Below are 288,358 nucleotides of genomic sequence, written 5' to 3' on the forward strand. Positions count from 1 at the left end.
CCTGTTATTTAAAGAAGCATTGGGCTTCTTGGTAGGAAATCTTAGTACAGAAAATTTTGTCTGATGTCCTAGAATGTAACAGGACACTCTCTCTCCCTCTCCCTCTCTCTCTCTCTCTCTCTCTCTCTCTCTCTCTCTCCAGTAATTTATTTCTTCTAGCTAAAGTAAACATTTCTTTTAAAAAAATATACAGACACCAGTTTAGATTTAAAATTGGGATGATTTCATAATAGTACCATTGCCTGATTCAATCAGTATTTTAAGGCTCTCAGTGGGGAAAAAACTATACAATGTAATAGTGCATATATTTGTGTTTATCTCACACCTGTTAATAGTAATTTCTGAAACATTTAGCAGAACATTTAGTATTATAATCCTAGTTGATGAATTTTTTTTTAAAAAAAACCTAACTTGAAGTATTCTTTCCCTCTATGGACAGAAGAATAGAAATTATGGAGCAATTATGAATGTGAAACATAGAAACATAACACAGACAGCTTTCCATGTGAAATAGCTTATATGCAATCTAAATTGACTCACTTTTATGTTAAAAAATAAAAATCATATGCTGATGAATGCCATAAATTATATACTAATCAACTCTGTATTCATCAGAGACTCCACCTGTGTTAATGAGTGGAGTGGGATTTATTTGAAACATCAAATACAGTAGCTTCTGGAGTACACACCAGTATTTCAGCTTCTCACTAGAATTAATAAAAGAAGATAAGAAAAAGGAAATAATTAGGTATGTGGATTTTAAATGCTTCAGTAGCAAATGCATTGTACTGTAACGTAAATTCATGCCCAACACTTCATTTGTTTACTTTTGTTATAAATGAAATCACACAGCTACTCCTGCATTCTGGTGGGGATAAGTTAAGAATCTATCAAGACTACGAAAAACCCAAACCAAAAACTGTGACTAACCCAGCCTCCTTCCAGTTTTTCTTTAGCAATTGCAGAATTAGTCTATGATTACTAGCATCAAAGTATTTGGATTCCCTTATCAGCAAAATAAAACACACACAAGAGGAGACGGTGGCCGTAGTAAGCATTCAGATGAACTAGGAAAGCCCCTACAAAGATCTATACAGGAAAGATCTCTTTTTTCTCACTTCTACCTAATGTTTGCAGAATGATAATAACCAAACTACAGCTGCTAGGTGATTTGCCACATCTGTAATATGAAGCCTTTTACAAATAGGAAACTGCTGTTCCCAGTGGCAGCCATCATTCTCTTCTTTCATATTTTTAGTTGTTCCCCATTATGTCTGATTTTCTTCTGTAATTTCACCTTCCTTCTTCCACTTCATATCTGCTTGAATTCTTCTACTTCCAGTGGCTAGAAAAAAAGGCATCATAATTTCCCTATTAGGATCATTAGAACTAGATCTGGGTGAAACATCTCCTTTGAAAAGATGTTTATGGTCCTAAACCATTTGGGGGTCACAGATAGGATAGGATAATAATCTAATAATCATCCTTTAAGATGCCTTGCTCAAGGAATTTGCAGTTGTGTTGGATCTGATGACTAGTTACTCATGCCAGCTTAAAAATCTTCTACCATCCCTCTTTACTCTGAGAGTAAAGAGCCTAAGTTGATGATCAAAAATTGCACTGCTGCAAGACACTGTATCTGTATCTGGGTACTTTATAGGAGAATAAATCTTTATAGGAAAATAAATAAAGTATAAGACATAGGAGAATGATGCCAGCTATAAATCTCTTCATCTGCTGCTTATTTACTGTTGCTGCACTCCCACATTGTCTTGAATTTCCTGTTGTCTAGGATAAGTGCTCCCTCCTACCTCCTTGATATTTCATTATTTCAGCCATGGAAGTGCTCTGCTTTTAAAAGGGGAATTCAAGCTAGAGCCATGTTTCTTTACCTTGGCAGCTTTAAGATGTGTGAACTCTCAGAATTCCCCAAACTACAGTCTGGGAGTTCAAATCTACACATCTTAAAGTCTCCAGGGCTGAGAAACACTAATCTAGGGCTGCACAAAATAGTAAGATGCAGAAAGCTGTGCAGAAAAGTAATGCTTTTTACACTGTACTCTATCTATCTATCTATCTATCTATCTATCTATCTATCTATCATCTATCTTTCTATCTATCTATCTATCTATCTATCTATCTATCTATCTATCTATCACCTGTCTTACCATAGGGTGACTCTGGATGGCTTACACTTACATCTTAATTAAAACATAAAATGTTAAAATCAAACCTTACAATCAAAGACACAAGGGGAGGGTGGGAGCAGAGGGGTGCAGGGGGGGTTGTTATTACTCAATCAATCACCTCCATTGTGCTGATCCCCCCACTGGAGCACCAAGCCAAGTGACACAGTCACGTATTTAGGTCCTTATGAAAAGATAGGAGGGTTGTTGAAAGGAATGAGTTCTGTGTGAAATAGATATATAATTCAAAACTTTTTTATCTGCTGAGTTGAAACCGTACTATAGGTTCCAAAACAATTTCCTCGCTGGAAGTGACACAGAATGAGGTTTGGGTTTTTTTTTAATCTTCAGAGGATTGAACACAATTATCCATATCTCTCTGTGAAGGCAGCAGAGGATCAAAGGATATATAGCTTAACTACAATGCAGTAGCAGAAAGACGACTATGTTCACTGTATAATTGACATAATACAGTTGAAAGAAGTATGGAACATTCTAGTACGATTCAGTAGTCTTCCCCCAGGAATACTAATCTAGATTTTGTAACAAAGCTGTCATCTTGGTTTATATTTGAGGAAACATTGTGAGGGATATTTGAAACAGTCATAGCTTAATCTTTGCTTTATAAATTATGTGAAAAAATAGTAACAAAGCAACATGAAATTGTACATTTAGAATGCCAAGAAAAATAAGCTTTTTTATTATTAGCACTTTAACCTTGATTTTGATTTTTTAAAAAATAAATCTGTTAAACTACTCCCACCCTTTTTAGATTTGAATAAGATTTTATATTAAGACAAGCCTTTCTTAGATGGAAGAATGAGGATTGCATATAGTATTTTAAACATAGATTTGCTCTACCCTTATTTATTTATTTTTTATTTAGCTTTTTTAAAAATGAAACTGCCCAAATTGCCAAGAGTCTCTAGGTTTGGAACATATTAATAATATAATTAAATAAATAAAATAGAAAATAAAAACACCACAGAAATTAGGCAACAGCAAGATGGTAAAAAGATACCAAATACAAGTATAATTAAAATATTGAACATCTAAATAAGTCTTCTTATTTAGAAGACTTAGTAAAGTCTTCACCTGGTGCCAAAATTATGCTACTGTGGGCACCAGGTGAGCTTCTTCGGAAAAGACATTCTGTAAATAAAGCATCACCAAAGAAAAGGCCCTCACGTTCTTTGACTAGGGCAGGGGTCTTCAAACCTGACCCTTTTATGACTTGTGCACTTCAACTCCCAGAATTCCTCAGGCAGAGATGCTGGCTGAGCAATTCTGGGAGTTGAAGTCCACAAGTCATAAAAGGGCCAAGTTTGAAGACCCCTGGACCAGGGAATTTGAAGGAGGGCCTGAATAGAAGACCTTGAGATGTGGCTAGGTACCGGTATGTATAGCAGAAAGTGCCTTTCCACATAACTTAGCTTCAAGACATTGAATGTTTTAAAATCAGCTCTTTAAACTGGACTCAGCAGTGGACTGGAAGCCAGGAAGATGGTGAAGTACTGACATAATTTGTTTGTTCTGGCAGATTCCTATGAGCAATAGCTATTCTATTCTGAACCAATTGTAACTTTTGGACTATTTTCAAAGACAGCCTCATGTACATTGCAATAATCCAATTGATTCCATCAGCTGAAGTTGATGAAAGCCTACTTAAATGTTGGGTTTTTTTAAAAAAAAACAGTTATGTCATTTCAAGTGGATATGATTTCTTCCTTTTTATCTTTGTAAGAATTTCAAAGTAACTTCATGCTCAGAACTTTGAACAAAACATATTGCTGCTTCAGAATTGGGGAAATATCCATCATTCTCTGTTGAAAAAAGCAGAGATGTACAAATAGAATTGGAGATCATGATAAAAAGTTGAACAAATAATCAGCTGAACTACAATAATAAAAGATTAGTTATATTATTAATCAACCTAATGTGTCTATTAATGAGCAGTATGATTATAACCATATAAATAGCCTTGGTAAAATGGGATTGGAAATAACCAATGTTAGGACTTTACTGATTTAATGGGAAGAAGGAATAAACCTGAGGAACAGGAGGAAGATCTTCAACCATGACAATAGTCAGATAAAACAGAATCTCAGTCTGGACAGAAATTTGAAAAGGAATCTCAGATAAAGATAAAGGGAGGAAGTGGGATAGTGTATTCAGACATGCAAGATTCAGTTGATGTAACCTTATAATAAAGGTAGTATTAGCATTCATAACTTTGATTTCCTTGTTTGGTGTACTTTGAAGAACTGATATCTGGTCACAAATAGATAGTTTAGCTGAATCAGAATAATTATTCCAGGGCTCAAATACAGCCAGAAACTGCATTTAGTCAATGCAGTTTTAGAATTATTCGGTTTATGCAGAATTGATCCAAAAGACACTGAACCTGTAGAAATTCTCTTTTTCCCCCCCACATTTAAAGATACAGAAATTCTGATTTTTTTGCATTTGACCATTCATACAACAGAACATCATTACTGCAAAGATTAACTGCACCCCTCTGGGCTTTCTTGGTGTCCCAGTTAATTAGAAACAGTCTGCATCATGATGAGTTCATTTCCATAAACCCTGAAGATGTTTATTATTTTCATTTGGGGAAAAAATGAATCTGAAATGAGAGATTGCTTGATGACCTTTGGCTTCCTTTTCTTTCTGTCAATTTGTTCACTATTCAGTTTGTAGCCTTTACAAATCATCCTGATTTTTGTGGAAAATTTAGAAACATTGAGTTTTACACTTCCATCTGCACCATTATTAAAAGAAACAAGCAACTGAAAAATATGGCAAAGCCTGCAAATGCTGGTGGGTTGTGATATATTGGGTGTATCAATGCTTTCTCCAAGAAGAATTGCAGATATTGTTGCCAATAATGGAAACTTGGTGGGATGAAACCCACAAATGGAACACACAGCTAGAGGGATTTAAATTATTTAAAAGAAACAGACCAAATAAAAGAGGAGGTAGAGTTGCTCTCTATGTAAGAAACAACTACATCACTACCAAAATAGAGCACAACAATGATGAAAACTGTCTTGAATGCCTTTAGGTCAATATAAAATGAGAAAGATTTATTTATTTATTTATTTATTTATTTATTTATTTATTTATTTATTTATTTATTTATTTATTTTATTATATTTATATACCGCCCTTTCACGAAGGACTCAGGGTGGTTTACAGGGTGATTAAAATGAAAAATACAAAAGTTAAAAACAATTTAAAAAAATATATCAGTCCCTGAACAAATAAAAACCCCAGTTAAAATTAAAATTAAAATTCTCAGCCTGGGCCAGAGAGCTCAAAGAGCCAGGTCTTCAGGTCCCGGCGGAATGAACGGAGGTTGGGGGCAGTCCTAAGCTCCACTGGCAGTTGGTTCCAAAGGGCAGGCGCACCCACTGAGAAGGCCCTCCTCCTGGGTGTTATCCGCCGGCAATCTTTTACCGGCGGCACCCTGAGAAGACCCTCCCTGTGGGAGCACACTGGACGAAGGGAGCTTGATGCCAGCAGCAGGTGTTCCCTCAGATATCCCGGACCCTCGCCATTTAGGGCTTTATAGGTCATCACCAGCACCTTGAATCTCACCTGGAGGGCAACCGGGAGCCAATGCAGCTCGCGGAGTAGAGGTGTTACATGGGAGTATCAGGAAACCCCCATCACAACTCACGCAGCCGCATTCTGCACAAGCTGAAGCCTCCGAGTGGTCCTCAAGGGCAGCCCCATGTAGAGAGCGTTGCAGTAGTCTAAACGGGAGGTCACAAGCGCATGAGTGACTGTGCGTAGGGCATCTCGGTCCAGATAGGGTCGCAACTGGCACACCAGGCGAACCTGGGCAAAAGCCCCCCTGGTCACAGCTCCTATATGATCTTCAAAGTTGAGCCGGGAGTCAAGGAGGACGCCCAAGTTGCGAGCCCTATCAATGGGGGGTAACATCTCACCCCCCATCGTTAAAGGTGGAATAGTCTGGTTAACCCGAGATGCCAATATGCACAGCCACTCAGTCTTGGCAGGATTGAGACGAAGCCTGTTTCTCCCCATCCAGACCTGGACTGCCTCCAGGCAACAGGACATCACGGCGAGGGCATCGCTGGGTTGGTTCGGGGTGGAAAGAAAAAAGATGACATTGCCATAGATGTATCCTATAGACTACCCAACCAAACAGAGGAAATAGATGAACATTTTGCCAGTCAGTTAACTAAGCTATGTAGGAAACACAACACAATAGTAACAGGGGACTTTGATTTCCTTGACATCAACTGGGAGACACTGCACCAAGTGGAAGATCAAACAGATTCCTGACAAACCTAGCAGACAACTTTGTCTCCCAAAGGGTAGACAAGGGAACTAGAGGATTAGCCATATTGGATTTAATTCTCGCTAACAGAGATGAAATGATAGAAAGTGTTGATGCCACAGAAACCTTTCGGGGGGGAGGGACAGTGATCATGCAATATTGGAATTCAACATTATGGAAGCACAAGCAATAGAACATAGTCAAACTATAGTCTTGGAGTTTAAGAGAGCTAATTTCAATAAACATAGAGAGATCTTGGGAAGGATTCCAAGGATGAGAATCCTCAAGGGGAAAACAACTCAAAAAGCTTGGGAAATTTTGAAAAGTGAGATTATAAAAGTCCAGTCTAACATAATACTAATGAAGAAGAAAAATAACAGCTCTCAAAAGAAACCAGCACGGCTACATAAAGAACTTTGATAAATTGAAAGACAAATAGGACAAGTATAAAAAGTGGAAAGAAGGGCATATAACTAAGGTAGAATATCAGCAAATAGCCTGAGCCAGCAAAGATGAAGTGAAGCAAGCTAAGGCTCAAAATGAAGTAAGGCTTGTGACAAAAGTCAAAAATAACAACAACAAAAAAAGCTTCTTTCAACACATAAAAAACAAGAAAAAATGCTTGGTCCATTAGTGGGAGAAAGTGGTAAGAAGGTGACAAGCAACAGGGAGAAAGTAGAACTACTTAACTCATTTTTTGCCTCCGTCTTTACACAAAAGAAAAAAAAGTCCAACCTATTAAAAACTACCATAAAAAACAGATTAGAAAGACAAGATATGCAAGAAAATGCTAAGTGAAGAAACTGATCTCAGAACCACTGAAATATATCTTTCAAAGATCCTGGAGTACTGGGGAACTATCAGAGGACCGGAAAAGAGCCAATGTAGTTCCCATCTTCAAAAAAGGAAAAAAATGGATTCAGGAAAATGCAGACCTATCAGCCTGACCTCAATACTGAGGGAGATTCTGGAAAATATAATCAAGCAATGAATCAGCGAACACATCGAGGCAAACAAAGTCATTACTAAAAGCCAACATGGGTTTATGAAAAACAGATCATGCCAGATAAATCTTATTGCATTCTTTGACCAGGTGACAAAATTAGTGGACCAGAGGAATGCTGTGGATATAATTTACTTGGACTTCAGTAAGGCATTTGATAAAGTAGACCATAACCTACTACTTGATAAGATAGAAAAATGTGGAGTAAACAGCATCATCATGAGATGGATTTGTAGCTGGCTGAACAGCCATACTCAGTGTGTGGTCCTCAATGGAACTATAACTACATGAAGGGAAGTGTGTAGTGGGGTGCCCCAGGGCTCTGCTCTGGGCCAGTGCTCTTCAACATCTTCATCAGTGATTTGGATAAAGGGATAGATGGGGAACTCATCAAATTTGCAGATGACACCAACGTTCCAGAAGATAGGTTTAAGATACAGAAAGATCTTGACAGACTTGAACATTGGGTGCTATCTAACAAAATGAAATTCAATGGTGAAAAAAAAGGTTCTACATTTGGGCAGGAAAAACCAAATGCACAGGTACAGTATAGGTGGTACCTTGCTCAATAATAGTAAATGTGAGAGAGATCCTGGAGTTCTAGTGTACAATCACTTAAATATGAGCCAGCAGTGTGCTGCAGCTGCCAAAAAAGCCAACACAGTGCTAGACTGCATTAACAGAGGGATAGATCACATGAAGATCACATGAAATGTTGATACCACTTTATAACGGCTTGATAAGGCCACACTTGGAATACTGCATCCAGTTTTGGTCACCAAAATGTAAAAAAGATGTTGAATCTCTACAAGGAGTATAGAGAAGAACAACAAAAATGATTAGGGAACTGGAGGCTAAAACATATTATTATTATTATTATTATTATTATTATTATTATTATTATTATTATTATTATTATTATTATTATTATTAAAAATAGCTCTGGATCTATCCAGGAAGCTAGATCCCACAAATCAACTAATGACAATGATAAAGTTTTGGTCACCATGATATAAAAAGATGTGTTGAGACTCTGGAAAGAGTACAAAGAAGAGCAATAAAGAGGATTAGTGGACTGAAGTCTAAAACATATGAAGAATGGTTACAGGAAGTGGATGTGTCTAGTTTAATTAAAAGAGTGACTAGAGGTGATGTAATAGCAGTGTTCCAATATCTAAGGAGCTGCCACAAAGAAGAGGGAGTCAAGCTAATCTCCAAACCACCTGTAAGCAGGACAAGAAGCAATGGATGGAAACTAATCAAAGAGAGAAGCAGCTTAGAACTAAGGAGAAATTTCTTGACAGTTAGAACAACTAATCAGTGGAACAACCTGCCTCCAGAAATTGTGGGTGCTCCAACACTGGAAATATTTAAGAAGAGACTGGACAATCATTTGTCTAAAAAGATATAGGGTTTCCTGCCTGACTAAAAGACCTCCAAGGTCCCTTCAACTCTTTATTCTGTTATATCTGTTATAATGTTCAGATGGGTAAACAGAGTCCATCACAGAGACCAACAGAAGCAGACTGATGGCAGTTCTGGAGAAGAAGCTAATAAAATTCCAGTGTAGCACAGTCTGTCATAGTCATTGGCCCTTTGGTATTTTTTTAACCTAAGCTGTGATTCAATTCTTCATCAGTGAAATGGACATGAGCTTCAGTTTTCAGCACAGATAATAGGAAGAAAAGGCTGAAGAACAGAAAAAAGGAAATAATGTTTCTCAATCAGGCTTTGCTGAAGTCGTGAGACACCTAAGAGCTAATCAAGGCTAATCAGAGAGAACTCTTAGTGCAGTAAGAGCACATTTTTGATTACTGCAGAATTGTGAATTTGGGAGCCAAGCACTGAAAGAAACAATGGGGCTTTACCAAAGGCCATCTGACAGATGAGCATAATCACATGTAAAAGTACAACAGCACATTTACCTTATTAAGTATAAGATATCATAATTATGTTAAAGTACACAGAATGGTTTTCCAGAATTTCTATGATAATAGACTCAGGTGGCAGATAGTTAAGTGGCAAAGAACACTTTAACAATCATCTTTTGTGAATGTTTTCAGGCCTTCTGCTTTTGTTCTTATTTTTTTTATTTTACAGGTAGTCCTTCAAAGATACGATGAGATATAAAAAAGCTTTGTGACCAGTCCTTACATTTATGAACTTTGCAGCATCTTGCAGTTATTTGTATACTTTGCAACTGGCTTGCAACAAGCAGAGTTTGTAATCGAAATGGAAGCAAAATCTTAAGTCAAGGTCATGTGATTGGCCTAGCAACTGTAGGTTTTCACTTAAAAACTGAACGAAACAATCAGCAAAACTAATTGTAAATGTGGATTACCCAGAGAATTTTGATATACGAAAAGGCACAAGACAAGGATGTCCATTTTCCCCATTGCTATTTATCTTAACTTTGGAAGTTTTAAATATTAGGCAAGAAATTTTTGAAATTTAGTAAGAAATTGTACATTTTTTAATTAACTTTTCATCAGAAGTTAATAATGTCTGATCAAACATAGTCTGTTCTTTGTAAAAATCCATACTGTTTAATTTCTTTATCATATCTGACTTGCATTTGTAAATGTGACCACCATGTTAAATTGATGCCCTGATTTTCCATCTCTTGCCTGGATTTTAAGTTCCCTTCAGAATTTAGAATATCTTTGTATCTCCATATTTTATCGAGACTGACTAGATTTGGATGTATGAATGCTTCCATTGTTGAAACCCATCCTGGAATTTTCAAATAAATTTTACATTTTATTTTTTCCCAAGTTAATGATTCTACAAGTGATAACAGCGGCAAGAATTATATTTGCACAATACTGGAAGAACGAAGAAATACTACCAGAAGAAGAAATAATCAAAAAAATATTAGACTGGGCAGAAATGGACAGACTTCCTTTAAGGTTGAAAGAAAAAGAAGAAACAGAATATTTTCAAACTTGGGACCTATTTTATCAATAGTCAGAGAAAAGATTTAGGGATTAGGAATTTAACTTGTATTGGTGAATAAAATACTCAGACAACACGTTTTTGTTGAATAATTATTATTGAACTCTGTTAAAAAATTATAATAAAACTTTATTTAAAAAACTGAAAGGGAAGTGAGTTTGTATGCCCATTGTAAATCATGTGATTTTCTGCTTAGCATCTGTGGTCCTTAGTAACAGAAATTTCAGGTTCCAATTTGGTTGCTAAGTGGGGCTTATAGGCTAATCCAATCACAAATGATTCAGAACTGCTTATGTCCCATATACAGTAATTGGGTTAAAATTTAGAACTATCAAAGCATAAAATACTATATCCCACACCTGTTACTTCTGTAAAAAACTAAACATCCTAATAGGGATTGGGACACACTGATTTCTGGAGAAATGTATGTTGGCTTGTTTGCCATGTCTAGTGCTGGAGAATTGTTGCAAAATTCTAAGATAGCAGACCTATTTCAGGCTCACACTCCTGGTCTTATTAATCTGTATGAATTCATTATATCTTGCACCATTTGAGTTTAACCTGCAAAATACATGGTTACACTGAATTATTTGAATTTACATTTTAAATCTGATCTGTATCCTGGGAGGCTTGTTAATTTTAGCTTTATTTTCAAACTCATTTAATGTTCACCATAGTAAAGATGGGGGTAAGCTAAAGCTTAATGAGCCATTGAGTTCTGACTAATTCTCATGTTTCAGTTTAATTTACATAGGTCCACTCCTATGAGCATTGCACTAGATAATTGCATGGGTTATTTCACAGCTCAACCATTCCAGCCATCTTTTAGCTTAACAATCCAAGGTCTTGGAGCAATATACCTGAAATTCAAAACAATAAAATAATAGCACAATATCACATAATAAAATGGGGACAATTTCAGAGGCATGATGCAAAATGCTACAAACAAAACTGTACCCCCTCCCCAAAGTGCCAGGAAATATGTAAATATATACAGATATGCTGGCACAATTATTCTACAGCATAGAAATAAACATAGTATGTAAAATGTATCTTAACCAGCCTTAAGGCTGATATTTACCAGAGCATGATTACCTAAAAATAGTGATGTTTCATGGGAACTATTACATTTGTTTAGGATTAATATCTGCAACTGCTATTTGAATATTTAAAAATACAAGGGACTTAACAAATTTGCTGTATTGTTTATAGAACATTGCATCAGGGTATATTCAGATAAAGTGAATTTCACTATACCCAGTACTGATTGGATGCTGATTCTCTTTAAATAAGGAAATCTTACACCTAAAAATCATATTATTTTCTACTTTGGGATATGCTGAAACTGTCCTTGATTATGTTAAATATATATCTCCAGGATGTATTTTTTTAAGGTATAACAGAATTCTTGAAGGCTTCCATTAAGAAAATGGATGGTGATAATAATACCATAATGACTAACTATTGAACATTAATTATCCTTCAGTTATGAAAAAATGATCAAAACTCAGAGAAGGCTAAAAACATTTTCTGATCTACCCTTTGCTGTTCTGCAAAAGGTTTTAAAAGTAAAAACAAAAAACAAAAAAATTCAATTGGTCTCAAAGCCTACTGACAACCATGACAACGTTAGGTCTTTTGTCATCTGTTTCTTGGCTGTAGGTGTAGAGTAAGGTTAAAAATATTTTAAAATAAATTGTTCTGTGATCCCCCTCACTTGCTCATAGCTTGAGGTGACTCCACTAATGTGAGAGTTTATATTATTATGCATATTTGCACATCAAAGATCAGCCCAGAGTGAAAAAATAGGTGACTTTCATGAAAATCAAGTCAGAATTTGTTGAACCAGTTTGCTGTTGACTGTGTACAGGAGAGACCAATGCTGAATCAAAGTCACCTTTTTCAGGGAAGTAGGAATACTTAATTAGTTACCACAAGGTAGTATATTTTTTCCCCAAAAACTGTTTAGTGAGACAAGAAACCACCCATAATAATAATAACAGGTTAGGGATTTAGTCAAAAGTCAAACAAGGCAGAAAACATTCATTTACTTTTACTCATAATGAACAAGAATATAAACAACAACTGAGGCATAGATGTGTAAATTTTGCATTATTTGTGTTATGTATGCAGGCACCTGCATAGCAACAGCCACCAGGGGGCGTTGGCCTGAACGGTTTTGGCAGGAAACCCAGGTTCGGCGGGAAACCTAGGGCCAACCCCATTGGCTGTCAGCTTACCTGGCTAAGTATTTAAGGAGGCCAGGTAACCCTCATTCCCCAGTTCGCTACCCCCCTCCAATAAAGAGCTGAACTCACACACCGGCTGGCGTCTCTTCCTTGCGTCGGACCCATTACACAATAATTTGCTCATCCAGTTTGAGTCCTCTGTAGAGCTTCTAAGGCTAATGAATGGAGAGGAACGGGGAGCGAGACTGAAGGAGAGAACTGATCCTAAAATCTTCCATCTTCTATTCAGGCACATTCCAGACATAATATCTATCTCAGGGGTCTTCAGACTTGGCCCTTTTATAACTTGTGGACTTCAACTCCCAGAATTACTCAGCCAGCTTGCCTGACTGAGGAATTCTGGGAGTTGACGTCCACAAGTCATAAAAGGGCCAAGTTTGAAGAGCCCTGATCTATCTAAAAGATTAGCAAGTCAAGCCCTAATATTTGGCTGACTGAAGCTGCCATCACTGTTGGTGGACTGGGAGCGGCAGCAAGATGTTGGTGGGCTAGGCTATGTTTGCTATATGCTCTAGCCCAGGGGTAGGCAACCTTGGCTCTTTTATGACTCATGGACTTCAACTATGCTGACTCAGGAATTCTGGGAGTTGAAGTCCATGAGTCATAAAAGAGCCGAGGTTGCCTACCCCTGCTCTAGCCATTGCTTTCCATGCCACTCTGCTGTTCTTGGAAATGAAGTCATAGCCAGAATGGAAACCAGGTTAGCTCTCCTGGCTATTTAAACCCCTACATAGAATGAAAGATGTGGGGTGGGAATCACCATCTTGTCCTTTGTCTTAGTTATCAAAATATTTCAGATCAGTTGAAATCATTTCTAGTCTTTTTTTTCTATCAGTGCAAAGAAGGGATATGGAGAAAAAGAAAGCAATTATGTGAAGTGTAGTTTTGTTTGCTCTTCAGAAAAGAGAACTCAAACTATTGATTGCAATATACATGGCTACAGTTGTACTTCCCATGTTTGATTTCTAGCATTATAATCCAAACATATAATTTTCAGTTTATTTATTAGACTATCAGTATAGCACACATGTCACAAAGGACATGTGTGCTATACCAGAACAACAAATAACATAGTTCAAAAAAATCAACATAAATACTATTCTATAACATATGCCAGGCGTTGAAAAACCATTTGTCCTCAATCGCTAAACAAATCAATCAGACAATGGGGTTCACTTAAGCTCCTGGCCCAAATGACTGTGTGAACATCCAGATTTTTCTTGCCTTGCAAAAGGCCATCAGGGTTAGAACCATCTGGATCTCTGAGGCAATTAAACAACAGAGATAATGTTTAGTGGTTCCATTTGAAATGCAGATCCTGTCTCTGTTTGTCCTCCACCTCCATCTCTTCCAACATTTACTTATTAATCTGATTTGAAGTGTGCTGAATATTTTTTACTGTTTTGTTTTTTAGGGATTCATTATAATGAATATAGGTACAACATCAAGGCCTGTCAGTTCCATTTAATGTACTTGAACAAAGGATAGCAAGAATCATGTATTAAATATAAAAATCAAAATTATACCCATATTTTTTTTAGGTTCTATAACTCAATAGGTCATGGATACACTTGCTAAGCATTGCCTAGGTAGAATTCTATTCAGTTCAGTCAATAGTTTATTAGAGTTGTGGATAAAACTCCTATACATTTCCTTTCCAATCACAGACTTCCTTTAACCTCTAGAGCAGGGATGTCAAACTCAATTTCATTGAGGGCCACATTAGCATTGCGGTTGCCCTCAGGGGGCCGGGCGGGTGTGGCCAGGGTGGGTGTGGCCTACTGGGTGGGCGTGGCTCCTGTGCATATGGCCTACTGGGTGGGCGTGGCCAGCTCTACATCGTTCGCATCAAGAGTGCCTATGGGGGCCTGGGCAGGAGTGGGACAGATCTGAGGGTCTCTGGCAGAAGGAGGGTCTCTGGGCCAGGGCCAAGGCAGTGGAGGCCGTTCCCTCACTTTCCAGGATGGCTTCGCAGGCCACATGAAACCACTTCGCGGGCCTGATCTGGCCCCCAGGCCTTGTGTTTGACATGTCTGCTCTAGAGAGATAAATTGGTCACCCGCAGATCATATTTTCAAGCTGTATCTTATTATTGGAATCTTCCAATCCTGGGATTATTTTAAAGCATATTTCCTATCCTTTTCAATTTTATCTCCTCCACTTGTTCTGTTCCTTCTCTTTCTAGTGGACTTTTGGTTTATTTTGGTTAAGTTGGTTAAGTTCCATTTTCTTATTGTCTTGTCCAGGATAATAGAATGAAGATGGTTGATTGCCAGAAAACCTTTACATTTGTACCACAGGAAAATACCCACAGAGGGATTAATATCTAATCACAGCTTTTATTAGGACATATGTGCAGAAATTCAACTACTTAACTAAATCCTAAAAATCCTTGAATTTGGAATAGACAGAGGAGCAGTTACATAACTTGATTCTGAATGTAATGATCTTATGTGGGTCTTATCCTATATTTCACATATAGGTACAAGAACAACAATCTGTATTATGGTCATGGGTCACTACCACAAACAAAAGCATTAGAAACAATAATAGTAGTAAAAAAAACAAAAATAAAAGGCAGACAGAATAAAATATTGCAGTTAGTTCTGGGTTATCAGTAGGCAGTTAAAGTTTGCCTAATTTTACATACAACACAGTAAAATATGGCCACATTCAAAGAAACTACTTTATACTGATCTGATAGCAATAAAAAAGATCAGTAGATCAAAGAGAGGAGCAACCTGGAATTATGGAGAAACTTCCTGACAGTGAAGACAATTAACCAGTGTGACAGCCTGTCTCCAGAAATCGTGGGCGCTCCATCACTGGAGATTTTTAAGAAGAGGCTAGACAGTCACTTGTCTGAGATGGTATAGGTTCTCCTGCTTGAGCAGGGGGCTGGACTAGAAGACCTCCAAGGTCTATTCTATTCCTAGTATTTGCCAACTATTTTATTAGGTAAGGTGTTATAAATTGAATCCGTGAGTCTTTACAGAACAGAGTTCCTCAACCTTTCCGGGTTGGCAGCCTGGGGGGAGGGGGGAAAAGGGAATGGTTTTGTGTGTGGAGGGGGGGTAGGTCCATGCGCATGCATGTGCACCCATTGCTCATGTGAGTGGGGCCCTGAGTGCCCACAATGTTCACGAGTGGGGTCTCAAGTATGCACACGCACTCTACCAGCTACGGACTGGTAGTGGGCCACAGCCCACAGGTTGGGGACGCTGTTATAGAAGATGCAATAGAGCAGGATGTGAGCTATAGTTTCAATACTTATAGGTATATGAGAGCTTTTCAATTACCACATGAGCTGTTCAATTACCACATCTTTCAAATTATATTAAATCCTGCTGCCTTTAAGGAACTTTATGTTTATTCTGCTGATTAGAGTTGCCTTGCTCTAAGTCTTGTTTTGTCAGCACTGCTGAATGGGTTGCAAGGTGAATAATTGGTGTAGAAGAAATTAAAAGTTATTTTTTTTCCAAATCTAAATAAGTTATTTCAAAATCAGACTAGAAGTGACCTGTCCTGAGCCATGACCTTGGTATTATCTACATTTCCATGCCCTTGAAGTTGCAAAGAAGATAGAGACTTGTCAAGATGAATAAGTTCTAAATTAATTAAATTGTCCCAAAGAAATAGGTTAATCTGTGCACTAATTCAATACAGAAATGAAAAATATCAATAAGGTTGCTCATGATATAAAAAAGATATAAATGAAAGAGACATTTTTAGAACAAACAAAGAAAGCTATTTTTAGCTTTGTGAGACAGGCTATGAGCAAATAATGGCCTAAGCTTAATGCTGAAAATGAATTACTGGGCTGATGATGTTCTGAAAAGTACCCTTTAATTCTAGACAGTCCTTTCCCCAACCCAACATGGGTCCAACTGGTGGTTTTTGGGATGAAAGCAAGCAAACAAACAGGCAGGTTCCTGCCTATCTATTTATGAGGTGGAGAATGATGATTATATACCATAGGTAAAATATGTTTTGCAATGGCTTTAAACAAAGACATTGAGATTTCTGTCCTTTAAGAGAGCCTTGAAGTCCTGGCTGTTCCCATAGGTATTGGGCCATAATAATGTGTGAATGCTCCATTTGAACTGATACTGTTTGTTATACTTTACACTTTATTTTAATTTCCTAAAAATCTCGTGTACAACTGAAAGATGTGTCTGCATTGAGATGAGCCTTTGTGTCCTAATAAGTAGTCTCAGTTCTGTCAAGAGAAAAATGATGTGAAAATTGCAGATTATTAGATCTGCTCAGCTGCCAATACAAAAATACTTCAATATACGTTATTTATTCTTAGCTAGACAATAAATTAAATTGGTGGTTTCACCAGAGTTAATATTGTTCTACTGTTACAGTTACATTTTTCTAAATCTTATCTTCACCATCTAATAGTTAGTGTATCAGAATTAAATCTCATTTGGAAAAAGTTTGGCTTTCCTTACATGTTTTAATTCATGAATGCCTATTTGTTCTTTTCTTTTAAATATATTTGACTTTTTAAAAAAAAACACATACAAATTGTGCATATCAAAAAGGATAGGTAATGTGTCCTGGGAGATGGGGGCAGGAAGAGAATCAGGTGGCTATTCAAAGTGTGGTAATATACTCAAAAGAAACTCTACAGCAGGAAATATTCTATGTCATAGAACCAGTAGTCCTGTACTTGGAATCTTAATTACTGTAGTCCTTGTTCCTTACCAGAGGGTTGGGAAAGTTGAGCGACCTGCTTTATCTCATTGTGCATTTTACTTATTCTCACAACTGAAACAGCACCTATGCTAATGATTTCCCTACCAATTTGCAGTCTAGCAGATCTACAAAATTGTATTGTTGTTTTCTTTTCCCCCTATGAAATATTCCTAGGGCATCTCTCGAGAAAATAATGGACTCTTATGATGAATGCAGCATAAATATGTAAGCATTCAAATGAATGGCCTGAGAACAAAAAAGCTATCTTTTAACAAATCCAATTAAATAATGTCCTCGCAATCTACCAATTCCTATCAGAGAGAAATATCTACTAGGAATATATTGGAAATCTTTTGCATTTTTTATTTTACCTTTCTTGGAATGGAGAGATGGCAATACTCCACCTTCTCTTTGTGCTACTTTTGAACTGTTGGATGTGCTATATATATTATGTGTGAAAACCCTGTTCCTGAAATTGTACTATAGCCATATTACCTCATGAGCTCCATTGTCCCATTCCTTATAATTCCCTTTAAAGAAATCATCATGTGCTGAACAACCTAAATGAACCTTACTTCTATAATTAGACTGGAGATTCATCTTACTTTTCTTGAGATCTGCCTTTCCTTTAGCTTCTTGTAACTCCATCCCTAAGCTCAATAATTTCCCTTAATTTGACATCTGTGTTTGAGTGTATATTTTCACCCTCTCAAAAATCTTTCCCCTGCATACATGTTACACACATGTGTGAGCAAAGGGAAGTTAGATGGTAAATTGGTACTATTATTTAATAATGATTGGAAAGACAGCTGGTAGTTCTTCCTCTAACTTCAGTGCTAATGAAGGACTAAGACATAATAGCAAAGTAACACATTACAGAGTTCCATATGTTTATGTTCATGAAAAGTTGTCTTCTTGGATTTCTTTGCTGCAAGAGAGATTGTAGTTTTTTCTGGGTATTGTCATCAGTAACTGATGGAAGCCATTTTCATTATCATTCATGGCTTTCTAGGTTCTTATGAGCTTCACATTCCCAGTCTTGTTATTTTTCTGATAAGCTTTCATAATTTTAACATTTCTTGTTTCCTTTATAGCTACCATTCATTCCTCTTGGGAAATTAATGGACAGAAAGCATCTGGAGTTTATGTTGTTATGTCCTCTAGGAAAAGAAGCAAAATTGACACCCAAATGCTCTTAAAATTGCTATAAAGCACACAGCACAATTAAATGCAGCCTGATTATCCCGGTCTTCCAAACAGAATTGTAAATTAGGGAACTAGCTAGCAGGAAACAAATAGATAAATGGATATAGGATGACTACAAATCACATTATTAAAACCTGTTCCTGAACCTTAAAAGTAGAAATCTTACAAGAATTTACTACAGTACTAACTCAGTTGATGTCAATGATTTTCTCTTAAATACATTTAGGATCATTGATAGTCATATAGAAAATAAAAATTGCATCAGTCTGGTGATCTTTCCCTATCATGGTATATCAGTAAAGCAGGGGTGTCAAACTCAATATCATTGAGGGCCACATCAGCATTGTGGTTGCCCTCAGGGGGCTGGGTGGGTATGGCCAGGGTGGGCGTGGCCTACTGGGTGGGCATGTCTGGAGAGGTAATGGCCTACTGGGTGGGTGTGGCCAGCTCTACATTGTTCGCATCAAGGGTGCCTATGGGGGCCTGGGCAGGAGTGGGACAGATCTGAGGGTCTCTGGCAGAAGGAGGGTCTCTGGGCCAGGGCCAAGGCAGTGGGGGCCGTTTCCTCACTGTTTCCAGGATGGTTTTGCGGGCCACATGAAACCACTTCGCGGGCTGGATCTGGCCCCCGGGCCTTGTGTTTGACATGTCTGCAGTAAAGGAAAAAGAAGGTTACTTTTTAACAGTTTGGTTCACATTACAATTTGCAATGCTGTTCTAGTTTATTAATTTAATTGAAGATGACTCTTTCTGAAGGAGCCTGTCTGAGAGCAGAAGTGTCTGTCCCTAACAGATCTAAAGCAGAGTAGAATGAAGATACAAGAACCTCAAGGCCAAAGAAATATGATGGTGAAATTTATTTAAATCTGTACCGGACACAATGATGTAAAACAGGGATGAGCATGCACAGCATTTTTAGTATTAGCAGATGGATTTCTTCCTGAAGATGGTTCCAGTGCTCACTCATCTATGGACATCTATTCTTTCTGCTTTGATGGTGAAATTGTTCTCCTTCAAGCAGCAATCTTCCTCAAATTCTTTTGTCTTTAGACATCATCGAGAAATGAGAGCAGGGGGAAGAGGGGACACAAATCCAAAACTTTCTCCCTTGACAATTTTTTGCTAGCAAATCATAACATTCCCACTTCAATTCGCTATTTCTAGGGGGGGGGACATTTTAATTTACTTTCTGCTCCCATGATTCTAATCAAGACTGCTGCAGTGAGGAAATAGTGGTATCAGAAGAGAAAAAGAGAGAATGCTTTTTCTAACATGATTGAGGAAAAGAGGGGAACACAATTCAGGATGAGTAAAGGTCTAGTAAGAGAACAGTTTGTTATGTTAACTGATACCTTTTGAGTCAGGTGAATTATATCCTAGGATATTGAAGGGAACCACGGACTGTAATTTTTCAAAACGTCTGAAGAACTGGTGAGTTCTCAGAAGTCTGGAGAAAAACAAAAGAATATGTGGAAGCATTTGAAATGGAATATTGCAACCATTTCACTGGGTATAAAAATTAAGAAATTTTAAGAAGATTAAGACACCTCCGTGGTTTGTTTTTGTACCCATTTGCCCTCCAAACACTGAAGAATTTGGACAAATCACAAAACATTGAAGAGCATCTCCACCTTTAACAATGGAGAATAGTTGCATATTTTAGAAGGTGCCTTCTACCCTGCCCTTATTGTTAATCAGCCTGGAAGGCGTAGTACAGATTCACTTATATACTCATTACATTGATGTGGCTGAAGATTCACTTTTCCAGATCTATGCCCCAAATGAAGTGTTATTAGTTTGTGTGCTAAACTGGGGCTCATCTTGCTCTTCAGGAAATGCACATCTGTTAAGAAGCAAGTCCTACTCTTTTTAATGAACCTTAATCCCAGGAAGGTTTGCATAAGATCATAGCTAAGTACATAAACAGCAACCTGTCTTTGCAACTTTTTTTTTAAAAAAATTGAGCAGCCAACCATGCTTTGCATGGATGTTGAATAAATGCCTGTTAGTTCTGTTTCTAATTGGTTTTTCATCGTAGAGTAAGGTGATGCTTGAGTAATATGATTGTTATTGACCTTTGGAAATATTAGATTATACTTATTAAGTGCCACAGTGTAGAAATGCACAGGAGACTGTAATGTACCTTCGGGAGAAGGGTGGTATATAAATAAAATTATTATTATTATTATTATTATTTGTTGTTGTTAGTTGCAAAGTCGTGTCTGACCCATCACGACCCCATGGACAACGTTCCTCCAGGCCTTCCTGTCCTCTACCATCTTCTGGAGTCCATCTAGGCTCACACCTACTGCTTCAGTGACTCCATCCAGCCACCTCATTCTCTGTCGTCCCCTTCTTCTATTGCCCTCAATCTTTCCCAGCATTAGGCTCTTCTCCAGTGAGTCCTTCCTTCTCATTAGGTGGCCAATGTATTTGAGTTTTAGCTTCAGGATCTGGCCTTCTGAAGAGAAATTAGGGTTGATCGGACTGACCGGTTTGATCACCTTGCAGTCCAAGGAACTCGCAGGAGTCTTCTCCAGCACCATAGTTCAAAGGCTTCAATTCTTTGGCACTCAGCCTTTCTTATGGTCCAGCTTTCACTGCCATACATTGCAACTGGGAAGACCATAGCCTTGACCATACGAACTTTTGTTGACAGGGTGATGTCTCTGCTTTTTAGTGAGCTGTCTAGATTTGCCATGGCTTTCCTCCCAAGGAGCAAGCGTCTTTGAATTTCTTGGCTACAGTCCCTATCTGCAGTGATCTTGGAGCCCAGGAAAATAAAATCTGTCACTACCTCCATTTCTTTCCCTTCTATTTGCCAGGAATTGAGAGGGCCGGATGCCATGATCTTGGTTTTCTTAATGTTAAGTTTCAATCCAAGTTTTGCACTCTCCTTCTTCACCCGCAACAAGAGGCTCTTTAGTTCTTCTTCACTTTCTGCCATTATGATGATGATGATGATGATGATGATGATGATGATGATGATGATGTAGTGGGTCCGACGCAAGGAAGAGACGCCAGCCGGAGTACGATTTCAGCTCTTTGGATACATAACAGAGACAATGTTCATGGCTCCTTTCTATCATGATGGCATTCTGAGCAGCAACCATATCAGAGAAGAACTGAAAAGAAAAGGGAAGGGTAAACAGAAATGTTACACTTCAAGTGCACTCCAAAAATATTATTAAACAAGAAAAGGGAAAGGAAATGACCTTCTTTTTTGTCTCTCATGTAGTTAATGCAAAAGGCAAAGAAAATATCTGATAGTTCATTTCACATGTTATATACCAATATAAGCACTACTCCTTTTTTTGATAATGTGAATGTTGATTTTTCTTTCCCTTTGCCAGCTCTGAAAAGGCCTTGGTAATCTGACTGATCTTGATTTGTAGATGCTTTACTCCTATTTGTTCCAAATTTTGCTACTTATGGAAAATCAGCAGATTGGCAAATTCGGCTGATGTAAAGAAACTAGAACTGACTTTGTCAAACTCAATCAAATCTTTCCCATGAGCAAACTAGGGATCCAGTTTAAAAGGGAATAGACTTTACAAATAATTGGATACTGAAAGACAAGCCATGGATGGGTTCATATTGTAACTTGGTTATTTATGTATTTGATTTCTATAGCCACCTCTCTCAATAAATGATTCTAAGCAGCATGCATCAGAGAACATAAAAGAAATTAAAAATAAACAAAACAAGTAAAACAATGCAAAATAATTATATACAGCACCAAATGGAACTGTAACTACAAATGTAATAGAAATGGGGCCCTTAACCCAATGAAGTCTTCACAGACTTAAAGAAAGCCAGCAGGGTTGGGATCATCCTGATCTCTGAAAGGAGAATGTTTCAGAGAACTACAGCAGAGAAGACACATTTCTTGGTCCTCAATAACTGACATTCCTTAGCTGACAGGACCGTAACATGCCCAGCCTGGTGGTTATCTAATTAGATGAGTAGAAATGACTGGGAAAAGATGATAACTTGGCCCCAAATCAGAAAGGGCTTTAAAGGTGATAATACTGTGCTCTCAGAAATAAACTTTACCTATGGTTCAAGCAGCTGTCTGTATTTTTTACTCCCAGTTTTGAAATGAATGTGGTAATATTTCTTTCTAACATAAGATTATCAGCAAAATGCTTTCATAGGATTGGGAGAAGGAATGACAGAATCTGGGGAAGGGCTAAAAAAGAGGAACCATCCTAGAATCGCTACATAGCCACAAACAAATTAAGTCCAACCTCCCTTCAGTGCCATTGACTCTAATCTAAGTCTAACCAGGTGCTGACCATTAATTGAAAAGATTCCTGTCCATAGGCTTTTAGCAATAAATCAATTTATTTGAACCGTGTGGATCTGATCTTTCTCACCTGACAGGTATGAAAGTGAACAAGGACAGATGTAGTCATGATTATGTATAATCTATCATTTGATCTGATAATGACCACTTTTCAGCTGAAACCTATGCATTAGAGCAGGGGTCCCCAATTCCCCGGTCCACGGACCAGTACCAGGCTGTGGCATGCTAGCAACCAGTCCACACAAACAAACAAAGTCCCATCCGTGGGATGCAGGCAACACGCAAAATCATGCACTCTTCAGTCCATGGAAAAACCCCTCTCCACGGAACTGGTCCCTGTGCCCAAAGGTTCGGGGACCTCTGCATTAAAGCTATATAGAAATGCATCTTAAATATAAATATTTATGTATATTTAAGGAGCCTGTTATGCTCCTTACTTAATAATATTTGTTGATCTGTGCCTTATCTGCAATTTTAGAAAGCCTTTTCAAGAGTCTGTTTATGCCTCTGCATGCCATTTGTTGTCATGGGCAATTGTTTTTTAAAACTAAATCATAATGACTAATTAAGCATTTCATAAGTCATAGAGAAAGAAATGGAGGATTAAGAGCAAAAGAGCAGGCACTGCAATGCTTCTTCATAAAACAATTAAGCCGCTGATTGTTCTTATTTGAATAAACAATCCAGTCTGGAAAAGGTTAGTGAAGATAACTAAGGGAAATGTTGCATGTGTGCAGCTGTAGAAGTCCTGAAGCCATTCACTTTTGCAGTCCAAAACAGCCTTACCAATTTAATTGGCCCTATCACAGTCAGACAGAATGATTTTCCTTTCCAGTGATTTTTATATCTATCACTACTGTACATATTTTGCTCCAACTTCTTTGTCTGCCTTGTGGGATCTAAGCCACAAAACCTTTTGCTGGGGAAATCAATTGTTTTCAGGCACATAGACATGTTTCCAATTGTTTTCAGGCACATAGACATGTTTAATTTTTTCCAATTAAAAGAAAAATGTTCTGGAGGGATAAAACCAATTTTTACTGGATATGGTGGCAGTATATAGGTCTAATGGCAGAACTATTAATCACCTACTAAGTGTCTATTCACTCATATCCCTGATAGCTTCCCAGAATTAATGCAGAATAGGGGTCATGCAATAGAGAAGATAGATTGAAGTAGAAGCATTCCCACAGAGTCAGAAAAATCAAGAAATATTGTGTGATCAAAGCCACCATCTTGGTCTTTTGAGACATTCTTCCCTTCTTCTTTAATACATCACTGGCAGGAAGCCACACATAACCTTTCTCTAGCCCCATAACTTTCTTTACAAGTAACTTCTCTCATCACATTTTGCACCTGATCCATCCCCCATCCCCAAGGTGGGATTTATGCCCAAATGTAAACTGAACATCAGGAAAAATTGCCAAGTGGAGGAAGTGGAGCAGAAGAAATGCTAAATAAGAAAAAGATGGTCATGAATTCAATAAGAGAAAGAGAAAGATGTCCATCAGTTCTCTGCTTCAATGTCTGCTCATACAATAAACTAATTGCATCATACAACAAAATTCTAGAAGAAGGAAACTCAGTGGTCATTTATTTCTGCTGGCAGTTCACGGTTTGCTGGAATAACATGTTTGTCCTTAGATGTTTGTCACTGAAATCCATAGGTTGACAACATATAGTAATAAATTGTATAACACATTGATATAATGTGAATTCTAGTATAGTAGTTCATCACTGTATTTTGCATAAGAGAGTTGTCTTCGGCACTTTCTTCAGTGCATACTCTCTCTCTCTCTCTCTCTCTCTCACACACACACACACACATACCTACGTTAATACATGAACCAAATATTAATTTGGTTCATGTATTAACCTCTTAGCCACACTAATCCTTAATATTTGAAGAACAAAGGCACCTTAATTTTGTCTCTTAAAGAGAGAGGAAAGCAGACAGCTGGGTTTTACTCATGGGCTATATGATGTGCAGGGCAAATTAATTTTCTTGTAGACCATCAGCTACTTTTTCAGGTTGATACTGATGTGATAAGGCTGGGAAAATGACAGCAGTAGAAATGCTGGTGATATAACAAGGCTTGAAAGCCCTGCTATGAAATCCTCTCCATCACCAAACAGAACACTGAAGATGTTCACTCAAAATTAAGAGAAAGAAGAAAGGCACAATTGACTGCAGGCCACCTTGATCGCTTGGGTCAGCTATGCTTGCTCAAATTGAAAGAAGATGCAACAAAATTCATCACAAGGTATAACATCCATAAGTAAAATAAAAATGCAACATTGTTCTCTATTAACACTAAGCCTAGACATTAAAATTTAAAATTACTTAGGAAAACAAAAGCACTCTTAAAATTAAGAGTTAGTGAAATCTAAAACCAGATAGAGCCTATAGTGCAGTAAATTAACAATTAGGAAATAAATTGCATTGTAAAATTGAATAATCCATAATATTAAAAGGTAACCTTTCATTCAATGTTTGTATGTAGATAACCAAGGAGTGATGGAGCAAACATTAGTATTGTTATGTTATTATTCATGTAGACCAGGGGTCCCCAACCCCCGGTCCATGGACCACTACCAGGCTGCGACATGCCAGCAACCGGCCGCACAAACAAGCAAAGCCCCATCTGCAGGATGCAGGCAGCACACAAAACTATGCCCCCTCCCATCCACGGAAAAACCTCTCTCCATGTAACCGGTCCCTGGTGCCCAAAAAGTTGGGGACCTCTGATGTAGACCATTCATTCACATTGATTATTCATACAGACCAGAATTCAGTTGTTTGCACACATTCATAGCTGCTGTGCAAAACTTTGCTACATTATAAATAACAGGAGGAAATTAATGTAAGATTTCTTCTTTCGACCTGGAACATATAGCAACAAAGGAAAAATGAGTCTTCTTCAGATATCATTATAGAAAGAGAAGTTTAATAGCATATGGAGGATTGAATCAACTCAACCATAACAAGGAAGCTTCAACTAGCTGAGAACTTTAATACATTTTCCATATAAAAATGGTAAAGGTAAGCTCTTATATCTAGCTCTGAAGAAAAAAACTTTGTTAAAATAGGCTGATCAATGAATTGATATAATTAATTGGCTCCGACCTAGAGTAGTTAAGCCATTCTTAAATAGATTTTGGAATGAGACTTCTATCATTCTGGTATTCAGCATGTAAGAGCTTTTCTCTATAAGTCTCTTAGTCTGAGTGAATTTAAGATACAAGAAATAAAGTGGGAAGCTGCAGTTTAAAGTTGCTTAGGTCCAAGAGGACTGGAATTTATCAGATAAAAGAAGTGGGAAATAATGGCAGACAGGATGTGATTTTGTGACAATTCAGACATAGCCATTAGCAAGTTGGGAGGGAGGGGGAGAAGAACAATTATTTTATCCCAGTATTGTCACATCTGTGTTAATTGGAGACACATGACACACCTTTCAAACCATCCTCTTGACACTGTTTTCCCTCTCACATCTTTTCTTGATTTTTTTTTTTTTGGCATGGTGTCTGGAGTGTCAAGGCACTGCAGTATCAAATACATGTCATTCTCTTTATGCTGTGTTTTTACTAGCAAGGCTGGCTTTGAAATATGTCTGTGAAGATAAGCATTGGGATGAATATCACAGGCCTGCCTGTCAGTGGGGATAGTATTAGGAGCCAGGAGAAACAATATTATGCTGATGGGAAGAAAAGGGATTAAAAGTCAGGAAGACAGTCACAGTAAATTAATTTGTGAAATAGCTGGTAGAAAGCCAAATTTTCTGCTAATTGCTGTCCGAGGGGGAGAAACAGACTTTGTGGACAAGTCATGAATAATCTCCTTTAATCTTTTTTTTTCTATGTTCCCAGGCATATGAATTGCAGCCCAAATATGTGCATGACTAAATAACTAATTATCTCACAGCATTCCTTTGCAAAAAAGGAGATTGTGGTAGAATAGAGAAGGTAAACAGTGCCGCCCAGTCATGTGATCTCCCGGACATATGAATGATACTTGTTGTGATAACCTAGAGCTGGGAAAGAACTAGGGGAAAAAACAAATAAGGCATTTCACACACTCATAGTCTCTCATAAGAGAAGGTTAATAGAAATGAACTAAGGAAATGACAAATAGTTAAAACTATTGGAATTGAACTCAAGAGTATGAGTTAATGGTATGTGGAACTGACCTTGGGAGACAGGGAGAAGAGTCACACCAGATCAAAGGTTGGATAAGAGGTAGCTTAGCACTTAGCAGGTATGTGGCAAAAGTCTTAGAAGGACCCCTTTAGACTTGCAAGACTGGTGTCAGCCTTGTGAGGTAGTCCAGACAAGAAACACATCCAGGAGAGAGTGGGAGAAAAGGAAAATCAAAGATGTAATTAGTAATCAAAGTGTTGTGATTCAGGGTCAGCCTGTGGGTTCGGCAGTTGGGTCGGACGATTCAGAGGAGGAGGAGGAGGGGGTGTTGGAGAGGTTGCTGAGGGGGTTGGAGAGCTTGCTGATGAGAGCCCTCAGCCAGGCCCCTCCCACCTGGTCACGACGCAGACCCAGCTGTGTGAGCCTGACAGCGTGGATGAAGATGACCCACAGCTGGCCCTGTTCAAGGACGCCCGACCCAGGAGGCAGTCAATCAGGAGTAAACAGAGGAAGGCAATGGGGCACCTCGGAAGGAGGCAGAGAGAAGACACGCCCTGAACTTTATAAAAAGGGGAATGCGTGGGAGGGCTGGTTTGCTGAAGGCAACCGCTTGAATAGCTCCTGTTTCATGGTTCGTGTCTTGTTTGCTTTTGTATCCATAAATTTGGCAGGCTTAGTTACAGCCTCTTGCCTTCTTGTAAAAGGGGTTGTCCCTGCCTTTTCTGCAGGGCCGGTAGCAGGCTGGTACAGAACACAAAGATGGAATTAGACAGTCTGGGGCTGTTGAAAAGATGCAAGTTCCAGGATGATTCAAGATCACAGAAGAAATGTTGGCATAAACATTGCTATGAAGGTAATGAGAACAATGTGACAAGGAATCTCTCTGTCCGATGCAGGTGCCCATAAGGAAAAGGGAAGCTGCAGGCAATGAAATCAAGGTTGTGCTTTCTCTTTGCATGCTTTAGTTGAATGTTGCTTGCATACTGAGCTTGTGTGTTTTCTTGCAGATTTTTCATTACCCAAGCTAGGTAACATCATCAGTGCTTGTGATAAAAAAAGACAACGAACAAGCTCAGAGAGCACGAAGGACTCTGTAAGCTGCTTAGAGAGGGCTGTAAAGCACCGTGAAGTGGTATATAAGTCTAAATGCTATTGCTATTGGCTATTTGCATGCTGATTCAGGTGACTCTGAGGATACAGATAAATCCTCAAGTAGCCTCAGCAACTCTCAGACAGCCAATGACCGACCTTCAGAGTGCCTACAACCAGATAAATGCGAGGAATATAAATGCTTCTATTTCCCACCATTCAGTCAGAATTGAAGAAGCTTTTTGGATGAGAAGCAAAATGTTTTCAAGGGAAAAAAACCCAAGAAAATCCAGTTTCCCTTTTGGAAAAAGCACCTTTGGCATAACAACAGAGGTTGTCATTCAGTTTGAGGGGAAAAAGCACATTGATTGCAATTGGAAAGCTCCTTCTGTTTCTTCACTTACGATGTTGCTTTAGTGGTTTCTGGACAGATTGATTCTGAGAATTTAGGGGATAAAGAAGGCAACTTTTAAAAACTCTCTACCCCCCCAAAAAAAAAGTTAGGGCCACACAGCACTCATAGTTGCAGTTTTCATCAGGTTCATGGCTGACTTACAGTGCACATTGGCATACAATTCTTTATTTTTAAAATGCATGGGACATGGTGACATTTACCTCCATCTTGGCATTGTACATATTGCCTGATTCATATCTCTGAATGTCTATAATTATGTTCATGCCATGGAGGGAGGAGTTAGGCCCCCCTCCCCGCTTCATCCTGTAGTGCAGTGGTGGCGAACCTATGGCACGCACTCAGAGCCCTCTCTATTGGCATGTACGCCACCGCTGCCAGCAGCAGGTCCATCAGGCCGCCACCACCGCCCAGAGCAGGAGCCCTGCCCAGCACAAAGCAGGCAAAGTGGCTGATTAGCAAGCTCGAGTAGAGGTGGTAAAGCAGAGGTCACCCACCATTGTCGATTGGTGGACTGGAAGAAAAAGGAGAGGGAAGCATTTTACATGCCTGCATGCAATGCACCGGGCCGCGAGCATGCACATGCTGCAAATGGGGTGGGGCTAGTGCTTACATAATACTCACTAGCCCCGCTCCATTCTTGCATGGTGCAGCACCTTGTATCTGCACCCTGTGGCACGGCGGCGGCCGTTTTTACACCTTGCAGCACAGTGGCCCATTTTTGCGCTCCCTAGTTTTTGCATGCCAGAGGCAGCACTCAGCAGCACCTCCTTGCCCCCCTCCCAAAGGGCATCACAATGCTGATGTGGCCCTGGCACTTTGCGATAAATAAGTGGGTTTTGGGTTGCGGTTTGGGCACTCAGTGTCTAAAAGTTTCGCCATCACTGCTGTAGTGCAATGGCAATCCATGAGCATGATGTACATATACAGTCCTAATGGGGTGTGATGATAGAATGGCCATTTGTTCTCTTATTTCATGAAGTTAATTGGGCTACAATTCATGTGCTTTAAGCTGGCAATTTTGCACAATCTTAGGTTTTAGCAACTCCTATACCTATCTTTCTCTGCCTTGTATCTTCCAGATGTTTTTGTATTGCAGCTCTCATCAGACTAGCTAAGGGGGACAGATTGTCTGGAAATGTTGGGCTAATCAATCATATATATTAAATATATGAAAAATTGTTAATTAATTCATGAGCTATCCATTGTAAAAAAGATACATACATCACAATTTCTCTATTTGCAGCTATTGGAGCTTTTTTTTAAAAAAAAAAATCCCTTAATAATAACACACTGAAAGGGGCTAAAACTTGACTGTGAGACATTCCATTTTGATGCCACAGTTCAACTTCACTGAGATGGAAAATAAAATAAATCCTGCAGCTCAGTGGCCTAAAGCAAATTGGATTTCTTACTTGCAGTGATCCAGCACATGGCCTTGCTGAAATAAACTTATTTCAAAGAATAAGTTTATATTACCAATGTCTTTTCTGAACTCTCTTGTTCTTCATGTTTATTTGTTTGGTTATTCTTAAACATTACCTTTGATGCCACATACCACAAGATCCTCAGAAGACTCTGAGTATATGTTGGAAAACACAATGTTTATTTTACCAAGGTAAGTAAATAACAGGAAGAAGAAATGTAATTTAAGATGAAGTAACAAACAAAACTTCATTTTTGTTCAACATCAAAACATTTATTAGCTTTTCTCTTTAGTATCCAGATATTTACCACCCAACAGTCTTATTCTATAAAATGAAGAGATTGATTCTGCTAATTGGCATATATCCAAAATAATAGCTCCAATTCTATTTATTCATAATTGAATATTGTGGATTAAGATTACTAAAAATTCAATGTTGACCAAAATGGGGCCTTTGCGGTCCTTATTTCCTCACAAATTTATCCTTCTGATATTTAATAGTATGCCGTCCATGAACCAGAGCATAAATCTGGACAGGAAGACCGTGACATTCTATTGTAACAAAAGCTTTAGTGTTATGTCAATCAATGCATCCCTAGCATCTCTTCTCTTTAGAGTTATCCTTGTGATGTCTCCTGAGCAGGCCTATAAATCCATTATATTGGCATCATTTTGACTCCTATTTTATACTTTTAGATTCTCCCTTCTTTGTTGAGGAAAAAAAATGGTCAAAATGCTCTTACTGTGCAGGGGATATACCAGGAGATTTGAATAATGTACAATATTATAAATCAGGGGTGTCAAACTCAATTTCATTGAGGGCCGCATCAGCATTGCGGTTGCCCTCAGGGGGGCAGGGGTGTGTGGCCTGGGTGGGCGTGGCCTGCTGGGTGGGCGTGGCTAGAGTGCATATGGCCTGCTGGGTGGGCGTGGCCAGCTCTACATCGTTCGCATCAAGGCTGCCTATGGGGGCCTGGGCAGGAGTGGGACAGATCTGAGGGTCTCTGGCAGGAGGAGGGTCTCTAGGCCAGGGCCAAGGCAGTGGGGGCCGTTCCCTCACTGTTTCCAGGATGGCTTTGTGGGCCGCATAAAACCACTTCGCGGGCCGGATCTGGCCCCCGGGCCTTGTGTTTGACATGTCTGTTATAAATGAACCATAATGGAGTCAGGAGGTCTGGCTAATGATTGTGAGAAGCTGAAATCGCAACTATGTGAATCAAAATTATATTCTTTTAGGCTGCTCCCTTTTTTATGAACATGTTAAATACAATTCTGGTCTGTTCTATAGTGGCAATGTAAGAATAAATTATTCTTAGTTTATCTCTATATTTTGAATCCTAAAGAGTGTAGCAAACTTACTGAAATGTTTTGTACAAATCCAGATTGTCTTCCATAAAAAGTGCTATTATTTTTTATGTTGGCTTAATTCCATCTCCCTCCCCATTAATGCCAATTATGAGTTATGCCTGTATCTTCTGAAACCTAGTAATGTGTGGAGACAGTAAAACCAGTTTAGACTAAAGGATTTTTTAAAAATAGTCAGGTAATTTCAGGAGGTCTATTAAAGCAGAAATTGGCATGCATGTACTTTAATTGGCTACTAATGAATGAAATGAGTCTTTTGTAAAAAAAAATTGTAGAAGATAGCATTGTGACCGTTGATAGCCTTTGAAAACTGTATGTTCAAACCCTCCTTAAAATCCTCTAAAAGTCTAATATCCAAAATATATTATATGTATTTAGAAGTTATTGGAGTGGGATAAATGTCTCTCAAAGAAACATGGGAATCAGATTTAAGAATCAAAATCTCAGGCATATAATGAACTATACTTCAGAAAAACTCCATATATTTCTTTTTAAAAAAGTGCCATCATTTTCTATTTTGGCTTCCTAACAATGATCTCATAAGGAGCTGTGGTGGCGCATTGTTGCAGGCTAATTCTGCCAACTGCCAGGAGTTCAGTTCTCACTGACTCAAGGTTGACTCTCAGCCTTTCATCCTAACGTGAGGACCCAGATTGTTGGGAAAATATACTGACTTTGTAAAATGCTTAGAGAGGGCTGTAAAGCACTATGAAGCAGTATATAAGTCTAAGTGCTATTGCTCTTCCTATCTCTACAGTAATACTACGAAATATTACATTTTAAGGTAAAGTCTTGTTTTTGAATATAGATTTTTTTTTTCTTTTATAAATGTCAATAGTGGCTTCCCCCAATTATAAGAATTATGGTTACAGCAATATAGTTGAATCAAATACAGCAAAGTTCTGCTGGATTGAGAGAATAAATTATCTTTGTTAATTTAAAGTTCCTAAAAAAAATTAGAAGACCACAGATAGCAATATCAGTCATTTCTTTCATTTTAAGAATATGGGGATAATCTGGATCAAACTCTTGGTCACCTAATCCATTTCAAAGTAGCAACTCATGATGCATATGCACAGAAGGGGGAATAAAAACTAATTTCTTTTGCAACTGATCATCCAGATGCACATGAAAGCTATGCACTTTTCCCCCCTCTCAATGGAGCTACCTATTTGTGTGAAAAGGATAAAAGCCCAATCAGAAAGAACTGGCAGCCTTTTCCTATAAGCATTGCCTGTGCAAACAACAGTCTCATTCTTGGAGAATCACTGGGGGAATCTGGAGTCCATCTGAGGTCAGTTTATTGTTTCAGTGAGATCTTTATTGCTGCCTAACTTCACAGTTGTCTTATCATTAGGTACTTTAGAATGCAGATATCTCAGCTGTTGGCAGCCTAGCAGATGATGTTTGCTTATAAGGACAAATTAGCTTTACTTTATCAACATTTCTGAAATAACAATAGAATTTACACACTGCTTCATAGTGCTTTACATCCCTCTCTAAGTGGTTTACAGAACATATTGCCCTCAGCAATCTGGGTCTTCATTTTACCAACCTCGGAAGGAAGGAAGGCTGAGTCAGGCTTGAGCTGATCAGGATTGAACTCCTGGCAGTGAGCAGAGTTAGCCTGCAATACTGCATTCTAACCAGTGGTGGGATTCATCCAGTTCACATCACTTCGGCAGAACCAGTAGCTAATTTTTTGTTGCCCAGGCCCAGAATGGACTTCCAGAAGCGGCATCCACACAGATAACCAGTTGTTCACATATTTGAATCCCTCCACTGATTCTAATCACTGTGCCACCACAGTTCTGATTAATAGGCTTTAGGAAGGTATATCTTATTTCTTCAGTATGTTTAATTAAACAATCTACAAACACTATGATCATAATCCATATAGGAACTGAAGCTAATTCTTCTCCCTTCTTGGTGTAGATCAGTTAAACAACACCAAGTATGTGAGGCCAATTTTATAAAGGAATAGCCAATGATCATGCCATTCAAATACCTGTAATTAGAAATGAAGCAATTTTACTGTTATGATAACTCTTCTGTTTGTATATATTTTGGGAACTCAAAATGACAGGCCACCAAAAGCAAGATTGTTTAGAGGTTTAGAGTGAAGAGGTTTATTATTATTTAGGCAGATTATGAAGTAGAATCAGAGGATGAATTTGTCTTCTGGATTCATTGACCATAATGGAGGTTTTCCACTGTGACCAAATACAAGCAAATGCAACATTTATCTTCTGCTGATTTAAAAGTCACATTTCCTCTAACTATTAGACCAGGAGTGTCAAACTGCCGGCCCATAGGCCAGATGCATCATGGTGAAACTACCCCCAACTTCATTGCTGGTATGGAAAAAATAACTGCGATACATCACAACACATCACATGAGGTTGCAAGTTTGACACCCCTGTACTAGACGATGTTTACTGAGTCTCTTCCCTTGTACCCCACTTAAATTATTTTTTTAGTTCTGTTAGCATAAAGACTGCCGTGTTCCACTTTATATCTGAAATTACTGTGCTTGTGTAATCAGAATTTATTATATAGGAATTTTAACTGTTAAATTTTTTATTACATATTAAGAAAATCAGCACACCAGTAGGAGATCTCAATTTGTTCACTGTGTGAACCAGAGTTTGCCACCCCATGAGTTACTATATTTTTATTTCCCTGAAGGAACATGCAGGAAAATGCATGTTATAGTATTTGAAATGTGAAATGTTTATTTAGAAAAGGAAGATTGAGAGGGAGTGTGTGGAATTGCAGTTTAACCAGCTGTTGTAACTGCCTCTAAAGTTTTAAAGTTACCCCCTTTATTGAATTAAAAGCAATAATAACATGGATGTCTCTCAATTGCTCCAACTGATTTTAAATGTGTGATTTTGCAAACCAGCTGGTGGCAGGAACAGAAATGTGATAAATCAACCCCAGTACTGATCAATCTTTCTATTTATTTATTTATTTGGAAGCCTGAGAGCATTTTAAAATATTCTCTCGCTCTCATGGTGCGAGTTTTCTAGACAACAAAGCTGGAATGTGCTAGTGGTGTTATGTGCTTTGGGCAGAGGTAAGTCCCCTTCCTGATCTCCCACCACAATATTCTTGCCTTCAGCTTTTTGCCAGATAGTTGCCTATTGACTAGAATTTGGAATGCACTTAACTTGGCAATAGCTGCTTCAGTGAAAAGCTCCTCTGACATAAATGTGGAAGGCTCTATAAATAGTCCCAGAGACAGGATGTGGAATGGCAGTGTGCCAGAGGAAATACCCAAGTAAGTGACCCACTGCTGCTCTTTCTGCCGGAGTTCTTCAGCTGGAAAGAACTTCTCCAGTCTCATGTAATGTATTAAAGTATAAAATCAAAACTCAAGCCGGCAGCCTCCAAGTCTCAAAAGTCGCTGTTTTAATAACCTTCAAGCTTTTATTCTTGTCCCCAGGGACAACCGAGCTTAAACCTTTATTTTCTTTTTACTAACTTCATGATTTGTAGGCAGGTATTCAGGGGTATCTGAAGGAGGAAGGTCAAAATGGTGGCTATGACTGCATCACCGAAGTGCCAACTCTTTTTCTTTACAGCTGTTGTGTCGCATGGGCCTTTGATCATGCGGTTGTGATGATTGTATTAACAATTTTTATTTCTTCCCCCCCTCCCATGCCCTTGGAAGTGTGGAACCTGCTAAGTCACTCAGCATCACTCTTCACCCTTTGGTTTGTATGTTTGCATATGAGAAACACATCCTTGAGGCAAAAATAAAAAAACAAACTTTTCATACATCAAAGCGCAGTGCCGCTTCACAGGCCTGGAGGAAAATTGTTGCTACAATAAGTGCTACTCTGTTTCCCAGAAAATAAGACCTAAGCGGAAAATAAGCCCTACTATGATTTTTCAGGATGCTTGTAAAATAAGCCCTACCCAAAAATAAGCTCCAGTTAAGATCATCAGCCAGACGGATGCATTTATCATCGTATTTTCCTGAAAATAAGACCTCACCGGAAAATAAGCCCTAACGAGTCTTTTGGAGCAAGACCCAGTCTTATTTTGGGGTAGAATAATTCTAGGACTGGATTTGTTAAAGTAGCATTTCCTCCTCCCTTCTTCCCCCCCCGCCCATCCTCCTCCTCTTTTCAGACTTCCACCAAATAGGAGGGTACTTTTTCTGTATCATTTTCAAATTAAAAGGTGATCAAGGATGAAGAAGGGACTACAAAAAAATGTTGAGAACGGAGAGAGGGCAAATAACAGCTTGAAATCACCTTTCAAGGTAAGAAGATGATTAATTGGAGAGGGACTGAGAAATTCCGTGATGATAAAGCCTTCAGTGGAAACCGAAAGAGGGAATGTAAACAGCCTCTCCTATGAGTAGCATGTTAAATAATGGGAATATGCTACAGTGGTTGCATGACATGAATGTTGTTATGCTGTCCATGAAGGAACAATATAATGTTATACATGGATATACAGTACTTCCTAATTTCCTTGATGCAGGCGCCCTCTGCTTGAAAATTATTTCCCTTAAATATGCACCTTGGGATAAAATATTTCAGTATAGGCTTCCTTTCATAGTTAATGCCTATTTTCCAAAAGAGATTTCATTGGGGAAAATAATATGAAGCAAAGGATTAAACCCTCTCTGCTCCATGTTATAAGGTCCAAATTGCCCACCTTCTGACCTTGCTTTTATGTTGTAAGTTCTTGCAGTAAAACAGAAACCAACTCTTACCTAAACAAATTTGAAGCATAAAACATCAGTTCATATATTTATATGTTCATATATATATTTGTTAATATCTAAAATTTACACAAATATGAGCTGTCACTGTTGTGACTACTGCCTGTGGATGGCCTTCGGTTAGGCCGAAACAGGAAATAAAGATTTGTCCCATGTTTGGGGCCTAGCAAGGTAATCTAAATAGTTAACAAACATTGTGTGTATGTGTGTGTGTGTGTGTTTTCTGAGATTTTCATCTTTGGTCATTCGGGGTATCAGGGCAACGTTTCGATGAAATCTCATCCATCATCCTCAGGCTGGTGACTTCAGCTTCATTCTTCTGGGAGAAGTGTGTGATAGTGGCTGTTTTTTCTTCTTTTTTAAACTGCCAGAGGGGGTGTGTTCTATGGGGTGGAGGCTTGGCTGTGTTCTGATGGGGTGGAGGAGTGCTCTGATTGGGTGGGGGGTTAGCTGTGTTCTGATTGGGTGGGGGTGTGTTTTGAATGGGGGCTGTGTTCTGATTGGGTGGGGATGTGTTTTGAGTGGATGGGCTGGTCTCAGCTGCCAGCCTTAGACCTGAACTGGTGAGTTGTGCTGCTTTTGTTCGGCTCTGTGTTTGTGGTGGTGCCATGTTTTTATAGTGGGTGTCAGTTTGCTTATTGTGTGGTTTGGAGGGGTTTAAAGTGGCTAATGTTGCAGCTGTAGTTAGGTTTCTGTTTTGTGGTTGTGTGTCGTTATCGTTGTGGGTTCGGATTTGCTTTTTGAATGGTTGTGTGGTGGTGATGTCATGTGATGTTATCATGAGTTTGGGTCTGGTATCATTCTTGGTGGTTGGGACTTGTCTGTCAATCAAGGCAGGTTTCCAAATGGCTGGTAGGTGAGAGGTATCATCTCGTTTGTTCATGCTGTGGGGGCGTTTTTCTATCTCGATGGCTTCTCTGATTATTCTGTTGTTAAAATGTTCAACCATTCAAAAAGCAAATCCGAACCCACAACGATAACGACACACAACCACAAAACAGAAACCTACCTACAGCTGCAACATTAGCCACTTTAAACCCCTCCAAACCACACAATAAGCAAACTGACACCCACTATTTCATATATATAGAAAAAACAGCCACTACTACACACTTCTCCCAGAAGAACGAAGCTGAAGCCTGAGGATGACGGATGAGATTTCGTCGAAACGTTGCCCTGATACCTCCAATTCTACGTGGGGAAAAACCCGAATGACCAAAGATCTACATACAAACACCCGCAAAAACCTCAGAAAACATTATATCAAATAATAGAGGTGCCCATGGGGGAGGAGGTGAAAATAGAATAAATTGATATAGTGATTGTGTTAAACACCATCTAGTAATCCACTTCTGTTTTAGAACTAAAAGCCCTAATTTTCCATATATAGTTGACAGATTTTTTAAAATTTGCATCAAAGTTTAGTTTCACACAGATGGTAAACAAGGTACAAGGCATAGTCTTTCGGCTTGTTGAGCATTTCAAATATCCATGAAAAGCAGAGAAATTCCTTAAGTCTGAATTGAAGAATTAGCTATTTGAGACCGAGGAAGGGTGGCAATGGAAAAACTGTTAATCACAGCAAGGATCTCAAGCTTGTCCTATAATTGTAAGCTCTTTTTGAGTGTACACAATTAGGCTAAGCTATAATACGATGAAAAGACAATTAATAGCTCCAGAAAGTACAAGAACAATAGATGTTGACTGCATTTTCCCCAGCTACCACACAATCTTGGAAAGCATGGATCAAGTATGGAAAAAAAGTCTTCATCCATTGTTTTTGAAGTGCTACAGGTAAAAATGAATATATTGGTATTGGGCTCTAATCACTTCAGAAATACATTTTTTTCTGAAATAATAATAATAATAATAATAATAATAATAATAATAATAATAATAATAATAATAATAATAATAATAATAATAATAATAATAATAAATAACTGGCCTTTCAATGCCCAATCCCGTCAGATTTTTTTACATTTATTCTTCAGTATAAAAAGGGGAGGACAGCTATTTCACTGAAACTCCTTAATCTTAGACAGAATGCATTTTGACTGAACATAACTGGGGGAAATGGAGAGTACATGGCCAAAGGCTGATAAGAAATCTGTCAATCTCCCGAATGAAACATTTATCTCCTGGATTTAGGCTCCATCAAGGAAAGCACAGAAAACCTCCTTCAAAGTGCTGCTGCTAGACATCTTTTCAAGAAGGAACAGTCTTGAAGGTGAAAGAAGTTTCAGTCAGGATTTAAATGCCGTGTCATACCTTTTCAGGGCCTTGAAAGCAGCGCATTAGCAGGTATATAGGAGTAGGACTTCTTTTTAAACAAGCAACAAAATGAAGGTTACTGTGCTTCATTTTTTATATGCTTTTTAGGTACATAGAAGATAGGCTACAGGTGAAGAGTTTCTCTGTCATCAGAAAACCCTCTGTACAGGTAATAGAATTGTTTGAACCGGTTTTGCCGGTGCCTGCAGGAAGTTGGCAAAAGGAGATTCAGATTCTCAGTTGCCAAAAGTCTCTAGCTTTGTCTCCACGCAGGGTACAAACAGCTCTTTTTCCTGTGAAATAGCTAAGATTTTGTGCAGAACATTCTTCGCTGTCATCATCATTATCACATTTCTATCCCACCTTTTCTGCAAAGAGCTCAAGGTAGATTATATGATACCTGAGTTTCCCTCTTTTTTACCCTCATAATAATCCTTGGACTGAGACGGTCAATGTCATTTGTAGGCATTTGCAGGTGAAGCCCTCAGATTATAATACCACATGGCCAGGAGAGATGACCATTTTTCTTTAGCAAATTGTGCTGCGTCTTGGGGTTCAGCTAACTTGATAGCAAGAAAGGGTTATGGTCAAGTATTTGTTGCCTGCTCTGAGAGGAGGCATGGTTACGAGAGTAATGTTGACCAATTATAGGTCAAACAATGTTGCATGATCATTTGACCAATGTTTATGATTGAGTAACTACTAGAAGGAGAAAGTGGAAGAGAAAAGCTCTCTTGCAAACAGTAAGAATGGGGAGGAGGTGGGATTTTTAAATGGAATTCTGCTCCCCTCTATTTAATGTTTAGTGACTGGCTTTGTCCTGTTAGTAAAAGGGAAAGGGGCAATGTGAAATATTCATTCTGGATTATTTGAACAGAAATTAAGTTAGAAACTGGGAACATCTGTCTTTTTCCCCCCTCTTACTGAATTACATTACTCTAGAAAGAAAAATAAAAATTCTGTAGATGGATCAGGAAGCTGGGCCAAGGGTCAATGTGGGGGCAAAACTCTTGCATTCCCCTGGCGTGGATTTGACTTGAATTAAAGATGGCTCTCTTTATATCTCTTTATCCACTCTGATTATGATGCAAAGACATTACAGTATATCTCTCTACTGCAGTGTTTGATTAATACCTATTCTTCATGACCTGATTCTAGAATAATAAAATTCATTAATTGATTGCATTGTTAATGGATGACACTTTAAGCCAAAGGTGCCATTAGCTCTCTCCTGGCTTCTGTGCCCCATGAATGATTAAGGTACAGAATAGGAGACATAAGTGCAGTCGGCATTAAAAGCCACTTAAAAGGGGAAATATCACTGCAGCATAAATAATAGTTTCAAAGACATATTAGACATTTCCCAAACAGTATGCTGGTTAATTGTCTGTAACCGTGGATTGTTACAGTTACTATTGACAATCATATAATGCTGAGAAGGATAACAGATGACTTTCCCTTTTTGCAATCCAGATCATTCCCTTCCTCTTAGATCACGTCTGGCTGAGGAATTCTGGGAGTTGAAGTCCACAAGTCATAAAAGGGCCAAATTTGAAGACTCCTGTCTTAGACAATTTAGCAACCTAAGTTTAAAATGAATGTGGACAACCAGCAAACTAGACATAACTGCTTGTTGTGCTGCTAATCTAGAAATCTCTGTCTCACTGGGTTGCTAATAAATAAGATTGTGGGAAGTCAGCTCCCCAGAGAAGGAAATATTAAAAGGGCAGAAAATATATTTCCTAAAAAGTTATTGAAGAACCAGGAAAGCATGCCCAGATTTCTTAATAGTCTCAGGTTTCCTCCCCGCAAGCAGAAAAACCAGTTCTATAGATATGGAAATGTAAACCATCAGGAAGGTTGGAGCTAGACCATTAAGAAGACAAAGACACCTAAAATCTACATACCCCAGCCCCAGGGAAGCAGGACATGACCTTTGGACATAATAGGATTAAGCCATCACCATCAGAATGCCAGAAGGGCAACTCAGACTCAGGTCAAAAGTTCACGACACAGGAAATAGCCTCAGATAGGAACAGGAAGGACTCTAAACAGAAGGATCCAGAGGGTATTAAAAACCTACTCTTTACATGTGGTCAGCCCTTCTTTTCTGCCAGCCATCTTCCTGTCTGGTTCTCCTCTTCAATAAACTGCAACCTTCTTCCCAAAGCAGTTGCCATGTTTATTTCCAGCTTGGATGAACCATAATGAAGACTTTTCTTCCAACAATATGATTCACCTTCTTTTCTTTTTGCTGACATTTGAGTCTGGAGCTGAGGGGATTTCGAGGCTCATGGAATTGTTCTAAAGCTTTTTTTTAAAAAAATACTGTTTTTGTTATGCTGGAATTAAAAGCATATCTCTCCAATTAGTTAGTAGAGATAGTTAGAGGGGGGAGGCTGCATTGAGAACAGATAAAGAGATGCTGGTGTGGTAGAGGCTTCAATCAGAAGTATAGCTGACTCCCAGTTTGAAAAGGTCGTTTCCTTATCTTGAAAACCCACCCACACGTGCCCATAAATCTTTCTTCCCATTTTGCATTTTCCCCCTTTACAATACTGTATAATGTATCTTTCTGTTACCATTGGAAACCTTCCGTGCTTTTTCCTCTCCTGCAAAACTGCAAGATATTTGCCTTTGCTTCTGTTAAAGTGTTCTTTAAAATGAGAGATTAAAAAGACAAAACAGCCACCTGTTCTCCAAAGGTGAATTCCCTTTTACTTCCAATAGATGTCTTTTTGCTTCTTGTTGCAAGGTAGTGGCTAGATGCAAATGATGTGATTATACTGCAATGGCCCTTCACAAGTAGGAAAGGTGACTTTGTGGAAGACAATCACAAATATTGTAAATCTCTTTGAATATTTATGGATTCACTAATATAAAAGCAGAATGAAAGATGAATGATTCAATCAATCCATCCATCAGTTAGAGGGGGAAAAAAGTGGCAGGCATAATTCCTTTCCATTCCACATTGTCTTCCATATTCTGCAATGGAATTTCAAATGTAGGCTAACAAGTAGAAAAATATAACTTGTATCACACTATTCTATTGTGTATTATATTGCTCCTCTTTTCCCCAGATACAGGGAGAGACATTTAATGAAAGAAATAAATCTGCATGTAACTAAGCTGCTTTAATCCTGAGTTCAGCTGATTTAATAAAACCTTTTACTTGTGAATTTAGTCCCTTCATTTCTTTTCAAACTGTGATTAAATCTGGAACTTGATAGGGGAGAGCATAGGGCAGAACTGACAGCACTGGAGCAAACTCCAATATTAAGCTGGCTTCCAAACATGGATTACAATATTCACATTTGTTGTTGGCTGATAACCATAATTTTCTCCTTCAGATGACATGGAGAATTTAAAGATTTTAGATTGAAAAGAGCAAAGATACTGCTTGAGTGAACACAAGACTTGCTTGCTTGGTGCAATGAGCTCTGATTATCTTAATGTGGCCTGGTTGTTGTTCCAAAGGATCACTTAGTGACCTCTGAAATAGGTCTCAAACATTCCTCTGAAAAACCTGATGGTTTTTGTTTTTGTTTTAAGAAATAGGTCAGGCATAAAGTAGTTCAATCAGAAAACAAGGCAACACTAAAACGTTCCAGAGATATATGGAAGCATTGCACATACCATTGGCAATCTGTGCCATAACTTTTATCTGTGGGCCACTTTCATTCGTCACAACAAGGGCGTGCCTGATTTACATCAGATGACTTCAACAGGTATTAAGCACACCATCTACAGTTTAAATACATGAATCTAGGTGAGGCAGACCATTCATATCAATCTTCTGGCATAGATCTTGGGCCTAACTTCTATTGGTGTCCTGTTCAAATTTAAGTCATTACATGAAATGCAGTGATATGGATCATTGTTGTTGTTGTTAGTTGCGAAGTCGTGTCTGACCTATCACAACCCCATGGACAATGTTCCTCCAGGCCTTCCTGTCCTCTACCATCTTCTGGAGTCTATTTAGGCTCACGCCTACTGCTTCAGTGACTCCATCCAGCCACCTCATTCTCTGTCATCCTCTTCTCTTGCCCTCAACCTTTCCCAGCATTAGACTCTTCTCCAGTGAGTCCTTCCTTCTCATTAGGTGGCCAAAGTATTTGAGTTTCAACTTCAGGATCTGGCCTTTGAAAGAGCAGTCAGGGTTGATCTCCTCTAGGACTGACCGGTTTGATCACCTTGCAGTCCAAGGGACTCGCAGGAGTCTTCTCCAGCACCATAGTTCAAAGGCCTCAATTCTTTGGCGCTCAGCCTTTCTTATGGTCCAACTTGCATAGCCATACATTGCAACTGGGAAGACCATAGCCTTGACTATATGCACTTTTCTTGATAAAAAGATATACTGTAATAAGGAAACTTCAAATAGCTCATAATTGACTGAGAAAGCATCCTGTACCTGGATATTTCATCAAGCAAACAGCTTTTTCAGTGGCTTCCAGGGATGATGGAACCTAGATTCCTTGTAAGGTTTTTTACACTGATGGAAATAGGTTCCTAATGGCATAATGAAAGTCTCAAAAGCCAATCTTTCCCCAGGTAGTAATGTACGACACAAGTACTTTGAAACATAACTGCCATCCATCTTAATAGTCCATTGATGATTAGGATGGCTATAAAAGAGGCAAGAATTTTAAACATGAAAGAGAAACGCAAAGTTAAAGAACACAGTTCCTTTTAAGCCTCTGAAAGTAATCTTCTGCTTGTTTGAACATAACAAAAATAATTTATGCTTGCAGTTTGCTCATGAAGAAAAATGAGGTTTTGCTACTAATATTTCAAGTTTTAATTTACACTGTTTTCATACAATAAAATTACAGCTACGGCATCATGCATATTTTATATTGTAGAGGATGTTGAAAATGGCAGTTATTAAAGTTAGATGATAGGATTGTTTTGTGGTAAAACTTTTTAGGAAAGTCAAATGGCTCACTTTATAATTGTGCATTATCATTTTTGTGACTCTGAATATATTAGAGTATATATTGGTTTTATATATTTTTTTTCTTTTGATGGGATTTTAACCGTGGCTAATCTTTAATTGATACGTTTGGGCTGTGCTCTGGTAGGAACATGGTATAAATATAATTTTATTTATTTATTCAACTTATTCAACACTGGAGGTGACTTTAGGTGGCTTATAATCATTAAAAAACATTAAAAACATTAAAAGAATAAAGAATAACTTTACATTAGTTTAAAGCTGACAAAGATGAGGAGGAATGGAGCAAGTTGCACATGGAGGGGGGTCTTATCTAGTCTGTTAACCACCTCTAAAATGATGCACCCCCATTTGGGCTCCTGACCAGTTGGCAAAGCCAATTTTTCAAGCCCTTTCAGAAAGCCAAAAGTCACTTTGGAGTGCACAATATCCAAAGGGCAGGAGCCATAGCCATACGGGAGACCTTATGTCCTCGGGAGGCCACTGTCGTACAGATAGTCGGGTGTGAGTCACTCCTCCTGAGGTGCGGCCCGGGGGCTCAGTAGGGCCTGTTGCTAATGTACCAGGCTCCCAGCTGTGTGGCAACGGCCCTGCCCGAGCTTCTTGATGCCCTCTCAGGGTTGGCGGTTGAGTTTCCCAGACTTATAGTTCTGGGGGACTTTAACCTGCCTTCCCTGGGGGGGTTGTCAGAGTTGGCTCGGGAGTTCATGGCCTCCATGACGGCCATGGACCTGACCCAAGTAATTCAGGGTCTGACTCATGGAGGGGGTCACACACTCGACCATGTCTTCTTAACTGGACAGTGGTTTGATGATCTGGGAGGGGGTTCGCCAACTATTGTCCCCCTGTCATGGACTGATCATTATCTCCTGCGGTTGGTCTTCTGCTTTGCCACCCCTCGCTGCTGGGCTGCGGAGCTGACCAGGTGGTTCCGCCCCAGGCGCCTAATGGATCTGGAATGGTTCCAGATGGTGCTTGGGTCTATACCTATCTCCCTCACTCACAGCCCGGCCAACGCCTTGGTACAACCATGTTGTACCCTTGTGACCCCTGACCTGGCACAGATCCCATTGGGCTCCATGGTTTTAGCTATGGGAGATGAAGCGCCGGAGACGGGGTCTGGAGAGCTGTTGGAGATCCAGCCAGTCCGAATCTGATCGATTGCAGTTAAGAACCTCAACGAGGTCTTATCTCGTCGCAATGGAGGCGGCGAAGTCTAACTACTTTGCTGCCCTCATCGCTTCCGCAGATAATCGCCCAGCCACCCTGTTTAGGGTCACTCACTCCCTGCTTAATCAGGAGGTGAGGGAGGAGCCATTGCAGGGGCAGGCCGAGGGGTTTAGTCAGCATCTGACGGATAAAATCGCTCAGATTCGGGCCGGTCTGGACTCCGACTGGGCAGAGTCAGATGGGGGGGAGACGAGCGGTCTTGGAAATATTATCTGGGATGAATTCAATCCTGTGACTCCAGAAGAGGTGGACAGGATCATGGGAAGGCTGAGTTGCACCACGTGTTTGTTGGACCCGTGCCCCTCCTGGCTGGTGTATGCGGCTCAGGAGGAGACACGAGGCTGGATCCATGCAGTAATAACTGCTTCCTTGAGGGGAGGGTAGCTTCCCTGCCACCTTGAAGGAGATGGTGGTGAGGCCCCTCCTCAAGAAGCCTGTCCTGGATCCAGCTGTTTTGAACATCTATCGTCCTGTCTCCAACCTTCGCTTTGTAGTGAAGGTTGTTGAGAGCATGGTGGCACCTCAGCTCCCTCTGTTCCTGGAGGAAACTGACTATCTGGACCCGGGCTTCAGGCCTGGGTACAGCACAGAGACGGCATTGGTCGTGCTGGTGAATGATCTCTGCTGGGCTCATGACAGGGGTTGTTCCTCTGTCCTAGTCCTATTAGACCTCTCAGCGGCTTTCGATACCATCAACCATGGTATCTTGCTGCAGCGTCTCAGGGGGTTGGAAGTGGGGGGCACTGTTCTACAGTGGTTCTCCTCCTACCTCCTACCTCCTACCTGGGCCACTTGCCATCGGTGTTGGCAGGAGGGCAGAGGTCGGCCCCGAGGCCTCTCATTTGTGGAGTTCCTCAGGGGTCGGTCCTCTCTCCCCTCTTGTTCAACATCTATATAAAGCTGCTGGGTGAGATCATTCATGGTTTTGGGGTGGGGTATCATCAGTACGCTGATGATACCCAGCTTTTTCTCTCCACCCTGAACCAACCCAGTGATGCCCTCGACGTGATGTCGTGTTGCCTGGAGGCGGTTCGGGTCTGGATGGGGAGAAACAGGCTTCGACTTAATCCCGCCAAGACTGAGTGGCTGTGCATACCAGCATCTCGGATTAACCGGTCTATTCCATTGTTAATTATGGGGGGTGAGGTGTTACCCCCCGTAGATAGGGCTCGCAACTTGGGCGTCCTCCTGGACTCACGGCTCAGTTTGGAAGATCATATAGGAGCCATGGCCAGGGGGACTTTTGCCCAGGTTCGCCTGGTGCGCCAGTTGCGGCCCTATCTGGACTGAGACGCCCTGCATACAGTCACTCATGCGCTTGTGACCTCCCAGATAGACTACTGCAATGCTCTCTACATGGGGCTGCCCTTGAGGACCACTCGGAGGCTTCAGCTGGTGCAGAATGCGGCCACGCGAGTTGTGATGGGGGTTTCCCCGATACTCCCATGTAACACCTCTTCTCCATGAGCTGCATTGGCTTCCAGTTACCCTCCAGGTGAGATTCAAGGTGCTGGTGATGACCTATAGAGCCCTAAATGGCATGGGTCCAGACTATCTTCGGGAGCACCTGCTGCCAGCGTCAACTTCCCATCGTCCTGTGCGCTCCCACAGGGAGGGCCTCCTCAGGGTGCCGCCAGTCAAGGAGTGCCAGCTGGCGGCCCCCAGGGGGAGAGCATTCTCAGTGGGCACGCCTGCCCTTTGGAATCAGCTGCCTGTGGAACTCTGGATGGCCCCCAACCTTCGCTTGTTTCGCCGGGACCTAAAAACTTGGCTATTTGAGCTTGCTGGCGTGGACTTAGGGTTTTGAGTTAAGGTTTTAATTTTAATTATTTTGGGGCTATTTAATTTAATTTTATTTTAACCTGTATATATTGTACTGTTTTAATTTGCCCTGTAAACCACCCTGAGTCCCTCAGGAAAAGGGCGGTATATAAATAGAAATAAATAAATAAATAAATGGCTCTTCCTTGACCTACTATAATGTAGGTTTTACTTAATGCTGTGCTCTTGTGCTTCGTGTCTCATACACATACCTCATGGGAGTTTCCAAGGGCAGGAATTGGTATCTCAACAGCCAACAGTCACCGAGCACCAAGCCTGACAAATGTAAGGCAATGTGTCAATTAAGTTGTGTGAAAGACAGGAAACAGAGGTGTATGGGTAGATTAAAAGTGTAGTCAAAAAAGGGACTGTGTTTTCCCGTTGACAATGGTTATAAACAATATATTACTTTAGGTGGTTTCATTCTAGAATGCAATTCAGATGCTTATCTGGCTATGCTGTGTCAAATATTGGGTACCGTTGGCTAAGTTCAAGTCAGAGACCCTCCCAGCCTCTGAGAAGCTTTCATTGGGACAAATCCAAGTCAAAACAAAAGCATTTATAAGCTGCATACCACATGGATCGCAGTGACAAAAACTATACTGTAAAGGAGACATCAGCTAGGCAAGAATTTTATTTTCTCCAAAATGTAGAACAGTAACTGGAAACTTCAGACTCCAGTGAGACATGACTGCCCTGTGCCACCCAGTGACTAAATGGTATAATGAAATTATCCCAGACAATTTGCCTGAAGATTGCCTCCATTGTGCATCCCTCAGAGTTATTGGCATGAAGATTCTCCATGAAATCAGGCCAATCCACTTGAGGAATCAATTGTAATGAGGAAAAAAGTGCACGACAGAATGGCAGTGAGAATTACTAATAGAACTTTCTTCCTAATGTACTAGCTTACACAGAGAAGAATTGACTGAGCGGGGGAGGGGGGGAGAGATTCATTTCATTGTGTATCTTCTCTTCACATTTACATATTCCAATCAGCCTTGTTTTCTCTGCACTGAGAGAGAATGGAACATCCCTGCCAAAATTGTTAGTATTTTACTAAAAAAATAGTATATTATATATACTATATTATAATGATAAGAATGGTAGAAGATCTCACTTCATTTTGTGATGACAGTAGAGGAGAGGATTCACAACTAGGCTCAAGAACCAGATGTTAGATGTATGTGAGAAAACATTGCATTTTAAAGCATGTAGTGAGATTATGACTATGTTGTAACCCATAGAGTAATGTTCTAAATATAGGTAAAGGTGTGACACTTGAAATCTAAAATAAATCCACTATGGCTTATGATAAAGGCAGCTCGTTTCATTTGAGTTAAAATCATTTACATATTTATTTGGAAGCTGAAGAGTGAGTTGCAAGATTTAAAATATCAGCACTGATTTCAGAATGGAGGGTGGGATCCTGGACAACAGACCCATTTGTAGGTCATATTAACTACTAGGAAGACAACATGTACAATCTTCTTAAATATTTGGACAAAGCAAATTAAGCCACATGTATTTTTTTAAAAAAATCAGCTTCCATGTATTAGTGGTTTAAGTAAAGCATTAGCATTTTCCAGGGCAGAACTGACAACTGTGTACAAATAGTACAACTTGAAGTACTGCAAATTGGGACTGAAGAAAAAAGAAGATTGATGCGATACCATTTTCCAAAAGTTTCATCCAATTCCTTCAATAAACGTAATGCCTCTATTTGCCACCTTTGGTATTTACTCTATCATCTGGAGCTGGTTATTTTGAAAATCTATTGTCCATCTTTTCTGATTGCCAGTGAAGCATCCTTAACAATTAGACTGAATACACACTATGGGGAAAATGTTGTTTATACATTTATTTCCTGAGAATCTTTTTTTTTCCAAAGAAGTTTGAAGTATAACAATCAGGCTTCCAGGAGGGAGCTCTGATTAATCATACGAACTGTGAAGAAGCAAATTATCAGGATTCTCAAATACAATGCGATGCAATTCCCCCCCCCTCCACACACACACACTTTCTTGTATTACTGTTAGGAAATATTAATTTTAAGTTCCAGAGAAGAAATAACAGAGAGGAAGTGGCCTTGCTGGCATATGATATACTGTAGGTCTATATGGCTATGTCAACATAATGGTCTATTTATTTATTAGATTTTGAGGCTGTCTGACTCCAAAAAGATTTGGGGGGAGGGGGTTTAAGAAATTTAAAAGACTACATAATACAAAACATGAATACTCAGACATACTCAGAGTTATAACCTCAAAATTGCTTTTTAGGTGAGAACCAGCACCTTAAATTGCATCTGAGATCTGAGTTGTAACCAATGCACTCACAGAGCGACACATAAGCGAAAATAAAATGATCATTACCATCCCTGCCCCTGTATTTTGGGCCAGGTGTAAAACTTCTGGACAATCTTCAAAGGCAGCTCTAAGTAAAGTGGGTATTGTTTTTGTCTAAGATCAAGTATATAAGTTGCAACAACCCCGTTGTGGAGTGTCTAGGGTGTGAATGACCTGCTGAAGGCTTCCAATTTGAGAAAAGGGCACAAGGAAGACCTCGAACGTACACTAGACTCAAACAGAATCTCAAGCTTGACTCTACGAAGTATTTCTTATGTAGAGCACCAGCCAGCATGGTGTAGCAGGTAAAAGTATTAGGAGTGAAGTCCATCTTCAGCCAAGGAAACTCCAAATAGTTGACTTTGGATCAATGACTATTTTCACAAATTCCTCTGTTTAGAGTTCACACATTCTTTTTCTCTTTCAACCTTGTTGAGACATATGTGCAGTCGCACCTTTTATAAGCTACCTAACCCAGTTAGATAAGAATGGTTGAGGCTTGCTTGCAGGGTGGGATGGGAAGGAACTTATTAGTTGATACACTTGCACAATTTCAGGGATCTGATGCAGTAATAAAATACTCCATGGAACACAGAGAGTCTCTGTAAATGTACAAAATCTTAATTATAGTTGATTAAGCATCTCTCTCTCTCTCTCTCTCTCTCTCTCTCTCTCTCTCTCTCTCTCTCTCTCTCTCTCTCTCTCTCTCACACACACACACACACACACACACACACACACACACAAATATACTAATTGTTCTGCTATACTGCTACACCCTGGCCAAATAATGGATGGGGATTGGGGAAAACAGGAGCGGGAGCACTCCATAGATCAGACATGTCAAATACAAGGCCCGGGGGCCAGATCCGGCCTGCGAAGTGGTTTCATGCGGCCCGTGAAGCCATCCTGGTAACAGTGAGGGAACGGCCCCCACTGCCTTGGCCCTGGCCCAGAGACCCTCCTTCTGCCAGAGACCCTCAGATCTGTCCCACTCCTGCCCAGGCCCCCATAGGCACCCTTGATGCGAATGATGTAGAGCTGGCCACGCCCACCCAGTAGGCCATATGCAGTCTAGCCACGCCCACCCAGTAGGCCACGCCCACCCAGGCCATACACACCCGGCCCCCTGAGGGCAACCGCAATGCTGATGCGGCCCTCAATGAAATTGAGTTTGACACCCCTGCCATAGATGATAGCTCAGATTGGGGGGAGGGGTGGCTTCAGATTTTGTCCCTTTATCTTTTGCGATCAACATTCCATCAAACACTTCTCTATCATTCTGCAATATTAATAGATACTATTTCCAGCAGTTTGCACTTTTCTTTATGTTTACTTGCCACTCATGCTGTTGGCAGTAGTCCTTCTATTACTTTTCACACTTAACTCATAGTCTCTCTTCCTACAATTTTTCTGCTTTCATTTCTTTCACTCCCCCCACCCCAACAGACTTTTGTTCATGTCCTTTTTTTTTCCAAGACCCACTCTTGATACTACCAGATAACGGCTCGCCTTACATTAAAAACCTCTCTCTATCTCGTGCATGCTTTATGTCAGTTATCTCAACTTTTCATTAAAGAAAATCAAGTGCGCTTTTAGATTTACATCCATTCCTTTGCCACATGTGCACATGAATAATGCATAAACATATTTGAACAGACCTTTTTTTTCTAAATAGATACTCACCAAACAGGCACAGTTCTCATTCATTCTTCCATCTCTGAATTGCCCAGTCACTTTTTCTGTTCTCTCTTAATTTCTTCTAGCCAGCCATTCATACTACCTAGCAAAATTATTTCCTGCTGCATCATATTGCTTCGCAACATTACTCGATTTTCCCCAGAACCAATCTGTTTCTCCATTATCCCAAGCAGGTAGTTTATGCAATACATTGATGTACTCAAAATGCATTCCTATATTCAGTGCCATTTCAAATACTCTCACCTTATCATATCCTATATCAAGGGTTCCTGGTCTAAAATCTGAGTATAATGCCTATTAAATGCAGTATATTTCCCCTGCTATACAGTAAGAGTGTGTTACCTGCTTTTAACTATGAACTAAACTTGGTCTAAAATAATATACTGGGATTGGGGAGGAAGTCACTTCTCAAAAATATTCAAGGAAAGAAAGACAAATTGATTTACATTAGCTTTGATTATGTATTGATTAAATACAATGAACACATCCATTCCTCTCCTATATGTTTAATAATTTCTTTCTTATAACTACATTAAAAACATCAATTTGCCAGTACTTTTTGGAGGAATTCTGAAGTTAGTACCCAGCAGGGCTCCATAAAGGCCCTTGTAGGTCCTTGGCACATTTATTTTTGCATTTAATCACATTGTATACAAAATTACATTGCAGTAGTAATCTGGATGCTTGGGGTTTTATTACCTGGGCCTGCTCTCTCTCTCCCTCTCTCTCTCTCTCTGTATAATGCAGTAGTAAATAAAATATATATTTAATTTTAGGATGTATACATTTAATGCATTACCTGGGAAATTCTGGGAAATGAAGTCCACACATCTTTAAATTGCCAGGGTTGAAAAACACTGGCCTAATGGATAGTATAGGCATGACACTCAAGATTTTAAGACACTGCACACAGCATACAACTTTAGGGTTTCTGGTTGTGCCTTTCAGGTGAAAGATGGATAGAGGCTGCAAGAACTCCAATGATTGGACCGATGTTTAATATTTCCCAGCATCCATTTTTTCCATTATCTAAAAGATGCATACTTGAATCAGAATGTGGGCTTTGTTATGCTGGAATTTGTGCTATGCCAGAATCCTGCAGACTGACAAGCTGAACAATGGTTTTTACTTCTGAATCAATGTGCAGGAGATCAACCAACATAGCACTTACAGGGTAATTTTTAACAGCTATTGACTAAGTGTTCAGATCTTCATCATGCTGTAGTACTTTCTGTCTTTGTCACTGAAAGTTCAGAGGGGAAAATGGGAGCAGGGAAATGAATTGTCTGATATTGAATAGCAATTGTAGTCAAATGAAGAAAGAGGAAAATGCTATTGTTTCCCTCCAGTGAATCGTTTTCAACTCTGTTCTCAAAGAAAATGGTACGGTACATCAGCCAAGTGAAATCATGGCCTTCTGTTTCTTATCATGCTGGATGAATGATTTACAGATTATCCTAGTAATCTGCAGTTTTATCCACAGATTAAACTGTAATGTATTGGGCTTAATTGTAACACCACATGGTAGCTGGAGCTAACTAACAGCTCCCAGCATCTCAGACACCCTTTCTCCAGTGCTGCTATAGGTTGTCCCTAGGCGGCAATAGGCTGCTTTAAACCTATTGGCTGCCGCCTAGGGGCCAGGCTATAAATTGCTGCAAGCTGCAGCCCAGTTCTCTAGTTCAGATCCTGCAAGCAAATAAATAAGATCATTGCTGAACTCACTAGCCTCGTCTTCATTCCTGTGCAACGAACTCACTACACAACACTGGCGACGAAGGTGGGATCCTTCTTCTCCGAAGGAGCTGGAAGTCACTAGGGGAGAGGCAGCACATGCCTGGCGGGAAAAGCATTCCCCCCCCTAAGGTCAGCTAGCCAGACACACTAGCGACCACACGCTCAGTGGGTCAGTCCCTGGGCAATGGAGGAGCAGGATCAGAAGATGCAGAAACCAGCCGCGAAGACCAGAAGGATGGCCCTCGTACCTGTCCCAGGTCGAAAACTACCTTCGGGCAAACCAGGTTACAGAGGATGGACTGAAGGCCGCCATGCTGCTCTGTTGTGTGGCCCAGTAACATTCGATCTGGCTGAAAACCTGTTCACGCCAACACCACTAGAGTCACTCTCCTATGCTGAGCTAAAGAAGAAGCTCGGAGAACACTCCCAACCGAAGATGTTGGTGATTGCATGGTGCTACGCCTTCGAACAATGAATACAGCAGCCGGGTGAGACTGCGTCGGAGTACATCGCAGCCTTGAGGCAGGCCGCATGCCTGTGTCAATTTTCAGATGTTGAAGAGCGACTTCGAGACCTGCGGCCTACGCAATCGAGACCTGCAGCAAAAACTTTTCACTAGAGCAAACCTGTCGTTCACCCAGTGAAGTCATGGCAGACGAAGCTGCCGGGGGAGCCGTCCGAATGATCCGGCCCACCAAAACAATGCATCGTGAAGATCCTGCAAGCAAATAAATATGATCATTGCTGAACTCACTCGCCTCGTCTTCATTCCTGCGCAATGAACTCACTACACAACATAAACCATTAAACACAAGTTATTTTGTCCAGTCATGAAGAATGCTTATAATAAGCAGGGCACATTAGGAGGTGAAAAAAGGAAAACATCTTCAATCAAGTTCTTCATACTCTGAGATCTTCATAGGTTAATCATAACCATTATAGAATACAAAAGCTGTCCCAACCTATGTAAAACTTGGAGGATCAATTTGAAAAGAATGGCTTCCTTAGAGTTCCTTAAGGCTTTTTTCTCATTTTCCCTCCTTCTTTTGACAATAGGAACAGCAAAGAACTTATTCTTCTAGTAGCAGATGGCTCTTTACAAGATTTCAGCAGAGTTTTATGTGTTAGTCATTCACAACAAAAGCAACAAATAGGCTTGTGATACTTCAAAGACTAATTTAAAATTGCATATATTTTCATGGATCATAGACATGATCGGTGAAAGCAATGTTGTATTTCCTTGAAAGATTACCCACTAATCGCACACAAATGTGCTTCTGTATGTATGGGTGTGCAATGAAATTAATAATAATAATAATAATAATAATAATAATAATAATAATAATAATAATAATAATAATAATAATAATAAAGTTGGAAGGGACCTTGGAGGTCATCTAGTCCAACCCCCTGCTCAGGCAGGAAACCCTATACCATTTCAGACAAATGAATAGATATAGACCTACAGATGGATGGAGACAATCTACAATCTACAGCCATGGTCCTAAAAAAGGGCAGAGCAATGCCAGACATGTAAGGATTGAATTCATAAGCATTCATCAAAATTAACTGCCTATAAAATAAGGCATTTCATTTTTAAATCCCTGTTTAACATATTCTCTCTTTCATTTGCAAGCCATACATATAACAGAAACCCAGAGCTAGACAAGTTTCCTTCTCTTCTACTGCCTCAGCAAGAAACCTAGATTCAAAGTGTGGACCACTATTATATGTCAGGCTCTTGATGATCTGGATCAAATCCCCAATCCCCCTTCTTTTTCCACCACCTCCCAATCTTATTCCTTAGGCCAGGGGTAGGCAACTTCGACTCTTTTATGACTCATGGACTTCAACTCCAGCTGACTCAGGAATTCTGGGAGTTGAAGTCCATGAGTCATAAAAGAGCCGAGGTTGCCTACCCCTGCCTTAGGCAGAGGGCTCCCTCTTCTCTGTACACAACATCCATTCATTGGGGGGGGGGATATTGGAATCAAAGGGACACTACTGTCCTAGGCACTCAGGGTCCCCTATACAATGTATTTTTTGATCACCTTGATATTGAAATTGTGTTGCATGATAAAGGGATTACTATAGTTTACTCCCCTTGGTCCAAGATGAAAGCATGACATATTTTGTTCTGATCTGTTGTGAGGGCTCTGTTCTATTTTATTTGCTACTTGGTCACCCCACAGATGTGAACAAATGCTATTCTGCAGCTTTGAGTGTAATCTAGTCGTATGTCTTTCTGTAGAAGGAAGATTTGGCCATTATTATATCTGCTATGATCACTTCCAAATTACATCTCTGTATATGTTGTTTATTAAGACTGCCCAATGTCCAAATAAGGGAGTTATTGCAAAATGAAAATGCTAAAATGTTTCTCAGTGTTTGTTCTTGGATCCTATTACCTTAATCCTGTTCATTTGTATTGGTTTTCTTCTGGTTCAATTTGAGATCCTCATTTGTTAGCAATAAAGTGCTTAATGGCAGGGCAAAATATTGGAATGTTACCTGTTTTGTGGTTTCCCAGTGGAATTTAACCAAGCTCCGTAATTGATATTCTAGGGTCAAGATATTTTTATTCTGACAAGCTTGCTTTGATGTATATGTACTTAAGACTTCTCTTTCTTTTAGTAGCCTCTACTGTCTATTATATTAGATATATTAAAAGGGTAGCGCAGTAATTCATAGCACTGTTGATGGATTGAGTGTCACTATCCAGATTAATAACTTTTTGGGGGTTCTCAAGAACCATATCTATACAAGATTAGTAATAAAGTATACCTAAACCTTGGATATTGGCATAGTACAGTAAACTTTGACTTGTGCAAATTGTCAGATGCAGTCATGCTCTCTTGTTGACAGCCTCAGGACCATATTTTGTACTTTGATTCATACTTAATCAAGCTGTCAGTAAATGATGACGAAGTAAAGTTATAATTGATATGTACAGAGACTGGGATGCTATAAGGAAACAGAAGAAGCAGAGTAGTTTCCTTTTAGAGAGCACATCTATAGATAAACTGAGTATATGACTATGACTTATCTGAGGGTCTGGAAATAACTTACCCTTCACAGTTATGCTTTATTGGAGCACACTGAGCTCAGATTGCAGAAACATCAGTGACTCACAAACTGAGATCAGAACATTATCCATTAATATCCTTGACTAAGTCAAGTCTCTAGTAGGTTAATCTTTCAATATTACTGGACATGTACTGATCTGTCAAAAGTTTTCTGTTAGACTGAAAAAATGGATCAAAAGAGAACATTCTGCTCCCCAGCACTTTTTCAGTGGCTGTTAAAACCCAGAAATTCGTCTTTACTACAAAACACTGTAAAGTCGCGTGCTTCACATAGAGACGGACACAGAGCTGGGGTAAAGATGAGTTTATTCTGAACAGAATGAACTGGGGAAACAGGGAAGCCTGGTGTCTATTTGTACCTGCCCAGGTGGATGGCATCCAATCAGTTCAAACCTGGGCTTCCTGCCAGTGCAGGTGACAATGGGTGTAGATCCTGGCTTCCCACCAGGCTGACCATGCCTGGGGCTGTCAACAGCTTAACTCATTAGGCTTATCCTGAGTGAGCAGTTATTGCCCGGAGCTGTCCAACCCCTCTGCTGATCTGCACCATCAGCCTCCTGCTGTGCTGTCCTTTGTGTATGCTGGGAGGCATACACTGCAACAAGATGAAGATCATAACCTCTTTTTTCTTCCCTTTCACTTGCTGCCCTATGAAAAAACCTCTTAAGCCCTTTTCACCAAAAATGAGAATATTCTAGGTTTCACGTCCACTTCAGACTTCAAAGGTATGGCAGGAACATTCCTCATATGCTTTGTATGAATTCATTTACTTTTAACAGATATGATAACATACCAGTTTGAGTACTGATCTATACCCAGAGTTAAAAGGCTGGGTTAAAGCGATTTCCACTGCAGGTAGCCCACAACTTACAATCATTCATTTAGTGGCTGTTTGAAGTTACAACAGCACTGAAAAGAGCACAGTGGTTTTCACACTTAAAATCATTGCAGCATCTCCATGGTCACATGATCAAAATTGGGGCACTTGGCCACTGGCATGTATTTATGACAGTTGCAGTGTCCCAGGGTTACGTATTCACCCTTTGTAACCTTCTCAGCTGGCTTCAACAAGTAAAGTCAATGTGGGAAGGCAGATCTGCTGCAAGATTCACTTAACAACGGCAGTAATTCACTTAACAATGGTAGCAAAAAAAGGTCATAAAATGGGGCAAAACTCACTTAACAACTGTCTTGCTTAGCAATGGAAATTTTGCGCTCAGTTGTGTTTGTAAGTCGAGGACTATAGTTCTTGAACTGACAGAAAGTTATAAAGTTATGTAACGGAATGAACCAAGCCTTATTTTGTCATGGACACAAAATCAGAGATTGGTACTGTCCTTAGGTGTTTAAAGCCAAACAAGCGAATGGACTCCACCAGCTTGATTTCCACCCTCACCAAATGTTGGTAGATAGCAATAACTCACAATAATGTGGGGTGGCTGTGATTAAATATAGAAAATGCCTGGATGATAAACTTAGTCAGCCTGGTCATGGGATCAGAGGAAGAAAATGGCGTGAAAGAGGAGGGCGAAACTGGTAACAAACAAGATTTATCTTTGACTAATGCCACATGGGAATGGCAGAACTGGCAGTGAGTCTCCTTGTGTCCTCATAAGTAGTAGTACCTAGAAATAACCTGTGGGTGACAAGAATATGGAATGGAGTAAACAGAATGGCACTTATTCCTCCATAAGAATTATGGCCACATGGAACTCTTTGTTGATAGAGACAACAGCAAAAAAAACATGTAGCGCACCCAATTGACAATACCATCAACTCTTTTTACTAGCTTAAGGTATCCTTCTTCATAGCACAGATCTAACATTCTCTCAAGAAGCCAAATGCCCAATCTCTCCTGCAATTCAAGTCAAAAGTAATTTGGAGGGAATATGCCCTTGGCATCTTAATGTTGCCAATAGCAACTCGGCAGATTCCAGTCCCACTCGTCAGCAACCACATTGGCAATGAGGCATGCTAGATTACACCCATAGCAAAAACTGTGTCATAAGAAGAGGGAAGATTCTACTTTAATACTGAATCAGTAAAAAAAAAGATCTTCATCTGCCTTATTACTGGACTGAGGGAGAGGCAAAAGAAGTGTTATGAATACATTGCATTAAAAAAGTTAGTGGGGCATATTCATGCCTTCCTTAGGAGAAGCTACAAATTTATGACTTGACTATCTTTTGTGACTGGTTTTCCCAATATTTGTCTAACATGTTTCTTCCTTACGTGCTTCCTACTGTCCTGAAAATCAGGTATGCAACTCAATATACAGGATCTACAGAGAAATGTACAGTCCTGCAGTACCATGGTTCTGTTAATTTTACTGAACATTTTAGTTTACTAAATCCACAAATTCTGTGTTTATTGCCTTAATTTTGTCTGTCAGAGAGAAATATGAAGCTTTTCAAATACTTACCTACATTTTCAGCACCTGAAGAGAAAAAAGATGTTTGTGTGTCTGTCCGTGTGTGTGTGTGTGTGTGTGTCTGTATGTTTCAGTTCAGTTCTTTATATTTCAGAAATTATTTTAAGAGAAATTAGACAGGGAGCTAAGTAGCTCCTGTGGAGGAGCAGGCCCCCAGCTTTCTTTTATTAAAGGGCTAATCTCCAGATCATGATGCAGACTTGCAGGAAGACTGAATTGAACAGGGCTCCAACTTCTTGCATTACGGGTTCCTGCTGTGAAAAGAGAAGACATGAGTGCCGACAGACTTTATCAGCAATGAAGGAAAAGAAAATGTGTTGCCTTTCTAGGAAGAAAATATTCTTCCAGTCACTAGTCAAGAAAATTATACAGACAAGACTAAGAATGAAGGCAGTAAGTAGTGCAGTTCATGTGTCCATTGATTCATATGCTTAATTGTAACTGCAGAGGCTTTAGGGAATGGCCTTGAAGGACAGGAGGAAGAGCTGCTATTAAGGCAATGGTTAGATAAGAGGGGCTTGGCCCTTGGCCAAGAAAATAACCTGTATTATTTAAATGTCTCAGATAAGCCCTGAGAGGACCACTGGTTTGAAAGATGGGTCAAAAAGGCAACCTACATTAAGACTGAACAGCCCTTTCTCAACAGTGGGGGAGGGATGCAACACCACTTATCTCCTGTTTAAAACACAATAGTTTCAGCAGTTCCAAAAAGGTTCCACATCCATTTGCACTATGCAGGTGACCCTGAGAGCACAGATACACTTCCAAGTGGCCTCAGGGACTCTCAGAAAGAATACCAATGACCAGATGACTGCAAGGAATATAAATCCTTCCATTCTCCACCATTCATTCAGAACTGAAGAAGCTTCTTGGATGAGAAGCAAAACATCTTCAAGCAAAAACCAAGGAAGTCCAGTTATCTTTTGAAAAAAGCACCTTTGAGAGAATGAAAATAGTTCTGACCCATATGGCATTGTTTTTTTTAGTCTGGTCTATCATGTTAGTCTGAAGTAATATGGCCTGTGAGGAAGTGTCCTGGGGAACAACAGTTTATTTGTCTCCTGAATGAAGGCAAATATATGTGTCCCATGATAATGTTGCAGGATCCAATCTGAGTTGGTCACTTGGGACCAAAGATTTATTTTCCCAAGCTTTTGGGCTTGTGCTGGAAACCATCAACAGGGAACTTCTGTCTCTCCAGAATATGTGCACTGGGCTGTTCTATTTGTTGTATTTATATGGTGCCTGATTATGTATATCTTTTAGTAGTTAATTAGGGTGCTGATGGCTATTAAATTGTTGCCTGTTGTTTCCTGTGCCCTCAGCTCCTAAATACCTGATAAGGTGGTAGAAAATCAGCATTCCTGTTGACTGACAAGAGGCCTATTTTCCAGACTTTGACTCCTTCAAGGTCACAGAGTTCCAGCCTTGGATAATGGGATTTGGCACTGGATCTATATTCCATCCTTCTGTTGTGTGCTTGTTGAATGAGGAGAAATGCATTGTTGTCAAAGATATTGAGTTTGAATTCAGAACAAGCAACTTATTCTTCCTCAAGCAATCCCCTAGCTTGGTCAGGAAGCTTTTATTCCAGCCTCATTGAAGAAGGAAGATGAGATGATGAACTTATTTGAAATAACATACTGAGTTAATGGGATTTTCTGTTACCTAAGAGCAAAAGATATGAAATGGCAAAATCCTGTTGTTTAGCAGTGAGCTGAGATCCATTTAGCTGACAGAGAACAATATTTTGCTTTCTGCTTGGAGATATAAGAAATTAAAAAAACCAGGCAGGGATCTTGTAACTATGCTTCTGGGTGGCTTTTTTGTGTTTTGTTTTGTTTGACAACAGCAATAAGTGACAGTAGCCTCCAGCTGGAAAATAACTCTGCTCATGTAAATATATTTGTTACAATATATTGAGCCTTTATTAATCCAGTTTGATTTTCATAAAAAAGAAGGGCGAGCAATGTTATCAAACATTTTCCATTTTTTTGGATGTAATATCTCAGGCTAGCTTCAAAATACTTTTTTCTATGAAACAAGAATATCTAAAAACTACACTATGGTACATTACCATCTCTATTTGATTTAGATATGTGGATGAGTTTTTTTAAAAAAGTATCCCTCACTCATATTCTGTGGTAAGATATATTGTGCTTTGAAAGTGACAATGTCATTCCACCCACACATATACACCGCAATGCCTTCATTTTCAGCAAGAACAGAGTAGACGGAATTGAAGTTCTCAGAGATGGAAGTAATAAAAGGTTGACAAAGTTTTTGTTACATCTCCAAAGTAACCAGTTCAAATGCTGAATGGGCTATCAGGTTCATTGGCAATCTTTGGTATTGCTCATCATTTCTCAGAATGATCTCAAAGCTGCAACCAGGTCAAAAACCATATGTTTCACATTGAACGTCTCTGAAAAATAAAAGAGGAAATAAGACAGCCAGTTTCTGTACCTGATGTAAGCATCAGATTAGAAACTGGGAGAGTATAAATTCTAGTCCTGCCTTTGACACAAAGCCAGCTGAATAACCTTATGCCAGTCACACTTTCTCAGTGCTAGGAAGGAAAAAATAACATACCCTTTCTGAAATCTTGCCTAGAAAATGCAGGGGCTTATCCAGGCAGTTGCCAGGACTAGTGTGCAAATAACCATTTTAGTCTTGAGTTACACGATCTGGCCTATGAAAGAGGAATAAAGGAGGGGAATGCGTGTATCACGGGATACCATTAAGCATTTTAAATATTTCATTAACATGTGTTGGCTTTTAGAGTTGGAAAGGACCATTTAGCCATGAGGTCCAACCCCCTATTCAGTGCAGAAATCTAAACCCAAGCATCCCACAGTACCCTTCATTTCAGCACATTCAAAGAAAATCCACCAATTTTCAGGATAATTGATTCTTCTGTCAAACTGCTCTTTACTCTGAGGAACCTGTTTCTAACATTCAATCTGATTCTGCTTTCCTGGAAATTAAATCCATTATTCCACATTATTCCTGAACTCTGGGACAAGAGAGGACTTTCTAATGTGACATCCTTTCAAGTATTTTAACAGTGCTTTCTTTTCTCAAGGTGAAACACGAGCCACACCTACAATATCCTTTCATGAAGCATAGCTTCTCTGAATCCTTCTTAAAGGATTGTGTTCAGAATTGAACGTGATACTCGAGGTAAGGCCTGATCAAAACAGAAAAGTGCATTAGTGTTTACGGGAACTGTAAATCCTGGATGACTGCAGAGATACGAACACTCCTGAGAACCCAGGATTCTGCCTTTAAGGCAGGGGACAGGGACACATACAGAGAGGCCAGGGCAAATCTTAGAAGAGGCATTAGGATGGTGAAACAGCGATATAAACACAAGGTGGAGAACCACCTAGCAGACAACAATCTGAGGCAAGTATGGCAGGGACTGCAGCACTTAACCAACTACAAGGGCAATACGAGGAGCATGGTTAACACCAATGCCTCGTTGGCTGAGGAGCTGAATATCTTCTTCGCTCGCTACGAGGTAAAAAGACCAGACCCCGTAGCCTTTGCTTGCCGGCCTTCTGATTTTCAGCAACTCACCTTATCTGAAGAGCAAGTGAGAACTGTATTGAAGGCTGTGAATCCCAGCAAAGCCGCAGACCCAGATGGGATGCTGGGGATAGTGGTTAGGAATTGTGCTGACCAATTAGCAGGGGTCCTGACAAGGATTTTTAACATCTCCTTGCAAACGGCATGTGTATCATCGTGCTTGAAAGCAGCTACCATTGTCCCAGTCCCCAAGTTGTTGTGGTGTGTAATGCATCTTGTGGCAGTAGCTTGTCATCTTAATACATAGATCATGAACCCAGAAACCAAATCTCTTCTATCAATGTTATTTATGTAGTGAGTCCCTGACTTTTTATATTGTTGTTCCTCCTTTCAATTGTCTTTCAGGCATGGGAAGGTTGAATGAAAATAACACCCAAATCCCAAGGTCTTGACATTCTGTGATTTTCAAAATATGTGGTGAGACAGCTGTAGTGCTTTCATATATTTCAGAGGGAATGGATAATTGTCAGTGGATTTTGATAACTAACGGAAGTTCTGTTGTGTCCTTGAGCCCTGCTCTTGACAAAATGTACACTTCAGAAGCAATTAAGTACAGTCAGTGTATGTTTAAGTCCTCATAGTAGTGAGTCATTTATTACTATGATTTCTTTTTGACTTCTCATAGAGCATGGATGGATTTTTTTCCCTGCTCATTAAAAGGTAAAGAATTCCCCGCACACGTGTGCTAGTCATTTCCAACTCTAGGACCGGTGCTCATCTCCGTTTCAAAGCCGAAGAGCCAGCGCTTGTCCGAGGACGTCTCCGTGGTCATGTAGCCAGCATGACTAGATGCCAAAGGTGCACGGAACGCTGTTACCTTCCCACCATAGTGGTCCCTATTTTTCTACTTGCATTTTTACGTGCTTTTGAACTGCTAGGTTGTCAGAAGCTGGGACGAGTAACAGGCGCTCACTCTGTTACGCGGCACTCGGGATTCGACCCGCCAAACTGCCAACCTTCTGATTGACAAGCTCAGCGTCCTAACCCACTGAGCCGCTGAGTTCCTTTTTTTCTGCCCATTAGGGAGCCACTATTCTGTCTCTTGTTCTACAATATCTCTTTATCTGAACACTCAGAGCATGTTTCATCTTAAAGGGCTTAAAAACTGTTTTGAGTTCTGTTAGTGGAGAATATTAGTGGAGAATTTCTCTCTCTCTCTCTCTCTCTCTCTCTCTCTCTCTCTCTCTCACACACACACACACACACACACACACACACACACACACACACTCTTCTGGCTCTTATTATTCATCCACTGGATTTGCTTCTCTATCTATCTGCCTTATAAAGAGTTGCTATACAGCCTCCTTTCTTTGCAATAATACATCTTCCCCTGTCCTCGTGAACTAAAGTATGATTTTCTCTTAGCTGTTTTGAAACTTGGGAATGGGTCTTGACATTTACAAAGCAAATTTCAATAGTTATATCAGACTGGATCCAGGCTTAACAATTGTAGTTGTAGAGAAAGGTATCTAAAAGCAGCAGGGAGGTGTTGCTAGCTTCTGCACAGAAGTGCTTAAAATCCATCAAATTATGACCTGTGCCATAAACTAAGCTAAATGAGCATCTAATTCGTCATTGTAGAGTACTTTATAATTTGGTAGATATACTGATCTTTATGCTCCCCTGCATCCATCTAATGCTCCTACCCCTACTTTTAGATTCTATTGTTATAAAATAATACATGCTTTTATGTCTTTTAGCTTTAAAAATATTTTAGACTGTGATGCACCTTTTATGTTCTTTAATTGACTGTACCCTACCCTCCTTATGCTGGTCCATGTCCATAATAACAATTTGATTGATTGTAGAAAAGGCTGATTTGGCGGTTAGTCCTGTAGCTTCCCAAAATCTAGAATACTTAGGAATTCCCCATAGAGGCAGTATGGAGGCCTGCAAGGGGGAATCAGTGAAAAATATTTCCCTTTCAGAATATCCTATTTTGGAGTGTAGACAGTACCTGCAAATGTAATTATATTTTCCACTGATGAAGCCGTCAGTCTGGATCCAGCCCACTGTCTCCAGATCAGTTGTTAAATAGCCTGCTTTATTACTTGCAGATGTGTGCATTATTATTCTGCCTGGGTGCAAAGTCGCGTGGTCGCACAGAGAGACGGACACTTGAGCTGGGTAGTATTTCTTTTATTCGGATCAGGAATGAATCTGGGACAAAGGGGTTTGCCTGGTGTTTCTTATACCTGCCCAGGTGAATGATGGCCAATAGAATTGAACCTGGGCTTCCCGCCAGTGCATGTGGCCAATAGGTTTAAACCCTGGCTTCCCGCCAGAGCTGACCATGCCGGGGCTGTCAAACTTGCTCCGTCCGGCTTTTCCCGCCTCAGCGGTTATCGCCTGGAGCTGACCAGCCCCCTGCTGCGCTGGCATTTCCTGTGTATGCTAGCAGCATACACTACACCCCTTCCCCCATAGTGAGGATTTTCCTCTGTCATACCATCTCCAACTATATACACATATTTACAAAACATGGTTACAATGGATACACTTGTTGATCTGTTGCCCCCTTATGAACGTACATAGTCAGCGAGGTAGCTTGGCGCTTTGTGTGGCCTACTTGACCTTCTTGGTACATGATCTTCCGGAGGTATGGTGGCGTGGCTATTCATTCCTTCCTGAAGCTCCTGTTGAGGAAGGTTGCTGTGTGTCTGTGTGTGTGATTTGCTGATTCCTGGTGACTGCCTGGTTTCTCTATCAGACTCCTGCCTGTACAGGGGTTGCCATTGCTCCCCCCCAACCATCCTCCTTGGTGAATGTGTTTGTATTGGCTTTTGTGTTGGATCTTCCTCCTCACCCCCCAGTGTGTCCTCTGCCCCCCTTTCAGGAGTCCTTTTCCTCAGTTGATCCAGATGCCTTTTCCACAGGAGTCCCCCCTCCACCCTTACTCTGTAGGAAAGGGGCCCTGTTTGCTCTATAATTTCCCCTGGCACCCATGGATAACCCGTACTGTAGTTCCTGGCCCAAATGAGGTCCCCTGAGGTAAACTGTGTCTTGATGTTGGGGTTCCCCGTGTCTGCGGCTACTCTGTCTGGATGGAGCCTGTCTAAAGTTGTAATGAGGCGTCTCCCCCATCTGAGTTCCGCTGGGCTTTTGCCTGTGGCAGTGCAAGGTGTTGCGTGTTGGTGAAGGAGGAATGTGGCTAGTCTTTGCTTCCAATCTCCCTGTACTATGCGCTTGAGTGCATCTTTTGTTGTTCTCACGAATCGTTCTGCCAATCCATTACTGGCAGGGTGGAAGGGGGCCGAGGTGACGTGTCTAATCCCCAAGGTCCTCAGGAACACCTGGAAATCCGAGGAAGTAAATTGCGTTCCATTATCTGACACGATTACATCAGGCAACCCATGTGTAGCGAATATCCCCCTCAATGCTTGGATGGTCCCTGCTGATGTCATGCTGCTTACAGGTACCACCTCAAGCCATTTTGAATGACTATCCACAACTACCAGAAATGTGTGACCTTGGAATGGGCCAGCGTAGTCTATGTGCACCCTGGACCAGGGTGAGTGTGTTTCCTCCCACTTATGGACTGGTGCGTGTGGTTGTTCTGGCCGTGTCCTCTGGCATGTGTAGCACCCCACTACCTGTGCTTCTATTTCCTTGTCCAACCCTGGCCACCACAGGTAACTCCTTGCTAGAGCCTTCATTCTTACTATCCCTGGGTGTCCTTCATGTAGTGATTGGAGAACCCTTTCCCTGAGCCTTGTGGGAATTATGACTCTGTTTCCCCACAAAAGGCACCCTTTGTGTGTGGACAGTTCAAACCTTCTTGAGAAGTAAGCAGTGAACTCTTGCCCAGGTGATTTGTCTTGCCACCCACTACTCACCCACGAATGAACTCTGCTCAGAACCTTGTCTTTTGGTGTCTCTGTGGCTATGTCCTTCGCGTTGAGGGGGCATTCTGGCAGTTCTTGGATTGCCAGGATTTGGGCAGCCGGTGCTGGGTCCGGCTCCCTGTCCATTAGGGGCAGTCTGCTGAGACCATCAGCATGCCCCATCTCCTTCCCTGGTCTGTGTATCAATTTACAAGAATATGCAGAGAGAAATATTGACCATCTCAGCATTCTAGGTGACAAGATCTGTGGTGTTTGTTTCTCAGTTGTGAATAGTCCTAATAAAGGTTTATGGTCTGTGAAGATTATGAAATCTCTGCCATACAGGTAATCCTGAAATTTCTTTACTCCAGCAACCACTGCCAGTGCCTCCTTGTCTATCTGGGCGTAGTTCCGCTCTGCAGCTGACAGGGTTCTGGAGTAGTAGGCGATGGGAGCCTGAGTTCCATCCTCCTTGAGATGGCTGAGCACTGCTCCAATCCCATAAGGGGATGCATCGCACGCAATACAGATTGGCTGAAATGGGTGACAGTGGCATCGCTTGCTAACATGTTTTTTAGTGTTTGGAATGCTTTTGCATGTTTGTCAGTCCATTCCCAAGGCGCTTGCTTGTCAAGTAGCCTATGTAGGGGTTCTGCAATTGAGGCTTTGTGAGGCAGGAATGTGTGGTAGAAATTGAGGAGTCCCAAGAACGCCTGCAATTCAGGCTTGTTTTTGGGAGCAGGGGCTTCTTTGATTGCCCTCACCTTTGATGCAGATGGGTGGATGCCTTGAGCATCTATCCTGAACCCCAGGAATTCTGTCTCTGGGACCCCAATCCTGCACTTCTCCCTTTTGAGTTTGAGACCTGCCCCCCTGAACCTCTCAAGGACCGTCCTTAAACGGGTCGCCAGCACGTCCGGGGAGCTGGCTGTGATCAGGACGTCATCAAAATAAGGGCAAACCCCTGGTATTCCCTTCAGCGTCCTTTCCATCACCTCCTGAAATATCCCCGGCGCTACACTAACCCCAAACTGCAACTGGTCTACCCGGAACGCTCCCTTGTGAGTGATGATCGTTTGTGCTCTAGCAGCCCCTGGGTCTACCAGCAATTGCTGATAAGCTTGGGCGAGGTCCAATTTAGCAAACACCGACCCGCCTTGTAGGGACGCTAAGATGCTGCTGACTGCAGGGACCGGATAGGAATGGGCACTTAAAGCTCGGTTCATCGTCCCTTTATAATCAGCGCAGATACGAATTTCCCCATTTGCTTTAATTGGCGTTACGATGGGAGTCTCCCAATCTGCTCCATCCACTGGTGTTAACACTCCCTGGTCTACCAGCTTATCCAATTCCCGCTCTATCTTTTGCTTTAATGCGAATGGAACACGCCTCGCCTTCATCCTTATGGGTTGTACCTGGGGATCTAGTCTAAATGAGATTGGGGGACCCGTGTACTTTCCCAACTGCCCATCGAACACGTCCGCGAATTCCTCGCAGACTGCTTCTAGGGACAATTGGCTCCGTGTTTGATTAATCCCTGTGATTTTGATGCCCAAGGCGTTAAACCACCCTAACCCCACAAGGCTAGTCCGCTGGCCCTCGACGACCAACACACTTAAATTACCCTTGAATCCCTTGTACTGCACCCACAACAACGCCTCCCCCCGGATTTTGATCGGTGAATTTTGAAAGTCCGTGAGGGTCAGTCTGGATGTTCTCAAGGGAACCCGATGGCCGCTCCGCTTGCAAATGTCTAAAAACGTTCTGGCGGAGATGATGGATACGGCTGACCCTGAGTCCAGCTCCATCAAGCAGGGGACCCCTTGCAGCTTCACCCTCAGTTTTATTTTTTGGGCTAGCGCCGCAGGAGCCCCTGTTTTGAAAATGCCCGGCCGTCCCGATGTGTGACTCACAGTCAGACCCAACAACCGCTTCCCAGTACCTGTGGCATACTGGAACTCAGCTTCCACCTCGTGTAGGCTGTCCCGCTGCTTGCCTCTGCAGACCGCCGCGATGTGCCCCGTTTTTCCGCACGACCGACACTTCGCTGACTTGAAACGGCAGGTAGACCGGGGATGCTGTCCTCCACAGCTTGCACAGCGGGTAGACCGGGAGCCGCTCGCGCCACAGCCAGAGCACTGGGTAGACCGGGGCTGTCCGAAACTGCTGTTCTGGGTAGACCGGGAGTTGCAGCTGCAATGCTGGGTAGACTGAGGGCGATTCGCGCTGTGACCGTGAGGCTGGGTAGACCGGGGTCCGCTCGCTCCGCAACTGCACTCCTGGTCTCTCTCGCCTGCCGTGGTTGGTCTCGGTTCTTTTCTGTTGTCTCGGTCGGGGTTGAAGGATCGCTGAGGTCGGTTGATGGCATCCACCTCCAGCTCTGCCCCGTCTGCGTCGGTGCCTCTTCTCACCTGGTGGATGGATCCGTCTTCCCTCGTCTCGGGCTCCTCGGCTGCATCCCAGGCTAGGAGTTCGTCTTGGACATCCCTCAGGGTCAGTTTCTGCTTAGCAAAAAGTTTCTGGCGCAGCTTCCTGTCCCTCACCCCACAAACGAGCCGATCCCGCAGCCTAATTTCTAGATTTTCGAAATTGCAGAGGCGAGCTGCTAGCCTCAGAGCTGCCATATACTGTTTGGCAGACTCACCTGGTCGCTGATCCCGTTTTTCAAAACGATACCGCCAGGCGATCTCGGACGTCTCGGGCTTGAAATGTTCAGACAGTTTCGCCAGCAATTCGTTGTAGCCGACGGAGTGGATGTCATCGGGTGCACAGAGGCCGACCGCCAGCTGGTAGGTTTCTGTGCCGCAGCTGCAGAGCAGTACCGCCGCTCTCTGCCGGTCCTCCTTCACCCCGTTCGCCCTCAGGTAGCATTCTATCTGCCCCACGAAGGATTCCCACTCCTCAGGGCGGCCGCTATTGAAAAGGGGATACTGACCCAGTTGTGTCATCTTGTCGTCTCGGTTGTCCTGCGTCTGGATCCGGGGCTGCCGATTGGATTCTGTCCGTGGCTAGCGTTGTCCGGTGCAGGATCCCATCCTCGTCGCCAGTGCAAAGTCGCATGGTCGCACAGAGAGACGGACACTTGAGCTGGGTAGTATTTCTTTTATTCGGATCAGGAATGAATCTGGGACAAAGGGGTTTGCCTGGTGTTTCTTATACCTGCCCAGGTGAATGATGGCCAATAGAATTGAACCTGGGCTTCCCGCCAGTGCATGTGGCCAATAGGTTTAAACCCTGGCTTCCCGCCAGAGCTGACCATGCCGGGGCTGTCAAACTTGCTCCGTCCGGCTTTTCCCGCCTCAGCGGTTATCGCACTGGGGAATGTAAAGAGTTGCCAGTAAGACACAAAAGACCATCAGCCAAACATTAAATAAAAAATATAATTCTTCCTCGGAAACGGCAGCTGTGAGACTTCAACTCTGTAAACAGAGACTCCAATGCACATTGTCAGATATAATTACACAGAATTAATGAAGCATTCCTGAGTGGCTGTCAATATTAGAATTCAGGTGTGTGTCAAATGCAATGCTCAGTCATATCTTAAGTTTGTGGATTTACTTTAATTAAATAGATTTTGCAAACATGCTGGAAGGAGAACAAAATATGCTTTGGACTTTGAAGGAGTAATTTATTAATTTTGTGGGCAATGATTCTCAGAAATTGATACTAAAAACCTGCAACTAGGAAACTAAAAATTTATGATGTAAAATAAATACACATGTGTATCTATTTATATTTTATTACTTTATTGTTTATGGATGGGAGTTTCAAAAACAAATTCTGGAAAAAGTGTTGAGAAATGAGGATTGAAAACCATTTGGATCACAGATTGAGGGCAATGAGAAAAATGTAAGAAGAGTTGGCTGATAAATGAAACAATAGATCCGTCTTCCTGCAATGAGCATCACTGATTAAGAATTCTAAAAAAAATATATGAGATATAGTAAAGTTAGACATGTAAAAGAAAGTCAGGAAGAGAAAAGGAGAGAACAAATAAACAAAGGTTTTCTGAAAAGTCTAATCTCTGTCATTTGCTCCCTCCACTCAGACTCTCCCAGAAACCAGAACAAATTCACATACGGTAGCCCTGATCTCAATCCAGTAAATTGAATGCAGGCTATTGTGTAGTATATAGTGTATAGCTTCATCTGTTCTAATTCGTTGTTCCAATTTATTAGATTCTAGGGCAGATGCTACTAGCTTTGCCCTTACCTGATTTTCAGTCAGCCTCTGAGGAGAAAAATATACCCCAAAAGAAAGGAAACCCACCCTTCTTATTAGCTTGTGTTTTGTTTCCTTTCTTTCTCCACCTACTACCTTCATAGACAGATCAGATGATTTTCCTTTAACCCTTCAGTGTCTCAACCTCTTGAAGTGGATTTCCCCACATTCATTACATTATATCTAAATGAAAAGGAAGGTATTGATCCTTTTTCAGTGTTTGGTGTGTTAGTATCTGGAGGGCAACCAGTCTTCTCAGGTTGAGAGAAAAGATTTGTAGGAAGACTATAACCAATGCTTAGATGAATGCTTTTGAAATATTGATTTACACTCCCGATATCCTCCATGTGCTGTCTTCGATACAAAAAACACAGGCTTTGTTCAGAAGCTTCTTAGTTCTTTGTTGGGAGCCAGTTTGGTGTACAGTAGTGGTTAACTGAGAGGTCAGGAGTTCTAGTTCCAGCTTAGGCACAAAGCCAGCTAGTGACCTGGGGTCAGTGACAATGGCAAACTGCTTCTGAAATCTTGCCAAGAAAACTGCAAGCATTTGCCAGCAGTCAACACTGACTTGAAAGGGATTTTGGTGGGAGGCAATTACTGAAAATATTTTCTTTTGTAGAAGCCATACTGATTTCTCCAAGCTAAGTCATATCTTTATTATTTGGTGTAAGTTGCTTCCCCCAGTATTTGTATTTATATTATTATTTTACCTCATTTTCCCCTTCAAACACCTAATGGCTAACATTTGGTTATTGAAAATTGTAACAATATCCAAAGAAAGCCAACCACAAAAAACTAGTAATAAAACTGCTACAATAAGCTTGTAAACAGAACCCTGTTTCTCTACTAATTCTTTTGATATTGTACTACACTATGCTTTTTGATACCTTATAGCCTGTTATCATTTTTTTTTAATAAAGTACAATTGTTCCTTTTGGGAGATCACTGATATTGCACATGTGATATATGATATATATATAGGGTTAGGGTTAGTTTTTTTTTTAAAGTAACATTTTCAATGTTTAGCAAACAGCATAATGTCTGGGTTTATGTATTTTAAAAAAATTAGTTTTTAATTATAATAAACAATATGTTAATCGCTCGATGGTCTTCTTGCTAATATATATTCAAAGTTACGTATCACATTTTTTTTCTCTAACTCATCTAGCCATTGATAGAAATTATCCCATGTTCTAAAATACACTGAGTCTTCTTTCTCTTTTATCTTTAAAGTCAATCTGTCCATTTCTGCACATTCTAAAATTATCTTAATTCTTTTTCAGTTTGTAATTTTTCATTTTTCCAATGTTGGGCAAATACAATTCTTGATGCAGTTAGTACATGTAGAGTTAAATATATACTGTCTTTCTCATAATTTGCTCCTATTATTCCTAACAAAAATAATTCTGGCTTAAAGTCTATTGTTTTTTAGTCATCTTCTCCAACCATAAATGTATTTTTAACCAAAATCTTTTTGCTTTAGGGGATGTCCACCAGATATGGTAATTAGTACCTGGTCTTTCCAACACTTGTTTGAAGTACTTTAAAACATTTTTGCTAATCTCACTGGTGTCATATGCCATCTGTAAAACATTTTATATAAGTTTTCTTTATATGCCACTGCTTTCATTAATTTAACATTTCTTTCCCATAACTTTTGCCAGTTTTCTAATTCTATATTATATCCAAAGTTCTTTGCCCATATTATCATTCTTTTACTTATTGTTCCTCCATCTTTAAGCTTAACAGATGTTTATAATCAACTTTTCATCTGTTTTTAACAGTATCTGGTCAGTCTGTTCTTTATAAAATCCCATTGTTTAACATCTTTTTCATATCTCATTTGGATTTGCAAATATGGCCACCATGATAGATCAATACCTTGTTTTTATAAATCTTTTTATTTTTTATTTTAATCCCACTTATATCCCACCCTTCTCCGAAGACTCAGGACAGCTTACAATTTAAACACAAACCAATGTGCTTAGCAATAGCCCTCATTCTATGTATATGCCTGTTTATTAGGGCTTTCGGCCCCCACCAAGCGGCATTATTACAAAGTCAGCTTACTGCCCCCAACAATCTGGGTCCTCATTTTACCTACCTCGGAAGGATGGAAGGCTGAGTCAACCTTGAGCCTGGTGGGACACGAACCTGCACTAATTGCAGGCAGCTGGTGTTACTTAAGGAGGCATTAGCCCACTGCTCCACCAAGGCTCAATCTTGTCTGTCTTTCAATTTTCCTTCATTGTCCAAGATATCTTCATAGGTCACAACTTTGTCGTAATTAAATAAATTTGGGTAAACAAATGCTTGCATTGTTGAAAGCCATCCAGGTATCTTGATATAAATTTTCGGTTTTATTTTTTCCCATTCTAAAAGAAGTGCATTTCTTATAAAGTGGTTTTGAATGTATCTATGTATTTTATTCTTCCCATACCACAGAAGGGCATGCCAACCAATTTGTAGGTCATGCTCCTCTAGGTACAATACTCTTTTGTCTCTAATCATTATCCATTCTTTAAGCCATGTTAAAATAGTTGCTTGGTAGTATAAGATCCAGTCTGGCAGTCCAAATCCTCCACTTTCTTTCGCTTCTTGTAGCATTTTCAGTATAATTCTAGCTTTTTTTTCCTTGCCAGATAAATTTTTAGTATTGTTGTATTCATCAAAAAGGCTTTTCCCAGTCTTACAGGAATCGTTTGAAATAGAAAGAGTATTTTGGTAAGATATTCATTTTCATTGTTGCTATTCTCCCCAGCATTAAAAAATATAAGTTTTCCCATTTTTCCAGATCCAATTTTGTTTTAGCAATGTTATGTAATTATCTTTTTATTGTTACACATCTTGCTGTTAGGCAAATTCCCAAGTATTTAACTTTTTTAACTATTTGAAGATTTTGGTTGTTGTTTTTTTGCTAGTTGGTTTTTTTGTTTTTCTGTTATTTTTTGTTTTGTTAGCACTTTAGTCTTTTCTGTTTAATTTCAATCCTGCCACTTCTCCAAATTTTTCCATTTTCTCCATGCATTGGCTCCTGGTTGCCCTCCGGGTGAGATTCAAGGTGCTGGTGATGACCTATAAAGCCCTAAATGGCTTGGGTCCGGGATATCTGAGGGAACACCTGCTGCCGGCATCAAGTTCCCTTCGTCCAGTGCGCTCCCACAGGGAAGGTCTTCTCAGGGTGCCACCGATAAGAGATTGCCGGCGGACGACACCCAGGGATAGGGCCTTCTCAGTGGGTGCGCCTGCCCTTTGGAACCAGCTGCCAGTGGAGCTGAGGACTGCCCCCGACCTCCGTTCATTCTGCCGGTACCTGAAGACCTGGCTCTTCGAGCTCTCTGGCCCAGGCTGAGAATTCTAATTTTAGCTTTAATCTTAATTTTAACTGGGGTTTTATTTATGCAGGGACGAATAAAAAATTTTTTTAATCTGTTTTTAACTTTTGTATCTTTGTTTTTTAATCACCCTGTAAACCGCCCTGAGTCCTTCGGGAAAGGGCGGTATATAAATGTAATAAAATAAATAAATAAATAAATAAATAAATAAACAAATAAATAAATAAATAAATAAATAAATAAATAAGTTTAGTCCTTGTTTCAAGCTTATCTTCCAATATAAAAACCAAGTCATCTGTAAATGCTTGTAGTTTATATTTTTCTTTTTTTAGCTCCAGTCCTTTAATTTCTATATCTTGTCTGATGTTTCTATTCAATATTTCCAGTGTTAGCATAAATAATAATGGAGATAGTGGTGCTTCAAGTCAGTTTTTGACTGCTGGTGATTACCTGGATAAATCCCTGCAGTTTTCTCTGCAAGATTTCAGAAATGGTTTGCCACTGCATGCTTCCTAGGGCAATGGGCTGGCCCGCGACCATATATCCCTTCGAATCTATGGTGGGACGAGAGCTCACAGTATCCGTTTCTAGCCCAGTGCCTTAACCACTGCGCCAAGCCGGCTATACACTCCAATACTAGACAAATTGAAATATTCCCATCCCATCCCAATTCAAATACGATTTTTATTGCATTAGTCTCACAATAACTGTACAGAAGATGACATGTCCAGTACGATCAGCCCACGAGTTCCTAACTGAGGTGCCTCGCAAGCCTTTCAATCCTGCACAATCTCTAAACCAATGTTTTCGAACTTGGCAACTTTAACATGTGTGACTTCAACTCTCAGTATTTCCCAGCTGGAATTCTGGAAGTTTTGGCATCTTACAAAGTTAAAGCACATTATGAATTTGGTTAATTGTATATTATGCATAATTTTTATTTAGTATATGATTATTGTAACTATAATCCTGTATTTAGCGCTGGGAAGTGGGAGGGGGAAATGGGTGGGTTTGGGGTGGGAGGGATTTGGGGATATATTGTAAAATTTTGTTTTTTGTAAAACTTTTTAATAATAATAAAAAAAAGTTGCCAAGTTTTCAAAGTTCTGCCGTTGCTGGTAAACTCGCTGCCTTGCTCCCTTCCTTCCTTTTTCCACGCTGAGGACCGTTTTAAAAGAGCTGATCTTTTCCGCCTGGAAGGAACCTAGAGCTGATCGATGAAAGCTGTCTGATCGGCGAGCGATCGGCCGTGCCTCGGTTCAGCTGAGGGGCGGGGCAAAGGCCGGGTCCCTTTGCGCGGCAAATCCAACGAAAAAAAAAAGAAAGAAAGAGGAACCGGCGCCTTCGGTTGCTGGCTCTCTTCTCGAGCCCGGTTGCTGGGAGACTTTGCGGGATCTTCTTCGTGGTCTACCGCCCGCCTCCTTTTTTTTTGCCGGAGAGCTGTCGCCCGACGCTCCGCTATTTAATCGCCGCGGTCGGACCTCTCCGTTGTAGCTTAAGGAGCTGCTGCCAGCAGTTCCTTCTCCTTCCAGAGCTGTTTCGCAAAGCTTCGTGATTTCTCTGGAGCATTTCGCTCTGTCCCCGGGGCTATTGGGTGGTCGTTTCCCTTCTCGCCTTCCCTGAACGAATTTTCTTTCCTGGGACTCTAAATGCCGCCGGTGCAACCCGTCTTCTTTGGCTGTCCCTAAAGCTGCGCGCAGATGGGACATTGCTCTCCAGGGAGAACATGGTAAGCGGGGTGTGGGTGGTGATGTGTGTGTTCCCAAGGGAAAGGCGCTCCCAAGGTTTATTTATTTATTATTTATTAATTAAAACTCTCTAAAGCCATCCCTCTCAGAATTTGTGATTTTAGGCAGTGTACAAAGAGAAAAAAAACATTAATTAATGAACCACTAACCCCCACCCTCCAAAAAAACTAAAACAAAAACAAAAACAAAACGCAATTGAGGCTGGAGTTAAAATCCTGTAGGTACATTACAGATCCTCTATCTTCACCTGGTGCCTAGGAGAACCAGAACTTTAGGGCTCTGAGGAGGGCCAAGAGGGTGTTGGCATCTGAACCCATCTAACAATACTAGTCTAACAATGGGCAGCAGATGCCAGCCATGGCTCATAGGACAGATGCAACTACTGACGAGGCATGCATCCTGGGTCCCATTAGGTGGGATTGTTTGAAAGAGGAAAAGCTGGAGCTTACCCACTCTGTGCCACCTCCTGGGTGGCAGAGATGACTGGGAGAGTCAGTCCACAAGTAACCTGTTTCTTCGCCATGTAGGGCTTTACAGGTGACTAGCAGCACCTTAGGGACGCGGTGGCTCAGTGGGTTAGGACGCTTAGCTTGTCAATCAGAAGGCAGTTTGGCGGGTTGAATCCCAAGTTTAGGTTTAGGTTTAGGTTTTATTTGATTTGTATACCGCCCTTCTCCCTAGGGACTCAGGGCGGTTCACAGGGCATATATAAATAACGATACAAAAGTTAAAAAAAGATTAAACCAATGCCCAGTTAAAAACAATAATACAACACTAAGAACAACAATTTAAAAACCCATATTCCCCCATCAGGCCAGACCAGCTAATTCAAATAAGTGGGTCTTCAGGCCGCGACGGAAGGTTCGGAGGTCTGATGTCATCCGGAGCTCCACCGGCAGTTGATTCCATAATGCCGGAGCGCCCACAGAGAAGGCCCTCCCCCTGGGGGCCACCAGTCGGCATTCCCTGACCGGAGGCACCCTGAGGAGGCCCTCTCTGTGGGAACGCACAGTGCCGCATAACAGTGAGCGCCTGTTACTCGTCCCAGCTTCTGCCAACCTAGCAGTTCGAAGGCACGTAAAAATACAAGTAGAAAAATAGGGACCACTATGGTGGGAAGGTAACAGTGTTCCGTGCACCTTTGGCGTCTAGTCATGCCGGCCACATGACCACGGAGACGTCCTCGGACAAGTGCTGGCTCTTCGGCTTTGAAACGGAGATGACCACTGGCCCCTAGAGTTGGAAACGACTAGCACGCATGTGCGGGGGAACCTTTACCTTTACCTTAGCAGCACCTTGAATTGCTCCCAGGAGCCTATTGGGAGCCTATACAGCTCACAAAAGAGTTATGATAGATGGGCATAGTGTGGTGTGCCCATTATTATCTGTGTGGTTGGGCTTTGGACAGCAGCAGTTTCTGGGTAATGTTCAAGGGCAACCCCATACACAGTGTAGTGCAAAAATCCAGCCAGTCTAAGACATATAAATCCAGTCTAAGACATAAATGATTGTGAGCTAGGCTTCCAATTCAGAAACAGATGCAATTGATGCATAATGCACAGAGACCCTATGAGCCATGGCTGCCATCTGCTGCCCATTGTTAGACTGGTATTGTTAGATGATAAGTGTGCTCTAAGAGGTATAGCCCAACTATTTCATAAATGTATTCATATGTTTCTGAATTACGGACAATGTATTCTACGGAATAAACAGGTTTAATTGTTTCTGTTTGTAGAGGAGAAGTTTAGCTCCCAGTCAGCTGGCCAAGAGAAAACCTGGAGGTGATGGCTCTGGAGAAGATGAGGACTGGTATCCTGAAGCAGTAAGTATCCTTTCTTAATTACTTCATTTAAATGCTGCTTCTCTTTTGTCAGGGCATTCGAAGGGGCCAATGTGAGGTTTTCAGGGTGGCGCTGACTAGAGTTGACTCTTTAATCAGTTGTCTTATCCTTTTCTTTTACTGTACTCTCTAAATTTTTATAATCCTCCCTGTGAAATTAGACCTACTCTATGGATGAGTGATACGTCAAATCTACTCAGATCTGACTATGAAGCAATCAGATATAAATTCTGATATGGGCTGTTCTGTGAACAAAGATGTTTTACAACTAGATTTTTATAGTTCTCTTTACAGTGCTTATGAAGTTCCAATAAGTAGTAGTAGTAATAATAATCATTTGATATTGCAGCTGTTTGTTGCCATGCTTTACATATTGCTAAAAAACAAAAGTTCATGGGTAGATTCTCAAGTGTTATGCTTCTTTGCAGGCAGCCAAATCTTGATGCAATTTGTCTGATCTATTCTAGACTCCAAAGAGGCAGAAACATAACACTAAGGCTGATATCCAGGAATGTTATTTATCTCCTTTCCGAAAACCTTTGACTCAGTTAACCAATCGAATTTACTGCCTTGATGGTAGTAAACATGTAAGTGACTTATTTATGCATTCTTAAGATTTGGCACATTTTTTTACTTTTATTGGATCATATCTCTTTTATTAATGACTCTGGTAAAAGAGATTGCATCATAGGGTGAATTCACATATTACTTGTATGATGGGAGATCTAAGTTGCTCTTAAATTTCTTGCCTTAGAATATTTTATATATTATGAAAAAAGTTTGGACTTTTTAAATCTTGGAATGAGATATAAATCACATATAGCAGGATCTGTTCAAACTTCACACTATAATTAATAACACATGTCTCTTCAATTTTAAGTGCATTTAACATAAATTTAATGGTATCAGTGTAATGTTCTCTAAGATTACTTATTGATGAGCCTAAATGATATTTTAATGAATATCACTTTAAATCCTAGGAAGCCTTTATCCACAGCATTTTATCAAAACCTTTCAAGGTTCCTATTCCAAATTATACAGGTAATGTTTTTTTAAGCATCAAATCTTCATTTTAAATATGATTTTCTTTAAGTCCACAAAAATCATGATGTGGAGAAATTGCAGTTTTACTTGAACTACGTTGTCATATTCCCATTTAATTACTATGTATTTATTTATTTTATTTTATTTATTTTATTAGATTTATATACCACCCTTTCCCAGAGGACTCAGGGCGGTTTACAGGGCAGTTTAAAATCATACCAATACAAAATACAAGTTAAAAGACAAATAAAAGATTAAGTTATCCCTGAAAATAAAACCCCAGTTAAAATTCTCAGCCTGGGTCAGAGAGCTCAAAGAGCCAAGTCTTTAGGTCTCGGCGGAATGAACGTAATTAAATACATAGTAATTCATTTATAAATCTTGGTCTGAGGCAAAAATTGCATTTTGTTATGTATATAGTACAAAAGAAAAAACTGAAAGCTACAGGTAGTCCTCGATTTACAACAATTCATTTAGTTGACCATTCAAAGTTACAATGGCTCTGAAGAAAGTGACTTATGACAATTTTTCAGTTATGGCCATTGTAGCATCCCCTGGTCACATGATTTACATCTGGATGCTTGTCAACTGACTCATATTTACGGTTGCAGCATTCCAGGGTCATGTGATCCCCTTTTGCAACTTCCTGACAAGCAAAGTCAATGGGGAAACCAGATTCACTTAACAACAGTGTTACTAATTTAACAATTGTGGTTCGCTTAACAAAGGTGGCAAAAAAGTTGTAAAATGGGGCAAAACTCATTTAACAAATTTCTCATTTAGCAACATAAATTTTGGGCTCAATTGTGGTTGTAAGTTGAGGACTACCTGTACTGTCACAAGGCATTAACGTTACTGGTAGATTACTAATATACCTCATACATAGGAATAAATCAAAGCAAAAAAAAAATGATGTCAAATTGCCAGAAAACAAAACCAAACCCAGTTTGGTCTGGTCAGAGCCAAGGTTGCCTACCTCTAGTGGCTAGAAATCAGGAAACTGAATTCTAACCCCATCCACTTTAGACATGAAACCTGGCTGAGTGACTTTGGGCAGGTCATTCTCTCTGAGCTCCACTCACCTCACAGGGTTGTTGATGTGGGGAAAAGGGGGAGGAGGAAAGAGTATTATGTACGACCATTACCCCGAGGTACTTATAAAGTAATAAAGGAAGGACAAAAATTAATAAACAAAACCTGAACTTGTTTAACTTTAAACATAACCAAATTATAAATTAATCATTTTCATGTCATATTTATTTTCTGAGACAGATTGTGTAAGCAAAGTCCTATTTAGAATTTTCCCATTTGATGCTCTGCATTTTGTTATGCTTTGATATTAGTTTTTTTTACAACTCTCTCCTAGAAACTTCCAAGATATGATTATACTGAATTTCATTGGTGTTTAAGCTCTGGGTTTTGAATTGGTTCCCAATTTTCTTTGCAAACCTGTTTATGTGTCTTAGAACTTTTTCTGTTTCATTATGGATATTCCTTTTTTGTGTTTTAAATCATTAATTCACATAATAGACTATAATATTAGCAAATCAAAAGGGATTCTTAGCATAATCTGTCACCTATTGTTTCATTTATATAAACAGAACTATCTGAGAAATCAGCCTAAAATCCACAAGTAATTCAAGCATTGGCCTTGTAACTAAGGTCACTCCCCCACCCCCTTGGATCGGTGATATACATTTATTCATGCTAGTCAAAGAGACTTTGGTAGGTTAAAGGACATTAATGCTAGTCCCCTTTTTCAATTGAAGTGGCTGTAGGTAGACATCCATGAGATGCAGAATGGACTTCCAGGTTTTCATGACTGCTGCTCTCTACTTACATGGCCACATGAAAATGTTAGTAGCTTAATGAAAATGATACAGTATCCTATTTATAAAGTGTAATTCATTTGTTTATTTAGTCTTCTTCATCTGACTCCACACCAACCATGTGGGTATAAAAAGAAGATTAAATGCAATGGACCTCACTTGACTAGATAGACCAGGGGTGTCAAACTGCCGGCTCATGGGCCGGATGCATCATAAAGAAACCGCGCCCACCCCATTGCCAGCAATGGGGAAAAAGTTCCAATACGTCACGTGACGTCGACATGTCTGAGATAGACAATCTGACCCCACAGTACCAAAATATATGTCAAACACATGCCAAACACATCCAATAAGGACTTAAGGCCAGGAGAACCAACTGGGTGTTTTAGGTATTCCAGAAACCCATCAGGTTGGCAGTGACTCAAATTTCAGAGAGGACCTTGTTCCAGAAAGCAGGTATGATAATGTATTTTTATGTAGAGCTCAATTTCCTTGAAAGTTAAGTCACATGTTACTGAAATCTCAGTTTTGATTTCATATATTGAAAATAAAATGGTTACATTATTTTCTTTGAATCATCTTTCAGGCCCCCTGGGATTGAGAGCATTGGGCATCAAACGTGCAGGAGTTAGGCATGCTCTCCATGACCCTTTTGAAGAAGGGGCTCTGGTTCTATATGAACCCCAACCTTTGAGTGCTCACGATCAACTGAAAGTAGACAAGTACGTTTTCAACGCTTAGCTTATTCCAGAGATAGTACTTTTCAGTCACTTTAAGTTGGTTTTCATCTAGGATTTGATTTAAATTTAAACCCTGAACTGATATGTAAGCTTAGTGTAAATAGTCATTTCTTGTAAGATAGGGTTGCACTACCCCAATCAGATTCAGTTCACAATTTAGAGGTTCTCCTGGATTCACTACTCCTGTTCAAAGAGCAGGTTGTGGGCATGACTAAGAGAGCCTTTATACAGCTTTGGTTTCTACACCAGCTGCAGCCCTTCCTGGATTTTGACTCCCTGCACTCAAGCCCTGGTCATTTCTCATCTGGGCTACTTCAGTGTGACCTACATGGGGCTACCCCTGCAATCCATTCAGAAGCTTCAGCTGGTTCAAAGTACAGCAACAAGAGCAGTTTTGGGGGCCCACAGAATGGCCCATATTGCACCTCTGCTCTGCAAACTGCACTGGTTACCAATCTGCTTCTGGATGCAGTTGAAGGTGTTGGTTATGACCTTTAAAGTCCTTAATGGCATAGGTCAAGGCTACCTGATGAACCAACTCATCTCACTAGGAGAAGGCATGCTAGCAGAGAGGGTGTACTGCGGATCCCATCAGTCAAAGAACTCTGAATATAGAAATCCAGGAGAAGACCCTCCTCTGCCATAATGCCTGCCCTTTGGAATAGCCAACTTTCCAAGGTGAGATCTGTCCCCACCCTCCTATCCTTCCAAAACAGCCTGGACACTTGACTTGGCTGGTTGGTCTGGGGGACCCAATGGCGGAGTATCACTGGAGGTGGCCACTAGATTGATAGCAAACTCCACCTCCACCCCATCTTTTATTCTCATGTCATATTGTTGTTTTCATTGTTTATTGTTCAGTTACTTTATTACCATTATGTTTACACTTTTTTCCATTTCTCTGTTTAGCTCCATGGTGAGGTATAGGCACCAAATAAATTTAACAAATGAATAAGACAAATTCAAGATTAGATGATGGATTCAGAGAAGCACGAATATGTGCTGTAAACTTGCAGATGAAATTGATCAAATACTTTGTTAGTAATCATTATTTACCAACTGTAATGCACAATATGTTCAGTCTTCGATTTCTGAATTACATGTACTCCGGTAACGAAATAGCTTAAAACAGCTGCTGGATGTACGCTAAGCTTCTTTAAGTTTTGTATTAGCTTTGAACTGGATTACTTCCAGTGAATTCTGGAGAGCCTAGTAAAACTTATGTTATACAAGCCTAATACTTTGGCAGTAGTGATCCCCACGTCACCTGAGGATATTTCCCAGAATATCTCTTTAAGGTTTATATTTCCTTAGATCTGTGCTCTGTTTGCTTCCTGAAGGGATAAAACGCCTGTTCATGTTGTGGTAGATCCTTGTCTTAGCCGTGTTTTACGACCTCATCAGAGAGAGGTGAGTACAGTAGGAAGGTAACTATAGCAGTACATAGTATAATCAGCCATTAAAGACACTGTAATTCCTGTAAAAAGAGGTTCCAGCTGCTTTGCTAGTCCTAGGGGAAGCCCTAATCTGAGAAGCATGATCAATACCTATCAAAAAAAATTTTTTCAAAATCTTTTCATTTTGTTTACTTTTTAAACTTTATTCAACTACGATATAATAGATACCGATATACAAATACAAATAGAGACGTACATCATGATTTCCCCAATTTTAAGACGTACATCAGCAGTACTCTGCTTATATTATTACGTCTTGTTTTGATTTGATTGAAATCAGGCATATTTTGAAAAACAGTATCTATAGATAAACAGATCATTACTGAGCTTATGCAGTATGCAGTTATTGATATCTATATAATATCTATCAAACCTGAAAGAGCCGAGAGGGATAGGGATTATTCCATACTTTCCTATGTCTTCCCGCCTTCGCGGGAGGGGGGAAGGCAACATTTTTCATTATGACTAAAGCATTTTGAGTTCCTCTGTCGACCAGAATCAAACTTGGAGATTTCCCACACTTTCTGTCCCCCCCCTCCCCCGCCCCCAACATACACTAAAGCAGTAAATGAAATTTGATCTGTGACTGGTGGCAGCTATAAGGAAGTGCTAGGAGCTTGACTGTAGAAATTGTCATTACTGTAATGATAATACAAGCCTACTTTTCTTGTGTCTAGATCTAGTGTATGCAGGCAGTCCTCAACTTACAACCATTTGCAACCATTCCAAGTTACAGTGGTGTTGAAAAAAATAACTTTCAGTCGGTCCTCGCACTAGCAACCCTTGCAAGGTTCCTTATGTTCAAGGGATAAAAATTTGGGCGCTTGGCAACCGGAAAGTATGTCTGATGGTTGCAGGGCTTCTAGAAGAAGCCAGATCACTTATTGACTATTGCAAAAACGGTCATACAATTGGATACAACTCACTTAACAATTTGCATTGCTTAGCAATGGAAGTTCCAGTCTCGACAGCGGTCATTAAGTTTTAGGACTGCCTGTACTAGTCATGTTCCTACAGAAAATAATGGCATGGCAGTTTTTCTGCAAACTATTACAAGATGAAGCGTAACTATGGTAGCAATTTCACTGATTGTTTTTCTTTAGTTAGTCATCTTGATTCATTTTTTGCTTGGAATAAAGTAAAATAATTCACTGATGTTGTAGTCCATACATGAAAGGCATAATTGGTCACTGCACAGGTGCTGCTTCTTGAAAGTTTGAGATCTTTTGAATACTGTAATTTTGAATTCCACTAATGATAATCTCCTGGCTGAGTACGTGATTTCCACTGTGTGGAGTTGTTCATTGCTCCTGTAAATTGTTAGATATTCGGCTCTACAATTTAGTTAGATAACTCAGTATAATGTTTAATATTCTGCATACCTGTTTAAATTGAACTCAAGCACTTTCATACAGGGAGTGAAGTTCCTGTGGGAATGTGTTACGAGTCGTCGGATCCCCGGAAGTCATGGCTGCATCATGGCAGATGAGATGGGTCTAGGAAAGACCTTGCAATGTATCACTTTGATTTGGACACTTTTGCGCCAAAGTCCAGACTGTAAGCCTGAAATTGACAAGGCAATCGTGGTTGCGCCTTCCAGTCTGGTGAAAAACTGGTACAATGAAGTGGGTAAATGGCTTGGAGGAAGAATCCAGCCACTGGCTATTGATGGAGGCTCTAAACAGGATATAGACAACAAGCTAGGTATAAATGCTACACAATATTATTATTATTATTATATTATTTATATATATATATATATATATGCAGCTGTTGGAAAGCAAGGAGAGTGCTTTAACTGAAGTGTCGCTAAGTTCTAGACTAAACCATATAGTGATAGGATTTTTTTTTAGCACACTGTGCTGAGGATGACTGCCGTGGTTAAGTTAAATGGTTTAATTAGCAACTTTTGTAGTTATGAATTAGGAAACAGCAGAGACTGTAGAAAAAAGTATATCAGCTGATGCGCTCTTCAGGTTGATTTTAAAAATCCCATTGAAATAAATGAGACTTAAGTATGTTGCTATCCATGGGTTTATTCTGAGAATGGCAAAATCTGATCCTAAACCAAAGTAAGGAAGAGGCAGAGAGATAACAGTACATGATTAATTAAAGAAAGGTTGATAGGCAAGAGCTTCTGTCCTGACTCAGCAATAGTCTGTTGAGTTACTTTGAATAATTGAATGCTACACAGTGATTTTCAGATCCAAAGCAATACAAGAGTGGGGGAATACCAGAAAGTAGATTTATAGGAGAGCAGGGATGGAAAGTGTAAAAGCCTCATTTAAAGAAATTCTAATGCCTGCATGCAAGATTCCTTTCAATTACTTCCCTTTGTATTTATTAAATTATTTCTGCCTTTAAATAGCTTATTTATCTTTATTCCTTTGCCATTTTTATTTCTCCCCTAATAGTTGGATTCGTGAACCAGCGAGGCCGTAGAATCCCATCCCCCATCCTGATAATTTCCTATGAAACTTTCCGTCTCCACGCAGAAGCTCTCAAGAAAGGGAGCGTTGGGTTGGTCATATGTGACGAGGTAATGAGTTCCTTGGAACAGCCGTGTTTTAAAAAAAAAATAAATATCAGCAGCGAGAGAATGGGTTTTGCACTTGCAAGTTAACTGTTAAGACTTTTTTTCTCCAGAATCCCAATTCTAAGGCATACTTCAATTTTGTTTTTCTGAGAATCCAATTTTCTTGGCTACGTGTTACCACTGGTAAAATAAACCTTGACTGTTTTGTCTGGATCTGTCATAGCCTTTCTCCCAAGTAGCAGATATTCCTTTATTCCTTGACTGCAATCACCATCCTTGGGAACTTTTTAAGCATAGGAAGGTAACATTTATTTACTACTTCTTCTCCACTTATTTACATTGGATTCTCCCTGTTGATGTAAGCTTAGGGTGTGGTGCTGTGGGTTTGTTTTTTTTATCTGAACTTTTTTTTAAAAAAAAAAACCCGTTTCCATCCTTAGCATAGGTTTACGTTAATTCTTTCCCACTTCTGGTTGTCAAAGTGGTATCATCGGCACCTCTGAGCTTGTTGGTGTTTCTTCCAGTTTTAATTCCAATTTCTGTTTCTCCTAGTTAGCCATTTCTTAATTCTGCGTGTAACTTAAAATAACTAAGGTGACTAGTGGATTGGCAAACTGTGGCAGATAACTCCCTAGCCTGATGTGCAGGTAGTAAAAATATAAAACACAAGGGCAGAAAAGGCTGTCACCCTGAAAATCCCACCGCCTTCCTTATGAGAAAATTACACAAAGGAATAGATATAATGGATATGGGCAAAACTCATAGAGGCTCGGACTTCTAAGCAAAATCCAAACTGATCATCAAATCTTCAAATCAAAGCTTTACAGAATAGTTATCCCAGTGGAAGACTGATCTGCTCATCTAAGCCTCCTTCAGTGTTTTCTCCCACTATAATGAAATTGGGGCTCATTGGCAACCTTGATTGGTACAGTCTTCCATAGCCTTTCTGTATCTTTCGTTGACTTTTTTTTTTAAAAATCCCATTTATATCCCGCCCTTCTCCGAAGACTCGGGGCGGCTTACAATCTAAAGCACAAATCAATGCGCTTAGCAATTTGTCTCCCAAAACACAGACTTGTTCAATTAATTTGTGCTTCAGCCCGTTTTTCATTACCAGGAGGATAGCAGAAAGATAAAGCAGGTAGGCTTTGCTTAACCAGGTGAGTACAATCGGCTTGGCTGGAGGAACAGAAAGAAAAAAAATTAAAGAATTGTGTTGAGAATTAAATCCTGTTTGAAGAAAAGATCGATGCTGTTGGCAATACTACTATAAGGGGCTTCCCCCCCCCCCCTTTCTTCTAAAGTAGACTTCAGAACATGATTTCTCAGTTCCTGTCCAGGAAATTTTAAACTGTTTATATTGGGTTTTAAAAATGAAAGGTGAAATGAGGTAGTTATCACATTGCTGACTTTCTTCCTTGCTTAAATATAGAATAAATCTGATTCTATAATTTTGAAAGAAACGAACCATGACTATTAAATATATTCAGGACTAATGGATTCATTTAAACCAGCGTTTCCCAACCTTAGGAACTTGAAGATGCGTGGACTTCAACTCCCAGAATTCCCCAGCCAGCATAGCTGGCTGGGGAATTCTGGGAGTTGAAGTCCACGCATCTTCAAGTTCCTAAGGTTGGGAAACGCTGATTTAAACTAATGGTATCTGACTTAAACTGACCATTCTGTGGCTAAGATGGATAGGATCAGTGACAATTATTACTCCACGGATTTGAACCTGTGATCTTTTTGCCTGCCAAACATGTATATGTTTCAGAGCCTTGGTGGAGCAGTGGGCTAATGCCTCCTTAAGTAACACCAGCTGCCTGCAATTAGTGCAGGTTCGCATCCCACCAGGCTCAAGGTCGACTCAGCCTTCCATCCTTCCGAGGTAGGTAAAATGAGGACCCAGATTGTTGGGGGCAATTAAGCTGACTTTGTAATAATGCCGCTTGGGGTGTGTGTGTGAAAGCCCTAACAAGCAGGCATATACATAGAATGAAGGCTACTGCTAAGCTTGTAAGCCGCCCTGAGTCTTCGGAGAAGGGCGGGATATAAATGGAATTAAAATAAATAAAATAAAATAAATAAATATGTTTCGCATATTCACGGGAGATCAGAAGAAAAGAATTGTGCATTTTTTCTCACATCTGTGACCTGAGCAATAGTAGCATGAAGAGGATGTAATATATTTTAATATTGGTGATAGAAGAGTATTTATCTGTACAGTGAACTAGAAACCTTTTTAGCATCTTTTAAATGAGAACCACAATGGATTTAATTAATTAACCGTAGCAGCAGTATAATCAATAACCAATAAATCAATTTTAATTTAATCACATTACGAATGATACAGCTTGTTACTTTGAACTATGAACATTTGTGCATCTAATATATTTCCTGTTTTTTGCATTATTCAGCTGGAATAATTTCCTTGCTCTAACTGGCCTTTTAAAAAATACTTTTTTTTCTGTCCATGCTTGATGATCTTTTTTGTCTTCAATCTTTTTTTTTTCCAGGGGCACCGGCTGAAAAACTCAGATAACCAAACATACCAGGCTCTCAACAGCTTGAATACGCCACGCCGGGTACTCATCTCTGGCACTCCCATTCAAAATGATCTCCTTGAATATTTCAGTCTAGTACATTTTGTCAACTCAGGCATTCTAGGTGGGGACTTTTTAATAATATAATCATCTAAATTAAAGACCCTAACTTGGCAATCTCAGTTTAAATTAAATAGCTTTGGCTAGCCATAGAGAAAGAATGACAGTTTAAATATATATAATTTGCTTACATTTTGGGTTGAATGGCAGATAGCTAAGAGCTTGGGGAGTCTCATTCATTGGGCAGAAACCTCTGTTACATCATATATTTTCTCTGTACAAGAAGAGGAAACAATTCCCCCCAGCCTCCTCCCACACAGAGAAGCTGAATGGATAAGGATAAATCATGGAGATTTCACTCTCTGGTTAGTTCTGTATGGAATGCTTCCTTTCTCTGTGTAGGAGAATAGCAATAGCATTTAGGCTTATATATCTCTCCATAGTGCTTTACAGCACTCTCTAAGCAGTTTACAATATAAATATTATTTGCACATTCCCCCCAACAATCTGGGTCCTCATTTTACTGACCTCAGAAGGATGGAAGGCTGAGTCAACGTTCAGGATTGAACTCCAGGCTGTGGACAGAGTTTGCCTGCAATACCACAACTTTAACCACTGCACCATCAGGGCTCGTACGGATGTAACATGTAATCTTGTTTTGCCAGATACTGCATTAAAATGGCTGCTTTGGTTATCATAGTTCTTTTCTCAATGATGAAAGCACAGAGAGCTCGAAGCAAAGCTCTATCTGCATTACCTACACAGTGTTTCTATCTAAGTTGACAATGGAGGAGTTTTATTTGAGGGCTTGTGGGTTAATTAGCTGCCCTAGGTTGAGATTGCTCCATTATTGCTTCCCTGTCCCTGAATAACACATTCGGTAAAGTACATCACACTTTGAAATATATACTATAAGGTTTATTAGAGGTCAATAATTACGAAGGTGGTATCAACAATGGTTTTGATGTCAGAAGCGTTAGGTAATGAAAGTTCTCTCCGCTCTTCTTTTCAACTGAGGAATCCCGGGTTTCATGTAATAAGAAAATTGGGTGGGAATAAGGATGTTTTTAGGGCAGCAGATACTTAATTCTGAAATGTCTCTGTTTTTGTACAGGAACAGCCCAGGAGTTTAAAAAGCACTTTGAAATCCCCATTTTGAAAGGCAGGGATGCAGATGCAAGTGAGGCTGGAAGGCAAAAAGGAGAGGAGAGACTGAAAGAGCTGATCAGTATTGTTAACAGGTGAAGAGGAGCATCTTTTTTTCTCTATAAGAATACTTTCTTCTTTTCCCCCCCCTCTTAAGTTCTTATCCTCATTCTGTAAAAAGGTGAGATAATTGCTACCCTAGATTGTCTTCAAGGGACGCGGTGGCTCAGTGGGTTAGGATGCTGAGCTTGTCGATCAGAAGGTCGGCAGTTTGGCGGATTGAATCCCGAGTGCCACGTAACAGAGTGAGCGCCTGTTACTCGTCCCGGCTTCTGCCAACCTAGCAGTTCGAAAGCACGTAAAAATGCAAGTAAAAAAATAGGGACCACTACGGTGGGAAGGTAACAGCGTTCCGTGCGCCTCTGGTGTCTAGTCATGCCGGCCACATGACCACAGAGACGTCCTCGGACAAGCGCTGGCTCTTCGGCTTTGAAACGGAGATGAGCACCGACCCCTAGAGTCGGAAACGACTAGCACGCATGTGCGGGGGAACCTTTACGTTTTACCTTTAGATTGTCTTCAGCTTATTCAACCATTCTCTCTAAATCACCAGTATACAATTTTTCTGTATGTTTCATCTGAAAACTATAAGTACCAGTTCTGGGCTGTAAAAATACAGACAACCAGTAGATGATAGCCCAGAATTACAGCTTTCTGTATCATTCTGCCACCTAGAAGTCCCATTTTTGCAAGTCAGAATTGATAGCCCTAACTTTTTTTTTCTGTAATCATATGACACTACAGGTAATCCTTGACTTAGGACCACAAATGGGACCGGAATCTCGTTCATTAAGCAAAGCAGTCACGAACCAAGTTGTCATGTGGCTGCTTTGCTTAACAACCATAATCCCAGCACTACCGGTTGTGGCTGTTAAGTGGACAAAGCAAAAGGGCTGCCTGTTGGGAAGATTTCAGCTCCACATAGCAGTCTGTCACTCTCAAATGTTTCTACAGCCCATCAGTGGAATTCAGCTCCCATCCATGCCTAGGGGGCAAATATTTTGGCGGGCTATGGAAACAGTTGAAATCTCAAAGATTTCAGCTCCATTCCTGCAGCCTCCTTTGTGTATGGGGGGGGGAGGGAATCCTTTGTGGGGCTGCAGTAGAGCTGATTCTTGGGTGCTTGGCAAGCTGTAAATGCAAGCCAGTTGCTAACCACGCAAAATGATGGGTTCAGTACAATGTTTTATAATGGCCAGATGTGCTTTACTAGCTCTAAAGCGCTCTTTCCGAGGCCACTGTAACTTTGAATGGTTCTCACAGAACAGGCCGTAATTCGAGGACTACCTGTCCTGCTTTTAGTGTGTTGCTATCTTTACTTTCTCTTTTCAATATTTGGATCAAATCAGCAAGAAAGTTGATTCGATGGTGGCTAGTTAGCAAGATTCAGTCAAGGAAAGCATTTATTCTCCTGTGGAAATTCCATGCATTTACCAGAAAAGGAACCCTGAATGTATTGCTAAATATTCTAAATATTTAACTCTAATTTTAATTTATTTTAATTTTTAATTTTAATTTATTGTACAGAGGCCTTTAATTTTAATTTTATCTTAATTTCTGTATTTATTGTATGTTATTGTTAGCCGCCCTGAGTCCTTCGGGAGATAGGGCGGGATATAAGTCCCATTAATAAATAAATAAATAAATAAATAAATAAATAAATAAATAAATAAATAAATAAATAAATAAATATTCTGGATGAAGGTCTTCCTACTAGCATTAGGAAGAAATATTGTATTGGTGAAATCTAGTCAGGAGTTTAGGCCATGGTGTTAACAATATTAAGGTTATCTTTGTCTTTCCTTTCTAGATGTCTAATAAGGAGAACTTCAGATATTCTCTCCAAATACTTGCCAGTGAAAATTGAGCAGGTGGTGTGTTGCAGGTATAAATTTAAAGGGCAAGATGTATAGTAAGGAACAAGTTTCTTGCTTAATGTAAAAAGGGAAAGGGATTCATTAGTCTACTGAGGCTTTTGAATTTAAGCTGAATGTATAGCACAACCGTAGTACAGTTATTAAAAACTTTATGGTTGGTATTATATGTTACATTTAATGCTACTATGGCAAAACAGTCACTTTTGTTGTTGATAAGGTCTGGTTAATCTTTCAATAATTTCTACAGAATTAGCATAATCGAAGCTATCGTGAATATTATATTTAGAATTGTCAGAACTGAAATTAATGGACATTTTCTTGCATATGAAGCAAACTGAGCTACTGGGAAAAACTCTGCAAGAGGGTGGATGGGTAAGCAGTATGTCTTTCCCAGTGGTTAAGCAGACTGGCCACAAATCAGTTAAAAAACTACTACTTTAGACATGAAACATTCATTCCTTATCCACTTTGCTTGATTAAAGGACAATAATTAATATTCCTCTAGTTTCAAAGCACAATGGCACTTTTTCCAAAATGATCAGCATTAACAAATTAAAAACCACAACAAATCTTGCCTTTAATCCCCACATTCCTTTTCTGTCTACTTTAAGCAGTCAATGTGTTGCGTAGCTTTGAATCAAGTGTCTATCTGTGTTCCTCAACAGCAACTCCAGCTAATGTTGTTGTTGTTCTTTGCCTCTAGGATCTTCATCCTACTGGCTGTTGCCATATATACATATATTTACAATAACACAGAAATGCCTATGCATGTATTATCATAAGGAACCTGGTTTAAAGGAGTAGTAGGGACACACGTGGATGAAACGGCAATTTCAACAATTAAAACCTCTCCACAATTTAAGCAGATAAGCATGTTATTTATTTATCTTCAATTGTGTAGGCTACCCAACCCCAAATGACAGGTGTCTAAAAATTAAATCGCAATACATTAGATCTGTCTGTCTGTCTATCACATTTTACATTGCCCATCTCCCAATATCATCTCCAACAAAAAGATCTGTCCAAGCAACCTAACCAGAGACGTGGGGAGAAAAGCAGGTTTTTAAAAATTGCTTGAGGTGGACAAGGTGGAGGCCATATGGATCTTTGGGGAGAAGCTGTTACAAAGGGCAGATGAAATAAGAGAAAGGTGTTGTTTAACTAAGGGGATTCAAAGTAAGCCAATCCACTGAAGCAAACGGGATACCCAGAGACAGCCAGACTTTCAGGTAGCTAGGCCCTATGCCATATAGGGCTTTATAGATAATACCCAGCACCTTGAATTCAGAAGCCGGAAGCCAGCTGGCAACCTGTTGCATACAAATATTTGGTGAAGTAAGGCTCAAAAAAACGACAGTATACATAAATGTGGTGGGGAGATCTTTCTGTTTAGAGATTTAGATTTTTCTGCATTTACTTGTATATGGTCCCTGAATGATGGAGTGGGGATGTGGTAACTTTATGAACAATGAGACAAATGAAATATAGTTGGTTTGATCTGAACTTGTTCATGCTTAGAGCAGCTCTACTGAAACCAGAAGCCATTTCATTTAACTAACTTGTATCACTGACTTCACTGTGTTTTCTTGAAGTGTAAATTCAACTTAGGGCCGCAGTGTATTGCTTGCATAAGCACTCTTGGTACCCACAAGGCTTTCTGTCTCACATGAGCTTTTAATAAGATTAATTCAGAAAACCAATTAAGCAGGAAACGGACATGCTGCAAAGCACCATTTACCACCACCATTTGTTTGAAGGTGTGGCTCTCAACCCCGTAGGTGCCCTATATACATTCCATACACATAGAATTCCATTCCATATTCATAGAAAATAAAAATGGTGGGAGATTGCAACCTCATTTTTTTTCTTTAGAACTGTACCGTGTGCCCAGAAAAAAAGACATTGTTTGAGACTCCTTATGAGACATTCAAAATGAGTGCAGTTTTGAGAATATTTGATAAAAATCGATTTCATTTCATTTCATTAATTTCATTAGGGTTCTAAAACTGAGCAAATAGGTTTCTTGAAGGCTTATGAAATTACTTGATTTCCAACCAAAAATAGAATTCATTTCATTTCATTAATTTCATTAGGGTTCTAAAACTGAGCAAATAGGTTTCCTGATTTCCAACCAGAAACAGAATTCATTTCATTTCATTAATTTCATTAAGGTTCTAAAACTGAGCAAATAGGTTTCCTGATTTCCAACCAAAAACAGAATTCATTTCATTTCATTAATTTCATTAAGGTTCTAAAACTGAACAAATAGGTTTCTTGAAGGCTTATGAAATTACCTGATTTCCAACCAAAAATAGAATTCATTTTATTTCATTAATTTCATTAGGGTTCTAAAACTGAGCAAATAGGTTTCTTGAAGGCTTATGAAATTACTTGATTTCCAACCAAAAACAGAATTCATTTCATTTCATTAATTTCATTGCTCGCTCTGGTGAATGATCTCTGGAGGGCTCGGGACAGGGGATATTCCTCTGTCCTAATCCTATTAGACCTCTCAGCGGCTTTCGATACCATTGACCATGGTATCCTACTGCGGCGTCTCAGAGGATTGGGAGTGGGAGGCACGGTTCTTCAGTGGTTCTCCTATTTCCTGGGACGTTCGCAGTCGGTGTTGGCAGGGGGGCAGAGGTCGACCTCGAGGCCTCTCGTTTGTGGAGTTCCTCAGGGGTCGGTCCTCTCGCCTCTCCTGTTCAACATCTACATGAAACCGCTGGGTGAGATCATTCGTGGTTTTGGAGTTGGGTATCATCAGTATGCTGATGATACCCAGCTTTTTATTTCGACCCCAAACCACCCCAGTGATGCCCTCGATGTGATGTCCCGTTGCCTGGAGGCGGTTCGGGTCTGGATGGGGAGGAACAGGCTTCGACTCAACCCTGACAAGACTGAGTGGCTGTGCATACCGGCATCTCGGGATATTCAGAATATTCCATCCCTTTCTATGGGGGGTGAGTTATTACCCCCCGTAGATAGGGCTCGCAACTTGGGAGTCCTCCTATATTCACAGCTTTCTTTAGAAGATCATATGGTAACTGTGACTAGGGGGGCCTTCACCCAGGTTCGCCTGGTGCACCAGTTGCGGCCCTATCTAGACCGGGATGCCTTGCATACGGTCACTCATGCGCTCGTGACCTCTCATTTAGACTACTGCAACACTCTCTACATGGGGCTGCCCTTGAGGACCACTCGGAGGCTCCAACTGGTGCAGAATGCAGCCGTGAGAGTTGTGTTGGGAGTCTCCCGATACTCCCATGTTACACCTTTGCTCCGTCAGCTGCATTGGCTTCCAGTTGTCTTCCGGGTGAGATTCAAGGTGCTGGTAATGACCTTTAAAGCCCTACATGGCATGGGTCTGGAGTACCTTAGGGAGCACCTGCTGCCGGCAACAACTTCCCTCCGCCCAGTGCGCTCCCACAGGGAGGGCTTCCTCAGGGTGCCACCGGTCAGAAAATGTCGTCTGGTGGCCCCCAGGGGGAGGTCCTTCTCTGTGGGTGCACCGGATTTGTGGAACCGTTTACCGGTTGAGCTCCGGATGGCGCCCGACCTTCGCTCCTTCCGACAGGATCTAAAGACCTACTTGTTTAAACAAGCCGGCCTGGCCTGATGGGTTTGGGTTTTATTATTGTTCTAACGTATTTTAACTTATTGTTGTAAGTTATTGGGCACTTTGTTTAATCTTTTCTTAACTTTTCTATCTTTGTATTTTAGTATTTATTGCCCTGTTCACCGCCCTGAGTCCTTCGGGAGAAGGGCGGTATACAAATAAAATAATAATAATAATAATAATAATAATAATAATAATAATAATAATAATAATAATAATTATTATTATTATTATTATTATTATTGTTGTTGTTGTTGTTGTTGTTGTTGTTGTTCTAAAACTGAGCAAATAGGTTTCTTGAAGGCTTATGAAATTACCTGATTTCCAACCAAAGCCAATTGAGCGCTAGGTTTCCTCTCCTTTCCCTACTGAGTTTCAAGTACTATTTGGGTATCAAATACTAGCAAATACTTTTAGTATTTAGATTTGGGTAGCAAAAAAAAAAGGCTGATGGGTTCACAGCTGGGTTAATCATCATTCCCTTGAAGCTAAATCATATTATTGTAGATATGACATGACTTACCTTTAGAATGATCTAAAGTTCAGTGGTCATAAAATCAGTAATTTCTTCTTCTTTTCTCTCTCTCTCTCCCTCTCTCTCTCTTCCGCTCCAGGCTGACTCCCCTTCAAGCAGAGTTATACAAATACTTTCTGATGCAAGCAAAGCCTGCAGAAGATCTGAAAGAGGGGAAGATGAATGTTTCTTCTCTCTCTTCAATCACATCTCTGAAGAAGCTCTGTAATCGTGAGTAATTCTGACAATTAAGTCTATGTATATTTATGCAACATCCTATTCTCATCTCGTGCCCATATTCCTGGAATATGACAAAATTAGTAACAAGAAAACTATCTGTCCTTGAAGGCTTCGGAATATGAATCTGAATAATTTGTGCTTGAATAATGAGCAGGAAGGTGTGTATTAATAGTGTCTTTAGTGCTAGGGCACATTCTTTACAGCACTGGCTGTGCACAGAAATTGTTCCAAGCTATATTTCTCGTCTCTAAAATTTTCCAGGATCATAATTCTGGGTCTTTGATTTTGCTCTTATGTACATAACATTTGGATATGAAATTTCCATGTAAGCAAATTACAGTATATTCTTGAAACTGGTTGATTGGGTTCTTGATATTTTCTGAGGTTTGTCTGTTTTCCTGCAGACCAACAAAATCCCTTCAAAAGTTCTTAAGCAAGTTTAAACATCCAGGTACCAAAGAAGAAAAAAACAGGACTCATCTACAATATAGACTAGCGTATGGACTGCAACAGCTAAAATGTAAGACAGACAGGCAGAATGCAAACATCATTTTGAACAGAGTAGAACAACAGAGCTGGAAGGGACCTTGGAGATCTTCTGGCCGTGAGAAGACATTGATGAACATCCTTTAATCTCCACAAATAGATAAATTGAATCACAATTTCAACTGGGAAATTGTTAATGTTTTAGAATGAATCAAATCTAAAAATCTATGGAAGTTTGGCTGAGGCAAATCAAGCCTGGACTGACTACGGTTTTAATTAGCTTTTTGCTGGTTTTAAAATTGTCATATAATTATTGTATTTATTGTTTAATTCTTTTTTAAATTTTCTATTTTATGTTTTTTTTTTTAATTTTTATTGTTGTGCGCCGCCCTGAGTCCTTAGGGAGAAGGGCGGCATATAAATTTAATAAAATAAAATAAATAAATAAAGCAACAGTAGACCTATAGATAAACCTCATCTACATATCACTTAAAAGATACAACCCAAAATCAAGGAAGGAAACAAACAACCCAAGATGTATCTTCCCTAGTAGTCACAGAAAACAGCTCCAGGCAAATAATATCCTAATCAAATAATCACCCAGGAGGAAGCCAAATTCCCACCAAGATTAGTAGGGCAAGCTAGTATATATAAACAGCTAGCAAACCAAACGTCTGCAAGAAAACAAATTCAGCAAACAACAAGAACCCAACAGTTCAACCCTGAGCTATATAACTTCTTTATTACTGAAGTCTCTTTATCCTTGAAATAATTTTTTGGAGTCCAAAATTAAACATATATAGTAGAAGGCAACAAAAGTGGTGTTACTGGGTTAAAAATAGCTACTGTAGAGTAAGGAATGTGCTGCTTTGCAGCTCTAGTAACCTATATTCCAGCTGCCATTTTATTGAGCCTAAATTTCTATTTTGAAATTAATCGGCATTATGGGTAATCTGTGTCCGAGGTCATCATTCACCAGCCTTCATTTGTTGCATAATCTGCTCGTGCATTAAAAACCTGAGTCAAATATGCCTCTTCTTTTTTTTTAATGAGATCCGGATAGTTTGGAGTTACGGCAGAAATCAAAGCGTTAGAGGTCATTAGAGGAAGGCTGTTATAGATCTATAACTGGTAATCTTTGGACAACAACAGCCAGTGTGGAATTATTTATTTTAATTCCATTTATATCCCGCCCTTCTCCGAAGACTCAGGGTGGCTTACAAGCTTAGCAGTAGCCTTCATTCTATGTATATGCCTGCTTGTTAGGGCTTTCACACACACCCCAAGCGGCATTATTACAAAGTCAGCTTAATTGCCCCCAACAATCTGGGTCCTCATTTTACCTACCTCGGAAGGATGGAAGGCTGAGTCAACCTTGAGCCTGGTGGGATGCGAACCTGCACTAATTGCAGGCAGCTGGTGTTACTTAAGGAGGCATTAGCCCACTGCTCCACCAAGGCTCTGAATTGGTCACAGCATTGAATCTAGATAAGTAAAAAAAAATTACTCAACCTCTCTCAAAGAGTTTTTTTATTTAGTACTGTATGTTAACCTATTCATTGTGAGTTGCAGCTCTGGCTGTATCTGTTAAGAAAAGGAATAGTATTGTGTGGAGGTTCCCCATTGTTTTATGGCTCACTTAAAACAACTCTCTCTGATTAAACAGAGTACTTGGCAGCCACACATCCTATGCAGTGACTCTTGAATTCTTCTGCAGACCCTGCCTTGATTTATGAAAAGTGCGTAGAAGAGGAAGAAGGGTTTGCGGGAGCTGTGCAGTTGTTTCCATCTGGCTATAGTGTTAAGTCTCTAGAGCCTCAGCTCTCAGGTAAATATCACTTGCAAGAACAATCTGTGCTCCGCCTGGACAAGTAGGTGTTTTCTCAGCCCTATCGAAAATATGCACGCACTCATTTTGTTTCCTTCCAGGAAAGATGCTGGTTTTGGACTACATTCTGGCAGTTACTAGAAGCACCAGTAATGATAAAGTAGTCTTGGTGTCCAATTACACACAGACCCTCGACCTTTTTGAGAAACTCTGCAGAAATAGGAGGTATGATGGCCGAGTTCAACTTATATATGGGCGAATGAAAATTATCAGAGCGAGAGAATCTTTTTCCTGATATGGGGGGGCGGGGGACGTCATTTTTATTTAAATATTTTTATATATATATATTTTAATTCCATTTATATCCCACCCTTCTCCGAAGACTCAGGGCGGTTTACAAGCTTAGCAGTAGCCTTCATTCTATGTATATGCCTGCTTATTAGGGCTTTCACACACACACCCCCAAGCGGCATTATTACAAAGTCAGCTTATTGCCCCCAACAATCTGTTTTTGTATCAGGTATTTGTACGTCCGTCTGGATGGCACCATGTCCATTAAAAAGAGAGCAAAGATAGTGGAACGTTTCAACGATCTTTCTGTAAGTGAAGTTTCTGATCTGGAGATTTTTAGTACAAAAGCCCCTGTCCTTATATAATGACAATTTTAACTGAAAGTGCTATTCTTCAGGGGATGTGACTATAAAGCAGTATTATGTTAATAGGAAGTTTGTTTCAATGTGCTTTGCAAAAAGCCATAACTCCTGCGTAAAAGGGTGCGTGCTTCAGTTATTAGTCGTAATAGCAGTAACAGAAATTCTGTTGGTAAGGTTGGACTCTAGGAATCAGATGAGATCGTTGTTTTTGTAGTGGCCTCCCTACTATGTGGTGGCTTTACAAAACAATCAGCAGACACAAGCAAATTATTCTATCAAGACTTATTCCCAGGGCCTGGAGTCTAGATAGCAAAGAACAGACTCGTTTAACCCAAGGGAGGCTGACTGTGGGTTTTAGGGTGACCCAAATCTGGCGATCTTCCCCCTTTAGTTACAGATATATTTGTACTAGTTGATGTGTAGTTTGTGGACATTCTTGGATTTTTGGCTCCTGCTTAAAGAGCAGGTAGCAACCATAATTAATTGCATAGATTGTGTGTGTGTGTGTGTGTGTGTGTGTACACACACACAAACACACACACACACAAAAGTAATCATTTTGTCCTTAATAAACTGAAATTTACAAAGACACAAAACAGCCTCAAATGTGAAAGCTTGCTCATTTGGAGATGAGCCATGAGGGGGCAGAAAATGACTGCAGTTTGCATCTCTGATTTAGACTGAGAAGAAGTGACATTTCATCCAGCCCATTACCCTCGGTGTGAAACTTCTGTATCCCCTTAATTTTGCTCTAAGATCAACATAAGGCAATTAATTTTGAGGTTTGCTTTTCCACAGATAATGTATTTAGCTGTCACCTATGCTTGATAATTTGGTGTTTCCCCCCCCCCCTGATTTCATAGAGTCCTGAATTCATTTTCATGCTGAGTAGCAAAGCTGGGGGATGTGGCTTAAATCTAATTGGAGCAAACAGACTTGTGATGTTTGATCCTGATTGGAATCCAGCCAATGATGAACAAGCCATGGCCCGAGTGTGGAGAGATGGCCAAAAGAAGACATGCTATATCTATCGATTACTTTCAGTAAGATTGATTTATGTAACTCACTGTTCACATTAATATATTAGAGCATGCAACATGAAGCATTGAGTCTTTTGCAGGGAAGAAACAAGTTTGTAGCAGGTGTATTATTATTTATTTTTTTATTATTAATCAAATTTATTTACCACCCAATTCACTATAGCATCTAAAATGCTATTGTGCTAGAGTTGCTTATCTTGTAAGGTAACACGTCCAAAAGAAGATACCGTAGGTGAATTATATAAGCATTCTTGAATCTTACCAAATAGAACCCTTTACTTATTCAGAAAGAAATTGCTAGTGCTTCAGACTAGTAGCTTGAGATAGGAGAGATAGCTTATCCTTCAGTTCACCAGAAACATGACATTTTCTCTATTTTTCATCTAGGAGTCTGATTTTATCTTTGAAATGTTTCTATAATAAGAGATGTACAGCGTCTTGCCTTTTGCCAAGACCTTATCTAAAAACAGCTGCTGCAGCCTTCCCCAAATTAGGGTTGGCATTGCAACTTTCAGAATTCTTTGCACATGTAGTCCAAACTTGTAAGGCTACAATATGCATCTAAAACAATAACACCATCTCAGCCTGAAGTAATAATGCTAGTGCCTACCTTTGGGTAACAAGCAGGATTGTACTTACAAACTATTTTTCTTTAAATGATAAAAGATCTGATTTCTGGGCAGACAAAGACAAGATTTAAATAAAGTTTTAAATAAAAGTTAACTCTTATGAGTTAACTAAGGTTTTGTGGTGTTTGTGCTTGGAAAGATGGGAATTGTTAATGTCAACTTTGACTGACAGCTTCTGCTCAAGCTAACTAGTTTGTTAAAATCACGTTAAGGAATGTGTAGTGACTTTAAGAGTCAAAGAGGTCTCACAACAACTTGTCACCAGATGTATTTTTTACTTTGCAGACAGGGACAATTGAAGAAAAGATCTTCCAGAGGCAGACACACAAGAAGGCACTTAGCAGCTGTGTAGTAGATGAAGAACAGGATGTGGAAAGACACTTCTCTCTAGGGGAACTCAAAGAGCTGTTCACACTTAATGAGACCACTACAAGTGATACCCACGACAAGTAGGTCCCAGAAGGGCTTGATAACTAATGTATAGGCAAAGATTTGGGGACATAGATGGAAATGTTGTTGTTGTTTTAAAAAAACCAAAACAAAGAAGATTAAGGTAAGCTGTATACAGATATTGAATCTGAATCTGAACATTAGTGATAAGAGATTTTTGACAGACAGCCAGTGTTGCAGTTAGCATAAATATAGAAACCCACATTTGTAAAACCCAGTATTTGAATTTTTTATCTTAAGTTTTGTAATGTACAGCTCTGACAGACTAGGCCTTGGAAATTTTAAGTCTGCATGAGTAGGTGAATAGGTCGGTTGGGATAATACTCGTGTACCAATCAGCTGTACAAATTTAAAGGTTAGAAAAATGTAATGTACTCTGAACCATCTTAAAACAGTGTTTGATGGTCTACTATTTTACGCAGTATTTTACATACACAGTAAAGGTTTGTAATTAGTGGATTTTCGCTAATTGAGAATATTGATTTTGTGGGTGTCATAGATAAATTCCCCCCTCCCCCATTGCTGGCTTTTGAAAGAGGATCATTCTGTGTTCACAGCACCTAAAGCCATTGCTATGAGAAGCATTTGAATCAAATAATCCTAATTTATATTGTTCCTAGCATGGGAAATCTGCCAGACACCAAGTCCTGTAGCTGAAATGCAATAGCATGAAGTCATGGATTGCAACTGTGGTGAATACAAATGCACTTTTTATTACAGGATCAAATGTCGTCGCTGTGTGAATGGCCATCAAGTCAGACCTCCTCCAGAGGGATCTGACTGCACTTCTGATTTATCTCAGTGGCATCACTGTGCTGAGAAACGTGGCCTCAAGGACACTGTCCTCAAGACTGCCTGGGAGGGTGCGGTCACTTTCACTTTCTATCATCAGTCACATGAAGAACAACGAGGGATACCATGACCATTGGCTCAATCTTCTGGAATTTAAGCTCTTTCTTTAAAAAAATGATTTCTTAAAAAATACCTGTTAACAACATTAAGATTGGATGTTTTTTCATCTCAATCTGTATAAAGTATTGCAGACTATCTTCACAAATACTTTGCTAAAGTATTTGGTTACAAGCAACCATCGTAAATATTCTTTTTCTGAAAAAGTATGTTTGAGCTTTTACTGTCAATCTGCTAAATGTGTACAGAATATTCTAGTAGCAGAGATACTAAAGTTGGACTAATCTTTCACCTCTAGAATGCCTTGGTATCATGAAGTCTACATAAGTCAGATGGACTATTTAATCCCAAACAGTTAGCAAATCCCATTTTCAGAGAAAAAGCTTGAAGTTGATTTGCTATCACACATCATTATGACATCATTTTTAAAATTTGCTCGAGTGGATTAATATTACAACATTTAGTTTTAAACCTATTACAGGAACAATTTTTAGATCAGGATCATCTTCACTTATAAAATCAAAAATTGGTATCTGCTTTTACAACAAATCAATAAGGAAAAGGGGAAAGGATACTGTTCCAATTGGGTATATATATCACAAGAAGCAATCAGTTATTTCATATGTCAGTATGCATGTGAGATGAAAGTAACAAACAATGTATATGTGTTTATAAAATTGTTTTTTCTCTAATATAGTAATTTCTGGTACACTAAAATCTTTACCAAAACAGAAAAGCATTTGCTTTATTTAACTATTTTCATATATTGAGAAAGACAAATGTTTGTGAAATCTTTGTATAGGAAGACTAATGATCAAGAAAAGAATCCTAAAGGATTGTGTTTATGTTACAACAGGTCCTCTGAATTACTGGGGTTATACTGAAAAATTAAAAATCAATAAGAGGAGTTGCTTGAAATGCTAGTGTTGTTAACTTGATTCAACATAATAGCTAACCTCATACTTTACTGATTTTTAAAAGTTATTTTGGAAATGAGACATTTCCACTAACATTTACTGTACCCTTCAGAGGAATCTGAACACAAAACAATACCGGAAGTACTGTTTAGAACGGGTGCTTAAATAGTGTCTAAATCCCAATCAAAATGTTAAGCAGATTTATTAGAAGACACTCCCCATTAAAGTACTTCTTACATTACACTGATGTAGTCAGCAAAGGCCTGTGATGAGTCCCATGCATCACTAACTACATTGCATATAGCTTTTAGTCTTGATAGGGCTTCTTGAGCAGTGGCAGCATCTTGGTCCAGCCAATTCTGATAGAGACACAGTTTGGTAAGTTTGATACATTCTCTGCATTCAGCTGTGTAACTTTCCAGCTTTTTGGTAAATTCCAGAAGCCCATCAGGCTTAATACAGTTGGAGCTAGAATTGAAATTAACAATACAGGTATTACTGTACCTAACTGCAATTTAATGACCTAGAACATGAAATATTCATCATAGTGGTTATACAGTAGTTAGCGATGTAACAGATTTTGTTTCTGAATAAAAATATGAATGATTACCTTCCATGGTTATATAACAAAAGCAGGATTTGAATTTTCTGACCAATTCAAACTTTCATGTACTAACTATATGTTCATACCTATAGTATGTCAAAACCTATGTTCCCTGTAGGTTAATCATCTGTGCACATCATAAAAAAGCATGTATATAAATAATAAATTTTAGTTAACATAAAATTCTGGGCTCATAACTCAAGAGGCAGCCTGCATAAGCTCGCTGCCTTGGCTTAGCAGCAGCGAGAGTTACTTGGTGTCAATGCAGCAGACACTGAGCAGCATTGAGAAAAGTGCCTGCTCAGTCCACACAGCGATGATGTTAAGCAACCCTAAGCCAAGGCAGCAAGACTGGGCCTTTTGCTCAGGGCAACAGGCAGGCAGTTGAGAATTGCACTTGGGGTTGACCTGCTCCTAAACCTCCTGCGCACAAAGAGCATCTCCCCCCCGCCGCCCCCCCAAAATAATTTCCTTCCTTCCAAAAATGGTTTAAATATCTATTGTGTTTTAGATCACACAAGACCCAGGATCACTGCTAACTTTATAAAATAAAATCAATTTTTAAGTTAGTATTAAATTTTAATTAAAGTCAGAATACATACAGAGAAGGAAATAATGGCAATGAAATTTTTCTATAATGCTTTTTAATGCTTTTTTCATTATCAATTTTATAATTTCAATACTAAATTCCAAAAGAAATGAAAACAAATGTTTGTAAAATATTGATCATAATCATCTGTTGTAGGTGACTAATATATATATAAAATCTGTAAGCAGATAGATCCAGTTTGGTGGTTGTAATTAAGACACCTGGAGACCAGGAGAAAACTGCAGGGGGCAGTTGCTAGTGGTCAAAAAATAACCTGAAGTTGCAATATTTAACCTGGTTATGTGACATATTATACTTTCTGCTTTCTATACTTTGTGAAATACACTCTGGGAATTGAAGTCCATATATATAGAAGACACCCAGGTTGAAGAATGCTATGATAGTTACAAGCCACTTGATGTGATTGACAGCCTAAGAAAGAAAACTTGCAGGAAAAAAACAGGATTTTTTTTAAACTGGTGAAGTGATAATGGATGAGATTATGCAGCAACAAATCATTCCTGTATTTTTTTTTTAGGGAGAAGTTCAGATGACCTTACACTTTGCTCAGTTATTCTCCATGTGTGTAGTGTGTGAACTGTAACCATCCTATAAAAGGATTCTTTATCAGACTATATATTCCCAATTATCATCTCTTCTGACAAAGATGTTCAGTTCTGTAGTAAACCTCAACAGGTAAGGTAGCTTTCACTAATCCATCTCCTTGATTAATTAGATTTATAATTCTGAGAATGGTAAACCAACAGCTGGGAGGAAAATAAATCAGGGAATACAGGGTACCTCAGTCCTCGTCGGTAAGCCATTCTGAAAGGCGTGCCAAATACTAAAACTTGACAGGTACTAAGAAAACTGATTTACCACGCGACCTGCTATTTCAGCTGGAAGAAATAGTCAACATCAGAAAGTTCTTCCCTTTCTCCCTACTGGGAGAAAGACGAGCGCCAGGACAAGATTTCTGCTTCAAAAATGTGTTGAATACCAAATTTGAAAAGCTTTGAAGCAGTTGAGCGCCAAGATATGACTGTAATAATCTCCACAGATTGAAATTACAGTGATTTCTTCTTGCAAACTGACACTAACTATTGAATGCAAAAAGGTATTGAAGGTACCAGCTATTGAACGGTGGGGGGGGGAATGAATGAAAAAAGCATTGTTTCTCAGACTAATTTCATTGCTACCTTTTTTGACATAGGACTGCATGAGGTTACTTCTGTTTACATACATACCTTATGTCCAGATGACTGATAGAAGAGGATGAATCTCCAGCAAAAATGTCAGCCAGTGCAATCAATCTATGATTTCCTAACAATAGGGGAAAATGCCATTTAAAAGCAAAGCGTGTGGGAGATGTCAGAGAAAGTCTAAATAATAGGAATATGACAAATGCCTTTTCACTGAAAAAATAATCCTTCAGACAAGGGTCTTCTGGGATGTTCCTAGGTTAGAATGTTTTCTGACACAGTTTTTTGTACATTCCATGCTATAAAACACAGATTCATTACTGAAGATTTAGTAAACATTCTCCAATGGGGAAGAACATGAAAAGTGGCAGAAAAATTACTGGAAAGAATTCTCCTTCCATCTACCTTCCATTTATAAGTGTGCTTTTTTCCTCCAAAGGTGCAGAGTAAATTAACATAAATTTCCAAGAACAAATCTCACTAAGAAATCATTAAAATAGAACCTTTAGTAATTGGTTGAACTTCTAGGGACCATTTGTCCTTCACGATGCTATAGGAATTAAGTAGCTTCAACAATTGTATTAAAAAAGAAAAAGACCAGGTCCAGTTTTATTTCTCACTATAATAGTAATCATCTGGCCATTCATTTAGCAACAAACAGGAAGATTATTTGTAATTTGCATTTTGTAGCCAAGGTTTTCTCCTAAGGAAATAGATGTCAAATGCTAAGGTAAATATGTTTTAGCATCTGCCCAAATTGAAATAAAGTTGATTTATTTCACTTTACATATATGCTGAAAACATTTATATTTAATATTTGACATTTTATGCTGGAACTTCTCAACTACTTTTGGCCTATATGTATAAAACTTTAATATATCAATTTTATTGGTATGTTTATTGCACTTTAAATTGCATATAATCTTAATGAGATGCACTTCCTAAAGACCCATGGCATGACAGGTGGTTTAGCCATATTTTAAATTAATGAACTGCTACAGAAGTCCCTTTAAGCTGATATTGGCCAGGAGGTTTAAAAATGGGCCTGATTCATCATAGCACCTGGGGTTCCAGAAGCAATACATTCCTCAGTTAACCATGCTAGCTGGGGGATTCTGGGACTTGGAAGTCCACACATCTTAATTTAACAAGGTTGAGAAACACTGGATTAGTTGGTCTTTGTACAATCTTAAGTGACACATAACAGTCCATATTTACTATACTTATTCCCTATTCCATTTTCTCTTTTTTGTGTGTATCACACCTTTTAGGCTGCAAAATCTTCATGAAAGAACTGCCTATTGTAGCTTTGGAATTGCACATAGTTGCAGCTCACAAATCAGCATTTAATATCCAGAAATGCTTTCACCGTATTTAAAACAAAACTAAAACAAGAATCCCAAATCTCCAGCAAAGCAGACACCCACCACATCAAAGATGTCAATTATTGACAGTCAGTCCTTACCTCATTTTGCTACAAGCACAAAAGTTGTAATTTTATATATATGCAACCTGTTCTAAATTTAGTTGCTCTAATGTTATTGTAAAATTAGCAATAAAATAAATAAAACATTTTGGAATCTACATACACTGAAAAATTTAGCCAGTCGTAGGAAACACAGAATAGCCTAGATTTGTCTATGGTGATTCTCAGTCATCCACTTTGACCTTGGATGACTGAGAATCTCCATAGATATTTATTTACCTATGCAGTTTGGGATGGAACACCGTTCAAATGATGCAGGAGTATGAACAGATTTCCAGAAAAAAATGCAGATTATAGGATGTGTCCCTGAGGGCACAGATAAACATCCAAATGGCCTCAATGACTCTCAGAAAGAGTACTAATGACCAAATGACTGCACGTAATATAAATCTTTCCAGTCAGTTCTTCAGTCAGAACTGAAGAAGCTTCTTGGATGAGAAGCGAAATGTCTTCTAGCAAAACAAGGAAGTCCAGTTGCCTTTTTGAAAGAAAGCACCTTAGGTCAATAGGCTAGATTCTTGAAAAGGCAAACGAGGCTGACGTATAATCATCACTAGATGATGACCACAGGCAGGAACTTATTATGTCAACAGTCAAAGCTAAATCTGAGCCAAGAGCAGCTAGAGCACAGGTGTCAAACTTGCCATGTCACATGACATGTCGTGACATCGCGACTGCACTGCCGGCAATGGGGTGGGCACGGCTTTGGTATGATGAAACCAGCCCGCGGGCTGGCAGTTTAACACCCCTGAGCTAGAGCCTTAGCTCATTCTCCGCAAAGCGAAGAAAACACTCCTAGAAACTTGCTACATTTCCCACTACATACCAAGTCTATTTCCAGGGACTTTGAGGGTTGTTAGCGAAGAATTCTTCTTCATGGCAGTAATCATTTCAGTCAGAAGCTCAGCTGTACAATTTTCAAACAGTCGGCAAAAAGAAAAACTGATCTCTATGGGAAAACCAAAACCTAAAATTAATGTAGGTGTTCCTTCTTCCTTTGATTCATTAGGTGAAGTCAATCGGTAATTGAATGGACAATGGACAAAAGTTGGAAAGATATATTAGATGACTGTACTTGTCTAACAAAAACAACCTGTAAACCTCTGACTTAACTTTGTATGTCAGTAGCATACGGCATAGGACAGCTGGGTTTGCCACACAGCCATTGTTTTTTTCCTTCCATAATGATGTCAGCTGTGGTGAAGTAGCAGTTTGCATTCATGCAGACAGAGCAGGGGGGAGTGATATTATTATTATTATTATTATTATTATTATTATTATTATTATTATTATTATTATTATTATCATCATCATCATCATCATCATCATCATCATTAATGTTAGAAGGGACCTTGGAGGTCATCTAGTCCAACCCCCTGCTCAGGCAGGAAACCCTATACCATTTCAGGCAAATGGCTGGCCAGTCTCTTCTTAAAAACTTCCAGTGTTGGAGCATTCACACCTTCTGGAGGCAGGTTGTTCCACTGGTTAATTGTTCTGTCAGGAAGTTTCTCCTTAGCTCTAGGTTACTTCTCTCCTTGACTAGTTTCCATCCGTTGCTTCTTGTCCTGCCCTTGGGCGCTTTGGAGAAAAGCTTGACTCCCTCTTCTATGTGGCAGCCCCTGAGATATTGGAACACTGCTGTCATGTCACCCCTCACCCTTCTCTTCGTTAAACTAGACATACCCAATTCCAGCAACCGTTCCTTATATGTTTTAGCCTCCAGTCCCCTAATCATCTTTGTTGCTCTTCTCTGTACTCTTTCTAGAGTCTCAACATCTTTTTTACATTGTGGTGACCACGACATTAGGCCTTCATTAATTCCTGCTCATTTTTTATTCCACCCATATAGTTGGAAAGGGGGGGGGAATCTTCTCTAAAATGAACAAATTCAATATCTTAGCCACATTTATTACTTAGGCTGTCCCATACAAAACTGATAAATCTCCACAAAACCATTATTTGTGATTACATGCAACAGTGGCTATATGATTAGAATAGGAAAAACAACATAATTATACCTTGAAGAATTGGGCTCTGTAGAATAAGGAGGACTTCTTTTGAATGTTCAGAAAGGTTGACATCATGAAAATTTAGTTTCTTCAGGTTTGGGTTATATTCTACCAAGATAAATAAGAATTTATGACATGTCTTGAAACTTTTCACCCATTAAAACTTTCCTCTTTGGTAATGTGAAACAAGCAGATGATTTCAAACATTTGGTCAAGTATCCTTTACAGCTTAATTCTGGCCATGGTTTACAATGCTGACAAAGTGTTTAAGATGTTAATATTCCTGTTAAGTGTTGCTTCTTAGCTTACTGCAAGCAAATAACTTCCATCATACCTTTGAGGGCTTGCAGGAGTAGCCAAACCTCTTGAGGATAAGAAATTGCAACACTGTCTAGAGAAAAACTCTTGAGAGACCCTGAAGCTTTCAGTACAGGTGCCAGAAGACTTGTTTGAAGAGGTTCTCTGGGAAATCTGATCTCAAGCTGCTCCAGGTAAGTCTCTAGGTAAAAAGGTGAATATAGCAAAAGAGAACTACTCACAGGCTGAAGTTGGCAAATATGGTTTGAACAAAAATTGCAAACTGAGATCAGCCTAGTTTGTGATACCGACTTGGAGGGATTTCTCAGTCTACAACATGTCAATTCATAGCAAATCATAGTCTAATTGATCAAAAAGAAATCAGTTGAGGAATCTGGGTCAGAAAAGGAAGCAGTCATAGCAGCTCACTTCCAGTCTTATGGTAAGTATCAAATATCATATGGCCTGAATAGTGTAAGGGGCAAGAGGAGCTCACTCCAACTTTGAACTGAATTCATAAATCCCCCCCCCCTTAAAATACAATCATTATCTATAACAAGAAACTTCAGAGCATTTCTGGAAAAGTGAAAAACTTCAATCTCTCACCAGAACAATAAAAATGTTTTTGTTACATAATAATCTTACATGTCAAAATGAATTAAATAGTTGCTAACTTATGATCAAATCATTTTAATTTCTGTTTCATTCTGCAACCATTTCTCTCTCTCTCTCTCTCTCTCTCACACACACACACACACAAATATGTATATATTCAGTTTTGAGGCCAAATTTGGAGCAACCTTGGTGGTTCATACACACACACACACGCATACAGTTTTGAGGCCGAATTTGAAATCCACACCCAAGCATATGCTCTACTGATGATCTTTTGCCCCACCCATTTTATCAAGAAAAGACTTTTAGCAAGATGGCAAACAAGAATCGAGGCATTCTTTAAAATATAGCAGCTCAGAAATATGACTTAATTATTCTCACATGTAAAACAAAACCTGCTGTAGATTAGGTGACGCTGAAGGTCTATGTTGTACCTGGAATTTTTTCTACTAAGGATGATGAGCCCATGTCTTCTTCCAGTCTATTCCACTCGGCTGCAGTTTTGAGATCAAAGCTGACCAAAAGCATCCGAAGCAATGGCACAGCACTCAAAAGAGAATGGACAAGATTCATACATGGAACATGGGCAAACATATCACTGATGCGTACTACACGGAGGCAGTAATCATTGCACTGAGAAAGAATTCGGAGTCCAGAAAGGATGCTGAAGATACCAAGGCCTAAGCCTGAAGAAAAATTTTAAGAGGAAAAAAGAGAAATTGAAAATATGCATGCCTAGCAAAATTACCAGTTGGTTTCAAATAAGTGTACAATATGTTTTAGATATTTGCAGAATAGGCTGATAGACTTGCTCTAGTCTTCCAGAATATATATCTTAAGAGCTCAGAAACAGAACTGGTGGTTTTCCAGTAATCAGATTCTAGTTGCATCTGTATATGTAAGGTTACAGGTTTTATCAATCAATACAACACTACCTAGTGTTAAAATCTCTCAAATTTGCTTTAATTTCTCCAAGTCATTTTTTTTTTATGCCTCTAAGTCAATTTTGAGTCCTAGTGACAGTTTGGATAAGACCCTGCAGTTTCTTGACATTTTCAGAAGTGGTTTGCCACTGCCTGCTTGAGAAATGACTCACGCAAAGCCACCAGCTAACTTTACACCTTAGATAGGACTAGAACTTCCAATCTCCTAGTTTCTAATCTGTTCTTTAACTACTACATCAAACCGAATTTCCCAAGTCATAATACATGTGGCTTTTATGGGATTTCTACAATTCAAAATTAATTCACCTGATATTTAGATATGAATTAACAAAGGAGTCTTGGATAAAATATTCTAAAATGGTATGGATATACAAGATTGCAGACGGAAAACTTTTTTTCCTGAAGTTTGCATTAAGATAATTTTGTTCATGCACAGTAGGCACTTTAGGTTTGCCTTCAATATACAAGGCAATCTGAATCTGATAAGAGTATTTGGACACTGAATTTGGGCTTTATTATTTAAAATTAACAAACATTTGTACGTATACGGTCAGATCAAAAGCTGAAGAGTCTGCCCAAATTACCTGAAATTATCTAACTGCTGTTTTTTTACCAGTTCAAATCTCAAGTACAAATTAGCAATGTCCCTAAGCTGGTAACTTGAAAGAGGCCTACTGGAACTTTCTGAGCTAACAGAATATTACCTCTTGGTTGGTGGTATTATGATTCCAAATATCAATTGCTGGAGAACAATGACAGGACAGGATATACAGGTAGTCTTTGAGTTGCGACCATTCGTTTAATGACTGAAGTTACAATGGCACTGAAAAAAGTGACTTGACTATTTTTGATACTTATGACCACTGCAGCATCCCATGGTCATATGATCAAAATTCTGATGCTTGGCAAATGGTTCATATTTATGATGATTGCAGTGTCCCAGGGTCATGTGAGCACCTTTTGTGACCTTCTGACGAGCAAAATCAATGGGGAAACCAGATACACTTATCAACCGTTTTATTAACTTAACAAACGCAGCGATTCACGTAACAGCTGGAGCAAGAAAGGTCATAAAATGGGGCAAAGCTCACTTAATAACTGTCTCGCCTAGCAACAGCATTTTTGGACTCAATTGTGGTTGTAGGTTGAGGACTACCTGTATCTTCACCAACCTGTATCTCACGGGCATTGAGTCTGCCTTTATGAAAAACAAAATACTGGATTAAGAAACTCTTGCCCTGTTCAGTAGGAGTATTCCTACTTCCTCAGGCAGTGCATCCTTTTCTAAAAGCAAATGTTTCTCACTAATATATTTGAATACTGGAAAACACATGTAAAGAAGCTGTGGGCATCCAGATGTCAAATGTTAAAAATTACATCATTCTGGCTGAATAGAATGGATAGCAACAGACTTCTAATGAGTCCCAGAAGCTGCTGCTTATCCACTTCTGACTGCAAAGATTCTACACAAAGGACTAATATTTGCAGGCAAACATTTAGTTTATCACTTACCATTCAAAGTAAGAATAAGTTTTTCTAAAGCTACCCAAGAGCCCAACAGGTTACCAAGCATCTGGCATGTATTCTTGGTCAGTGGGACAGAGAATATTTCCAATGTGGATACGCTTCGAAAATGGCTAATTGTCTTCAATGAAGTGATCCCAATAGTTCGGGTTCCCCCTAAGGAAACCTTATCAGTCACACTAGAGGCCTCTGCTGGGAAAGAGGATTCATTATCAAAATGTTCTTCGTTGTCAACATTCCTTATTTTGTGATAGAATGCCATCTCCTCCTCTTCCTTTGCAATTGTGAAGACAAAGTCATACAGGTCTTCCATCTCGGTGGTGACATTGCTGGTTTTCTGATGGATGCTGTGCTTCTTTGTTATTACAGCTTTGCGCCTCTTCGGAGATTTTCCCAAAGCAAGGCCGCCTTGAGATGGATTTGTTGGGGAAAAGCTAACAGATGCGACTTCATCACTAAAATCTTCTGAGCTAGCACTGGGTGGCCTATGACTTTTGAAGGAACTGTTACCCAATTGGCAGTCTGATGGTTCACTAAAGCTTTTATTGCTGGTTCTGAATCTCTCTCCAGCATCTTCAAAGCCCAGAGAAAATTCTTGAGGCACACTGGGCAAGATTTTCACATTCCTCAACTCTTTATCACCAAATTGGCCAGATGCTGCTGTAGGAAACAGTTGGTCTGAACCCAAAGGAGGCCTACATTCCTGATCCAGCTTTTGGCTCTGTACAGTCAATTTGTCTCTACACAGATGGCAAAATTCTGCATTCATTAATGTCTTACTAGGATTCCAAATCCCAGCACTCATTTTCAGAATGAGAGCTAGAAGTGCTGGGTCAGGATCAGGCCATGAATACATAGATAGGTAGTTTATTGCCCCATGATGAATTAGACGATGAAGTAATAAACTCAATTGATGTCTAGTAGACAGATTGGTGGAAAGGAGGTGACGGAAAGTCAGAGTTCTAAGTGAAATAGCCAGGTTTTCAAGGACACACCGATTGTGTTGAGCCATCAGCTCTGAGACACCCTCAAGCATATTGTAAATAGTAAGCTCAGATATATGCCTTGAAGTATATAGCAGGGGCAAAAAACAAGGATCACTCAAGTGTTGATGTGACGATACATCCAAGATCCCGCGCAGCACATTTGAGAAGAAAGTTTCAAGGAACTTCTTCCTCCAACATTTGATATTCTGTAATCATATGGAAATAAATGCAAGTTGATTATATTTAGGTATACTCTGGAAAAAATACTTCAGACTTGGATCAGAGGTATATTTCTGGGTTCATACCTGAACAACTGATTACTTTTTAAAATTTAAAAATTTAAAGGTTTACTTAGGATTACATAAATTGGCTAAATCAGCAGTAGATGCTATGCTCATGAGTCCACTACTACATTCTGATAAGTTGGCTAGCCAGGTTGGTGATCCCATTCTTTTGAAATGCCCTTCCAGAAGAGGTGGGTCTAGTTTATTCTTTGGTGATTTAAAAAATGCTATGAAAAGCCCAGGATTTCTGATGATTTAACTGAATATTGTTCTGCTCATCTTTATTTTTAAAAATTGATTGTAACTGCTGCAGACTATTTGAAATTCTCAAGGCTGTAGATAGGTAAGATAAGATAGGATAGGATAAGATGAGATAAAACCTTTATTGTTAATTGTTTTACTGCGGGCACAACACCCGCTAATTTTCTAAATGTTAATAAAACCTTACTTGGGGGGGAAAACTGACCGATACCTGTTCAGAAAGTACACTTTTTATTTATATTATTTCAGATTATCTTGCCCAGCAATGTACTACCTTCACAGAGTGCACAAGAAAATTAGGATGGTTTCGGCCTGTTTGTTTTTCATAAGGCATTTGTAGTGGAGAACAGTGGGCTATAAGCCAGGTCACCTGACCCATGACAACCAATAGAGGAAAAGAAGGAGGCTCTGTCAAGTTTGGGGTGGGAAGAAATTGGTAATTTTTGTGAGGGAGCTGGCTGAGTCTTGGATGAGGGGGTGATTCCAGTCAGGCAAGATTAAAATTTATTATTAGATTTTTATTAGCTCTTCCTTTCTCTATTTATTTATCTGCCATGCTTACTGCTCTTGCCTATTTTCTCAACAACACCAACCCTGTGAGGTGGGTTGGGCTGAGAGACACTAGCTGGCTTTCATGCCTGAAGCAGGCCCAGAATTTATGGTCTCCTGGTTCTACTTAAATCCTGGAATTGATCAGTTGCCTTTTCCCAAAGTTTTTATTTGCTTCCCCCTTTGGTATTTAGCCAGATCTAGGGTGGGCCAACGATTTGCCTTAAAATCCTCAGAGAGTTGGCGTGGAAGAAAGAAACAGGCTTATAGAAAAGGGGGGGTGGGAGCAAGGAGACCTATTTTTTCAATTTTCATTTTCCCCCTGAGGCATGGGGATACCTCAGGCCTGAAGAACCTCAGAGAAGGAAAAAGAGGAGGGTCTTTCCCCCTTATTACAGCATTGGAGACTAATTCTAATTTTGAGCCATATGGTTAGGCGGGCTCTGCCCTGCTGGGTTGTGATTTTAGTCTTGACAATTGTGATTGTTGTTAAATGATGGTGACTGGTTTTTAATCCTTGCATGCCATTCAGAATCACCTTTAGGAGACAGGCAGCCTTACCGATTGTATAAATGAATGAATGAATAAAGTCGATATAGCATCATTACTCTGAACAACAATAGATGGAAGGCCTGATAGACTGACTGTATGTATGTATGTATGTATGTATGTATGTATGTATGTAACAAATAAATAAAGTAGATATGATGTCATTGCCCCGGAGAATACCTAACTGAAGGAAACCCTGTGGAATTTTGGGACCAGAGCAGTTAACAGTTAAACAGACACTGTGTGTAAGGACTTGGTGGAAGTAAGTTTCAAAGTCACCGTCAGATGGATGCAGAGATCCATCTATCATATTTGGAACTGTGACTCCTCTGTCAGAATATTTGACAGAGGAAGAGTCTACAAAGGTGTGTAAGAAAAAGGCTATTAAATCCAAATGTGGATTGGAAAAGATGGAGGAAAAACTGCCTTCAAAGATAGTATATAGTATATACTCTTTTTGTTTAGAATTTAGTTCAGACCTACTGACTTGCTCTTGTTCCTTTTTTACCTGTAACTAGTGTTAAAATTTCATGTTCAAAAAGGTTTTGCCCGCCATAGAGATAATTGATTCCTTGTTGCAATTATGGTGATAATAGTTTGGGACAGGATCTTGTTTTCTATTTCTTTCTTAGCATTTGACTTTCAAAGATCAGCTGCATTCCACTGCAGAGTTCATATATTTGAGGAAGAAATTTGGTTAATTTATATGTTGCTGAAGTGGTCTCAGAAGCATTTATTTGCTGCTAGAGTGGTCTCAGGAGTGAATCTAAAGCAGAGGTCCCCAACCTTTTGGGCACCAGAGACTGGTTCTGTGGAGAGAGGTTTTTCCACAGACCAGAGGGGGGCGTGGTTTTGTGTGCTGCCTGCATCTTGCTTTGCTTGTTTGTGTGGCCTGGTTGCTGACGCGGCCTGGTACTGGTCCACCGACCAGGGGTTGGGGACCCCCAATCTAAAGGTTTGGGTGATAGCAGTATATCTTGTTAGAGAATTTAGAGATGGGATTAGGCTATCTCTAGATTTTAAAAAATTGAATTCATGACAGTTATGGGGAGCCTTGAAACCTAAGTCAATAGTAAAAATGTTACTTCTGAAGATAGCCTGATTTCGCCATAGAAACCATGATGCAATTATATTTGCATATTCTTTAGCATAAGAGTTTTGGTAACTTTGTCTTGCATTTAGCCTATTTGCTAGTTAGGCACCATGCTTGATTTATTGTTTTACAATTGCAAAAGAAAATACTTGTTTTTCTACTATTGTCTGGTTATATTGTGTGCTGCCTGCATCTTGCTTTGCTTGTTTGTGTGGCCTGGTTGTGGCCTGGTTGCTGACACAGCCTGGTACTGGTCCACCGACCAGGGGTTGGGGACCCCCAATCTAAAGGTTTGGGTGATAGCAGTATATCTTGTTAGAGAATTTAGAGATGGGATTAGGCTATCTCTAGATTTTAAAAAATTGAATTCATGACAGTTATGGGGAGCCTTGAAACCTAAGTCAATAGTAAAAATGTTACTTCTGAAGATAGCCTGATTTCGCCATAGAAACCATGATGCAATTATATTTGCATATTCTTTAGCATAAGAGTTTTGGCAACTTTGTCTTGCATTTAGCCTATTTGCTAGTTAGGCACCATGCTTGATTTATTGTTTTACAATTGCAAAAGAAAATACTTGTTTTTCTACTATTGTCTGGTTATATTGTGTGCTGCCTGCATCTTGCTTTGCTTGTTTGTGTGGCCTGGTTGTGGCCTGGTTGCTGACACAGCCTGGTACTGGTCCACCGACCAGGGGTTGGGGACCCCCAATCTAAAGGTTTGGGTGATAGCAGTATATCTTGTTAGAGAATTTAGAGATGGGATTAGGCTATCTCTAGATTTTAAAAAATTGAATTCATGACAGTTATGGGGAGCCTTGAAACCTAAGTCAATAGTAAAAATGTTACTTCTGAAGATAGCCTGATTTCGCCATAGAAACCATGATGCAATTATATTTGCATATTCTTTAGCATAAGAGTTTTGGCAACTTTGTCTTGCATTTAGCCTATTTGCTAGTTAGGCACCATGCTTGATTTATTGTTTTACAATTGCAAAAGAAAATACTTGTTTTTCTACTATTGTCTGGTTATATTGTGTGCTGCCTGCATCTTGCTTTGCTTGTTTGTGTGGCCTGGTTGTGGCCTGGTTGCTGACACAGCCTGGTACTGGTCCACCGACCAGGGGTTGGGGACCCCCAATCTAAAGGTTTGGGTGATAGCAGTATATCTTGTTAGAGAATTTAGAGATGGGATTAGGCTATCTCTAGATTTTAAAAAATTGAATTCATGACAGTTATGGGGAGCCTTGAAACCTAAAAGTCAATAGTAAAAATGTTACTTCTGAAGATAGCCTGATTTCGCCATAGAAACCATGATGCAGTTATATTTGCATATCCTTTAGCATAAGAGTTTTGGTAACTTTGTCTTGCATTTAGCCTATTTGCTGGTTAGGCACCACACTTGATTTATTGTTTTACAATTGCAAAAGAAAATACTCATTTTTCTACTATTGTCTGGTTAATTGGGACAGCCATTGGGCAATAAACAAATGTTTGGAAATTATTATTTTTGTGACAATATACAGAAGAGGAAATTAAAGCATAGCAAATATTTGAAAAGCACTGAAGGACTGAAGTGCAAAATTTAAACAAAAACAGCTATGGAAAATCCCTGTACAAGAGATTCTATGAAGTTAGCCATAAAGGTAAGAGCATTATCCCATTTGCTATATCAATTTTACAGTTTATATCTTTAACCCACCTCTAATCTAGAAGGTCTTGTTTTCATGACGTCAAACCATAGCTTGCACCATATTGGTTCAGTTGAGAGTCCTACAGAAATAAATAGCATGTTTAAGGTAAATATTAAATTAATAACTTACATTAGTTTTACAACAATAGTTGTGCAGCTACTGATATATGTGTTTGAAACAAATGAATTTTGCACCTATATATACATATCTGAGAATGCATCCCATTGATCTCAAACAGGTTTACTTCTTAATAGACCAGACATGCCTAAAATTGTAATGTAAAAATATTTATGCACACACACACACATACATGAATATCTTTAACAAATCTGTAGATGTTCAAAGCAGGAAATCACACAAGTATGTTGAAATATTGCTTCAAAATTTAACCTGCAAATTTGCACATTTTGATCTTATTTTATTGTATCTTTTGATGTTTAATATTGTGGTATCACATGTTAGATCATACTTGTCTAACTGGCTACCATTCAGATGGGTTAAGCTATCATCCCACAGAAAACGCAGTTAAGAGGATAGGCAAAGTGATGCCTTTCATATGTTTTAGCTTAATAACTCATTTAAAGCAGCACTAGCCTAGAAATCATGAGGCTGTGAATTCAAGCCCTGCGTTAAGCACAAAGCTGGCTGGCTTTCCCTCAGCTCTAGGAAAAAAGCAGTGTCAACCATTTCTGATAATCTTGTCATGAAGATTGCATAAACTTGTCCAGGCAATTCCAGGAGTTAATAATACTCTGAAGGCATACCCACACTGTCTAGCCAAAGATACTCAGAACTCAATTCTGAAATATCCAAACATTCCAGATTCCTCATCCCTTTAGAAAAACCTAATAGCTTCTGCATTGATTGGTGAAAGCAAGCTAGAACTGTTTCCAGCAATCATATATACCATAAATAGTGGTAAAATACATTTGTAACATATGAAATGAGCTCAGAGTAAACATTTAGACAGGATAAGTTTTAAGTGACTAGCCAATGAGGTCCCTGCAGCCAAATATTTGAATATTATAGAATTATAGGAAAGCAACTACTCATTATACCATTCTGTTTCCTAAAGTATAATTTGTGCTCAAAGGTTCTGATGAAATTATTTTGCACTTACTGTAACTTACAAAAAGTGAGCATCTTATCCTGGTCTAGTTGGCGTCTGGCTGATATAAACCTGAACTCAGTAACATAGAGAACAAACTGCACATAACCTCCTTGAGAATAGATCTTTTTGAAATCTATATAGATCAATCAATAACATAGTTCTGCCATGGATGAAAGTGGAAACTATAGTTCCTAGGATAGAACACTTACCGTATTAGTCACCATCTGGCCTTCCTTGTTACTTTCTCCCCATATGAAATAATTGTAACTGACCTTTTTTCACAGCAGTCTCTTCAATTCTTTCCAGATAATAGATGTTCAATAGAGGCAAGATACCCTGGAGTATAGGACCTGGAAGTTCTTTGGTGGGGGAAAACCAATATAAAAATGTATTTTAGTGACAAAGGAAGTGGTTTAAATGAATTGATACAAGCATATTTAGATAACGCTTATAGTCCAGGACTGAAACTACTGACAGAGGGTTCTTTACTCCTACTCCATTTTTTTTTACACTTACACACACACACAAACTGTAAGCAACCATCAAACCATATTCATTTTAAAAACAGTGTCAGGACCTTTTCCTCTACCTTGTGAATGTAAATATTAGAATATAGCTATTATACTAGTAAATTATAATTTTTCCTTTACTTCCATTATTCTCTATTACCCTGTATTTTTTAGACAACAGTATATCTCTTTTGTATAAGCCTCCTATTGTTTCTATTCCTTCTTATATTGTTTTTAACAAGAAAAAGGGTTTAAGGGAAAGATTTATCCAATGCTTTTTATCTCATGATGCTAGGAGCTCTGAACCTGAAAGTATCTCACTATATTATAATTCCCAATGCTTTTTTGTAAAAGAAAAAGGTGCCGGAACTCACAAGGTTCCATCCAAAAAAGGTGCCGGAACTCCGTTCTGGGCATTCTATGACAAAAAAAGCCCTGATAATTCCTGTCTAAATATGACTTTAGCTTTCCAGTCTAATCAGTTCCAGTCTATCTAGTTCTGTAAATGGATATGGATTTCCACCCTACGGGAGAATGTACAAGTAATAACAACTGACATTTATACTGTCACTGTATATGCCTGCTACTTTACTCTAGAATCCTTTCCCATCTTATCCAGCAGGATCGCTACAGGATTTTCCTTCCCGATTGTGGTTGGAGCGTCTCTGTATATTGCCTATTATTGTGCATGCTAAAGAAACGTTTTAAAGGCATCTCAACAGCTTTACCGATCCCTTCAACCGGGCAAGAGATTTTTCCTTGTCAAAATATATAGCAGAGATCTGTTTGGCTGTGGGTCACAACGAGGAGAAAAATACGGCTGATCCCCTCCTCCATCTTACCCCAAACTTCTTTTTCAACATGTCCCATGATGGAGCTGACTACCGCCCCACATAGCTCAAACAGGCGGAGGGGATTCTCACTGCCGACTTCTTCCCCAGATTTGATCTCCATATTCTTCGGGCGGCAGGTCTGCTATGTTTTAAAAAACAAACACAGAAACCACCCATCCTTTGAGTGACGCCATCTTGGGAGGTCACTTATTGTTATGCGGACGTGTATGATGCTGCCGTGCTGAGTAGGTCGAGCGCCCTCCAGGGCCATTTGGCGGAACTCGGGCTCGTGGCTCGCACGCCGCGACGGGAGCGCAATGGTGGGGAGAAAGAGAGGAGCCATCTTAAGAAGGTCGGCTGAATGAAACCTCCCATCGGAAGGCTGCTGTGGAATAGGCGGGATTTCCGCTGACATGCGGATGACCCTCGCGCGTCCTTCTGCGGTAGCTAAATCGGGCTTGAGGAAGACTTGCTGAAATGGGTAGGGAGGACGAAGAGGCGATTGCGGGCCGCCGGGACGACCCTGAGGTGAGCCGCACTACAGTGAGACAAGGGGAATGTGGTTATTCTCAAATCTTAACATTGCATGTTCTTAGCTCCCCCGTCCCCGCGTTTTCATTTTTGGGCCTGCTGGTTTTCTTCACCTGGGCTTTTAATTTTATCGAAAGATCACTCAAGAGCTAACACTAGAGCCGTGTATCCCTTTACCTGTTGGCAAGTTATACTTGGAACATAACGGACTTTAGTTTGGACGTGCATGAATCTATAATCAATCCGGAGTGCCAGATCCGCGGGAAAATAGTAATCACTAACAAATATATATACTCTATAACAGGGGTCTTCAAACTTGGCCCTTTTATGACTTGTGGACTTCAACTCCCAGAATTCCTCAGCCACCATGGAACTCTCAGGAATTCTGGGCATTGAAGTCCACAGGTCGTAAAGGGGTCAAAGCTGCCCACTTCCACCCAAATGACTTTGCTTGTCAGAACTCAGTTGGGAAGGTTGCAGATGATCACATGACTCTGGGATGCTGCAACAGCGTGCCTGGCTGAGGAATTCTGGGAGTTGAAGTCCACAAATCATAAAAGGGCCAAGTTTGAAGACCCCTGCTCTATAATATCCTTTGTGTGAATGACCGTGGTTTGCGACAGAATTATTAATTGCCGCAAATTTCCTCATCTGGTTGCCTTGCAGACCTGGAAGACAACAACTCCCATCAAAATACTTTGCTTGTGTTGGTTGAAAAATAGTCCCCCTGTAGTTACATGTGGTGGGCTTTAGAATTGAGAAAGCTGCGTTTCCTTATTTTTTTAAGGTGTAAAATATTGGCCATTATATAAATACTTTGAATAATGCATCTCTGTATATTGTTTGAATAATCTAGAGCTTTTGTTTTGCTTATAACATCTCCCTTTATAAATCCATGAATAAAGCCTTTATATGTTCATTCTTAATTTTCTTTTGTCATCTTACTTATAAAAATAATTAAAAAAAACCTTCATAACATATGACACTACCTTTCATGATTATACCTCTTTTTGCAAAGCGTTCTAATGTTATATTTATTTATAGTGGACTGAAATGCAATAATATTCCATGGCTACTATAGTGGTCTTACTATTGCAGTCCAGTACTGATTGGCTTAATTTTTTTTAAAAAAATCTTTAAATATTAATAATTCCTTGTGAATTTTTCAGAAATGGGGAATGGCATAAAGAATTATAAAACACTGGAAGGAGAATTCTGAAACTTTAGCAGTGAATTGTTGATATCTGTTTTTGTCACATATTTTTGATATAGGGACAAAGAAGTCTTTTCAGCAATGCTGAAAGTTTTGGAGTTCTATTTGTAACATAATTTCCAGGCCAGTTGCCAAGTGTCTGGATTTTGAAGACATGACCCTGGGATTGCTGGAGTGGTAGTTAAGTGTGAAAAATGGTCATAAGTCACTTTAAGGGGCTGTTGTAAATTTGAACAGTCACTAAACAAACTGTTGTAAGTCAATGAGTACCTGTACAGGTTTTCTTGCAGAAGAAAACTTCTAGAGTATCTTCTTGCCTCTAAAGAAGGAAGGTGTGGAGTTGATAATCTGGGTTTTTCTTAGTTCAAAGTAAGTAGAAAAGAGTGGTGTAGGCCTAGCTTCATGATTACAGTATTCGTTCACATGTATCAACCATGCAGGCATTGCATGTTGAAATATTACCTGTAACTAAAATGGCTCTTTGATTTTTTTTGTGTAATTTAATGTACTCCATATTATATAGATATGAGAGCATTAATGAATCTATTATTCTTTTTCCCTGTGCAGGAGGAAGAGGAGGAAGAAGAACTTGTGGTATGTAACTTTATGGATAATTGAGCAAGAGAAGTAATTCATAACATTTCAATCAACAATTTTTTAAAAGAATCTTGTTACTAATGGTAGAAATGTATATAGTGGTGGGAATTATTATTTGGGTTCACAACTTAATCAAATTTCAACAAATGATTTTTCTTGGTCACAACAAGTGCATAACAATTTGTGATACTGCAATGAAATGTCTGGTTTTGAATATTAGCACAATCTTGTGACAACTTTTCTATGTTGCTTTAATGAAACTGTTTCTATCTGATATATTTGTTTGCTTAGTGACATGTTCTTTTTACTAAAACCAATAATTCAGGAACAAAAAGTAATACGATAGAATCTGGATAGATCAATTCTGATAAATACCATGTCTATTTAGTGTTTATGTAGTGAATATCTTGATATTCCATCTTTACCTGATTTTTGTTTAATAAAATACTCTGAATTATCACATTTAGAACATCCCAGCCTTGTTTTAATATATGATTTCTTTTGACAGTTAGGATTTCTATAGCAAGAGCAAAGATGGACAAACTATTATGGATTTTGCTTCCATGGCTTAAAACCTTTCTCCTGGCTCCATTAAACTGTTCTTCAGTTTGAAAGCTAGCAGAACACTGACCTTATAGTGTTCCCTATTGCCAATATCAGTTCCCTTTGCTCCAGTTTGTAGCTGAAGAGCAGCGTCCTCATTTTCTCAGTAGAGAAGTGTATGCTGAAGCTACCTCAACAATGATGTCATCAGGATATCATCCACCTATCACAACATAGCTATGATTGGCAATATTTTTGACTGATGGCTAGATTTGTGGGTTTAGCCATTTGTCAGAATTTTCTTATTTACCTATCTCTTAACCTGAGATTACTTGTCACCAGGGCTTTTTTTGTCATACAATGCGCAGAACGGAGTTCCGGCATCTTTTTTGGATGGAAACTTGTAGGGTAGGCAAGGCGGGTTGTATGACATGTGTGAGTTCCGGCACCTTTTTCTTTTACAAAAAAAGCACTGCTTGTCACGGTTAGGAGAGGTGGCTGTGATAGCATAGCTGACAGTACATAGGAGTACACTAAACCTATGATCAAAAGCAGCCCAAACAGAGCTGACAGATGCAGTAGGGAGACTGTGCCATGAAACTGGCCTGCTCTGTTCTCCTTTACCATGCAGCCTCCACCCTAGCTGCTGATCTCGCTCTATAAACCAGGGAACAGCTCAGAGACTAACAGATACATGGGAAGAGCTTGTTTCAAAAGACCCATACTCTCCCATTGGACCAGAATAGAACGGCCCTCAAAGATAGTCCCAGGGACCAGAGGGGATGGGCCAGCACCAACTAAAATGCCCAATAAGCTATAAGCTGATTTTACCTAGGATTCATGTCACAATTCCAGTGACAAAACAGTCAGTGATAAAACTGGCTTATTGGCTGCTTAGGGAAAAAAAGCAATACTTTAAGGTTGACTTTAAACTGCTAGTATGGGTTTCAGCAAGAAACCACCATCTTGAGTACAGGGCAGAAAAATAGTTGCCAAACGTGGCTAGCTCTGGTAGGAAAAGGACCAAAATTCTACCTTTTTTTTAAAAAAAAGTCAAAATATCCTAGATGTTACAAACTATGAGGAGGAGTGCTACTCTCCTGAATGGCAACAATTTATAACCCATAGTTTTTAAGTTTCTTATGATCATCCACTGTCTGGATAAATTACAGACTTTTGTATGCCAGCTTTAAGAGTAAATTTGACTCACTCTTTTGGTAATGTCTTTAGTAGAGCATTAATTATGTGATACCTTTTCTTCCAGGATCCTTTAACAATTGTCAGGGAAGAGTGTGCAAAGATAGAACAATGTGCGAAAGCTCTGGAACGTTTAGAGCAGTGTAATACTCGGGTATCCTCCAGATCTCAAACACTGGAAGAGTGTACAGAGGAGCTCTTTGACTTTCTGGAAGCTAGAGACCATTGTGTGAGTTGATTTTGGCATGACTTTTATGCAGGGTTGTGTAAAATAATTATGTGCATCAAATGAAGTTATAATTCTAACATTGTTGAGAATTGTTACTGTTTATAAAATTATGGATCAGAAGTTTGTAAATAAAGTAAACTTCTTTAAGTAAACTGTAAGAATAAATTGTGCAAGAAGTAAATCAATATATTTTTTGCTTAAATTCTTGTTTTCATTTGTTAATTTTTTGGTTTACAGGTAGCTCACAAACTCTTCTCCAAACTGAAATAAATGTTTATTCAATCATGTCAACTTCTTCGTATCTGATGAAAACTTCACAGACATATGACCTGCTTCTATGAAAGATTGATCCTTTTTTTGTTTGGTTATTGCATCATAGTACTTCTGTATTCTGTGGACGATTTGCAGTGTTAACAGTTTCTGTACATTTCCACATTAAACATTTACTGTAAAAAATAAAACAGTTGTTATAACTATACATGACCTCTTTTAAAACAGCATTCAGAAAAATTATGGCATTTTCAGATTTTAAGTGCCAGAATTTTAACTCCGTATCTTATGTGTGGATAGATAAATTTCCTGAGTTTTTAAGATTTTAAAAAACCAGAAAATAAAAGGAAAATAAGCAGAAACTGCTACTAGAAAAGCAACTAATAACCATGATGAGGACAAGATGCCTTACAATTAACAGAGAGGGGAAAGCTTTTACAATATTTTGGTCTTTGAAAGTCTATCCCAAAGACTAAAGAGGCAGGGAAGTGTTTGCTAAATAGAGCAGCCTCTTAGTACCTGCTACTCCTCTGTTACTGATGCTCAGAATTTGGGGTGGGGAAAGCATATTGCCAAATAAAGCAATACACAATCTCCACAGATGGGCTCAAATGGGAGGAAATCCTAATAAGGAAAAAAAATCAGTAGCGTATAGCCACCTTGATGTCAGGTTCGGAGACAAGCTGGTCAATTCCTGTTCAAAATCCGGAGACAGGAGGGGTGGGGGAAGCGGACCCGGCACTTGCCGGAAAGAAACATCAGGAAGGGTTAAAAAACAACATCGACGTCTCCTGTTATTTCATTGGTTTCTGCCACCTACAGTAACACCTTTGTCGATGCGCAGAATTGCAACAGGTTGCAAAAGCAGTAAAATGGTCAAAAGTAGAGATGGATGAAAGAGGCAGAAAATACGTTAAATCGATCCACTGAAATCTTAGTCGGCATTGTAAGGTATAAAAATTAAATTAAATAAAAAAATAAAAATAAATACAGATGGTTTTATGGCCAATATTCCATTTCTTGTTGAAACTAATTTGTCCACTGAATAACTTTTTAATATACAATTGCTAAGAGCCTGACATTTGGGAAAGGGCTTCCGGAAAAAGCGCATTTTGCCTTTGACCTGGCCGAGGAGCAATAAGCAGCCACTCACCGACCCGAATAAAACGTAGCTGCTTGCCCCCAAACTAAGCTACGTAGAGGAAGCGGATATGTAATTTCCTGGGCTTCCCCACTGAGGCACTGCCAATAACATAAAACACACTCGAAACGCCTGAAATTCCAAATGCAGGTGCTCGACTTCCGGTTACGTTGTCGCTGCGTGCGACGGAACGATTTTTGCGCGTCGACATCGACCAGGGGAGCTTAAAACAGTGTGGCTCTGAGGAGGAGGCGGAGGAGTTGCTGCTGGACCGCCCGCCCACCGGCCTTTGCTCCCGCAGTCGAGCATGGCGGTTGCGCAGCAGGCAAGGGGGAAGCGGTTCCTCCTGCAGTATCTGCGGAAAGCCTCGCCTTCGTTGTGTCTCTCGGCGCCTCGTCGGCATCGTCATTACAAGAAGAAATGGGTGGGTGAGGAGGAGGGAAGCGGGGCGCCACTAGTGCACGCTGTTCGGTTATCTCTCCCGCCTCATCAACATGCCAGCCCCTTAGCTAGAGCGCAGCCCCATCGCAAGCCCTTTGTGACCCCACCGAACCGTCTCGACCTAATCGCTCGTCCCTCCCCGGTTTTCTCTTATACCAGGGGTAGGCAACCTCGGCTCTTTTATGACTCATGGACTTCAAGTCCCAGAATTCCTGAGCCAGCATAGCTGACTCAGGAATTCTGGGAGTTGAAGTACATGAGTCATAAAAGAGCCGAGGTTGCCTACCCCTGTCTTATACTATTTATTTATTTATTTATTTATTTATTTATTTATTTATTTATTTATTTATTTATTTTTTGATTTGATTTGATTTGATTTGATTTGTATACCGCCCTTCTCCCTAAGGACTCAGGGCGGTGAACAGTGACATAAATAACAGAATGCACAAATACAGATATTGAAAACAAATTAAACCCTAATTTTGCCCAAATGCAAAAGATAGTTATCTTAAAACAATAATTAAAACAGAACCCGTCAGACCAGACCGGATGGCTTAAACAGATGCTTCCCACCCTTTCTTCCCTCTCTTTACTAGAATTAACCCTTCACCGATCGTATTAGACAAGTGTTTCTCAAACTTGGCCACGTTTAAGATCTGTGGGTTTCAATTCACAGTATTCTCCTGCATGGCTAGCTGGAGAATGGTGGGAGTTGGAAGTCCTCACATCTTAAAAGTGGCCAAGGTAGAAAAACCACCATAGGCTATAGCCTCAAATTTTCTCTTTCTTAAGATATTGGATCATGCCCTCTTGGTGATTTAAAGGAAAACCCGTTTTTCCAAATGGAAGGAATGGTCTTAAACACTTTGAAATACAGTATGATGATTGAGTAACTTTGTATTGTATTATGCTGATTATTCTGTCTAAACAAATGTATCTCCTGAAGCCCAGTCGGATGCATGATTTTTTTTTTGGAAGTAAGTCCCAAGGAATTTTATTACTGAGTTATCAAGTGTTACAAAACTAGCCCATATCATTTTATTTAAATAGACTGAAATGTGCAGTGTTTAAAGCCAGATTATAGTCTTTTATCAGTAATCTAAGTTTGGCTTCTTTTATTGATGTTCTTTATTAAAGGAGATGTGTATCTTGGGGGTAAGAGGATTTCCCCCTGTTTTGATTTAGATATGTGGAATATAATGTGATAAATAATTTCAGCAATTGTTGCAATTAAAGCATATTCATTTAAACATATAGTTTAACTCAGTTGACTGAATTTGACTCTTGGAATACAGATAATTCTCAGCTTACAATTACAATTAAGCCCAAAATTTATGTTGCAAAGTGAAACATTTGTTAAGTGAAGTTTGCCCCCATTTTATGACCTTTCTTGCCAGAGTTCTTAAGTGAATCACTGTAGGTGTTCAATTAGTAACACAGTTGTTAAGGGAATCTAGTTTTCCCATTGGCTTTGCTTGTCAGAAGGTGGCAAAAGGTGGTCACATGATCCCAGGACACTGCAACCATTATAAATATGAGCCAGTTGCCAAGTGTCTTAAATTTGATCACATAACCATGGGGATGTTGCAGTGGTCATAAGTGTGAAAAACGGTCATAAGTCACTTTTTTCAGTGCCATTGTAACTTTGGACGTTCACTAAACAAACTGTTGTAAGTTATTGAGTACCTGTACAGGTTTTCTTACAGAAGAAAACTTCTAGAGTATCTTCTTGCCTATAAAGAGGGAAGGCGTGGAGTTGATAATCTGGGTTTTTCTTAGTTCAAAGTAAGTAGAAAATAGTGGTGTGGGGCTAGCTTCATCATTACAGTATTCATTCACATTTATCAACCATGTGGGGCATTGCATGTTGAAGTATGTCTATTCTATGTGTACGAGGGAGAACACAGTAAGCAATCCCAGTTTTGAAATATGGCTTCTTCATTATCAGTGATAACTATAAAATGTTCTCCATTGGATGATTTATTTTTATTCTTATATAGGCAGCCACTGCTCCTCAGGCAAATAATACCAGAGTGGCTCTCCAGGTCTTCGACATGAACTATGGAGACCAATTTGGCAGCCTCTGGCCTTCAATTCGCATCAGTCTCCTGTCAATGCAAAAATATGGGGCCCTAGTCAACAATTTCTCTGATGTAGAGCAGGTCATTCAGAGTCTAGAAAACCTCAATGCAGTAGATTTCATCCAAGAATCTCAGGAAGTAATTGATTCCTCCATTGAAGATGATGACAGTGTGCCAACTTCATCTCCCCAAATCCATTCAGAACTTTCAAAGACTCGGGCACAATATTTTCCTTCTGTCAGTCCTAACATCAAATGTTACACATTCCCTAAAGGAGACATCAGTCGTTTTCGTCAAGCCAGGTATGAATTTGTTGGATTTTTAGAACGCTTATAAAATTTTCCTGAAATAGCCACTTTCTGTTCTTCTTAAGCTTGCTGTTTTGCTTCAGAGAGTTTTTTTTAATTTAGTAAAATAAATAAAAGACAAAAGAACAAAAAGGTCTTGTGCTTTTTAAATTTATTTTCCCCTGGCTGCAACATCAAAAATGCACTATTATAGATCATATATTTATTTTAGCATGTATGTGTCATTTTCCTAAGCCTGACCAAGGCAGTTGATAAAAGGTTCAAAATAGAACACCTATTATAATTGTAGTCTATAAAATCAAAACTTCGAATACACTAAATCTTCCAAAGTATTATATTAGCAATAGTTGAGATGCATATTTATTCTCTAAAACTAAGGCAAGACACTTGTGGTATAAATAATTCTCTGCCCCAACCAGAATAGACAATCAGAAAAGATGGATGCTGATCTATTAATATTTGGATGGCCTAGTATACTTGGTTTTGTATAAAATCAAGCAGAAAAAAGTTAAATATGAAACACAAAAAGGTGGCAGAAAACTCTTTTTCAAGATACAGTTGTGTGTTTGTGTGTGTGTGTCCATTTGCAATGCTTGTACGTTTCATCTAATATATTTCTTTGACTTGCAGACCAGACATTGTAGGACTTCTTGGTTACTATCTCCTGGATGCTGCCTCGATTTTACCTGTTTTGGCTCTCAATGTACAGCCTGGAAGCATGGTCCTTGATCTTTGTGCAGCCCCAGGTGGGAAGATGCTGGCACTTTTACAGACTGGGTGTTGTTGTAAGTAACATGATTTACTACTGTTGCTTTTCCAAGTTTAGATATTTCATTTGTAGTATAGGCAGAAGAGTTGCTGAAACTGTTCTTTTGGAGTTTTACATGGAATAAATCCTCATCTTTCAAATTTGGCAATTTTAAGACAATGTGGATTTCAGATCCCAGAATTCCCCAGCCAGTATGGCTTATATTCTTGTGAAAATATACTTCTCATTTGGAATATAGAGTTGGGAATATTACAACACGTTATGTGCATATTGATTGACAAGTGATAGCCTCCCATAACAATGCACAAAATTGACTTTCACTTTTATACATGGAGTGCTACAGCCTTGTGGTTTTTGTGTGTGTGTGTGTGTGTGTTTTGCCACTTGTAGGCTGTCATTCCAGTGAAAGATTTTGGAGGAGAAGATGCTCATATGCTTTTTCTTTGGAGAAGGGCCACATAGCTCAGGTGTAGAAAATATGTTTTGCATGGGGAAACTCACAAATTTCATTCCTGCTACTTTCAGCTGGTACAGGAAAACTCACTGCAAACACTTCTACCAGGCAGTGTAGAAAATATGTAATAGGTAAGTTGTTTTGTCTCGGTAAAAAGTATCTTTTACTGCAATTTTCCAAGGCGCAAGCAGTTGGAACACTAAAAAAAATGAATAAAATAAAATAAAATAAAAATAATTCCTTAAAATAATAAAAAAATAAGACATAAAAGACTAAGATCCCCACCAACATAACCACCAGTTCCCCTGCTTGCTATGGCTTCTGGTCATGCAAAAATGATCTTTGTGGTACATTGATTTCTTTCTTTCTTGAATATATGTGCATCTCACGTAAGTTATTCTTGACTCAAAGATTCATACATTGTATCATGGCTACAGTCATAGTAACTTAAATCATAAATGGTTGTAGTCTGATGTGTGAATTTACTCAAGATCCAGAGGCAATCTAGATTCCACTAAGGCGTTCGCATTTGCATCCTCAGCCAGAGGATGGCAATCATCTCAACCAAAGAGACATAACGTTCAGATAGATTATTTTTTATGAGAGTATATCTGGTGACAAGTCAACAGACAATTCTTCAGTTTCCTTCTCTATTACTTTGTCTGAATAGATGACATTGGTTTGATAGACAAGATAGCTATATGTACTTGTGAGTAAGTAGGAAAAGGGTGAAAGAGAATGATCTATAGATACTTGAGAGAGATTGCACACATTACATAGCAAGATAGCCATCATTTCTATGTAAATTTATATCTGTTATTGAAAGAATCTGAGATACGCTGTCCTTGGTTTAAGCATCTGTTCTTCTTGAAATAGGTGAGCTGACAGCCAATGATCTCTCTACTTCTCGGACTGTCCGGCTACGTAATGTCCTCCGCAGCTATCTCCCCAAAGAGATCCAAAATGTAGTGCGGGTTACCTCATGGGATGGAAGAAATTGGTCCCAGACAGAAACAGGCACTTATGATAAAGTAAGTATCATTCTAATTCTTGCTACTGGAAATTGAAACACTTTTATTTCTTAAAAAACCAGGATATCATTTAGATATTTTTTTCATTTCTTGTACAGAATAGTCCTTGCCCCTTTACTAGATCATCTCTAGAATTCTCCCTTGAGTGGTAGTAAGTTTATAGCCAAGACTGATACAGCAAGTTTTTGGAGTTTTTAATCTTAAAATTAACAGTTAATATCCATTTAAGAATGCTGTAATAAAAAGCCGTGATCATCTATCCTGGATTATTTGTACCCTGCAATCAGTAACTCATGGCTTGATTTAGTTCCCGATGAAACTACTGTAATACCTTCAGATGCAGCAGCAGAAGCCAATCCCTCCAACCCAAAGTAATACCTATTTTAAGTTTACTGTATCAGTTACCAATCAGCTTCTATACTGAATTCAAATTTATTTATTTATTTATTTTATTACATTTATATACCGCCCTTTCCCGAAGGACTCAGGGCGGTTTACAGGGTGATTAAAAAACAAAGATACAAAAGTTAAAAACAGATTAAAAAATATTATATTCGTCCCTGCATAAGTAAAACCCCAGTTAAAATTAAGATTAAAGCTAAAATTAGAATTCTCAGCCTGGGCCAGAGAGCTCGAAGAGCCAGGTCTTCAGGTCCCGGCGGAATGAACGGAGGTCGGGGGCAGTCCTCAGCTCCACTGGCAGCTGGTTCCAAAGGGCAGGCGCACCCACTGAGAAGGCCCTATCCCTGGGTGTCCGCCGGCAATCTCTTACCGGTGGCACCCTGAGAAGACCCTCCCTGTGGGAGCACACTGGACGAAGGGAGCTTGATGCCGGCAGCAGGTGTTCCCTCAGATATCCCAGACCCAAGCCATTTAGGGCTTTATAGGTCATCACCAGCACCTTGAATCTCACCCGGAGGGCAACCGGGAGCCAATGCAGCTCGTGGAGTAGAGGTGTTACATGGGAGTATCGGGAAACCCCCATCACAACTCGCGCGGCCGCATTCTGCACCAGCTGAAGCCTCCGAGTGGTCCTCAAGGGCAGCCCCATGTAGAGAGCGTTGCAGTAGTCTAAATGGGAGGTCACGAGCACATGAGTGACTGTGCGTAGGGCATCTCGGTCCAGATAGGGTCGCAACTGGCGAACCTGCTCAATATTATCTTTAAAACCTTACAGGGCATAACACTTGAGTTAGCTCAAGCAGTGCTTTGTCAGAATAGAACTTGCTTGCTTGATCTAGTCATCTAGAGGAGGGGTCCCCAACCACCGGTCCGTGGACCAGTACCAGGCCGTGGCATGCCAGCAACTGGGCCACAATAATAAGCAAAGCCCCATCCATGAGATGCAAGCAGCACACAAAACTACGCACCCTCTGGTCCATGGAAAAACCTCTTTCCACGGAACTGGTCCTTGGTACCCAGAAGGTTGGGAACCTCTGATCTAGACCAGTGGTCTCCAACCTTCCTGGCTCTGCAGATTGGCCCCTGTAGTGGTAGTGGTGGGGGGAAGGGGATGGTTTTGGGTGTATGCCTGCTGCTTGGCAAATGGAGCTTCACAAACTTGTCCATTGCTTGTATGGCACAATTCCCAACAGGCTGTGGACTGGTACCAATCCACGGACCAGGGGTGGTTGTTCCAAGTTTATTCAGAAAACTCCACAGCAGTCCGGTCTGCGCTTGGGAGGCTGGCGGACATGCACGGAAAGCTCTTCTCCCTGCTGCCCGGTTTTCCTCTGTTGGGAGACCCTGAAAAGTGAGAAGGCCCTCCGACTGATCGCGGAGGGGCAGTAGCCCCTCCGTTTGATCCAGAGCAGCTCCTCTGGACCGACGAAGAAAAGATCGGCCATCAACATGGCCGACCATCAAGCCGTACCAGCCGAAAGCCAAAAGCACTAACAAGCACGACAAACGCAATGCGGAGGAATTGGGTGAGACCCCACCTTTCTTATTTCCCCAATTACTTTCCTGTGGGAGCGTTTTGAAAATTTCTTCCTCCCCCCCCCCTTGGAAGAGCAGCGTCTGCCTACTTGGGGATTTAAAGCTTTGAAACGAAAAAGAAAAATATAACTAAAATTAAATAATTAAAAATTAGACTTGCTCTTTTTGGACATTTGAAGTCCCAAAAAGTTCTTATTTCTATGGGGACCTACTACCCTATCCACTTGTTAAGCTGAAAAAAAAAGAGGAAAAGTCTAAACTGGATAAAAGATTAACTGGAGGTTGGAAAAGGATTTTATATGCTACTAAGGACACCTTGTGGCAAAGGCTGGTACAGCAAGGAAATTTACTTTCTACAGTGAGACCTGGCTACAGTCTAGCTGTCCTTGGCATTATCTAAAAAGATAAGAATTTGAAACAGCTGGCAGAGAAAACAACTCCCAGGAATAGTGGAGGTGGACATTCACTGACTTTTATTAAAAATAGCCTCCACTAAAGAATTGTCTATAAACACCTTTGAAATGGAGGAATACTATCCACAACTTAATTATAAACTTATACTTGAAACAATCCTTGAAATTACTGAGCATACGAAAGCTAGACTGAAAGACAAAGGTGCCAGCCTAAATTTACAAAATGAAGCCCTGATTCCAACTAACGAATCTACAATCCAAAAAGCAACAAAGGAGGAAGAAATTAATACCAAGACAGAGGACTTTAAAGAACAACAAGTACAATTTATTGAGACCTTCGATAGCCAAACCCTGATCTCAACTATAGAAGCTGTAACTCAAAAAACAACACAAACTGAAGAAAACAACATTAAGATGGAGAGCTCTAAAGACTTACAACCACAACTTATTAAAAACGTAGACAACCATACAATAATTACAACACTGGATATGACCTCTCACTCAAGCCAGATGAAACCGGGAGAAGAAGACCAGACTGAACTGATGACAAATATACTGATCCAAACACTGAAACGTGAACTATTAGAACAGCAATTTAATGACTACAAAAATCCTTTGAAAAATTGACAACTGGATGGTCTCCCTTGATTCAAATAATTTGTAGGAATGAAGGGAGATACATTTGAGGATTTAAAGGCTCTGGTATGGAAGCCTGTCTGGCACAGAAAGCCAGAGTTAGATTATTATTTTTTTAAAAAAAAGTTTTTTCCCCTTTCTTTATCTATAATGGAAGAGCCTAAAATGTCAATCGGTCAAGGGGAGACTTTGAAAGATCTTATTTGATTTAATATTTAGGATTTAGACTTACAAGGGAAATTAAAATTACCTATTAGAATATAGTTTTGAATTAAAATATGGAAGTTGGATTGAGATAATAAAGGATACTTTACTAGTAAGTGATGAGGTACTAGGATGACAAATAGAATATATTTGTGAAATATGTATCTAACTATGTAATATGTGTATTTTAGATATGACAACCATTAGTTAATGAAATAGGGGAAATTTGGGTCACACGAAACTTAAATACTACGAATCTTAAAGTCTAAATTTGAGCACTGTAATTGAAAATGGGTAAAATTTTAAAAAACAGGACATGATAACTATAAAAATATATTGATAAATATTTTAACTGATTGTGCTATAACTAGAAATGTATTAACTTGATTGTGACATAGTAATTTTGGGAAACAAAGAGGAAATTTTTAGACGATTTAACCTGAGATAGGCACAGATGATTTTGCTACTGGACTATTGTTTACCCAATCACCACGTGGCTTTCTAAATATTTTGATATTTTTATGTAAAGTTGGAAAATTAATAAAACTTGTTTTTTTTAAAAAAAGAAAACTTCACAGCAGACCAGAAATGTGAACCTTGGTTTCCCAGTCCTGGTCTAGCACAGCAGCCATAGCACCATAATGACTTTGAGCATTTGCTTACATACATTGGATTGAAGAGTAGTTATTGCTATAACTAGAATTGCAAGAGATGGTCAGTATTCCTGTCATATTTTTTTTCAAAACAACCCGACAACCTGTTTTTCAATTTCTAAAACAAAGGAAGAAAAATAACAAATTTCTAGTTTGTAGTATGGTGGAAAACCAGCTTCAAAACTTTCCTTGGCTTTTCACTGTACATGGAAATAAATTAAGTGTCTAACCTAAACTTGTCTTTAATGTAAAGAAATTGTGTAGAAATTTACCAGAGGGAATATTTGTTTGGTTCCATTTAGGTACTTGTTGACGTACCATGTACAAATGATCGAAAGTCAGTCTTGGAAGAAGATAACAATATCTTCACATATGCAAGAAAAGGGGAACGTCAGATGTTGCCAATGCTCCAGCTGCAACTACTCATGTGAGTGATTTTGACATGTCAAAAACATTCTTGAATGCTCCAGATAGCTCAAAAACATTTTGTTCCTCTCTTGCTCTGGACCATGCAATTCCAAAGATGGTCTTGCAATTTCCAGAAGTAGAGCCTGTGAACAGGGATTTTATTCATGGTGTTCCAGTTACAAGACACATCAAACAGTTTAAATTCAGAGGATTTACTTCCATAAATCAATGAATTCCTCTGAGAACAGAAGTTGGAATTAAAATTATTGGAATAAATATAAGTAGCCCGAGATATGCTCGTGATATTACATTAATAGCTAGAAGTGAGGAAGACTAAATCACATGTTGAAGATAAAAGATGGGAGTAGAAAAGCCAGTCTGATGCTTGGTGTGTTTTTTCTTCAAACAAACAAACAAACCCAACACTGTAAAATTGTGTCAACGTCTAGTGTCAACCCACTGCCCATAGGCAGAGAAGTAGTAACACACATTATTTTCCTAGGGTCAAAACTGCACACAGATGGTTTCTGTAACCATAAGAAAAAAGATGTCTGCTACTTAGGAGAAAAATTATGGCAAATCTACAGTAGATAAACATATTTATAGAGACACTTTACTGCCATCCATGGTACATGTTAGCAGGCAAGTCTTCCCAATCATAAGATGGCTGTCATAAATTCAAAACAAAAAAAATCTATGCTTTTTAACTGTGAAGCTGCAGAAGATTGTTGGGAATATCTTAATTGGCAAGAAGAATCAATACTAGATAAAATAAAACCAGCTTCAAAAAAATCAAAGGCAGTAAACAATCCTGGTGATTTATTATCCACTGGGTGACAAAGAGCTTGAAGTGATGGAATGACCAAACAACTAAAATATTACCCATTATGAATCTGCAGTTTTAACTACATTAATATTTTTATACCCAGGAGTCTTCTACTCTTGAACTAGATTCTTTGAAAATTCCATCATACTCAATTATGTTTTTTCATTATGTGATGGCTGGGGTAAACAATACTGCTGGCAAGGATTTCATTCTCTTTGGCTGGAGGTCAGATTTGAATTTTGAGAAAATGAGGTTGGACTGGCATAAGTATGCAGGGGCTTCCCATTCCCAAATTTGCTGAATGCTGGTGTACCTCGTAACAAAAAAAAAAGGCAAGCGTAACAGACAGGATTCCATGGTAGGTGCCTGGATGCCTGTAAGCATTATTTCTAGGAACTCAGTAAATTAATGACATATTAACAAGGCAGAGAAAGGAGAATTGATTTTGTGTATATCTGGGGCCCAAAATACAGTGTAGGCCTAGGCTAAGGATTCCATGTGCGTTCTTAGATTGGCATACGGTGTATGCATCACTCTGTAGAATAAGTGGGCCAATACAATTGAGTCATCCCCTCCAATAATTTCTTTCCTATTTTTTTTTCTTCAGAGCTGGAGTACTTGCTGCTAAGCCAGGAGGAGAGGTGGTATATTCCACATGCTCTCTGTCTGAGCTCCAAAATGAGTATGTGGTTGAGAGAGCTGTGGAGTTACTAAACATCCAGTACAGCATCAATGTGACAGTAGAAGACTTGAGGCATTTTCGGAGACTGTTCCAGAACACATTTTCTTTCTATTCAAATTGTAGAGTTGGAGAACTTATCCTGCCCCACCTCACAGCTAACTTTGGACCCATGTATTTTTGCAAATTGCACAGAATGAATTAGGAAGAACAGTGTATTATTAAATATCTCTTCAAAAGATGAAATGGAATTTACAAAAAGCCACAGACATTTTATTTTGTAGCTTACATGCCTGAGCCCTTTACATGTCATTCAATGCTTGTTTTTTGCAAGGAAGTACTTCTTGCATGGGCAGTCTAACTGTAGAGATGGAAGTCAAGGATATGAAGGGACCGTATGCAGCAAACTGCCTGCCTTAGTATCCTGTTATCCGCATGTCTATGAGCTCATTCCAATTAGCACCGCCAAGGACTGCCAGGAACCAGCTAGATATGAGAGATTCTGCCCTGGCTGGGATGTTTGGATGTTCTCTAAGATTGACTAGGGAGTACACCAATAAACAATGCTTTTGCTGTGTGTTATTTCCTGCTTGTTAAAACTGTATAAAAGACAATAAACTCTGCATACATAGGCAGACAGACATTTTGGACACCCTGTGATGACTGGTCCCTGAATCCCACATCTAACCAGATAGAAATTCCATCTACGTGCTACTAATAAGTTGCATTTACATACATCTAATTATATAAATATTTGTGTGCTTGCATTACAGTCTTGAGTTATACTGTATACATTAGAAAATATCCAGCTGGGCAGTATTCAGATGTAGGAGGGCTTCAGGTTTCAGAAAACTTTATACCATGGTATAAAATAAAATAAAACCTAGACTGCTGGCTTTGATTAAACCCCTTTACACAAGTACGTGTCTGAGGGTGTGGTATGGGGTTAGTGGGGCTCTGACTAACAGGATTCACACAAATAAAGGAGTAAGGCAAGGGTGTATCCTGGCCCCATTATTATTTAGTTATCAATGATTTGCCAGAGATAATGAAGGATCCAATGGTACATATGCCAATGATCCTTAATACTGTATCAGCTTGCTCTATGGTGAAGATAAGGTTTTATTATTGTATTCACAAGTAGTATTACGTAGGCTATTAAGAAGATTCAGCTCTTATTGCCAGGATACATCTCTAACCATTAGCAAATCTAAATTAAAAAAATGGTGTTTGGAAAACAACAGAGACATAGATGGCAATTAGAAAGTGAACCAGTTGAACAGGTTAACACCTTTGTACATTTAGGCATAACTTTTTCCAAGACTGGATCTTGGGTAAGCTTTCATGTGTTAAATATCTATGGAGATTCTTAATCCAGGTCATGGTTGTCCCAAAGGTGCTTTTCAAAAGGCAATTGGCCTTTCTTGGGTTTTTTTTTTTAAACATTTTGCTTCTCATTCAAGAAGCTTCTTCATTTCCTGAACTGAATAGAATGGAATGGAACTGAACTCCAGAACTTAAGAAGTTTCTTAGATAAGAAGTGAAACATTTTCAAATAAAAAAACACACACACAAGAAAGTCCAGTTGAAAAGCACCTTTGGGACTTTCATCTGTTATTTCTTGTCTTGACCTCAGGTGCTTTGGAGAATAGGTTTAGAATTGAATAGAACTGGAAGGGACCTTGGAGGCCTTCTAGTCCAGCCCCCTGCTTGAGCAGGAGAACCTATACCATTTCAGATAAGTTACTGTCTACTCTCTTAAAAAATCTCCAGTGATGGAGTGTCCACAATTTCTGAAAGTTGATCCCTTCTCTTTGACAGCCCCTCAAATATTGGAATACTGCTATTATGTCACCCCTGGTCCTTCTCTTCATTAGACTGGACATTCCCAGTTTCCGTAACCATTCATTATATATATATGGTATAGTCTCCACCCCGCAATCATCTTTGTTCCTCTTCTTTGCACTCTTTCTAGAATCTCAACATCTTTTTTTTTTGTATTGTGGTAACCAAAGCTGGATGTAGTATTCCAAGTGTGGTCTTATCAGTACAGTATAAATCAGTACTGTGATCTTGATATTATCCCTAGGATTGCGTTGGCTTTTTTGGCAGCTTTAGCACATTGCTGGCTCATACTAAAGTGATGGTTAATGTACTAGACTCTAGACCAGGGGTCTTCAAACTTGGCCCTTTTATGACTTGTGGACTTCAACTCCCAGAATTCCTCAGCCAGACTAGCTGGCTGAGGAATTCTGGGAGTTAAAGTCCACAAGTCATAAAAGGGCCAAGTTTGAAGACCCCTGCTCTAGACCAGGGGTGGCTCTTTTATGACTCGTGGACTTCAACTCCCAGTATTCCTGAGTCAGCATAGCTGACTTGAACTCCCAGAATAGCTGACTCATGAATTCTGGGAGTTGAAGTCCACGAGTCATAAAAGAGCCGAGGTTGCCTATCCCTGCTCTAGATCAGGGGTGTCAAACTCAATTTCATTGAGGGCCGCATCAGCACTGCAGTTGCCCTCAAGGGGCCGGGTGGGTATGGCCAGGGTGGGCGTGGCCTACTGGGTGGGCGTGGCTAGAGTGAGTATGGCCTACTGGGTGGGCATGGCCAGCTCTACATCGTTGGCATCAAGGGTGCCTATGGGGGCTTGGCAGGAGTGGGACAGATCCGAGGGTCTCTGGCAGAAGGAGGGTCTCTGGGCCAGGGCCAAGGCAGCTGGGGCCATTCCCTCACTGTTTCCAGGATGGCTTCGCGGGCCGCATGAAACCACTTTGCAGGCCGGATCCGGCCCCCGGGCCTTGTGTTTGACATGTCTGCTCTAGATCATAAAATTGGGGCCAAATTCCTAATTCCCACGGATTTTCCTTTTTTATTTTTGGAGCTATATTTGATAATTAACAATTCAGCTGTGTTGGGGGGGCTGAAAGTTCCCGTCTATTTTTTTGGGGGGGGGGGAATGCTCGAAAAAGTGGCTCCTTTATAAACTAAGAATCGAAGTATTAGGCTATTAGCGAAACTTTCTCAAACAGCTGTATTGTATAACCATGTTTTCACCAAAAGAGCATTTGTGGCTAACAAGCTAATTTCGAAAGAAAAGGGCGTGAGAACCAAATGAAAAAGTTTGCGGTGCGCGCCACTTCGGGTTGCGTGCGAAGGCACCTTCTCCGTAAAAGACTTTGCAAGGGGGCGGAGATTCGCATTTTTGCACAGAGCGGAGTAGGAGGAGTCGGAGTACAAAAGCCACCGAGGCGCTGCGGACTGCCGTTCGGCAATAAGGATGATTGTATCTCTGGTTTCGGCTTTCCTGGGCTGCTCGCTAGCGACCCTCCTCCTGCTGAAATGGCGGAGGAGGCGGCAGGTCCAAGGCAAGATAGCCAAGGCGAGAAGCCGGCGGCAGCGCGCGTTCGAGCAAATGGGAAGAGCCGTTCAGCGCTTCCAAGACCAGGTCGGGGGAAGCCGTTTTGGTGTGGTTTTTCTCTCTCTCTCTCTCTCGCCCCCCCCCCCCCCCAGCTCTGCCAGCTCGAGAAAGTCTGTGCACCAAGCAGACATCCATCCCCACGTTCACAGACATAGGGAGAGGCAAAGAGGGGTACGCTTCGAAATGGGGATGGACTTGCTCCGGGAGATTTTACTTTCTTGCAGTCTTTTTTAAAGGAACCAAGCTTATCTAATAAAAACAATTCTAGTTTGCATTTTATCTGATTATAATATTAGTCACCGTGTGCAGACTTGTAAACTTGCCTGTGCTTGTTGTGTATTTCATCGTAGAGTCAAGGTTTTGATTTGAGTGAAAGGCTGTTTTCAGTTTCACAATTAAAATGAAGACTGTCGAAAGAAAAAGTCTTCATCAAGATCCAGTCCATGCTGGGAATAATCAAAATGGAGACTGCATTAGAAAGTGGATTGGGGTTCATTGAAGAGCAGAGCCAGACATAAGGCTCTGGCAAAAGTGACCACATGTAGTAGGGAGTGGTGGGTTTTTATACCTTCTTGAGCTTTTGTTTGGAGTTGTTCCTGTGGCATGAACTTTGACCTGAGTCTAATTGTGCCTTTCTGGTATTCTGAGGGTGGTGAGTTAATCCTATTATGTCCCAAGGGTCAATCCTGCTTCCCTGGGGCTAGGCTGATGACTCTTAGATTTTTGGTGTGAGGGATTGTTGATTTTAGGGATCTTTCTTCCTAATCCCAGTTTCCTGACTCATCTTTCTGACAAGAGTGTTTAAATGCATTTTTACTTTTACTATTTATCCATGTAATCATCAGTGACTCTGTTTCTTGATACATTTGGTATATTTACTCTTTCTTAGGCAGTATAGGTAGTCTTTGACTTATGCCTGGTCACTTAGCGACCGTTTGAAGTTATGACAGATGCCCCTAAAAGCTACTTGTGACCAGGTGTTAAAGTTATGGCTGCTGTAGCACCCCTGCAATAATTTACACACTCATCCTGTCCTATTGAGCCCCTGCAGCCAGATATCCTTCCAAGGGAGATCAACTGGTTGTTGCTGGCTGGAGCTTGCAAGTCTCCAGGGTCCTTTTCACAAAGCAGTACCCAACTTACTATCCCCTTCTTAGCAGCTTCTGAGAGAGGCACCCGGCCCAATATAGGATCAGCTTTCTTACAGAGCCAGCCTGCAAAGTAGGTGTTGTTCTTGTGAACCTGTAAGGGGACTGCCTTTTTAAAGAGGCTCCACAAACTCCCCAAACAAATGTCCCAAAGATGCTTTTTTCACAAGGCAACTGGACTTTGTTTTTCCTTGAAGAAGTTTAGCTTCTCAGCCAAGAACCTTCTTCAGAACTAACCCATCTTCTTGGATGAGAAGAAGCTTCTTGGATGAGAAGTGAAATGTCTTCAAGGAAAAACAACGTACAATTGCATTTTGAAAAAAAACATATTTGGGACAACCATGACCTGGATGACTGACAATCTTCATAAACATTCCCCAAACAAATGGAGCCTCCTTAAATCTCTTTAATCCCCACAGTCACATGATCAAACTTGCTGTCCCTTCCCTTTCTTGCTCTTCCCTTCCCCCTCCCAACAGACAGTAGGCAGTTGCTGCTGGATGAGAAAGGAAGCACAGGATTGTGAGACTGGCTGGGAAACTGTCATGGAACATTGAAAATGAAGATCATGTGACTGCACCAGCAGCCAGTAGCAGTTACAGCTTCCCCAAATTTTAATATGTTGAGAATCGGGTTCCAGATTTTGGACACATTCTGTAAATTAGCCCATTTGAGGTACCTTGCTTCAAAAACTGTTGCCCTATGGTGCACCATTTTGCCCAGTTAAAGATCATAAGTGTTTTTAGGAATATATAGATAAACTGATGGTAATGTATTAATACTTTCCTAATTATCCTGTGTTTAATCGCTGCCAAAAATGTGACTGAGCAAGAATTGCATTAATATTTTTCCTGAAACACACATTTTACATGTATAAGGTCAAATCTGCTTAGCATTGTTTTTAATAAGGATCAGAGCATCAGTTACAGGACTGATTAGTTTATACTCAACTTACCTTCAGCTATATTGCAAAAATCCTAAATTTTTATAGATAGATTATATAAGTATCTAAAAGAAGCAGTGTTTTATTATACATGAGGATTTTTTCTCTTTCAGAATCCAAATCACCAACCAGAACCTATTTTATCACTGAGTTTGCCTGAACTCTGTCAGAAACTTGAAGATGGTTCACTCACACCTGAGAGTGTTGTCTACACCTATGTGGACAAGGTGGGGCATCATTCCCTAAGTTAACAAAAATGAGAACTATGTTTGGATAGGATTATTATGATTCAAGCTGAAATTTCCTGAGGATCCATAAACATGTGTAAAAAGTAGATTTGAAAATTGTTTTAGGAATCTGCATATTTCTTGTGGGTCACACATATTTCTACGGCATCTTCTTTGCTGTTGCTGTTATAAGGGTCTCAGTGGTGTTAGCAAATTTATCTCTCCTGCATAGAAAGCATTTTGTCAGTGTAGCAACAAACTTCATAAACACATTCTCTGGGTAATTATTCAGAAAAAAACACTCGAGTTCAGTGGTTAAATACTGCAAGATAGAAGTACATAGTTTGTTTCTCCAAAAAAGCCAACAATGAATAATCTTTTCAAGCTTTAAATCTATTAATCAAGAAATAATTTGATAATAAATACATAGAAATGAAACTTCTAGCAAGGAAGAACAAATTGGCCTATACCAGAAATAGAACCAAAGTAGCAATACCTACCTGACCTTGGAAGGTTCAGCAGAATGAAAGCTGCTTTTAGTATTTGGGTGGGAGAACAAAAGGAAAACTTAGGGCTGTAAGCTAGTTTAGTTTGGCAAACTGAAAAAATGTCCTAGAAGAAGACAGTAGTAATATTCCATATAGTTACCAAAACCAGCTATTAAATGTGATCGTGAAACATAAAGAGCTGACCTTGATTCAAAGGCTCAAGCAAGAATCTTTTTTATTTTTTTATTTTTTAACCTTCTGAGACTGATATATATCTGCTGGGGGGGAAATTCAGAGCCTACTTAGCTTCTAACATTGGGTCGCTCCGGTTCATTGGCATTGAACAATAATGCCCATGTAGAAAAGAATTAGTTACCTTTTTGAGGAAAAGAAATGGGTAACGTAACTCACAAGAGAAATTAAAAAAGGTAGAGGAAGCAATTCTCTTCAGGCATGAGGTAGTTTTGTAGACCAAACGGACTTGCCTTCGAGTTTGTTTGTTTTTTCTTCTCCTCTTGTAAAGGTGGGCTTCATTTCACAGGAGAAATGAAGAGATTGTCTTTCCCTGCTTTTTTCTAGGCCTTGAGAGTGACTGCAGATGTCAACTGCATAGTCGATTACATAGCAGAGGAATCTCAGCTTCTGTGTATGAACAGCGAAGGGAAAAAGGACTTGCTCTATGGAGTTCCCGTCAGCATAAAGGACTCCATTGACTGCAAGGTATCGCAGGGGTGGGCCTGGAGTGGGTATGCAGAGCTCTTGTGTGGCTAAAGAACAGGTAGATGCACAACTTGTTTGCCATTATATGATAAGGAGCATCTTGGCTTTGGACCTAAATTGCTTCGAGCAGGTACTATATATGTTAATATGAGATCATGTTTCAATCTGCCTGTATCTAATAGCCCAAATCACTTAATGCCAAATCCTGCTGTCTTTTACAAAATCTTTATTTTATTTATTTGTTACATTTTTAAGTTGCCCATTTCCCCTCCAAGGTGACTTTGGGCAGCTTAAACCCTTTCTAACAGGGCTTGGAATAGGGTGATATGTGAGCCTGCAAACTGTAATGCTCTAGATTTTTTTTTTAATTTCCATTGTTGGTTTCTTGTATGGCTTTAAGATGTGTGTTTAAATTTGTGAGTGGTTTTGCAATTAGACAGCTTTTAAATCAAACAAAAATCCATGTTGCATGTTGTGAGGGAAATCAGCTATATCTTAAAAATGTGCTAGAAAATGTGTTTAGATCTATGATAACCAAAATAAAATTTACCTTATGCTAAGGCATGTTTCACAGCAGTCTTAACATTGATTGCTGTCTGCTAAAACATGTGAAGTTCTCTGATACCAACTGGGTTACCACATCTAATACTAATATAAAAGGAAAGGGAGAAGGGAATAATAGGAAAAGTTAAAAAACAAAACAAAAATATATATAACATGACCTCTAACTTTTTCTAGTAAAGAAATTTTTAATACAATAGCATCTCTGATGAATAATACCAATACTTAAAATGCCTTATAAAATTAATACTCAACATTCAAAAAATATATTCATAATATATTCTTCACTTAATTTTAGTCTAACTTACTAAACTGACAAATATAAATAAAATTAAGACTCCTCAATGTTTCTCTAGTCAAATCAAATCTCGTACTCAAAATCCAAAGTCAAAACCTGATTTTTCTCCTTGCTTTGTAAGAAATCGAACAGTGGTCTCCAAGTTACAAGAAAGTCAAGTTATTTTTTTCTGATTAAAGCAGTCAACTTCACCATCTAGCTAGTTCTATATTCTATAAAGAATTTATCCTTGGACCTTCTGCATAATAATATTCTTAATGCTCCACAGGACAACTGATAGAAACATTACCAATTTATTGCTGCTTTTTAACATCTAAAACCCAGCATCACTGAATGATATCTGATGTTTCTCTGGGGAACCTGATTTTCCTTCTCCTCTTTGCATCTTTTCCCTCATCACAGGGCTCTGACAGTACTTTGGGCTTTGTAAAACGTCTCTTCCAGCCAGCAGCAGAAGACGCTGTTATAGTGCAGGTGTTGAAACATCAAGGAGCAATTCCGTTCGTAAAAACAAATGTTCCCCAATCTCTGCTGAGGTAAATCATGTATTTTTCCCGCCATTGTCCATGTTTTGATTTTTATGTACAGGTAATCCTTGACTTAAGACTATTCATTCAGCGATCGTTTGAAGTTACAGTGGCACTGAAGGAAGGGATTTACACCAGGCACTGAAGTTATAGCTCTTGCAGTAGTCTTGCGGCCGCATGATCAAAGTTCAGGTGTTCGGCAGCTCACCTGCATTTATGATCACAGGAGAGTTTCAACTCTCCCACCCACCTGTCTCCCTTTTGGGCCCTTGCCACCCTCGCTGCTCACCAGGCATGCTGTTACATGCGCTCCTGGTTTTGGCTTATGGTCACTCACTCACACAGTCCTGATTAACAGCTACACTCAAATCACTTTCACAGCTGGTTCTTTGGAATACAGTGGGACCCAGTGAAATTAAAATAAGAGCAAAACTTTTTTAGTAACAGCATATATTTGCCCTTTTTCTCTCATACACATGCATTCCTACACAGCTACCAGTACCCCTACCCCTGTCCTTCTCAACTAGGCTGCCAGGCACTAGTTAGAGGGATGGAAGCCACCAGGTCTTAGGTCCAAAGACAAAGAGTAAGTGGGCTTCAGGGGCCCTTTTGTCCCCCAAAGTCCTTGCTTTGTTGATTCATAAAACTGGCAGCTTACTTTTGCCTTGTTGATTTACAAGTCTAGTACCTGCTGATGGCACTTCAGGGGAGGGGGGGAACGGGAGCATTCCACGTGGTGAAGCGCAACTTGTTTTGTCTGGTTCAGGTGACATTCTTTTATTACCTTAACAATTTCATTTCTTCTTGTCTATCTCCCAAAGAGATCTTTTAGACAAAATTCCTGGCTCTGTCCACCCTGCTTCAGCTTTAGGTATGTCAGCTTCAGCCTCATCTCACATATTCCTCCCCTAGGCTTTGAGTTTAAACAACAAATGCCACAAAATGGGGTTGGGATGAATTCTCTAGCCTGTAAATTCTCCCATCTGTTTTCAAAATTGGCCAGAGGGGACTATTAAAACAGCTTAAGTTGCTAGTAATCTTTTGATCACTATTTCTGCAACCTTTAGAAATAGGTATTGTTTCTGGGGGCTTACAGGGGGACTGTACACTAACATGTGTTCCACATTGGTTGCTATGGTCTTGGAACCAAAGCCTGTCAGTCAGAGATCTGTGAGGCAGATAGGACTACCGTGGAGATTTGTTTACCTAAAGAAAAACATGTAATAAGAAAAATTTCACCTCCGGTATCCATCAGTTTGCTTAGGATCATTGTGGGTTAAAACAAAAGGGTAATTCCTCCCCCACCCCATATTGTCAGTCAAGACCCATATGTTTACCATAGCAGGGGGACAGTTCTAGAAATTGACTAAAGAGGTGAGATATCGTTTCTTTTTCTCCTTTAACTCTGGGATTGAAACTTTCTTTAAAGGTTCTCTTAATTGTTTCAGTTGATGCTGGATCAATGAAAAAAGTTGCTCTTTCTCCTTAACTTTCTTGTCATTTCCCTTTTTGATCTATGTCTTGCTTATTGATGTCTTTATAAAGGCTCCACTCGCTTCTTCAGCTTCCTAGTAGAAGCCCCATCCCATCTCTCCATGTTTTCTCCTCAATATCTCGGCTTTTAGCACATTTGCACACACGCACATCTTCGTTGTCAACTTTCTGCCCTTGGTTGCTTCAGAAATTCCCATTTCTGTGGTCTTCCCCTTTCCTTTCCCACCTGTTTTTTAACTCCTTCCTCCCCAGCATTCTTTACTTTTATCCTCAACACTCCCAACAGTTTTCCTTGCTTCTCACAAATCTGTTTCCAGAGGGGCTAGGTCTAATGGGTAAAGTCATCCAATTGCTCAATCTAAGTTTGTTCAAGGCACTGCAACCCCCCCCCCTCCCCAGCACACCTTTTAAAGACTGATTGCATGTTTACACTGGTTGCAGTGAAATGGAGGCCATTGGACATGGACAAAGCAAATAGCATTACTGGCTCTGTACAAATTTGTTTGTCATCATCTGACTAGACTGTACTGTAGTGTATGATACTGAAGTGGAAGATTCAACTTGACCAAAGTACTAATATTTTCACCCGGATAACAATACCTCTTACCTCTTTTTCTTCCACCACATCCTTGGGCAGCACTGTAAGTGATAATTGTTAAAGCTTAAGGAAGCATATTTTTTTTAAGAAATAGAAGACTTAATAATTGATTATGATAATCAGCATTTCCTCTTCACAATTAAAGAAACGTGGTTATTTTCTTTATGATTGAGAGAGATGCACTTAGTACTGCTCACTGTTCTTACTGATATGAGATTTGGAATAAGACGGCCAGAATTTTGTGAAATTTGAAAGTGAAACAGTTGAAATCTTGTAATTTGGCAGTCCTACAAAATTTTGACCATCTTTAAGATATTACAGAGGTGTATGTATACATGGGGCCCAGTGCTGATATCAGAAAAGATTTTTTTAGGCCTTTATACATTGTGGTGACTACTTGAAAAGAAAAGAAATCCTTATTAAGATACAAAGTGTAAATACCATTGTTTCAGATTAAGATTAAACCAGGGATATCGCATAATTTTGTAAAAAGGCTAATTGAATCACATTCTTAGTATTCCAAAACCAATTGCTGACAATATTCTTTGTCTTTTCAGTTATGACTGCAGTAATCCGATCTTTGGACAAACCCTGCATCCTTTGGATCACACTAAAAGCCCTGGTGGATCGTCAGGAGGGGAAGGATCTCTTATTAAAAGTGGAGGATCTATTCTGGGCATTGGCACAGATGTAGGAGGCAGCATTCGTATCCCAAGTGGCTTTTGCGGAATTTGTGGTTTAAAAACCACTAGCAACAGAATTAGGTTGTATACAAACCCTAATCCCTAAAATACAGAGTTTAAAATATGTGGATTATTCCTCTCAGATTCCTGATCTATTGTAACTGTATATCAGAGTTGCCAAGAATGGGAGAACTAATAAGTAATTGAAATACTGAAAAGTAATAAGTCAGATCATTGGTTAGGCAAAATCTTGTTTCATTCAACCTTTGTTGAAGGTTACATCTGTAACCTTATGTCCACTTCAAGTGAATTCTGTTTAACATCTGAATAGGCTGTCCTGTTTTACCCTACTGTTTACCCTAATCACAATGTTGTGAACTTCCAATGTTTTATCAATTATGTTTGAATTAATGGGGCGGTATATAATTCTTAAGTGCTATTGCTAGTCTAATAGGCTTGGCTGCAATCTTGGCTATTTTAGTTCGTATGAGCTAACCCTGTTCAATAAATTGAACTGGAAATATTCTCAACATGTCATCTGTGTTAAGGGCTGGAATGAGTTCAGAGAGGAATTGATGTTGAAAATTGTGAAGCTTGACAGCTTTACTAAATCTACTCTTTTGATGTCTCTATAGCAAAAAAGGAATTATTTCATGTATCCCCGGTCAGAAAGTAGGTAAGATACTATTATTTGATTAGATAAATGGGAAGTTTGTTTGACGTGAATAAATTATTCTTTGACATTCTTTTTCTGAGAAACAGTTTCATCAATTTCTACAAAGTTAATTTTGAAAATGTTGGAAGCTTTTCAAAAAAGTATGAACTCAGTAATCTAATGCTAGTAACAAGCATGCTATGTTACCTGAATGTTCTAGTGTCACTTTCTTCTTTAAAAGAGAAAGTTTCTGAAATTAGCAGTTGGGTATTGTATCAAGAACTTGCCAGGAAAGGGTTTGAGCATGTTGCTTAGTTGTTTCCTAGAGGGGTTTATTTATTTATTTATTTATTTGATTTATATGGCTGCCCAACTTGCAAATTGTAACTTTGGGTGACTAACAAAGGGTTAAAGTAGTCCTTAACTTGGGACCATAACTGAGCCCAGAATTTTGATCATAAGTCGTTCCAGTCACAAGTCAAGTCCACTACATGACAAGATTTGATTTTATGACAGTAAGTGAATCGCTGTGATTGTTGTGGTTGGCAATTCACTTAACAACTGCCTTGTTTAGCAATGGAAATTTTGGGCTGAATTGAGAACTACTTGTTCATCAGTGGGTTGATGTTATTTAATTCTCTGCCAGTAGATGGCCTCATCCAGAAGACTTCACAAAGTCAGGATCTATGGCTAGATCGGGGTAGGGAACCTTGGCTCTTTGATGGCTTGTGCACTTCAACTCCCAGATTTCCCGAGTCAGCATGGCTGGTTCAGGAATTCTGGGTATTGAAGTCCAGAAGTCAAAGAGCCAAGGTTCCCTACCCCTGGGCTAGATCTATGGAGTGATCAAGGACTCCCAATCTGATCCAGAGATAATCTAAAAGGTTGATCAATAACATCTCAGTATTGCAGACTGGTTTAACGGTTCTTCATTCATGTCAGAAGCAACTACAAATTGGCGACATATAGCAAATAAAATAGGTATAAAATAGGTCATAGAAATATTAACACATGTAAAACATATCTAGAATAAATAGGATTAAAACTGAATGACATTCGTTTAGTATCAGGCCGTGCTGACAGCATTTTCTCTCGCCAGCATGAGGTCTTCCTGTTGAAAGACATCAAATGTACCATAGCATTTGAGAGGGATTATTCTTCTGTAATGGTATGTGGAATTGACGTTGGGAGACAGGAGAAAAAGCTGCATGCTAGGCAGTGGTTTAATAAACAATAACAGTCTGAACAGGTGAAGGTGGAGAAAGAGTCTTAGAAGAATTCCTTCTTAATTTTTCAGCAACAGTTTTTCAAAAACCCACACAGTTTTTCAGATGTGTGGGTTTCTGTTACTGAATCTTAGTACTCTTGTTTGGTGCTTCTTGTCTCAGCTACCTCAAAAGGGCTGGCATCTGTCTGAAACTTGATTGAAAAGAGTACTGTTAAGCCCTTTTCATCCAGGGCTTTCTGGAGATGCAAACCCAACCACCTTCTCGACAAGATTCCCCTAAAAAAAGAAAAAGGTTGAAAATAGAGTAAAAAAAAAGTCTTTACATTTACAGTATTCTTTAACTGTTTTCTGATATTCCATTGTATTAAAAAAGTTGCTCTTCTTATAGTGTTAATGAAAATGGGCAAGAGAGGTCATTCATTCTGAAAAGTAGGGAATGAGTTGGCTCTTTTTGTGAGCTTCAGTGGTTGAAATTTTCCTCTCAGATTTTCCCGTGTCCTAAAAAAAGGCTACTCTTGAATGCTTTCTGTTTACTTGTTTCTTACTTCCAGTTTCTGTGGGCGTGGGACCAATGGCGCGGGATGTTGACAGCCTTGCCCTTTGCCTGAAAGCTCTCCTGTGCAAGAAAATGTTCCATCTGGATCCCACAGTGCCACCTCTTCCTTTCAATGACCAAGTAAGATCAGTGATCCTACTAACCATGCGCAGATCTTCGAATCGGAAGAGGAACAGCTTCCTTGAAGAAAAACATGGACGTGCTTGCCACAACCATTACCACTCCCTTAAAGATGCTGTGGCTTTGCCTGGGCTCCATCGCAAAAGAAAAGTTGTAAAATTGGCGTAATCACGATGACCCACTTTGCAACCAGCATGATTTAAGACCATAATTCCAAGCTCAATTATGATCATAAGTCGAGGATTACCTGTATCTGAAAATTCAGTCTGTCCCTTTTGTTTCTCAGCTATAGTGAACTAAATCATTCTCTCAGCTATGAAAACGCATTGTATGTTTGCCCACAGGGAAAAGGATATTTAAAGAACTAGCTTGTTTTTTCCCCCTTTGAATCTGGGTTAGTGTGCTCAGGCACTGACATCCTGGGTAACCATTTCACAATTTGGTCCTGTGCTTCAGAACTGTTGGCTAAAGAACTTTATTGGCTTAAGTATCCTTGTCTGTGAGCCTCTGGAGTTAAGCCAGTGGGTTGATATTTACACCAGCAGATAAAGAACTTGAATGATTGAGAAATGGATGATTCTGTAACTAATGCTGATTTATCCAGTGTGGTGTCCTGCTTTTAAGGCATCTACTATGATTAATTGTTTCGAAAACTTATCTTGTTCTTCTGTTGCTCTAGGTTTATACCAGCTCACGTCCCCTCAGAATAGGGTACCATCTGACTAATTCCTATAGTATGCCAAGCCCTTCCATGAGACGGGCTGTGCTGGAAACCAAGGAGCTTCTGGAAATACATGGCCATGTGGTACGTATACTTATTAGTAGAAAGGGAAGTATGTGTCGTACCAAAGGGATGTCTGTTTCAGAAGGCAACATCAGGTGGTGTAAGTGATTTTTGTTGAGGGTACAACAGCAGAGAAGGAGAGAGCAAAACTTCACATAAGTGTTATCTGGAGTTTTCCCTCCTTCCCTGCTAACTCCACTGCACTGTAAAGGTAAAGGTTCCCCCGCACATGCGTGCTAGTCGTTTCCGACTCTAGGGGCCGGTGCTCATCTCCGTTTCAAAGCCGAAGAGCCAGCGTTTGTCCGAGGACATCTCCGTGGTCATGTGGCCGGCATGACTGGACGCCAAAGGCGCACGGAACGCTGTTACCTTCCCACCATAGTGGTCCCTATTTTTCTACTTGCATTTTTACATGCTTTTGAACTGCTAGGTTGGCAGAAGCTGGGACGAGTAACAGGCGCTCACTCTGCCTGTTATCAATAAAGGTTGGAGTTTCATACAAAAAACAACTTGGCTTATTTGGTTTTGAGTATTTAAATGCTGTATTCTGGTTCACTTTGCTTCATCTCTGTAATTTCCTTATTAATTATTATGCTAGTTTTGGGGTCCACCAAAAGAGTTTTTTAAAAAATTGATCGGATTTGCTTAACACAGGAGAGTCTTTATATATGGGATGGCCCTCAGATGGTTTCCAATTGGTAGTTTATACAGGACATCCATTTCTATTGACCTTTAGTAGAGTTGTGCAAGCCTTTCCCCAAGTATAAGATTGAATCGCATGAAAATGAATAGATTATCATTTTGTTAATTTAGAGCAATGTTTTTGAACTTGGCAACTTTAAGATGCATAGAGTTCAACTCCCCTTGTCAGCATGCTGGGGAATTTTACGCATCTTAAATTAGCCAAGTTTGAAAAAAACATTGATTTAGAGAATTGGGAGTTTTTCTCAGTCATATTTCTGATTATAGTATTTCCCCCAATTAAAAAAATCACTCTATTATAAATGTTCTTTCATTTCTTTTAGTTGGTCCCCTTTGAGCCACTTTGCATGGCCCATGTTATGAGCAACTTAATTTCTGTGTCGTTGTTTGGTGATGGTGGTGCCACTTTCCTACAGTCTTTGTAAGTATTGCATTTTCTATAGTCTGAAGTATGTATGTGAGGAAATAAGAGGCTTACTTGGGACTGTGATTTCCTCTTCCCCTTTTCTTCTCTTGTGTTTCCAATTATTTTCAATAGGCGGGGAGGCAGGGCTTTAATTTTTGTGATGCTGAAAGCTGCTATGAATGAAACATTTGGGACTAGTGAACTTCAGCTGTATGAATCTTTTTTCCCCTTGCTTCAAACAACAACATCCCTAACTTTGCTGGAAGATTTTATTATAGATCTAAAATACTACAGGTAGTCCTCACTTAGTGACCACAATTATAACTGGCAATTCCATCATTAAGTGCCACCATTGCTAAATGGAAAATCACATTACCATGATGAGCTTATGATGTCTCTTTACATTTGTCACATGGGAATCACTGCAGTCATGTGACTTTGACTTGTAATTTTATTCCTGCTTTATCTATTAATTTGGCTTGTTGGAAGCCAGTTGTATAACAGTGAATGATGATCACAAGACTGTGTGTCTCTGCAGTGATCGTAACTGCAAAGAGTGGTTTTCCTCCACCATTGTATCTTCAAACGGCTGCTAGACAAGGCAATTGGTAAATGGTGACTGCCTGTATGTGAAGGGATGTAATACTATATAAAACAGCCTTTTGCAGTAATACACCCAGGACAGTATTCTACAATGTTTAAATGGAGAAAATTCAGCTTCAGATCTCCATTTAATCAAACCTCATTTTTAGGATATATAGTGTTTTTAGTCCCGCTATTCCAGGTTAAAATTAAAAGCTGGGAATAAGATACAGAAATATCATACAAGAATTCAAAGTAATGTATCAATATAGGTGAAAGACTTAAATTGTGCAGTGAAACCTCAAATGGAACATTGCTGCCAGTGTAAGAGAAAAGTATACACAAATCTGAGTGAATATGGGTGCATAGAGAACAACAAGGAAATCATGAGAGAGAGGAGTGCGGTAGGTGAAAGTCTTGGGCAACATTTTATTTATTTATTAGATACATACAGGTAGTCCTCAACTTACAACCATTCGTTTAGTGGCTGTTTGAAGTTACATCTCAGGGGCTGCCACAAAGAGGAGGGAGTCAAGCTATTCTCCAAAGCACCTGAAGGCAGGACAAGAAGCAACGGATGGAAACTAATCAAGGAGAGAAGCAACCTAGAACTAAGGAGAAACTTCCTGACAGTTAGAACAATTAACCAGTGGAACAACCTGCCTTCAGAAGCGGTGAATGCTCCGCTAGACGTTACAGCCATTTGTCTGAAATGGTATAGGGTTTACTGCCTGAGCAGGAGGTTGGGCTACATGACCGTCAAGGTCTCTTCCAACATCATCATCATCATCATCATTATTATTATTATTATTATTATTATTATTATTATTATTATTATTCACACTTATGACTGTTGCAACATCCTTGTAGTCATGTGATCAAAATTTGGGCGCTTAACAACTGGCATGTCTTATAATTGTTGCAGTGTCCTGGGGTCATGCAATCATCTTTTGTGACCTGACAAGCAAAGTCAGTGGGGAAGCCAGATTCACTTAACAACCGTGTTACTAACATAACAACTGCAGTGATTCAGTTAACTGTAGCAAGAAAGATCGCAAACACAAAATTCACTTAACTGTCTTGCTTAGCAGTGTAAATTTTGGGCCCACTTGTGGTTGTAAGTCAAGGATTACCTGTATACCACTTCTCTTCCAAGTATCCAGAGTGACATAAACAGTGTTCCTCTTCCATTGTGCTGCCCAACAACAGTCCTGTGAGGTAAGTTGGGCTGAGCCAGAGTGATTGGCCCCTATTTGACCCAGTGAGCTTCTGTTTCTCAAAGTGGATTCGAATCTGGGTCTTTTCCCAGACCAGTCCTTCTATAAATCAGTAATCGGTTAAAAAAAAAGTTTAGGATGAAGGTTAGAATAAATGGATAGATTTCAGAATGGAGAGGAGTAAGATTCTACATAAAGCCCACTTCTACCAAGTACACAGATTGCGATCACGTGACTGCGGAGTGGTAGCGCAACAGTTTGTGATAGCTTTATGGGCCATAAAGCACCCTTTTCAAAAACCCTCTAATTCCAGATTGTCGTTAAATAAACGGTTTTGGACCACCTATATGTCTGATTTAGTAGGATTTTTCTCTTGGTTTACAGATTAATCAGAATTGCTAATTCACATGGTAAACAGACATTTCTGGATGCCAGCAGTGATAGCTGATGCCTGAAGATAGCTTCCATTTTGAAAATTACCTTAGTATTTTATTTATGTACTTCGATTGTCTTGGTTGCCTTTCAGTGAAGGTGAACCTGAAGATCCAAATCTAAAGCGTACCCTGCTGATACTAAAATTACCTTATTGGATACGAAGATTCCTAGCCTGGATTGTCAGCCCAATAGTAAGTGATATCCATCTATATTTACCTGGAACAGAGTTTCTCAACCTACATTCAGTTATCTGTGCCTGTGTTATTGGCGAGTTCTAATGTGACACAAAGTTCCTATTTCAAACACGTCATCCCTATCAGTAAGAATTAAGTTCAAGGATAGCTGACTGTCTAGTTCCCTGCTTGGATGTCAGAGTTGTCAGCTAGTCACTTCAGGAACCTGTCTGATCTCCCAGTCACTGCCTTTTGTCTCCCAGTTTCTATGGCTGATGGTGGACTGAAACCTGAGTCTCCATAGTCCTAGTCTAGTTATTTTAACCACTACCCTACACCAACTTTGAATATTCTAGCTTTGGCATTCTCATAATTAATATAACAACTACATATTAAAGTGATGTAGGGTATATCAGGCTGCAGTGAAACAATTGTGCCTCCTTTAACTTCACCCTTTCAAATGGATTGGGACTGTTGTTCCCCAGCCAGGGAAAGCTAAAGAAATAGGTTGGTGCTTGTTGGGCTAGTTGTGTTTCATTTGAAGTGTTTCCTGAAGTATATAATGTTTAAGAGTCTTTACCACTTATTTTTACATCAACCTCAATTAGGGCATTTTTCATTTATTTTTCCTTAGGCTGTTCGTCAGTCAATAACTTTGAGCAACCTGCATGAAAGGTAAATATTTTTGGGAGATTAAGGCCTTCAGCTCTTAATGTTGCCTTTGCCATAAAGTAAGCAGGTGGATTTTTTGCTTCCTGATTTTATAGTTCCTATTTGGATGGAATTAGTGATAACTATGCTTTTAACCAAGCAGAAATGATTGCACCTGAAATAAGGTTTTCCAGCAATAGTTCAACATAAAACAAGGATCTATGTTTTGCACATGATCCCAAAGAACTATAATTAACTTGTAGAGTACCACTTTTAGAGACTATTTATGTGCAGAACTAGCTAGAATGAATTGTTCCCATATATCCCAAAATGAACGCTACATTTTGTTTCTTAAAATATGTAAAAGCTCTGGGATGTCACAGAATAACTTAATATTATTTTGAATCTATTGTTTAGCACTTAGAACAGGGGTCTTCAAACTCGGCCCTTTTATGACTCATGGACTTCAACTCCCAGAATTCCTCAGCCAGCATGGGGGAACTATGGCCCCTTCATGACTTGTGGACTGCAACTCCCAGAATTCCTCAGCCTAATCACAATGTTGTGAAACATTTTGTATATTAATGCCAGTAAAGTTATCACTTTACCTATTCCTGAGATGATCGATATATATATATATATATATATATATATATATATATATATATATATATATATATATATATATATGGGGAAAAATCAAACTAAGAATGGATTAAGCAGTATTCCCCAACCCACAATGCTCTCCTTCAGCCCATACATAGCCTATAAAGTCAAAAGGAATGGTATTTGAAAGTACAATATATGGAAAAATATATAAAAGTACAAGAAATATTTTAGAAAATGTCAAAGGAACCATGCACTACAGTGGTATCTTATGCTCTTTTTCTAGAACAAAAAATATTTTCCTGATTTAATGTTCAACTAAGAAACACATGGTGTTACCAAATATTTATTTATCCAATACATTCTTGAGAACGCTAAACTGTGCAGGTAGTAATTGTTTAATGACTGCTCTGTTTAGCAACTGTTCACAATTGCAACTGAAGGAGAGCATTGTGGGTTGGGGAATACTGCTTAATCCATTCTTAGTTTGATTTTTTCATATATATATATATATATATATATATATATATATATATATATATATATATATATATATATATATCGATCATCTCAGGAATAGGTAAAGTGATAACTTTACTGGCATTAATATACAAAATGTTTCCCTAGTCCAGTGCCTAATGAGACTTCTGCCCAGAGGAATTAAGCCAGCATAGCTGTATAATCCCAGGTTGGGGAAAGCTATTACAGGTCATGAATATAGGCAACCACTTCCATGCATCTGCAGTTCATTTGTTTTCTTTGACTTTTTAGGTCTGTAAAAGAACTTTGGAAAGTCCACGTGAAAGCTGAGGTAAATTTTCTTTTAGAATCTGTCCAGACTGCATAAAAACCTGGTATGTGTAAATATTTTCTGAGACATTAGAGAAAATAGCATGGTCTTTTTCAACTTCAGACCACAGATTTAAAGCATTCATTAAAAAAGTATTGCATTCTAGGAAAACCCAGTAAGTCTTGAGATCATTCTTTTGTAGTCTGATGCCTCCCAATTATGCTAGACTTCTCTATCTTACTTTCTCTTTAGCCATTGGCCATCTTTGAATAGGGGTGTTGGAAACTAAAATCCAATATATTTGGAGGATGCTAAATCAGTAAAGATGGCCTTGTTGCGAATGCTGCCTTTGTGGATATTTCAACATGAAGAACAGCTCTGACATTTCCTGTTTGGGAAACTATTCTTTCCTTTAAATAATTGTTTTAAGTTGAATATCAGATGCTTGTGAACAACGATTTGTGGTGTCTGCAAAATATCTTTTGTAGGGGAAGAGCAGAAGCTGAAATATAGGATAAGGTTCTCTGTCCTACTATACAGCTACATAGACCTGTTTATTTTTTTTTTTGTACTCATGTTGTTGCTCAATGAAATTTTCTGTGTGACAGAAATACTGATAGTCCTCACTTTACAACCACTACTGGGACCAGAAACTCCATGACTAAGTGGCATAGTCATTAAGCGAAAGATCACATGGCTGTGCTGGACTTTCATCATCCCCACTGTGGTTGATAAGTGAATCACCACAAGTGGTTAACTGAGACATCAAATTGCCGTGACTTGTAATTTCAGTGTTGGCTTCCCCATTGACACTGCTTGTTGGGAGCCAACTGTGAAGTCCGCAAATGACAATCATGTGACCACAGGACACCGTGACTCATAAGTGCCTGCCAGTTTCCCAATTGCAGAACAAGTGAAGTTTGATCACGTGACTTTTGAGATTCTACAACAGCTCTAAGTACAATTTTGTACTTAACAAGTTGCAATTGTGAACAGTTGCTAAACAGAGCAGTCATTAAACAATTACTACCTGCACAGTTTAGCGTTCTCAAGAATGTATTGGATAAATACTTATTTGGTAACACCATGTGTTTCTTAGTTGAACATTAAATCAGGAAAATATTTTTTGTTCTAGAAAAAGAGCATAAGATACCACTGTAGTGCAAGTTAGGCCATGGGTTCATCCGGTAGCCTCATCTCTCTGAGGTTATCACACTGAGGTCATTCCCTGCCTTATTAAATTTAGCGTTTCTTGTAAGGGAATCCACTGCTGAGTTGATAATATTGGGGGGAGGGGATTTTCTATCCAGTGGCACAGTGCAGTGTGTCTTTTACTGTGGAGATGGGGAGAAAAAGACCAAATTTTGGACTCAGTACTTTCAGAAGGGAAGCCTGGGATCAGGTAGGTTTTTGCTTTAAGATCCTCAATTAATAATAATAATAATAATAATAATAATAATAAGAATAAGAAGAAGAAGAAGAAGAAGAAGAAGAAGAAGAAGAAGAAGAAGAAGAAGAAGAAGAAGAAGAAGAAGAAGAAGAAGAAGAAGAAGAAGAAGAAGAAGAACCACCTTGGAGGTCATCTAGTCCAACCCCCTGCTCAGGCAGGAAACCCTATACCATTTCAGGCAAATGGCTGTCCAGTCTCTTCTTAAAAACCTCCAGTGTTGGAGCATTCACCACCTCTGGAGGCAGGTTGTTCCACTGGTTAATTGTTCTAACCGTCAGGAAGTTTCTCCTTAGTTCTAGGTTGCTTCTCTCCTTGACTAGTTTCCATCCGTTGCTTCTTGTCCTGCTTTCAGGTGCTTTGGAGAATAGCTTGGCTCCCTCTTCTTTGTGGTAGCCCCTGAGATAATCTAAGGAAGCTATTTGACATTTTAAAACAATCTGATTTAAGGGTTGAAAGAAGGAAAATACATTTACACTTAATTCCCAGGATACATGGTGTTCATTCATAAAGTTGTTGCTCAAACTCAAAACCTTTGCTGTGCTATCTGTCCTCTTGCCCTTACCAGATGCCGCTGTATTTCTGGATGCCAGGTTTTATTCATTGAAAAATAAAGGTAGTCCTGATATGTAAATCCCTCTCTTTATCACTAGGAATACTGCAGAGAATTCACTGAAGAATGGAAACGACTGGAACTGGATGTACTGCTTTGTCCTGCTATAGGTCCTGCTATTAAGAGTGGGTCTCCTGGAAAAGTATCAGGTACTTTTAAAAAAAAACTTGGAAAGTGAGTTTCAAAAAGCACGTTGTTATCCTTTAGAACCCATGGTGCGTCCTATTCTTTTTCAACCAGACGTGAGTAAATCCTACGGCTGTGATGTGCTTTGATGTTGGACAAAAAAATTCATGGGTTAATGCAGGGGTGTGTGTGCAAATATGGTGCTTGTTTGCAACTCTTTGAACTAAATATACCTTTTCTATGGCTGTACTGTCACTAAGAGAAGAGGTGGCTGCTTTAAGGAGCTTGCAGTTTTGAATCTGAATCACTACACAACCCTAATATATTCCTGTTACAGATCTTGCCACATTCCATCCTGGCTTATATAGTGAAGGAAAAAAGGATTTGATGCCCTGCTGATTTTGTACATTTGCCCACTGACAAAGAGATGATCAGTCTATAATATTTTATTTGTAATTGATTTTTGATTTTTTAAAAAACATAAATGAATTATTGGTGAACAGTGTGTTGTCTGGGTTACATTTGTAAAACAATCATTAACAATTTCTATAATCCATATTCCACATAATAATTTTAGTTGATTTCCTCTTTCCTCAAAATATCCTCTTTTGCAAACATTGAATTAATACAATTCTTATTGTTTTTATAAATAACAATTGAATATGTATTTTTTTTCAATATTCCTAAAAAGAATAATCATATAATATTTCTTTTCTATTCAGTCATTCTGGTTGCCTTATCATAGATCCTGTTACAATCCTTATTTTAGTTTATTTCTCCCACCAAATTCTAGATGTTCTTACTGGTGAAGATTTTCACAAAAATTAATTACATTTACATTTACAAATTTAACTCAACTTTTTCCGTATAAGCCATCTCACAGTTTTACATTTCTTAAGAAATAGATAAAATGATGAAAAAAGAAAGGAGAGCAAGAGTAAAGAAACGTAAGAAATAACATACTACTTAAAATATATATGCCTCCTAGGCTAATATATATTTATTTCCTCAATTTCTTATTATTTTTAACCATAATTAAGAATATCTTTAATCTTTAAACATTCCATTCAATACATCTAGTCATCTAGTCCTTTAACTCTTATTCAAAATATTTTTTATCCATTCTAATTTTCTTAAATTGAGCCACATTTAAGTATCTAAAACATTTCCTTTATGTAAGGCATTTCAACTTTTTTATATTACTCATATTAAGAAAAAGAACTGAAAAGAGAAAAATGCATACTATATTATTTAGAAAATTCATCCCCCTTAGAATAGCATATATATACCATTTTTTTTATTTCTTTAACCATATTCAAACAAATGTTTCTTTTTAAAGTATTCTCTCTGATAAGTCCCATCATCTATTTTCTTGGTTTCCACCTTAGCCTTTTTCCTTTGCCCAGTATCTTTCTTAAACGATGTATTTTGCTAAACCAAAAGGTTTTTCCATATGTTCGTAAATGTTGCTGTAGATATATAAAGTAAATCAGTATCTTTGTTAGGGGCACTTTTATTGGGAATCTTTTTCCTTCTTTTTTCTCTCTGCTTCTCTTGTCGCTTTTTGTCTCTCCAGTTACAGTGTTTTCCCTGGTATCTCTGTAGTACGTTTTATTCAGTCTTTTTTCTTGTCCTCAAGTTTGTTTTGTAGTGTTGAAATATAGAGTAAGTTGTCTTTTCCAAATCTAGTATTTCTTGTAAACTTTTTTCCACTCGGATTAAATAATACTCCTTTGTTTTGTAGAATTCCATCTTTAATTCTCTATCCTCGAATTTATGTTCAGTCATTTGTTTTGTCTGTTCCTTCTCTGTTGTGTTTTCCTGAGTTTTGTTTTTTGTATAAAATTGAATTGGAAATGAGTTGATTTATATTTGCAAAGTTATTCTGAATTTCTTTGTGATTTGAGATCATGGTTATTTGAATTAGTTGCAACATATTATATATCTTCTCTTGAAAAATATTCATTTTTTCTTGATAAGTATTTCCTATAAATCTCTGGTTTTCCATGATGACCAAAAGTCTAGATTTCCCCCCACCTCTGGAAATAGGTTTGGAGTCAGAGTTGAATAAATATTTATAGTCCAGAGAGTTTTTTGTTAAAGCTTTGAAGGTCACAAGTAGAGATTAGTTTTTTCCACTGATTTTACTATGATTGTCATAATCCTCATCGACCAGTAGGTGTCAGCACTGGTTCATTTTTCAGATTTTATTCCTCCATGAAAGGTTCAATTTGCCCCTTCTATTAGCAAAAGGGTGGGGCAGAAACCTCCTCCTTTACTCTCGGAGGGTTTTTGGTTTTTTTTTTTTGTTTTTTTTTTTTTTTTTTTTTGCTTCTTGGGAATTTCTCCCCTTCAGGAAAGTTGATATGTAGGATAGAGAAAATCAATGTTCTTACCCAGATTCAAGCACATTGTTTACGATCAGCTTAAAATAGTGCATTTGACTTTGGTTGCTCCCACCTTGCGCGAGACTCTGGAGTTAAGCTAGCTGCTAGCCTTTCTCCTGTTGGTTTCTGGAAGGCTTCTCCTGGACCAATCCGGTCGACCACCATCTCTCCGAAGTCTCTGGGACTTCCTTCCTTCATTGCCAACTCTCCAGGGAGGCTTCTGGCCCAGTTAGGGTCCCCTAACAGGAAGAAACTCAGCTGGAGGGCACGGAGTCCCGAACCCCTCAACTGCGCACAGGACCGGAAACCCCCAATCAGTCTATAATTTTAATGGTAGGTTTATTTTAGCAATGAGAGATAGAATAACAACAAAAAAATCCAGAAAAATGCATTTCAAAAAAGTTATAAATTGATTTGCATTTTAATGAGTGAAAGAAGTATTTGACCCCTTCGCAAAACATGTCTTAGTACTTGGTGGCAAAATCCTTGATGGCAATCACAGAGGTCAGACGTTTCTTGTAGTTGGCCACCAGGTTTGCACACATCTCGGGGATTTTGTCCCACTCCTCTTTGCAGATCCTGTCCAAGTCGTTTCGAGGCTGACTTTTGGCAGCTCAAAACTTCAGCTCCCTCCACAGGTTTTCTATGGGATTAAGGTCTGGAGACTGGCTAGGACACTCCAAGACCTTAATGTGCTTCTTGAGCCACTCCTTTGTTTCCTTGTCCTTGTGTTTTGGGTCATTGCCATGCTGGAATAGCCATCCACAACCCATTTTCAATGCCCTGGCTGAGAGAAGGAGAATGCAAGTTCTCACCCAGGATTTGACGGTACATGGCCCTGTCCATCGTCCTTTGATGCGGTGAAGTTGTCCTGTCCCCTTAGCAGAAAAACACCCCCAAAGCATAATGTTTCCACCTTCATGTTTGACGGTGGGGATGGTGTTCTTGGGGTCACAGGCAGCATTCCTCCTCCTCCTAACACAGCGAGTTGAGTTGATGCCAAAGAGCTCAATTTTGGTGTCATCTGACTACAACATTTTCATCCAGTTCTCCTCTGAATCATTCAGATGTTCATTGGCAAACTTCAGACAGTTGTGTACATGTGCTTTCTTGAGCAGGAGGACCTTGTGGGGGCTGCAGGATTTCAGGCCTTCACGACATAAGTGTGTTACCAATTGTTTTCTTGGTGACTATGGTCCCAGCTGCCTTGAGATCATTGACAAGATCTTCCTGTATAGTTCTGAGCTGATTCCCTCACTATTCTCATGATCATTGAAACTCCACAAGGTAAGATCTTGCAAGGAGTCCCAGACTGAGATTCGTGTTTTTTCCATTTGTGAATAATCGCACCAACTGCTGTCACCTCCTCATCAAACCACTTGGCGATAGTCTTGTAGTCCATTCCAGCCTTGTGTAGGTCTACAATCTTGTCCCTGACATCCTTGGACAGCTCTTTGGTCTTGGCTATGGTGGAAAGTTTGGAATCTGATTGATTGCTTGCTTCTGTGGACAGGTTTCTTTTATACAGGTAACAAGCTGAGATTAGGAGCACTCCCTTTAAGAGAGTGCTCCTAATCTCAGCTTGCTACCTGTATAAAGGAGACCTGGGAGCCAGAAATCTTGCTGATTCATAGGGGAGCAAATACTTATTTCACTCATTAAAATGCAGATCAATTTATAACTTTTTTGAAATGCATTTTTCTGGATTTTTTTGTTGTTATTCTGTCTCTGACTGTTAAAATAAACCTACCATTAAAATTACAGACTGATCATTTCTTTGTCAGTGGGCAAACGTACAAAATCAGCAGGGGATGAAATACTTTTTCCCCTCACTGCAAGCAAATAGTTCGTGTGGCATGTTTCATGTTGATATTGAGCAGCTTATCTCAGTAACAATTTATAAGAGGCAAATATATAGCTGCTTTTTAAAATGTCTAGTTCTCTGTACACTTAGACAAAAATTTTGTCTAGGGGCTGCAAATCATTCCTTATGGAATCATAATGTTTGATCTTGCTTTTCCATCAATAAGTGGCCAATTTAAAGGCTGATGGATGGCAGTTTTCATTCAGTCAGCATTCACAAAGTAGTACCCGTTCATTCCTCTGAGAATGCATAACTACAATTTTTGTGACAGTGCAGACAGTATTTCTAAAATTCTTCTTAAATAGATTGTAGACTTTGGAAATCTAATTTAACAATACAGTTTCTAAGGTAGCTAGATGATCATCAGCATCCGCATAGCCTCTAGAATAAAATTATTTTGAGTGTCCTTTTAAAGAGCAGAAAGTTAAGAGACAGCAGAAAACACTGTAAACATGAAACCTGTGTCTGAACATTTTTAGTTGCTTGAGATTGGCTTCAGTTTTTTCAAATAATTTTCTCATCTGTAGAGTGGGGAGGAGATATGTGTGATTAGAGTTACGAAGTACTGTCTTTCTTGTACTGTTAATCATTGCAAGTTGCTCAAGAGAGCTGGGTAGCCATTTAATGTGCCCTGTGTTTTTTTGTCTGTACAGAGCTCATTAGTAACACCATATTATATAACTGCTTGGACTTCCCTGCTGGAGTTGTACCAGTTACAACAGTGACAAAGGAGGATGAAGAGGAACTAAAGAATTTCAAAGGACACTACAATGATTTGGGGGACAAATTCTTTGCAAAGGTACTTGGAATTGCCTCATGACATTGCCTAGCAGCATTTATAGGTAATCCTCGAGGTTCGACCATTTATTTATTTAATTTAATTTGTATACCGCCCTTCTCCCGAAGGACTCAGGGCGGTGTACAGGGCAATAAATACCAAAAATACAAAATACAAAAGTTAAAAACAAATTAAACAATTGTGCCCGAATACAATAAATTAATTAAAACAGTAATTAAAACCCCGAACCCATCAGGCCAGGCTGGCTTGTTCAAATAAATAAGTTTTTAGATCACGTCGGAAAGAGCGCAGGTCGGGAGCCATCCGGAGCTCAACCGGTAAACGGTTCCAAAGGTCTGGTGCGCCCACAGAGAACGCCCTCCCCCTGGGGGCCATCGGCATTCTGACCGGTGGAACCCTGAGGAGGCCCTCTCTGTGGGAGCGCACTGGGCGGAGGGAAGTTGACGCCGGCCGCAGGTGCTCCCTTAGGTACTCCCTTAGGTACTCCAGACCCATGCCAAGAGCCTGTCCATTATGGTCACATGTCATGATGGCCATGAAGCGAGATGGCCTCACTTAACAACCGCCACTACCTGTTCTCTCTGATGCGGCTGCTAAACAAAAAGCAGGTTGTTAAGTGGGGCACGGTGTGCTTTAGGTATGGAGGCCTGTCTGTCAGGGCCCACTTCAAAACCTCATCCTAAGAAAGCAGAACTCGTGGAAGCAGTTTCTTCCAAAAGGAACTTTTATTGGGAGAAGCTAATAGCAGGCATGATAGGCAGGATCTGAGGGTTTCCTGCTCAGATCAATAGGTTAAAAGCAAACCCACCCCAATAGTTCATCCGGTCAGTTTGAATGGGACAATCCTCGGGTGATAAGTCCGTTGTGGGAAAAGAGCTGATAACATCAGTCTTTCCCAGTCTCACAGCGATGTTGTTGGGTCTTCACACCTTCCCTTCTGAAACAGGAGATAAGCCCAGATGGTCGGAGGCACATTCCTTTCACACCCCAAGGTAACATCAAGGGAGAGACAGTTCAAAGAGCAAATATGCAGAAACAGCAGAAGGGATTCATTGTAGTGGTAGAAAAAAACAAAGAGACAGCCCGCGGAGTTTCCCCCCTTCCCCTTCAGGAGTATGGTGGAACCCAGAGCAATGAAGTAAAAAGAAATAGATTAGATTTTAGATTTTATTAGATTTATATACCGCCCTTTCCTGAAGGACTCAGGGCGGTTTACAGGGCATTTTAAAATCATACCAATACAAAATACAAAGTTAAAAGATAAATAAAAGATTAAATTATCCCTAAAAATAAAACCCAGTTAAAATTCTCAGCCTGGGTCAGAGAGCTCAAAGAGCCAAGTCTTCAGGTCTCGGCGGAATGAACGTAGGTCAGGGGTAGTCCTGAGCTCCACGGGCAGCTGGTTCCAGAGGGCAGGTGCACCCACAGAAAAGGCCCTCCCCCTGGGTGTTATCCGCCGGCAATCTTTTACCGGTGGCACCCTGAGAAGACCCTCTCTCTGCGAGCGCACTGGACGAAGGGAGCTTGATGCTGGCAGCAGGTGTTCCCTCAAATATCCCGGACCCAGGTCATTACCAGCACCTTGAATCTCACCCGGAGGGCAACCGGAAGCCAATGCAGCTCACGGAGTAGAGGTGTTACATGGGAGTATCGGGAAACCCCCATCACAACTCGTGCGGCCGCATTCTGCACCAGTTGAAGCCTCCAAGTGGTCCTCAAGGGCAGCCCCATGTAGAGAGCATTGCAGTAGTCTAAACGGGAGGTCACGAGCGCATGAGTGACTGTGCGTAGGGCATCTTGGTCCAGGTAGGGTCGCAACTGGCGCACCAGGCGAACCTTGGCAAAAGCTCCCCTGGTTACGGCTCCTATATGATCTTCAAAGTTGAGCTGTGAGTCCAGGAGGACGCCCAAGTTGCGAGCCCTATCAACGGGGGGGGGGTAACACCTCACCCCCCATCATTAAAGGTGGAATAGTTTGGTTAGCCCGAGATGCCGATATGTAAAGCCACTCAGTCTTGGCAGGATTGAGACGAAGCCTGTTTCTCCCCATCCAGACCTGGACCGCCTCCAGGCAACGGGACATCACGGCGAGGGCATCGCTGGGTTGGTTCGGGGTGGAGAGAAAAAGTTGGGTATCATCAGCATACTGATGATATCCCACCCTGAAACCACGAATGACCTCGCCCAGCGGCTTCATATAGATGTTGAACAGGAGGGGCGAGAGAACCGACCCCTGAGGGACTCCACAAGTGAGAGGCCTCGGGGTGGATCTCTGCCCTCCCGTCAACACCGATTGTGACCGGCCCAAGAGATAGGAGGAGAACCACCGTAAAACGGTGCCTTCCACTCCCAGCTCCCTGAGCCGTCGCAGTATGATACCATGGTCGATGGTATCGAAAGCCACTGAGAGATCTAATAGGACTAGGACAGAGGAGCAACCCCTGTCCCGAGCCTGCCAGAGATCATTCACCAGCGCGACCAGTGCCGTCTCCGTGCTGTGACCAGGCCTGAAACCCGATTGGTATGTGTCCAGATAATCAGTTTCCTCGAGGAACAGAGGAAGCTGATGTGCCACCACGCTCTCGACAACCTTCGACAGAAAGCGAAGGTTGGAGACTGGACGATAGTTATTTAAAACAGCCGGGTCCAGGGCAGGCTTTTTGAGGAGGGGTCTCACCACCGCCTCCTTCAAGGCGGCGGGGAAGACGCCCTCTTTCAAAGAAGCAGTTATTACTGCCTGGAACCAGCCTCGTGTCCCCTCCCGAGCCGCATAAACCAGCCAGGAGGGGCACGGATCCAACAAACAAGTGGTGGAGCTCAGCCTCCTCATGATCCTGTCCACATCATCAGGGGAAACAGGATCGAACTCAGTCCAGATAACATGCTCAGGACCGTCCGATTCCTCCACGTCAGACTCCACCCAGTCAGAGTCCAAACCAGCCCAGATCTGAGCGATTTTGTCCGTCAGATGATAACTAAACTCCTCGGCCCGTCCTTGCAAGTGATCCTCCCTTACCTCCTGGTTAAGAAGGGAGCGAGTCACCCTAAACAGCCGGGCGATTATCTGCGGACGCAATGAGGGCGGCGAAGTAGTTAGCCCTCGCTGTCCTTATCGCAGCAAGATAAGACCTTATAAAGGTTCTTAACTGCAATCGGTCAGATTCGGAATGGCTGGACCTCCAATCGCTCTCTAGACCCTGTCTCCGACATTTCATCTCTCGGAGCTCCACAGAAAACCATGGAGCCCAACGGGATCTGCGACGGGTCAGAGGTCGCAAGGGTACAACACAGTTGAGTGCCTCAGTGGCCGCCCTTTCCCAGGCATCCACCAAGACATCAGCTGAGCTGTGAGTGAGGGTGGTAGAAAAGAGTCCCCCTTAATACTATATGGGTTCTGAGTCTGACACTGCCCTCCCAAGGCCTTCTCCAACCCTGAAACACCCACTTGCTGTAAAAAGCTGCTTTCTTTATTCTGTCCTTGCAGGCACTGAAAGAATCTGTGGGGCTCCCTGTGGCTGTCCAGTGTGTGGCTTTGCCATGGCAAGAAGAGCTCTGTCTCCGGTTCATGAAAGAAGTGGAGAAGCTAACCGGAGAAAAATCAAGGAAACAATGATATGATATCACAGGAAGCAGAATGGAACTCTTCCATAATAGCCATGGACTCTGAGGACTGATTTAGTTTATGCAACTACAGGAGGTCACTAGGAATGAATTTGTTGAGAAAATGTAGCGGAACAATAATTATAGGGTTAAGCTTCACAGTCTTTTCTCTAAAATGTTCAGTGCCATTCTAACACAATAGATACAAAAATGTACCAGGTCTAAAATAATGAAGTTTTTAACGTGCTTTTGGAATCAGAGTGTCTGTGGATGGAGCAGATAGGAAACATTTGAGGAATTGATTTTCTCTGGCAATTATGTACATGGACGAACAGAAAAATCGGACATCTTGATTGCATACTTGGGTATGATATTAGTCTAGTCCAAATGTATTAATAAAAATAAAATTTCCCTAATCTTCCCTGAGCAGAGGTGAGAGTATGTTTGTCAGTTGTTCAGCAACTTAGCAATATATTAATTTTCAAGTGGTTTTCAGTTTGAAAATGAGTAACGCTTGGCATCGATTAAGACAGGCTGAAGTCCACACATACTTTTTCTTGGACCAGTTTTTTAGGTTCCTAAAGCTCACTACAATTCAGCTAAATGTATCTGCTCAGTTTGCTGCTAATACAACATTCTTTTCTGGAATTGCAACTTTTTGTGAAACAATGGCATGGCTTTATAGAACAATGACTTTTCCTCCCAGTTTTACATATCTGCAGCAAGCCTACCATCCCTTCTTCAGTTCCTATCTGATCATGTTTCTGCCCAATTTTCAGTTTTCCTCCATTCAATACACTGGAGGCCTATAAAAGCGAATTACAATATGAATAAATAATCCTTATTTATTAGATTATATATCCTTTCTTTCTCCTGAAACACAAAACAGTATATATAGCATTTCAATTGTTATAACTACTCTTTTGAGGTAGATTGAGTTGAGAAGTAGTGATTGACCCAAAGTCATCCAGTGAATTTCGAAGTTGTGCAGTTGAATCTCAGTCTTTGTGATCCATTTGAACATCCAAATCCACACTAAATGTATCATTTCCAAGCCAAGTCATCCAAATAATATGTATCCCTCCCTCCCTCCCTCTCATGCAGGCCTTGGCATTTCCCCACGATGCCAGACATTATCATTGGACAAACAATGTTAAAATGGATGGTACTTTTGCCAATAATAGATCCAAAAAAAATTGTAGAACTACTGAAAAAAGACATTTTGTCACTGATCCTTCTCAACTGATAGTGTGCCATTGCTTAATACACTATGAAGTCTTTATCTGAATTTCCAACTTCTCAGGAGCATTATATATAATACTATATCAGTTATTCTAAGGGGTTGCCATAAAGAAGGAGTCAACCTATTCTCCAAAGTATCTGAAGGCAGGATAAGAAAGGATGGAAATTAATCAAGAAGACAAGGGACCTAGAAAGAACTAAGAAGAAATTTCCTGACAGAACAATTAATCAGTGGAACGACTTGCCTCCAGAAGTTGTGGATACTCCAACCCTCAAATTTTTTAAGAAGAGATTGGACAACCGTTTGTCTGAAATGATACAGGGTTTCCTGCCCGAGAAGGGGGTTGGATTAAAAGACCTCCAAGGTCCCTTCCAACTCTGTTATTCTGTAATAAAGCAATTATAAAAAAATAAGCATGATATAATTAGCAATTTAGCACCTTACTAGAAGAACTGGACATGGCATGTAAAGATTTGGTACACTTCTTTGAAGCAAATTGGTTAAGTCAGAAGTGCCAGAATTTTTATTATCTTAATGCTGAAATAAAGATTTAAACAGAAAAACAAGGGCAAACTAGTGACCAAGCTAAACAATCCTGAGTGGATTTTTGAACTGTTGTTCATGGCTGGTGTCACCCTCTGAAATTACTTTTAAGGCCCAAAAATAGCAGCAACCTGCATTTACATTTGCCTGACTAAAGGTTCACTATCTCTGTCAAGGGCAACAAAATTATATCACCTTGAATCACTGCCCAATGGTTCCTGAGGGTATAGCCAACCAATCTACAAACATGCAGGAGAATTTTGTAGAATGTTTTAGATACCTAAAATCTAAGGTTGAATCAGCAATTCTTAACCAAATGCAAACCGAGGAACCCAAGATAATGCTGAACTGAAAAAGAATTCAAACAAATCTGTTTGTGACATCTTCACATGGCACATGGAGAAGATTAATTTGCAATTGTGAGAATGCAAGCTGTAAGGATTTTTTTTTTTTACTTTGGCACAGGCTACCCCTGTCAGTAATTATTCTCAACGCGAACAACTGTTAGGAATCTCATGTTAAGCTTTCAAACTGACGAAATGGAAAGTCAGATAATGGGACAATGTCTGCACCCTAGACATTGTTAAAAATCACAAAAGAGAACTGTGGCTAGCCTATACAGCAGGGGTCTTCAAACTTGGCCCTTTTATGATTTGTGGATTTCAACTCCCAGAATTCCTCAGCCAACGTGCCTGGCTGAGGAATTCTGGGAGTTGAAGTCCACAAGTCATAAAAGGGCCACGTTTGAAGACCCCTGCTATATAGAATTTAAAATATACATACTGTTGCTATATATTTAACTATAATTTCTGATACAGACTGATTGTCCTCAACATTTGCCCATTCATTTAATGAACATTTAAAATTATAATAGTGAAAAAAGTGATTTACAACTGGTCTTGCACTTAACAACTGTTGCAGCATCACCACAGTCAAGTGATGAAAATTCAGGTGCTTGGAAATCAGTATGTATTTACAATGGTCGCAGTGTCCCAGGATCAACCAATCACCATTTATGACCTTCTCGGGAGTTTCTGACAAGCAAATTCAGTAAGGAAAGCCATATTTGCTTAATGATCATGTGGTTTGTTTAACGACCATCACAAAAAGGTGGTAATATTAGGCACAGTTCACTTGAACAGCCACATGATTTAGCGACAGAAGTTCCAATCTCGGGGTTGTAAGTCAAGGACTACATCTCTAAGGACTCTTATTTCTTATATAAACATTAAAATCCTATCGTCGTTTTGTGCTAGTCTTTGACTGTAATAAAGCTTTGACTTGATTTGTGAATGGTGATTTAACACTGCATTGTCAAGCTATAGATATTATCTCATATATTGGTCAACATTTTTGTATGGAGCTTACAAAAGAAGCTTGTTGAAGCTATGAAGAATCTTAGGAGAAAGAACAAAGAAGAAACAAAAAAATCAAATTCTATGGCATTTCAATTGTTTTAAATTTAAGACTATTAGAACTAAAAGTAAGGGATATAAAGTTGGTTTATTTGATCAAGGTTAAAATATACTATTATTTCTGGTAAGTCTTAATGGACTTTTTGGTGACACTGGGACAGAAAAGATGAAGCTTTATGGGATTGCGTATAGGATGATGAGATCATTGGTTGTAAGCTAAGATGAGATGAAAAGATACAAAAAATATTTGTACTTGTTATGAAGGTTGAAAGTTCTTCTATTGGCAACCACCAAGCTCAGCATAATCCCAAGTAACTGATTACCCCAGCTCACAACTCCCAGAACAGAAATGGTAGAGTGGATTCAGACTGCGTGTATGTGCCAGACTTACATACAAATCATAACTATGTGAATTGCAGCTGCCACTATGTTATCTGCTAAAACAACAAAAAAAAAGACTATTGCTATAGCTGCTGAGTTTGGGAGCCCAATAGGCTGTTCTGAAATATCACTTGAACCCTTAATTAAGTTTATCTAATACTTTAGATAAATCATCCTTTAAATACACCTTGGGAGGAGTCCAAGGTACAACTAGGAGGTCTCCAGTAACTTGAGATACCTTTATAGCCAATGCTTTAACAATACAACCTCCTGTTGGTATCAAGGAGAGCCTACTACAAAGACACAGAGAAAGATTCACCATGATGCAGAAGAAGCTACAAGACATTCTACTCACCGCTGGAATCAACCCACCTATTATGCTTGCTGTTGCTTGTGGCTCAGTCACAGTGGTTGTGCTATGGAAATGGGTGATACGTAGAGAGATTCAGAGGAAAATGAAAGAAGCCCGACAATGGCGAAATGGCAGTCTAGAACAAATGGAAAAAGTTGCTTGGAGGCTTAAACAGAAGGTGGCTTCTTCTTGGGATGGGGAGGATGGTGGCGTTTTTGTGTTATGGAGGGCTCTTTTGAATGTAAACTTTGCTGCTTTCAGTAAGACTTTTGAACCGTTCTCATGTCTGAATGGTGAAACTTAGGTCAGCTTTGCTGATTTATGGGCTTTCTTGTTTTACAAAGTCTGGGTCAATATCTATGATAGGTTGCATCTTTTCTTAAATTTTGACATGTCATACTGTCTGTCCTTTTTTGGGGAAGTGAGGATCAATGAAGACTTACGTACAGCTTGAATGTGAGATGTTTTTTTTAAAAAAATTCTATCTATTACTTTCTCTCTGGACAAACCCTGATGTATTTATTGTGCACTCCTCTTCATGTGCTTTAAAGTAGCAAGAATGTAGCTTGGAAGCTATTTTTAATTTTAGCATTGGTAATAATAATTACAAAGTACAGTAATGATAGGTGAATTTCTTTCTGTCTTTGTCTCTCTGTGTGTATGTGTGTGTGTGTGTGTGAGAGAGAGAGAGAGAGAGAGACTGAATAATGGGCTACATAGGCTGTTCAGATCATCATATAAGCATTTCAGACAAAGAGGAAGCAGTACCTGCAAAGTATTTAAGTTATAACAGAATTAATTTTGCCACTTAGTCTCTCTCTCTCTCTCTCTCTCTCTCTCTCTCTCTCTCTCTCTCTCTCTCACACACACACACACACACACACACACACACACACACACACATACATAAATTACTTTGCTTCAAAGAACACAGACACATCTAATCATTTTTTTTGTTACAAGTGGGACATCAGTCAGAGGAAAGTTCTATATTTTTTTGGAGACTAATCTAAGAGGAGAACCAGAGTGATAAAGTGGGCTACGACTGTGGGGGATCCAGGGCTAAGTCAGCAATGGAAGAGCATTGGGTGACTCATTTTGTCTTAATGCAGCCTATTTCATGAAATTCTTGTTGTGAGGAATATTAGAAATGGGATACTATGTACCTTGAGCTTCTGGAGGAAAGATGGAATATGAATCTAAGAAACAATTCAGTGATTTCCAAGAGGCTAGTAAAAGTCTTCTAGCCTTGACTCATTTTTCTCATTGACGAGTTCAAAATAAATGGACTCTCAACCAAGGTTTCATATTTATATCTATATTCTTACAAAGGATATTCTAATCCCTATATTGCCTCTGTCAAGGACTTCAGATCCGCCAGGATAAGGAAGCTATTGTGTTTGCTATTTGCTGGATTAAATGAGCAAGAGCAATTGTGCTTGTAGTAAAAGCACGTGAATACCAGAATTTATAAATGGCTTTCTGTTTAATCATTGTAGCACCTAAAGCTAATGCTTCAACAGGCATACCTCATGATAAGCAACAACATGGTATAAAGCACAGATAATATTTCCTTTGAAACCCAAATCCAAAAAGCAGAGTACTTAAAACTAGTCAAGATAGCTCACATTTTTAAAAAATTGTTAAAAAACACTTTGCAATATGACTGAGATCTGAGGAAAAATGGAGGTTGAGGCTGAAAAGTGGATTAAGGAATGAAGTTTTCAATTGACATCCCAAGAATTCTCTTCTGAATTGCATTCAGTTTTATTATATATAATCTGTGGGTTTTCATTCTCTTCTTTGTGTGTTCTTGATTTGTCATGAAAAATAACAGCAGTATAACTTTTGTCCTGGCTTGTGACATAAATTTAGGGTTGTTCCCAAGTTTTTCCCCTTATTAAATGGTTGTTTCTACTTGCAGAATCCCGGAATCCAGTCGGAATTTATCCTCTCTCTGACACTAACAGAAGTGGCAGAAAAACTCAGAGAGGAAAAACTTTCTCCAGAGAGTGTCCTGTATACCTATATAAAAAAGGTGAACACAATAGGGGCTATTGGAATATTTTGGGGGTTTTAGATATATCAATATAGAGAACATACAAACACAGTATTAAAAGTTTTAAAAAGGAAGATGAAATCTAACACAAAACAATATAAAATAAGAAGAAGAAAAGAGAAAGAACTGGAAAGGAAGCTAGAAATGCAATAAAAAATAAGTTAAAGGAAAAGAAAAAACAATACAAAAAAGTAGTTTCCAATCTTCTTTACAGCAGTTATAAACCAATTATAAATTTAGCTCCTACTCTAAGGAGCTCAATATGTCTCTTCTGTCTATATCATTAGCAAAACCATAAATCAAACATTCATATGTAAAAAATTCATAAAGGGTTTCTAGTCAACAAGAAAAATATTCTCTCATCAAAGCAGTCAGTTTGGCCATCTGAGAAAGTTTCCCTATTCCTCCATTGTGGGTAATGCCAAATCTTTCCATCTTTGTGCAGATAATTATCTTACTTTTTTAAATCGCTATTTAGGACAGTCGTTTTCAGTACTCATTAGAGAACATTGTTATAGATATGTTGTAGCGCAGAAGTGGGCAAACTTGCCAGAACGTTTTTGCAGCCCCAGGATAATCTGTATTTGGGAATGTGGAGATGTTTTTGCAGTGTTAGAGGCTTGGAGAGAATTTGGTTGAAATTGAGGCCTTAAGACCAAAATGTAAGAAACATAGTTCACTTTCTAAATCCAACATTCCCCTTCTCAATTTTTTTTATTGGTGGGTTTTAAAGGGAATCAGATCACCTTTCCTTTCTCCAAAGGACCCAAATATCACACAATTGTCATTGGCTATATTTACTCGGGTCCCTAGAAAACCAATCTATCAAACAATGAGTTCCATCAGCCATGAGAAAATTGTTTGCCTGTATTAATAGATGCATAAAAGACTGGTTCACAAGACGTAGATCTAATCAGGTGCTACCTAGCTTACTTTGGTGGATTCAAGAGAGACAATAATCCATTCTAATTTCATAGATCAGGGCTTTTCAACCAGTGGTATGGGTACCACCTGTGGTACATTGGCACCTGGCAGGTGGTACGTGACCATCCTAGAAAAGTGGTAGCGGGGGAGGGCAATAAGCTGAACTGATGGCAACATCACACAAGCCTGAGCAAGAGATGGCTGGAGCTGCAGGGCTGTCAGGGCTCAGCGGAAGCACCAGGATCAGCATTTCTTCGGGGCTGTCAGGGCTCAGTGGAAGCGCCAGGATCAGCACCAGGCTCCAGCTGGAGTTCGCCACTGATCCTGGTGCTTCTGAGCCCAAAAGAAGCACCGATCAGCTGGAATGTTGCACCGTCTCCAGGGTCTTGTGATTTACATTCAGATGCTTGGCAACTGATTCATATTTATGATGGTCACAGTGTCCCAGGGTCATCTGAAGTGACCAAAACCTGCTGCAACCACCCAGCAGATGGGGCGGAATAAAAACCAAACACCTCCCACCCCACCCCCGCTGCCAATCCTGAACAGAAATGCTCACAACAATGAAAACCTCGGGCAGGAGAAAGAGCGCCGCCAGCTGTGCCTTGCGGGGCACTTTTATCAGTGCCATTGTAACTTTGAACAGTCACTAAGCGAACTGTTGTAAGTCAAGAAGTACCTGTACTTCATCACTTTCCCCCCCCTTTTTTTTGGTCCTTAAGTTTTTGACACCTTGCTAGGTGACTGGTGGTACTCGGATGTTGCCATATCCTAAAAGTGGTACAGTGGGTGAAAAGCCCTGTCATAGATAGTCGGTGTCTGTCAAACAAAGTAGACGAGACTCCAAACAAATGCCACATGGTTCGGAACTACTTTTATTGTAGCAGCTATAGTCAGTGCTTTTTTTGTAAAAGAAAAAGGTGCCGGAACTCACACATGTCATACAACCCGCCTTGCCTACCCTACAAGGCTCCATCCAAAAAAGGTGCCGGAACTCCATTCTGAGCATTCTATGAGAAAAAAAGCCCTGGCTATAGTAACAAAATCTTGCATATCTGAATGTGTTTCCTCCTCCTTCCCTTTATCTTGATGTGAACTAGGGAAGGTCTTTTTTGAGACATTTTCTCAAGTTATGTTATTTTCTTGGCTGGGACTCCTCTTATCTGATCATTATCTTAGTAGGGGCTCTTTTTCCAGTCTTTCAGGGCTATTCCCCAGTCAGTTTTAAACTAAACAGTTATCACTGTTTTTAACTTACGCTCCCCCCTCTTATAAACCCACACAGAAACACATCCATCTGTTCTCTGGGTGAACACATGGATTTTCCTGAATACAAAGGTTGACTTCAGCTTACTTTGGTTTATTTAACAAGTCACGCTTCTCCCTCTGGGCCAGGCCCTTGAAGTAACCCAGGAGGTGAACTGTGTGACAGATTTTCTTCATGGATGTGAGGAACAGCTCCAGCACCTGAAGAAGCAAAAAGAGAAAGGTTTGCTGTATGGAATTCCTGTCAGCATTAAGGACCACATTGGATACAAGGTGCATCTTCCTTTATCTTTTGAAATACTTGCTACTGAAAAAAGAGGTGTGCGTCAGAAGTATTAAGAAAGGGTTGTTGTTTAAGATATTTCCACATCTTTAGCTAAAATACAGGGCATTTCTAGTTTCAGTCTAGTTGCTGCAGAGGTTAGGAAATATGGAAGGCTGAAATTGAGTTTCCTGTTTCATTTCTACGCAACTATTCCAAGGCAGCAGCCATGTTACTTTTTTACAGGAAAACAACATTTTGTAGCAGTTTAAAAAGAAACGTATTATGATAAAAGCTTTAATATATATCGAATGGAGATAAAAGCTTTAATATCAATTAAATGAAGTTAAACCTTTTCATTAGATTAATTTTCACTGCAAATAAGAATGAAGTGTCACACGCTTAATGTTTGATTGCCTATGTCAGTGCAGAGATATATGTTTTCTAGGATTTAAATTCCACAGTTCTTTCACCCTTCCCATCTCACCAGCCTGAACCCTTACATGAAGAGGGGGCATCGGACGTGTGTTGCAACAATAGTTAGCATGCTGTTTGTGCTCCTGTGTACATATTTATGGGATCTTTCTTAAAATATCCACATGCACATATATACCATCAAAAGTGTCTAAGCAAGGAACAGCAGCTGGTCATGAACCTTGACAGATGTCTCTGGGTTCTGATAGGCCTACAGATTCTGAAACACAGTGGGCTATTTTTATGAGTAATTTATGACTAGTGACAAGTCATTTGTCATTTCATAAAAGCATATCTCTCTTCACAGCATAGTACTCTACAGACAGCAGAGATGTCATATGGTATCAGAATCTAATTATTAGATGAAACCTGACACCTTACAAGGGACTTTAGAAGAGATCTTTGCATGTATGATGCTAGTTCTTTCTATTCATCTTAACTGTCATTTCATTAGGAGGGTTTTTGTGATATTTGATCAATCAGACCTGTTCCTGGACAAGTCCTCATAACTTGAAGCTCTAAAACATAATGGTATGCTTGTTATACATACTCCGACATAACATTATATCAAGCAAGTTGTGTTTTGTCTCCCAAAGGGACACATCTCTACCTGTGGCTTGGTGCAGTACCTTGACAAAGTAGAGGCTGATGACAGCGTGATAGTAAAAGTTTTGAAGAAACAAGGAGCAATTCCATTTGTGAAAACTAATATTCCTCAGAGCATGATAAAGTATTTTTCCTCTATTTTAGAAATGTCTTGATTAATAATAACCTGGGAATCTAGGGTGGTGGGTTAATGGAAGAAAGATTACAGAAGCACGAAAGATTCTTTGGCAGAAGGCTTAAAACAAGTAAGAAAAATATTTCTGCTTAGATAAATAATATAAAGAATGTATTATTGCACCAGAAACAAGGAGGCTGCAAGTTAGCAATATTGTATTGTGGTGCTAGTATTATTTTGAGGGAGCATTCAAAATAACAGACAGTTAAGACATTAAATTTTGCTATCTATCACCTTAATTTCAGCATGGATGAAGCCTGGATATTGTCTATAACGGCTAAAATAATTTTCCATGGTCAGAAGTATTAATTTAAGTATTGGAGGCTGGGAACAATGTGGGATGGTTCTCTTTATTATGCCAGTCTTGAAAAATCCTCTGGATCCTTTGAATGGCCATGACTACAGAGATTGTTGACCTATACTATTTCCTCTCTTTTACCAAGGCAGTTGGAATTGTTTGATATTCTGTATTAGCCTTCTCTTCCATAACTGGGATTGTAAATTCCATAATCCCCAGTCACTGTTTTTCCTGAGAATTCTGGGACTTGCGGTCTCAAAATATCTGCATGGCACCAGATTCCAATCTTTGTGCCATGTTGGGGGTATTTGTCCTCACTCACTGGTTTTGCAGTGCTATGTGCAAGTTATTATTTGATTGGTTATTATATAGTTTCCCTCTCGCCCACCAATCTCTCTTTCTTTGGTCCAATGCTGATATCAAAAAATGTAAATGCCAATCACTATTTGTTTTGTTCAGCTATGATTGCAGTAACTTAATCTTTGGTCAAACAAAAAACCCTCTGAACCACAAGAAAAGCCCTGGTGGGTCCTCTGGAGGAGAAGGGGCACTGATTGCAGGAGGTGGATCCCTCTTGGGTTTTGGGACAGATGTTGCTGGAAGCATTCGCCTGCCCTCCAGCTTCTGCGGGCTTTGTGGACTCAAACCAACAGGCTCTCGGTTAAGGTCAGTTCTACCTTCTTCTTTGGACTGATAAACATCCCAATGTCTGAATGCTAATATTGATTGGATTGCATGTTTTATGAGCATTCTTAGGAAGCATTTCATTTCTGCAGAAATGAAAATATGCTGGTCGCATTCACAAATTGATTCTTCTTTACAAATATTGTGATAAATGCACATTCTGTGGTATGGGGTGGCTTCTCATTATGAACACATTTGTCGTTTTTATTATTTTAGCTTTAATTGTTATCTGAAGGTCATCTCCTTTCTTGAGACTTCTTTTTGAATGCATTAATAGATTATATGATTGCTCTTTCTTTTCTAACTGTTTTGATTGTGAACACTTTATTTTCCCCTCTCTTGTTTACATTTTCCCCCCAGCACCCTGGGTCTTGCTAGTCCAGTGGCAGGCATGAAGTCAGGTGAGTAATAAAAGTGGATTTTGGGTGGGTGGGGTGCCTTTAAGTCAACCTTGAATCCTACCCCAAGTCTATGCAGTTTTTGTGGCCTCATTTTCAGGATTTGCTTGCCATTGTCTTCTTCTGGGAGAGCAAATACCCCAAACCAAAGTCATTCATCTGCTCTCTATCTAAGGCAGCATTGGGACGTGTTTTTTTCCTAGCCTGATGCATTTAACCACACACAATTTGTTCCCAAGTAATAAGTAGCCATCCAAAACCTGTAATATTTAAATATGTATACGTGACCTTTCTAGATAAAAAATCTACCAAGCTGGTGCATGGACAAATATCTACATAATAATATGATATTCTTACAAAATGTTATAATATTACAACCTGTGTGTTGTGTGAGCAACATATTTATTAAATTATTAATTAAAATAATTAAATTTTATTAATTGCTTGATTAAAAGTCATGCAAAAGAAGTGAGTTTTCTTTTTTTATTGAAAAGTTTTACAATACATTTTAAACATAAACTTCCCCAAACTTCCCCTCCCTCCCCCTCCCCCCCACTTCCCAGAGCTGAATACAGGGTATTACCTCTACCAAGCTTAAACTAAAATATGGTAACCATCTATAATTACACTTTAAATCTTATCACACTTTAACTCCACTTAAACATAATTAACTAAAAGTTCAATTATAATATATCTTCCTTGTGTATCTGCTTCAATTAGGTTAGCTGTTAAAGTCTTCTTCACATCAATAACTACACCATTTTTCTTTTCCGGAGCAGATGCTATAAACTGTATACCCAGTCTGGAATTTATCAAATATTTTTGATCAGATACACGAATACGCATTTCCTGCAAGCATATAACGTTATTGTTAAATTGTTTCAAATATTGAAATATTTTCTTTCTCTTTTGCGGTGAGTTTAAACCATTAACATTCCATGTTAGAAACTTTGTCGCCATCTTTTGCGACTTGAAGCTTTCGGAGCGTATCTTGCAGATCCACAAGCATCTGCTTCTTTGGTCTCGCTCCTCCCACTGCTTCACTATAAGATTCTTGAGTTGTAATTGTAGAGTACTGTTTCTGTTGCTGCTGTTGTTGTTGTTCCTTTCGTTTGGTTGCAGCCCGTATCATTCTTTGATCCCTTGGTTCTTCTGGTGGTGCCAGGGACTGCGCAATTTCCAAAGTTTGCTGTACATCTCCTACAATCAACGAGGTGATTTCTTCACCTTGCTGTATGCCTTCCACTTGTGCCTTACGCGCTTCTTCTTCCTCTCCTCTTTTGAATTCTGGGGGTGGTGATGAACCTGCTTTCAGTACATTACAATAAAAATCTCGTGCCTTCAGAACTGTATTAAGACGATATCTTGTACCTGCATAATTCACCATTATCCCAGTTGGTATCTCCCATCTAAACTGGATCTGTCATTTTTTTAATTCATCTGTCAAGAAAACAAACTCTTTCCTTTTCCTTAAAATTCTTGGTGGAATTTCTTTCAAAATTAAAACCTCTTGATCAGCCACTTTAAATCTGTTACTATAAAAGGCTTGAATAATCGCATTTCTGATGGTTCTCTTTGCAAAGTAAACAACCACATCTCTTGGTAATTTTCTTTGCCTAGCAATCCATGAATTGACACGAAATATTTTGTCTATTTCCAATATAAAATCTTCAGCTTGCCATCCCAAAATAGGCGCCACAGCTTTTGCCAACATCTCTTCCAAATTTTCTTGTGGATTTTCTTTCAAACCTCTTATCCTCAAGGCAAACTCCATATCTCTATATTGTATCATTACCACCTCATCATCAATTTTATCCATTTTATTCTCAGCTTCACACATTTTAGCCTCCAATATCAAATTATTTTGCTTAACCTCTTCCACGCGTTCATCCAGACTCTCAATACAAACAGTCAGTCCCTGAAATGCCAGCAAGATGTCCTCTCGTATTTCCTTATTTTTCTCATTAATAAGCTCTGCCATTTGCTCAGATTGAAGTTTTAAAGCATCTTTTAAATCTTTTAGTGTTAATGTGGGTGTAGGTGCTGCGGGGGGTGGCATCAATGTCTGAAGTCCAGATTGTTGAACTGCTGATGCCCCTGCACTTTTAGAAACAGCAAATCTCGGTGGTTTGGAAGCCATTTTAACACCCAATTAACTTTCGTTTCACACTTTCACTTTTCCGTCCAAATTGCAACTTTGTTACTTTCTGTTAAATGTCCAAATCCTTTCAATCTCTTGTAAGCCAATTTCAAATGTTTAAAACAAAGTATTTTACAACTTTAAAAATCCACTTTCTGTCTTGCTCCTTGAACTTTTATATTATTTTCCTTATTCTTTTGTTCTTCCCACTTCCTCCAAAAGATTTATTCCAACGCCATCTTCCTCCCCTTCTTTTAAGTTATACCAGAGTTAAAGATCAAATACTTGCTATTTCAATATTCTCCTGCTCAGCTCTGCCTGCGTCCAAGTAATCCGAAGTACAGTATTGAGTGCAGGGATGGTTGCAGCATCCTGCTCTGTTTCAAAAACCTTAAAACAGAGGAGCCCCAAGTCCTGAGTTGATTCAGGCTTTGAGGGAGCTCTCACCCTTCGACCCCCAGATTAATAATTCTGGGGGTCTAGGGGATCTCTACCTCTACCTGAATGCTAGCCCCCCCCTCTTCTCCTGAGGGGAGGATTCCCAAGAAGTGAGTTTTCAAAGAGCTTTGAAAGGCCTTATTGGAGTTAATCTGGCATGGTTACAAAGTGAGTAAACAATACTGACAAAAATAATTTTGCAACAACAAACACTTATTGGCTGCAATCTGCACTATTGAGAATTTCTGTGTCTTCTTTAAAATAGCTTCATATACAGCACATTAACTTGTCTGGGCTCCAATCAAACCCTGCTTACATTTGTCAGGGATAAAATGGATCAAATGGCTGGTTTTCTGCTATTAAAGAGAGATGTAGCAGCATTGCTTCTAATCAATTTATAAAGGCCAATAAACTAGGACTGAAATTTGACCTTGTTTCCAGGTATGGTACCTGGGAATTTTGTTCTAAAGAGGGCAGAAAGAACAGGGATGGAGTATGGAGGTACTCTTAGTATAATAATTGTCATTGGAGACTCCAGTGACTTCTGTAGCTAGGAGAACCTTTAGTTGGTAGTCAATTACTGCATCTCAGAACAAGCTAGCTATGTTACTCATGCATTTATAACCTTACAGTTAGATTTCTTAATGAGAGACTACCTTGCACTTGGTCTGGAGGCTGAAGCTGATGAGAATATGCACTAGGAAGATTACTGATTTTTTTTCTGTTGAAGCAACTTGATTGACTGCCAATTAATTATCAAACCAGGTTCAAAACTTTATGTATAACATACAAGGCTCTAAACAACTATCACCAGGATATTTCACAAATCACCTTTTTAAAGGTATTACTTTTATTATTTATTTTTAAAATTATGAACTGTTATGGGATACAATTCTATGGAAAATACAGAAATGTAGTAAATAAATAATCTGAAATCCAGTATATCTTTTCTATTAGTTGCACTTCTGACTCCATTAAGTTAACCTTGGGAATTACCTCTGGTTAAATTATTTATCCATCTAACCTATTATTGATGGCTGCTTAGTCACCAGTAAGAACCTTTTACCTGATTTGTTTCATGCAATCCATTTCACTGGAGCTCCTGTTTCCTTTGTAGTGACTGCAACAATCGGTCCAATGGCAAGAGATGTAGATAGTCTGGCTCTGTGCATGAAAGCTCTCTTATGTGATGAGTTATTCCACCTGGATCCTTCAGTACCCCCTTTGCCATTCAGAGAAGAGGTAATTGAATGAGTTGTGAAACTCATGTGAAAAGTGAATGAATGAATGAGGGCAACCAGCAGAGTGCAGGTGCCTTGTAAGTAAGCAGCAAGATGCAGACTCTGCAGGCAAGTTCAGTGTCTCATTGTTAGCAACACCTCACCTGTACCTGCTAAGTGAGGAGAGGATTTAAATGACATAGGGACTGCCTTCCATTGCTGGAAGCAAATTTTGCATTTGCCCTTGTGCATTGTGAAATCATGTTCTTGTCTCCTGCTGTCTTGTGCCTCGATCATTTTTAAGTTATTGTGTGATGTTGGATAGTCCATGGATAGTCTACTTGGATTATGCTTATCTCAGCCTTACACAAGCTCTTTTCTAATGCTTCTGCAAGTCCAACGTCTGCTGCAGTTTAGAAGTTTTCCTTGGGAAAACTGGATAAAAAACCCTAGTAATTATTGAAAGCTGAGAAATTCCTTTCAATTTCATGAAAAGTTTTCAAGAAAACAAGTAGCTAAACACACATTTGCTCCTAAAGACTGTAACATGTATCACATTCATTATAATTTTTTTGTACACTGTCTAGAATGATTCCATCAATACAATGAAATGAGTGTAATATCATGTACATATTATGTTTCTAATCAGTTTTGGAGAATTTGCCTACACAGATCTGAAAGGAAAGTTGTACCAGATAGGAGCATCAAGTTGACTTGTAAAGTTCAAAGTTCTTTTCCATAGTAATCTTTTAGGTTATTCAAGAGCCCTCATTATCATTGCTACAAAATTTCCGTGTAACATTAAAGAAAATTCTTTGGTTTTCAAGGACATGGTTAAATGCCATTCTTTGAATACTGATCACTTTTTTGTTAACTGCTTATGAATTTTAGAGGAAACAATTGCACTGATGTTAACTGAAACCAACCTTGAATTTCTTTGTTTCTTAAACCTGTCTACCTGCCCAAGTCACAATGATTCTGGGTAGCACACAAACAAGTTAAAACAGTACATATCAAAACAAATAAATTGGCTATCAAAGATATTTATCAATATGCCACAACTCTTCCTAGACATGAACTTTTTTAAGGACCACGATAAATGAGGGGAAGCAATGATTCTCCAGACTAGACAGAATCATTATGCAAACATCTACCAGGTACATCCCAAGACCACCAACAAATAGTCAAATATGCCTTAATTCAGACAGGCAGGTCAAAAAAGTATAGACTAGAGTTTAAATTCTAGAGCAAAGATCTATATAAAAGGTTCTGACTTTTTTATACTGCAGTGGGTAAATCAACTGTCAAAGCTAAGGTTCATTCTTCTCTGCAGTAAAGCTTCCAATCTATCCAGATCATATCTGAAAATTTTCAGCCAGGTCAAGCCTAGGGATGGTTCAATTCAATTGCTATTTCAAATATTTTACTCTTTTTTTTTCTCCTTCTCTCCAGATTTACACCAGTTCAAATCTCCTTCGGATTGGATACTACAAAGATGATGGATATTTCCAGCCTTCTCCAAGCATGAAAAGAGCTGTTCAGGAAACAAAAAATCTTCTTCAGGCTGCAGGGCACACAGTATATGCATTTTTTTCCATTTGTGTTCTAGTTTAAAACATTTCTGACATTTGTGGCTCATATATAACTTAGAACAACATTGTGACCTACATTACTCACAATTTTCTGTAAAACGGGAAGCTTGAATGCCTGTGCTCCCTGTACAATGCTTTAGATCCAGGTATATTTCTGTTTAAAATAGATCACTGAAATCAATCAACTTAAGTTAATTGAATTTAATTGTCACATTTATATCAGCAAATCTATTCAGTCTGATAATATCTTTATCTTTCCTGGCTATGCATTTTTGTAAGTCTACAAAAATATAAACTAGATAATATTTATAAGTGTGTACACGTTTATGTGCTCTATTAGTAATGTACAAAGGTTAATTTTTAGGAAATGCCATTAAATCAACTTTAAACATGGTAATATGGTCTACATAGTATCTATAGAGTATCACTTCCTTGCAGGAAAATGAATATATGCTAACTATCATGTGTGTTAAGGCATAAGGAGCCTTGGTGGAGCAGTGGGCTAATGCCTCCTTAAGTAACACCAGCTGCCTGCAATTAGTGCAGGTTCGCATCCCACCAGGCTCAAGGTTGACTCAGCCTTCCATCCTTCCGAGGTAGGTAAAATGAGGACCCAGATTGTTGGGGGCAATAAGCTGACTTTGTAACAATGCCGCTGGGGGGGCGAAAGCCCTAATAAGCAGGCATATACATAGAATGAAGGCTATTGCTAAGCACATTGGTTTGTGCTTAAATTGTAAGCCGCCCTGAGTCTTCGGAGAAGGGCGGGATATAAATGGGATTAAAATAAAATAAAATAAAATAAATAAATAAAATAAACCCAAATTTATGTCACATTATCTATATTAGGGTCTTAACGACATTTCCCACATAGGAATGTGTACAGCCCTAATATAAACTATTTTGGAAGTTTGTTTTATATGGTGAACTGGGATTGCTGACGATAAAAGTACTAATTCTCACTAAATGCTTTATTAATTTCTGATCTTCATTTCTTTCCTTCCAAATCTATATTTAAATCTGGGATATATGCTAAGTTAGCATAACACATGAATAGGCCCATAGCCTCTTTAGTAAACCATAACTAAAAAGCCATATTGACTAGAAAACCATAGTTCACAGTTAGTCTGGAAGGCATCATGATGCTAAAGGATGGTCTACACATTTTAATTTAAGCAAGTTTAATAAGGAGAAAATATAAATTTTCTGTTTATCAAATCTGTTTATCAAATCTTCATGAAGTAGGATTCATTTTTAGGTAATTCTTAAAAGTTCTGAAATAGTTAAATTATCTGCATATGGGACTCATAGCATTCCATCTGCTGTAAAACAACTAACCAACTATTTTAATTTGTCTTTTTTATGCAGCTCATCCCCTTTGTTCCCCCTCGACTTAACTATGTGGTGGATGAGCTTTTCACTAAAGGCATCTTTTCTGATGGAGCTGCAAATTTACTGGCTAAATTGTAAGTAGATAACTTGAAATATGAACATGGCTTGAGCTTAATAACTCTGTTTTAGAATGGGCAGTGCCCACATTAGCCAATGTAAAATTCGGTGTGATAAGAAATCCTAGGTTTTTATGAGAACCGTTAGTTTGAATGTGAAAAAAAAATCTGCATGAAAAGTAATAGTTAAATAAAATGTCACATTTTAAAGATCAAAAATTATTTTCCAATGAACATATTCAATTGAAAATGTATTTATTATATTTTTAATCTGCCACAACCTTGCAACCAGTTCCAACATTGTAATAAAGCAACAGAATTACAAAATTTGTGCTTCAAAAGATGTTACATATGAAATGTAACATATGAAAAGCTTTTAAGATCATATAGTTTCCTAATAGTACATTAGACCGGTGTTTCTCAACCTTGTCAACTTTAAGGTGGGTGTACTTCAATATCCTAGAATTTCCCAGACAGCATGCTGGCCCAGGAATTCTAGGAATTGAAGTTACTAAGGCTGGGAAACACTGAAGTAGATAATCTCTCACTCAGCACTGACTTGCACATGCCTTTTAAGGTGTGCATGGGACACAGGTGTCTGGAGGAGATCTTTGCACAATCTTGCTACTACTGTTTATTGTGGCATTTTTTCCAATATTGTCTGCACTTTACCACCAAGCTTTTTTACCTACTTCAACCTGCAAACTAGGAAATTAGAACCAAATGTATTTTTTACTATCTGCTCTAGAGCTTTATTGAAGAGACCTACCGCATGATAAAAAGACATAAAGCAACATAAAAAGATATTTCCGTATAGTTCTAAAATCCTAAATTTAGGACAATCTTTCCCATCATAAACAGTAGCAGCTGCAAGAGATTTTATGACACTCTGGGTGATGTTAAGGTTCCAGTGTGATAACATAAAACAAACAAAAGCATCCTCAAAACAGACGAACTTCTGTCAGTAAGTGGAGATATGCAGGTAGGGTGCAAGTTGATATAGAAAGGACATTTAAGGAACAACTGGTCTAAAGTTTTACTATATTTTCATTTGGATGTGTGTAATTGAAGAATATAATTGTAATTGAAGAATATAAATGTAATTGAAGAATATAATTGATTTAATCTTTTTTAATTTTTTAATTGTTTTTAACTTTTGTATTGATTTTTCTTTTAAATATCCTGTGAACCGCCCTGAGTCCTTCGGGAAAGGGCGGTATATAAATCCAAATAATAAATAATAAATAAATATTAATTCTCAGGAACCTAAATGTGAAATCAGAGAAAGTGACTGATTTTGTATACTAGTTGTGAGTTACTGGCTCACAATTACTACCTCTTTATTTCTATGAATTTAGTCAAAAGAGCTACTATCTAAATACTATTTGTTATTTGAGAGCACTGCTATTAACTATGAAAAAGGACTTGGTTTCCTTTTTCTTTCATCTCCCAGCAAAGGGGATATTGTTGATCCAGTTTTGAAATCCCAGATTAACTGCTACAGTATTCCCATTGTACTGAAAAGGATTTTGGCATTCATCTTAAAACCAGTGGTGAGTATTTGGCTTACTTCTTACCCTGTAATGATGAAAAGGCGAAACTTGCACTAGCTTGCTGTAATGTAGTGGGTCCGACGCAAGGAAGAGACGCCAGCCGGAGTACGTGTTCAGCTCTTTATTGGGGGGGGGGGGAAACGTACTGAGGAATGAGGGTTACCTGGCCTCCTTAAATACCTAGCCAGGTAGGCGTCCAGCCAATGGGGTTGGCCCTAGGTTTCCCGCCAAAACTAGGTTTCCCACCAAAACCGTCCAGGCCAACACCCCCTGGTGGCTGTTGCTATGCAGATGCTTGCATTGGATACATAACACTTGTTAAGTTAGAGATTTTCTAAGATAGGGAAGTGTATCCAAATGTGTTAATCCAAGTCAGAGGGTCTCTCTTGGAGGTGCCCTAGCTGATTTCCCACATCCTTAAGGAATAACTCACGTGATTGCATACAATAAAATCAGTAAACTTGTGTTTCTCCCTTAGTACCCCCGGATTGCCAGAGATCTCAATGCATTATGTGGAGTTGGGTAAGGAATAAGAACTTAAAAGTATTTTCAGCATCTACTCCATACAGTGTTATTCTCCACCCTGTTGTCTTCCAGATCTGCTGGGCTACAAATGGTAGAATTCCAAATAAAAATAAGAACTGTATGGAATAAGGAAGATGGCTTTTGACAGAGATATGCAGTCCCCATTGCCAGGATAAAGCATTTTTAAAGTCCAGAATGTCTAGATAAAGTTTGGAAGCAGCTCAGAAAGATATCTCTCTAATTCACTGAACTTTAAGAAAGAGGAAGAAATTTAGAAAAGTCAGGCAGGCATCTATATGAGACACTTCTGAACCTTGTCTGGATGTTGTGGCCGTAAAAATGCTTTATCCCTATTGCCTTGATATGTGTATCTCCATTAAGGCCACCTTCCTTACTCTCTATAGAATGACTCCTATGCTACTTGTATTTCTAAACCCTGGGGTCCAACACATGTGGTGGCATCATGTTAAGCAAAGCTGATCTAGAATATACCTCTTCATCATCTTTCAGCAGAAATACAGGAGGCGTAATCCCCTGATCCCACGTGCTCTGCCAGTCACGGTTTACTTAAACCAATAAACCATGGTTTGACTTCAAGGCAGTGATATCAAGCACCATGATTTAGGCATATTTATACTTTGAAAATAAGAGACTTTTCAGAATGCATAGGAGCATCTCTCAGGCTCACAGGGAAACCTGAAAAGTGATATTTGTGCTTTAAAGAGGTGTAGCACTTATACTGTATTCTCACATATTCTGAAACACCTTTTCTGAATTACTGTAGGAGTACTCATAGCTTGACTTCTGATATTTTCCTTTCTGGTAACTTTCTCAAACAGTATAAATAGTTTAAAACCAGGTCAAATTTCAACATGACACGTTTAACAGTTGAGTGCATTTATATTATTATACTTTAAAACAAACCTCCTTCCTATATTGTGAGAAAAGAGACTCTTATAAAAATAAAATGAAATATCTCAGTAAGGAATGGTTCCTTTCATATTAATAATTCAAACACACTTGCTCAAAGTAGTTAACAGTGATGAAACTATACATCAACATAGCCAAAAAGGACAGCAGAAAATCTGGATAATTGTTAACTATCTGTTAATTTATCGTGTAAACAATAAGCCTGGTTATACATTTAGATTTTGCAATATTGTTTAAGCTTTATACAAGCTGGCCAAACTACAAAAATAAGCACAGGGACCATGGCATTGGTAGTGTCAGTATCCAAGGACTGGCTCCATTCACCAAAATGGCCCTAAATGCATAGCTAGATTGCCCTTTAGATACAGAATCACCGTTTAACTAGCCCATAAATTTTGTCTCATGCAGATATATATTAATCATCATTTTAACTGGAAGTCTTCATGGAACAGTTGTTAATGAATTATTTCAATGTTTGTAGGTCAGCCAAAAATCTTTGGAAGCAACATGCAGCAGTGGCGGTGAGTTTGGAGATCTATGTATCCTCCCCATGAGCCACAATACTTTACATAATGACTACAATGTCGTCTAAAGTTCTAGTCTCTAGTAATGTTTGATGCTAGAAGTATTTTCTCAGCACCGAAATGGATTTTAACATAGGCATAATATGCCAAGTAGATCTAAATGTATCGCAGTATAGTAGCTTTTGTAAGCAGAAATTGAAATGCATTGCCCAGATAAGTAACTCCAATATTTATTTATTGATTGATTTTATAAGACCACCCATCTATCAAATAAATCTGGGTGATAAAGTACACAATATGAAACACTAATAATAAAGCAACAACAAAACCCAGTTTAAGTCCCCCTCATTAAAACTACAAAGCACTTGTGAGATACATATACGGTGGTGGGATTCAGCTGGTTTGCACCACTTTGGCAGAACCAGTAGCTAATTTTTTGTTGCCCAGGCCCAGAACGGGCTTCCGGAAGTGGCCTCCACACAGAGAACTCGTTGTTCACATAATTGAATCCCACCACTGTACACATACCCCAAGGCTCTCAAACTAACAGCCTGGCTCCACTGCTTGGGGGAATTAATAGACTTGGGGACAAGCACTATTATTTTCAGAATAAGATTCTGGCAAGTGGTTTGTGTCTAAAGAAAGCTTGCAGGATCCAATCTGAGAAGTTCCCTAGCAGAGTGTGTGCTTTGGGCTATTGTGCTAGGGCAGGGATTGGCAACCTTGGCTGTTTTATGACTTGTGGACTTCAACTTCTAGGAGTTGAAGTCCACGAGTCATAAAAGAGCCAAGGTTGCCTACCCTTGTGCTAGGGAGAGGTCCCCTGAGGATGGGCTCCAGCACAAGTCCTAGTGTCCAACCCAGATTGGATCCTGCAACATTATCCTGGGACCTTCATTCGTGAAAGAAAGCTTGCTTCAGAATTGTCAACTACACAGGCAATTAAAGGGGGTTTGAGGGAGATTGAAAGAAATGTTTTGTCTAGTCCATCTTGTCAAAATATTCTCTACAGGCTTACCGTGAAGAATTCATTGCTGAGTGGAGGAAGCTGAAATTGGACGTCATCCTCTGTCCAGTCCTGGGACCAGCTTTTAATGAAGGCTATCCCGGGAAATTGTTTGGTATAATGTTCATTTACCTTTGTTGGCTTTTATTTATGGTCTCAGAAGATAACACTGAAAAGCTTGTCTCTTACATCTTCAAAAAACTATTTGCCAAGTGCTTGCCAAGATCCAGAAAAAATATTTAGTCATTAATTTTGAACAAATTATTCTTTAGAAATATTTCAGGTTGCTAATTACTTTGTCATTGTTTCTATTGCATTTTATACTCTGAATTGCTTTGTAAATTACACTTGCACATTTAAACGTTAAAACTGGAATCTCAAATTTGATAATTTTCTCCCAAAATTACCAGACAATTAAAAATAGCTTTGATTTTAGTTTTTCTTCTCAGTATTGGGATCATATAACAGGCCTTGCTTTAATCTTGTCCCAAAAGACTGCTGTCCTAAAATGTAGTGACCTCACTGTGGATTAATCTGGCTGGAGGGAAAAAGATCTAGTTTTCGAAGGTAAAAGGAAATTCCAGACTAAAGCCTTGCAAAACCCGATTCAGTTTCAACGACCAGAGAATAGGAATAGTAAAAGGGACCCCACAAGATCTCGTCCATAGGCACCAGAATCTTTCCTGGATGATCTGTAGAACTTTGATTGATTTACTTTGGTTCTGCTCTTTTCAGCTGCTACTTCGTACACTAATTTATACAATGTCCTGAACTTCCCTGCTGGTGTTGTGCCAGTCACCACTGTCACCCAGGCTGATGAAGAGGAGCTGAAACAGTACCAAGGTCATTATGGTGACCCCTGGGATAAACGGATGAAAGAGGTCTGTATGGTCACCGAAAGAGCCAAGCTGTCTTTCTGAGAGTTCGTCATGTAGTTGCCTCTTCCTGTTCTGACTGTCCCTCTGTCTTCAGGCTGTCACGGATGCTGTGGATCTCCCTGTAGCCGTCCAGTGCGTGGCTTTGGCTTGGCAGGAGGAACTGTGCCTTCGGTTCATGAAGGAAGTTGAGACCCTCACCCGCAACAACAGACTGAAAGCATGATCTGTTGCGCAGGATAATGGTTTCTCTTCAGATTGGATAGCGTCGTGCAGACAAATGGAAAATAATAAACAATTCAACATAGCACAATCGGGATTGGAACATGTTATAAATTCTTTATAAAGTATGGTTAAAAAGCTTTTTTTCCAGTATATCTTACTTTAGCACATGGCAGAAGTTGGTTGACCTTATTTAGACTTAGAAGCTAAGTGGAGCAAAGCCTGTTTAATATTTGAATGAGGCATTATCAGTCAGCTATTTTCTGGCAGAGGGCAATGACAAACCATTTCCATAACATTGTAAGAAAATTGCATGTATGCATTCCCAAAGTCACAGGGAACTGAGTTTGACTTTATTGGGTTTTTTAAAATATAACTCATCTGAAGAATTCAAAAGGAGCATATATCAAAGGAAATCTACTAATCAGTAGGGCTTAGTTCTCCCAAGCAGCAAGTTAGCTGACAAGTCTTTAATATGTAAGGTCACTGGCCCTTGGCAAAACTTGAGAAATCATAACAATCCAATCATGAAAACTCAACCAGACCCTTCTTAAAGAGATAGTACTTTATTTACTATCAAAATAAGTCCTGGGTGGGAACACAATCTGAACACTGGCAGCAGTTGCGTTCAGAAGTGCCACACCTTAGAAAATTAGTAGCATTGCTTTATAAACTTTGTTAGCCAATGAAAATCAGAGAACAGAATTATTACAATATAAGGAAGCCATCGATCTTCCCTTATTCCCTCCTTCTGTACCTCACATCTCTGTACATGTTTCCCACACTTGCGTGAAATTTGTTCCTGATGCAAACACTGATTATAGAAGCGAGATAGCAATAGTTAGGCAAGGCTACACAATTTGTTTCTTTTTCTAGTTCAAGTTACAGAACCCTACAATCCAAATGATACTATTTTTAATCATTGTTGGGTGCTCATTTTTTTAATGTTCTCAATTAGTTTGGCTTTTGAAATCACCTGGGGAAAAAAATCATGTTCAAGAAAAGGCTAGACTAGAATTTTACTATCTTCGACCAAGTTTCTATGCATGGAGATTTATTTTGGTTGTGGTAGGGAGAAGAATTTGTACACAAGCATCCTCACCTTTAGCTTAAAATTGTGAATCAAAATGCACAAGTTCTCTATATTGTACATTGTGTGTGAAAACTGAAGCAAAAAATGCCATAGATAACACTGACTGACTTTGAAAGACATTGGCAGATTAAAATTGGAGAAAGGACTTGTTTGGTCTAGGCAAAAGTGGACAATTCATAGACTGTTTGCAGCCCTCATACTCTGTGATTGTCCGCTGAAGTTCTCCAGCAAAAGGGAGACATGTCAATAAAGAGAGAAGGCACTTAACACTGAATAGAGTGTCTGAAGAATACTATTCAGTGGGTTGTTTGCAGATAATTTCTCCAGCACTTCTTGGAATATGGATAGTCCTATCCTGGCAATGTGTTCAGAGGTAGAACTGAATGCATGAGAAGCCATGTGCAACTCTTCCCTTCAAGTCATACTGCTGAGATCCCAGGAGAGGCACTCTTCACAAATAGTGTAAAAGGTCTAGAGCATGGAATCCTTGCACACATGTAAATGCTTTTATGTGAGGTAACTCACATGAAGTTACCAGTTGCTAGATTCCAGCTCATGAATTTGAAAGCTCCCCACTAAATACAATTATATTGTATCTCTGGAGAATTGCCTGTTCATGGTAATTATTGGAATTTCTGAGGGGACAGACTGCTCACTTTTATGTCTGATTTTATATACCAAATGCAGTATATCAACTGAATAAGTCTGATATGATCATGCAATGTTTTATAGTTATGTGGTCCTTCCAGAAAGTTTTGAAGAAGAGAAATGTCTATTTGTAGAAAAGCCAGTGTTGCTGTAAGCGTGCAAGTCTTTTTAAAAATTAACTAAGGTTGGGAGTGAGCCCTCAGTCACTTTGTACATTGTTCAAAAATAAATGTACTTATTACCTATCCCTACTTCTAAGGAATGTATTAAATTGCTGGGCCACAATGTGGTCTACTGTAATGATGAGAAGAACTAGGGATGACATGATAGCAGACTTCCAATATTTAAGGGGCTATCACAGAGAAGAGGGGGACAAACTATTTCCTGAGGGGGCAACGGGTGGAAACCTATCAAGAAGAGATCCAATCTGGAACTAAGGAGAAATTTCCTGACAGTGAGACCAATTAATCCGTGTAATGGCTTGTCTCCAGAAATTGTATATGCTCCATCAATTGAGGTTTTTAAGATGACATTGGACAACCATTTGTCCCAAATGGTATAGGATTTGCTGCTTGAACAGGAGTTTGGACTAGCAGACCTCCCAAGTCCTTACCAACTTTGTTATACAATATATATGGAATGAAATAATGAAAACAAACAAAATTAGTATTGGTAGCTGGTGTGTTTGGCTTTCTGTATGTGGTTCTAGACTAGAGAAATGAGGCAGACATCTACTTTAAAGTATCAGGTTATCTTTTTCCCTCTTTCTCTTTTTAGCATTTGGATACTGGCTTTCACTCAGGTCAGTAAATGAGAGGAAAAAGTATATTAAACTAGAATGGGTAGCCCTTGTAATATAAACAAGTTTTCCCAGTTTGGCATCCTCCAGGTATATTAGGATCACAACCTGGGAATTCTGAGAATTACACTTCTAAACGTGCTTAGAAGGTGGTAAATTGGAGAAGGTTGCATCTACTGATAGAAGGATTGCATTCACAGCTAATAATAGTGATGCGATTTAGTATTTTTTTTTAAAAAAAACCATCCACACAGAGCTCTATTTCCCCCAGCCAAGTCATACAGTCATGCCACTGTTGCACAGCATTTTGGAGGAATGTTTTGCATGGAACATGAAGTGAATCACAAAGTCAAATATGTACGCTTTCATTTTTCAATGTCAATGTCAAGTATTCTTACTGCTACATACTGCCTATGATGAAAAATGACCAAATAGGGTAGGTATAATAACTCTCCAGGAAGAGGTTTCCTCCAATACCAATATATATTAGCCTCTAAACAGCAATTTCATGCAGAATAAACAAAAAGCACCACAGATTTGTAAGAGGTATCTTTAACCCTTCAAAACAATTGAAGGCTTCTGCTTGACATTCTAAAAATTCTGCTTTTTCATATTATTTTTATAAGGGTTATTTTGGTTCTATACATGTACTGCTTTGGTTGATAGTCACAGTACTTTTTCAAAGTTCCCAAGACACCGATGGTTAAAGAACCCTCTAACATGGAAAAGAGTTTTATCTGTGTTGGAACCTTCAGTATCTCTCAGCCAAGCAGAGATGGAAGTGAATTAAATTTCACTTTGGGTTTGAGAATAGGTGATATGGGACATGGAATTTAGTTAACGGAGAGAGAAGAATTTAGGAGTGGAGTTTGAAAGCAACAAGAGAAGGAAGATGGAAAATAGCTTATGAAATGTAACCTTAATTCCAGGGTGGGGAAAGGAATGTAGGCAGCTGGTGGTATTCTTCCTAACTGGAGGAATAATGAATTAGGTTGTTGAGGTACATAGCAGCAATTTCAACCTTTATTTATCCATATATAATTTCTTAAATAGATCCTTTTGTTTATTTGTGGTATCATTCTCTCAGGATCACTTTTCTGTTGTGAATAAGAACCTGAAATTGAAATGTTCAAAACTGAGATTAGAAGAAAAATGCATGAAGGAGGCGTTTGAATACTAACTTGGAAGCAGAAACAAATTTTATCTTCAGTATAATTGCTAACAAACACTACAATGCGGAACTAATGAGGAATAATGAGCCTCCTTATGGATTTTTTCCCCCTCCTGGGAAAATCATCACAAATCCACAACAAATAGCAAAAATGTGTAAATAAATAACTCAATACCAACTCTTTGGAATCACATAGATAGAATATATTTTCTCTATAATAATTTGTCTTTAACCTGGTCTTTTAGCTTTTCCAATAAGGCACCCATTTTCTAAAGTCACATGGATAGAAAAGTAAAAATACTGACATCTTTTTGTCTTTAAATGTAAATGCTACAGAATTAGTATTAAAAAAATATAGAAAGTGCTTCTTAAGTATTTTCATTTACTTTTGGATTCATTTGCCAGAACACAAAAACTAAAAGTAGTCTACTCAGAGAAAAATTACTTAAATCTTTTCACAAATTCTTCCAGAATTTTTTAAATCTGTTTTGTGGCATTTCTTCAGTATTTTTTTCATTGCATTACTGCTGGCATTTATAGGAGGAACAAATGTAGAAATAGTCATTGCTTAGTAAAAATGTAGCCTGTTAAACTGCTTTGACTTGAGGAGAGCTGGCGCTGTAGGCAAGAATTTTGTTCTGATTTACTTAGCAGATTGTAATCCTGCAGGCAGGGTCAACTATTACTGTAAAGTCACGTGCTTCACATAGAGACAGACACAGAGCTGGGGTGAAGATGAGTTTATTCTGAACAGAATGAACTGGGGAAACAGGGAAGCCTGGCGTCTATTTGTACCTGCCCAGGTGGATGGCATCCAATCAGTTCAAACCTGGGCTTCCTGCCAGTGCAGGTGACAATGGGTGTAGATCCTGGCTTCCCACCAGGCTGACCATGCCTGGGGATGTCAACAGCTTAAGTCATTAGGCTTATCCTGAGTGAGCAGTCATCGCCCGGAGCTGTCCAGCCCCTTTGCTGATCTGCACCATCAGCCTCCTGCTGTGCTGTCCTTTGTGTATGCTGGGAGGCATACACTGCAATTACGTTTTTTAAAAAAATGCAAATAACTAACTATTCATCTACTTTAAAAATGTGCAGTCTTGAATAGCTTCAGAAGAAGAAAAAACATATCCAGGAAATGGAACTATTTCCAGTGTTACAGATCTGTGCCCAAAAGTAAATCCTTCTAAACTATGGTTCTCTTGTGGAAAAAAGCCACACATATGCAAAAGGATTTACATTTGATATATTACTTCTGACATTACATGAGACTGCACATTTGATGTAATCAGGGCTTTTTTTTCTCATAGAATGCCCAGAACGGAGTTCTGGCACCTTTTTTGGATGGAACCTTGTAGGGTAGGCAAGGTGGGTTGTATGACATGTGTGAGTTCCAGCACCTTTTTCTTTTACAAAAAAGCACTGGATGTAATGTGGGGCATGCAGGAGAGATCAAAAAAGTCATGTGCCTCTTTAGCAATCCTATGCATGACACCCCCCAAAAATATGGGCTTTGATGACATGGGTGTGACTACCAGATTGGAGCTTTCTTTTTAATACTCTCCCTTCTGCCTGCTTTTCTGTAATGGCCTCCAACTAGATGCAGTGTAGCAAACAGAAAGAGAAAACTATTTTTCTTCATATCCGGTTATTTTTCCTTAAAAAGAAATACATTTGGATCTTAATTCCAGCTTTCTCAGCCACACCACTTCTTCATGTGCCTTTCTTAAAGAAAAAAAGAGAAAAAAAAGCAAATATGTAATCCTTCGTATGTCTATTTGGATGTCCCACTAACTTTAATTGGGATTATTTCTAGCAAGTAGAAATGCTTTTCATTTTTTTACAAAAGACATTGCAACCTGATATATGGAGAAGGTCTAAGAAACCTAAGAAGGTCTAAGATTTAAAAGAAATAAACATTTCCTTTTTTGAGGGATAGAACAAGTGGTAGGTGAAATCATCAAACAAAGCTGGAAACATGTCAATTGGAATTGGAATGAGGGGTGGTGAAAATAAAACTCAAAGTGGATTTGGATGAAGTGGATTGAGATTAACAGCCACAAGTAGCCTGGCTGTTTCCAAGTTCTTGCAGAGGCAAGTGAGATGCCCAGAAAGGCAAACTGAAGAAAGAACATGAGCATTTGCAACAAAGCAAGGACAAAAAAATATTCTAGTTGACTGATCATCCTGATGACTGCATAGTTGTTCAAATTGTGTGTGTTTGTGTGTGTGTGTGTGTGAGTGAGTGATGGCCCTCAAACAGCCATCATGACCTTGTTTTTTTAGATGCTGTTTATACATTCAGATTTGAAATATTGGTATGCCATCCCATAGTAAATAAGAGTGTTTAGAAAGAGCACAGAGAAGCAAGTCTGTTAAAGAGAAATAATATCACAGCTATATCTTAGAAATGAAAGAAGCCCAAAGTTCATGGTAGAATTTTTTATTGTTGGGTCTGCTGCATAGGTCTATCCTTTGTCATTAGCAATATCTAGTCTATGAAAACATATCTAGACCAGGAGATCACAAAAGAAAACCAAATTCCACAGCATCTGGGTGGTGTTTTTTTTCCTATTCTCTAGGGATGGATGCATGTAGTAACATTTGGTGGAATTCAGAATGGAACAAGTGGATCATCTTATATTTCTAAAGCGACGTGTTGTATAGTACATCGGAATGTTGAGATGGCTAAGTCAATAAATTGTCACTTGAAAGATTCTTCTATAGAGATACTTTTCTGGAAGTTCTTAATTCCTTATTAGACAGGCTTCTATCTGTCAGTTGCTTCGACTTGACAGCATCTGGGTGGGCTTAAGAATCACCACCCACTTCTCTTCTCTGCCTTTTTCCATTAGCTCCAGGGAACACAGTCTTAGCAGCTTTTTCCGATTCTGAACGAAGAGAACATCGTACACTATGGCTCTAGAGAAAGTTAAGGAGCTCTTCCCAGAGGCTGAGGTTGACAGGCGCCTTATCTCAGGCTTGTTTTGTGGCTCAGCTGCTGCTATTCTGATGTTCAAATGGATGAACCAGCTACGGGTCCAGAAGAAACTTGATGAATTCAAGACCAAGCGAGAACTTGGGTTTCAGCGAATGGAGAAGGCAGCAAGGCAGTTTAAGCAGCAGGTATTACATTTCATTAAAAAAAAGAATCAGATTTCCTTCTTTTTCCTAATTTTAGAAAATAACTAAGACAGATTTACATACAAAATATCTCACTGTCCCATATTCTCTGCATTATGGCTTCTGCCTTGCTTAAGAAAATAAATATGCATAAACTATATAGTGGTGATACGGCACTTTGCTTGCCAAGATCTATTTCATATTTAAAGTAATTATTTTGATCTTTGAAAGTACTGGTTTGCTGCAAATTTTGTATAGTGCTATAGGTTTCTTCTCCATATCTTTTGGCTAAACTTAGTTTTGAAGGTTCCTGTTGCTCTGTGTTTCCTATTTAACATTAGGAGGCTCTTAATGTTCACACATACTTTGTGTCATGGGGGGGGGAGAGAAGCATAAGATTTCTTTTGCCATCTCTTCTTCCATTTAAGCTGCCCCCTTAATGCAGCTGTCTCTGCCCACTTCTTAGCAGGATGGTAACAAATCATCCATCATAAAACTAGTGGATATTTGAGCTTAGCATTTGCCTAGTGACCGTCGACATATGCCAGGATTATGCTGAGGTCAAAATGCCTAGGTACAAAGAACAAGTCTCTTGTCTTTCTTCTTGCACAAAAGTCTCTCTCTCTCTCTCTCTCTCTCTCTCTCTCTCTCTCTCTCTCTCTCTCTCTCTCTCTCTCTCTCTCTGTGTGTGTGTGTGTGTGTGAGAGAGAGAGAGAGAGAGAGAGAGATCCAGTATAGCATGTTGAGTTACATTCAATGCTCTTTGTGTAGCCTTCATCCTGCAATATAATATAGAATTCAGGAAGAACTATCCCTAGTTTGGAAAGAATTCCTGCTCCCTTCATTATGTTTCAGTATAAACAAGAATTCTCTGTATCAAGATATTTATATCACACAGAGCTACTGATTGTTGTTAGGGGAAAAAAATCCTAATTGGAGGCTCTAAGATTGGAACCTGATAAGATTACATGCAACTGTGGAGAGAAAACAGAAAATGAAAGACTAACAAGAGGCTTTTTACTTTCATAAAAGTGAGACTATAGGGCAGGGGTAGGCAACCTCGGCTCTTTTATGACTCATGGACTTCAACTCCCAGAATTCCTGAGTCAGCTATGCTGAGGAGAAAGGGAGAGGTTTCCATTCTGGGAGTTGAAGTCCATGAGTCATAAAAGAGCCGAGGTTGCCTACCCGTGCTATAGGGGGTGCAGCTTAAGTGGTTGTAGAAAACAAGGTTTGCTGTAGCATTGTGCCTGGATCCCAATGCTGTGCATTGCCAGTGAATCCCAGTTGGTGTAGTGGTATGCGGGAGACAGAATGTGCCTTGGGAGACAGAGGGAAGAATCCCAAACTAGGCAATGGTCTAATAAGAGGCAGCTGAGCCCACAGAAAGATTGGGGGTGTGGCAAGATGAGGGGGAAGTGGTGTACTTTCACACTTGCAAGATTCTGTTAATGTAACCTTATAGTACAATTAGAGCTGGTACTTCTAGGTGTGCTTCATGCCTGGACAACCTTGTAAGGCTGAAAACCATCTTACAAGTCTGAAAATAATAGAGTAACAGAATAACAGGGACCTTGGAGGCCTTCCAGTCCAACTCCCTGGTCAAGCAGGAAATCCTACTGTATACCATTTCAGACAAATGGTTGTCCAATCTCTTCTTAAAAACCTCCAGTGTTGAAACGCCCTTCTTCTTATCCCCCAGGGTCATTCTCACATACCATTACAACTGGGGAATTATGGTGAAGGTGAAAGCACACTTTCTTATGAACAGATCATTTGCTTTCTTGCCATCTTTAGGTGGAAGAATAGTAACCTTTAACTTAGGTTTGTGTTGTGAGATCACCTCTTACCTTGGCTCCTTCCCAGGGACCCCTTTCCAAACTCTTGGCAGATCCTTCCCATCTGTCTTATACCCACTATGGATTCAGTCCAAAGCCCCAAGTATCGACACTGATAACAAAAGCGGGACAAAAGTACTATCAATGTTGTATGTATTATCCTATCATAAAATAAAATGAATGGTTGAGTAGGAGGGCCAGTGCACTGCACCAGAAACAAAAAAAAGCCTGCCTTTTAAATAGGCTGGGAACAGCAATCGCTGAAATGTATAAATACCTCTCCCAACCTACCTTCCCTTGACCTCATTTTTTGGCAGGAGAGGCGAAGTGCTGAAACCAGAGACCTAATGGAGGCAAAACTGGATCTTTGCCTTGCTGTGTCAAGATGAATAATTAGTTGTGAAACAAAGCTGTTTAAAAAACTTCTCTTTATGACATTGTGTGTATGCAATTCCTTAATGTATCGAAATACTATCATAACCAATGACAGCTAGATTGGGGTAGTGGTTAAGGCATCAGGCTGGAAACCATGAGTTCTACTCTATTCCCACCTTAGGCAGAAAGCCAGCTGGGGTGACCTTGGCCAGTCACTTTCTCTCAGTCTGAGAAAGAGGCACTGGCAAACCACTCCTGAAAAACCTTGCCAATAAAACTGCAAGAACTTGTCCTGGTAGTCTCTGAGAAGTGAACATAATTGAAGGAAAGGGGAAAAAAACCTTGAATAAAGTTTTGCTAAAAAGTAATAAACTGGAATATCAAAATGAAGATTTTTATCTTCCTTTGTCCTCTTACTTACCATTAAGGGTCTATTACTTTTCAAAAAAGGTTAAATGCACTAGATCAAACAGTTATTTATTTCTGTATAAATGACATCATTTATATAGAAGTTGAATAATACGGGGGCAAGAATATAGCTCTGTTTGACTCCTCTGAAGATAAGGAGGAAGGTGATTAAACCACCATTACAACAGCCTCTATCTGCGTTTTGATGTAATAGAGTTATGAATCAGAGATAATGAGGATCAATGGATGTTGTGGCTAATTTCCTCCATAGTTTCTCATGAAGAATCAAATTTAAGGCTGTTCTTAAATAAATAAAAGCAACACAAAATGTTCCTTTGGCAGGGCTAGAAAGTTTTTTTTAGCTAAATGGTGCAAATTTGCACATTAATCCATGGCGAAATATCCTGATCTAAAACGTATTTGTTGGAAGCTATTTTTAAAAAACTTTAAGCTGCCCAATGATGCTGTAGTTAGCCTCAAAATAGATTGATTGAATAAACAAACAAATGATTGAACCAAGTGTTTCTTCAACTCTCTGCTATTGAGGACCACAAAATAAACATTTAGGAAATTTGGGGACCATCCAATTAAACATTCTCCTCCTACATTTTTATTTTTAAGAGGGTGAGAGTTCACCTTTTTCAGCAAATAAGGTAATCATTATTGTGGCAATTTTATGTGCCTTCCCATTTCCTCTATTTTAAAAGATTTTTAAAACACATTTTGTAAGAAAATCAAAATTGACTATTTTTTACAGCTTCCCTTTTTAATATACTCTATGCCCTAATACCAACTGCTCACTCTTGCACATTTTACAAATTTTAGCATTTACTTTGCTACTTTTATGCTCCAGCAAACCAGTTTTCAGCCACTGAACCATTTTTACAGGTCAGCTAACTTGCAGTGCATCCAAAAGATTGAACAAGGCTGGCCAGTTGATTGGCAGTGAAGGTGGGGATTATGGGTAGGGAATGTGGGGATTATGGCTGGGAAATGTGGGCAATGGGCCAGCTGGTGAACCTCCATGCATCATTAATAATCCACACAATGTAGTTTAACAATCACTGGTCTAACAGGTACCCATTTTGCAATAATGTGTCAGCAATATGTTTGTTCTTCAATATGTTTGCTGTAGAATCCAGGAATAAAGACTGCTCCAATCCTATCTCTTTCTCTTGTGGAACTAGCTGCAAAGTTACAGGATGGCACCTTGTCTCCAGAAAGTGTTCTATACACCCATATTGAAAAGGTAAGGTTGACTTTAAATGTTAAATTCCAATATGGATATGTGTTGTTTATACTGTACAAAACCTGCTCTTCTATTTTAAAAAGGTAAAGGTTCCCCCGCACATGCGTGCTAGTTGTTTCCAACTCCAGGGGCTGGTACTCATTTCCGTTTCAAAGCCGAAGAGCCAGCGCTTGTCCGAGGACGTCTCCGTGGTCATGTGGCTGGCATGACTAGACGCCAAAGGCGCACGAAACGCTGTTACCTTCCCACCGTAGTGGTCTCTATTTTTCTACTTGCATTTTTATGTGCTTTCGAACTGCTAGGTTGGCAGAAGCTGGGACGAGTAACAGGCGCTCACTCTGTTACGCAGCACTTGGGATTCGACCCGCCAAACTGCCGACCATCTGATCGACAAGCTCAGCGTCCTAACATCAAAATCCTTTGGGCAATACAAACCATCTCACACCATAAATATTGTTAGTGATTTGGGCATAAGCTAAGAATGTAAAATCTCTTCTAACTCTGTACCTTTCCCTGATTCTGTAAACTGAATTAGTGGGTGATAACTAGAAGCAATCAGTCTAAAGATCTGACAATAGCTGATTGCTGTAATGATGCTTTAATGGACCAAGAAAGAATATATGATGGACACAAGTTTGTCTCGTTAGGAGAAAGTGAGGGATTTAATCAAGCCAAGTCTTTTAGTCAATCCATGCTGGGATTTAATCTGCACAGGAAACTTTGAGAGCTTACTTTGACCTTTGCGGGTGGCGGTAGGTGGCATCTTCAGTTCCCCCCAAAAACTGTTGGGGAACAGGAAGCCCAGTGCTCTTGGCTTTTGTAAACCCATGCCTGACCCTCAACCTATTTGCATGTTTTGTAAGACCCTCTATCACCAAAACAGCATAATTCTCCAGAGATGAGTCTCCATGGAAACAGAATCCTCAAAAGCATTGGGACCCTAAAACTGAAGCAGTCAAGAGAACATGGATACTGTGGTATTCAAGATAGCATGGGCTTTATGGTACTCAGGGAGATGATGCAGAAGCCAGATTTTTTTTTATTTACATGAACTGAGGGAAAGCTGACTAAGCTAATAGGTTACAATGCTAAATTAATTTCCCCAATATTCTACATATGCATGTGTTTGTCCACACTCCTACCCAGACATTATAAATGAAGCTCAGTCCAATTCAGCTTCAAATCCCTCCCCAGTTGTACAACCTGCCCCAATTAAGCAAATTTCATCCAGCAGTTCAAGAGTTAAGAGGAACTGTTATCCTTTTCCTAGCTCCCTGAATCTAGGGCCTTTGATTTATGTGATCCATGGAGTTATTTTCAGCTGTGGAAGATTTATTACAACTCCTAACAGCTAGGTTACAAGGGATTTCCATTTTTGGAACAGTGTGACTTTGAGACTTCTAGAGAGATGATCAAGGACTGAATGAATGCAGTTGCCTGCTTGGCAGGTGGAAGGTACTGGCATACATGCACCAAAAAGACACTTGAGTGTATTGGATGCTGGGAATTTATTTATTGTACTTATACAGTATTACCTAGCATATTGATTATTCTGGGCAATACACAAAGACATAAACATACAATGATGTATCTGTGACAAAAATGATATATAAAAAGTTGAGATAAAAACAGAAGGAAAAAATTAAAAATGTGCAGCACCCAAAACTAAACTTTGCAGCAGAGCCAGGTTAGACTACGTTAGACAAAAAATGGCTGCCTGGAAAAATTCTGGGAGTTGAAGTCCACATATCTTAAATGCTGCTGAAGGTGAAAAACACTGCTTTAGCTATTATTATATTCTGATTGCTGTGTCCATTCTTTTCAACAGTGTTGTTTTTTTTCTCTGCCTTATATTTCCCCCTGCTTTGTCTAAGCCAGGGGTAAGCAACCTTGGCTCTTTTATGACTCGTGGACTTCAATTCCCAGAATTCCTGAGCCAGCATGGCTGGCTCAGGAATTCTGGGAGTTGAAGTCGACGAGTCATAAAAGAGCCAAGGTTGCCTACCCCTGGTCTAAGACTCTGCTTCCTCTCCAAAACATTATTATTATTATTATTATTATTATTATTATTATTATTATTATTATTATTATTATTATTATTATTATCTAAAGGTAAAAGGTAAAGGTTCAGGGCGGCCGGGCGATTATCTGCGGATGCGATGAGGGTAGCGAAGTGATTAGACCTCGCCACCCTTATCGCCACGAGATAAAACCTAATACAGGTTCTTAGTCGCAATCGGTCGGATTCAGACTGGCTGGATCTCCAACAGCTCTCTAGGCCCCATCTCTGATGCTTCATCTCCCGGAGCTCCATGGAAAACCATGGAGCCTGCTGGGATCTGCACCGGGTCAGGGGCCGCAAGGGTACAACTCGGTCAAGTGCCTCCGTGGCTGCCCTTTCCCAGGCTTCCACTAAGGCATCCGCCGAGCTGTGAGCAAAGGAGGCAGGTGGGGACCCCAGCGCTGCCTGGAACCTCTCAGGGTCCATTAAGCGCCTGGGGTGGAACCATCTAGTTGGGTCAACACGCCCACGGCGGGGAATGGCAAAACGGAAGACCAGCCGCAGGAGATGATGATCGGTCCATGACAGGGGTGTAACAATTGGGAAACCCCCACCAAGATCATCTAACCACCATCCAGATAGAAAAACCAAATCAAGGGTGTGGCCCCCTACATGAGTCGGTCCATGAATTACTTGAGTCAGGTCCATGGCCGTCATGGAAGCCATGAACTCCCGAACTAACTCAGATGATCCTCCCAGGGATGGTAGATTGAAGTCACCCAAAACCATAAGTTTGGGGAACTCAATCACCAGCCCCGAGAGGATATCGAGAAGCTCAGGCAGGGCTGCTGCTGCGCAATTAGGCGAAAGGTACACCAGCAGCAAGCCCAACTGCGCCCTAGGACCACATCTCAGGAGGAGAGACTCACACCCGACTATCTGGAGAACGGTGGCCTCCTGCAGACACAAGGTCTCCCTCATAACTACCGCCACTCCCCCGCCCCTACCCTGAGCCCGAGGCCGGTGCAGCACCTGGAAACCTGGTGGGCAAAGATCAACCAGAGGAATACCCCCCTCTGGGCCCAACCAGGTCTCCGTGATGCAAGCCAGGTCCGCCTGCTCACCCTCAACCAGATCCCGGATGAGAGGAGCCTTGTTGACAACGGACCTGGCATTCAAGCACACCAGCCAGAGCTCAGGTGACTGCACATCCTTGCTCCCGGAACCTCGGGGCGAAAACAGAGGGTCAGAGCGCCTCACCGCTTGGAGATAGCGGAGACGCACTCCCAAATGTTGATACGGCCCTCTGTTCGTATACCTGCTGCCATTCCCTAACGTCGTGGGAATAGGTAATCCCACGACCCGCTCCAGAGCTCCAGAGGCAACCAACCCCCGCTAATGGCAGTGGGTTAATCCTATTATGTACTAAAGGTCATATCCTGCTTCCCTGGGCCTGTGGCTGATGGCTATGTGCTGTGTTGGATTTTTTGGGGTGAAGGGTTGTTGATTCTAGGGATCTTTGTTTTTTTAATCCCATCAGCTCCAGCTTCCTGACTCCAACCTTCCTGAATGTATTATGATATCTGCATTTCTACAGAATTGGTTTCTGCTTGGGGGAGGGAGACTTGGGGTTATTAAGAAAAACTGGGCATGCTTTTCTGTCTTTTTAAGATTCTTTGAGGAAATATTCTGCCTTTTTAATATTTCCTTCTCTGGGGGGGGGGCTGACTTCCCACAAACCTAAAATAAAATATATGCCAGCTGTTTTCATGCCACCATTTTCTACAGTTCACAGCCCAAATAAAGTAGCTCAGGTTTTGATGTCTGTCAAAAAACAAAACCAGGATTATGAAGGTGAGTTACATGTATTGTGCAGCTTGCCAACTGTATGTTGCCCAGTCCTTATTTAATTTGCATGCCTTGTACCAAAGTATAGCCAGGGGAAAAAAGGTCCATTTTCCATAGAATTCCTTTTCTGAACAGCTAAAAAAAAGTTCAGATTGGTTTTTGGATCACCTCCTTCTTCTGCTTTTCTTCTTTTTGCATCAAGGCTTTAGCAGTAACCCGGGAAATCAACTGCGTGACAGACTTTCTCCCAGAGTGTGAAGAACAGCTCCGAAAAATTAAAAAGAGAGAGAAAGGGTTACTCTATGGTGTCCCTGTCAGCATCAAGGAAAACATTGCTTGCAAGGTACTTTTGGAAATTATTCATCACCAAATGGGTGGGGGAGGGTGATGCTTCAGGAGTTTAAGTTCTATGCCTTCAGATGAGTTTGGCAAAGTTCGGCTGGGGAAAATTAGCAAATTAAGCCCACCCCTCAACATCTCAGCATACCTAGCTCCTTTTTCCATCTTGATGCATTCAGCACAAAAATTAGCAGGACTGGAAGAGAGCTGATGTAGTTCCCATCTTCAAAAAAGGGAAAAAAATAGATCCAGGAAACTACGGACCTATCAGCCTGACCTGAATACCTGGGAAGATTCTGGAAAAGATAATCAAACAACAAATCAACGAACACCTTGATGCAAACAAAGTCATCACTAAAAGTCAACATGGGTTTGTCAAAAACAGATCATGCCAGACAAATCTTATTACATTCTTTGACCAAGTGACAAAATTAGTGGACCAGAGGAATGCTGTAGATATAGTTTACTTGGACTTCAGTAAGGCATTTGATAAAGTAGATCACAACCTACTACTTGACAAGATAGAGAAATGTGGGTTAGATAGCATCACCACCAGATGGATTCGTAGCTGGCTGACACTCAGCGTGTGATCCTCAATGGAACTGAATCTACATAGAAGGAAGTGTGTAGTGGGGTGCCCCAGGGCTCTGTTCTGGGCCCAGTAGTCTTCAACATCTTCATCAATTATTTGGATGAGGGGATAGATGGGGAACTCATCAAATTTGCAGACAACATCAAGCTGGCAGGAATAGCCAATACTCCAGAAGATAGGCTTAAAATATAGGAGGATCTGGACAGACTCGAACACTGGGCGCTATCTAACAAAATGAAATTCAATGGTGAAAAAAGTAAGGTTCTACATTTAGGCAGGAAAAATCAAATGCACAGGTATAGTATAGGTGGTACCTTGCTCAATAGTAGTAACTGTGAGAGGGATCTCGGAGTCCTAGTAGACAGTCACTTAAATATGAGCCAGCAGTGTGCTGCAGCTGCCAAAAAAGCCAACACAGTACTAGGCTGCATTAACAGAGGGATAGAATCAAGATCACGTGAAGTACTAATACCACTTTACAATGCCTTGGTAAGGCCACACCTGGAATACTGCATCCAGTTTTGGTCACCACAATGTAAAAAAGATGTTGAGACTCTAGAAAGGGTACAGAGAAGGGCAACAAAGATGATTGGGGGACTGTAGGCTAAAAAATATAGGGAACAGTTGCTGGAACTGGGTATGTGTAGTTTAACGAAGAGAAGGGTGAGGGGTGACATGATAGCAGTATTCCAATATCTCAGGGGCTGCCACAAAGAAGAGGGAGTCAAGTTATTCTCCAAAGCACCCGAAAGCAGAAGAAGAAGCAACGGATGGAAACTAGTGAAGGAGAGAAACAACCTAGAACTAAGCAGAAACTTCCTGACAGTTAGAACAAGAAGAGATTGGACAGCCATTTATCTGAAATGGTATAGTGTTTCCTGCCTGAGCAGGGGGTTGGACTAGATGACCTCCAAGGTCCCTTCCAACATTATGATTATGGTTATGATTATGATTATGATTATGATTATGATTATGATTATGATTATGATCATGATCATCATCATCATCATCATCATCATCATCATCATCATCATCATCATCATCTTGTATTTGAAGTTGTACTCAAAGGTATCAGGATACATTCCTGTGATTGTTAAGAGTCCTCTTTCCCTGATCAGGTTTAGCTCAAGTCTAAGGACAAGATCCTAGGATAACTTTTGAGAAAAACTTCATTAAACTTAGTATACTATTTTGCAAAAAGCTATTTGGAAAGCTATTTCATACTTCTTCATTAAGGATCATTCCAATTCAACTTAATTTATATGTTACCATCATATTAATAACCCCAGATCCTAACTCAACCAACTGACTATCCCTTCTTGTAACATGGGCATCTTCCCTGGATAATTTATCTCATAGTGTCAGACCCAAACCCAAAGAAGAAACAGTGAGATCTAATCAAATCCATTTGGTATTAGGTATATTTGCTTATACCCAATACGCAGAATCTTGCCAGACTAAAGCTATAACTTTCTAACCTAACAGATATACCCTGTAGGGTGTGGCTACACCAAACCTTTTCCTTCCTCCCATATCTAGTTTAGGACAGCACAGTCTCTTGTCTTGGGCTCCTTTCTGGAATGCATTGCCTCTTCCCTGAGAAGCTGCAGTGCTACTGCCAACATTTCCCCAACTCTTTATTTAGCTGCACATTCCAGCACATGCAGAGTCATAAATGGCTTTCTTGCAGGAAAATCCCATGCTTTCCTCATTCTATTTTTTCCTAAGCATATACAAAGTTGCTAATTAAGCAGAAGTAAACATGCCACTCACTATTGTATTATTACATTTCAACATCTGTTTGTCCAGACCATTCAGGTAATTAGCACTGTTGTTATTTATTATCTCATAACCTACCCTTAATACAATAATCTATCAGCACTTGTCTTCCATCCTAATTTTCTGTTTTTCCAGTGCTAAGGAACATTGACTGACTTCTTGAATCTGGCCACTTTAGATGGGCGGGACTACAATTCCCATAACCCTTGACAATAGATATGCTATGCACTTCTGAAAGGAGTAGAAGATTGGAGGAGACGTCTTTAGTGGGCACATTACTGCAAAATTAAACTGCACAAAGTTTAGGTTAGTTGAGCTTCTGAGATTTATTTGTTAAGAGCAAGGCTTTGTATGATCTCTAGCTCATTTAAAAATGCATTTAGAAGTACCCGCTCATACTGGGAGTGTCAGATAACATACAACTGAATGTAAGTTAAACATTCACAGAATTTGCTAGTAGCTACTATCTCAGATTAGAAAATATAATATTTATTATATGACCTTTGTGCCTTTTTCAATTAGGGCCATTTTGCTGATTATATCAGCATTCACATTTGAAATCCTGAAATGATCCTGCAAACAGTCTTGAGAGACTACGTGTTTCTAATTTAATTTTTTGAGATGTTAGAACATAAGGCCTGATTTCATAGGAAGAACACATATTTTATCACAAATGAACTGATGAAAGGTATTAGTTGGATAAATCAGAGATAGATAAAAGTTGGGAAAAGAAATCAAAAGAGATAAAGTCCCGACTTCCGGATGGCAAGGCGTCGCCGGAGGCAGCCATTCTTCGGCTGTCAGCCTCGCGGCTCCGTAGAGCCGCCGAAAACAGCACTGATCAGCTGTTTTGGTGGCTCAAAAGCCCCCTCCTTGGGAGAAGAGGAGGGGGTGAACGCCCAGGTAGGGGTAGAGCTCTCCGGGGCCACCAGAACTTAAAGTTTTGGCGGCTGAAGGATTGAGCCCCCCCCGAAGCCTGGGCATGCTCCGGACTGCGAGGCGCCTCTGCTCCGGGTTTTTTTTTTTTTTGGAGCAGAACAGGGTGTTCGCAACCATCCCTGCTAGCAAGGAAGAATTTTTGAGAACGAAGACGCAGGCAGAGCGATGCAGGAGATTTTGGTGAAGATGGTGTTTTGATCTTTAACTCAATGGACTTTGCTGAGCTCGTAAGTGGAAGTGCGTAGTTAACAATATCTTCTAAAGTTCCTGCTCTGGTGCAGCAGTCTTCGTTGAAAACTTTATTGTCCCCTGCACCCGTATCTGCATCAGCTCTTACAGTAAAAGATTTGCAGAAGGTGCTGCAAGAGACTATGGAAAAGCAAATGCAACAATTTGCGGAGATAATGGACAAAAAGTTGGAGGAGAAGTTAACAGAAAAATTAGCTAAGGTTATGGATGAAAAGATTACAGAGAAATTAACAGAACTGAGAGCAGACATTTTATCTGCATTGCAAGGCATGGCTAAATGTATTGAGAATTTGGACGAAAGAGTGGAAGATCTCAGCCAAAATGATATTAGACTGGAAGCAAAAATGACAGAAACTGAAAATGTGGTAGAGAAAATTGATTATGATTTGATCTCGACACAGTATTATCAGATGGAGTTTGCTTTAAGGATTAGAGGCCTAAAAGAAAATTCTAAGGAAAATTTGAAGAAAATGGTTTCTGAGGTTTTGGAAGGGGTGCTGAGACGACCAGCAGATGAAATAATGGAAGATATAGATAAAAATTTTCGTGTTAACTCTTGGATTGCAAGACAAAGGAAATTGCCCAGAGATGTGGTGGTTTATTTTACAAAGAGAATGATTAAAAATGAAGTTATCCAGGCCTCCTACAATATTGATTTTGTAATTGCTGAGCAAAAAGTTCTGATTTTAAAAGAGATCCCTTCAAGAATTTTAAGAAAAAGGAAGGAATTTGCTTTTTTGACACAAGAATTGAGACGACGTGATATCAAGTTTAGATGGCAGATACCAGTGGGTATGGTGGTGACCTATGAAGGTACGAGGCATTGTTTTACTACGGTGACTCAGGCACGCGATTTCTACAGTAATGTTTTAAAAGCAGCCCCCATACCATTTTTGGAATCTACAAAGAAAAAAGGTGAGAGAGAGTCTCACCGATACAGAGAGAATCTACAAGATGCTGAAGGAATAATACAGACAGATGATAAAGTTACAGGAGTGGATCAAATTTCAGTATCACTGGAGGAGGCCAGAAATTGGAAGAGGCGTGCTGCTTCTAGACGAATGAACCAAGCCTGAAGATTTAGTTGCATAACTGCAGGAGATAATATTGTAATAAGGATTATGGGAATTGAAATTGTTAGAAGGGCTAAATATTTGGGGATATACTTTTCACCCTTATAAAATAACTATGTAATATTTTATGTTGCTTTAGTTTTAAGATGATTATGAAAATTTAATTGGGAAGATTTGTAGTAGTGCTTACTGATATTTTGTAGGTTATGATTTGCTATTTGGTTGGTATGTATATTTACGGTGTGATAAGAAGGTGGATATTGTGTTCCAGGTATATACTTTGTGATATGTTCTGGTGCAACTTTGGGAAAAATTATAGATGAAAGTTAACTTGTAATATCTCTATGGGTAATAATGAAACAGGTAATAGAAAATATAAGAATGATGTGATTATATAAAAAATTTTAAGTTTGGAAAGTAATGTATAGTATTTCAAGTTGTATAATATATTAGGAGAAGGAAAGGTTGTATAAACTTGGTTTTAGTATGGAAATTTAAAGCCTAGTTGGAAAGAAGAATAGTTTTTAATAATTGATATAAAATTCTTTTATCTGTGATTGTTCTTATTGGGTATTATTGATATTATTGTGGTGGATATTAAATGGATGTTGAATTTAACTATGGTAGTAAGATTTCTAGTAAAAAGGTAAAATTACCGACTACAGAAGAATGGACTGTAAAGTTTTTTTCCCGAGGATATGGTAAAGATTTTAGTGCACCTGAAAGACTATTTGCAACAGAGAGATACTACGGAGCAAATATGGGACTAAAAAGTATTATTTTGCATTTGAATAATTATTGATATGATATATATACGTTTGGAGTTTATCTATATGAGTTAAAGTGCGATAGTTTAAATAGTTTAGGATTGTTTGCATAAGTTAGATTATGATTGTTTGTATTTTTTATACCCTGTACTCAGCTCTGGGAAGTCGGGGGGGGGGGAAGGGAGGGAGGGGTTGGGGAGGGTTGGGGAGTGGGAAGAGGGTGGGAGGGGAGGGGGTAGGGAGGGGGTTTTGTTTTGCTAAAGATAAAATGTATTGTAAAACATTTCAATTAAAAAAAAAGAGATAAAGTCCCAAGGACCTTTCTGGTTCTCTGTACTTGGAGTCTGTAATAGCTGCTTGTGGCACATGCTTAAGCCCGGAGCTTTCTTTAACACTTATCAATTTTTTATCCTTAGTTTTGAGAGCTAGAAACTTCAGTGTTTTTTTTTAACATTCTACTCTAACTTGCAATGCTTCTCTGTCTTTATGGGAGAAAACATTGTCTGCAGTCTTGAAGGAAGATCTGGTTTGTTCCCGTCCTTAAGATACATTCCTTGGATTCAGGCATCCTTAACAGTTATTGCCCTGTCTCCAATCTCCCCTTGTGGGGAAAAAACGTTGAGAAGATGATTGGAAATCACCTACAGAATGTCCTAGAGCTAAGGAGAAACTTCCTGACAGTTAGAACAATTAACCAGTGGAACAACCTGCCTCCAGAAGCTGTGAATGCTCCAACACTGGAAGTTTTTAAGAGGAGACTGGACAGCCATTTGCCTGAAATGGTATAGGGTTTCCTGCCTGAGCAGGGAGTTGGACTAGATGACCTCCAAGGTCCCTTCCAACTTCTTCTTCTTCTTCTTCTTCTTCTTCTTCTTCTTCTTCTTCTTCTTCTTCTTCTTCTTCTTCTTCTTCTTCTTCTTCTTCTTCTTCTTCTTCTTCTTCTTCTTCTTCTTATTATTATTATTATTATTATTATTATTATTATTATATGTGCTTGCAGAAGTCTTATTGTTGTGTACTGGGTTTGTTGCGCAGGAATAAAGACGAGGTGAGTGAGTTCAGCAAAGATCATGGTTTATTGAACTAGAGAACAGGGCTGCAGATGCAGCAATTTATACCCTGGCCCCTAGGCGGTGGCCAATAGGTTTGAAGCAACCTGCTGCTGCCTAGGGGCAACTAATGGCAGCACTGGAGACGGGTTGTCTGAGATGCTGGGAGCCGTTAGCTAGCTCCCTGCTCCAGCAGCCTACCAGCGGTTACCACGTGGTGTTAACAAGCAAGCCCAATATATTACACTTATGATCTGCAAAGATTGTCTGATGCAATGTTTCTCAGCTTTGGCAACTTGAAGGTGTGTGGAGTTCAACTCCCAGGTACCCCAGCCAGCAAGGCTGACTGTGAAATTCTGGGAGTTGAAGTGCACATAGCTTCAAGTTGTCAAGGTTGAGAAACACTGGTCTGATCAGTATTCCTGATTCCACAAGCCTTGTAAAACATACATTTGGACCAAATACACCTTAAAAATCTACTGTAGATTTTCATGCTGAAAATCAGAACTTTTAGTGGACTGCCAGAGGTCCTGGGAGAGGTGTGTGTGTGGGGGACATAGTACCTTGGTGAGCTTGTCATTTTTATTTGCAGTCCACTCACCCGGTTCTGATTTCCATCCCTCAGATTGATTCCATAATAATAACCTCCTTGGTTACAATTATATATCAAGGCCCTCAGCCACGTTTGCTCTTGTCTTTTAATGGGGAGACATTACTGTTGAGGAAGCATCTCCTTGGTGAAATCTCCTGGCTTCATTTCCCTTCTCAGCAAGTGTCACCTGCTGGTAGGAAAATAACACACAATTGGCAAAACCTGCTACCTTTCCTAGTTAAATTGATTTTCTGTGTAGCACAGGACTAGCGCTCTTTCAAAAGGTACTAAATCCATGTCTAAAAGATGGTCTTTTTCATGAAAAGCCCCATGGGAACTCCATACTCCTGACCAGGTTAACTTCCTAATGGTCAACAAAGCAGATAATATCCATTGCAAAAAAAATACATTGGAAAGAGACAGAAAAAAAAACCCTGGAACAGCTAAAGATGTCTTTAAGCTGCTTTGGATCTGAACAGAAGACACTACAGGTGGTCTTCGACTTACAACAGTTCATTTAGTGACCATCTGAAGTTACAATAGCACTGGAGAAAGTAACTTATGACGGATTTTTTCACACTTATGACTGTTGCAGCATCCCCTATATCATGAGAATATAGCAGGGGAACAAAAATGGTTTTTATGGTACGTTCATGCTGTGCTTAGAGGAAAGGAAGAATGCTAGAGCTACCATATCTAGGTTCCAAAAATCCAGAAGATAGCTAGATCATATAAACAAAAAACATAAATTTACTGTTTACTGTTTACTGATTTACTGTTTCCATCAAGAGGTCATCCAGCCCAGGTATGGTAGACTTTTATCAAAGTGATATTTGATAGCATTTCCTATTGATTTGGAAATATGTTGTTCTTCACATTTTCTCGCTCCGCTTTTTCATTCTAAACCTCCTCATTTGTTTTGTTTCTCGTTTTTTTTAAGGGATACCCCAATTCACTTGGCTTGGTGAAATTTCTGGACTATCCTGAGCATGATGACTCTGTAATAGTCAAAGTTCTCAAGAAACAAGGGGCAATTCCATTTGTAAAGACCAACACGTCACAAGCCATATTAAAGTAAGCATTTGCTCACTTTGGAGGGCAGGCGTAGTTCTTAAAAGCAACAACGGATTTTAATCTGTTAAAACAGGCTCATCATTTTGGTGGTCCTTCCATCACTTTAATAATATCCTATAATCAAATTTAAAAAGTAGCCTTTTCTGAACAGCATATTTTTTTGCCAAGGGAAAAAAATGATTGCTAGATTTTAGCTATATTCCATTGGGTATCCTTAAAACAGTTTTTATCTTCCTGAAGAAGGAGAAACCATGATTTAATTCATTTTTCTCCGATCTGGCACCCTCCACCATGTATTAAATAGTAGCTCTCAGAATATTCACCCAGCATGAAAGTATGTGAAGAGGAGACTGCCTTTCATGAGTGATATGACAGCAAAATCAGCATCCCAAACCCCATATAGACTGGACTGCTTCTTTAAATTATCATTTGTAATGTCTAACTCAATCTGTATGGCTGTTTTCCACTATAGTGGTAAAAGTTTTGTTAATCAATGAAATTGGTCACTTAATTATTAGAAAGCCCTGGATTTCACTCTAGATATATATGGCTCAGCTGCTAGAAAAGCCTTCCTCAACTTGATATTGAGTATGACAAATCCGCACCTAGCATAGGCAATAGAAATTTGCATTTGAATATTTCTGTTATATCTTATGCATGTGTGTTTCAGAACAAAAGCCAGATTCCTGGGGCACTTTATATTGTAAAAAGTTAGAACGAGGGAAGCAAAGGACAAAGAGAGATGCATTCAAAGAAATAAAAAATCATATCAGACAAAACCAAATCTTACAGATGTTTAGTTCCATTCTACCCTAAGGCCTAGTAAAATGGCTATGTCTTTAGCACCTTCCACAAGAATTGCTTGTCTTAGATGTGCTTATGGGTCCTTTCCCCTCCTACGCAGTATTGACTGTGGCAATACAGTCTTTGGGCAAACTTTGAACCCTTCCAACCACAAGAAAAGTTCTGGAGGCTCCAGTGGAGGAGAAGCAGCGCTTATTGGAGGAGGAGGATCCATGCTTGGCATTGGGACAGATGTGGCTGCAAGTATTCGGGTGCCATGTGGCTTTTGTGGGATCTGTGGATTCAAACCAACTGGCTATAGGGTGAGGTAAGTTTTATTTTATTTTTTATTTGTTGGATTATTTTTTATAAATAACTCAAGGAGAGGTACATAGATAATACTCTTTTCTCCTCCTGTTTTCCCCACAACAACAACCCTGTGAGATGGGTCAGGCTGAGAGAAAGAGAGAGAGAGAGAGAGAAAATGCCAGCTTTTATGGCTAAGGTGACTCTAGAACTCACAGTTTCCTGGTTTCTAGCCTGGTGTCTTACCCACTAGGCCAAACTGGTGTCTTCACAACTTTCACAAGCAATTGATAATATATCATGTACTGTCAGCCAAGTCAAGGGTGAATGGTATGCCAATAAACAATACATGTTCAAAATAAGTTCTCTGTTGTAACTTTCTTTTCAGAAATGAAACTAGAGACTAGCAATCTAGATTATAAATACAATGCTCACTAGATAGGAAAGTCAGGCATTTGTTAGGAATTAAGAGTTGCTAAAGGAAGGATGGGATCACGTTTCTTCAGGTAAACTGGTCATGAATCTAATGATGAGTAGGCTAAAACAAAAACAAAAAAGTGGAAAAAAAGTAGAATATAGCCTTCTGTTCCTGCCTATCGCTTTTTATTTATTCCTTCATTTTCTCATTTATTCTTTCATTTCCCATCATCTCATCCACACAAGCATTCATTCTGCTCATTCGTATTCTAGCCACGGCCTCTGTGCCTCATTCACAGTAGAGCAATAGAATGAATCTCTAGAAATGTCCTTTTTATGTTCTAAACGCTTGAAAAACCTCAGGGGGGAAATGTTGCATTGATCAGGATATAACTGAGTAGTACAAACACAACAAATATATATTCCAAACCAGATCATGTTAGTGACTTGTTTCCCCTGGAGAAAGAAATCACCAGAATTGATTCAACCTCAAGAGATATTCACAACTGCTAAGTTGAATAGTCAGGCTAGGAAGTTTATAAAATCGGAGTTGAGATTAATGTATAGATATTAAAAAATACTGCAGTTTTATATCCCCCAACTTTCCCAAAACAGGTATGCCAAAGAACCAGATTTATATTTGTGTAGGAAAAAGCAGAAGTAACCACGTAGTACATATGTAGAAGAGCATATGTACAACGGTATATTTCGCCATTCACTCTTGCCATTAGTCTTGATATTTAACTCTGTAAGGTAAAGGTAAAGGTTCCCCCCCACATGCATGCTAGTCATTTCCAACTCTAGGGGCCGGTGCTCATCTCCGTTTCAAAGCCAAAGAGCCAGCGCTTGTCCCAGGACATATCTGTGGTCATGTGGCCAGCATGACTAGACGCCAAAGGTGCACGGAACGCTGTTACCTTCCCACTGTAGTGGTCCCTATTTTTCTACTTGCATTTTTATGTGCTTTCGAACTGCTAGGTTGGCAGAAGCTGGGACGAGTAACAGGCGCTCACTCTGTTATATGGCACTCAGGATTCGACCCGCCAAACTGCCGACCATCTGATCGACAAGCTCAGCGTCCTAACCCACTGAGCCACCCTCACTCAAAACATTTTGTTTCATTCAAACTCTTGTTGTCCAGGTCCCTTCCCCCCCCCCCAATTTCCAGATGGGTATGTGTATAGTATCCAGATGGTATGGAGGGCAGCTTTTAGAATCTTCAGGAATGGTCATATTGGCTGGGAATTCTAAAAGTCCACATATCTGGAATGGCCCTGATTGAGGATAGCTGAAGTGTGAGGTTTCCCTATTTTTTAAAAAAATGCAACACATGGTATTTTTTTACTGGGAAGAAAGAGGGCATTTCTTTGGCTGTTTTGAATAGTAGGCACTTAATCCACAGGAAAAGAAGAAACTGTCTCCTACTTAATGATGTCACCACCTCTTTTACTTCTTCTTTCTCCGTTCCTTAGTTCTTGAGTCGTGGATCATCAAGTAGGCATTTTAGACCTTTTTTTGCAGGTTTTTGATGGTAGGGATAGGAAAAATGGCCCAGGATACATTAGCTCTATTATGGATACTGATGGCTCTCAGAAAGTCTCCTTAAAGGAAAGGATTCTAATCGATGACCCTTATTGATTACAATGCATTATTAATTTAAATGCATTTTTCCTACAAGAAAGGATTCTGAATCCAAAATTTGAACTCTTTTGAGCCCTGACTCAAAATAAAGTTTAAACTTTGTATCACAAATGGACCACGTTCTTCCTTTTTCTCCATTTTCTCTTAAAGCTCAAATCTCTTTGGGTAGTGTTGTTAGTTCTAGTCCAAATTCAATGAAAGAAAGTCAAGTTGTTTGAATTCACAGTATATTCAAGCATCATAATTAAACAATCAAGATGCGTTTTGGTAAATATAGATACTAAATAGCATACTCTGGGACAGCTTTATACAGCCAAAGTACAGTGTTGTAGGGACAATGAAAGGTGCCTATAATTTGATTGTTTTTTTCAGGGAAAAGAATAATCCTGAAAATATTCTCAGTGTCTTTCTAATAGTTGCAGGTATCATTAGTATCCTGTAACAATATCACCTGCATTTCATGCTTCTTTTTCCTTTGGTTTTACCTGTCATTAATTTGCTTTTCTCCTTTGTTGTTGTGCAGTGTCAAAGGTGTTACCACTCCTGTAGCTGGAATGAATTCAGGTGAGCAAATCTATGATTGATTCAGCATTTGTTATTCAGCTCATGGACAAAAAGCAAAAGCTCCCTGATAGATATGTAGGTCTTCTGCTAATCAATCAACCATCCAAAATTGCACTCCAAGCTTTCTCCTTCCTTCTCCTCTAAAATCTTTCATGTCCTTTCTTGAAGAGCCTAACATCTTCTTTGCTATTTCTGATTTGTTTCATGGTGAACAAATATATCTGAAAAGGATTTAGTAGGGGGGAAAAGGGAGACACCAGGTGACATTACTGTATCATAATCTTCATCCAGTGGCCTTTGGGATGTTTGAGGCCCCTGTCCCATCACTGCTCAGTCACACTGAGATGTCTTTTGTCTTTTTATTTCCCTACAGTTTTGGGATTTTTTGTTGCACAATGAAATCTCAGGTTCATTTACACTTATAGATAGTAACTAAGAATTTTAAAGTGTAGTTGGATGGGATGACACCACAAGGAAACTAAAGGAGTAAAAATACAGTGTCTTTTCCTTGTCAAAAACCGCTAGATAAATCAAGCCACTTGAGTAAACTATTGCGTAAGTTTAAAATCCTCTAATTATTAGAAAGCAAATTCTCAGGGGACCTGTTTAGCTTTACTTTACTGCAAAACCATGTACTGTCTTCCTTTACCAAGACCGAAGACCTTTCTCTCTTTGTTCCAGTCATCTCTGTGACAGGCCCAATGGCAAGAGATGTGGATAGCCTGGTGTTGTGCATGAAAGCCCTACTGTGTGACGAGATGTTTTATCTGGATCCAGCTGTGCCCCCACTTCCCTTTAATGACAAGGTAATCAAATTGGATATAGGGATGAATCTCTCTCTCTCTCTCTCTTTCTCTCTCTCTCTCTCTCTCTCTCTCTCTCTCTCTCTCTCTCTCTCTCTCTCTATCTCTCTCTCTCTCTCTGTGTGTGTGTGTGTGTGTGTGTCTGATTATAGTTCTTAGTATTGGCCAGAAATTTTCAAGGACCTCCTTTCTCATATGTACCTGAATATCATTTTTGGCGGTCTCTAAGTGTTTCCACCAGCAGAAGTTAAGCTATTTGGTTGTGAAGATCCACTTATAGAATAGCCTCCCCATGGAAGTATACTGGAGCTCATACTTGTAATGTATTGGGCTTTGTCTTGTTAAGGGAACATCACGTGGGTTAATTGCTGGAAGGTTGCTTAAGCAGGGAAGCTGGCTAACGGCTCCCAGCTCCTCAGACAACCCGTCTCCAGCGCCACCATTGGCTGCCTCTAGGGCCGCAATAGGTTGCTTTAAACCTATTGGCTGCCGCCTAGAGGCCAGGGTATAAATTGCTGCATTCACAGCCCTGTTTCTCAGTTCAGTTCCTGCAAGCAATAAACAATGAACTTTGCTGAACTCACTCGCCTCGCCTCGTCATTGAAGCATCGAACCCAGTATCTAACATACTAACAACTTCTTTTCCTGTGCATTTTTAATTAACTTTGGTATTAGTTACTTGTAGAAGTAGCAGGTATGCTAAGGATTCCCCCTCACATCGCACTAACTACAACACAAGTATTTCCTGGTAGCTGTTATATGATATACTCTCTTTATGCCTTTGTCTTTCTCCCAGTCTATAGCTAAGACAGATTAGGGTTGTCTGTAGTTTTCCAAATTTAAAATATATTTACTCTCTGATGCCCACAACTTTTACCATGAACACTATCACATTGTGCTTCATCAGAGCTTGGGGTTGCTACATCAATATTGTGATCAGGGATCTGGCTAAGTCCTATTGGTCACTTCAGGCTGCTGCAGGGGTAGCTGGTCCCATTCCTTCCATGGAGACACCATGTAATTGACTTTATGTAGGCCTCTGCATAGGACTCACCAACCAGTTATGACCAGTTGTTGAAGTTGCGGCCATCATAGTATCTCTACAGTCATATTGATCAAGATTCAGGCACTTGGCAACCAGCTCATAATTATGATGGTTACAACATCGCATGGTCACATGATCACAATTTGCAGCATTTCCTGCTGGCTTCCCACAAGCAAAGTCAATGGGGAAGCCGGCAGGAGGTTTAAGTCACTCCTGCTTCTGATGCTTTTTTTTTCCTGAGGAGGCCCTGGGCAGTGTTGGAACTTGTGCTCCATAATGTCCACCTGCTCGTACTCCATAGTACCAACCTGCCCATCTATAGCTGTCACCTGCTGGGCTACTGGCCAGGGATGCAGTTTCATTTGGATAAGCAAGTATTCTGGATTCTCACCTACTCCCATGTCAAACTTGCATGAAGTCCTCACTTAATGATCCACCCGATCCTTGCTTAATGATGGCAATAGGGATTGCTGGAATTGCTGTCACTAAGCTGTGTAGCCACATGATGTCACACTTTATGACCTCTATGCTTAGCAATGGACATTCCTGTCCCAATTCCACTGTAATCCAAGGACTACCTATAATATCTGATAGGCACTTTCTGGATGCTTATTAGATCTTAGGCAGGCTCCTTATATACCCAGATTTGGAACAGTATTAGACCTTTAAAACATGTCTAGCTCTCTTTTCCTAGTGACTGGAACAAATGAAGATTTGTCTCTTTTCAGATTTACTGTCATACCAGCCCCCTGAGGATTGGATTCTATGATGGAGATGGTTATTTCCAGCCATCTCCCAGCATGAGAAGAGCTGTGCAGGAAACAAAAAAACTGCTACAGGAGGCAGGGCATACCGTAAGGTTTACACAAGGATTAAAGATCTTTTTGGGTGGGAACAGTGGCAGCAAGAGCCTTGGCATTTGAATGGCAAGGTGCCAGCGGTATTCCAAAAGCAGCTGATAGAAGGCAAGTGTCTCCTTTGAATAGGTTTCATTTCATTTGTATTTAGATTCATTGAGAAGCAAACATGACTAGTATGATGGTTCCCCATATATTCAATCATTTTCCTCTTCGGTCACATTAAAAATTAAAATCGCACCTTTTGGAGGCTCACTATATTTGGACTGCAAAAATCCAAATGAATATTAAATGCCAGTGGAGAGATAAAGAGAATTCTTGCTCTTTTTTTGCTCTCCATTTCATCATCCACATTTTTGCAGCTCAGATCTGGCAGTCTTAAGATGTGACTCTTGGGCCGTGCATCTGTGCTGTATTCCTATATGTAATTGACTTCATTTGTTCAATGGATGAACACATGGCTTTTAGTACTTTTAGGGGAAGAAGTAACCTTGGTGGAAGAAGTAACTTTGGTGGAGCAGTGGGCTAATGCCTCCTTAAGTAACACCAGCTGCCTGCAATTAGTGCAGGTTCACGTCCCACCAGGCTCAAGGTTGACTCAACCTTCCATCCTTCCGAGGTAGGTAAAATGAGGACCCAGATTGTTGGGGGCAATTAAGCTGACTTTGTAATAATGCCGCTTGTGGGGTGTGTGAAAGCCCTAACAAGCAGGCATATACATAGAATGAAGGCTACTGCTAAGCTTGTAAGCTGCCCTGAGTCTTCGGAGAAGGGCGGGATATAAATGGAATTAAAATAAATAAAAATAAATAAGCAGATTCAATTTGCTCAACTTTTAAAAGCAGAGGAAACTCTTTATATATGTTTATTGTGTACCATTAAATATGGAGTTTGTTTTTCTTTCCTCTGTCAGCTGATACCATTCACTCCACCTCGCATTGATTTTTTGGTGGATGAACTCTTTACCAAAGGCCTCTATGCTGATGGAAGTTCCACATTACTGGAAAAATTGTGAGTGATCAAATACTAAAATTTCATAGAAAGAGCCAGTCTGATTTTTTTTTACTATTGTTTCCTTTCTATCAAACAAATGTTATATAAATCTATAAATCTTGCCAGCAAGGAGCAGACTAAAGCTTATGATTTCCAATACCATGAATATTTGGTAGCCTGATTGCTGGAAAAAAATGTGTCTGACTCTTTTGTTTCTCCCCTTTGCCTATTTGGCTTTTCATAGAATCATGTGAAAGGTGGCACAGCAAAGCTTATTCAACAAATATTATCCTAAATTAGGATTATATATACCTGTGAGATAAAAGGGAGTGGAGCATGGTAGCTCTCGTGGTTAGGATGCTGGGTTGGAGGTTAGCAAATCCATGTTAGTAATGTTCGAGACCTGAGTGCTGCTGTGGGGTGGGGTGACCTCTCATCCTTTGCTCCAGCTCCTTGCTGAGGACATGAAAAGAGCCCCCAATTGGGCATCTCCTGGGCAACAGTGATGTCACCAGCTAATCCAGCCTGGAAGTGCCTCAGTGCTTCTGACATGAGCGCAAAAATCTACCTGAACTCATAGATGAATAGTTCTTTCCCTCCCAACTTCCATCTTCCAATTTGTGTCCTTGTTCCAAAAGAAGGGCCTGTTACCTCCTTATACTCTATATAATAATCTGCTTTCTTTCCCTTTCTACTATTTCAGCGATGGTGAATTTGTGGATTCCACTTGGAGAAACCAGATTCGTTGTTACAGAATGCCAGACCTGCTGAAGAGACTCTTGGCTCTCCTTTTAATGCCTCTGGTGAGTTCTCACTTTTTTTTTGTTTGCACAAATACCATACTAATTTTCAGAATGAGTCTCATTTTATCCATAACCAAAAATGACGGAGGTGGCACGTACAATAGCCTAGTAAGAATTTGTAGGATTCTTTCTGGTCCTTCCATATGAGTGAGGAACCAAGTTAACTTGTCACTGGGATTTTTCTGTGTCTAAAAACTCCTGGGTTGCACGTCAATTTCCCCCCCCCCATTGCTTTGGGTCACCATCATCCAATTTAAATTAAAGTTAAACACTATAACAACACCAGTCAGGTTCAGTCAGGTCCTACTGAAGTAGATCGGTAAGAAATGGATCCCACTCCTCATTACCCAAATTTGTAGGCTAATCCCTGGAAATGCAATTCTGAAACTCCTGGTGCTGCTATTAATAGATCACTTGCTGTGATGCTTATCCTGTAAGATCAAGGGAAATGTCAAAGGCTATTAGATAGATGCAAACAGGAAATAGTAGCCTGAAATGAATGCAAACTGAAATGGCTTTTCCCAAATTGATGTACTTTGGATGCATTTGATTTCAACTCCCAGAGGTTTCTATTAAGACTGGGGGAAAGTAAAGCTTAGGTTCTCTCAATTAGGCTACTGTAAATGTGATAAGCCCATAAATGGTTTGTTCATTGGTATCTTCTCTGCTAGAATGAGATCATTCCTGAATTTCAATCAAAAAGATTGACAAATGCAGGAGTGATATATCCAGTGGTGGGATTCAGCTGGTTTGCACCACTTTGGCAGAACCGGTAGCTAATTTTTTTATTGCCCAGGCCCAGAATGGACTTATATACATATATATATATATATATATATATATATATATATATATATATATATATATATATATATATATATATATATATATATATATATATATATATATATATATTGGGTTGGGATTAGACTGTTGTGATTCAGGGTCAGCCTGTGGGTTCGGCAGTTGGGTCGGACGACTCAGAGGAGGAGGGGGGTGTTGAAGAGCTTGCTGAGGGGGTTGAAGATCTTGCTGATGAGAGCCCTCAGCCAGGCCCCTCCCACCTGGTCACGATGGAGACCCAGCTGTGTGAGCTTGACAGCGTGGATGAAGATGACCCACAGCTGGCCCTGTTCAAGGACGCCCGAAGCAGGAGGCAGTCAATCAGGAGTAAACAGAGGAAGGCAATGGGGCACCTCAGAAGGAGACAGAGAGAAGCCACGCCCTGAACTGTATAAAAGGGGAATGCGTGGGAGGGCTGGTTTGCTGAAGGCAACCGCTTGATTAGTTCCTGTTTCATAGCTCCTGTTTCATAGTTGGTGTCTTGTTTTGCTCTGTTTTATCTTAATAAATTTGGCAGGCTTAATTCCAGCCTCTTGCCGTTTGTAAAGGGGTTGTCCCTGCCTTTTCTGCAGGGCCGGTAGCAGGCTGGTACAGAACATAGACCTTGTGTTGGTTGGAATTGTAATGCCAACACATTGTGGTGCTTATTCATGAGTAAAATAAATTGATTCTTCTGTAGGAAAAGTTCAGGAAAATGAGAATGCTAAATGATGCTCTTTATGACCTGATGCAAAAAAAGGCACTGTTTTAATATTTTGGTCACTGTTTCAAAACTACTTAAGGTTTAGATGGTTTTTTTTTGGTTGCCAGGAATAATTCTGCAAGGCTGCTCAAGTCCTTGGAAATAGAGCCCTTGATATGCAACTGAAAATGTGATTGCTTCTTTTGCTTGTAATGCTTTTACAAGCATTTTTCTCCTCATTTCCATCAATTTGCTATTGTTGTATTTAAATCAGGGAAATGATGCTGGATCTTTAGAGAAAATCATGTTTCGTTTCTATTTGAAGTCAAAGCTGAATTGCAATCGAAACATGCATATTGGATTGTCTCCTTCATAGACTATCTCAAAATGACTTCCATTTTGAGCTCGGTCGCCTCAGTCAATCTTGTTAACAGAAATCAAGATCTAGCTCTCTTCTTTATAAAGTGGAATAACCAAGGTGAAAATCATAATCTAAGAATAATGTCCCTGATACAGCCACTCTCAGGTTTTCATATGTTGCTTTTTGATGATTCAATTCCCTATGAAATGATGGGGTTGAAAGCAAAGTGAAGCTCAGAGAAAATAGGATGCCTACAAATCTTAAATCATTTTCTGCAAAAAAAAAAAAAAATCTGCACTCCTAACTCATCCTGAATTCACCCTCTTCTATTCAATCCCTCGGTTACAGAACAAATTAGTTCCAGCCTGACATTCCCTTATAAGAAAACTCTTCAACTATCGGTGAAAGAGACAGGCACGCACTATAATTAATACTTTTTATAGCACACACTATAATTAATGCTTTTTAAAAACCCACTGATTTTACTGGGGGGGGGATGTACAGGCAGTCCTCAACTTAAAACCATTTGTGATCATTCCAAGTTACAACAGCCTTGAAAAAAGTGACTTATGACTGGTCCTCGCACCTATGCTGCCGCAAGCATTCCTACCATCACATTATCACAATTCAGGCATTTGGCAACTGGCATGTATTCACGACAGCTGCAGCATCCCGGAGTCATGTGATTGTCTTGGTGGTGCAGCGGTTAGAATGCAGTACTGCAGGCTACTTCTGCTGACTGCCTGCAGATTGGCAGTTCGAATCTCACTGGCTCAAGGTTGACTCAGCCTTCCAAGGCCGGTAAAAGGAGGACCCAGATTGTTGGAGGTGGGGGGGCAATATGCTGACTTTGTAAACCACTTCGAGAAGGTTGTAAAGTACTATGTAAAGCGGTATACAAATCTAAGTGCTATTGCTATTGCTATCACTGTTTGCAACCTTCTCAGCCAGATTCCTACAAAGTCAATGGGGAAAGCAAGATTCACTTAATGATTGCAATGGTTCTTTAAACTACAGTGATTCACTTAACAACTGTGGCAAAAAAGGTCATAAAGTCAGGTACAACTCACTTAACAACCAGCTTGCTTAGCAACAGAAATTCTGGTTCCAAACTGTGGTCATAGGTTGAGAACTACCTGTACCTCTTCTTCTTGAAAGTATATCACTTTTTGCTTGGGTTAAGCCCAGCTGTTTTAAGTGACTGCCTACTTTCACAAGATACTGGCAAATCAGATGGTAACTTCTACAACATGGTGGAGCGTTTTATCAACCAATGGCAGTATTTCCACTGGAGCTGAGGAACTGATGGCTCTTTAGTTCTTCTTCACTTTCTGCCATTAGAGTGGTATCATCTGCATATCTTAGGTTGTTGATATTTCTTCTGACAATCTTAATTCCAACTTTTGATTCATCTAGCCCTGCCTTTCTCATGATGTGCTCTGCATATAAGTTAAATAAGCAGGGCGACGGTATACAGCATTGCCGGACTCCTTTCCCAATTTTGAACCAATCAGTGGTTCCGTGTCCAGTTGTCACTGTTGCTTCTTGGCCCACATATAGGTTTCTCAAGAGACAAATAAGATGGTCTGGTACGCCCATCTCTTTAAGAACTTGCCACAGTTTGTTATGATCCACACAATCAAAGGCTTTAGCATAGTCAGTAGGTTTGTTTAATACTATGTAATATAACCTCTTGCTATATGTGATTTTCTAATGCAGTGTTTTTATTTTAGTTCCCACGAGTCTCCCGACATCTGCGTGCCCTCCTTGGTGTAGGGTAAGAGAATATTATGGCGTTTCCTTCCTTGAATGGGTGTTGTTCCTGCAATATCAGCCTTTGGATTTACCGTGTGCCATCTATCAGTGTCACCTCTTAACAACCACACACTTAGGTTTCTCCAGGATGCAATACCAACCTATGCAGTAGTGTACTGTTATACTAATAGGAAAATCCTTTTATAACAGTATTTGTAGTAGATGTTACTCAGGAAAAGTAGAAGTAATATAAGAAAGGAAATTTTTGTTTTTAAAGCCGGTTGTTTTTAAAGTCCTTGCATATGTGCATAGTTTATACCTTTTCATTTAGCTATATTATATTTCATATAACTGTATTTTTGTATGCATGGGTATGTGGTAATATGTATGTCCACTAAGACCCTCCCAGAGAAACGAAAGTGCTGCCTTCCGTAAATGAAAACTTGAGAAAGAATGGTAGTGGGAGAATTTCCCAGTGGCCACAAGTGGTTACTTTAGATCTGTAATGGAATAGAAGAATAGAATAGAATAGAATAGAATAGAATAGAATAGAATAGAATAGAATAGAATAGAATAGAATAGAATAGAATAGAATACTTTGGCCAAGTGTGATTGGACACACAAGGAATTTGTCTCCGGTGCACAAGTTCTCAGTGTACATACAAGCAACAGTTCGTATGTACTCAATATTTTCCAAACTGCTGCCAAAGCATCAGTTCCATTAAGATTTGCTTAAACTGGGACATATGTAGGGAAGGAACAGCGTAATGGGACAGTATGCTTTGCTCTAAGGAGTTGTCTTTTGGTTATTATATACAACTATTTAAACTTTGAACGGTTATGCTACGTTCTCTCCAGCAGAGGACAGCAGTGCATCGGCCACTGTACTGCATTTCACAGAAGTTGGACATAGGAAAATATTTTAATTTAAATGATTTGGACCAATCACGATGTTTGGATTTACAGATGGTAACTGACATGCTGTGGAAAGAGCGACATTCCAGGGTTTCTAAAGACTAGGTTCAGGTACTTGTTTCAGTGGCCTGAAGGAATTTCAATGTCATTTTGTATATTTATTATGGAGAAGCAAACAAAGATGTGGAATGCAGTTAAATCCTGACTGCATCGTGAATAAATACCCACTATTATTACTTGAGGTTTTATAATAACTTCCTGCCTCCGGATGCCTTTCAAATGGGTTGGGACTGCAACCTTCAGACAATCAATCCTTCCTAGCAATTCCAGAATTAGCTAAAATTGTCTTGTGCTGTCCTGATTTTCTTCAGATTTATTTAGACTTCGAGACACTGCAGAAATGGACGTATTTACATTCTGCACATAACAGAACTGTCACTTGGTTAGTGTCCTTTTTTTAGCCAGCAATAGAGTATAAGGCTCCTTCTTCTCGTAGCTGTTCAGCACGATCTGTAGGCGATCCTTGACTTATGATAATTTAACTACCGTTCAAAGTTGCCACACTACTGAAAAAAGTAATTTAAAACTGGTCCTCACACTTACAACTGTTGCAGTGTCTTTGTAGTCACACGAATCAAAATTTGGCCACTTGTTAACTGACAGGTTTGTACAATGATTCCAGCACCCCACGGTCACTTATAACCATCCCAGGGGGCTTCCGACAAGCGAAGTCAATGAGGAAAGCTGAATTTGCTTAACAAATGCATGATTTGTTTAATGGCCATTGTGGGGGAAAAAGGGCCATAAAATCAAGCATCACTCACTTAACAATCACACGGAATTTCCAGTCCCACTTGTGATTGTAAGTTGAGCACCACTTCTGCTTCTTCTGTGCAATAAGACCAGGAAAATGCTAGTACACAATAGGTCTGTCAATTTTGTATTTAATTATTATAGCAGCAAGCTGCTATTGGTATGATTTAGGGGATGGGGCAAGCCATTAAAATCCCTGCCAGTGAGAATATAGATGGCCTCCTTAAGCACAGAGCAACAACATGTTGAACAGTTGGTGCACAGGTTCAGAGATGGGTCCCATACAACTCTACAGTTTTATGATTCTATGCATAACTATTTTGTTGATCTTTCTTTGTTAGTATGCTAATGTTGATTCTCATGATTTCTTCAAATTCTAGGTCAGTCAAAAAACTCTGGAAGAACAATGTGGATCGGATGGTGAGTCAGCTTGTTTATGTCAATTGGCCAAAGATTCTAATTTTCTCAGTTATTTCCCAACCAGAACAAAAAAGGAATGCAGCCCCGGGTTTTCAATACTGAACAGAAAGAATTGAAAATAATAATTAATGAATCCCCTTATATTACACAATCTTCCTATAGGGTTACCTCTGTATATTATGGATACTAGACTTATAGTTGAAGCAAATACCTTAATGGTTTTTGTATGGTGCATCAGTATGCAATTGAGACTATTATTATTTCCTGTAACACACGTCACCAGATGGTTTTAAAAAAGTGGTCAGAAATGATGACCTAATTGGATTGGATGGTGAAATGGAGAAACACCATATGAAGTTTCTCAACTTCTTTTCCAATCATTCATGAGCTTGTTTGCAAAGCAACAGCTTCATGGCTAAAGAAAATGGAATTAGTGAATAGGTGGATTTTATTCCTAATACACAAAAAATGAGAAGATACAGGCACAAAGTCCTGCACTTGTTTTTATGCACTAGGACAGGGGTCAGCAACCTGAAACAGTGAAAGAGCCACTCGGAACCGGTTCCCTCACAAAAGGAAAAACTGGGAGCCGCAAAAAATGTGTGCACATGCACATACAGTTTGACTGAAGAGTGGAGCCAAGGCGTGATATGCACCTACCCTGCATGTTTGAATTGATTGGTTGAACTTTTTTAGTCCCACTTTTTTTTTGGACTGCACATGGCAGAGGACTGGGAGCCGCAGGAGACGGCTGAAAGAGCCGCATGTGGCTCCGGAGCCGCAGTTTGCAGATCTGTGCACTAGGAATTCCAGGATCCAATTTAATTGGCAGTAGCCACATGTGTCCTGTGGGATATCAATGGTACCATATGGTAGGACAAGTTTCATGCCAACAGTTAAAGCTTAGAACTTAACCAAGCCTTCTACATTTTTATCAATACGATGTACATCAGGTATCTGTAACAGGAAAATTGTCAAACTGCGGGGAGGAACTTCATAAAGATACATTACCATTTTATCAGTAAGCTCTCTGATTATTCCTCAGATAGGAATGGTTGCTGGAATTGGATATGTCTAGTTTAATGAAGAGAAGGATGAGGGGGGACATGATAGCAGTATTCCAATATCTCAGGGGCTGCCACAAAGAAGAGGGAGTCAGTCTATTCTCCAAAGCACCTGAAAGCAGGACAAGAAGCAACGGATGGAAACTAATCAAAGAGAGAAGCAATCTAGAACTAAGGAGAAACTTCCTGACAGTTAGAACAATTAACCAGTGGAACAAACTGCCTCCAGAAGCTGTGAATGCTCCAACACTGGAAGTTTTTAAGAAGAGATTGAACAGCCATTTATCTGAAATGGTATAGGGTTTCCTGCCTGAGCAGGGGCTTGGACTAGATGACCTCTGTGGTCCCTTCCAACATTATTATTATTATTATTATTATTATTATTATTATTATTATTATTATTATTATTATTATTATCATCATCATCATCATCATCATCATCATCATCATCATCATCATTTTGTATTTGAAGTTGTACTCAAAGGTATCAGGATACATTCCTGTGATTGTTAAGAGTCCTCTTTCCCTGATCAGGTTTAGCTCAACTCTAAGGACAAGATACTAGGATAACTCTTGAGAAAAACTTCATTAAACTTAGTATACTATTTTGCAGGTGGAAAGCTATTTCATACTTCTTCATTAAGGATCATTCCAATTCAACTTAATTTATATGTTACCATAACTCAACCAACTGACTATCCCTTCTTGTAACATGGGCATCTTCCCTGGATAATTTATCTCATAGTGTCAGACCCAAACCCAAAGAAGAAACAGTGAGATCTAATCAAATCCATTTGGTATTAGGTATATTTGCTTATACCCAATACGCAGAATCTTGCCAGACTAAAGCTATAACTTTCTAACCTAACAGATATACCTTGTAGGGTGTGGCTACACCAAACCTTTTCCTTCCTCCCATATCTAGTTTAGGACAGCACAGTCTCTTGTCTTGGGCTCCTTTCTGGAATGCATTGCCTCTTCCCTGAGAAGCTGCAGTGCTACTGCCAACATTTCCCCAACTCTTTATTTAGCTGCACATTCCAGCACATGCAGAGTCATAAATGGCTTTCTTGCAGGAAAATCCCATGCTTTCCTCATTCTATTTTTTCCTAAGCATATACAAAGTTGCTAATTAAGCAGAAGTAAACATGCCACTCACTATTGTATTATTACATTTCAACATCTGTTTGCCCAGACCATTCAGGTATTTAGCACTGTTGTTATTTATTATCTCATAACCTACCCTTAATACAATAATCTATCAGCACTTGTCTTCCATCCTAACTTTCTGTTTGACTGACTTTTTGAATCTGGCCACTTTAGATGGGCGGGACTACAATTCCCATAACCCTTGACAATAGATATGCTATGCACTTCTGAAAGGAGTAGAAGATTGGAGGAGACGTCTTTAGTGGGCACATTACTGCAAAATTAAACTGCACAAAGTTTAGGTTAGTTGAGCTTCTGAGATTTATTTGTTAAGAGCAAGGCTTTGTATGACCTCTAGCTCATTTAAAAATGCATTTAGAAGTACCCGCTCATACTGGGAGTGTCAGATCACATACAACTGAATGTAAGTTAAACATTCACAGAATTTGCTAGTAGCTACTATCTCAGATTAGAAAATATAATATTTATTATATGACCTTTGTGCCTTTTGGAATTAGGGCCATTTTGCTGATTACATCAGCATTCACATTTGAAATCCTGAAATGATCCTGCAAACAGTCTTGAGAGACTACGTGTTTCTAATTTAATTTTTTGAGATGTTAGAATGTAAGGCCTGATTTCATAGGAAGAACACATATTTTATCACAAATGAACTGATGAAAGGTATTAGTTGGATAAATCAGAGATAGATAAAAGTTGGAAAAAGAAATCAAAAGAGATAAAGTCCCAAGGACCTTTCTGGTTCTCTGTACTTGGAGTCTGTAATAGCTGCTTGTGGCACATGCTTAAGCCTGGAGCTTTCTTTAGCACTTATCAAATTTTTATCCTTAGTTTTGAGAGCTAGAAACTTCAGTGTTTTTTTTTTAACATTCTACTCTAACTTGCAATGCTTCTCTGTCTTTATGGGAGAAAACTCTGCAGTCTTGAAGGAAGATCTGGTTTGTTCCCGTCCTTAAGATACATTCCTTGGATTCAGGCATCCTTAACAGTTATTGCCCTGTCTCCAATCTCCCCTTGTGGGAAAAAACGTTGAGAAGATGATTGGAAATCACCTACAGAATGTCCTAGCCAATGGGTTATCTGTTTTCCTTTCCATTAGTTGTTGGACATGGAAGGAAACTGCCTTGGTTGTGGTAGTAGATGGCCATTGAAATGACTGGGGGGGACTGTAATCCTAGGGACGATCAACATCTCAACAGATTTCAAGATCATCAGCCATGGTAATCCTTCTGAACTGCCTGTGAAGTTTGGAATTAGAAGGATTATCTTGCAGTGGTTCTTTTTGCTGAGTGGACAGTTCCAGTCAATTGTTGAAAAGGAAAAGAGATTGACCCAGCAACTACTTATTTGTGCACTAACCATGATAGCTGCCCCTATTGTTTAATATTTACATGAAGCTGCTGGGAAAAATCATTCTTCAGAGTAGGGTATGGTATCCATGGTATAGTGATTATATCCAATGGTACATCCCCACTCTGCATTTTTCTGAAAGTCTTGATCTAGTGCCTAGAAGCTATAGGGGCCTATATGGGATAAAGGAAGCTGAAATTGAACATGTTGATCAAGTAGCATTATGCCCTTATACTCCACCCATTGTATTTTCTTTCTTTCCAGGCTTACCGTGATGAATTCATTGCAGAATGGAGAAAGTTGAAGCTGGATGTTGTGCTTTGTCCTGCTTTGGGCCCAGCCTTTAATCTAGGATATGCTGGCAAACTATTTGGTATCAAATCATAACCCCACTGTAACTTTCTCTGTGTACCTTTGTTCTTATGCCTGTTCTAAGAAGGGTTAGATTCCAGAAGTGTGAAAAAACAGTCGTGCAAAGTGGACGGTGTGCACTGCTCCTTCTTTTTGAAGCTCCGTCATCATTCTTTTGATCACTTCAGCTCCTGAGCTGATTGGGAGGAAGGCACTGTCTGATGAGGCCACATATGCCACTACTCACTAATCAGTCAAATCAAATCTTTATTATAGTCATTTACAAGCATAAGGAGAGTGGAGTACAGTCAATTACAAAGCATAGAAGGTACATCATAGTCTTAAAAAAATGAAAAATAGAAGATATTAAAACAATGTGTGTGGGTGGGTGTATGTATACACACATACACATACATAGAAACAAACTATAAGAAGGGGTAGATGCATTAGACAGAGGGGATCATAAAAGGTGGTAGACTATAGCTATCAAATTATATAGCACTCTAATTTGGTGAACTAGGTGCTCATTACGTCCAACTTCAATCTGTGCCCTCAAAACTTCCTTGCAGGAAAGCATGTAGAATGAATTAAGAAACCTGTTACAGGTGAGGATATTGGTTGGGTGATCAAAAGATACAGTCAGAATGTAGCTTCCAGTTAGAGTAAAATGAAAGTGAGGAAGCAGATTCTGGCAGGTAACATTGTAAAGGAAATAGAGCTGCTTTCTAGATAATAATGGCAGTAATGCAGTAAAATAATAGATTAATAATAAAACGTAACAATCAGTTCAGAACTGACCAATTTGGTTCTTCAGATTATCAGGCAAATCAGAAAATACATACATATGTACATACATACTATATGTTATTTTGTTTGATATGATCTTGGTTGATAGGGGTACATTAGTTCAGTAAACTCATTCTGAGGCTCACCCTCATATCCTGTTTGCTCCTGTGAGCAGATGGTCCATTTCCTATTTCTCAAGGGTAGGAACCTTGTCCCCAGCCTATTCTGAAGACAATATCCACCCATTTTTTCTTGGTTTGCATAAGAAGGGCTGTTTTTTTTTACCTTCTACCAGAACAAGGTGTGCCAGGAGGTCCATCTGTTTTGCTTTATTACATTTTGGCAAGACACTCACTCAAATGACTAGTGTGCACTGTAGGGGTGAGAACAGTTTCCCACTTTGGTTACTAGTTGCTACTCCTTAGGTCTGAACTGCTGTGTTGCCTGCCCACTTTTGAAATCCCTTTCCACATAATCCCTAAGTGTGTTTAGATCTACAAGGCACATCACAGGCCTTGCACTGACTTCCTATATACACATAAAAACACCAGTGATTTGCAAAACAGGTTCAACATTCATGTGTGGAGACTTGACACTCCACAATTAAATAACTTTAGAGTTCTGTTAGGGTTCACTGGTGAACTGCAAGTCCTTTCTTTTTGAAACCAGATCACCAACAGATTAATGAAATGCTGGATGCATGAACAAAGAACATCAAACATTGGGATAGGGAAGGTCGAAGGTTTCACACTGAAGACAGAAGCAACAAAAAAAAAATCTGTAAATAGAAAGTATGTGACACAGAGACCCACCCTTAGAAAGGAAAGCACTTGGTGCCCTAGCATCAATAGGGAACTCATCAGTCAGGAGCTGTGCTAACTGTAGTCCAAACAGGTCATTGCCAAGATGAAGGGATGGACCGTGTTTCAGAGAGGAGGCTAAACTAGCTGTTTTCCACCAGATTTACCTTGAGGCCCAAGCAGCTTATGGCTGCCAAGTGGTGCAATCCTAAGTATCCACCCTGAACAATTTTGCAACTGTTCTTAGAGCCATTTCAGATTATTTTATCTAATGATGAAATAATGCAAGACAAGCATCTGGCCTGACATTTCAGGCTCATTTCCTTATTCCTCAATTTTTATTTTTTATTTTTTAAAGAAAATCCCTGAAGAGAACATGATGCTATTTTTCTGCAAGCACTAGACCTTTTCCCCACACTTGAATATTGTTCCAATTTCCTCACCAGAAAGCTATTACCCTGAAGCACAGCTGTATTGTTACTATATTCATGTAGTTATATAGCGGTTGTGGACCTCAACTGTAATAAGAAGGAAAATTGTTCTGAAAAGGTTACGTTTCCGTCCTCCCTCTTTCGGGACAAGGTACAAGGGATGCTGGCAACTCTTGAGCACATGTGCAACATATTTTATTAGCTGATTTTCTCATAAAAGCCACAGCCTCTCACCCCTTGGGCAACTGCATCACTGCCAGCAGATTGTGATGGTGGTAGTGGTATCCACCTCATTTGGTCTCCTTGCTTGTGGAGGATGGAATTGGGTAGCATCTGTGGAGAATGCATTGTGCTGTTATGCTATTAATATGTTACAGTCACAAAACAATGGTCCAATCCTGTTGAGAAATAAATAACTTGTAGATGGTATCTTTTCCAGTGGCTACTACTTATACCCATCTATACAATGTCTTGAATTTTCCTGCTGGAGTTGTACCAGTCACAACAGTTACACAAACAGATGAAGAAGAGCTGAAGCATTACAAAGGGCACTATGGAGACTTCTGGGATAAGAGAATGAAGGAGGTCAGTTAAAAGTCAGAAATGCAATTGCCATTAAGATATTACTCGGGAATAAAGATATTACTCGGTTGTGCAAACCTTTAGCAGACTGGATGCTTCCTGGCTGCTTACCTGAGATCAGTGAAATTTGGTGACTCGTTTACTTTGAAGAAGTTTTGGGAACGATCTCTTGGAGAATATTCAAAGTTGCTTCATTCCAGAATGGGACAACTTGCTGCAGCCAACTTGCCATGGCCAACTCACCTCAGGACAATTAGCCATTGGACAATTTAACAATTCAATCTAATTATTTAAAATAAAAACATATTTTAATTTTTGTCATTCACATTTCATTTTGTCCCTCTTTTCCTATCCTTTCTTTAATTATTCTATTCCATCCTTTCTTTGATATTAGTGTAGTTCTTCTCTCTCAGTGAGTTGTCCCGTGGTGAGTTGGCTGTCATGAGTTATCCCACAGCAAGTTGGTCATGGCAAGTTGGCCATTGTAACTTGGCTATGGTAAGTTGGCCATGGCAAATTGTCAGAGACGCTCCTCATTCATTGGCTGTGTTGAGTTTGAGTTGGATCCCTGTTATTAATAAAGAAAACTGAACTTTAATTTTTTTTTAATTTGAACATGAATCTATTTAATTGAAATAGGTCCTAAAGGTAAAAAAGGTAAAGGTTCCCCCGCACATGCGTGCTAGTCGTTTCCGACTCTAGGGGCCGGTGCTGATCTCCATTTCAAAGCCGAAGAGCCAGCGCTTTTCAGAGGATGTCTCTGTGGTCATGTTGCCGGCATGACTAGATGCCAAAGGCACACGGAACGCTGTTACCTTCCTGTAGTGCCTTCTGGTAAGGATCACGCGAGACAGCTGGCTCAAGTTGACAACCTTTATTGGTGAGGAACCGGGCACAGACAGATTTACAGTGCCTACTTTTATACCCCAGCTGGCAGGCTGGTGACCAATCCGAGCCGCGCCGGTTTCCCGCTGCCGGCAAGGACCAATCGGTGGCGGCTAGCTCTGACAGCCCGGAGCTGTCAATGTTAGCCACACCTGCGCTGTTTACCTGTGCTCTGACAGCTCAGAGCTGTCAAACCGTTGTGCCTACGCCTTACATTCGGCAGCTTCTGACAGCTGTCAAAAGCTGCCACGTGTTCCAGACCGGTTTTACCTCATAACTATTTACATGTAATACATAACCTTTAATACATAACATAACATTTAATACATAACACCCCTTACCCCTCCCCTGAACTGGTGGGTTACCGTTCTTGGTTGCTTTTATATTGGGTGCCCCACTGGTAGTCTCTTAAGTAGGCTGGGTTTTTTTTGGTTCTTATTGAACGGCGGAGGGGTGTTGCTACGATAGGCTCCCCTTCCCCCAGTTCTGGATGCGCAATTACTTGTCTTGGGTCTGGTTCTGTAGATTCATGGTTTCCATCGTTAGTTGTGCTTATTGGGGGTGTTATGCAGGGGGCTGTTATTCGTTCCGGTGGTGGTGCTAGGCATTGGAAGTGACTCGCTGTCCTTTTCCCCCACGTTTTGAGTGCTGCGCTGCTGTAATTGGTCAATATGCCGACGTATGTGGCAGTTATTGCCAGTGTCAATTATGTATGATAAGGGTCCCGTTCGCTCAATTACAACCCCCTGAATCCATTTGTTCCCTCCCCCATAGTTTCTTGCCCAAATGGTTTGTCCATTTCCCAAGGTTCTGTGCTGAAGGGGTTGTTCCAGTTCTGCAGTTGCCTTGTCGGGGTGTAATCTGTCAAGTCTGGTTACCAGGCGTCTCCCCCAACGCAGTTCTGCTTGTGACTTCCCTGTAGCCGTGCAGTGGGTGGTGTGTTGGGCTAGAAGGAATTGAGCTAACCTGCGGGGCCAGTTCCCCGTGATAATTTTCCGTAGTGCATCTTTTGTGGATTTCACCATAACCTTAGCCAAGCCATTAGACGAGGAGTGGAACGGAGCCGATGTGACGTGCCTAATAGAGTTCTCCATGGTGAAAATCTGGAATTCACGGGAAGTAAATTGGGGGCTGTTATCCGAGACCAGTGCATCAGGAAGGCCATGTGTGGAAAAAAAACCCTTAGTACCTGTGCTGTGGCAGCCGTAGTCATGCTGCTGACAGGCATGACCTCAAGCCACCTGGAATAGCTGTCTACTGCTATCAGAAACACCTGTCCCTGGAGGGGTCCCGCAAAATCTAAGTGCACCCGGGACCAAGGATTTTTGGTTGCCTCCCATTTGTGGATGGGGGCGTGCGGTTGTGCAGGTCTAGCAAGCTGGCAGGGGTAGCAGACAGCTACATGTGCCTCGATATCTTTATCTATGCCAGGCCACCAAACGTAGCTTCTATCCAATGCCTTCATTTTTACTGTCCCCGGGTGCCCCTCATGCAGTGTGCACAAAACCTTGGGTCTATGTTTGTCAGGGACAATGACCCTATTACCCCACAGTACGCACCCTAGATGGGATGACAGTTCCAGTCTCCTGGAGAAATATGCCTGGAACTCAGGACCGGGGCATTTCGCTTGCCATCCGGAGGTGACCCAGTTTAGTATTCTGCTCATGGTCTTATCCGTAGCAGTGGCAGTGGCTATATCTTTAGCAGATAAGGGGCATTCTAGTAATTCTAAAATTGCTAGGATGTTGCCCACTGGGGTGGGGTCGGGGTCATTTATAGGTAGGGGAAGTCTACTTAGCCTGTCAGCATGACCCATTTCCTTCCCTGGCTTGTGGATCAGTTTGAACGAATAAGCAGATAAAAAGGTAGACCACCTTAAGATTCGGAGAGACAGAATTTGGGGCATCTGCTTATCCTATGTGAATATTCCTAATAGCAGTTTGTGGTCTGTGAAGATTGTAAAGTGCCATCCATATAGGTAGTCGTGAAATTTTTTCACGCCGGCAGCGATTGCCAAAGCCTCCCTGTCAATTTGAGCATAATTGCGCTCAGGTTTTGAAAGTGTTCTAGAGTAAAATGCTATTGGCTTTTGGGTTCCTGTCTCTGTCAAGTGACTTAGAACTGCCCCGATCCTGTAAGGGGAAGCATCGCATGCTATACATAGGGGCAGTTCTTCCCTGAAAAGCGTTACAGTGGACTTATTGGTGAGTAGGTTTTTTAGGTGCTGGAAACTGGTGTCATGCTGAGGAGACCAGGACCAGGGGGTTCCCTTGTCGAGTAGCCTATGCAGGGGTTCTGCAATCGTTGCCTTGTGGGGCAAGAATGTATGATAAAAGTTTAGCAGTCCCAAAAAGGCTTGCAATTCCTGCTTGTTTTTTGGAGTGGGGGCAGATTTGATGGCTTTGATTTTAGCGTTGGTGGGGTGAATTCCTTGGGAGTCGATTTTATATCCCAAGAACTCGGTAGAGGGTACCCCTATAGAGCATTTATCTCTTTTTAGTTTGAGCCCTGCTGCTCTGAATCTGCCTAGAACTTCACATAATCTGTCTGCTAGATCCCCCTCTGACTCGCCTGCTATTAGTATATCATTGAAGTAAGGGCAGACCCCGGGAATTCCTTTAAGGGTTTTTTCCATAATTTCCTGGAAAATTCCCGGGGCTGCTGAAATGCCAAATTGCAGGCGCTTCACTTTGAAAGCCCTGCGGTGGGTAACGATGGTCTGTGCATCTGCGGTTTCCTGGGTAACGGGTAGTTGTAAATACGCCTGCGCCAAGTCCAGCTTGGCAAAGATGGCGCCGGATCGTATAGCTGCGAGGACGTCTTTTACTGCTGGGACTGGGTAAGCGTGCGAATTCAACGCTCGGTTTAGGGTGGCCTTATAGTCGGTGCAAATTCTGATTTGGCCGTTAGGTTTAATTGGGGTTACGATTGGGGTTTCCCAATCGCCCCCCTCAACTGGTTCTAGAACTCCCAGATTAACAAACCGATCGTCCGTGATTTTGTTGACCAGCAGGAACCCTTCGACCTGGCCCCAGTGCGACTCCCAACACTCTGGGTGGCGAATGTCAAACTCACAGATATGGCCGAGGTTGGCCATACTGTCCTGGTCCTGGGCACTGCTTCATGAGCATTTTTGAGGAAGTTGTACTTCCCACCCTGTGACTACAGCTGTGACTAGCTCTGAGCCATGGAAGAGATTCTCTTTCCCCGGCTAGTGACTTCAGCTTTGTGAAGCAGTACATCCCATCCTCGTCGCCAGTGTAGTGCCTTCTGGTAAGGATCACGCGAGACAGCTGGCTCAAGTTGACAACCTTTATTGGTGAGGAACCGGGCGCAGACAGATTTACAGTGCCTACTTTTATACCCCAGCTGGCAGGCTGGCGACCAATCCGAGCCGCGCCGGTTTCCCGCTGCCGGCAAGGATCAATCGGCGGTGGCTAGCTCTGACAGCCTGGAGCTGTCAATGTTAGCTGTGCCTGCGCTGTTTACCTGTGCTCTGACAGCTGAGAGCTGTCAAGCCGTTGCGCCTGCGCCTTACCTTCGGCAGCTTCTGACAGCTGTCAAAAGCTGCCACGTGTTCCAGACCGGTTTTACCTCATAACTATTTACATGTAATACATAACCTTTAATACATAACATAACATTTAATACATAACACTTCCCACCGTAGTGGTCCCTATCTTTCTACTTGCATTTTTACATGCTTTCAAACTGCTAGGTTGGCAGAAACTGGGACGAGTAACAGGCGCTCACTCTGTTATGCGGCACTCGGGATTTGACCCGCCAAACTGCCAACCTTCTGATCGACAAGCTCAGTGTCCTAACCCACAAAGCCACCGCGTCCCTTGAAATAGGTCCTACTGAGTTTTAAAAGACTTTGATCTCCTTTAAGGGAATTTGAGCTATAGTTTGGCACAATCCTGTAAGAGGAGAATCTGCCAAAGATATAGCTTTGAATAGGTAGGAGAATTCTGATTATTTCATTGAAAATGACAATATTGTTGACAGTAATATGGTCAGGCTGCATTTGCGTTTGAGCACTTTTCGCTATGGAAAATGTTCATTGGAGAAGAAGTTATACCTTTATGGTATACCCCTAGCTCAGGTCTGTACAACTTTATTATCAGATTCAAATGATATAATGATGTGAAGGTTACTAAACTTTATTTAAAAGAATAATTGTTTCTGTGTTCACATTTTTTCTTCTATTTTTCTGGTTGATGATTGCCATTAAGATGCATCTATCCATCCATTCATTCATTCTTGGCAGCAAGAATCAGTCAGCCACTTCCTTTGCCTAGTTTACTGCTGTTGTTCTGGTTGTTACTTTCTAAGATTTTTCTGGTGGTAGATACTGTAAATACTAATTTTACTTTTCTCATGGTCAGCCAAGAATGAGTAGAGGCTGCTATCTAGCTAGCTATATATAGTCTTGATCTTAATTTAATTTAATTTAATTTATTAATATTTCTATACCGCCCTTCTCCCGGAGGACTCAGGGCGGTGTACAGGGCAAGAATAAAACACAGAAATTTACAAAAATTAAAAGATAATTAAATGCATGCCCGATTAAAATACAATTGATACATAGTAAAAACCCCAATAAAAATGATAAAAAACCCCACCAATCCCCCCTCAGGCCAGGCCGGCTTGCTCGAACAAGTATGTTTTCAGATCGTGGCGAAAGGAGCGCAGATCGGGCGCCGTCCGGAGCTCAACCGGTAACTGGTTCCATAGCTCCGGGGTGCCCACAGAGAAGGATCTCCCCCTGGGGGCCACCAGACGGCATTCTCTGACCGGTGGCACCCTGAGGAGGCCCTCTCTGTGGGAACGCACAGGGCGCAGGGAGCTTGATGCCGGCAGCAGATGTTCCCTGAGGTACTCCGGCCCCATGCCATGGAGGGCTTTGAACACCATTACTAGCACCTTGAATCTCACCCAGAAGACAACTGGCAACCAATGCAGCTCACGGAGCAGAGGTGTCACATGGGAGTATCGGGAGACTCCCAACACAACTCTCGCGGCTGCATTCTGTACCAGTTGGAGCCTCCGGGTGGTCCTCAAGGGAAGCCCCATGTAGAGAGCGTTGCAGTAGTCTAGACGAGAGGTCACGAGCGCGTGAGTGACCGTGCATAAATCATCCCGGCTTAGATAGGGCCGCAACTGGCGCACCAGGCGAACCTGGGCGAAAGCCCCCCTAGTCACGGCCACTATGTGATCTTCCAAGGTAAGCCGCGAATCTAGGAGGACTCCCAAGTTGCGAGCCCTATCTACGGGGGGTAATAATTCACCCCCCATAGAAAGAGATGGAATATCTGAATAGACCCGGGATGAAGGTATGCAAAGCCACTCAGTCTTGTCGGGGTTGAGTTGAAGTCTGTTCCTCCCCATCCAGACCCGAACCGCCTCCAGGCAACGAGACATCACGTTGAGGGCATCACTGGGATGGTTTGGGGTAGAAAGAAAAAGCTGGGTATCATCAGCGTACTGATGATACCCAACTCCAAAGCCACGAATGATCTCACCCAGCGGTTTCATATAGATGTTGAACAGGAGAGGCGAGAGGACCGACCCCTGAGGAACTCCACAAACGAGAGACCTCGCGGTCGACCTCTGCCCTCCTGTCAACACCGACTGCGAGCGTCCCTGGAGATAGGAGGAGAACCACTGTAAAACCGTGCCTCCCACTCCCACTCCCCTGAGACGCCGCAGCAGGATACCATGGTCGATGGTATCGAAAGCCGCTGAGAGGTCTAATAGGACTAGAACAGAGGAATGACCCCTGTCCTGAGCCCTCCAGAGATCATTCACCAGCGCGACCAATGCCGTCTCCGTGCTGTGCCCGGGCCTGAAACCCGATTGGTACGGGTCTAGATAATCCGCTTCATCCAGGACCAAAGGGAGCTGATGCGCCACCACACTCTCAACAACCTTCACAAGAAAGCGAAGGTTGGAGACCGGATGAAAGTTGTTCAATACAGCTGGGTCCAAGGCAGGCTTCTTGAGGAGGGGCCTCACCACCGCCTCTTTCAAGATGGCAGGGAAGCTACCCTCACTCAAAGAAGCTGATATAACTGCGTGGAACCAGCTGCGTGTCCTCTCCCGGGCTGCATAAACCAGCCAGGAAGGGCACGGGTCCAATAAACATGTGGTGGAGCTCAGTCTCCCCATAATCCTGTCCACTTCCTCCGGAGTCACAGAATCAAACTCCTCCCAAGTGATATCGACAAGACCACCCGCGTCCTGATCGCCAGACTCTGCCCAGTCAGAGTCCAGACCGGTCCGAATCCGAGTGATTTTGTCCGACAGATAATTGTTAAACTCCTCGGCACGACCCTGCAAGGGTTCCTCCCTCACCTCCTGATTAAGGAGGGAGCGAGTCACCCTAAACAGAGCCGCCGGGCGATTATCTGCGGACGTGATAAGGGTAGCGAAGTGATTGGACCTCGCCACCCTTATCGCAGCGAGATAAGACCTAATATGGGTTCTTAGTCGCAATCGGTCGGATTCAGATCGGCTGGACCTCCAACCGCTCTCTAGGCCCCGTCTCCGGCGCTTCATCTCCCGGAGCTCCGCGGAGAACCATGGAGCTCGACGGGATCTGCATCGGGTCAGGGGCCGCAAGGGTACAACTCGGTCAAGAGCCTCAGTGGCTGCCCTTTCCCAAGCTTCCACTAAGGCATCTGCCGAGCTGTGAGTGGGGGAGGCAGGTGGGGACCCCAGCGCTGCCTGGAATCTCGTGGAATCCATTAAGCGTCTGGGGCGGTACCATCTAACTGGTTCCACACACCCACGGCGGGGGGTGGCAAAACGGAAGACCAGCCGCAGGAGATGATGATCGGTCCATGACAGGGGCATAATAATTGGGGAGCCCCCACCAAGATCATCTAACCACCGACCAGATAAGAAAACTAAGTCAAGGGTGTGGCCTCCCTCATGAGTCGGTCCTGAAATTACTTGCGTCAGGTCCATGGCCGTCATGAAAGCCATGAACTCCCGAGCCAACTCAGATGATCCTCCCAGAGATGGTAGATTGAAGTCCCCCAAAACTATAAGTTTCGGGAACTCAACCACCAACCCAGAGAGGACATCGAGAAGCTCAGGCAGGGCTGCTGCTGCGTGACTAGGCGAAAGGTACACCAGCAGCAAGCCCAACTGCGCACCAGGGCCGCATCTCAAGAAGAGAGACCCACACCCGACTATCTGTGGAACGGTGGCCTCCCGCAGAGCTAAGGTCTCCCTCATAACAACAGCCACTCCCCCACCCCTACCCTGAGCCCGAGGCCGGTGTAGCACCCGGAAACCTGGTGGGCAGAGATCAGCCAGAGGAATACCGCATCTTGCTGCAACATCCAGATTAAAGAATTATTTTAGCATTGGGCAGCCCTATGTTGTACACCACAAAATCTCTAATAGTACAGCCCTTGTAAGCATGCATTCACATACCAATGGTTATAGGTGGATGCTGCACAGAAGAAGGCAGATCTGCTTAAAGGTAAAGGTAAAGGTTCCCCCGCACATGCGTGCTAGTCGTTTCCGACTCTAGGGGCCAGTGCTCATCTCCGTTTCAAAGCCGAAGAGCCACCGTTTGTCCAAGGACGTCTCCGTGATCATGTGGCCGGCATGACTAGACGCCAAAGGCGCACGGAACGCTGTTACCTTCCCACCGTAGTGGTCCCTATTTTTCTACTTGCATTTTTACATGCTTTCGAACTGCTAGGTTGGCAGAAGCTGGGACGAGTAACAGGCGCTCACTCTGTTACGCAGCACTCGGGATTCGACCCGCCAAACTGCTGACCAACTTCAAGTCACATTGAGTTCAAGGACCAATTTGAGAAGTTGAAAAGCCTGATGAATACGCTGAGAAATGAATACATTGTCTTACTGTTTGCGTTTCTCCTATAGGCTGTGGAAGATGCTGTTGGGCTCCCGGTAGCAGTCCAGTGTGTGGCCTTGCCATGGCAAGAAGAGTTGTGTCTTCGCTTCATGAAAGAAGTAGAGAGAGTTTCCCATGAGAGATGGGGAAAGAGAAAAATATGACCCTGTCAGAAAGAAGCCTGCAAGGAATGTTGACCTTTCTAAATAAACTTTATTATTGACTTATACGGTTTATTGCTGAGTTAGCTCAGTTATATTTTCACCAATGTTCAGAAAGACAAGATATGGAGAGATAAGAAGATATGGTTTATAAAGTGGAGAATTGCTGGTAATGTTTTGTAATTAGGCTAAATAACAGGATCTGGACAGCAGGATCTTTCAGACAGACACTTTTGAGTTATGCTATAACTTCAAAGGTGTGATACAAATATTATGTCATTCCTTCCTTCATCAACTATTGGGACTTTTGAGAAACTTATAAATGGGAAATGATAGTGTCAGCAAATTCTGTACTGTAAAATTCTGTGAATGAGATAAGCAGATTATGCAATAAAAAACCTTTTCCGTAAATTTGAAGAGATGAACCTGCAACAATTTCAAATCAGTCTGATGATCTAGGTAGGATATCACTGTGGTAACTGATGCCACCCAGTTCCTTTGAATCCCAAAAATTATTTGCAAAACTGGAATGAAAGTGCTAGTTCTGTATGAAAGGTAGATTAATCTCCTAAAAGGATGAATGGAAAGTACACAGAAGGAAAGATCATATGGAAGTTGCCTGAATCAGTGTGAAAAGAATTATAATACAAAATGTCACATAAATTTGTGGAATTGTGCTAAAGGAAATTTGTAAAAGGGTATTTGGTGAAGTAACGAATGAAAAAATCCTCTAAAAGGATCAATAAAATGAATCTAATAATGATATTAAAATGAGGATGAAAGATAGATTCATGTACATAAAGAGAAAATACCATTGTAAATAATATAAGTCAAAGAGAATAAGGAGTGGTCACAATTAAAATAGGTACACAGAAAAATGCAGATTGATTCTCAGGCTGAGATGGAATTAAAATATTGTTTTGGAAATGCGTGAAGTGGGCTACAGAAGGAATCTACAGAAAAATAAATGGAATTAAAAATGCTGGAAGGAGCATTTGGGAAATAGTGGTGTGTCATAGAATGCAATTGAAACAAACAGTATCAATATTAGCATTCAAGAAAAATATAGTGAAAATGTCTCTGCAAGTGTAAAATGTAACTCAATATATGCTTAAATATAGATGTAGTTTGCTGACTCTAATCCTTTATGACTGTTCATCTTGTTTAGCTTATTTAATAAATGTATATGCCACAACATGGTCAATGTGTGTATGAACACACACATGGCTGACAATTGGAAGAGTGCCATTATTGTTCTCTAATATTGATAGCAAGACTGAAACCAAAATTATAGGGGGTTAGACAGATGCTTGACAGAATTGTGATTGAAAGAGGATGAGAAGTGACAATAAACAGCTGCCTGTTAAAACATTTTAAAATTAAAAAAACAATAGAAAAAAAACACAAAACAGTGCAAAAGACAAAAAACACAAACAGCAAAGCCAAAAAAAAACAACCAAAGGTGGCAAAGAAAAGAATCCCCCGTGGAAACAGAAAGGAGGAAAGCAGCATTACTCGTCCTCTCCAAAGACCTGGGAAATGATATACAAGAAACTCTTGAGAATTAGATGGCATGCATTACCAGAGTCTCAATTTATCACACTTTCTCTCAAGGATTCTTGGCTAGTAAGAAAGCAGCTCTGCATGTCTCTGAGAGCAATAACATCAGCAGTCTTGCAGAGCCGAGTGTCTTTGTTTGTTTGTTCATTTATAGGCTGGAATTTTGCAGAACTCCTGCTTCCTCTTGAGTTTCTGTTCTTCTAAAGGGAGTGATGGTTTTGTGAATTGGCAGATCCTCCTCAGGAGCCAACCGACAAGATTTCATCAATTTCCTACTTCTGTAAGGGACCAGCTATGTGCAAACCACGTTTGTCCTTCTTTTTCTTTTCCTTTCCTTTCTTTGACTTGAATGGAGTGAGAATGAAAAGCCTTTTGTTGCTGCAGGACATGTGACTACCAGTTACTGACCAGTAATTTTTCTGTTTTTCAACAATCCGTTGCAAAAAAGGATCACTGCCAAAGTGATTCTGAGAGTTTTGAGACTGAAAAGGCTAATAGTGTGAAGTCCTTCCCCATATATCTTTCTCTTAAATACTCTCCCCTGCCCCCTGAGAGAAAGATCAAAGTTAAACACAGTTGTTTTGAAAGGAGAAGCACACAGCTTTTGTGCAGGATGCTGATTCGTTTTCATTTCAACATCCTTTCACCAGCAACGGCTTAACATTGAGAAAGCCAGCATCTAGAAATATTTTTCTCAACCTCCAATATTTTTCTGACATTATGAAGTAATACCACATTCCCAACCCGATAGTGGTGTTCTGTACCAGCCTGCTACCGGCCCTGCAGAAAAGGCAGGGACAACCCCTTTTACAAGAAGGCAAGAGGCTGGAATTAAGCCTGCCAAATTTATTGATACAAAAACAAACAAGACACGAACCAAGAAACAGGAGCTATTCAAGCGGTTGCCTTCAGCAAACCAGCCCTCCCACGCATTCCCCTTTTATACAGTTTAGGGCATGGCTTCTCTCTGTCTCCTTCTGAGGTGCCCCATTGCCTTCCTCTGTTTACTCCTGATTGACTGCCTCCTGCGTCAGGCGTCCTTGAACAGGGCCAGCTGTGGGTCATCTTCATCCACGCTGTCAGGCTCACACAGCTGGGTCTCCGTTGTAACCAGGTGGGAGGGGCCTGGCTGAGGGCTCTCATCAGCAAGCTCTTCAACACCCCCCTCCTCTTCCTCTGAGTCGTCCGACCCAACTGCCGAACCCACAGGCTGACCCTGAATCACAACAAGTGGTCTTTAAGGGTCATGGATGATTTCTTAATGTGCATCAGAGAAGGGCTGGTCTCAGCACACTAAAGTGAAAGGAGAAAAGAACAAAAAGAGCATAAAAAAGTAAGTGAATGATTATACTTCCCTACTTTGTACAATCAGAGGAGGGCAGGGGAGAATAAAAGGACATGATTATGAATGTTCTTGACAGTTTTTGATACAAACAAATGGGGCCACTGGCTGTAGCTACTTCCCATAATAAGTGCTTGAACTAGGCATTATAAAAGACTTTCCCATAGATGTTTACCACAGATCCATGCATTCTGCTTGGTCCGTAGTCAGTATGGGCAACTCACAGTTTCTTGACAGCAGAACAGATGACATAGTCTTCCCCCACATTCCTAGTCCATTGCAAATGCACGTCCCATCTGTTTCCCAACGTTGATTCAAAATTTCTGCTCTCCAACTTGAGTTGCCTTAAGCTCTTTAGGGTTTTGTAGATAAGTCTCCAGCATTTCATTTTCTTCTAGTAGAAGCCCTAGCTCTGACTGGCTACATGAGTGTTTCTCAACCTCAGCAGTGTTTCTCAGCATGCTGGCTGAAAACGTCTTGAGAATCAAAGTCCACACATCTTAGTTGAGAAAGGTTGCCAAGGTTGAGAAACACTAGGCTGGCATGAATCCTCCTTTCTAGTGGGTCACTGTTCCTAGCTTCCAGGCAACTATGTTTTTTGCTGGATAAAGGGTAAAAATAATAATTTGCATTTGCTAGTCTGCGAAATCAATGCACTATCTTCAACCCTAAAGCTCATGTTCCAGTTAATTCTCACACCAGGGCTTTTCAACCAGTGGTACGGGTACCACCTGTGGTACATTGGCACCTGGCAGTTGGTACACGACCATCTTAGAAAAGTGGTAGTGGGGGAGGGGAATGAGCTGAACCAGTGGCAGCACCACATAATCCTGAGCGAGAGATGGCTGGAGCTGCAGGGCTTGTCAGGGCTCAGCGAAAGGGCCAGGATCAGCATCAGGCTCCAGGTGAGCTCAATGCTGATCCTGGCACTTCTGAGCCCAGAAGAAGCGCCGATCAGCTGGAATATTGCAGCATCTCCAGGGTCTTGTGATTAACATGCAGATGCTTGGCAACTGATTCATATTTATGACTGTCACAGTGTCCCAGGGTCATGTGAAGGGACCAAAACCTCCTGTAACCACCCAGCAGATGGGAGGAATAAAAACCAAACATACCCCCCCACCCCCTCTGCCAATCCTCAACAGAAATGCTCACAACAATGAAAACCTCAGACAGGAGAAAGAGCGCTGCCGAGCGGGCAGGCAGGTGTCTTGCTTGGCTGTGGCTTGGGGGGGCACTTTTTTCAGTATAGAAATCAAATAAACCTAAACCTAAACCTAAACTTTGAACAGTCGCTAAGCGAACTGTTGTAAGTCAAGGACTGCCTGTACTTCATCACTTTTTTCCTTTTTTTTTTGGTCATCAAGTTTTTGACACCTTGCTAGGCGACTGGTGGTACTCGGATGTTGCCATATCCTAAAAGTGGTACAATGGGTTAAAAGGTTGAAAAGCCCTGTCTTACATCATTGAGGATTCTTTTGATTTTTGCCCAGGCCAGATAAAGCATAGTTCCCTTACTTTCCTTCCACTTATTCACAGTAATACAAAGATTATCTCCCCCCCCAACACATGCATCTATGTTGTTACATGTAGCAAGGCGCTGATAGCAGAATAACTGATAGTTATGATCTTATCAAGCTTCATTCAATAGGCTCCTTTAAGAGAACTGGGAGTGGTTGAAGTATTATATTTGCTTGGCTCCAGCCACACTTACATTAGTCAGTAAATGTAAGGTATTCTGTCTGCTTAGCTGAACTCTTCTACTGAAAGGTAACCTTGTAAAATAAAGATATATCTAAGAATCTTGCTAGTGTTTACGTTTGCAAAAGATAACTGAAAAGTGTGGTTTTTGTTCTTCCCTGTATTATGTGTGGGAAAAAGTGCTGTCATCATGTGAGCATCTACCAGAGGGCTGAACTACATTTTGAAAGTTGGGGCAGCATTTTGAGTGTTTGATAAGACAAAGTTTGAATACAGTAGTTGGGTACTAACACAGCATGGGATATGTAATGTGGGTGGCTTTTCCGTAGGTTTAGAAGGGAATTTGGTTAGTTTTTACTTTCTGAAAAATGAGCTTTTGTTGTGCTAAGCCTGGTCAGATTTGTCTAGGCTTGGAAGCTAAGTAGGGTTGGTTAGCATTTATAGTGCAGGCTCTGTTAGCAGTGTTAATGTATTTTCTGCATGCTTATTACAGTTGAGAGACTAGTTCTGGACTGTAGGAGGACCAAACAATCAAACATTAAAGGGATGGAAAAGAAATCTGAAGTGCACAATACAGTAATTATTGTGCACTCCCAAACACAATAAAATAAATATTTATGTGAATTTTAAAAAATATTTGGGTGCCAGGGTTTTATTATTTCTGGTTTTAATAGTTATATGTCTAAATCGTACAATTATGCTGTTTTAAATGTTGGTTGGAAGCCACCCAGAGTTTGATGTAAGATGGGTGGTTATTTTAAATGAATGAATGAATGAATGAATGAATGAATGAATGAATGAATGAATGAATGAATACAGAAAATTCCAAGACATTCCAAGCCAAGATATAAAGCAGGCAAGTCAAACTCGCAATGTCACATGATGTCATGCAACGTATCGTGACTTTTTCCCCATTGCCAGCAATGGGGTGGATGCGGTTTTGGTGTGACGCATCCGGCTGGCGGGCTGGCAGTTTGACATGCCTGATATAAAGGATCAGAGAATTTTGGTCATGCTATGCTTAGATTCCTTTCTATATTCTACAATCACAACAAAGAATAACTTAATGACCAGATTAGTAGGTGAATGACCACTAAAAATAGGTGAATTATATTGAAGAAGTAAAAAAGCAGAGATAATACAGCTCTGCCTATAAAGGGAGGTGGAGGAAAGAAAAGTCTAATTTTCATGCCTTTTCTCCCTTGGCATCATGATCTTTTCTTCTATAAATGATCTGAATGATTGAGAGACTAAATATGGGATGCTTATATTGGGTGACAGACCTCTGGTATAAATGGTGGAGAACATCGTGTGCAACAATACAGAGCTAGGTGATCACCACTTTGCACAGGGAATAAGTGCACTTGAAACATTTTTAGAAAAGATACAACAGGTGCTTTAAAGACTTTCTGGCCTGAAAAGTGTAGTTTTGACAACTGATTCTTTAGTAGACATCTGCTGCCTTCCTCAGTCTTGGACTCAAAATGTCTTCTGATGTAATTCTTGGATTGTGTTGGTTTCCTTGGCTGAATGCCTTCCTTGTTACTGTCTGCAGTGATTTTTATTGCCCTCCTGATGATGGTAAAGCAACTGAGGGTGGCTTGGTTGTCTTGCACAATAGGCAACCCAAAGAATCAGTGCTTGACAAGAAGAAGGAAGACTGTAGAGCAGAGTTTCTTAACCCTGGCAACTTTAAGATGGGTGAACTTCAACTTCCAGAAATCCCAAGCCAGCAACTTAAAGTCCCCATGGTTGAGAAACCCAGCCTAGTCTTCACATGACTGGATGTTTCTGTGTCTGAGATGATGAGGGGGTTGCTAGAGAGATAGCTTTTGTTGAAACCCTGTCCTTGACTTGTTTGAACTGGCAGACTGTGTCAACATTCTCTTATGTGGGATATACTTTTGACAAAGATCAGATAGCCATCTAAAGGGTAGAACAAGAAGGATTACACAATGAAGGGTTGAACAGAAACAAAATGCTAGAAGGTGAAATGATCTTGAAAACTTCTGCCATTCTCTTGGGATCTGCTGGGGTCCTGTAGAAAGCTTCCAGTGGCATTGAGGAGCCCAAACAAAGGAAAAGTGTGGATATTATGAGTTTTGAACCCAAGAGGTGTGGCAATTCACTAGAAAGTGCTGAGTGATTCAGGGTCACAGGGAAATAAGCAGTCTAGACACAGAATAACTGTATCTAGTAGCTCCAGAGAAGGGAAGAGTTGATACTTGGAGAATGTGAGGATGGGGAAGGGATCTAGTGTAAATGCATTGTTTTAGTTTTTGATAGTCTTCATGATTCATTGTTGAAATATGTGTTAAAATCTAGAACTACAAAGAAAACTTGCATCGTTTGCAGAAGAACAAAATTAGTAGAAAATCTAACGAAGTTATTTCTGAAAACTTTAAAAGCATTATTTTCCTCCCCTCCCCCTCTCTACCTCCCTTAGTGTTGGAATTGACAGCAAAATTGTGTTCTTTGCCCTGCTTTCTAGATGCTGGCTGGCTGTAAGAGGTTTTGGATAATGCTCCCTTCTAAGAACTGTTTGTGGTTATTTTACATTACAAATTAGCTTAACACACTTAATACACTAAGCCAGTGTTTGTCAATCTGGGAGTTGAAGCCCAAACATTTTAAAGTTGCCAAGGTTGGGAAAGTCTTCAGTGAATTATTTTAAGTAAGCTGCCTTAGATATGAGGATTCTTAGTAACAGTTTTCAGTACTAAGGGGGAAATCTTCTTCCTGTGTCCTCAGGCTAAGATAGTAACATGTGTTTCAGCCTTTTTTAAAAAATAATAATAATAATAATTTCTGGCTATAAATTGTCAAGTATTTGGCAGATCCCTGGCTTACTGTTCTTCAAACACATAGGAAAAGTCACAATTCTTTTACCTTATTTGAAAGCTGGTTTTACACTCAGAACAACATCTTGTAGCCCAATTCACCTTGTTGAGAAAATAGGCAGGAGCATTATGTATGCTATCTTGAGTGGGTACAATGTAAAGGTGGCATATTAAATAGGTGTACATAAAGGCTATCAGAAAGGCTAAAATAGGAACTTGAATTAGATCAGTTGTAGCCAAATACAGGGATATAAGCAAACTCCTGGGGTCATTTAGCATTAGGGCTAATATTAGACCAGCTGAAGTATAAAGAGATTGAGATTGGTTTTTTAGAGTTAGGATAAATTTGCAAACTTGCAAATTTGTAAACTTGCCTGCTTACAGTTTCTTAAGCCAAATTTGTCTGTGCCATCTCAATTATATGAGAAGAGATTTTTCAACTACGTTTACATAAACTTCTTTCTGAGCCTAAAAGAAAAAGAAAGTAGGTTTTTGTGAAAAATACTTTATTATATTGTTGGTTTGGAGATTAGGAAATAAACTAGATGACACCAGAAAGATCACAGAAATTTTGAAGGCCACGATTGACTAAAAAGGGCTAATAGACAGCTCCCAGGTTCACTGGAGTAATAAGGGAAGGAAATACAACACAGTCAGATTTGCAAGATTCTGTTATTATAGACAATCTCAATAAAAATAGTTCTTGTATTCCTGTAGAGTTGATTTCCTGGCCTGGTCTATCTAGTGGGGCTGACACTAGAGCACTTAGAATAATACCATACTCTCAACACTTACAAGGACATAGGTTAATGGGACCATGAAGTATGGTATATTTGGATCATATTGACAAACTACCCAAACATTTGAAGATATCAATTATTTTTTGGTATAGTCAATGGATATTCTGGTTGGATAGAAGCTTTTCCCACCAAATGATTGCTGCAGAAATTACCTCAGGAAATCTTTTGTAGATTTAAGGTATTCCAAGTGTTGCCCAGAAATAAGGGCTGTGCCATTGTTTCAAATATTATGGCTCAGCTTTGTGATTCACAGACAACTGCATTATTTCATAAGACCTGCTGAGTTTCTGAACTTGAACTTGTGAAAGCAACACTGAAGAAAACCTTTAAAAATTATGCTGTGCTTCTGTATTACGTGGTAGCTATACTATACTTACTATTTTAACTGCTATTCAGTTTTCCCCAGAGGAGGAATTTTATTTATTTATTTTATTTATTAAATTTTTATACCGCCCTTCTCCCGAAGGACTCAGGGTGGTGTACAGGGCAATAAATATCAAAATGTAAATACAAAAGTTAAAAAAGAGATTAAAAAGAATTAAATAATTATGCCCAAGAATACAATACTAAAAATGTGTTAAGAACTTATTTAAATCCAACCCCAAACCCATCAGACCAGGCCAGATTGTTCAAATAGATAAGTTTTTAAATCACGTCGGAAGGAGCGCAGGTCGGGGGCCATCCGGAAGGCGGTTCCACAGGTCTGGCGCGCCCACAGAGAACGCCCTCCCCCTGGGGGCCACCAATCGACATTCTTTGATCGGAGGCACCCTGAGGAGGCCCTCTCTGTGGGAGCGCACTGGACGGAGGGAAGTTGATGCCGGCAGCAGGTGCTGCCGTAGGTAATCCGGACCCCTGCCATGTAGGGCTTTGTAGGTCATAACCAGCACCTTGAATCTCAGTACATCTCTTATGAAAAATTATTTAGGGATCAAACAGCATTAGGATATTTGGTCACCTATACTTTTACGGTTATTGACCATATTATGGAAATCACTGATATGTAAGAACATTGCTTTTGATATTGAACAAAAAGAAAGAAGCAAAAGATTAGCATGGGGATGAAGATGCTCATACCTTCAATATAATTAAGCCTAAATGTGTATGAACTTAATTTCCCCAGCATTAGAAATACTAGTTTTTCATGCACAGGAATATGCTAGAGAGATGAGGAGGCAAAAGTTTTCAGCATGTAACTTATTGACTTTTCTTTTCTAAAATAATAGTAATCCAAACTTTTATTGATAACTGCTCTTTTTTTAAGATCATGAATTTATAGAAACTGACAGCTATCCCACAAAACATAAACCATTAGATATGTAAGAAAACAAAAAAAAACCATGCTTGCCTATGTAACTTATTTATTCAAATTTTTAAAAAGGTTAAATCCCACACTAGTTATTCTTTAACAAAGAATGAGATGTTCTATGGTGTGGCTGTGTTTATAATTTTATGTATAATTCCAATCAATACTGTGAAGGGCAAGTGTTATGACTTATTTAGAAGTTCAAATCTGAAGTGAGATTTTTGGAGCTCAGATTTTAGTTGAATTCATCTTGCAATTTTTATCACATGCTGTGACAAAACTCTTGACCTAATTCAGACTCCTGAGCATGTTTATCTCTAACTACTCCCTAGCCATACAATTTATTCTGACCTTTTAAGGTGATCAGTGAGAAAGAAAGTGGTGAACTCAGTGAAAACAGAGGGCAGAAAACAGTGACTGATAACACCCAGGTAAGCAATTTCTTTGATATGACGTGTCTACAATTTTTTATCTTTGAAGGGATGATACCAGCAGCCAAACATGATCTGCCTGGTGGTCACAGAATGTTATCTCAGAAGTCTGAGGGTGACCATAAACGCTGTTGTTTACCAAAAAGCTCTGACCATCTTTTTTATCTCAGGGTTAGGCGAGGTTATCTTTGGGCTCTCTCTTTTGACTCCCTCCCCTCCCCCCCATATAAGCAGTTGGTTGATATATTTCGGTTTTAGACTAAATTTCTGGACCTTTCCCTTCAGTTACTAGTGTTTCCATCTCCTAATAAAGTCTGAAGCTCTTTGGTCTACATTTGTCCACACTGATGCCTCTTATCCTGTCATACTATCTGAAGGCCATTAAGTTCTTTGGGGCTACTTTTGAACATCTGTGCTTTCCTGGCCAAAGTTCACCCATATTGTTCTTGGTATAATTGCTAATTATTGTTATTCACAGAGGTTGTGTTTGCTCCAGGCTAAGCTTAAAATTAGACATATGCAGTAAAGGCACACCTCTCCACCAGGGGTATCAATAGTCAACAAAGCAGAGAGAAGTTTTGCATTCTCTTGAAATACTTTAGCATGTTGCAAGGATGGAAATATTGCAGTTGAATATGAACAGGATATTTCTTACAACACGTTAGGACTTCAACAAGCCAGTGCTGTGTATCTTGTTATAATGGACTCAGGTGGACTTCATATTAGCTTTCCCCTGCATTTCAGAGTCTCCAAAAATTGTTCATAGATTTGGTTCCAGAATGCTGAAAGAAGCATCCACTAAACTCCAAGAATGGTTGAAGCAAGCCTGGCCTCAGGATAAAATCCCTCTTTATACTGCTGTGATTCTGACCTGTGGTTCAACTGCATCTTATTTGGTACTGAAATGGTTAGGCCAGAAAAGGATTAAAAAACAAATAGAAGAAACAAGAAGACAAAGGGATCATGGCTTGATAGAAATGGAAAAATCAGTGCAGGCATTTAAAAGCCAGGTACATGTTTCCTAACTATTTCTTGTACATTAGTACTTGTATAAGTACTTATTACATGTATTACTTGTACTTATTACATTTTACATTTACCTATTATATATAATATTTATATAACTGCATATTTAAATGTATTTAGATTTTTTTTAGTTTACAGTAGTTGGAATAATAGGCTAATGGATAAGATAGAGTTTTAGTAAATAATTATGAATGGATATTTACTACACTACTAAATTTTTATTTTTGTTATTTTCCTGTTGTTTGGCTCTTGTTATTAAGGTTGGGTTGATCACTATCTCTCTTTTAAGTAAAACTGAAGGATATTTCATGACTACACATGGAGGAGAATTTGTAATCTGAAAATTTTCAGGGGATGAAGTTTACTTTTAAATACAACTTTAATCAAAAGGATTGCTATTGAATTAAGTAGCAGTTTGGGTGCCTACATTTAGGGTGAGGATCCATTTATGCTATGCTATTGTCATATCTTACAGTTTATCATCTTAGTAGACACAAAATGAAAGTTGGATCAAGTAGAACAGAAAAGTCTCTTAAAAGATTTGCAGTACCTATGTTCTACAGCAGAGATGCAGAACCTGGAGCTTTAAAGATGTGGCCCATGAAAACCTTGGAACAACTCCAAGACCCATCCAAAAATTGAATGTGATGGTAACTGTAATGAGATAGAAGGGGGAAAAAAAGTCAAATGCATGCCTGTAAAATAAGCATTTACCTTGTGTTTAATTTTAATGAAATTAAATATCATTGAAATTAGGTAAAATTTAGTCTTGATATCTAGTGAGATTCTCAGTCATCCAGGTCATGGTTGTCCCAAAGTTTGTCCCAAAGGCAACTGGACTGCCTTGGTTTTTTTTTTCTTTGCAAAAGTTTTGCTTCACATCCAAGAAGCTTCTTCAGTTTTTCAGTGTCCTGATATGACCCATTATTTTTATGGTTGCTGGCTTGCCATCAATAGCCACTTAGCCCCTCTGCCCTCTGTCGCAAAAGCTACACATCTGCTCTATCAAATCTGTGGGGAGTGTTATACTGTGCCCTTTCATTACAGAACCCTGGGATAGCAGTAGATGACATCCTTTCTCTGCCTCTGGTGGAACTGGTTGAGAAGCTGAAAGAAGACACTTTGTCTCCAGATGTGGTCCTCTACACCTATATGGAAAAGGTGAGCATAGTTGAAAACACAGAACATAGGTACTGCTTTGAAGGAGCAGGCAGGACAGCGAAGTTAAGCAACTTAACTTTATTAGGAACCAGGCAAACAACAGAAGAACATTGCTCTTATTTATACTAGCAGCTGTCAAACGTTTGGCCAATCAGGGCTGAGCCGGTTTCCCGCGCCGTTCGCTTCCGCCAATCGGAGCCGGCTGATTTTGACAGCTCGGAGCTGTCATCAGTAGCGTGTGCTGTTGCCGGGTGATTCTGACAGCCGAGAGCTGTCAGACGGTGGGCGCCTGTGTAGTTCTGTCCGGCAGCTTTTGACAGCTGTCAAAAGCTGCCGCGGCTTTACCTCAGCCCTGCTGGTTTATATACATTCTGAATGTTAACGTTATTAAACATGTGAATACATAGCAGGTACAGAATGAAATATTGTTCACATATACCAGTATGCCCATCTTGTATATGCCACAGTGTATAACATGTCCTTCAACATGACAGAAGAAGACCTCATGCTGGCGAGTCATCAGCAAAAGCTCTTAATCTATAATCATTCTGTTTTATTTTAATTCCCTTTATCATAGGGGACTCTCAAATTTTAATTAATAAAATCTCTAACGTTAATACAAACAACAATGGTGATAGGGGGCATCCCGGTCTTGTACCTTTTTCAATTTTAAATATCTCTGTTAACCCCCCATTAATTATAATTTGTGCAGTTTGTTGTTGACATAGAGCTTTAATAGAATGTAAGAATCCTTCTCCAAAATTCATTTCCTCAACAACTCTAAATAAAAATTGCCAATTCAATTGATCAAAAGCTTTTTCTGCATCCAAAAATATCAATGCTGCAGGGACTTGGTTGTTCTTATCCAAATATTCAAGCAAATTTACAATTTGTCTTACATTATATTTCATATACCTTCCAGATATAAATCCTGATTGATCACTATGAATCATTTGCTTTAAAATGTGCATTAATCTATTAGCCAATACTTTGGCAAAGATCTTATAATCTGTATTCAAAAGCGATATAGGTCTATAATTTTTAGGTTGAGTAAGGTCTTGATCCTCCTTTGGAATCAATCCTCCAGTCTGAATTTCATTAAACAAGATCTTTAATGGTTCGATCATTTCAACCAACAACATTTTATAATAAATTGCTGTTAATCCATCTGTTCCCAGGGCCTTGCCCACTTTCAACTGTTTAATAGCTAAAGAGATTTTCTCTGATGTTATTCAGCGGTTCATCTCAAGTTGTTGTTCTTTTGAAAGTCTAGGAAAATGTGCTTCCTGTAAATATTTATCTATATCTAAAACTTGTATGTTTTCTCTAGAATATAATTTCGAGTAAAAATCTAAAAACTCCTCTTAATCAATTTTTGTTGATAGACTTCTTTTCCTTTATATTCTATTTTATCTATAGTACGTAATTTCTGTTTCTTCCTTAATTGATAAGCCAGCCACCTACCAGGCTTATTAGAGTTACAAAAAGCATTATGGCTAGCATAACGCAAATTAGTTGCTACTTGGTCAGCCATTAGCATACTAAATTGTTCTTTCAATAAATGTATCGAGGTCCTTAAATTATTATCCAATGGATTCAAAATAAGATCTTTCTCCTTAGATTTAATCTCTTCCTCAAGATCTTTACGTTTTTGCATTTGCTTACGCCTATAAGCATTATTCATATAAATCAAGACCCCTCTCATGTAAGCTTTACTAGCATCCCAAACCATTCCCATCGATGTACATTTATGCATATTTATAACAAAAAATTCTTTCAGATCTTCTCTACATTTCTGCAAAAACACCTCATTTGTAAATAGATTTTCATTCAATCTCCAGGATCTTCTATTATCATCTTCAGCAAAGAACTCCAACCAAACAGGACTATGATCCGACAATGTCCTAGGAAAAATCTTAACGTTCTTAACCCTAGAGAAAAGATCAGTAGTAATTAAGATAAAATCAATCCTAGAGAAAGATTTGTGTCTATCCGGAAAAAAGTAAAATCTCTGTCCTTCATATTCCTTTCCCACCATACATCTCTTAGCTCCAAATCCTCCTTCAAATCAAAAAAGGCTTTGGGCAGTTTCGAATAATTAGAAGGGTTTTTAAAAGATCCCTTCTTATCTTCAAATGAGTCCAAAACTCCATTCCAGTCCCCCATCATAATAACAGATTTGTAATCCAATTCGATTAGTCTTTGATGTAAAAATTTAAAAAACTTTTGCTGTTGTTGATTTGGAGCATATAATCCAATAAGAAGAACTTTCTTTCCTTGTAACATCAGTTCAATACTAACATATCTCCCTTGTTTATCCGATTCAATTAATCTAGCCGAAAAATCTTTTCTTAGATAAATGACCACTCCAGCCTTCTTGTCTGGAGCAAAGGCTGCAAAATGTGGTCCCAACTGGGAATTAGCCAAATACTTTTGGTCCTTTAATGCAATATGAGTCTCTTGTAAGCAAACAATATCATTTTTATGTTGTTTCAAATAGTAAAATACTTTCTTTCTTTTCTATGGTGAGTTTAAGCCATTAACATTCCATGTCAGGAACTTCACCATCTCTGGGGACCAGGAGCCTTTGGAACATGACCTGAAGATCACCTGTTGCTCTCTTTGGGTGTGCTCCTCCCACAGGCTCTGAAACAGCCACATCTTGCGTAGTTAAACCAGATACAAGCTTCTGTTTTTGCTCTTTTTCCTTACGCTTATATGCTGCCCTAGTCATCCTCTGTTCTCTTGGGTCCTCCTTTAACGCCAAACTCTGCTCCATAGTCTCAGCCTGCTGCATCTCCTCAAGAGGCAGTGACATTGCCCCTTCACTCAACTGTTTATCTTCTTGTCTTACTTCTGTTCTTTTAACTCGAGGAGACGATGGTGAGCCTGCTTTAAGGACCTTAGTATAAAAATCTTTTGCTTTTAAAATTGTATTCAACCTATACCTCGTCCCTGCATAATTCACCACAATTCCAATGGGTATTTTTCGTCTAAACTGAATTTGTCGCTTTTTAAGCTCATCAGACAAAAAGGCGAAGTCTTTCCTTCTTCTAAGAATTTTTGGGGGTATCTTCTTTAAAATTATAATATCTTGGCCTGCAATTTGGAATCTTTCCCAGTAAAAAGCTTGGATGATTTCATTTCTAGTTGATCTCCTGGAGAAGTAAATCACTACATCTCTAGGTAATTTTTTCTGACTGGCAATCCAGGAATTAACCCTAAATGTCTTATCCATCTCTTTAACTAATTCTTCAGGTTCACATTTCAAGACAGGAGCCACTGCCTGCGCCACTTCCCATTCCAAATCTTCTTTAGGATTCTCTTTAAGGCCTCTGATACACAATGCAAACTCCATGTCTCTATATTGTGAGATGATGACTTCATCTTCTGTTCTATCAATTTTAACCTCTGCTCTATTTTCTGTTCAGCACTGATAATTTTATTTTCCAGATTCTCCACATACTCCATAACTGAATCCACACAAACATCCAGGCGTTCAATGTGTGCAGCCAAGCCCTGAAGTGCAAGCACTATATCCTCCCTCATCTGCTTGTTTTGATTAACAAAGTCTTCCTTTGTTTCCTTTATTTCTTGCTGTAATACTTGCGCTGATTGCATCACAACTTGCTGAATGTCTGCAAATGTAAATGCAGGTGGTGGTGGGGGAAGATGGTTGTACTGTAGGTTTCATTGTAGTTTGCCCTGCAGCTTGTGATAAAGGTGAAGAAATTGCACTTTTAGAAATTGTAGGGCCTCCCCCACGCCTTGCAGCCATCTCTTAAGTTTCGATTTCCTCTTTCTTCTAGCAGAATCAAAGTTCAGAAAAAAAAGGGAAAGGGAGAAAAAATAAAAGTTTTTCTCCCAAATTCCTTATCCTTTAATAAAAAAAAAAGGCAAACTCTCAAATACACAAAATCTGGTACTGGTTAAAATCAGTTGCAAATTGTATCTCATGCTATGTTGCAAAATGTAGCAACTTTCCAAAACTGTCAGTTCATACAAGAAAGCAACATTCCAGCGCCATTTTTACTCCATTTCAATCAGCTTAAAACTTGAAGAAGATAATGAATCTGAGTTAAAGTTAAAATCCAACTTGAAAATTCAAATCCTCCTGTTTCGCTCTGCCTGCTTCTCAGAGAAAAAAATACTCACAGTCCCATCTAAGCAGCAGATGTAGTTGTCGCGTCTGGTTCCACTCCCTTATGGAGTGAAAGTGTCCTGGGAGCGGAGAGAGCCTGGGCTCCAAGGGAGCTCACCCTATCAACCCCCAAACTAGTTGAGGAATTGACAAGGGAGCTCTACCTCTACCCAGACAAGCTCGTCTCTCCCTCTTCTCCCGAGGGAGAGACTTCGGCACCACGGGACAGCTGATTTTTGCTGTCTCTGAGCGCTTAACGCTTCCCAAGGTCGGGCGGCTTCTAAAACGCCGCCATTCGGCATGGCAGCGCTACCGGAAGCCTCTACCTGCTGTGTGTTGAGTGGTATATGTCTACAATTTTAAGATGCTTCTGACACAAATAAAGAAAAACAAGGAATGCCCGGTAGCACTTGGCTACCCATCAGTCTTTCTATCTTGTCTTTATTTATTTATTTTATCAAAATAAGTTGAAATAATGAAAATGAAGAAAAAGCTGAAACTTGACATCAACATTCTCTATTCATTTGCAATTAAACATATAAATTTATTCAATTTATAAAACTTGCTAATTCCATATGTCTCAAGGTGGCATACAGTTAGGATTAAAAATACATCATAAATAAGAGGAATGAAAATAGTCAAGTGGAAATACAAAATGGCTTTGAATATTATAACAACCATAGAAAATGGATGCTTTTTAACATTCCACAAAAGGCTAGGTCTACCATTTGATGAAAATGCCCACAAATTCCAAATATATTATATATTTATATTTATTAAATTTTTATACCGCCCTTCTCCCGAAGGACTCAGGGCAGTGTACAGGGCAATAAATATTAAAAACAAAGTACAAAAGTTAAAAAACAATATGTCCCATCAGTCTGCAAAAGTTGCCAGTCCCTTTGTTAATTTATTCCCTACCAAAAATGTGTGTGTGTCTGTGTGTGTGTCTTTGTATATGTACATGTCTGCATGCACACATGTATCCACATTGTACTCTACAACTAGAATTAGTTAAAATTTACTCCAGTTTATTTTATTTTGTGTACATAATTTCCATAATTATATATAGCATGTATATGTGATAACTTTATTGTCACTTTGAATGTACACCAATCGGCATACATCAAAATGAAATTTCATTGCATACAGCTCTCAAAGGGTCACCACCTCCGATATATACTCCTTGTTCGGGGCCCGCTCAAATTTCACATTGTCCATTTTAGTCTCTAGGGAGTGAACGATGGCAAACAGGACAGATGGAAATGGGGCTCCATGTGGATTAGCCCTCAAGTTAGCTTGTATTCTGACAACCTTGTGCACAAATATGTGCACATATTTGTATGATTTCATATTTATATTCTTTTGAGAGGGGGGCATAAGATTTTTTTAAAAATATATGCCAGTTTGTTCACAGAACAAAATGACAATAAATGTTATCTTAGTATTATATCTCAACGTATAGCCACTTGAATCTCTTGATAATCATTCTACAATATTATTTATTGAAATTTTTTTACAGAATAAAACCAACAAATTTAGGGGGGAAAAACAGTAAAATGATCTTTTTCCTAAAACGTTTTTGAAGGTCAATCTGCACCCTCTAGTGGGATCATGCTACCATGGCATTTTGCATTTGTTCCTTCATTACTTTCCTGTCAGGGGGATGGAGAGGAAATATTTGCACAATTTTAAAATAAATACTGCAATGAATATTGATTGGAATGTGTGGTTTGTCTTTTACTATAAAAATGGTTTGGGGGCAAGATTGATCTTAGGAAAATGATAGAAGGTACCGATGAAAGTGAAACAGTACATTTGGTAGAATTTTTTTTTCTAGGAATCATGGATCAGGAATGGGGAGTGATTAACACAGGCAAGCCCATTGTTCCGCTTCTAATTATTTCCCCACCTTGTCTGTCTACTGTTTTCCTAAAAAGGCTTTAACGGTCACCAAGGAGGTGAACTGTGTGCGCCATTTTATTCCAGAATGTGAGCCATTTCTTCAGCAGCTGAAAAAACAGAAGGAAAAGGGTTTATTGTATGGGGTACCTATCAGCATCAAAGACCACATTGGATACAAGGTGATTCCATTTCTGTGATACATTGGTTTTCTAGAAATGGCAGACAAGGAGCAGCTGCTAAGAGAAGACTGCTAGATACCTTTCTAGCATATGTATTTGCTTATGGTATAGCCCAGAGGTAGGCAACCTTGGCTCTTTTATGACTCGTGGACTTCAAATCCTGGCTGGCTCAGGAATTCTGGGAGTTGAAGTCCACGAGTCATAAAAGAGCCAAGGTTCCCTACCCCTGGCTATAGCTCTTTTATATTGGAAAGGGGATGGGAAACCATGGCTTACAGGAAAAACACAGCCCCCCCCAGCCTCTAGAATTGTATTGCCACAGCTGACTGCTGATTTATAGTGGTACAATTTTTGCTCGCTTTTTAAATAGTTGAAAGCCCAAACTTTCAACTTTAATTGGTTGAAAGCCTAGACTACCTTGAATGTTTTATTTATTTCCTGAAACAGGGACCTCAAACATAGTTATTTTTGCAATAGTGACGAATATCTGTCGCGCAGGTGTAGGATGAGAGAGAACGAACCTTCACCCTCATAGTTGTTGTTGTTTTTAATTAAAAAAAAGCAAAAATTTTAAAAATCCTACCAGAAGAGAAAAAAAGGGGGGAGGAGGAAAGGAGGAAAAAAAGTAGAGGCTATTATTCGGTGTTAAGATAAAGAGTTGATCTACACCCGTTTCCTTAATAGTTCCTTTACCTTTAGGGCCACTTGACAACATGTGGCTTTTCACATTTTCTTGATCTGGAAGGAGAGGACAGTGTGTTGGTTAAGGTATTAAAGAAGCAGGGAGCAAATCCATTTGTATTCACAAATGTGCCGCAATCTTTATTCAGGTAAGTTTCTATGACCCGAATGTGATTTCTTTTCTTTTGTATAGCTACTGATTAGTCCTGTGTATTGATAAACCCTATCACTTTGTCGTGCAGTTGCTAAAAATATATACCTCTTTGTTATTTCTTCACAGTTTCTCTTGACTTGACTTAGTCATGGCTTCCTATATCTGAATATTAATCTGTAATGAATGCGTGTACGGATGATGTTTCAGTCCCTTGCCCAGATCTGAGTCTTGATTAAAAAGGATCCATACAATCATGCAATGGTGGCAATTTTGTTGACCTCATTTTGGAGGCACAGCAAGAAGAATGCTGTGGGAACAGGTGTTTCTCAAGACAATGTGCTCTCCTCCCATCCTGAGTAGAGGAGAGAAGCACACTACTGGAGATACGAAGAAAAAGCCTTTGAGCAGGGGTCTCCAAACTTGGCCAATTTAAGATTTGTGGACTTCAATTCTTCTAGGAGTTGAAGTCCACAAGTCTTAAAGCGGCCAAATTTGGAGACCCCTGCCTTAGAGGAACTCTCAAAAACCAAGTATCTATGGGTACATTGTCATATGTACTGTGTTCTTTTTTGCTTCAAAACTTGATGAAGAAAAAGTAAAATTTCTGTTGTAGTCCTACTACCTTTTTGCTTGGTATATCAAGAAAATATCCAGAATCACAGTGATCCTAAGAGATGTAGCCATCATTAGAAACCTTTATATTTAGCCGTGTTCAGCTGTCAGAACATGTTGAAGGAATGATCTGTATTGTAGGAGTTGTCTTTTTGTAGAAATTGGGGGTGGGGGTGTTCAGGTTTTTCTCTCTCTTTAATTACTTAGATGCCCTTAGGATTCCTGCTTTCTGCTTCAAGTGTATTATAATCTGGTCAAATTGAAAAATCTGTTAAATCTTTTTGATATACAACTACTTTAGAGTAGAACATTATTTAAAACAGAGGTCCCCAACCTTTTGGGAACCAGGGACCGGTTACATGGAGAGAGGTTCTTCCATGGACCGGAGGGGGCGTGGTTTTGTGTGCTGCTTGCATCCTGTGGGTGAGGCTTTCCTTGTTTGTGTGGACCGGTTGCTGGCATGCCGCGGCCCGGTACTGGTCCATGGACTAGGGGTTGGGGACCCCTGATTTAAAACATCAGAATGAGGGACCTCAGACTCATAATGCAGTAATAGAAGTTCCACTGAGTTTAATACATTTTAAATTTTGTAGGTGGGTTAAAGATTGTGTCTTCAGAAGAAACAAAAGATTGTAGATCTCCCATATTTTAAATATTGTGTTCCCACAATCTGATGTATTTCTATCACCTTTCAGCTATGACTGCAGCAATGTAGTTTTTGGGCAGACGGTGAATCCTTTGGATCATGAGAGAACTCCTGGGGGTTCATCTGGAGGGGAAGGGGCTCTAATTGCTGGAGGAGGTTCGGTCTTGGGATTTGGATCAGATTTGGGTGGAAGTATCCGTCTACCTTCCAGCTTCTGTGGTCTTTGTGGGCTGAAGCCAACCGCCGGTAGATTGAGGTAAGTACTAAAGTTATCATAGACTGTGCAAAAGATTATCACACTTCGACAAGATGTAGAATTGTAGAGTTGGACGAGACCTCAGAAATCATCTAACAGAATAATCTTCTGGGGTTGGAATGTTGTGGTTACAAAAATCTCTAAAAATGCTGCCATTTAATTTCTGCCGGAAAAACTGCTGAAGATATTGGTGATCTCGGAGAAATTATGAAATAGCTTGATCAGTGTTCACAATTTTTTAGAAACGATACCACGGGCACTTTCCCTAGGGTGCTAGGGATATCCAATTTAAGTTTGAGATAATATTTCTCTAGCAAATGCTTTCATTTCAAGGAAATCAAGCACTGAACTTAGTAGCAGAGAACTCAACAACTTCAAGAGGTGTGGACATTAACATGTTGGCTGGGAATTCTGGGAGTTGAAGGCTACACATGTTTAAAGTTGCCAAGTTGAGAAACATTGCTCTAAACAAAGAACAGACACAGATATAAGCAAATATGTCTTCTACAAGAGCAACCATTGGCATTTATCACTGAGTGATGATCCCGTTGACAGGGTCCTCCAAAAAGCCATTTGCTTAAGGTATTCTATTCATATATATTGTCTGCATTTTATATTTCTCTGTTTTACAGTGTTTCTGGAGTAAAGGAGCCTTTTCATCTTATGCTAAGTAAATAAAATCATCTTTTTTTGTGGAAAGTGGGAAAGGGGTGAGAGAGCAGTTCTGAATGAATGTAAAAAGTGCCTGCCTGAGCTGAAGAACAATGGATATTCGGTACATAGTATTTGAAATATAAATATTAACAAGAAAAGTGGAAGCATAACATGATCTTTCAGAAAGAATGAATGTGGAGCAACTTAAACAAAGACATGAACATCAAAGCATGATCTTATTTTGAAATATATTTTGAAATCTATATACTATTACTTCATACATATATTCATCTTCTTAAGTTTTAGGGACAATAGGACCAATGGCAAAGGATGTGGATAGTCTTGCTCTATGCATGAAGGCTCTCTTATGTGATTACATGTTCCAGCTGGATCCCACTGTGCCACCTATGCCATTCAATGAAGAGGTAAATCAAAAACCAAAGGGTAGATATAACACGTTTGCTGAATCCATAGTTGATGATTTTGACAGATACTATGAGATTTTTTTGAAAGAATTCCCCAAATAAAAAAGCATCTAAATATATATTTAGAAGAAAAAGGATTATGACCCTATCCATACTAAAAATATAACCTTCCCCAAAAACAAGGCAAATAAAAAACACACACTAATGGATTAAAAACCTGTATGCATACATGTTAGCTGAAGGACATCTATTTAATTTCTCCTGGGAAAAATGTTATTAATATAGCTGATAAATAGTTACCAGTTTGAGAAAATATATCCCCCTTTGTCATGCTTTTGAAAGCTCTTTTTGTTGTATCCATTTTTCAACCAGAGCAATTTCTTCCATTAGAAATGTCACTAATTTGGTCAAAGAGGTGCTTAATTTTTAAACATTTCACAGTAACAAAGCTGGCAACTAATAAAAGGCATTAAACTAATTTCTTAATATTGCATCTACTTACATGCATTACACAAAAATGTTTAACTCACAGCAGGATTCATTGTAAAGATTGTGAGATTTTTCCAAATTTTGTCAGAAAGTTTCAATCAAAAGTATAGCTAATTGAACACAAAGATAGTAATATGAGCCAACTTGCTTATCACCCTGTCTTCACCATCCAGAAAAATCACATATTAAAATTACATTAAAATTACATTACATTTAATTAGATTAAAATTACTTCACATATATTTCCTAATTTAAGAAGAATGTAGTGCCACCTGAGAATTATTGTCATGGTCAATTCCTGTTAATTTGCTGAAACACATTTAAAAGTCTTGTCCATTGTTCTAAGTATCCCACCACCCAAACCAGAGCTCGTACAGTTCTATGAGCCTCTGCATGCCAGTGTGATATGGCATGCATAATAGTGTGACAATCACAACAATGTGGTTAACAAAAGTGCCATCACAGAGTTCATGCTATAGCTCTTAATCCATTAATGTTAGTAACAGGGAGGTTTTCTCCCCCCTAGATATATTCAAACTCTACACCTCTACGGATTGGATATTATGAAACAGATGGCTATTTCTTGCTCCCACCATGCATGAGAAGGGCTGTGCATAAAACCAGGAAACTTCTTCAGGAAGCTGGCCATACGGTGTGTATCTTTGCTACTACTATTGTTTACAGTACAACTTATTTGCATGTTTATTTATTTATTTTATTTAGTTACATTTATATAGTTAAATAGCATGTTAAATAGTGGGTTATTTTTTGATACAGAGTAGTCAGAGAGCTTGTATAGGACGGCAGCCAAGAAACTACACATTTTAGGTGTGTGTGTAGAATGGTGTGGTTCCCTGACCATTTATTTGGTTGGGCCATAATCAGTTATCTCACCAATTGTCTATGAACAGCAGCTGAGCGGTGGGGCTGGTAGGCTTCCATGAGGCAGTTGTGCAGGCTGATGTTGATCAGGGATATATTGCTGTTTCACAAGAGCACCAAATCCTTGTTATAGAAAAGCTTGATTTTACAGCTGAATGTTCATGGGGGAAGGGGCCAGTTGCAAAGTGATGGGGGAAGGAGCTTTCCCATAGAAGCAAGCAACTCCACATTGGCAGCTCTTAATGGGCTGCGTTTGAACATTGGCTTGATGCCAATGTCTTCTGAATTAGCAGAAAAACCATGTTCAAAAGCAGCTAGAACGGTAAACAGTCCATATTTTAAAATTACTAAAAAAACCCACCTGCCAATGGAAGTGGGATATCTTGTATGTCATTGTGTGATCTTCCCTCTACAGCCATTCAGCTGATTTTCAGAAAGGTACGGGTGGTTTAGATGCCCCATATCCCCTTCAGACCTGGAGACCTAAAGAATCAGCTGTCAGGTTGGGAGATTCAGGAGCTAAGAAACTTGATGGGTAAAGAGTCATCTCTCCTCATTGCAACTGAATGGGGTGGCAAAAGATGGATATGATCTGCCAGTCCTGCTCTATGGGACTGTAGATCTAGCAAGAATTTAGTTGCCTTCTTCTATCTTCTTGCCACACCTCTAGTCCCCAGAGCTCTTCCAGTGGATGACAGTGATGTCAGCTTCCCCTCCTTTTCTTGACACTTCTGTCAGCCTTGCAATCAGTTGACAGAAGTTTGGGCAAATCCTTGGAACAACTTCTAACAATTGCTACCTCCTCTGGTTTATTTTTCAAAAATATTTTGCCTTTCTCTGGTCCAAATCCAACTCACCAGCTATTGGTTTGTTGACCCAGAGGGAAACCATATCTGGGACTTCATCAATTTCCTTCCTTACGTTGCTCTTAATTGGGCATCAGCATTTGGTGGCATCCTTTCAATGGCAGGCTAGGAGGACACACATCAGCCAGGTTGCAGATTTTTAAGCTATTTCTTTTTTCTTTTTGTCAGTTGAAGAACTGGTGAATAGCGTTGACTGAACCACAGGGAGGAGCCCTTTGTGTGCATATGCTTGTATAGAGAAAGCCATGTTGAGTGGACAAATAGCATGCAGGAAAATAGTTAATCTAGATTTGTATTTAGTTGACATCTTGGAGATTTAACTGAAAACCCCTTTGTTTTCTGCAGCTAGTTCCCTTCGACCCACCTTCTGTGGACTATGTTATTGATGAAATTTATCTGAAAGGTGCTTTTGCAGATGGAGGCTCAAGTCTGTTGGCCTTGTTGTAAGTAGTTGTTTGGGGAAGCTAAAGAACATTTAAAGAGCCAATAGCAAATAAGGATCCTGTCCAATGTTACTGTGTTCTCATTCAAATGGCATTTTAAAATAAGGTCATTGTTTTCCAGGGGGCGATGGTGGTGCCGTCATCATTACCATTTGCTTTATTATATCAATGAATTAGCAAGAAAGAAGTACCTATGTATTAATGTGATGTAACCTCCAGTTAGCAATCACTACAATAATAAAAATGAGAGAAAGGAAATAGAGGCTTTGAAGACATAAACAGAACAGTTCCAAATTTTTGACTCTTTTCTTCCTCGTTCTTTTGGAAAATAAACCAATTCAAATGTTAGTAACATACCCAAACCCCTATGCCAGGGGTAGGCAATCTTGGCTCTTTTATGACTTGTGGACTTCAACTCCCAGAATTCCTGAGCCAGCATGGCTGGCTCAGGAATTCTGGGAGTTGAAGTCCACAAGTCATAAAAGAGCCAAGATTGCCTACCCCTGCCCTATGCTGTCAATAAGATGTAAATTCCTCCTTCCAGTGTAGTATGACAATTGTTTTCACAAACCCCTGAAAAATACACAGTTGTTGATACTGTGATAGATTACTATGTTAGGAATATGGCAAAGACAAAACTGGTAGCATTTACCTGAATGAAGAGGTGATGCTGATATCCTCTCCTTCCACTGTGTACCTAAAATAAAGTCTAACATTTGAGCCCAGGAGAAGTGATCTCCTTTTTCTTATTAAGGGGAAAATGTATTGCTACTTAAGGGATGCAGTGGCTCAGTGGGTTAGGACGCTGAGCTTGTCAATCAGAAGGTCGGCAGTTTGGCGGCTTGAATCCTGAGTGCCGCATAACAGAGTGAGCGCCTGTTACTCGTCCCAGCTTCTGCCAACCTAGCAGTTCGAAAGCACATAAAAATGCAAGTAAAAAAATAGGGACCACTATCGTGGGAAGGTAACAGCGTTCCGTGCACCTTTGGTGTCTAGTCATGCTGGCCACATGACCACAGAGACGTCCTCGGACAAGCGCTGGCTCTTCGGCTTTGAAACAGAGATGAGCACCGGCCCCTAGAGTCGGAAAAGACTAGCACGCATGTGCGTGGGAACCTTTACCTTTACCTTTACTTGTATTGCTACTTGCATGACTATGTAATTTCCACACAGAATGCCAGCTCCGTATACTTTAAGTAAATGTTGTGGAGAAGGGCAAATATTGCTGTTCTGGATGCCTGCTCTAGAACAGCCCTTGATAGCTTTAGTAGCCAATTTCCTCTGTAAAAAGTGGTCAACATCACTTCTTAATACAGTAAATAATAGTGGTAAATACATTTGTATACAAAGAGAGAAAAGTTCCAATCTTTCTTTCCTTCTCTATTGCCTGTCAGTCAAAAAGATATAGTGGATCCAGCTTTGAAAGCCCAAGTGAAAATGTTAAAAATCCCAAAACTGGTGAAGAAAGTTTTGGCCAAGTTCACAAAGAGCTGGGTGAGTCTTATTTCTGTCTTTCTGTGTAAGGGGTCAGATTTGTTTTCCATTATTTGTGATAGAATTATTGTATTTGGGGGTATGAAACTGAAATAAATATGTCTTTAAACATATTTGCATTGTGAGCAGCAGCAAGGGGGGCGGGCAAGGGGATCAGACTGATAGAATTGAGAAATTACAATGCAAGCCCCCATCCTTTCTGTGTTTATTGTGACATCACATACATGCCTCAAAGGGGCAATATGAAGTAATGCCTCAATACTCCAGTGACTGCCATTGATCATGGTAAACATAAATTTTAAATTGAATACATTCTGAAGAAACTGATCAGCTGACCATTTCCCAAAGCCATTCATGATGTTCCTTTTGGTAATTAAAATGATTGGAATTGATTGCCTATATAGATGAATGGCAGGTCTGCCAATTGTTATCATCCTAAGTCAGGGAAAGAGACGATAGAGATCGTTGTCATTTGTTTTATCTGGGTTTATTCTCAGTGACCCACTGTAGGGTTTTATCCCTTGCTAATGAATTTTTTTTAAATATTATTAATAATATTTTAACAGCTCATTAGCTGCCCCAAACCATGTTTGTGAGTAGGGCAGTCATAAAGATGAATTTAATTGATAAATAACTAAAAAGAGCAGGCGCAAAGTAGATTGTCTATACCACCTCTCAAAATGGTGACAGCATGCAGAGAACCCATTCATCTGAAAAACAGAGTGAAAAGAATATCAGGGAGGCGGTATCTGGTCGCAGAAGGATGAAAATCTCCACTCTGTACAGAATAACAGAGTTGGAAGGGACCTTAGAGGTCTTCTAATCTAACCCCCTGCTCAAGCAGGAAACCCTATACCATTTCAGATGAATGGTTGTCCAATCTCTTCTTAAAAACCTCCAGTGTTGGAGTACCCACAACTCCTGGAGACAAGTCATTCCACTCATTAATTGTTCAAGGAAAAGAAAGCATATTTTTATTGCCCCCCCTTACATACTAATGGGTAGGGGTGGGCGAGTGGATGGAAGACGGTTGGATTGGGATACAAGGATGATGAACTTGTATGTGGGGTGCTACAGCTTGACACAGAAGCTAAGACACCAGAAATGAGACATAAATTCTCACTAATGGGAATGGAATGTCTCTGCAGGACAACTCGTCACGGCCAACTTGCCATTGGACAACTCACGGCAGGACAATTTAACAGTTCTACATAATTATTTAAAATAAATGCCTTATTTTAATTTTTGCCATTCACATTTCATTTTGTCCCTCCTTTTGCATCCTTTAATGATTCTATTCCACTATTTCTTTGATATTAGTGAAACTCTTGTCCCGCAGCAAGTTATCCTGCAGCGAGTTGGCTGTGGCAAGTTGGCCATGGTGAGTTGGCCATGGCGAATTGTCATAGACCCTGGAAAATGGCCTAGCTGTACTCCCTGCACAGCTGCAGTATTAGGAAAAAAAATGCCATTATCAACTCATCTGCCTGAACCAACCAATCAACCAACCAACCAACCAACTAACCAATAGTGAGACTGAACAGGTCCTGAGCTGTTTCTGAAATGTGGCAAAAATCCTACAGTTAGATGGCCTCTTGTTTGCCCGTATGACTAGTTTGATTAGTGCTCTGATAGCCAGCAGGTCTGTTCAGCTGGAATACTTGCTCCTCAGGACTTGTACATCACGGTCTCTTCAATTAGAGATGAAATTGCAACTGTACAGTCATAATGTTGTTATCTTCACCAGACCTTACACACAGTTGTTGTTTTTTTAAACAATTTTTTTTAAATAGTTTTTAAACGAATTCCAATAGTACTAATCAATCTGGATTTTCACTGAATGCTGTTTTCTTTCAAGTTTCCCCGACTGGCTGGGCAGCTGAATGCGTTGTGTGGAGTGAGGTAATGGCAGAATTATATTCCTACAAATATACTGAAATGATACTTTTAGCTGATGAAGAAAGCTTGGCTTACATGTTCAATATTCTGTCTTTCAGGAATGTGAAGGACATGTGGGAGATCGATAATGAACTGATGGTAAAAACATTTGTTGTGAAAATAAAATTTAAAAATCGTATGTTGATTGTATTTTTCCTGTCTGGCAACAACCTGGGATAGCTTTCAGCACATTTCTAACTACTCAGCTACACTTTATCAAGCCTAGATTTTGTCAGGACTTTAACAACTATTGCTGTTTGGGCTCAGGTCTATCGTAAAAAGTTTATTGAGCAATGGAGAAAAAACAAACTTGACGTTGTCCTGTGCCCTGTTCTGGGTCCCGCCTTCTTTCTCGGATATCCTTCAAAAATACTTGGTAAGCCTTACTGTGGCATAATGTACACCTTTTCATTACATTAAAAAAATATTGTCAAGTTTCAGGAGCATCCACCAACAATTAATCTTGCACAGATAGGATTGCTTCCAAAGAGAGTGCTTTCGCCATTCTCTTAGCAGAATAAATAATGACAACGGTCAGAATGATCTAGAAATTTTCACAATTCCTGTATGGGAATACAGCTTACATGTAATTCTCACAGAGAGATTAAAATCTGGTTTCAGGTTAACTCTTCTGTCCATAGGATGACGAGAATAGCTCGCCAAAGCATTGTTGTCCACTGTACATGTTCAAAACCCAGAAAAAAAATGGAAGAGTCCAATTTTAGAAAGTTCGTCAATTCTACCCTACTATAACTGAATTGTGCTGGTAGAAGGGTTTGGGAAAGGAGTTCCACGGGGAGAAGGTATCTAATTCCACCTAACTCTTTACTCTGTGTGTTCACCTTCCTAGGTGCTATCTCTAATACCATGCTGTACAATGCTTTGAACTTCCCTGCTGGAGTTGTACCAGTTACCACAGTTACAGAAGCAGATGAAGAAGAGATGGCACAACACCAGGGACTGTATGGTGACTCCTGGGATAGGACCCTGAAAAAGGTTTGTATGAACTCAGGAGAGGTTACTACACACAGAAATGTTTGTTGATCAGTGATGTTTGAGATTGTGAAGACCTTTGATTTCACAACAAAATTAATATCAGTTTTTGAAAATTATCTGCTACCATCGGATAAATAAATAAGGTTAACTAAACTTTCCTAAGTTTTAATGAATTAGTCTTTTTCTACCCAAAATTATTAACAGTAGAGTTTAATTTATGGATATGTTTGATCTAATATATCCTATTTAGCACTTCTTTTATAAGTAATCTTCCCCAAAATTGGATAAGCATGGATGAATAATGTACATGAGGACATTATGGCATGAAAAGGTATAATACCATATATTAGAACTGTAGAAGATGACCCACCTGAGCCTAAGAAAGGAATCAAATGTCTCATCAGTCTTGAGTCCTTTCGCACCCACAAGAGTCCAGCCCACCTTGAATTCCACTGATTCTTATCTACCACCAACTTGGCTTTGACTGTTAGTAGTTCAGATTCTTGTAGACTGCTTAAGCTTGCAATAAACCTTTATGTTCACTTGAACTGCTTAGATTTCCTGATTTTCCCAGCACTTGGCAACAACTAAACATTCATGATAATTGTAGTGTTTTTTTTCTTGCACAAGTAGATGAACTACGGTATACTGTATTGCTTCCAAAATAGAAATGGTTTTGACCTTCTCTTACTGGAGTTTGGCAAAAACAATAATTTGAGCATATTGTCAGACATTGGCTTAATATTGCTGGAAAATATTTTGGTATAAAGTATTGATCCTGAGAAGCAAAATGTCATTCATCTAGTTAAAGAACAAATACCCTGAAAAAATTCAGAGGAAATTTTTGAAGAGAATGTTTTGGATCAAGTCTATTTTCATCGGTAGAATATATGGATTGAAAATTCTCTTCTTGTTTCTAAAAGAGGGTGAAAAAGATCATGTTGAGAATTGGAAGGGAAGAAAGGTTTAATCTAAGAATCCAGGATTATAACCGTTATGTTTTAGGGAAGGAATTGGTGTGGGGGATGGGGGAAAATATTTGGTTAACATCTTACCTATCCTGGTCATCAGACTAAAGATGGTTGCTGAAGGTTAAGAGTTGTGTGGGTTTTCACTTTTCTGTGCAGGCACTTAAGTCTTTTAGCTCTCATATTTTACATCTTTGGGATGACTGGCTTCCAAGGCAGCAGTTGTATGAAGGCATACAAGAGAAAGAATCAAATGTTGTGAATGGTCTAATAATAACCATGTTATTAATGGTCTAAGCTAGGAATATAAGAAATTAAGGTTGCAGTCCTTTGAAAACTTACCTGAGACCATTTGCCACTTGGAGGGAGACAGGAGACTTATTTCAAGGATACCTGCTCAAGATCACTTTGCAGTAAGCAAAATGCTTGGACCTGAGATATCTGAATGACTTCGCTCTTTCACTATCTCTTTCAGGCAGTAGAAGGTGCTGTTGGGCTTCCTGTGGCAGTTCAATGTGTAGCTTTACCATGGCAGGAGGAATTATGCCTCCGGTTCATGAAAGAAGTCGAGATGCTGTCCAACAAAGAGCAACAGAAGAAATTCATCTGAGTGTGACAAGCAATTTGCAGATCAAGGATGCATCTGGACTTATAAAAATGATAGAATATCAAGGAATGTTTGATCCCGCAATATTCATTGTTCTGTCAAATGGGGTCACTTTTTGTACGAGTTAAATCCTTCTGCAAACTGCTGTGAAAGACTGGTCCTCTTTTGTGTGTGTGTGTGTGTGTGTGTGTGTGTGTGTGTGTGTATTTTATGTGACCAATTGAGGCATTTCTCTTTCTACTCATTCACCGTTACAGGAGATGGCGGGGTGGACATTCATGCTTTATGTCTTCCACCATATTCCCATCCTTCATCTCCACTGCATAGAAAAAAGTAATGAAATTAGAAGATTTTCCTTGCAACGTAAAGTATACCAAAATCAAATTGTACATTGGTTAGAAGTCTTCGCTTGATTTGTGTTGGCTCATTGAATAATTGAGAACCCATACAGCCAAGGGTTCTAAGTCAGAGAGGGAGAGTATATGAGTTTAGAACCGTGGTGGTGAACCTATGGCACCCGTGCCACAGGTGGCATGCAGAGCCCCCTCTGTGGGCACACATCCCATTGCCCCAGTCCTAGGCCTTCAGCTGGGTTTTATAAAACCTTTTCGCTTTAGGCCTCTGCCGCTATGTGCAAAAACACTCAGTTTCAATCAATCAATCAATTTCAACTTCTTCTGGGGAAAAAAAAGATCTCGCAAAGTTGGAATTGATTGATTGTACTTTTTAGTCCCACCCACTCTGCCATTACCACCGCAGCCATGCCCACCCAATGGGCTACGCCCACTCAATTGGCCACACCCACCCAATGAGCCATGCCCCCCTGGCACCCAACACTCTCTTTATGTACATTATAATAGTCTTACATTTGCAAAGCCCATTGTCTTTGAATCAGAATGCAGATTTGTACTTGGCCAAGTGCAAAAGGCATACTATTGTCACACTGATCTAAACTGAAATAGCTGAAAAACCTTGATTACAATCCTGACTTGCCTTTTGCTCTATTTTGAGATTAGTACCGGGTATCTGTTCATCTACAGTATAGAATTCAGTGAAAGTGATATGTGTTGTTCATATTGATTGACAGGGTGAGAGTTAAAATCCACCATTAGATGGCACCAAATTGGAGAAAGCTATGCTATATTGTTTGTCATTCTCAAAGAATTCCTTTTTAGTAGAAAATGAGGGGCAGCAGTTCAAAAATATACAAGCTCTGCTATTTTGCACCAAGGTGGTTTGAACTGGCTAGTTACACTATCCCGTGTTTGAAGGCCAGACGTTAACCCACGGGATTAGGCTTTGATGCAGCTTTGTATTTAATGTGAATGTTAAAAGAGTAGGGGGAATTTATTTCCTTTTGCTGCCTTTTAAAAGCTAAAAGCTCATGTTCTAGTTGTTGTTTTACACAGCCGAATGCCGATAATTCTATTGGCAATTGTGAGTGATTACTGCATTATCCGTACTCAGAAAAACTTATTGTTTTGGATGCTAAAAGAATTAATGATACATAAAACTATGTTATTATTGGCTGCATTCATCAGCAGAAATGTGTTGTGCAGCATCACTGCACAGTGTTTACCCCAATGTCTCCCCTCCAAAGAATACAAGAGACGGATGGAGACAGTTTATTGTAGAACATTTACATACATGTCATTTACTTTTGGAAAAGCTTATTCGTGCTGAAGTTGATTATCCCACAAGCCCAAGGGAGGCTGGTTCATCCCTTGCCTTAAAACCACAGACAAATAGACTTATTCTCTTTGGGACTGAACAAAGTACATTTTGTATATACAAATAAAGCACAAGTGAAAAGGAGAATCTAATTTAGGACTGTAAAGTGGAAGACTGACAGAGATGCACAAGTAAAGGTCAGGAGGACGATGGTTTCAAATATACCCAAGCAATATGAAGTATTTCAATAGCTGGGTGGATAGCATACTGTGTCCCTGAAAATAAAACCCACCCAGAAAATAAGCCCTAGTTAAGAGCCCGCCCACTCCATCCCACCATCTGGTTGCTCTCTGCCATAACAGGGCAGGAGAGTACGCTTTGGACCAGTGTCACTGCCACAAATTGAGGCGAGGCAGGTGGGGTACACCCTGTACCTGCTTCCCTCAGGGCCCTTGCAGACAGGCCATTCACCGCTCGGCGACCTCCCCTCCACCCATTCAATGACCCAGCTGCCTGGCTGCCTCTTCCCTTTCACTCTCTTGCAGGCTTGATTGCCATGCTACAGAGAATGGGCAGGGGAGGCTCGGTAAGCTTACTGGTCCCCCTCCACCATTTTGGAGCCAAGTGGGAGTGACAGCAAAAGGCTCTGCTGCCACTGTGCCACAGCTGTGTCTGCCACTGGAGGGTCTTGTTGTGACTCAGGGCCAGCCTGTGGGTCCGACAGCCGGCTCCGATGTATCGGATGACTCAGATGAGGGGGAGGAGGGAAACGAACCGGCTGATGATGGTTCGGAGGCTTTGCAGAGCCCTCAGCCGGGGACCTCTTCTCAGCTGCGTGAGCCCGAGAGTGCGGAGGAAGATGACCCACAGCTGGCCCTGTTCAAGGACGCCCGACGCAGGAGGCAGTCGAGCAGGAACAAACAAAGAAAGGCTGTGGGACTCCTCAGGAGGAGGCACAGGGAGACCACGCCCTGAGCTCTCTATAAAAGGAGTGTTTGGGGAGGGGCTGGTTGCTGAAAGCAACTTTTCCGCTTGAGAAGACAAGCTCTTGTGTTTTTGTTAACTGCGTAATTAAATCTTGGCAGATGCCTTTTAGCCTTGGACGCTCTCCAGTCTCTTCTTTCTGAATAGGGGTTTGCCTTACTACAAGGCCAGAAGAGGGCTGGTTCAGAACAGTTTGCTTTCAGCCCCCCACCCCTTATTACTACGATGGAGCAGCTTCTTGCCGAGAATGCCCAGCTCACCCAGCAACTCACTTTGCTGGCAGCTCAGGTGGCTCAACTGCAAGCTCAGGTACATGCTGCACCCCCACCCAGGAGGAAATGTCAGATAGCTATGCCGGATAAATTTGCTGGTACTCCAGAACTGTTTCCTGCCTTCTTGGGACAATGCCAGCTTTTTATCAGCGTGAGAGCAGCTGATTTCCCCACTGACCGAGATAAGGTGGGATTCGTGTTGAGCCTTCTGTCGGGAGATGCAGCTCGTTGGGGCACACCTCTGTTGGCACAGCCTAGCCCTTTGTTGGATAACTTTGGGGGGTTTTGTGACCATATGCGCCTCATGTACGAGGACCCGATTAAGGCGCAGACTGCCACCCGACGCCTGAAAGCTTTGAGGCAGGGTCAGCGCCCTCTACAGGCCTATATCAGCGATTTCCGGCTGCTTAGCCAGGATTCTGCCTGGAATGAGGCTGCGCTCGTGGATGCCTTTCAGGATGGCTTGTCAGAGGAGATGTTGGATGAGCTGGCCCGCGTGGACATTCCCTCAGATCTGAATGGGCTGATCCATCTTTGTCTGCGGATTGATGCCCGGCTGCAGCAGCGAAAGAGTCGCCGTGCCACCCCACAGACCCCTGCCGCCCCTGTTGTGCGTGAGCCCCCAGTCCAGAGGGAGGAGCCAATGGAGCTGGGTGCCGCCAGGTCCCGTCTCTTGGTGACGGAAATGGACAGACGACGATCGGAGGGGTTGTGTTTTTACTGTGGGGACCCTGGACATTTGGCTGCTTCTTGCCCGAAGAAGCGTCAGCGGGCACCAGTGACCAAGCCTGCCCCGAGAAAGTCTTCTACTTTGCTGTCGGGAAACGGCCCGAGCCCGATCTAGACGGTGTGATAGATCGGGCGACCCACAACGACCACGCCGAGCGACGCCGTTCTGATGGTGCCTGTGAACCTCCACGGCATTTGATTTTGGAGGCACGTCTGATCCTTCCTGGCAAGCCAGAGGGGATTCCGGTCCATGCCTTAATTGACTCTGGGGCTACCACTAACTTCATGGACTCGGCCTTCGTGGCCAAATGGGCTGTTCCCCAGTGTCCGGTGGATCCGCCCATGCTTGTGGAGACCATCGATGGTTGAGTGCTCCTGTCCGGGCCTATTACGGCCGCCACGCAACCCGTGTGTATGGCCATCAGTTCTCATGTGGAGGCCATCCAGTTCTACATCACTTCGGAACTGCACTTCCCCGTGGTCTTGGGACTGGCGTGGCTCCGGGCGCATGATCCACAGATCTATTGGTCTCAGAACTTGGTCACCTTCCCAAGTTTGCAGTGCGTGGATCACACCCGCCATATCTGTGCCGGCCAGGTGGAGGGTTCCCCAGGGGTTTCCTTGCCTCCCGAACTGTCCGACTTTGCTGATGTGTTCAGCGAGTCAGAGGCGGACCAATTACCCCCGCACAGGCCCTATGACTGTTCCATTGATCTAGTCCCTGATGCGCCTCTCCCAGTGGGGCGTTTGTACTCCATGTCGGAGCCCGAGTTGGCTGCATTGCGGGACTTCCTGACAAAGAATTTGGCTCGTGGTTTCATTCGGCCCTCGTCCTCGCCAGTGTCTGCGCCCGTGCTCTTTGTCAAAAAGAAGTCGGGCGAGTTACGGCTTTGCTGTGACTACCGGAAACTCAACGCCATCACGGTGCGTAACCGCTACCCGCTGCCCCTCATCCCCGAGCTCTTGGACCGACTCCGGGAGGCTAAGATATTCACGAAACTGGACCTGCGTGGAGCTTACAACCTCGTCAGGGTTCGGCCGGGTGATGAGTGGAAGACGGCGTTTGGTACTCGCTATGGACATTTCGAGTACACGGTGATGCCGTTTGGCCTGACCAACGCCCCCGCTGTGTTTCAGCATTTTATGAACGACATCTTTCGGGATCTGTTGGACCAGTTTGTTGTGATTTACCTGGACGACATCCTGATTTACTCCCCGTCGCGTGAAGCGCATCATCAGCATCTCCGTCAGGTCCTGCAGCGCCTCCGGAAACATCGGCTGTTTGCCAAGTTGGAGAAGTGCCAGTTCTACCAGGTGACCATCGATTTCCTGGGTCATCGCATTTCTCCTGAGGGCATCGCCATGGAACCGAGTAAAGTTGAGTCGTTGCAGAGTTGGCAACCCCCGCGTCGCGTGAAGGACGTTCAGCGACTTCTTGGATTTGCCAACTACTATCGGACATTCATCCCTGGCTTTGCCGCCTTGACAGCCCCCCTCACCCGGCTCCTGCAGAAGAAGACTCGGTTCCAGTGGAACGCCCCCGAACAACAGGCGTTCCAAGCTTTGAAGGATGCCTTCATGAAGGAGCCCATCTTGAAGCATCCTGACCCGCAACGACCGTTTGTCGTGGAGGCGGACGCCTCCGACATTGCCATTGGGGCCGTGTTACTCCAGGCAGCGACGCCCAACGGTACCCTTTTCCCTTGCGTGTATCACTCTCGGAAATTGAATCCCTCGGAGCGCAACTATACCATCTGGGAGAAGGAGCTGCTGGCCATCAAGGCGGCGTTCGAGGCTTGGAGGCATCATCTGGAGGGGGCGTGGCATCAAATCGATGTCCGGACGGACCACAAGAATCTGGAAAGCCTGCAGACCGCTCGGAATTTGAACCAACGCCAGATCCGGTGGTCCCTCTTCTTTGCGAGGTTTGACTTCCGGGTGCGGTACATACCAAGCGGGCACAACCAGAGAGCGGATGCTCTGTCCAGGAAGCCCGAGTACACCCGAGTGGAAGACAAGCTTCCGCCCAGGACAGTGATCCCCGTCGAGTCTTTTGCTGCGGTGCGGGAGCCGGTGGATATACGGGCTCGGATCCGGGAGGCGCAGCAGCAGGAGGCGTGGGTGGCTCAGCGGAAGGAAGAGGTGGGGCCAGATTCGCCTTGGTCGGTCACGGATGGACTCCTGTATTATCGTGACCGGCTCTATGTTCCAGGAGGACCACTCAGGGGACTCGTCCTCAGCCAGTGTCATGATAACCCGGCTGCGGGGCATTTTGGCCTGTTCAAGACTCTGAACCTGGTCTCCCGTACCTTCTGGTGGCCCCGAGTCCGACACGATGTCCAGTCTTATGTCACCTCCTGCGTCCCATGCAGGCAGGCCAAGTCAGCGACAGGGGCCCCGCCTGGTTTACTGCAGCCTTTGCCAACACCCAAGAGACCCTGGGGGGCTGTGTCCATGGACTTTCTGACGGATCTACCCCCATCCTCCGGCTTCACGACAGTGGTTGTGGTGGTGGACATGTTGACCAAGATGGCGCACTTCATCCCCTGTCGCGGCTTACCGTCAGCTCGCGCCACTAGTCGCATGTTCATCCAACAGGTGTTCCGGCTGCACGGTCTTCCCGATAGAGTCGTCTCCAATAGGGGGGCCCAGTTTACAGCCCGCTTCTGGCAGGAGTTGATGCGGGCGTTGGACATTAAGGTTTGCCTCTCGTCCGCGCATCATCCTCAGACCGACGGGGGTACCGAGAAGGTCATCGGCATCTTAGAGCAGTATCTGCGCTGCTATGTTAACCTGCAGCAGGACAATTGGGTGGACTATTTGGCCATAGCCGAGTTTGCCTTTAACAACTCGCAGCACACCTCCACGCAGATGACACCGTTCTTGGCCAACGTGGGTTATCACCCCAGGTTTTTCCCCCTTTCTCCCGTGGACTCACCGGAGCCGGCAGCGAACGAATTCATGGCGGAATTACAGGCGATCCATCGGTTGGTGCGACGGCAGCTGGAGAAGGCCAAGGCCTACTACAAGAGGTTCGCCGATCGGTCGAGAAGGGATACGCCTCCATTATCGGTGGGGGATCGGGTCTGGCTGTCCACCAGGAACCTACCATCCACTCGGCCGGCGAGGAAGCTGGACCACCGTTACCTTGGACCGTTCCCAGTCGAGGCCGTCATCAACCCGGTCGCCTATCGTTTAACTCTGCCACGTTCCCTGCGCGTGCACCCCGTCTTCCATCGGTCCTTGTTGGTCCCCGAACAACCGGCTTGTCCACTTCGCCAAGCGGAACCTCCCCCATCAGGACCTCGTGATGGCGACAGCACCCCCGAGTACGAGGTCGCCAGCATCAGGGATTCCCGCTGGCTGAAAGGTCGCTTCCAGTACCTGATCGAGTGGAAAGGGTACGGGCCGGAGGACTTCACATGGGAAGACGCGACCGCCGTTCATGCCCCTGCGTTGGTGACTGCTTTTCACGAACAGTTCCCATCCCGACCGCATCCGGATCGGCAGACCCGGGGGAAGGGCCCTGCGGTGCGGGATAGTGTTGTGACTCAGGGCCAGCCTGTGGGTCCGACAGTCGGCTCCGATGTATCGGATGACTCAGATGAGGGGGAGGAGGGAAACGAACCGGCTGATGATGGTTCGGAGGCTTTGCAGAGCCCTCAGCCGGGGACCTCTTCTCAGCTGCGTGAGCCCGAGAGTGCGGAGGAAGATGACCCACAGCTGGCCCTGTTCAAGGACGCCCGACGCAGGAGGCAGTCGAGCAGGAACAAACAAAGAAAGGCTGTGGGACTCCTCGGGAGGAGGCACAGGGAGACCATGCCCTGAGCTCTCTATAAAAGGAGTGTTTGGGGAGGGGCTGGTTGCTGAAAGCAACTTTTCCGCTTGAGAAGACAAGCTCTTGTGTTTTTGTTAACTGCGTAATTAAATCTTGGCAGATGCCTTTTAGCCTTGGATGCTCTCCAGTCTCTTCTTTCTGAATAGGGGTTTGCCTTACTACAAGGCCAGAAGAGGGCTGGTTCAGAACAGGTCTTTCTTTGGTCCCGGCCACCCCTGCTTCACCCCATAGATCACCTGCCCGGTGGCACCACCACCACCTCCTTCTCTTCTGCCAACTCTCGCATGGCAGCCTCTCCTGCTGCCTCCCTTTGCCTGTCAGACACCTGCCGAAGCTGCCTGCCTGCTCCCTTCTGCTGTCTGCTTGCCCGCGGTTGTAACGGCTTACAGGGCTTCCCAGGGCAGATGCTCGGGAGGCAAAGGCAGTGCCAGTGGAAAAGGCGAGGAGGAGAGTAGCGAGGAGGAGAGTGTCGTGGACAGATGGGGGAGCAGAAGAATTGGGTGGTACAAGCCTCCCCTGCCACCTCCCTCCACCTGTCAGATGTTCCCCCTGTCTCCAAAACAGCAGAAGGGGACCGGGTAAGGTAACCGAGCCTCCCCTGCCCATCCTCCATAGCATGGCAGTCTGGCTTGGGAGGGGAATGAAAGGGATGAGACAGGCGGGCAGCCGGGTCATGGATTGGGTGGGGAGAGGTCGCTGAACAGCGAGTGGCCTGGCTGCAAGGGACCTGAGGTAAGCGGGTGTGGGGCACATGGGGCAGCTCCATCCCCCCGCCTGCCTCTCCTCACCTCGTGACGGTGGCACTGGTGCAACACATGCTCACCTGCCCCGTTGTGATCACGAGCAACCAGATGGTGATATGGAGTGGGCAGATGGCTGCAAATTAAGACATTCCCCCCAAAAGAAGCCATAATGGGTTTTTGGGTATATATATGGTGTGTGTGTGTGTGTGTGTGTGTGTGTGTGTGTGTGTGTGTGTACAAATAATTCATGACAGCTTCTGAAGGAGCTCTGAGAACAGAATGTGAAGGTTTGAACACAGATTTAGGGACAAGACTAAAAAAAATTGAAATATCCGTACAACTTCTGTACAAGGTGTTATGTACTACAGCAAAGATGATGAGTGCATTGCAGGCCATAGGTCAATGTTTCTCAATTGTGAAAACGTATGGACTTCAACTCCCAGAATTCTCTAGCCAGCAGATGGGTGGGGAATTCTGAAAATTCTAGCTGGGGGAATTTCTGAGAATTGAAGTCCACACATCTTCAGGTTACCAAGGCTGAGAAATACTGCTACAGGTTATTACCTATTTATTCCATTCTCACAGTGTCTACGTGCACAGAACCAAAGATTATACAAATGAACATTTCAGGGAGAAAGATGTTCCATCTGTTGTTCTCCGTGAAAGATAGAACACAGCTGTTTTATTTCCTTCTCATTCATATACAGAAAGTTCAGCTAGATGGCAGCAGCCTAGTAAGTATTGACTGACCGCTTCAGCGATTTCATTTCACATACCCAGAAAATACAGGTGTTTTTTTTAAAAAAGCTCACTAGGGGGCAATCTTGAGTTTCTCATATGCAATACATCTCATGTTGTTAATGTTCTAAATATTGCTGCCAAACTTTAAATGAACTGTAAATAACAGAGACTATCTAGAAGTATGGATCTGGTTTGATTTGCATTTTTTTGGAAGGGAAGAAAAGTCTTCCTGGAGGAGTTTGATACATACGGGGAACAATAGATAGCACTTGAATTACATTATTTTCTTTGATAGACTGACACTGCTTACAGCTTAAATATTCCCTCTTTAAATAAAATAGGTATACTTTTTTCCTTTTGGTACTGTCCATGGGGTGGTACTGTCCAGAAGATGGTAGAGGACAGGAAGGCCTGGAGGAACGTTGTCCATGGGGTCTTGATGGGTCGGACATGACTTCGCAACTAACAACAACAACAGGCATACTTTGCAAAGTTGGCCAGGGTTCAGAGAAAAAGAGCTCATATTTGCTACTGCTCAGAGTTGGGTGCAAATCAGCCTTGTTCGTAATTCTCCATCAAAATAGCTCTGAGTGCTCTAAGAAAATAAGAAAATTAACCATTAACCATTTGTCCCATGCGGGACACTTCCTGCATAGTAGCTGAAGCATCAATACCGAAAAAGCTCTGTTCCTTTATGATATTTTTACTTGATGTTTAGTGGCCTCCTTAATGCCTCCTTAAGTAACACCAGCTGCCTGCAATTAGTGCAGGTTCGCGTCCCACCAGGCTCAAGGTTGACTCAGCCTTCCATCCTTCCGAGGTAGGTAAAATGAGGACCCAGATTGTTGGGGGCAATAAGCTGACGTTGTAATAATGCCGCTTGGGGTGTGTGTGAAAGCCCTAACAAGCAGGCATATACATAGAATGAAGTCTACTGCTAAGCTTGTAAGCCGCCCTGAGTCTTCGGAGAAGGGCGGGATATAAATGTAATAAAAATAAATAAAATAAAAAATAAGTAAAAATTGTGGGGAACCAAGTGGAGTGAAAGACACAATGCTGTCACTTTAGTCTGGGGTTATATCTAAATAAATGCATGAACAACATACTCACAACTATTACACTTTATCCAAAACCTTCTTCTTTGGGGAAAAAAAATCAAAAGCTTAATTTTCTTTCAGTGAATTGAATAAAAACTGGTAGAAAGAGAAAATCCAGGAAATGTTTTTTCTGCCTGGCACCAGAATAAATTTTCTTAGCATAAGTGTTTAAGTCTTGAATTTAACCAGGGGATGAAACTTTTGTAGAACTTAAGTGAAGTCCTGGCCTTTCCAGCAATTCAGAAGAGTGATGCTCTCTACTTTCTTTAGACCACTTAAGTTTTTAAGAAAAGACTAGACAGTCACTTGTCTGAAATGATATAGGTTTTCCTGCTTGAGCAGGGGGCTGAAGACCTCCAAGGTCCCTTCCAAACTCCTATTCTATTCTATTCTATTCTATTCTATTCTATTCTATTCTATTCTATTCTATTCTATTCTATTCTATTCTATTCTATTCTATTCTATTCTGCCCAGATGGTGAAGGTAGTCCTTTGAAGCTGGTAGATAGTAATAACCAACCCAAGCTTTAAAAAATAAATGCCGTTCTGCTGGTAGTTAATGAGGACGAAGATCTGATTTCCCATCTGAGAAGAACCCTTCCTCTTTTATCTTTATTTGAATTTGTTAGAAGAGGTGCAGCAGCGGGGTCTGCTTCGTGCATTCTACATTTCATATATGGAAAAAGTGGATATTATGCTATCTGACTAGGGTAGGATGGCCAGTTAGGCATCGCTAGAAAAATATTATGGAAAGAAGAGAGTACCTGTGCAAACCTAGATAAAATGTTTATATGCTAAAGTATAACTAGAGAAAAGGTAGAGGTTTGGAAGCATTCTACTTTTTCCTCTATTTATATATTAGCATACATGAAAACAATTGTATTTGGATAGAAATGCCCTACAGTTAACCCTTACGATAGAAGACTAGCTCCCGATTTACCTGTTCTAGACCATGCATTTTGGGGGGGTGTGTGTGACCCAGACGTGTGGTCTATTAAAGATACTAAGAATGGTTGTTTGTGGATGTTGTTATTTCAAATTCCCTTTCTGTGTTGTTGGAAGCCCAATTTCAGAAAACAATCTGATTTCTTTTTCCCCCTCTTCTTTTTTAAATTCAACTGTTGTGTTCTGAATAAAAATGGACAAACCCCAGGAGCTTCCTCAGCAGCAAAAAAAAAAAGTGCTTCTTTCTGCAGCCAAATGGTGTGATTAGACTGGGAATTGTCAACATCCGGGGTGTAAAAATGCTGATGTGTCGGAGACAATCAGCTTTGCGCGACCTTGTAATATCTCATTTTATCCATGCCACGCTTTATTAAATTCTCATAAACCTGTCAATGGGGACAGACATCATTTCACTTTAGCCCATTAGTTCAAGGCAGCAGCAATAGAAAAAAATATAAAAAATAAAAAAGGAGAATGTATTGGGGGGAGGAGAGAATGAGAGAGACAGAAAGGAAAACCAACCTACTTGCATCCCCCCGCCCCCCCCCACAGACAATACATAACCCAGTATCACTCCAATAATGTTATAATGGTGGTGCCCTGAGAAAGTAATTGAATTAAGTGGCTTTTGTTAATGGTTTTAAGATTTGAAAGTGTAACTAACAGTTAGGGCTCTTTAATGGACTTTTTTTTCAATTTAGGTAGCCAGGGCCCAGCACATTAGAAGTGCTTTTGCTGTCAATATTATAGCAGATTCTTTTGTTACTGCTCCAGCTTCATGCCTGCAAAGCATATTTTGCCATTTTTAAAGCTGAGGGTGTTTATCATCCATCCTTTCTCACTTCAGACGGAGCTTAATTCAGGAAGCATTTGCATGAGCTTCTCTCATTCAGTTCCCTATCACTTATTCTCACCGCTGGGAATAAACTCTTATTTCTGCTGTAGCTGCTTTGGAGAACTTCCTGATTTAGGGGTCATGCCACTCAAAAGCCCCACGTCCTATTTACATGTTCATTATTCAGTGGGATGCAGAGCTGCTGTCCTCATTCCCCAAGATGGAAGGGAGGAGTAGGTTGCCAAGGGGAGTAAAGCTATAGCTCCTGAAAAGGGACCCGATAGGGAAAGAGACGTGTGGGGCTTCAGGCCCCCTCCCCAATCTTTTTTTCCTTCCTTGACAGGTATGATGAGCCAAGAGATTTAAAATGTCTTTCAGGGGAACTCTTTCTGCTTAACATATTATTGGATTTCCATTTAAGAGCCTATCAAAATAGAGACTAGAGTCAGTGGCAAAGCTGGCTAAGCCACATAGGCAAGCATCTTACCTTTGCCAGCAAGATACAGCTTTCTGAAACTCTCAGCAAGCAGGAAAATGCTTTGCAAGCATTGACTGATGAAACTAATGTTCCCCCTGAAAGAAGAGAAGCCTAATTTAGCCCTCTGCAACCAATCCTGGATTTCAGAGAAGAATTTGGAAGAATTTTGCTGTAGCCTAATTCAAGCCCTGTTCCAATTGCCTTCAAAGGAAAGTCGATCAATTTGGTTGCAGTATCTGTTCTTTAAAAGGGACGTTGTGGCTCAGTGGGTTAGGATGCTGAGTTTGTCGATCAGAAGGTCGGCAGTTTGGCGGGTCGAATCCCGAGTGCCGCATAACAGAGTGAGCGCCTGTTACTCGTCCCAGCTTCTGCCAACCTAGCAGTTCGAAAGCACGTAAAAATGTAAGTAGAAAAATAGGGACCACTACGGTGGGAAGGTAACAGCATTCTGTGCACCTTTGGCATCTAGTCATGCCAGCCACATGACCACGGAGACGTCCTCGGACAAGCGCTGGCTCTTCGGCTTTGAAACGGAGATAAGCACCAGCCCCTAGAGTCGGAAACGACTAGCATGCATGTGCGGGGGAACCTTTACCTTTTTATCTGTTCTTTGCTGTCAAAAGCAAACATCACTGTTAGGAACTGTTGCATCATTTTATCAAATTGTTTTATCCTAGCTTAATTTACAGTAATAATTAGCAAACCATCTACAATTTCAACAGATCATATGTTTTGGGGGTTTTCTTATAAGGTTGACTGAGCCTTCCATCCTTCCGAGGTAGGTAAAATGAGGACCCAGATTGTTGGGGGCAATTAAGCTGACTTTGTAATAATGCCGCTTGGGGTGTGTGTGAAAGCCCTAATAAGCAGGCATATACATAGAATGAAGGCTACTGCTAAGCTTGTAAGCTGCCCTGAGTCTCCGGAGAAGGGCGGGATATACGGTAAATGGAATTAAAATAAATAAAAAAAATAAAGAACCCATGACCATGAATTCTTTGCTACTTACAAAAAAATAATAATATAAGAATTAAGTGTCAGGGTAGATACACAAAAAATACCCAAACCATATGCATAACACCATGATGTAACCGATGAAAGTGGTGAAGAAGTCAAAATTAATTTCATAGTCTAAATAAACCATATTATTTTGCATTTTTTTTGCAAAAACTAAAGCTTATTATGTAGAAATCTTGCCTTCTTACAGAAAAAGAATGTGCAATTATGAGGACCTTTGAAGATAAATAAATAATTATAGTCTGGGTTAAGAATGAGATTCCTATAAGCTAGTATTTTATTATGGATACCTCAAATCTATGTGTAGATGTTCTAATTGTGGCAAAATGATACCTTGCCACTGAATTGCAAAATCATTACTGTTATTAATTACAGTCTTATTATGAATGAATAAATGATATTTTTAAAAAAATCTGAATTTTTTTAAGGCCTTCATAGCACTAAATAGTGTGATTTGAGCTGTGGTGACGCAATAGTTAGAATGCGCTGGCTGCCAGCTGGCTGCAGTTTGGCAGTTTGATCCTGATCGGCTCAAGGTTGACTCAGCCTTCCATCCTTCTGAGGTCAGTAAAATGAAGACACAGATTGTTGGGGGCAAAATGCTGACTCTGTACACATCTTAGAGAGGGCTATAAAGCCATACAAAGCAGTATATAAGTCTAAGTGCTATGTGCTATTTCATTGGGGATGCATTATATTCCCATCTACCTTTAAACCACAGAGACAGTGTCAGTGATCAGTCATCAAATCAGATCAGATGTAATCTTTATTATAGTCATAGGTAAAGGTAAAGGTTCCCCTGCACATGCGTGCTAGTCGTTTCCAACTCTAGGAGCCGGTGCTCATCTCCGTTTCAAAGCCGAAGAGCCAGCGCTTGTCCGAGGACGTCTCCGTGGTCATGTGGCCGGCATGACTAGACACCAGAGGCGCACAGAACGCTGTTACCTTCCCACCGTAGTGGTCCCTATTTTTCTACTTGCATTGTTACCTGCTTTCGAACTGCTAGGTTGGCAGAAGCTGGGACGAGTAACAGGCGCTCACTCTGTTACATGGCACTCAGGATTCGACCCGCCAAACTGCCGACCATCTGATCGACAAGCTCAGCGTCCTAACCCACTGAGCCACCGCGTCCCATTATAGTCATAGACCATGCGTTTTCTGTAGGGATGCCTCTAATTTTCTGTTTCCATTTTACCAGGATAACCCAGAAATAAGCTCTGTTTGCCTGTTTGTTGTCTTCCTCCTTATGAATGAATGAATGAAAGAAAGAATGAAAGAAAGAAAGAAAGAAAGAAAGAAAGAAAGAAAGAAAGAAAGAAAGAAAGAACTTGGAGAAATCTAGCAGAACTGTAGTGGAAGGGTAAGAGGCAGCTGATCAGACAGGTAGAGCAATTGATGCTAGAATGATAATAAAGGAAGGAATTATTTGTGCCTACCTATGCATTTCAAAGCATCTTGCTTCAGCCTCCCAAAGGTGCTTTTTCAAAAGGCAACTGGACTTTCTTTCTTTTTGCTTGAAGACATTTCGCTTTTTGTCCAAGAAGTTTCTTCAGTTCAAACTGAAGAAGTTTCTTGTATGAGTAGTGAAATGTATTCAAGCAAAAACAAAGTCCAGTTGCCTTTTGAAAAAAGCACCTTTAGGAGAACCATGACCTGGATGACTGAGAATCTCCATAGACATCTTTCTTCAATATAGCCTTGGTGGAGCAGTGGGCTAATGCCTCCTTAAGTAACACCAGCTGCCTGCAATTAGTGCAGGTTCGAGTCCCACCAGGCTCAAGGTTGACTCAGCCTTCCATCCTTCCGAGGTAGGTAAAATGAGGACCCAGATTGTTGGGGGCAATTAAGCTGACTTTGTAATAATGCCGCTTGGGGTGTGTGTGAAAGCCCTAATAAGCAGGCATAGACATAGAATGAAGGCTACTGCTAAGCTTGTAAGCTGCCCTGAGTCTTCGGAGAAGGGCGGGATATAAATGGAATTAAAATTAAAAAAAATAGGGATAGGTTATAGGCCACAGACTATCCTTGATACGTCTTGAGACGCTGAACCATTTTTTAGACCTAACACTCAGGTTATTGTCTCACAGTCAGTGGGGTGTTGGATTTCTCCTCTGCCCCTGAAAGATGAATGAAGCTATAATCATCAAAATGAACAGACAATTGCTGTGTCTGCTACCATTATTTTAATGTAATTTTATCTTCTGCTATGTTTGGCTGACTGCTTTACTTGGTTTAGTAAATATGCACGTTCTCCAAACAATTAAGAATCATTCTGCATTCCTGCTCTTTGGGAAATAAAGATTTTCACAGAAAAGGGGGAGGGGGAAAAGTCACATGAACAGGCCCATTGGGTAGAGGAGTCATCAAAAGCAAGAGTCAGACTTGTTCTGGCATGGAAAGGGTTAAAGAGCTAATCTTTGGGCTCTCCAGCTCAAGAGAAAGTGAGCTTTCTGATCCATAAAGGATCAGACTGCAGGGAACCCCATCAGATTCCTCAGCGTGAAATTACACCACAGTAGGAAGCTCTATTCCTTCCAGTCTACACCATTAAAAAGATGAATTACAACCTGACAGTTATAGCTTTAATACAGCTACTTGCAGCCCTAGAAAATGTGGGCCAATAAAAAGCAAGGACTTTTGCACTCTGGCTTCAAAAGGTTATCTAATGCCATTTGCATCTTTGACTTCCAAGGCACTCCAGGAAGTGCAGTGAGAAACTTTAGCACAGAGCTTTCAAAAATAGTTTTAAAACAGAGAAAAATGAACCAGGGTCTCAGATTTCTTGAAGGTTAAATAGGGTGCCAACTCCCACTTGTTCAAAGTAACAATTGCGCCCACACCAGGACTCCAAAAGGCTAAGGAAATGCAGCCATAACAGGGCTAGTACGTTTGTAAGAAATGTGGAGATGGGATTAGAAGAGTAGATTTCAACCCAAGTCTAGGAAATAGTCCGATATGAAATGTAAAAAAAATAAATTAAAATAATATATAAAAACTGGGCAAACGAGATTGCTAGTATCACCAGTATATAGGCATGTACCACATTCTCCACTCCCTCCCTGAAGACAACTTCTGTTCGCAGGATATTACTTGCCATCTAGCAATGATACATTGGAAAGAGGGCAA

The 288,358-nt window shown here is 40.2% G+C and overlaps 8 protein-coding genes and 1 long non-coding RNA gene across 9 annotated transcripts; 8 read left to right on the forward strand and 1 right to left on the reverse strand.

Annotated features, from left to right (window-relative positions):
• Positions 1-82,786: 82,786 nt before the first annotated feature.
• RAD54L (RAD54 like) lies at positions 82,787-100,894 on the forward strand (the record flags this gene model as incomplete). Its single annotated transcript, XM_083357824.1, has 12 exons — positions 82,787-83,012; positions 83,723-83,847; positions 86,361-86,511; positions 87,562-87,688; positions 89,464-89,538; positions 93,767-93,897; positions 96,110-96,220; positions 96,322-96,445; positions 96,741-96,819; positions 97,737-97,916; positions 98,828-98,991; positions 99,713-100,894. The coding sequence occupies 12 exons, from the start codon at positions 82,787-82,789 to the stop codon at positions 99,912-99,914; spliced, it is 1,695 nt and encodes a 564-aa protein (XP_083213950.1). The 3' UTR covers positions 99,915-100,894.
• A 107-nt stretch (positions 100,895-101,001) lies between these two features.
• LRRC41 (leucine rich repeat containing 41) lies at positions 101,002-118,231 on the reverse strand. The gene is made up of 10 exons (XM_083357823.1): positions 117,968-118,231; positions 116,889-116,975; positions 115,514-115,584; positions 110,080-111,283; positions 108,058-108,309; positions 107,046-107,210; positions 106,721-106,819; positions 105,526-105,648; positions 103,259-103,334; positions 101,002-101,286 (listed from the first exon to the last, which is right to left on the reverse strand). Exons 1-10 carry the CDS (start codon positions 118,077-118,079, stop codon positions 101,052-101,054), a joined length of 2,424 nt encoding a protein of 807 aa, XP_083213949.1. The 5' UTR covers positions 118,080-118,231; the 3' UTR covers positions 101,002-101,051.
• A 127-nt stretch (positions 118,232-118,358) lies between these two features.
• UQCRH (ubiquinol-cytochrome c reductase hinge protein) lies at positions 118,359-122,729 on the forward strand. The gene is made up of 4 exons (XM_083357825.1): positions 118,359-118,486; positions 120,270-120,296; positions 122,107-122,268; positions 122,506-122,729. The coding sequence occupies exons 1-4, from the start codon at positions 118,436-118,438 to the stop codon at positions 122,536-122,538; spliced, it is 273 nt and encodes a 90-aa protein (XP_083213951.1). The 5' UTR covers positions 118,359-118,435; the 3' UTR covers positions 122,539-122,729.
• Positions 122,730-123,258: 529 nt separating this feature from the next.
• Positions 123,259-135,172, forward strand: NSUN4 (NOP2/Sun RNA methyltransferase 4). The gene is made up of 6 exons (XM_083360592.1): positions 123,259-124,103; positions 126,121-126,503; positions 127,140-127,294; positions 128,609-128,763; positions 132,910-133,034; positions 134,449-135,172. The coding sequence occupies exons 1-6, from the start codon at positions 123,987-123,989 to the stop codon at positions 134,723-134,725; spliced, it is 1,212 nt and encodes a 403-aa protein (XP_083216718.1). The 5' UTR covers positions 123,259-123,986; the 3' UTR covers positions 134,726-135,172.
• Positions 135,173-137,749: 2,577 nt separating this feature from the next.
• LOC310638489 (fatty-acid amide hydrolase 1-like) lies at positions 137,750-165,985 on the forward strand. The gene is made up of 15 exons (XM_083359603.1): positions 137,750-137,965; positions 140,143-140,256; positions 141,324-141,464; positions 142,726-142,859; positions 145,500-145,706; positions 146,261-146,301; positions 148,060-148,184; positions 148,864-148,989; positions 149,994-150,091; positions 152,402-152,501; positions 153,118-153,158; positions 154,512-154,551; positions 156,631-156,739; positions 161,621-161,766; positions 165,251-165,985. The coding sequence occupies exons 1-15, from the start codon at positions 137,798-137,800 to the stop codon at positions 165,377-165,379; spliced, it is 1,719 nt and encodes a 572-aa protein (XP_083215729.1). The 5' UTR covers positions 137,750-137,797; the 3' UTR covers positions 165,380-165,985.
• A 3,283-nt stretch (positions 165,986-169,268) lies between these two features.
• Positions 169,269-188,966, forward strand: LOC310638493 (vitamin D3 hydroxylase-associated protein-like; the record flags this gene model as incomplete). Its single annotated transcript, XM_083359609.1, has 15 exons — positions 169,269-169,478; positions 171,225-171,338; positions 173,679-173,822; positions 174,882-175,015; positions 175,824-176,030; positions 176,409-176,449; positions 180,142-180,266; positions 181,697-181,822; positions 183,205-183,302; positions 184,738-184,837; positions 185,316-185,359; positions 186,774-186,813; positions 187,829-187,937; positions 188,558-188,703; positions 188,795-188,966. 15 exons carry the CDS (start codon positions 169,269-169,271, stop codon positions 188,921-188,923), a joined length of 1,767 nt encoding a protein of 588 aa, XP_083215735.1. The 3' UTR covers positions 188,924-188,966.
• A 46-nt stretch (positions 188,967-189,012) lies between these two features.
• LOC310638495 (vitamin D3 hydroxylase-associated protein-like) lies at positions 189,013-241,383 on the forward strand (the record flags this gene model as incomplete). The annotated part of the gene is made up of 16 exons (XM_083359616.1): positions 189,013-189,044; positions 195,483-195,753; positions 199,507-199,620; positions 203,673-203,813; positions 211,790-211,923; positions 212,828-213,034; positions 215,594-215,634; positions 216,316-216,440; positions 218,211-218,336; positions 219,253-219,350; positions 220,036-220,135; positions 223,755-223,798; positions 225,885-225,924; positions 229,773-229,881; positions 232,316-232,461; positions 241,249-241,383. The coding sequence occupies exons 2-16, from the start codon at positions 195,544-195,546 to the stop codon at positions 241,381-241,383; spliced, it is 1,770 nt and encodes a 589-aa protein (XP_083215742.1). The 5' UTR covers positions 189,013-189,044; positions 195,483-195,543.
• Positions 241,384-252,139: 10,756 nt separating this feature from the next.
• Positions 252,140-271,886, forward strand: LOC310638496 (vitamin D3 hydroxylase-associated protein-like; the record flags this gene model as incomplete). Its single annotated transcript, XM_083359617.1, has 15 exons — positions 252,140-252,370; positions 253,434-253,547; positions 259,629-259,772; positions 260,472-260,602; positions 261,915-262,121; positions 262,754-262,791; positions 263,076-263,200; positions 264,216-264,341; positions 265,783-265,880; positions 267,275-267,374; positions 269,233-269,276; positions 269,372-269,411; positions 269,580-269,688; positions 270,163-270,308; positions 271,752-271,886. The coding sequence occupies 15 exons, from the start codon at positions 252,140-252,142 to the stop codon at positions 271,884-271,886; spliced, it is 1,788 nt and encodes a 595-aa protein (XP_083215743.1).
• Positions 271,887-285,915: 14,029 nt separating this feature from the next.
• Positions 285,916-286,559, forward strand: LOC310637527. The gene is made up of 2 exons (XR_014491937.1): positions 285,916-286,013; positions 286,379-286,559. It is a non-coding gene; the product is annotated as an uncharacterized lncRNA (long non-coding RNA).
• The last annotated feature ends 1,799 nt before the right edge of the window (positions 286,560-288,358 follow it).

Source organism: Vipera ursinii, assembly GCF_947247035.1.
Source record: "Vipera ursinii genome assembly, chromosome: 3".
Lineage (NCBI taxonomy): Eukaryota > Metazoa > Chordata > Lepidosauria > Squamata > Viperidae > Vipera > Vipera ursinii.

Excerpts from the sequence above, each read along its gene's own strand:
- LRRC41 (XM_083357823.1), bottom strand. The coding sequence starts at position 118,079 with ATGGAGATCAAATCTGGGGAAGAAGTCGGCAGTGAGAATCCCCTCCGC. Across the intron at positions 107,211-108,057 it reads CTTAGTAGAAAAAATTCCAG|AGACTTACCTGGAGCAGCTT; the intron begins GTACAACATAGA and ends CTTTTTACCTAG. Across the intron at positions 105,649-106,720 it reads ACAGAGCCCAATTCTTCAAG|AGATCAGTTTTTCTTTTTGC; the intron begins GTATAATTATGT and ends GTTTTCCCATAG.
- UQCRH (XM_083357825.1), top strand. The coding sequence starts at position 118,436 with ATGGGTAGGGAGGACGAAGAGGCGATTGCGGGCCGCCGGGACGACCCT. Across the intron at positions 118,487-120,269 it reads GCCGCCGGGACGACCCTGAG|GAGGAAGAGGAGGAAGAAGA; the intron begins GTGAGCCGCACT and ends TTCCCTGTGCAG. Across the intron at positions 120,297-122,106 it reads AGGAGGAAGAAGAACTTGTG|GATCCTTTAACAATTGTCAG; the intron begins GTATGTAACTTT and ends CTTTTCTTCCAG.
- NSUN4 (XM_083360592.1), top strand. The coding sequence starts at position 123,987 with ATGGCGGTTGCGCAGCAGGCAAGGGGGAAGCGGTTCCTCCTGCAGTAT. Across the intron at positions 126,504-127,139 it reads AGTCGTTTTCGTCAAGCCAG|ACCAGACATTGTAGGACTTC; the intron begins GTATGAATTTGT and ends TTTGACTTGCAG. Across the intron at positions 127,295-128,608 it reads TTTACAGACTGGGTGTTGTT|GTGAGCTGACAGCCAATGAT; the intron begins GTAAGTAACATG and ends TTCTTGAAATAG.
- LOC310638489 (XM_083359603.1), top strand. The coding sequence starts at position 137,798 with ATGATTGTATCTCTGGTTTCGGCTTTCCTGGGCTGCTCGCTAGCGACC. Across the intron at positions 141,465-142,725 it reads AGGACTCCATTGACTGCAAG|GGCTCTGACAGTACTTTGGG; the intron begins GTATCGCAGGGG and ends CCCTCATCACAG. Across the intron at positions 161,767-165,250 it reads GGGACAAATTCTTTGCAAAG|GCACTGAAAGAATCTGTGGG; the intron begins GTACTTGGAATT and ends CTGTCCTTGCAG.